General features: G+C 58.3%; 6 protein-coding genes and 2 long non-coding RNA genes across 14 annotated transcripts; 4 read left to right on the plus strand and 4 right to left on the minus strand.

The window, feature by feature from the left end:
• Positions 1 to 6,130: 6,130 nt before the first annotated feature.
• Positions 6,131 to 27,509, minus strand: THOP1 (thimet oligopeptidase 1). Of its 3 annotated transcripts, none has more exons than XM_058728421.1 (13): positions 27,348 to 27,509; positions 24,475 to 24,687; positions 21,566 to 21,714; positions 20,136 to 20,243; positions 17,383 to 17,485; positions 14,227 to 14,387; positions 12,612 to 12,747; positions 11,796 to 12,162; positions 11,274 to 11,475; positions 8,543 to 8,729; positions 8,248 to 8,376; positions 7,054 to 7,190; positions 6,131 to 6,615 (listed from the first exon to the last, which is right to left on the minus strand). In XM_058728421.1, exons 1-13 carry the CDS (start codon positions 27,361 to 27,363, stop codon positions 6,460 to 6,462), a joined length of 2,064 nt encoding a protein of 687 aa, XP_058584404.1. In that variant the 5' UTR covers positions 27,364 to 27,509; the 3' UTR covers positions 6,131 to 6,459. The 3 variants fall into 3 exon arrangements, with proteins under 3 accessions (XP_058584404.1, XP_058584403.1, XP_058584405.1); XM_058728420.1 differs by having other exon boundaries at positions 6,131 to 6,618; XM_058728422.1 differs by lacking the exons at positions 6,131 to 6,615; positions 7,054 to 7,190 and adding an exon at positions 7,275 to 7,557.
• Positions 27,510 to 29,264: 1,755 nt separating this feature from the next.
• Positions 29,265 to 46,385, plus strand: SGTA (small glutamine rich tetratricopeptide repeat co-chaperone alpha). 2 transcript variants are annotated; one of them, XM_058728423.1, is made up of 12 exons: positions 29,265 to 29,392; positions 36,616 to 36,755; positions 37,049 to 37,155; positions 37,379 to 37,463; positions 38,460 to 38,559; positions 39,785 to 39,889; positions 40,768 to 40,906; positions 41,584 to 41,646; positions 42,757 to 42,794; positions 43,630 to 43,719; positions 43,926 to 44,072; positions 45,162 to 46,385. In XM_058728423.1, the coding sequence occupies exons 2-11, from the start codon at positions 36,656 to 36,658 to the stop codon at positions 44,038 to 44,040; spliced, it is 942 nt and encodes a 313-aa protein (XP_058584406.1). In that variant the 5' UTR covers positions 29,265 to 29,392; positions 36,616 to 36,655; the 3' UTR covers positions 44,041 to 44,072; positions 45,162 to 46,385. The 2 variants fall into 2 exon arrangements, with proteins under 2 accessions (XP_058584406.1, XP_058584407.1); XM_058728424.1 differs by lacking the exon at positions 29,265 to 29,392 and adding an exon at positions 29,485 to 29,702.
• Positions 46,386 to 51,553: 5,168 nt separating this feature from the next.
• Positions 51,554 to 57,673, plus strand: SLC39A3 (solute carrier family 39 member 3). Of its 3 annotated transcripts, XM_058728426.1 has the most exons (4): positions 51,692 to 51,885; positions 52,635 to 52,752; positions 53,378 to 53,709; positions 56,758 to 57,673. In XM_058728426.1, exons 3-4 carry the CDS (start codon positions 53,500 to 53,502, stop codon positions 57,490 to 57,492), a joined length of 945 nt encoding a protein of 314 aa, XP_058584409.1. In that variant the 5' UTR covers positions 51,692 to 51,885; positions 52,635 to 52,752; positions 53,378 to 53,499; the 3' UTR covers positions 57,493 to 57,673. The 3 variants fall into 3 exon arrangements, with proteins under 3 accessions (XP_058584410.1, XP_058584409.1, XP_058584408.1); XM_058728427.1 differs by lacking the exons at positions 51,692 to 51,885; positions 52,635 to 52,752 and adding an exon at positions 51,554 to 51,648; XM_058728425.1 differs by lacking the exon at positions 52,635 to 52,752 and having other exon boundaries at positions 51,693 to 51,885.
• Positions 57,674 to 64,860: 7,187 nt separating this feature from the next.
• DIRAS1 (DIRAS family GTPase 1) lies at positions 64,861 to 70,870 on the plus strand. 2 transcript variants are annotated; one of them, XM_058728429.1, is made up of 2 exons: positions 64,861 to 64,975; positions 67,604 to 70,870. In XM_058728429.1, exon 2 carries the CDS (start codon positions 67,672 to 67,674, stop codon positions 68,266 to 68,268), a length of 597 nt encoding a protein of 198 aa, XP_058584412.1. In that variant the 5' UTR covers positions 64,861 to 64,975; positions 67,604 to 67,671; the 3' UTR covers positions 68,269 to 70,870. The 2 variants fall into 2 exon arrangements, with proteins under 2 accessions (XP_058584412.1, XP_058584413.1); XM_058728430.1 differs by lacking the exon at positions 64,861 to 64,975 and adding an exon at positions 65,036 to 65,825.
• Positions 70,871 to 73,151: 2,281 nt separating this feature from the next.
• GNG7 (G protein subunit gamma 7) lies at positions 73,152 to 192,524 on the plus strand. The gene is made up of 4 exons (XM_058728431.1): positions 73,152 to 73,243; positions 102,409 to 102,466; positions 186,115 to 186,233; positions 189,689 to 192,524. The coding sequence occupies exons 3-4, from the start codon at positions 186,153 to 186,155 to the stop codon at positions 189,812 to 189,814; spliced, it is 207 nt and encodes a 68-aa protein (XP_058584414.1). The 5' UTR covers positions 73,152 to 73,243; positions 102,409 to 102,466; positions 186,115 to 186,152; the 3' UTR covers positions 189,815 to 192,524.
• On the minus strand, positions 117,013 to 119,893 carry LOC131510843 (uncharacterized). Its single transcript, XR_009261215.1, has 2 exons — positions 119,381 to 119,893; positions 117,013 to 117,246 (listed from the first exon to the last, which is right to left on the minus strand). It is a non-coding gene; the product is annotated as an uncharacterized LOC131510843 (long non-coding RNA).
• Positions 192,525 to 196,397: 3,873 nt separating the features above from the next.
• Positions 196,398 to 199,372, minus strand: LOC131510842 (uncharacterized). Its single transcript, XR_009261214.1, has 2 exons — positions 198,257 to 199,372; positions 196,398 to 197,052 (listed from the first exon to the last, which is right to left on the minus strand). It is a non-coding gene; the product is annotated as an uncharacterized LOC131510842 (long non-coding RNA).
• Positions 199,373 to 215,326: 15,954 nt separating this feature from the next.
• On the minus strand, positions 215,327 to 217,389 carry GADD45B (growth arrest and DNA damage inducible beta). Its single transcript, XM_058728461.1, has 4 exons — positions 217,103 to 217,389; positions 216,910 to 217,011; positions 216,267 to 216,489; positions 215,327 to 216,008 (listed from the first exon to the last, which is right to left on the minus strand). Exons 1-4 carry the CDS (start codon positions 217,144 to 217,146, stop codon positions 215,895 to 215,897), a joined length of 483 nt encoding a protein of 160 aa, XP_058584444.1. The 5' UTR covers positions 217,147 to 217,389; the 3' UTR covers positions 215,327 to 215,894.
• Positions 217,390 to 228,466: the final 11,077 nt, after the last annotated feature.

Below are 228,466 nucleotides of genomic sequence, written 5' to 3' on the forward strand. Positions count from 1 at the left end.
CTCTCGACCTACTCCAGGACACGAAGAGTCTGTTCTCCTTGCAGACATGCTCATGGCCAGGTATAAGACGTAGTCCTCTCCCCACCCCAGACTTCCAGGGACCACGGAGGTTTTCCCTGGTGCCACCCAAGCCGCAATGCTTTCCAAAGCACAGGCTCTTCTCCTGGGCCCAAGCATTCCAGGGCCTGCCCACTCACAATGACACGGTGGCTTTGCCCTGCTGTATGTAGGCTCTATGGCCACTCAACTGGCCGCCTTCCACGTCTGACCCCAGACACTCGGATTTGGGGACCTTATCCTGCTCCACTTTGACTGGATGAGGGAAACTGAGGCCAGTGCCCATTCGCCCGTGTGTTTCTCAGGACCACCCAACTCCGGTCTCCCTGCTGCTCACGTGGGATGCGCACCATCCCAGGCTTCAAGGTCTTTGCGCAGATCTTTTCTGCCACCACCCACTGCTGCCCCACCAGGCCTGGGTATTTATTGCATTTGGCATTCAAGTTCCCTAGCAATTAGGTCACAACATAAGCTCCAGGGTAGACCACCCAGACAGACAGACCCCGGCCGCGGCTGATGGAGAGGTCTCAGAGCTCCATGCGGCTGATATGAGCTAACTGCCTTCACCAGGCCAGGTGGTTTTTCTGGAAGGTTCCAGACTCTGCTCTCCCTCACAGGGGTTGATGGACAGCAGAGACCGTCACCAGCCTCTGGTTCTAAAACACATTGCGACAGAAACTATTCCTGGTCTTGCCCCACATGCTTGCATAGAATACCCTTTGGGTATTCCACGTCCCTGCCTCCCCTGCGCAGGAAACCTCTCTAGTCCTGGGACTCTAGAACGCCACCCCAGGGACTGGAACTCTCAAGCAGAGGGACCCTGATCTTCCCCGGTCTGGCTTTCCCAGTACCAACAAGACGGAGACACATTATTTGCATAAGCTTTCATCGTTTGCAAGGGGGTTCACACATACATTTCTGTCACTTTCAACAAGATTTACTGCGAGACTTTACATGTTGGAAATCTGAATGACCTACTTTGTGGCCAAACAACAGAATCTCCTGGGGCTGTTAAAAGAGTTTTCTTCCTTAATCTCCACTGGACACTACCACCCATAACCCTGGGACACCTTCCCCACAATCTACTGGCAACTGACGCTCAAAAGGAGGGATCCTAAATCTGTATGGATGGGAGTGACGCAGGTGTTCAACAGCACAATCCTTGGGCCCTCTCTGGTTGGGCCCACTTAAGAAAACTGGTCTTAGAGTTCTACAATGTTGTAATCAATATCAAGAGTGTTTGTTCGGGGCGCCTGGGTGGCTCATTTGGTTTAAGCATTCAACTTTGGGTCAGGTCATGATCTCTCAGCTTTTGGGTTTGAGCCCCTCATCGGGCACTGTGCCGACAGCTCAGAGCCTGGAGCCTGCTTCGGATTCTGTCTCTCTCTCTCTCTCACTCTGCCCCTCCCCCCCTTATGCGCGCGCTCTCTCTTTCTCTCGCTCAAGAATGAACATTAAAAAGGGGGGGACCCTGGTTTCTTTTCACTTTTGAGAGAGAGAGAGAGAGCATGCAAATGGGGGAGAGAGGCAGGGAGTGGGGAGAGAGAGGCGGGGGGGTGGGGAAAGAGAGACAGAGACAGAGAGAGAGAGAGAGAGAGAGAGAGAGAGAGAGAATCTCAAGCAGGCTCCACACTCAGCACGGAGCCCAACACGGGGCTCGATCCCACGACCCTGGGATCGTGACCTGAGCTGAAATTAAGAGTCGGACGCTTAACCAACGGAGCCACCCAGGCACCCCAGGACGCTGATTTCTTCTAAGCGTCTCTGGATGCATCATTCCAGGCCAACTCCTTTAGGTCATCGATAAAATATTCAGTATTGTTTGATTCTAGTTTGCAGCTACAGCTAACGGAACATGCAATTCAAACTAGCCTTGTAAAGGGGAAGTTCTGTTTTCACAGAAAATAGGGAAGAAGTCCTAGTCCCAGGGTCAGCCGTATCACCCACTCGTCAGCCTCATCTGCGAGGCAAGCCCATCACGTCCGTCTTCCACCTCGGTGGCTTGCTGAGGTCACAGGTGGGGAGCCCACAACACGGGCCAAGTGTGGAAGGTCCTCTCTCACACCGGGTTGGAGGCACAGGCGTGATCAGGAGACACACGTCACAAGAGGAGCAGGGCACAGAGGGTGTCAACGGGAGTGACAGCCTTCCCACGCAGGGTCCCGTCTGGTGTCTTCTGGCCAGGTCACGCACTGTACCATCAAGAGGCATCGGCCCTGGGTGGCTACTGAGCCTTGAAACCTGGCCAGTCCGTGCTGAGATGAGCCATGTTATGAGACAAGATGCTGGATTCTGAAGGTTCTGTTCCCCCCAAAAATGTTTCTCTGACAGTGTTTTCTATCGATAACACATTGAAATGGTATTTTGGATACGTTGCATTAAGTAAAATATTAACTTCGCCTGTTCTGTTTGATTGACTACTAGATTTAAATACTGCTGGGTTTTTTTTTTGGACTTGTCTAGGAGATCGAGACACCTGTCCTCCACCTTAGAAGGACTTCCATCCAGGGACCTTCTAGAGCGTTCTCTGAGGTGTGAGCCTTGAATGGCTGCATGGGGCACGGCCCTGCCACCCTGTGGACATAGCCCGTACTGCAGCCCGCCTGCTGGGTTCATTAATTCTGCAAATACCCACCACTCTGATGGGTTGACGCTGTGCAGCACCACGTAAGGCCGTACATGGGGTGGGAGGAGAGATCTGAAATATTTGCTGCCCTTCGGCATCTAGCTTTACGATCCATTTAGTTCTGTTTTTGTGCGGGGCATAAGCGGGGGGATCAAGGTTCGGGGTTTTCTACCTGCAGGTCCACCGGCTGAAAAGGGGAGTCCTTCCCCCAGCGACGCGTCGCGACATCTTGGGTGCGAATGCAGGTGTCTCCTGCGTGTGGGTCTGTTTCCGGACTTCTGTGTCTTTTGCCCCACCAGTGAATTTGTCCATCCCTGTGCCCAAGCCACACTTGCTTCATGACTGCAGCTTTCTAAGTCTTGGCGACTAACTGCTTGTCCCCCAAATTTCTGCTCAAGGCTGCCTCGGCTGTCCTAGCTTCTTTGCATTATTATATAAATTTTAGAATCATCAAGTCAGTTTCTACCAAAAAAAAAAAAAAAAAAAAAGGCTGCTGGAATTTTTGTTGGGAATGCATCGCGTCTGTCGATCCGCCGGGGGAAGAAGCAGTGCCTTCCCAGCCTCTCCGCTCCGTGAACGCGCTGTGTGTCCCTCCCTCGCCGGTTCTTTCATTTTCCTCCACCGTATTTTGGAGAGCAGCCGTACGTCTTTGTCCGGCTTTTTCCCAGGTGCGTAATGTTTTCGACGCTATTACCAATAACGATCTTTCAAACACGCGACTATTTCTGGTCCCAAGTACTTAACCGCCAGTAGATAGAGACACGTAAGAGACCCGGACGTCTCACCGGGGAGCTCGGATGGCAGGCACACGTGTCGAGAGCCGCTCGCTCGCCAGGAGGCAAGAAAGAGCAAAGTAAACCCGCAACCACACGTTCCCGCGAGGGCGGTACACAAACGTCCGCGGTTTCATTAACAGCCGCGAGCTGGGGCCAACCCCAGAGCAAACCAGATGAACGTGCGGACGCACCCACATAAGGGAACACGACGCATGGCGCACAAGGGGCCCGCATGGACGCCCCTCAAACTAGCCACCCACCCGGCACCCGCCCGCCCGGATTACCTCAACACCCCCAGTCAGAGGGGGGCCCCTGGACAGCCCTCGGAGGCTGAGAGGCCGGTCTGCTCTGGCGAGCCCTGCTTCAGCGGCCACATACCTGGGGCGGGGGAAGGGCAGGGTCAGCAGGGACGGGGTCAAGGGCAGAACTCTGGGTTACGAGTGACAGAGGGCTGCTCAAACTGGCTGAAGCAGGAAAGGGAACTCACTGGCTCAGCGCGAAGCTGGAGCGCGCACCCAGGCAGTGTGTGGAGCAGGCTGTGGTCTCCCCCGGGGCCTCCCGGCCTCACTCGTCCAGCGGCTCCACGCGGCCCACAGCCTGTGACCCCGGTCTCAAGTCTGGGGCGGGGGACACAGAATTTCTCCTCCCGGTTTCAACAGAAGTCGCGAGGGCGCCAGCACCGGCCCAGTGATGCTGTTTGTCATGGTGAACTGCACTCTGGCCCAAGGGCCAGGCAGTGCCTTACCCTAACCTGGTGCCCGTGGGCCCCTCTGGGATTAAGCAGAGCCCCACCCCGTCTCACGTGCTGCGGGGCCGGCAGGAAAGCTCACAGGAAGTTCGGGGTGCGTGAGCAGCCAAGGTCAGCTTGCTTTCCCAGGTCACATGGGCTCCCACCTGGCCCAGCCTGTGCCCAAAGTGCACCTGGGGCCCCACTCATGCAACAGTGCAGCCCCGAGATCCAGCCCGGGATCCACCTGTGGGTTCCCAGACAAGCAAGCCGTGCTCACCAGTGAGGCCGCACCGGGCCATCTCTTGCCGGGCTGCTGGCTCCGGCTGGTGCTGCTGGATGGGGATGCCCAGGAAGGTGTGGACCCCGACCCCGGTCCGGAGACGCCCCACCTGCAACAGCCCCCAGGGGAGGGCGAGTCAAGTTGGCTGCTCCAGCCCACCAACCAGAAGGATCCAACGGCTCTCTCTCCCCAGCGTCCCGAACGGACCTCGAGAGCAGGTGCGGGCGCACAAAGCCAGCGGCCCTCAGCCAGCGGGCGGCAGGCAGCACCGAGCGGGCCCCGTGTGCCAACTCTTCATCTGCCCACCCGGGGACCCCCGAGGCCTGGGCATCCTCCCTCCCCAGCCCCCGACTGCCCAGCACGCCGCTGGGGTGCCGGCACCCCACCTGGACTTTGCACAGGGACCAGGTAGCGGCCATCTGGGGTCTCTGTGCAGGGAAGAGAGCCCCAGCCCCCCAACGTGACTACCACTGGCCAGAGGCCCCTGAAGCAAGCCCTGCTCATCTGTGTTGGTGTCTTTGCGCCTCCTTGGGCCCCAGATGGTTTAAGAGTAAGCAGCAGCAGCCTCACATGGGTCTCACCCCCTCCCTCCTAGCAGAGCCCTCACACGCCAGGGGCTCACCCACCAGCCAGGGGCACACGAGCTTCGGGCCCTCGTCCCCGCACAGAAGTGGGAGCAGGAAGAGAGCCGGGTGTGCATTAGGGCAGATGCCACAGTCCAGGCCACAGCCGCTCAGCCCGGGCCTGCTGAGGATGGGTGGGCAAGGGGGCCCCACAGACACAGCCGCCTGGTTCCCCACTCCCCTGACCGGTCCCTCTGCAAGGAGCAAAGGACTGGTGGGGACCATTCAGGAGCAGGCGGCAGGGCTCCCACGGAGCTCAGAGACCAGGGAAGCAAACACGGGATGGCCCAGACCAAGTGGAGGCGGGATACGTACCCGTCCTGCTCAAGAACCCCTTCCGAATTCCCACTGCCACCAGAAAGCATGACCTAAGGCGTTCTGAACAATTACCAGAGGCCCCAGGAAGGCCCCCCGCCATTACCGAGACTTGGCTGCGTTGCCACCAGCCAGACGGGGCTGGGCCAAGAGGGCCACACATATGCCTTACTCAAGGTCACACGGACCAGAAGGTCACAGCCTGGCTTCCAGCAACTGGGCCCGCTAATCAGAAACTGTCACATCACAAATCCCTGAGTGTCTAAGGGGTGGGGACAGGAGCTCTGCCCAGTAGGCTGGCTCAGGGGCCGGAGGGCGGGCCGCGGCTCGCTGCATGCTCCAGCCACCGCCCTGCATGGGCACAGGCTGGCGGGCGGTCTTGGCCTTGCGGCTCCAAGGAAGGGCTGAGCCCGGTCCTACGTGGGCTGCACAGGAAAGGGGGCAGCCGGCAGCAGCTTGGAGAGCGGTATGGCCACACCCGTGCCGCGGGTCTCCTCCGCAGGCCTGTCCCCGCACGCGCTGTGACAGCTCGACCAGCTCCCAGAGACCCACACCCATCACCATCCAGAACACTTCACGCAGAGCAGCTGTCCCTGGCCCGGGGGCTGATCACAACCACGTCTAGGGCTTACTGAGCGCAGTAAACGCTCCATCCACCTGTGACAGCCTGCTCTTCTGTGGCAGGAGGGACAGAGTCAGGGACCAGGCCGACAGTCTCGCTCTTTTCTTTTTTTTTTCTTTTTAATGGCTGCATTTCAAAGAACCATTTTTCACTCAGAAAACTTCCCGGGAAGGGACGGGTTAGTGCAACAAAGTGGCGGGCTCGACTGCTCAGAGTTCTCCAGGCACGTTGAGAAGACCTCGCCAGCCCGGGCCGGCCACCGAGGGCGGCCTGTGGAGACCGGACGCGGGGAACGAACAGGGAGGGCGAAGAGCCCCTCCCCTCGCCCCACCCCCGCCCCCACCCCGAGCAGCAAGCACCTCGTTTCCTGGGCGGCGGGAGCCGGGGCGGGGCTGAGCCCACGGCCTGGGGCCCTCGGAGCCCTGGCGTGTCAGCAGGCCGGCGGCTCGCTGCTGTCCACCTGCAGCCCTTTGCTCAGGAGGAAGGCGTCCTGCTTGGGGTCTCGGCCCAGGAAGAGCTTCAGCATGACGCTGGCGTCCTGGGAGCCGCCAGGTCTCAGGATGCAGCTCCTGTAGTCCATGCCGACCTGCTGGGGGTAGACCCAGATCAGCCCTCGCACGTCCCCTCCCCTCCCCTCTCCCAGCCACAAGCGGGCTCGCGGGCGCCTGAATCAGCACCAGAGAGAACGCGTGGGCACGAGCGCACGTGCATTCGTGAGCACGTGTGTGTGACTGTGCACGAGCACACGTGTGCAGGAAGCCCGTCCTCAGAAACTCCTCGGGGCCCTTCGTCTGCACAGGGAGCGAGGCCCAGGCCAAGCCCCACAACACGGGTGGTCAAGCCCCCATGGTGGCTGAACACAGGTCTGGAAAGCCGGCTGAGCACCTGGCAAAGACCAGCAGGCGCCTCGGCTCTCCCCGCCTGGTCCTGGGCAGCGGGGAGCAGAGCTGAAAGGTCACCTGCTCCCTCCACGGGCAGGTGTGCCCCCGCCCCCCGCCCCAGTGAGCGGCCGGCCTTCCCCCACCTTGCCATTGAGGACGCCCTCCTGCTTGAAGCGCGTGTGGAACATGTCCATGGAGTACACCTCGCTCCACAGGTAGCCGTAGTACTGGGCGTCATAGCCACCTGCCAGGTGGCCGAAGGTCGCAGGCATGTTGGTCCCTGGGACAGATGCGGTGCGGCTTTCAGTGCGGCCCCGGGCATCCCCCGGGCCCCACGAGAGACGGCCCCCACACACCCGGAAGGAGAACTGGCCCGACACTTCTAGAAAGCAGGAGCTGGACAACTTGGCCCAGGGAAATACATCTCTGCCCGCTATCTGCTGACGCTCAACAGTTTATGCAAAAGGAGGGACACCGGGTGGCTCAGGCGGATGAGCGTCCGACTTGATTTTGGCTCAAGTCACGATCCCAGGGTCATGGGATCGAGCCCTACGTTGGGCTCCGTGCTGAGCATGCAGCCTGCTCAGGATTCGCTTTCTCTCTCTTTCTGCACCTCCCCTGCGCACATGCGTTCTGTTCCCCTCTCTCTAAAATAAAAATAAAACAGCTTTTTGAAGGAACTTCTACACGCTATGGAATAAACCAACGCCACACGCCCTACACCAAAATGCCGATTATCTTCAATCATATTAATCCGAGCATTTGTGCTACTGACGGACGAGCATACGCGTTAATACTTTATCTACTATCTCCAGGGTGTGAAATCCCTGGTCCTTCCCGCACCTTTCCAGGGTTGTTCCAAAGCAGCATGTCGGAGGGAAAAGGTGCCAGTGGCGATGGAGCAGCACGCGGCCTGAGCAGTAGGAGGGACAGCAAGAAAGGGCAGAGCTGCCCACATGCACCCGCGGCCGGCCTGAAGCCGTGTGCTTCCTCCTGGGCCTCAGCTGCAACCTGTAAATTGGCCTGACTCCCTTCAAACATCACTAGATCCTTCCAGGGCGCCTGGGTGGCTCAGTCGGTTAAGCGTCTGACTTCAGCAGACTTCTCACAGTCTGTGAGTTCAAGCCCTGCTTTGGGCTCTGTGCTGACAGCTCAGAGCCTGGAGACTGCTTTGGATTCTGTGTCTCCCTCTCTCTCTGGCCCTCCCCCGCTTACACTGTCTCTCTCAAAAAGGAATAAAAACATTTAAAAAAAAAAAAAAAAATCACTAGATCCTTCCAACTCGGGGAATGGCTGAGCCCCGACCCCCAAGGTGGGCCCAGCTCGCGAGTGGCTACCTGGTGTGGCTGGGACCCCAAGGATCTCCTGGCAGAGGCGGGCGTATTCCTCAGCTGGGTCTGCAGACGTCTGGGTGTGCAGGGCCTGGTCCACCTTAGCCAGGACGATCTGGCGCAAGTTGAAGAGACCTGGGGGGTGGAAGGAGATGGGGAGGCTGGCTCTGTGCTCCTGACCAGGCGGTGGAGAAAACCCAGGAGGGCACACGCCTGCCCTCAATGGGCGAGGCGTGAAGGACTCCCTCCCCTCCCAGAGGCCTGGGCAGGAGAGCGGCCCCCCCCCCCCCGCCGCGGGCACCTGTGTTGGCCTGCCGAGACTTGATGAGCTTGTCGAGCAGCTCCTGGGGGATGGTGTCGCCCGTCCTGTAGTGCTGGGACATCCTGAGCAGCGGCTCCTTCTCCCACACCCAGTTCTCCAGCATCTGTGAAGGTGCCTCCACGAAGTCCCGCTCCACGTGCGTCCCGCTGAACATGGCGAACTCCGCCTGCGTGGGCGGACAGAGCCGCAGGAAGGTCTGGACCCTGCCCGATCCGCTCCTGCCCACCGGCCTTGCCTGGGCACACGGGCATGCAGTGCCCCCCCAACAAGCACAGTAGGGCGAGCAGACAACAGCTGCGCGAGGCCCCAAAGCCTGGGGCTCCTGGGGGGCTGTCAGCCCAGTACATGAGGAGGCGGGGAGCATGCCCACCCTTGAAGGCCACCTATGCTCCCTTCTTCCACCTATAAAGCCACTGCTCTCAAAAAGCCCTACACTCCAAAAGGCATTGGCCCGGAAACGAAGGGATCTGGAAGGCAGCATGGGAAGGCACCCGGTGTTGTCTCCACTTTTGTCTGAAATTTTCCTGAAAAACACGGCGCCTGGTCAAGTAGTACTAGAACCTGGCTCTGGCAGCCAAATGAGCCACACGACCTTGGGCGAGTCCTTGCCCGGCCCGGAGTGAAGCGGGGCAACGGTGGGGGGCTGGGGGAGGCACACGCTGCCCTGGTTACTGACAACCTCTGTGACCTCACCTACTTGCTAGACTTTTTTTTTTTTTAGTATCTGTTTCTCAGAGAGAAGAGACCATATGTGAGTGGGGGGAGGGGCAGAGAGAGAGGAACACACAGAATCCAAAGGAGGCTCCAGGATCTGAGCTGTCAGCCCAGCGCCCGACGCAGGGCTTGAACTCATGAACTGTAAGATCATGACCTGAGTTGAAGTCGGATGCTAAACCGAGCTACCCAGGCACCCCTACTTGCTAAACTTTTCAACCCAAAACCAACACCTGCGGCACCCTGTGACCCTTTGATGCTCTGCCTTTGGGTTTCAGCTCTGACTGTAAACCAGTGTCCTTTTCATCAACTACCAAGAGCCCCCCCACCTTTTTATTTGCATTTTTGTTTTTGTAGGTGGTCTGCCTGAAACGGATCCCAATTGTCACGCTGAAGCACTGTCTGGTGTTCCTGAGCACAAGAAGGCTGTGATGTGCCGAGATAGCACACGGGGCAGAGGCCCTTCCTTCAGGCACGAGCTATAGCACCGTCGGCCGTGAGTTCAGCGTTACGGCAACGACGCAGGAAAGGGGTCTTTCAACAGAAACACGTGGCACGAGGTTACATATCGGTGGGTCGTGACCAGAGGCTCGCAGGGACCTGTGTGTTCCCCCAGGAGCGGTGCCTCAGTATCCTCGAACTCCGTGTTGGCGGCAACTTTACACAACTCTGAATGGTGGTAACGTGTGTCCGAAAAGGCCTGAAGGAAATGAGGGAGCCACGAGAGTTCTAGTTTTGGGAAATAACCAGTAAGAGCACAGCGCAGAGGCAGGAAGAGGGCACGTGAGCAGGGCTGACAAGGAGACCAGGGTGCACGGGGCTAGTGCTGTGTAGACACTGGCTGTGCCCTGCGTGGCTGCTTGTAGGTGAGGGCCAACCCCCAACCTCACACCACATACAACACTTAACTCAGTGGACGGCAGACCAACACAAAGAGCTGAAACTGAAACTTCTAGAAAATTAGGAGAAAAACTTAGTGTCTTGGGTTACAAAATGATTTCTTCAACAAGACACAAAGATGCAAAATGTGAAAGGGAAAAACACGACAGTCAACATCTGCTCAAAAGATACTTCTCAGCGCTCTACCCACGCACACACATGTCCCTCGGCCACGAGGAGTGAGGCGCCCACACCCGCTGCCCGGCGTAAGGATCTCTGAACACACGACGCTCAGGGAGGGAACCGGACACAAGAAGCCACACAGGGTGTGAGTCCACGTATGTGAAACGTCCAGAACAGGCTCTTCCATGGACGGGAAGGGGGCTCATGGGGGCCGGGGGAGGAGTGGGGACAACTAAGGGACGTGAAGACTCTTTCTGGATGACGGAAATGTTCCAAAACATCTGGTTGGCAGCTACACACCTTGGTGAACAATCACCGAGGTATTCAACTTAAAATGACATCACTGGGGTGGTCCTAATCCAACGACCGCTGTCCTTATAAGACATGAGGGAGGCACCTGGGTGGTTCAATCAATCAGTTGAGCGTCCAACTCTTGATTTCGGCTGAGGTCATGACCTCATGGTTGTAAGACTGAGCCCCACGCCGGGCTCTGCACTGACAGCATGGAGTCTGCTTGGGATTCTCTCTCTCTCTCTGCCCCACCCCTCTCTGCCCCACCCCTGCTTGTGCACACGCATGCAACCTTTCAACGTGAATAAATATTTAAAAAAGAGAAATAGAGGAGGACGCAGACATGCACAGAGAAACGACCCTATGAAGACAGGGGGAGAACACAGCCGTCTGCACCCCGAGGAGAGCGCCCTCACGAGGAACAGGCCCTTGGACAGCTGATGTCAGACCCCCAGCCCCTGCTGCTGGGGGAGCACATACTACCCATGAAGCCGGCCGTCTGTAGGGCTCCATGCCGGAGACTGGCACAACAGGGCATTACTGTGGCCATGGGGACATCGGAGGAAGACTCCACCAGGGAGGAGGCTGCCTCCGGACCCGCTAACCAGCAGCACCGCCCGCCCCCCGCGCCCCCTGCACCCACCTGAGAGCAGAGCTGGTGCATCACGTGCCCAAACTCATGGAAGTAGGTCTCCACCTCGTCGTGCTGCAGCAGGGAGGGGGCATCCGGGGTGGGCTTGGTGAAGTTGGCCACCATGGCCGCGATGGCGATCTGGCGGCTCCCGTCCTGCCGCAGGCAGCCCGGCTGCAAGCCAAAGCAGGCCGCGTGCCCGTACTTCCCTTCCCTGGGGAAGGAGGCAGTGTCAGGCCCAGCCAGGGATCTACTCCATCCCCCAGCTGGCCCAGAGACACTCTCTGACTCTGCAGCCCCTAATCAACCCGGACGACTGGACAGATTGAGAGGCTCGAGCTTCCTTCTCAGGAGCGGGGGTCCTGCCCCACCACCCGTCCCCCCCACTCGGGCAGAACCTCCCGGGCACCCACCCGCCTCCCTGGACGGTGAACGTTCCCGGCCCCTCACCTGGCCCCGCGCTGTGGCGGACACACCCTATTTCACAGATGGAAACGCTGAGGCTCAGAGAAGGGTCGCCCAGCTCACACGCACCTCGGGTAAAGGTCCAGGTAGAACTTCCCGATCACCTTCCCGGAGGCCGAGTCCCTCACGCAGTACAGCTTCACGTCTTCGTGCCACACGGTGGCGTTCTCCTCCAGGTTGAAGGTCAGCCCTAGCAGCTCCTGGTAGATGCTGAGCAGTCCCTTGGTGACCACCTGCATGGGGAAGTACTCCTTGAGCAGGTTCTGGTCCACGCTGTAGCGGGTCTCCTCCACCTGGTTCATGTAGTAGCGCATGTCCCAGGCGTTGATGCGCCCGTCGAAGTCCAGGCCCCGCTTCTCGCACTCGGCCTTCTTCAGCTCCAGGATCACGGCCCGCTCCTGCTCCCCGAGGGGCTTCAGCTTCTGGGCCAACTCGTCTGGGGAGGACAGAGGGGAAGGCAAGGCTATACCTCCTGCGGCGGCCGCCCCCACAGGCCCCAGGCCGCGGCACGATGGCCCCGGCGCCCCACCCGGGAGGAAGGCCCGGGCCGCCAGCACGACTCAAACACGGGTGATACATCGCCCTCAGCAGCCAGGGGGGCTCTGCCCCGTCCACGGGCGGGAAAGGATGGCCACAGTGGGGACGCTGGCCCAGAGCTCATGCCAGGAAGCCACAGGGCCAGGCGGACTCAGCCTCACCCCAGAGCCCCATGCTTGGCTGCTGGGCTGGGGCCCCTCGAGGCTGAACAGGGTTAGGGAGGTGTTGGGATTCCCTCTGGGGTGGACAGGACACGGCTCTCAGAGGCGTTTGCACGTCGCAGTCAAGAACCACCTAAACCCCGCTCCTGGAACCCACGGCAGGAGGCTGAGGGGAGGCAAGGCTTACCTAGGAACGTGGCCACCACCTGGCTACTCTTAGCCATGTTCATCTCCAGGACGTAGTCGGCGTGCGTGCTGAACCCCAGCAGACTGGACTTCTGGGCCCGCAGGGTCACCAGCTCTCTGAGGATCGCACAGTTCTCCTAGAACCGACCAGCAACCAGCCCTGTGGGCGCCGGGCCCACCACTCCCGCTTGGGCCCCGTGGCCAGCACAGTTCTGGACCGCCAGGACCCAGCTGGCTCGTTTCCCTCCCTCCTTTCCCTGGCCTAGATTTCGGTGCCCGCCACGTGACCCTGCCATAACACCTGAGTCTCTATGAACCCTCGAGTCTCATCTGGACCCAGGAGGAGCGTAAACTGTGAGGGGTTCTGAGGCCGTGAGCGGAGAGCAACATGGGGCCGGGACTGCAGGAGAGCCTCGGGGGGTGTGCACGGGGAGCTCCCCACCGGTCCAGGCCTGGCCCCAGGCTCAAGGGCCCTCCCTTGTCCCCAGGCACCTCCGAGGGGCTGACCCAGCCAACCAAACTCACGGGACCAACACAAAACGGAACGCATGGGACTCGTTTCCAAGCGAAAGAGAGGGTTGTGCAGAACGTAGTGCTCACGGGGTGCCTGGTGGCTGCTGGGTGAGCGTCCGACCCAGGACTTGGGCTCAGGTCATGATCTCACAGTTCATGAGTTCAAGCCTCACGCTGGGCTCTGCGCTGATGGCGCGGAGGCTGCTTGGGATTCTCTGCCTCCCTCTCTCTGCCCCTCCGCCAAATATTAAAAAAAACAAAAACAAAAATCAGGATGCTCCCACCAATCAGGTCCACAAGCAGGAAGTTGAGTGGAAACCTTCCTGACAAGGGGGCTCAGGGCCACGGCACCAGACAACACGCCAGCTCCCCCGGAGCTCTGGGGTCGAGGCTGGGGGCGGGACGGGCCACGAGGACGAGGTGATGTCGACCCCACCAGTCCTGATTACAGACCTGCGGGCTCTGCTCTCAACAGTATAAAGTTGCTGCTGACACCCCAGAAGTGGCACATCCCCACCAGAACCAGAATTCCTGGCTCCTCCACGAGCCACCACCCCAGTTCCTGCAGCCCCCGCCCGTGTGAGCGGGCTTCTCTAGGGCCACATCTCGATCTGAGGGAGGCGACCTGAAAACATCGTTTCCTTAAGGCCAGCGTGGTCGGTCTTCAGTCCGGGAAGCGGGAAACACGGGACCTGAGCACACGCTTCCCTGTCACCCTGTAAGGGGCTCAGCCTCCAGCCGGCGGCTCCCGTCCCCCAGCCACGCAAGCACCGTGGTGTCCCCACGGAGGCCGAAGGGCCCCTCCATCACCTGCTGCAGACACTGAGCAGGAGGAATGAGGCCGAGGCCACGATGGGGCGGGGACAACAAACACAAGTGTCCATGTGGGAACAGGTGTCTGAGCGGTGAAGACGCCCAGGGCTGCAGCTCGAGGGCCCAGGCCACCACACAAAACAGAACAAGGGAGCTCGAGCCCAGGGAGCACCACCAGACACAGGGACAAGCAAACGTAAGGCCTGGGAGCAGTGGACACGGACGGCCTGCCAACCACCGAGCCTGGCCCAGAGCACAGGCCTGGCGACTCCCGGGCGCTGCCCCCGCACCTGCTTGCACCGACAGTTGAAGGCCTCCTCCACCTTCCTTCTGGTCTCCGGCACATGGCACTTCTTCAGGAGGGGAAAGTAATGTGGGTACTTGAGGGTGACTTTCAACTTGTCATCCCCAGCCTTTTCCAGTGAGTTCAAAAAGTCCTCCGGGAGCCCTCCTGCAGGAACAAGACCAGGGCTGCTGAGGGCCCGACAAGCTGCCAGGCTTCCCTCCCACAGGACAGGCTGGGACGGGAGCCTGCAGGGGACACGCCCTGCAGGGGTCACGCCCGGCCTCCCCACCCTCAGCCCCTCCTGGAAGATGTGGTGCTATGGCCCTTCCCACCAGGCTCCTAGGGAGGAGCAGCGCCACTCGGCTCAACCCTGGACAGAGGGCTTCTGGGGGCTGCAGTCTCTTCCCTCACCCTTCCCTGGACAGCAGCACCTGCGGAGGACAGATGACCCCTGCGGCCCTCGCCATCCCGGTGGCTGCACTTCTGCAACAGCCTACCCCCTCAGACCCCTGCAGCTCACACTGAACATCTCCAGGGGCCAAGGCCTCACACCCCTGGCTCTGACCTGCCCACACCTCCTTGAAGGCCAGGCCGGGGCCCTCACCTCACAGGTGAGGAAGGGACGCTCAGGTGGGAAGGGACGCTCTGGAGCAGGGTGGACGGTGCCGGGCAGGGCACAGCTTGGGAGGTCACAGCTTCCAGGCTCGGCATGTAAACACAGGCGTGCCGACGCCCACTTCTACTCTGCCACAGGGCCTGGGAGCAGTGAGCACACCAGCACCCACAGCTGTTTCTAGACATCAGGCTGGGCAAGGACAAAACGGCCTGGGGCACGAGTCCCAAAGAAGCTGCTCAAGAAAACACAGGGACACCTCCACCTGGAGGAGCTCTCGCGGTTGCACTGAGACCATCTTGAGCATCGAGTTAATAGAGACAGCAGCAGACCCCAACCCACCGAATGACGGGCCCCGTCCACACTGACGACTGCTGATAAATCTAGTAAGTGGGGGAGGGAAAGCTGACTTGTGAGGGACAAACACAAGGAATGATGGGGTCGGAAGCCTGTCCACAGGAGCTTCCCCTCACGGTGCGGCGTGAGCAGCAGCAGCCCCAAGGCGCCTCTTGGGGACCTGTGAGCTGGGAGAGCAGCTGGGACTCGGGGAGGGAGATATAGAGAGAGAGGCGGTGTTGCTGTAACTGAGCACCGACTCCCTCTTTGGCAACCGGAAGAAAACAAGCACCACCAGACTCCGGCCTTGGTCACTGCCCCGCCCGTCCCACGGCTGCCAGAGCTCCGCGGGGGTCCCTGGCTGCCTACGGGAGGCCGGCCCAGTGGATGGCGTGGGTGAGCAGATTCGTCTGCCCAATTCCAGAGACCCAGGACCCTCCCCTGCCCGGGAAACATGGCGGGCATCTGTCCTTAAATGTGGGGTCCACGTGGAGGGACCTGCCGGCCCCTGTTCAGGAGACTCGAGTCCGTGGCACCCCTAAGAGAAAGCTGCCCTCGGGGGCCTCTGGCAGCCAGGCCGAGGCCCCGGCCCCCCATCCCCGAGACGGCCGCTACAGGACCACTGCCACACCACTTCACCACCTCACAGGGGACGGGTCGGAAACCCGGTCCCCGAGCCCCCGGCAGGGCTCTCCCAGGTGGCAGCAAACCCGCCCGCCTGGGCTCTTCAGAAGTGTCCACGGCAGGAAAGGTGGGAGGAAAACACTTTCGTGAACAGCTGAGGAGAAAGGAGCCTGTAAAGACAGGATGCTCCCTGACATGACTCTGACTGGGAAGCAAATACAAAGAGTGTCCTCGGGGGCACCTGGGGGCTCCATACGTTAAGCATCTGACTTTGGCTTCAGGCGCGATCTCACTGTTCATGAGTTTAAGCCCCGCATCAGGCTCTGTGCTGACAGCTCACAGCCTGGAGCCTGCTTGGGATTCTGTGTCTCCCTCTCTCTCTGCCCCTCCCCCCCCCCACCACACATGCTCTTTCAAAAATAAACATTAGGGGCGCCTGGGTGGCGCAGTCGGTTAAGCGTCCGACTTCAGCCAGGTCACGATCTCGCGGTCCGTGAGTTCGAGCCCCGCGTCAGGCTCTGGGCTGATGGCTCGGAGCCTGGAGCCTGTTTCCGATTCTGTGTCTCCCTCTCTCTCTGCCCCTCCCCCGTTCATGCTCTGTCTCTCTCTGTCCCAAAAATAAAAATAAAAAATGTTGAAAAAAAAATTAAAAAAAAAAAAATAAACATTAAAGGGGCGCCTGGATGGCTCAGTCGGTTAAGCGTCCGACTTCGGCTCAGGTCATGATCTCACGGTCCGTGAGTTCGAGCCCCGCGTGGGGCTCTGTGCTGACAGCTCAGAGCCTGGAGCCATTTCAGATTCTGTGTCTCCCTCTCTCTCTGCCCCTCCCCTGTTCATGCTCTGTCTCTCTCTGTCTCAAAAATAAATAAAAGTTAAAATAAATAAATAAATAAATAAATAATAAATAAACGTTAAAAAAAAAAAAGCACGTCCTTGGGACAGCAGAGCAAGGAAGCCCAGACGGGTCTCCTAGGAGGTCTGCTGTTCAGGGCTCCACCTCCCAAGTGCAAGATGTACACGGAGAGGCCAAGGATGGCCTCAGTCCTGGGGAAGGCTCACGAGGCTGCGGACAGGGGTCTGACAGCGAAAAGGATGCGTGCAGCACTGTCCACGTAAACGGACAGAACGTGCGACGTCAGCTGGGGGCCGGCACAGGCTGAGTACACAGGGCTTCCCACTGTGCTGTTCCTGCAACTTTCCTCCAGCTGTGAAATTTTTCAAAACTAGACATTTGGGGAAAGAGGGGAAAAAAGTAAAAACTGAACTTTCCCTTCAAAATGCCACGTCCGGCCGGATTTGGGAGCAGCAATCAGCCAGGACTCAGCCCAGCCCCTCTCGGAAGGTCACAGTGAGAAGAGCAGCAGGTAGGGGCCTTGCGGCTGAGACCTCCTCAGCCTAACCCAGCGCTCCTGCCGCTGCCCGAGGAAGGATCTGGAAACGTTGATTCCAAAGTGCTGAGCGCTCCAAGTGAAGAAACCCCCTCCCCAGGGCGGTGAGACGCAAATCCCCCCCCACCCCCGGACTTGGGCAGCCTGTGGGAGGTCAGCACCGCCCCCGCCCCCCGCGCCCCAGGCCCTGGGCCAGTACCCAGCTCCTCTCGAGTGAGCGGCAGGAAGGTCGTGTCCTCGTTCAGGTTCTTGTTGAAGTCGATGCACAGAAGACTCAGCTTCTTCTTGATGCTCTTGATTTTCTGGAGGGAGGAGCACAGCCGTGAGGAGCACAGCCTCCGGGACTGGGAGCTCCCCCCCGCAAGGAGAAGCGGGAGAAGCAGGAAAAGCAGGCAGAGCCGTCTGCACGCAGATACCCACCGGCCATGCCGAGCGGCCTCGGTGACCCCGGGGACCTCGGGCTTGCGTCCCCAACTGTTGTACGTCCCCAGCCGAGAGCCTTCTGGACCCTATTCCCTTCAGAGTCTGCAGCTTAGGCATTTGGGTATTTTGACAGAGGAGCGGGGCTAAGCCTCAGGGAGGTAACTTCTGAAGGGGGGGGGGGTGCCCTGGGGCCACAACATCTGCCCACCACTGCCTCGGGGGGGAGGGCCCTGGAGCCCAGCCCAGGCCTCGGGCATAACAGCTGCTCTGTGCCGGGAAGGTCGGGCAAGTGTGGCTGACAGCTGCGCAGTGAACCGGGGGCTCCTTGGGTGAGACCCGGGCTCAGAACCAGCCCGCGTGGGTGCACTGAGCCTCCGTTGGCCACGACCCTGCGCTGGGTGCTTCCACTTATTTCCTGATCTCGCTGAAGCCTCACAAAACCAAACGCGGCCATGCCAATCAAGGTTCTAAGGCATGAAAACAGCTCGTGCCCCAGGAGACAAGGCACGGCTTCGGCTTCAGGGTCCCTATCCAGCCCACGGCCAGTGTCCTTCCTCCACACGGAGCCCCCCGTGTCCCTCCCAGTGCAGCGGCTCTCAAGTCACAGTCAGGACTTTCGACAACGTGACGACAAAGCTTTAAGCACAGCCCAGCAAGCGCGTGGGTGGCTCAGTCGGAGGAGCATGAGAGTCTTGATCTCGGGGTCATGGGTTCAAGCCCTATGTTGGGCATAAAGTTTACTTAAGGGAAAAAAAAAAAAAGTACAACTGTGCTTCCGTTGCTCTGGCTGTTTATCACCTGCGCCCACAGAAGCTGAGACACCACACTGGATTCCAGTTCCAAGATGGAATTCGACTCAAGTCTTACCAGCATGGGTTTTAACCACAAGTACGCCTCATTTCCCTGATTCTCCAACCAGAAGGTAGAATCAGTTCTAAGTGACAAGAGAGGGACGGTCACTGAGCTCTGGGTGTGGGTCTGGTATCTGCTTTTTTTTTTAAATTTTTTTTTTCAACGTTTTTTATTTATTTTTGGGACAGAGAGAGACAGAGCATGAACGGGGGAGGGGCAGAGAGAGAGGGAGACACAGAATCGGAAACAGGCTCCAGGCTCCGAGCCATCAGCCCAGAGCCTGACGCGGGGCTCGAACTCACGGACCGCGAGATCGTGACCTGGCTGAAGTCGGACGCTTAACCGACTGCGCCACCCAGGCGCCCCTGGTATCTGCTTTAACTGTGTCTTTTATCTCCTGTGCCCTGGTGCTTTCCTATTGGGGGCCTTGCTGACCCCGGAGGGAGGGCTTCTCCTCAGGGTGGCCAGTTCCAGGGGATGGTACCCAGCTCACCCATATGTGTGCCTCATGTGCAAACCAGCCAGTCCACAGCCCACACCCCGGCCATCCCCTCTGTGTGGCTGCGGGGCCTTCAGAGAAAATGGGAAGGGAGTGGAGCGGACAGAGACCCCCAGCGATTAACCCAGGACGGGGGCGGGTGCAGCCCTGCTCGCCCTCTGCCCCAGAAGGGAATGCAGGCAATGCCATCCACGACTGGGGCTTTTGATGAGCAACTCGTATATGCAGTCTTCGTTCCCATTCCTGGCACACGGCTCCTAAACCCTTGGAATCAGTGACAACACGACACTGAAATAGCTCAAGAGATGAGGTGTGGGGAACACTGTGCTATCTGTTACCAGCCCTTTCCACCACACTTGAGTGCAACCTAATGAGATGCCTTTGGAAAGCCCCTAGGATGGGGGCGGGTGGCCAAGGAAGTCCCTCCTGCCTACTTAGGGAGTCAGTCACGGATGGAGTGACTAGTCGGGCTGAAGTGATGTGGCGGCCACAGAAGCCCTAAGGCACAGGGTTAAGGGAGTTTCCAGTTGGTGAACAGTGGAGGTGCCCGTGAGGGCGAAGCACGCAGGGTACCGAAGCTCCGCGCCTCCCCCCCGCGCCCCGACCTGGCCCTGTGCTTCTCTCCCAGCTGGCGGTTCTAGGTGGAACCCTTCACGATAGATCAGTAAGGGCAAGTAAGCTTTTCCCGAGTTCTCTGAGCCATTCTGTCGAATGAATTAAACCCAAGGGAGGAGTGCCGGTCGGTCTGACACTACCTCCGTGTACACGGGTCAGAACTGAGTGCTGGCGTCACGGAGGACTGCATGGTGCGGGCACCCCCCGCCACCCCCCCGTGTGGGGTCAGAAGGAAGCCATGCCGTCGCCGCAGAGTCCTGGGAACAGGAGACCCACAGCCAGAGCGAGCTTCTCCTTCCTGCCATTGCACCCAAGTCACGGAGAGGACCCCCTGAGCCCTGCCACCTGCCCCATGCGCTCTCCCCGCGGCCGAGGCAGCGCCACACTCCCAGGAAAGCCTCACCAGGACCCTGGAGGATGCGAGGCAGAACGGGCGCAAAGAGAGAGCTGCTCCACGTAGACCGCCCTGCCCGGAACCGAGGCAACAGAGCGCACACCAGGACTCAGGCGGTGCCCGCGATCGCAGGCCGCCCCCCACCCCCTCCCCCCCAGCTGGCACTCACCTCCTGAGTGTCTTTGGGCAGGTGGAGCCCATTCCTTCTGCCCAGCTTGATCAGTCGCTCCAGGTACCGCACTGCCTCTGGCCTCAACGAGTCCTTCTGGATTTTTTCCTGGAGTAAGAAAATCAAAGCTGTTTATAACGAAAAGCCGTGATGCTGCTGGATGTTGGCGAGGCAGCAGGGAAACTGGGTCACTCACTCCAACATCACCGGAGGGAGCATGAAGTGGGGCAGCCGCCCAGGAGAGCGGTTTGGCACAAGACGTGCGACTACCACCCGACTCCACAGTTGCACTCCGGGCGTTTATCCCAGAGAATGAAGACTGGGGTCACACAACACCTGTTCACAAACGCCTGCGGGGAACAGCCCAAATGAAGAGCAGCCCAGAGGGTCTTCCCCTGGCGAACAGTTACATGGGAATGAGTCTGGGGGGCTGCATCAAGGTCTTTAACCCGGTGGTGACACTGACCGGTTCTGCAACACGTTACGTGGGGGAAACCGGGCAAAGTACAGACGGGCGCTCTCCGAGCTGTTTCTTCCCACTGCACGCTGACCCGCAAAGATCTTCAAACGAGAATTGAATATAAGACACCGCTTGTGCTTCCCCAGGCCACCCGCCTGTCCGTGCACCAAAGCACACTCGGGTGCCTTCCTGCCATCGAGGGGACATGGCACCAGGTGCTAAGACAACGAGCAGAGAATCATCTCGGTCCACTTCCGACATCAGCAGCCGTGGCCCAGGAGGCAGGACGATAGCCCTACAGGGCACCCAACAAGGTCAGGAAAGTAAAAGGATGTGCTGGACGGAGGGAAGGCTTAGAAAGTCCTAGGCACAGGGCACGTGAGTGCGGTCAGTTAAGCGTCTGACTGTTGGTTTTGGCTCAGCTTATGATCTCACGGCTCATGAGTTTGAGCCCCACGTTGGGCTCTGTGCTGACCACAAGGAGCCTGCTTGGAATTCTCTGTCTCTCTCTGTCTCTTTCTGCCCCTCCCCAACTCGTGAGCACATGCTTGGTCTCTCAAAATAAATAAACGTTAAAAAAAAAAAAAAGTTTTTTTAGGCATCTTGTATTTTATTTTTGCGTTCCTCCCCACTTCTGCCATTTTTTTCATGTTTTTTATTGTGGTAAAATACAACATAAAACTTACCACCTTAGCCACTGTTAAGCGCATGGTTCAGCGGCATTAAGTGCACTCACACTGTCACGCAGCGATGCCCACCAGCCACCCACAGGGCTCCTCACGCTCTACCTTTTAGAGTCTGAGGAACAGAACGATCACATCTAGAGAGGTTCTGACCCTCCAGTGCCACCTGGACACCGGTCTGTCCCCCCACCTCCCGCCCCGTCTTCCACCTCCAGCGGGCCTGGTGCGTGCCCCATCAGCCGCGTCCCGGGGCTGAGCGGACGCTGGGCTTGTCGCTGTCCCCTCACCTGCAGCCAGACAATCCTCTGGTATACATCCTGCCTCATGCTCATTTCCACGTCAAATTCAGACAGCTTTTTGTCTGCCTCTGTGCTGGCCGTCCGAATGTCCTTGGATGGAGAAACGTGCTGGGGGAAGTCAAGGATATTCCTCTGAACTGAAACAGGGAAACAGGACAGGTGTGAAAACGGGCCCCGGGTAGAAACTGGCAAGTACCGACCTCACCCTGGCCCGGCAGGTAGCCCACCCGCGTGTCTCCGTGTTCCGTGAACACTCTCCACGCCGGGCCCTGGGGTGGGCACTGGAAGAAAGGAACACTGTCACCCATGTTCTTGGGGACCTCACAGGCCAATGGGAACAGACTCAACTCACAATACTCCAAGGTCCATGAAGGACCGCAACAGAGGAGTCTGACAAGATGGGGACAGGCTCCAGTGGCTCTGGCCCAGGAAAGAGCCACGGCTGCTGAGAGCAGTACTTTACGTTCATAAACAATTTTCTAATTTACAGAGCATGCTAACACTTCGTTAAATAAAGGGAACATGGCGGGGGGGTGGGGGTGGGGGGCCTGGGGGGCCCAGTTAGTTAAGCATCCGACTTTGGCTCAGGTCATGATCTCACGGTTCATGAGTCGGAGCCTCGCTTTGGGCTCTGTGCTGACAGCTCAGAGCCTGGAGCCTACTTCAGATTCTGTGTGCGTCTCTCTCTCTGCTCCTCACTGGCTCATGCTGTCTCTCAAAAATAAACGTTTAAGTAAATAAGTAAACAAATAAAGGAAGCATGAGTAACCATAACAACATAAGCTTTAATTTTCTTTCTTAATTCTTTTTAAGCTTATTTATTTTGAGAAAAAGAGAGGGTGCATGTAAGCAGGGGAGGGGCAGAGAGAGAGGAAGAGAGAATCCCAAGCAGGCTGTGCTCAGCGCAGAGCCCAACAGGGGGCTTGACCTCACCAACCTCAAGATCATGACCTGTGCTGAAATCCAGAGTCGGATGCTTAAGCAACAGAGCCACCCGGCGCCCCATAAGAGCATCAGCTTTAACAGGTATCACCTGACCCAGCACCCCACTCTCAAGCACCCACCCTCGTGAAATGAGGACACGTGATCACACAGAAATCACATAAATGCACAGCAGCAGGCCCAGTAATGACCAAATAGTAGAAACGGCCCAAACACCCATCAAAAGTGCACGGAGACACACGTGTCTGGCACGCACAGCAAGTCACTTGGCCGCAAACAGGAGCGAGGCGCCCACACCTGCTGCCCCGTGGTCGGACCCTGAACACACAGAGCAAACCAGACATGAGGTGTGTGAGTCAAGGTGTGTACAATGTCCAGAACAGGCTCATCCACAGATGGGAAGGGGGCTGGTGGGTGCCCAGAGCTGAAGAAGGGATGGGGAGTGAGTGCTAATGGGGACAGGATTTCCCTTTGGGATGGCAGAATGTTCTAGAATTAGAACATGGTGATGCTTAGACAAGTGACTATAAAAACCACTGAAACGTAGGCTTCAAGTGGTCTATAAATCAGATCTCAACAGAGCATTTACGTTTTAAAAAGCACATACTCTGGGAAAGAGCTGCATTCAAATCGCAGCTTGGTCACGCTCGGGGCCCCAGGGCAGGCCTACTGCTGGCTGCCCGAGAGGGGATAGTGAAAAGACAGAAACAGCATCCGTCCGTCTGGGATTTACAGGCTCACAAGCGCCTGTGATCGCACCAAGCACGACAACAAAACAGTGCATGCTGTCAGATCAATGCAGGCAGCTGTGTGAGCAGAGGGGGTGCAGGAAGGGGCTCCTGCGGGGGGTTAATCTGTGATCACAGAGAAGCCCAACATCCTGCAAAGCGGGGGGTGTGGGAAGCCCCGAGACGGGGACAGCGTGAGCAACTGCGAGGCCACGTGGCCAGGCACAAAGTGCAGAGGCGGGTCAGAAAGGGGGAACCGTGCAGCACACGGAACACCACCAAGGACCCTGGCCTCCATCCAGAGGGCAGTGGAAAGACAGAGGGGCTGGCTGGGGGGAAGGCCATGATCCAGTCTTAGTTCCCTCTAAAATTCCGTGGGCTACTGAGAGGAGACAGAAATAAAAGCCTGCAGGAGTGAAGTGGGGGAGAGACTAAATGATGTCTGGCAGGGCCACGCCCAAGAAGCAGGAATTAGCATCAGGCAATGCCCGCGAGCCTCTCTGGAAAGAGATGGGAAGGGGAGCCTGAGGCACACCCGCCTGAAGGCGCGGAGCAGCCCCTGCCATCTGGCACACCCCGCACAGGAGGCTCCTGGAGAACCCCGCTGCCAGGATTCCCAAAGGCCCCCCGGAAAAGGACTTGTGCTAGAGACCCGGGGGCTCGGAGTTCTCCGTCGCAAGACTTGCTTGGTCTTCTGTCCCCTTGCCATCAACCTCCACACAGGGGCTCTGGGAAGCAGGGCTGTAGGTATGTGACCGAGCACCTCATCCTTCCCTCACAAAGGGAGCAAACAGACCCCAAGGGGGAGACAAGGATCCAGGTGGGTGGTGATGAGGACACCTGACGGCATCAGGTTACCCAAAGCACGGGGGGGGAGGCAGCGGGGAGAAGAGAGGCAAAGGGGTCCAAGTTCAGTCGCCCAGAGAGAAGACAAAGCTCTCCTGTGACACGAAAGGGGTAAGAAGGGGCTCTGGTTTCGGGGCTGGCACCCGAGCTGACTCCTGGAGAGAAGAGTGGTCACACGTGCTGTCCCGCTCTGGGCCCTCAGATGACACAGCCCAGAACTAAGTATGCCAGGCCACGAGTGCAGTAGGGTGTGTAGGAGAACCAGCCCTCCAGGCTGCCCCTGGCCTGGCCGAGGGATCCTTTACGGCCCCTGGGGAGTAGGCCGCCTCACCCGCGGCTGGGCGCTTCCGCCTCCCCGCCTGGGTCCTGACCTGGATTTACCTGTGTAGGACACCTCTGCGTCAGCCAGCGCCTTGAGGGTGCTCTCGTAGGACACGTCTTCAAACTTCTGGGAGCCCACCTGGTCATACACACGCTTGGTTTGCTCGATGAGCTCCACAGTGAGCTCCCCTATTTGCTGGGCGCTCAGGTCCCACCGCAGATAGTTCACCTCGGAGCACGAGGCCGCTGTGTCCAGGGCATCTCCGGCACAGGCTAGACAGAGAAGACAGAACCCCACACTGAATGTGTCTGCTTCAAGGGCAGAATTAGGGTTAGAGTAACTAGGGGCTGGAGGGCAAGGCCAGGAGCACCGTTTCCCCATGCAGGTTGACGGATCCTCTAAAGCACACGAAGATTCCGCACCCGGGAGACACCGGGTGACCTGTGGGGATGCTTGCACTTGTCACGACGGAAGAGTGATGCTACTTCATCGGGCGGCGGGGTCTGGGGATGCTGCTCAACACCCCCAAGCACCTAGGATGCCCCATGATGACCCAGCCCCGACATCGGCCGGCTGGGGCGGATGCTTGGCATACATCTGCACTCCACGGGGTTAATTTGTTTGATTGCTACCTCCGACGTCCCTTGTCGTACTGTGACGTTTGCACCGTATTACTTACCTAAAATAGGGGAATTCCTGAGTCCTGAACATCCCTACCACGAGAATTTTTGGATAAGAGATTATGGTCTAGAACTGCTGTCATGTGGTGTTCAGGGTAAAGATGTTTTGCTTTCGTTCCCTCACTGAATTCACAGCTCTGTACTCTGGGACCTATGTGACCCCCATTTTACAGATGGGATCCTGAGATTTGGAGAATGCAAGTCTCGTGCCACGATCCCACACCAGCAAGCAGCAGAGGCGGGGGCTCAAGCCCGTGCAGTCGGACTTCAGCTCCAACACTGTGAACTAGTATGCTGTGTGCACCCCACCTTTCTAAACATCTCATTTGCAGGTGGGGCTGCCCCTTTCCCTTCCCAGGGCTCCACCTACAGTCAGGATTACAGTCCAACCTTTACTGGAGTCTATATCAGAGGCTGGCAAAGTCTGTCTCTGCACAGCCCATAAGGTAAAGGTGACGAAGAAGGAGACTATGTGACTTGTCAAGACTGAACTAATTAGCCCTTTACAGGCTGGTCTCTGACCCCTGGTCTAGATCATCCCGACTCCACTGGGTCCTGCACGGCAGGTTTGGCCAGTTGGTTTTGCCAACTTCCCTGTGCTCAGGCACACTGGCTTTCTTCAAGGTATCTCCCAGGCCTTCCCACAGGTTGCCCCCTCTGCCCGGAGCCCCCACCCTGCCAATCTTCCTTTCTTGAATGTCCTGCTGGCATCCCTGTAGCACCTGTAGGGCTCAGATGGCTACACCTTCCCCCAACTACTTGTCGAGTTAGTGAACAGAGGCCTGTACTGTGTGAGCCCCCAGCAGAATACACAGAAGCTGTTCCAGGAAACATCCACCTGTGCCCCATTTTCCCCTTCCAGCATGGCGGGGAGGGGAGCAGGGCCACAGTGGTCCTGGACAAAGGGGGGGCGGATCTTCGCAGGGTGCTGTGTTTGGCATCCCTAGGACAGGGGCTTTTAACACTATTATCAACACCTGTGTCTGGGTCACGCTCTGGGGTGGAGGCCACCCTGGGCACTGTACGGTGTTGAACAGCACCCCTGGTGCCCATCCACTCGATGCCAGGAGCACCCCGAGTCATGACAACCACAGATGTCCCCAGACATTGCCCCAGTGTCCGCTGGGGAGGCACGATCTCCCCAGCTGAGGACCACTGACATCTGCTACGTGGGAGGAAAAAAAAAAAAAAAGTCTCTTAGGCCAAGACAGGCCAGGTATTCTGGCCACGTGACTGCTTCGAGCTTACGGAAAATCTTTGTGCCTGCACAGCATTTTGGACTTCAGAACCGCAGAGAGAAGCTGTGGCTCTGGGTTAACTGGTAGCCGAGGGCTCCAGACGCTCAGGAAAGGTGGGAGACCCGTGGAAGCCAGAACTGTCAGCCAAACTTCCCGGAGGGAGCTAGGATTTGAAACCCTGGAGCAGACGCTCCCGTTCTGCAGTATCTACAGATCCCCACCCCCGAGCTGGGTCTCGAAGCTAACAACCCTGCAGCACACAAGGCAGACAACACTCCCCGAATAACCCTAGTTGTGATTTACCATTAAATGCAATTATCGTCGCAGCCAGCTGGGAGAAAGAACTGGGGGAAGACAAACCGGCAAGAGAAAATGCCAGGAGGCATCATACGACCCCCGGGGAATTTTCTATAATCCGGCACGCACATCCTATCCCTCCCATAACGAAAACCCTTTCACGACGCCCTTTGCCTTTCCAGGGCTGTGCTCCAGCCAGAATGACTTGTTGCTACGCAAACGCGTCTACCCTCGCAGCTCGGGCCACCTGGGACAGGCCTCACGCAGGTCTTGGCGGCACCGCCGCTTCTCCACTTTGGGTCCTGGCTGATATGCCGCCTCCTCCGAGAAGCCCTTCAGGACCGCCCTCAGCCCCACCACTGACCACTCTCTAAGGCGCTCGCTTGCTTTCCTGCTGGTTGAACGCCTGTCTCCGACTCTGGAACTCCGCCTAGAACTCAGGGTCTCCCCTGGAGTCGGCACCCCCTGGGCCCGACCCGCCCTTAGCGGCCGCGACCTGGAGTTTGTTGAATGAGTGAAGCGCTGGGAAAGCTGGTCCATTCATTCGGCCGCCGAGGGAACGGGATCTCCGGCTCACCGACCCATCCCCGCCAGGCTCCAGTCACTCGGGGGTCACTGGGCTCGGGTCCTAGGCCCAAGTCGCGACCCCGGGAGGCGAGAAGCTGGAGGGGATGCCGGGGTCCGGGGAGCGGGCCCCCGCCTCGCGCCAGCCAGTACCTGCGGGGGGCTTCATGGCGGGCGGGTGTGCACCGGCGATCCCTTCCTCCACCTGGTCCGCCTCGGTCCGCCTCAGCCGCGGCGACCTGCCGCTTCGGTCCGCTCAGGGGCCGCAGCAGCCGGGACGGAGGTGCCCGCCGCCCGCGCGCCCGCTGAATGCTGGGAGCGCGCGTGCGCCGAAGAACAGAGCGCACGCGCGCGCCCAGCACCGCCCACACACCCGTGGCGGGGCTTTGGCACGCTATCGCACTCTGCGCACGCGCTGGAGCCCTCCCTGCTCATCATTGGCTCTCGCGGCGAGAGGGCGGAACCTCCGGGGAGGCCCGGGAGGGACGTTTCCATGGAAACCACACACAGAGGTTGCTTCAAAATCTGTGTGCATGCGGTTCTTTCTGCCGGTAGTTCTCTGTCTGGGCTTCCAGCCTCAGTGTTAATCCGTGCTTGTCACCTTTCTATCTTACAGTTGTGTATTTGGCTAGTTTTGCAGGTTTTCCCTTCACCTAAGGATCACGTTAGTGATCCCTTACCATACTCGTCTCAGGCTCTTTTTGTAGATTATCCCAACCAGCATCCTGCCCAGCTTCCTGCACCTAACGAAGATGAGGCGCTCCACGAGTACCAGCAGAATCCGGTGAATCAATTAAACACACTTTTTTTAAAAAAAAATCGGGAAAGCTTGAGAAAATGAATCCACGAGTTCAAACAACAGGTGTTTTGAGACGGTGCAGTATCCTAACCTGTAACTATTGTCCATTAAAACGAAAAACGAAATCTCGATCTAAGGCGCCCAGGAAGAAAAACATACCAGAACTAAAATGGCCAAAAAACACACTCCCCTTATTTCTGCAAAAGAAATTAAATCCCCGGGCTTTAAACATGCATGCGTTTTAAATCGGATAAAAGTGAATTCGGAGAACCCTTCTCGCAACTTTAACGGTGGTCAGTTGTGGGTCTTCCTAGAGACCGTCCTCATCGCTCACCCTCTATTAAGCACAGCAAGTTTTATCCTACTTAATAATCATTTCCACTGTTCTCCATACCTGGAGGGTTTTTTTTAAAGGTTATTTTATTATTTATTTTTTAGAGAGAGAGTGCTTAAGTGAGGGAGGTGAAGAGAGAAAGAGGGAGAGAGAATCCCTGGCAGGCTCCATACTGTCAGCCCAGAGCCTAGGGCTTTAATTCAGGAGCCATGAGATCAAGACCTGAGCCAAAACCCAGAGTCAGATGCTTAACCAACTGAGCCACCCAGGCACCCCATACTTGGAGTTTTTTTTTTGCCTCATCCTCCAAATCCACATCTACAAGAAAGATCTTCCTTAACCATCACAGCCAGATTACCTCCCCAATCATAATCACCGCACGCCGTTTTATCATCAAGCGAAAGGTGTTAATTTACCTACTAGTTTATGAGTTCGTCAACCCCAGTAGGAGTAACGAGAGCAGGCACTTTCCTGGTTTTGATAGTTGCTTTGCAAAACATTTGCTGACTATTAGGCACCTGCTGTAAACAAATATATCTGTATTCCTTTACGTCTTATAGATGGAATGAATGAAAGAATGCATTTGTGGCCGCGCGGGTGGATGGGTGGCTGAATAAACGTAAAACATAGCGCGTAACAGTCACTGGCATTCACAGAGCCCCTGTGCTGCTCTGGGCGCCAGATACCAAACTGAGCCACCCCACGTGGCCGACTCGGTGCCACGTGACCGGCTCTGCCAAACGCGCGGGAGTCCGCCACTGTCCCACGATGCACCGCGCTGTTAGCTCGAGAGGGAACGACAGTCCTGATTTCCGGCCTCCAATCGGTCGCAGAGGTCAGTTGCCCTAACGACCAGCTAGCCCCTCCCAACCCCCCCCCCGCCTCCAACGTCTGAATGACGTCACTTCTCCCCACGCCCGTCTTGATAATTGACGCGCCTGCGCAGGATGAAAGCCAACGAGCGCCGCCTCCTTCCGCGCAAGCGTCGCGGCCGGGGGCGGGGCCGGGTACCGCTGCGGTGCGCAGGCGCAGCCGTCGGCGGGTCGGCGTTCGGCCGCCAGTGAGGTGAGTGGGGGGTGTTCGGTGCTGAGCCAGACGGGCTTAGGGTCCGCGGCTTGGAGCTCCCGGGGCTCAAAGGCCCGTAAAGAGAGCTGGGGCTGGGGCTGGGGTGGCCGCGGTCCGCTGGGTGCTGTGAGTGGGCGGCGCGAAGGGGAAACTGAGGCAGGGCGGCGTCGGGCAGGCCCTCGCCAGTCCTGGTCCGCCTCACCCGGACCCGAGGCCCGGCAAGTGCTGGTTCGAGGTGAAACTGCAAGTGAAAGTGCCCCGCAAGCAACGAAGGTGTCTTCTGCCCGGAAATACGGTCCCTTTGAATCAGGTATCCCGTTAGTGGGGCTCCGGTCGGTGTCCTGTCCCAGCGCCGCCACTCTCCACCTGGCTGATCTGGCCAGCCTCTTGGGTTCCCGGAGCCTCATTTTCCCCCTCTGTAAAACGGGTGTAGTCACGGTCCCTGTCTGATGTTTGTGGGTGGGGGCGGTGGCCCTCGGGAAGATTGAAGCCACAGGGACCCGCGCAAAGCGAGAGCTCAGTGGGCTCAGCAGGTGTTAGGTCTTTCACACCCAGGGGCTTCTGTATATTGACCTAAAGGCGGGAAGAGTCAGGCTGAGGATCAGCCCCACCACCTCTCGCTGGCTGTGTGAGCTTGAGGAAGTCGCTTGCCTCTCTGAGCAGCGCTTTCCTTCTAGAATAGGGGCCGTAGGAGAATGCGCTTCTTAGGGTCACTCTGAGGTTAAGTAAACAGAACATTCTGTGACCGGGCTCCTGCTGCTTGTTAAGAGCATACTGGAGAACCGCTGGGTTTCTTATTAGGTGTCAGAAAACGTGTGCGCAGCCCGCATCCCTCAGGCTGCAGGCTCTTCCCGTGCCCTTTAGTTTTCCATCTCTGATTATTCTGTCTGCTTTTCCTCTCCCCAGACCGGTGGTTCTGTCACCCTGGGGGACACAAGGCAGTGTCTGGGGGACATTTGTGGTCACGACTGGGTGTGATCTTGGCGCCGAGTGGGTGGGGCCAGGGTGATGCTCAACACCCTGCGGTGCCTAGGACGGTCCATGAACGGTCCACCGTGTCCTCGGTGCAGAAGTTAAGCCCTGCTCTAGACCAGTGAATCTTCGCCAGCATGAGCTGTGTACGTGGGGTTGGTGAGATGAACCCCAAGATATCCTGTGCACGTTTTGTGGGGAGAGGAAAGAGCACTTGGAGTTGAGGCTCTGGAGTCAGACTGCTGGGTTCAAAAGTCCGGGTTTGTGTCTTAGCTGGGTGACCTTGAGCGACACCCCCGTCTTTCTAGTGTCCGTGTTTTTTTCTGTAAAATGGGGATGGGGTAAACAAGTCAAGGTCTCAGCAAACTGTGATTGGGGGGCCAGACCCAGCTGCAGCCTGTTTTCCTGAACGAAGCCACGCCTCCATCGCAGGCCCCTTAACTGTGGCTGCTGTTGCACAAGAGGAAAGTTGCGTGGTTGCCACAGAAACCCTGTGGCCCGGGAAGCTTACTTAGGCCCTTTTCAGAAAGTGATCACCTATCCCCTCCATAAGCCATTGTGTGAACTGCACTTAGCCCGGGCCTGGAAGGTGCTCAACGCTCCAAGGATTTTGCCTGAGGCTTGTAATTTGGTCGTATTGGAAGGGTGAGCCAACTCCAAAGATAGGGTTATAAGCTCCGCCTCAGATGGAGAGCTGTGGTCTTAACTTGGATCCTACATTTTTATTTTATTTTTTTTTGCCAAGAGCCAGCACTGGCCCCTGTGGGAAATACTCAGGAAGAGGGTTGAAGGAATAAAGGGAATTTTAGTAGGGAGGCAAGACCCAAGGTTTGTTGTCTCTTCTGCTCTTCCCAAAGAACTTGGTCAGGTGGCTCTGAATTTGACAGGGATCTAACATTTTTCCAAGACTATATGGGTCAAACACTGCTCAGTGCTGGGGTTCAAAGGGAAGGTGTCTGTCCAGTGGCTCATAGTCGGGGCAAGGGCAAGGGACAGATGACAGACCAAGGAGTTTCAAAGCCTACTAAGCCAGGGATAAGACTGGTACTTGGACTTTGCCAGAAAAAGAGGGCGTCTAGCTCTGAGGCAGCAACCTTGCGGCTCGGTATTGAAGGGAGTTAGAGTTTCCAGATGGGTTGGAGCAGTTGTGTTTGAGTGGAGCCCCTGAGGGTTTGGCAGAGGGCCTCACGCCCACACGCATGACATTTCGGGGGGCTTTTGACGGTTTTAAAGTGTACAGGGCATTCTGGTGGCATTTTAGAAGAACACAGGGCTGCGGCGAGGGTCGTGGGCTCAAGCCTTGAGATGGCCCTGCTCGGACACTGGAGGTGTGCTAGGTTGAGACACAGGAGTAGAGCACTGACTTTGCACACTGCTGTTTGTGAGCAGGGCTCTGGCTTCAGGATGGAGGCGGAAAGCCCTCGGCAGCGGCAGCGGGCGGTTCAGCTCCCGAGGTGGGGGGGGGGGGGGGAGGCCTCACTTTTTATTTTTTTTAACGTTTGTTTATTTTTGAGAGACGGAGCATGAGCGGGAGAGGGGCAGAGAGAGAGGGAGACACAGACGAAGAGGCTCCAGGCTCTGAGCTGTCGGCACAGAGCCCGACGTGACCCTCGAACCCTTGAACCCTCTAACCGCGAGATCATGACCTGAGCTGAAGTTGCACACTTAACTGACTGAGCCACCCAGGTGCACCAAGGCCTTGCTCCTTTTAGCGAGGCATGCCGTTTTTTTCCCTTTCACCAGTTCTAGGCTCGGAAATAAAAGGAATAGAGGCTGATTTTTTCGTTGTTTAATGATGAAATGAAAAGGTGGACTGAGAGGCGGAAGGATGGTGAGGACCACCAGCGGAGCTGGCCCCAGGACCCTGCCACACCCTGGGACTCTGTCCGTCCACCCTCACCAGGCTCACCCGAACTGGGCCCTCCGTGGTGCTTCCTGAGAGCTCATAAAGCACTCACTGTTCAGAGAGCGGGCTGCCTTTGAGAATTTTGTCCAGTGGCCAAAACCCTACAAGTCGTGATTGTTCTGGGTGCCTGGTAGGAGTCGAGGGAAAGTGCTGTCCTTGTGTTTTGCTGGGCCTCACTTTGTGGCGAGCAGAAGGCTCGTTCGTCCCAAAACCCCTGCGTGGAAGTGAGATTTGCAAACTGTCTCGCAAAGAAGCGACAGTTTCATGGACCACCTGTGTCAGAGGCCCTGTGGGTCCTTGTCGCACCTTGGGGAAGTAGTCCTCGGTAGCAGACCCATGCTCCCTCTGCTGCAGGCCTGAAACCCAAAATGTTGCGCAAGCAGGTTTTCAGAAAGTGTGCAGCAAAGTCATTTGGCCAGAAAAGTCTGACTTGTACTGACTTAGAGTCTTCCGGTGACTTTCACTGGGGGGTTTGGCCATGTCTGGGGACATCTGTGGTTGTTACCACTGTGGAAGGAGGTGCTCCTGGCATCGAGGGGGATGGGGCCAGGGATGCTACTGAACCCCCACCGTGTTCAGGACATCCCCATGGAGAGCGACCTGCTCCTAAGGTCAGCAGTGCTGAGCGGGAGAGACCCTGCATTGATTATTTGGGAAAATACTGAGTCTAGTCCCTGCCCACACTAGACACCAGAGTAAGTCCCCAGGGGTCAGAGGGTACAAACCAGGGCCGCCCGGTGCCTGTGGGTCACCCTCCCTCCCTCCGCTGTTTGTGCATATTTCTATTATGTGCAGCATCCCAGGACCTCAGTAGTCAGATGCTTACAGAACACGGAGACTCCTGGGGGTGTCCCTTGGGGGGTGATTCTGCCCCCCGCCTCGGGGTACACTGGACAGAGACCAGGGATGCTGTTAAACTCTGCAGTGAACAGGGGCGCCTGGGTGGCTCAGTCGGTTGGGCTCCCAACTTCGGCTCAGGTCATGATCTCGCGGTCCGTGAGTTCAAGCCCCACGTCGGGCTCTGTGCTGACAGCTCAGAGCCTGGAGCCTGTTTCCGATTCTTTGTCTCCCTCTCTCTCTGACCCTCCCCCGTTCATGCTCTGTCTCTCTCTGTCTCAAAAATAAATAAACGTTAAAAAAAAATTAAAAAAAAAACTCTGCAGTGAACAGGACATCCCCCCGCCACACACACACACACACACACACACACACACACACACACAGCAAAGAATGATCTTACCCCGAATAGCAATAGTGGAGAAAACCCGAGTTAGGTCTTTCTTTTTTTCCACATTTATTTTTTGAGAGAGCACAAGTTGGGGAGGGGCAGAGAGTGGGGACAGGATCTGAAGCAGATTCTGTGCTGACAGCACACTCAGGAACCACAAGATCAGGACCTGAGCCAGTCGTATGCTCAACCGACTGAGCCACACACACGCCCCGTAGGTCAGAAGTTCTTGGAACAGCTGTTAAGGACATCTCTGTTACCCCATCTCATAGGAGAGGAAAGTGAGGGTGTCGGCTGGGACAAAGCAGTCCTTAGCTTAGGAGTGGGGAAAGTGACCTGAAACTGGCATGGGGCAGAAATGGCTGAGCCTGAGGCTGACTCCAGGCCCTTGTCCTCCCAGGCAAATCAGGCTCCCTGGCCTGTCATCCATATACCAGGCCCAGGGCAGGCTCCAGGGGGCGCTCTGACCTCTTGACAGTGAATCCCTTTGGAGGGGCCACCATTTGGGAGAAGATCAAGCGACAGACCAGGTGAAGCCCAGGAAGCCGGCAGTGAGAGCTCATCCTGGGGAGATCAGGCCAGAGTGCCTCAAATCCAGTGGAGACAAGGGATCCTCACGTGCAAACGCCCTGAGGTTCCAAGGGCCAGGGGCACAGAAAGGAGGGTGACTTGGTCTTTTAGTTTTTTGAACCCTTGCCTCCATGAGCCTTGATAGTCTCATACACAGCACCCCCCACCCCCAGCTTCACCACTTGGTCCGGGGGGGCAGAGTTCTGCTAAAGACCGGATTTCCTTCCTCAGTCTACTCTTTTTGTGTGTGTGATAACTTATTCTTGAGGGAGAGAGCTTGAGCGGGGGAGGGGCGGAGAGAGAGAGGAGGACAGAAGCTCCAAAGCAGGGTCTGAGCTGACAGCAGCAGGCCCGACACGAACCGCGAGATCATGCCCTGAGCCAAAGTCAGATGCCCCACCGACTGAGCCGCCCAGGCGCCCCTATCTTTCAGCTATTGTAAATAATGCTGTCAAAACAAATACCTAAAATGAAAACATTTTGACGTTTTTGGCAGCATGTGTCTGTTCTTTTTAGATCTGGCGGTCAGCAGACTGGTTTGCTCTCTGTGCCCTCTTAGCTGGGGAGCGTGACTCCCCTTTTGAGGCTTCCCCCGAGATGAGTGGGTTGTGGTGGTTGATCTCTGTGGGTCCCTCTGTGTCTCCTAAGGTCTTCAGGGCCGGGACTGGCTGGCTGTCCTACAGGCTCTGGTGGCCCATCCTGATCCCAGACCTTGCAGTTCTGGGGAGGCTCTTCAGCCAAAGGCACTTGCTGGGTAAAGGGTCATTGTGTCCAGAAATGGGAGTGGGTGGGGAGGAGGGGGGCACTCATTACCAGCCTTAACGTTAATTCCCTTGCCAGTTTTATCCAACAAGTGTTTTAAGTTTTTTCCTTACTTAAAATTGAGATATAACCCATATACCTTAAAACAGCGGATTTTGGTAGATTCACACTGCTGTGGAACCATCAGCTTTTTCTAAGTCCAGAACGTTCCACCTCAAAAAGAAACTGTGTCCCCATCAGCCATCCCCTCCCCAGCCCCCACGAACCCCTTCCTGTCTAGGGATGCGCCTGTTCTGGACGTTTCACACACGTGGAGTCACATCTTTGTGGCCTCTCGTGTCTGGTTCCCCTGCCTTTACGAACGAAGCAGTTGTTGATGGACGTAGGTTCCCGTGAACCGGAGACAGAGGTCTCTGAGGCCGGCCAGCGCCAGGGGTCTTGACAGCGCTTGCCCCGACCAGCCGTCTGCATATTCACATCATCTGAGTCTGATGCCAGCCAGTTTGTAGAGCCTGGGGCCTAATGACTGACTCTTCTGGTTCTGTGGGGCACAGAGGCATTTTGGGGAGACCAAGGTGCTTCATGCTGCGGGTTCTGGCTGCACGGGTGGACTTGAGCCGCCTTGGGCTGGCTGCTCCTCGTGGACCCCCAGCCCCCACCTGGTGCCCTTCTCAGTGGGAGCGACCGTGGAGGTCATGGTCCAGAGGGAAGGAGATGGTGTTATGTACAGTGCTTGGCCCATCATAGGCCTCCAGGTGGCGGACCCCTCCCACCAGATCGTTCCACACCAGGGCTCTCCCCTGGGCACTGCTTATGCTGGAGCCAGAGAGCTCTCCCATCACAGGGACATCCTCGGTGCCAGGGGGCTAAACAGCATCCCAGGTCCTCACCACTCAACACTGGGAGCACCCCGTTGTGATGGCCACGGATTTCCCCAAACCTGGTCCACAGTCCCTGGGGCAGGGTCACTCCTGGCCTGGGAATCCAGCACATCGTGGAGGGACCAAGAAAAGGCTCTCTGGCTGCCAGGAAAGGGACCGGTGCCTCTGGGCCCTCCCCCTACCCCAGCCCATCCCCCCACTGCTTCCTGCCCCCCGCAACACTTGTCCGACCCCCTCGTATCCCTCGGGGGTGTCAGGACTAGGAGAACCGTCAGTTTGTTTTCTCAGCCTGAATGGAAAAGCAGGTGGGACTGTGGTCTGCCTTGTGCTTAGCTCAAAACTCGGGGTTCATAGACCTGCAGGAGTAGTGCTGGCAGTCTGGCCCTCCACACCCCTGGGAGCCCCCGTGTGCCACTCAGTCTGCGAAAGGGTGGTGACGGTTAAGGCCATGTCACTTTCTTTACAGTAAGGAGGCAGGGTTGCTTGGGGGGCTCAGTTGTTCAAGCATCCTGCTTTTGATTTTGGCTCAGGTCTTGATCTCATGGACTCGAGCTCCGAGTTGGGCTCTGTGCTCACAGCATGGAACCTGCTTGGGATCGTCTCTCTGTCTGTCTCTGTCTCTCTGAAAAAATAAGTAAACCTGAAAAAAAACTTAGAATAAGGAGGCAGGAGGCTGGAGCAGTCCTCTGCCCATGAAAGCCCCAGCATCTCATCCGTGAAATGGGGGTCGTAGCCATTTCCCCTCACTTGTCATTCAGATTAAATTGTTTCGTGTGCCTGAAGCGGCTTCCTCAGGGCCAGGCCTGGTGAGCCAGGGCCCAGCAGTCCAGGGGCGTAGAGCACCAGGTACCCCAGGCACAGGGGGGAGGGGCACTGCCCGCATGCCCTCTGCTTCGGTCCACAGATCCCGAGAACCCCCGGGCGTTGTCTCTTCCTGTCACAAGATGGATAACAAGAAGCGCCTGGCCTACGCCATTATCCGGTTCCTGCATGACCAGCTGCGGCACGGGGGGCTCTCGTCCGACGCCCAGGAGAGCTTGGAAGGTACGTGTGGGCCACTGCCCTCCCTCCTTCCCGCCGTGCAGACCCTAGTCTCCTGCAGGTATTCTCGTCACTACCCATCTTTCATCGAGGTGCGGTTCCAGAACGTTCTCCACCACTACCGCATGTGTGTGACTCCAGCGATCAGAGAAAGGCTCTCTTGAAAGAGGGGGTAGGGCACCCACGGTGCCTGGAAGCCACGTGGGGCTCAGGGTGGGGAGGCCATCCCATCTGACCCCCAAAGTCACAAAGTCGGGATTGTGTTCAGAAGAAAACACCTCTGTTCTCCCTCACAGTTGCGATCCAGTGCCTGGAGACTGCTTTTGGGGTGACCGTGGAGGACAGCGACCTCGCTCTCCCTCAGACTCTTCCAGAAATATTTGAAGCAGCCGCCGCGGGCAGGGTGAGCGTCTGGGCTTCCCAGAACAAGTGTAACAAGCGCCAGTGCCAGGCCTGTGGGCGGGGCAGATGGGGGCTCGGCCCGGCCACCTGGCCCGAGGCGTCTCCCTCGGAGCTCAGCTGCCCTCTCAGGCGGCCTGAGCAGGAGGGCAGCCAGAGGTGCGGGGCTGGGAGGAGGGAGGTGGCAGGGCCGCCCCTGAGACAGCTCGTCCCTGCCTTGGGCCCAGGAGGCGCCGCAGGACCTGAGGAGCCCTGAGCGAACTCCGCCTTCAGAGGAGGACTCGGCGGAGGCAGAGCGCCTCAAAACCGAAGGTGAGACAAGGCGGGCCGGTCCCCAGGGTGTGGCAGCCGGGGGGCTTGCTGTCACGCAGCACCACGGCACATGGGCTTGGGGGCCGGGGGCCGCAGAACACGCGGATGTGAGGATGTGCACAGGGTGGGGGCCCCGACGCGGCTGGTGGGGGCGTAAGCGGGCCGTCGCCGTGGAAGGCGTTCTGACAGTATGCGGTCACCCGATGGCGTGGTGTGTGGCCCGGCCTCTCCCCTCCCGGGGAGAGCCGTGGGCCCGGGGAAAATGCAGGCGCGTATCCACAGCAGCAAAAAGGGAGAACAGCCCATATGTCCACAGACCAGTAAAAGGGATAAACAAAACGTGACACATCCATAGTCAGGAACATCACTCGGCCGCCAGCAGGAGCGAGGCGCCCACCCCCGCCGCCCGGCAGATGGACCCTGAACACACGACGCTCAGGGAGGGAACCAGACACGAGAGGCCACGTGGGGTGTGAGTCCACGTGTGTGAAACGTCCAGAACAGGCTCATCCGTGGACAGGAGGGGGGTTTGCGGGTGCTGGGGGAGGAGAGCGGGCGATGGCTGATGGGGACGGGGCTTTCTTTAGGGGAGAGGGAATGTTCTGGAAGTGACTACAGTGATGGACAACTGAATATTTTAAAAACCACCGAGCTGCACGCTTTGAAAATGTGAGTTTTATGTTACGTGAGTTACACCTCGTTAAACTTGGCTGTTTCTGAGGGGAGAAGCAGAAGCGAGTGTATCGGAGACTTGTCTCCAGATGTCACAAGCAGCGACAGTTGTCCTCACTGGGTGCTGGCTTGGGCCACGAGCCCCGAGATGCCGGACGCAGCCGCCCCCTTCTCCCCTGCCGCCGCCCGAGCGACTGAGCGCTGCGTCCCGCCCGAGGCTCTCCTCACGCCTCCCCACAGACGCCCGGGAGAGCGGAGCCCGCGTGTCCGAGCCCTCGGGTCTCGTGTGAACAGCGGGGGTCACCAGTTTTCCTTTGTTTTTAGGAAACGAGCAGATGAAAGTGGAAAACTTTGAAGCTGCCGTGCACTTCTACGGGAAAGCCATCGAGCTGAACCCCGCCAACGCCGTCTATTTCTGTAACAGGTACCAGCCGGGGCTCACGCGGGGCGGGGACTCACGTGGGGCCTGGGCCGGCAGGTCGCGTGTCCCCGGGAGACCAGGAGAGGTATCCGAACGGTGCCCTAGGGGTTGTTACACCGCAGCCCCTGAGAAGCGGTCAGTGGCAGGTGGCCAGGAGTGCGTCAGTAAGCGTCGACAGCGGCCTTAAAATTAGGGAGCACCATCCTCCACGCGGGTGTCGCGACGAGAAATAAGCCAACGCTTGGGTGGCGTTTCATTCCTGTGCTCACATCAGCATTGTCGCCAACTGTGAAGAGTTGGATCTGGCTTGTGCTTTAGTTACATTGTTTGATGTTTAGTGATTTTGAGAGAGAGAGAGAGGGAAAACGTACGCGGGGGGTGGGGGGGGAGGGCAGAGAGAGAGAATCCCGAGCAGGTTCCATGCTGTCAGCGCAGCCAACCGTGAGATCGTGACCTGAGGCGAAACCAGGAGTAGGATGCTCGACCGACTGAGCCCCCCAGGCACCCCTGGCTCGTGCTTCTGAAGGGAACGCCGTATCACCCCAGCCTCCCAGTAGGGACTTTCTTGCTCACGAGTGGTTCTTGGTGACGAGAGGGACTGGATGGGACGTGGGACAGAATCGCACGTTCGTGTGAAAGGCACAGGAACCAGCAGAGAACAGAGACCGGAGGGGGCACCGGACGTCATCCGCGTGGTCTCCAGGGTGAAAGTGCTTTAGCTTTAATGTCTTCCTCTTTTTGGGGCGATCACACAAACGGGTGGACAGAAAAGGTAGGCACGTCGTACAGAGTCCTGTACCCCGCTTCTGCCAGCGTAGCCGCTCCGCGCTTTCTAGCTGATGTCTTTCTGTACTTCAGAAACGGGGGAAGCGTAAAGGGGAATATTGAAAAACGCCCAGTGAGAAAAACTATCAAATGCGGCAAGTCGAGAGCGTGGACAGGGGTCTCGTGGCGGATCAGTTCTTTTCTAGTAGGTTCTCCCTGACGCAGAACAGGCACCAGCCCTCCAACGGTGGCGCCGCCCCGTGCGGGGCAGGGTTGGGCCGATCTGTTCTGCCTCCTTCAGCCTCGGTTTCCCTGGGAGGCTGCCGCAGCCCCGGCACGGCTGCTCCGCAGGCAGAAGCCTCGGCAGCCCCGCGTCCGCCCCGCCTGACAGACGGGGAAGCTGAGGCCCCTCTGTGGCAGCGAGCTAGGCACACGACCCCTGACCTGCGCTTTGTCTCCCCAGAGCGGCGGCCTACAGCAAACTGGGGAACTACGCAGGGGCCGTGCAGGACTGTGAGCGAGCCATCTGCATAGACCCGTCCTACAGCAAAGCCTACGGCCGGATGGGGTGAGTGCGCCCGTACGGTGTGTGGTGTCTCTCTTCCTAGACCCCTCCGCTGCGTCCCACACTTCCTCCTCTTCCCATCACCCCTGCGGTTCGCTTCAGTCCTGACTCTGCCCAGACCAAGTGTCACACCCCACAGGGTCAGGACTCGGCCCCACTCGCATCTGGGCCTTCCATACTTCTGATCCGCCCGCTGTCTGGGCTCCTGCCACTCTCGCTCTCGTGCCTCCGTGGTTTGCGAGAGCAGGTCGCAGGACTCAGGAGCACGCCCGTGCTTCCTGCTTGATCGAGGGACACGGGTGAACAGCCAGACGAAGAGATCCACAGGGCAGGGTGCAGGGGATCCCCCTGGAGTGGGGTGGCCTCCCTCGCAGCACGTGGTTACCTTCACCAGCGGGGACCTTCTCCAGATCTCATTGTTGAAGAGTTGTATAGCCTCTCCAGCCTTCTCCCTCCTAGAAGTTTGGGGGCCATGAGATTCCCCCCAACTCAGATCTGAAATTTGGTCTTCCTGGCCACCAGCCCCACCCTGAGTCACATCATCGGCATAAACTCAGATGGGGTTCAAGGGGCTCGTTACAAAGAACAGGAGACGCCTATGACTTAGGAAGTTTAGGGTTTTAAGAGCTCTGTGCCAGGAACAGGAGCCACATCTGACCACCCCGCCCTCTGGCCCCCTGCTTCGGGCCTTCAAGCTCTTTGTGTGGGTCCCTCTGGGGCACCAGCCCTTGTGCCTTTGAATTTTCGTATGCCTGTACTCTCGGCCCCCATGGCCCTCGCATGCCATTCCCACCGGACGCTGGCCACAGCGACACTGGAGCGGTTTGGGGTTTCCGGCAGCCTCCCAGGCCCTCCCCCACGTCGCGGTGCCTCTCCCCTAGCCTCGCGCTCTCCAGTTTGAACAAGCACACCGAGGCAGTGGCCTATTACAAGAAGGCCTTGGAGCTGGACCCCGACAACGAGACCTACAAGTCGAACCTCAAGATAGCCGAGCTGAAGTTGAGGGAGACGCCAAGTCCCGTGAGTGGCCCCGGGGAAGAGAGGGCCCTGGCGGGCAGGCCAGGGAGACACTCAGGGCTGGCGGCTTAATCCCGTCCGGCAGGAGACAAAGACACAGAAATGCCTGTCCCAAAGGAAAAAGTTTATCCCCACAGGCCCTGGAAACGGGAGGCAGGGCCACACACAGGAGCTCCAGGGTCGGCCAGGAGGCCAGTGCCCCTGTGGTAGTTTCTGGGGGAGGAGCAGGGAGGCAGGGGATGCAGGCTTAGGATCAGCTAGGCGAGCAATTCCAGCAGAGTCCAGGGGAATGGGGGCCAGCCCTGGTGGCCGAATGCCAGGCCCTGGGGAATGGCTGACTGGCTCGTGCACTAAAGGTGGCCCGCAGGTGACTGTTCACTCTCTCTGGGAATTGCTCACCCTGAGGGACCGTCCTCCAGGGTTCACGGGGGCCCAAGACATCAGAACGCTAGAACGTGAAGGACGGCGCTCTTGTAAACGTTCATAACTGGTTTGTGCCTTTCACGAAGTGCTCTCTGGCCTCGAGGCCTAGCTGCTTGGTTGGTGGGATGTCTGAGCCGTATGCCTCTTAGAATTTGGACAGGCCCCGTGTGGGGTGTTGTGTCTCAGTTCTTGGTTCCTGGGGCCAGGGCCGGCCACCGTGGTCCTGTGACCACTCACCAGGGCTTTTCTCCCCACAGACAGGAGGTGTCGGCAGCTTTGACATTGCTGGCCTGCTGAACAACCCAAGTTTCATGAGCATGGTAATCCGCACTCCCCCCTGTCTCGTGGGTTCCGGCTCCTCTGGGGGCCATGACCTGGGTGCTGGGGGCTGAGCAGCATCCCTGGCTCCACCCCTTGATGCCAGGAGCCCCCCAGCGTGACAGGCACAGACGTCCCCAGACACCGCCCTTGTCGCTAGGGCAGCATCGCCCCCAGTGAGACCCCCTCAGTATGGAGCACAAAGGACAGACTGGGTCCTGCCTTTCACGGTCGCGTGACCCAGGAAAACAGCATCCCTCTCTCCAGCTCGGTTTCCACCTCACACTGTGGAGACCCTGGTAGCCTCACAGCTGCACCTGCTCCTCGGAGGAGGAGACACCAAGGAGCCCGGGATGCCACCAAGGTGGAGGTCCCACCTTCCCACGCCAGAGACTTGAGTCCCGAAGCACCTGTTCTGTGCAGCGCTGTCCTTTGAAGGCAGGCACCCGCCTGTGTCCTTGGGGCTGGTCCCACACATGCAAGTTCTTTCACAGTGGCCACAGGGCCCAGGGTTTCCAAGTGTCCAGAAGAGGGAAATCCTGTGCCTTCCGGCGGTCAGAAGCATCCCCACTACAGCAGGAGGCGGCCAGCCAGGCATGGCCATGGGCCGGGCATCACTTTGTATTTTTGTCGGCACACGGCCACACCCGTGCAGTGACGGCGACACAGGGCTGTCTCGTTGGGGCAGGGATGGGCCCATAAGGCCGAGAACCTTGACTCTGGCCCTTCACAGAATTTAGCCAGCCCTCCTGAGCCACATCAGGAAGACCCCGCTTTAGCTGCCCACTCAGCCGCGTCCTGAAGTCGGTCCTAGGGAGAGAACCCTCAGGGAGTTAAGTTTAAACGCAGGCATGCAGGGTAGTGATAGTAACTGAGGAAACAAAAGAGGCCAACTGTGCTGACAGATCCGTTGGCCGGAAAAATGGATCTGGATACATCTGCACAGCAAAGAGTAAGCAGCCAGTAGGAGATGACGAGGTGCCTGGGAGTCTCTTTAAAGACAAGTCTTACGCGGGATGGAAGCACGTCAGGAAGGCCGAGCGCCCTTGGGAAGCGTGTGCACAGGAGCCCCTGGGCGCCTGCTGTGTCTGATCATGTGTTCCTTTCTGCAGGCGTCAAACCTGATGAACAACCCCCAAGTTCAGCAGCTGTAAGTGACAACCGTGTGCCTTTGACCTTCTTGTGGTTACATTTTGCATTGTGACAAGACACACGTGACTTAAAACCTGCCTGTTGTAACTGTTTCAAGGTTTACAACGCAGAGGCATTAAGCATATTCAACGTGTTGTACAGCCATCCTCGCTGATTCATTTCAGGACATTCCATTATCCCAAAAAGAGTCCTTGTCCCCATGATAGGCATTTTACACCCCCCCCCCCCCCCCGCCGTGGTCCCTGGCCCCCACAAACCCCCTTCCCATCCGTGGACGAGTCTGTTCTGGACATTTCACACACGTGGACTCACACCCCGTGTGGCCTCTCGTGTCTGGTTCCCTCCCTGAGCGTTGTGTGTGAGCGCCTGTGTTCAGTTCTTCTGGGCCAACGCCCAGGAGTAGACTTGCTGTGTCGTGTGGTGATTCTGTGTCACTTAAGAATTGCCGGACTGTGGTTAAATCTTAAAGCAAAATTTCTGAACGCAGCACTGCTAACACCGGGGCCGTCACTTGGCGGGGGAGGGGGGGGGTGTACCAGGTGCCGTGGGGGCTAAACAGCACGCCTGGTCAGCCCCCACCCCTCACCCCTCACTGCCAGGAGCCCCCCAGTCGTTGAGGACCACTGTCTTTAAGCCAGAAACGAGTGTTCCCGAGTGAGCCGGTGGTGTTCACAGCAGCCGCTGTCAGAGGACGGGCGGGCTGGGCAGCTCTGGGCCCCGAGGGGGCCGCCAGGTGGCGGCAGAGAGCAGCTCGTGTTGGAGGAGCAGGGCCCAGCCGGAACGGGCAGGCCAGGCCAGGCTGTCTGTGCACATCGTGGGCTCTCTCCTTGCAGCATGTCCGGGATGATTTCGGGCGGCCACAACCCCCTGGGGACTCCTGGCACCAGCCCCTCACAGAATGACCTGGCCAGTCTCATCCAGGCGTGAGTAGACGTGCCTGGTGGGACTCTGGGGTGGTGGGGGCCCGCCCTCGAGAGCAAAAGCGCAAATGCCGTGTCCCTGGGTGCTCGATAAGACCCCGCTACTGGGAGCCAGTGAGTAGCCGCACCGCCTGTGGGGGCACGCGCCTAGGAAGTGGCCGGGAGGGTGCCGGGGCCGCCAGCTGAGCCCGGGCACGCCCCTCCTGCAGCGGCCAGCAGTTCGCCCAGCAGATGCAGCAGCAGAATCCAGAGCTGATAGAGCAGCTGCGAAGTCAGATGCGAAGTCGGACCCCCAGTGCCAGCAACGACGACCAGCAGCAGTGATGGCCCGCGCGAGCCCCCTGTGGCCGTGAGGGGTGAGAGCCTGTGCGACCGCCCGGGTGCACGAGGTTGAGGGTGGTGTCTGGGGCCATCGGGCCCCTTTCCGAGGTGCTTCTGCCCGAATCCCGCCTCTCCCTTCCCAGTTCCCTTCTGTGGGTGGGTTCTGTACAGAGAGGGGCTGAAAGCCCACCACTCCCGGGCAGGGCTGCTGCCCGAGGGCCCGCAGAGAGTGGGCGGCCGCCGCCACGACGGCCGGGGAGGTCTCCAGGGGTGGGATGACAGGCCAGGCCGGCCCCTGGCTTCCCGTGCTCCCCTGGGCTTCCCTGCATGTGTGTCGGTGGTGAGTGGATGTTAGTGAGGGACAGCTGGAAAACAAATGGGGTGTCCCGGAGGGCTCCTGGCCACCTTGGCTGGCTCCGGGGCCACCCTAGGGGCCCTTGGCCTCAACCTGTGTCCACTAGCCTGGCCTCCTGGCACAGGGGGCTTCCGGCCAGAGCCTGGGCATTTCTATCATCCCATTTCTCCTTTAACCGTGATTTTTCTATTAAAAATTTTGAAGGACGGGGGCGCCTGGCTGGCTCAGTCTCAGGGCGTGCAACTCTTAATCTCAGGGTCGGGAGCTCCAGCCCCGTGCTGGGTGTAGAAGTTATTAAAAAAATAAAGAAAAAAACAGTTTTAAGGATTTTAAAAGACAAAAATGTTAAGAAGCGGGAACAACAACTTTGATCTCTCCGCCCACGACACCTAAAGTTAGTTATTTGGGCACTTTTTTCCAGTTTTTTTTGGTTTTTTTTTTTTTAGCACTCTTAAAAAATAGAACGAAACATAGTTAAGATCAATTTTGCATTTGTTGTATGTCGTAAGCTCATCTGCACAACACCTCTGCCAATGTTTCCCTGTCTGTGGCCTCAGAACCTACAGCGCAGTTCTGTGTCTGTGCTGACGTGGTGCTGCCTCCCCCCACCCCATTGAACATGGCCGTGGGGCCACGGAACCACAGAGATGTAGGCTGAAGCGTCACAGGGCTGGTGCCGCCTGGGCCGCAGCCGTCCCCACCCCCATCCCCGAAGTCTGGCCTCGTGCCCACCACACCCTGACTGGGCCCTCGTGTCCTCTCCCCACAGCCCTCCCAGCATCGCCAGCTCCTTCCCACCGACTGGAAGCCTTCTCGCATTTTGCCGTCTTCTCCCCTTGGACTGCCCAAGAGAGAAAAAGAAAAAGAAATTGGACCTGCATGTTGAGATGGATTTTTATTATTTTTATTTTGCCCTTCATCCTTCCTTCCCTGTTTGTAGTCTCCCATGGCCCCCAGACCCCTCTCGAAACAGAGCCAGCAAGCTGTGAATGCAGACCAGCTCCCAGAAAACCCAGTCACTAAAGTATTTTTTAGACTGTTCCAGGGCGGGGGTCGTTCTCGAGCCCCTGTCCAGGAAGCAGCCAGTTTTATGTCAAGCCACGTCAGGGACACCCGTGGCTCTCAGAGCCCCGTTTTGCAGCCCCCGCGGTCTGTCTTCAGAGGCCTCCGCAGCCCGGTGAGAAGACACTTCTGAGTCGACCTTGGCCTCCCCAGCCGCGCCCTGCTCGGATGAGCTCACTGCCAGCCGCGGTCTGGGCGCCAGTGTCTGCCCTGCCCCTCGGACTGCGGGTTTTCGCGTGAGGAGCTCTTCAGATGCATTTTCCTCGATGACAGTTTCCGTTGCCTCACGCCCCAGCGGGAGCAGGGGTGGGACCGTCCTGGGGCGCACAGGACCAGGTACCGGGACTTCCGATCGAGCATTTTGATGGACACGCATCTCTTCTCCTCTGACCCTTTCATCCCAGTACTCGTGACCGACAGACCCCAGGGGGCAGATCATGACCTTCCAGCCCGTCCCCAGCTGGGTGTCCCAGCCCCTCTGCCCTTCTGCCCTTCTGCCCACAGGTGACCCTGCTGGCCGGCATGTCTAGGTTCTTGGCAGGTTCTGTCCTGTTCAGGGCTGGGGGCTGGCGGGGGGCCCTGGTGCCACCAGAGCTGCTTCCAGGGTGGGCAACCTGCCCAGGACACAAGGCCACCTCAGACATCCCCATGGCCTCTGCTGGGGGCAGCGGGTGGGGGTTGGGGGGCAGGTCCACTGGCCCCGCTGTACCAGCAGCGACGTTGACAACTGGATCGGTCGAGGTTCCCTGGTGTCGTCGGCTGTCTGCGAGCAGACCCAGTACCCTGTGTGTTGTAGGTAACTAGTAGGAAGACGGGCCACTGCCAGCCGCTGCGGTCCGTCCTGCGTCTGGCAAGATGTGTCCTAACTCTTGAGTGCTAGCCATGGTGACAAGCATAACGTGTGGGGAATAAATAGACATCGTGACCTCTGCTCAGCTCTGCATTGACCTCTGGCGCCACCCTTACCTTCTTGCCCCCAGTTTCTAGAAGCCCCCAGCCTGGAGTTCCTACCTCTGGCACATGCTGGGTGTGAATCTTGTCAACGCCTGGTGTGACGAGGCTGGAAGCAGTTTCTATGTCCGAGACCACAGACGATTCCAGAAACAGTGAATCTCTGGGCTGGTTCTGTATTTTCTCTCCCTTGTTTTCATCTCCCATAACCCTCCCCTGAGGGGCCAGCCTGGACTCCTGGCCTCTCGAGAACAGGGAGACTATTCCATGTTCCTTCTCTAGTGTGTTCTGAGAGTCCACCCATTCTCCCTTGGGTAACCCCCGGGGCCTCCCTTTATAACTGCTGCAGGCAAGGAAAGTTGTCCTGCCAGCGGCTCGTCCCAGCCCCCACCCCAGTGCTCTGTGTCAGGAGGGACTGCCTGGGGACCCCACTCTGCGGGTGGCCTGCTCCATCCATGGGTGGAGAGACCCAGTTTCCAGGTTTGCGGCTGCCCTGGGGAGCACCCCTCTCGTGAGCACGAGGTTAGCACGCATCTCCGAGGGCACGTGAGGCTCCTCTGGGCTCACCCGGGCGGCCCTGCCCTGGGGATACCGGTCTGCGTCAGGATGGCTGTGGCCGTGGCAACCACACTCCTGGTATGGAGCAGGTGGGGGCCGGGGATGCTGCTTCGCCAGCCCGCATCGGTTCTGGCCTTCACGTGGGCAGCCCAAGTGGTGCTGATGCATCCGTTTGGAGAACCCTGTTCAGAAGCACTGGCTGGCACGTGAATACCAGCCATACGTTCTGGAAACATCTACATATGTCTTTGGTCTTCCCACATAATCTCATTTTTCTGTCTTGTGTGTCCGTCCCTGAGCGGCCCCACACCCAGCCTAAGTGTTCAGGAAAGCTCCAGAAACTTTGTGTTGGAACCACTGGCAGAGTGGGATGAGGGGAAGAAAAGGAGCGGCTGTCAACATCTCCTCCCAGAAGCTGGCAGCTTCTCCGTGCGCCTTGACAAGAAGTGTGTCACGCTTAATTACTGCCCGATCCCACACGAGGTAGAAATAGGATCTTTCTGAACATTGCTGTCAGAGGTGCGTTGAGGGGGAGAAAAAAATGGCAATTAAGCACAGAGTTAGCATAAGTCGTGACTTGGAGAAAGCTCCTGGGAGTGGATGGAGCTTTGGGATGCAGGGCAGCAGCAGATGGAAATGGGGGTCTGTTCCCGGTCCTGCACCCCCAGGCTCCTGGGTGCCGGGCTGCAAGCCCACCCAGCTTCCGTCCCAGGACGCTGAGGGGTCTCCTGCGGTCAGTGCTTCCCCTAGGGGACCGGGCAGTGTCTGGGGATGTGGCGGGTGTGGGGGTTTGTCACAGCTCAAGGGGCTGGGGCCAGGGATGTCAACCAGCCCCCCGCAGTGCCCGGCACACCCCCAGAGGACGACCCTCAGTATTGCCGGCACCCGGTGGGCCCTATGTAAACTTGTCCTGAACAGTTTGCCCCCACAAAACCAGTCTGTTTGCTGGCTCTAGAGGGCTCCTGTAAGTCTGCAGTACAGACTTTGTGCGTCAGCCTGGGTGACTTGAAAACCCCAAACCGAGCTGGCTTTCCCAGCACCCCTCCACCTCCTCTCCCTTTTGAAAAGCAATGATTTCAAAGGGACTCTCGTGGGTGAGACGCTCGGGCCACCAGGTGGCGCACCGGCACCGCGGCCTCCCGCGTGCCTCCATCCCAGGGCTGGCGCGCGGCCTCTGGACAGAAAGAACAAGGCTACATCCATTTCTGAAACCACCTGGGCGGGAGGCTAGAAACTGCCATGGCCCTAGGGGTCAGAGCTGTGCTTTCAGACCTGGTTCCCTTTTAGGATTGTAAATCCTCATAGCCATGGACTTTCTGCTGGGCGCTGTGCCATGACAAGGCCGCCGTCCTGGGGTGCCTGGTACAGTAGAGGGTTGGAGATACAGATCCCTTCTGTGCCCAGGTCGGAGAATGGAACCACAGATTCTGCTCGGCTCGTGGCTGTCGGAAGCTCTTTGTAAGGTCAGGTAGATGTGGGGGTCCACTCTTCTCTCCCTCCTTACTAGGCTGCTAACTCTTTTCCTCATAGCGTAACACATGCACATAAGTGCACACATCATGAGCAAACAGCCCGATGAATTTTCATGCAGGGAGCATGCCCTTGTCATTGGCACCGGGGCCAAGAACAGAACCCAGCCATCTCCCCTCATATCCCCCAAGGGTAACGCTGCCTTAGTGTTTATTGCCATGGGTTAGTGTGGCCTGTTTTTGAATGTGTGTAAAATGGACATTTTTTTAAAGGCAAAATTATAAAGATCATAGAAGAAAATTTAGAATATGACTTGAGGTGGGCAGATTTTCTTAGAGCATAACGTTATGATGGTTAATTTTTTAACGTTTATTTTTGAGGGGCTGGGTGGGGAAGGAGCAGAGAGGGAGACACAAAATCTGAAGCAGTTTCCAGGCTCTGAGCTGTCAGCACAGAGCCTGACATGGGACTCAAATTCATGAATGGTGAGATCATGACCTGAGCAGAAGTGAAACACTTAATTGAGCCACGCAGGTGCCCCCGTAATTTTATGTATCCACGTGGGCAGGCAATGATACAACAGCCCAGCTTCCCAGTCCCTCAAATACAGCAAGTTCTTATCTATGTTTATACCAACTGTCCTCTGGTGCCCTACATTCCAAACACACATACACACACCCACACCCACAGTGGACTTGGTTAATTCGCACACAAAACTCTCTTCAGGGCTTTTTTTTTTTTTTTTTTTTTTTTTTTTTTTTAAGAGAGAGAGAGCGCAAGTGGGGGAGGGGCAGAGAGAGAGGGAGACACAGAATCTGAAGCAGGTTCCAGGCTCTGAGCCGTCAGCACAGAACCCAACGCGGGGCTTGAACCCATGAACTGTGAGATCACGACCTGAGCTGAAGTCAGATGGTTAACCAACTGAACCACCCAGGCCCCCCTCTTCAGGGCATTTAGTACAGTCGGTAGTTTTTCCTTTACGTATGTGCATTACCTAGTTACCTTCTGCCTAACAAACTACCCTCCCCCCCAACTTAGTGGCTTTGAAACAGCAACATTTGTTATCCCATAGTTTTTGTGGATTAGGAATCCAGGTGCAGCTTAGATGGGCCCTCAGCTTCAGGGTCTCTCAAAGTCTATAATCAAGGTGCCCACTGAGCAGCAGTCATCGGAAGGCATGACTGAGACAGGACCCCCTTCCATGATCATTCATGATGTTGGCAGGATCCAGTAATTTAACAGGCTCTTGCACTGAAGGTCTGCTGACTGTTGGCTGGCGGTCATCCTCAGCCCCTTGCAGTGTGGGCCTCTCCAGCATCTCAGCTTGCTTACAAGCTGAAAAGGCAATGGAGTTGTGCTAGGAGGACGGAAGTCGGTGTTTTGTAACCCAGTCAGGGAAATGACATCCCATTCCTCTGCCATATTCTGTTTGTTAGAATCAAGTCACCAGGGGCAGCCCAGAGTCAAGGAGGGAATCACACAAAGGCATGGGTACTAGGATGTCGAGATCATGTGGAACCATCTTAGAAATCTGCCCATTGTGGTGTGCTATTAATTCATTTATATTTGTCTCTCTCACTAGACTGTGAACTGTGAGGACCTAGGGTTCGTTTTATACTCCATTAATGAAAATTTGGGGGGGGGCGCCTGGGTGGCTCAGGTGAGCATCTGACTCTTTGGCTCGGGTCATGACCTCACAGTTTGTGGGGTTTTGCCCCTCATTTGAGCTGTCAATGCAGAGCCTGTTTGGGGTTTTCAGTCTCCTTCTCTCTCTGCTCCTCCCCTGCTCACACTCTATCTCTCTCTCAAAATAAACAAACATTTAAAAAAGAAATGTAAAATTTTTTAGTTGTGGTGAGATATACATAAAATTAAATGTACCATTTTAACCACTCTTAAGGGCACAGCTCAGCAGCATCAGGCAACACTCACACTGTCATGCAGCCACTCCCACCATCTGTCTCCAGAACTTTCCATCTCCCCAAACTGAGACTCTGTCCCCATGAAACACTGACTCCCTGCTCTTTGTCCCAGCACTGGATCCCACCTTCTACTCTCTGTCTCTGTGGATGGGATTCCTCTAGGGACCCCCTGTGTGTGGAGTCACACAGGACATACCTTCTGTGTCTGTCTTCTGTCACTGCACACAGTGTCCTCTGGGTCCGTCCACACCGTGGCACTCTGTGCTTTATTCTTAGCAGCTCTCTCCATGCCTGGCTCATAGTATGCTGACAAGACTTTAGTAAACAAATGAATACAGTCTTCTCTTTTATAACTCTTATTGCTTTTAAAATTTTTTAAATTATTATTTTAGTATATGTGCTGCCGAAGTGAGCACATAACTCTGGTTGTTTTTATAGGGCAGTGAAACAAGCTTTTTAAAAAAGTATTATCTTCTCTCTGTCTAAAAACTATCAACAATTCTCAGTCTTCATCTCATTTGGCCTGTTAGCAGCATTGATACAATAACCAAATGATTGTGTTAAAAGATGCTGGATCTGTCACGTCTCTGATCAAAACTGCAACTGCTCCCTATTTCCCTCCAAGGCCTCTTGTGACCCATGTCCTCTTATCCTGTGCTTTGGCCACACTGGCATTCTTGCACAGACCTGCCAGGGCCTCCGTATTCTCAGTCCCTTATGTGTGCGACGGTCTGCCTCCATACACCCGCTGGACTAACTTCTCCGTGTTCGCCTTTGCTCAAACATTAAGCATCTCACTTAAAATAGCAACCCATACCCAGCACTTTTGATAACTCCTCATTGGCCCTTTTATCCCAGGGCACTTGTTACCTTCCGACATAATTCCATTACTTATTATGTTTACTGATTTTCTGTGTCTTCTCCTAGAATGTAAGCTCCAAAGTTGGTGGGGTGTGGGGAGGGTGGCGGATCTTGGTTTGTTCACAGATGTTCTTCTACAAGAGGCCCTGGAACACATTGGAGGCAGGGATGTGGACACAGATGAATCTGCGTCTTAAATTGAAGGGAAGGACACCAGCGTCGTGGACGCTCAGGGAGAGACAGTCTCCCGTAGCAAATGGTTTCCCATCAATGGCCAAACCTCCCTAGAGCGGGATTCAGCACCAGGCACCCCTGGACAGCTCTGGCAGCCAAGTCGTACGGGAACCATTCCTCTAGGGCTGGAGTTTCCCGCCGGAGGCACCTGCTGGCTGTACCTACCGCTCAGAAACAGGAAACTACTTTCCCATGCCGGTAGGAGAGGTGGCGGGGGTGGCGGGGGGGGGGGGGGCCCACAGGATGAGTGGCAACCACGGCGGCTAATGGACACGATGCACTCGGCCCGTGGCGCTCGGGGTAGCCAATGAGCAGCGGCGTGGGCGGGGCGTGGGCAGCCGCGCGCGGAGCCGGGGCCGGACAGGAGCACGGGTCGAGACCGCGCGGCGGTTGAGCGGCGGGAGGCGCCGGCGGGCGGGCGAGGGCCCGGCGGAGGTGCGTGCGGACAGGGGCCGGGGACCGGGGGCCTGGGGCTGGGTGCCAGGGCGGGGCGTTTCGGGGTCTGGCCGGCTCGGCCGCCCGTTAGCGGAGGCCCGGCTGCGGCCCCGAGGCTGGTTTCCCCCCTGATCGGCGAGGTCTGTCTGTAGTAATTAGCTTTCGAGTCCCCCGGGCAGAGCGCGAGTTGCTCCCTCCCCGGCGGAGCCCTCTCGGCCTCGGCCTCGCCCTCCCCGGGGCCCCCGCTGCAGCGCGGGCACACAAGAGACGCTCGGTGTGTAGTGAGTGAATGAATGACTGCGCCTGTGCTGTCCTGGTCCCATCCCCATCAGCCCCCGGGTTGAGAGCGCACAGCCCCCCTCCCCACCCGCACTGCACAGACCGGGGTATCTGGACACACGGCAGGGATTTACGCGATGCCCGCCGTCGACCTGACTGTGCACTGGGTGCTGCTGGGGGGCCCGCCTCCAGCAAGACAGGCTCTCTGCCCGCGCGGAGCTTGCAGCCCTGAGCAAGGGAGCGCATTCAGGGACTCTGAGTTATGCAGTTTCCCGTAGCACAAATAATGCCAGAACTTCATGCCAGGGAAGGGGAGGGAGAGGCCCCTCCATCCGGTGGCATCCGAGCTGAGACCTGAAGACCTCAGTGAAGTGGGGTGTGGGCAGTGAGAGCTGGGAGGTTAGGAGGAAACCAAGGGACAGAGGAGCAGCCAAGGGCCCTCGTGCTAACAGTGACGCTTTTGAGTCCAGGGCGATATCTGCTCCACTTGGGTTCGTGGAGTCCTGTAAAGAGGTCCACATGCTTCATTCAGCTCACCTGTTTGCTTGCCAGTGGTTACTGAGCATCTGTTCTGCACCAGGACTCGCGGTGGGTACAAGGCATACAGTTTAGGGCACAGGTCCGCCAGGGGAGGCCCTTCCAAGGCATCCTGGAGGCAGTGACCTAAAAGAAAAAAACATCATCGGGAGGTCAGGGGGAAGACATGTTCCAGGACAAGAGAACAACCCATACAAAGGCCCTGAGGCAGGAACGGGCTAGGCATATTCAAGGCCCACAAAAGCCCATGTGGGGTCAGTGAAGCCGATGATGGTGCAGGGCCTTCTGTACAGGGTGTGGTGCTTGGTTTCACGTACGGGCAGTGGGAAACCAGTGGAGCAGCACCACCCGATAGAACATTCTGCAGCAAAGGAGATGTTCTCTGTCTGCGCTGTCCAGTATGGTGGCGACGGCACTTGTGTGGCTATTAGACACTTGCAGTATGACTGGTGTGACTGAGGAGCCGAATTTTGCTTTTCATTCAGTTCTCCTTAGCTTAAATAGACGCACGTGGCCAGTGACTCCCATACCGGACAGTGCAGCCATGGATACTCCTGCGGAAGGCAGGGATGCGGGCCAGGCCTGGAATGGAGCAAGGTCCTGGGGGTGATGGGCTTGGTCACTAGAGCTGGGCAGGTGATCCAACAGCTGACGCGGTTGCCCCTGGCGTTCACAGCAGATGTCCCGAGGCATGAGCCCCCAGCCACGTGGCTGGGCCCAGTAGCACATCGTGGGACGGGAGTGTGCGCCCACACATGGTTTGGCCCTGCGGTGACCGGAGCAGCCTGGGCCACCACCATGATGAAGTTGTTGGTGGCCAAAGTCCTCTGCATGGTGGGCGTGTTCTTCTTCATGCTGCTTGGCTCCCTGCTCCCAGTGAAGATCATCGAGACGGATTTTGAGAAGGCCCATCGCTCAAAAAAGATCCTCTCGCTCTGCAACACCTTCGGAGGCGGGGTCTTTCTGGCCACGTGCTTCAATGCCCTCCTGCCCGCTGTGAGGGAAAAGGTAAGGGGTCCCCGGGGGTAGGTGCCGCCCTTGGCACCTTATGGCCAAGGGTCCCTGACGTTTTTTCACTAAAGCCACCAAGCTGGGTGGAGCCTTGATGCTGTAAGAGTGACAGGAAATGGATTTGCTGTGTGACCGCACATTGCTTGCTTCTCTTCTCTGGGCCTCGTCTGGTAAGCAGGGGGTTTGAACTAGACACAGGGTTCCCCGCTGGCGAGCTCACCCGTTGCTACCTGAGCAGACTGCCCACCATGGCCAGCATACACTTTGTCCTGAAGCTGGCAGTTCGGGCCTCTCTTCAACATCTGTATCAGTTAGCTGCTGCTGCCTAACAAGTTAACCGGATACGTGTTTATTATGACAATTTTTGTGGGGCTGGAGTCTGGACACCACATAGCTGGGTCCCCTGCTCCGGGCTCTCTCAGACAGCGTTCCGGGTATCCGTGGGCTGTGGTCTCACCTCAGGGTTTGAGGAGATGGGTCGGTTTCTGAGTTCATGTGGTGGTAAGGCAAGTTCAGCCCTTCCCGGTTGTCAGACCCAGGGGCCTAGTTTCTGCCCGGCTGCTGGCGGAGGATTGTCCTCAGGCCTTGGCCACGTGGGCCTCCCCAACACGGCCGCATGTTTCATCAGCAGGCCACAGCCGGTGCCTGCAACTTGGGCGTCCAGAGCTGTGAGTTGACACGTTTCTGTGGCTTTCTGCTGCTAACCTCGTGCTCCTCTGTTCACAGTGTGGGAGACTCACACACTCAGCGTCCAGGGGGGATAAAATCTCAGAGTCCTCAGGCCCAGACTGCTGTGATGGTGCATGTGGCCCTTCCATGGTCCTCCCAGAGCCACTCCATGCCGCACGCCTGCCCACACCTGAGCCTTGGCGGGTCAGGCCCCTCCCCTGCGGGCCCTGGCCAGCCTCAGCTGGCACGGTCACCCTGCAGAGAGCAGTGCTGCACACTGTGGCTTTTGCGTCTGCCTTGTCTTCCTCGATCTGATCTGATCCGTGTTCATCCCTGGGGTGGGGGGTTACTGCTCCCCACGTGCTGGTGTCTCCCCAGGTGTAGCACACGCAGGCCTCTGTGAGATGTTTGGCAAATGAATGAAGCGGCTTCTCTGCAAAACACGGCCTCTGCTGCAGCGGGGGTTCCCCTGTGGGGGACGACTCTGCCGCCAGGGGACACTGAGTGATGGCAGGTCACTGGGTCAGGGGGTCTCACCTGGGCGTCCTACCCCCAGGGTTACTGGATGATGTCTGGAGACATCTGAGGTCATCACGACTGGCGGAGCTCCTGGCATCAGGTGGGTGGGGCCAGGGATGCTGTTCAACACCCTCTCCCACCTCCCTCTGGTGCCCAGAACGGCCCCCGACAGAGAATGACCTGCCCCCAATGCCAGCACTACCCGTCGCAAGTCGTGACGACCGAAATGTCCTCAGACTTTGCAGGTGTGCCCTGGGGCAGGATAGCCCCCTGTGTGTGTGTGTGTGTGTGTGTGTGTGTGTTCCCGGGCTGTCACGAAGGCTGTGACAGGAAAGAAAGGGGTGCCACGAGCATAGTTTGGAGCGCCTGGCTCAGGTGGAGCCCTCGGGAATTGCGCGTGCACGTGAGCATTGTGCAGCCGTGAGCGAAAGCGGAGGGGGAGCGGTCCAGACGGCCGACAGCTCGCCCTGCAGCCCCCAGGCCGGGCCAGCGTGGAGTGCACACACACCCTCGTGAGCCGGGGCCACCCGACCCAGCTGTGAGGAGTGGCAGCCTGTTGTAGGCCTGTCTAGTCATGTTTCAGTGACTTAAAATGAAACACGGTTCAACGTGCCCGTCCTTGGCCGCACCAGCCACGCCTAAGGTCCGCATGGGCCACGCGCGGCTAGTGACTTCCGTATCGGTATCAGCACAGACAGAAAGCCTTTCTGTCACTGGAAAGCTCTACTGGACGGGGCTAGCTCGAGGCATCTGCTGGGGTGCAGGTGGATGTCTGAGGAGTCTCCCTCGTTCCCAGCTTGTCCACCCAGGAGGTCGGGGTGCCTTGTGCAAGCAAACCCCACGCAGGCCCCAGGGCTGCAAAGGCCAGTTGCTGTGACCGTGATGGAGGCCAGAAGGCTGAGATCACCGTGTCAGCAGGGCTGGGTCCTTCTGAGACCTGAGGGAGAATCTGTCCTGTGCCCTTTCCCTGCTCCTGGAGGTTTGTTGGCAATCCTTGGCATTCCTTGACTTGTAGGTACATCACCCCAGTCTCTGCCTCCGTGGTCACATGCCCATCTCCCCGTGTCTCTGTGTGTCCTTTCCTTTTGTGTCTCATAAGGACACTGTTGCTGGACTTAGAGCCCGCCCTGATTTAGGATGATCTCGTCTCAAGATCCTGATGCGTGAGTTTCCTGGGGCTGCCGTAGCCGTGTACCACAGCTCAAACCATAGGCGTTTACTCTTGGTCAGTGGGGAGGCTGGAAGTCCAAGACCAAGATGCCGGCAGGCCTGGGTCCCTCGCAGGCCTCTCTCCTTCCTGCCTCTTCCTGTGGTGGTCCTGTGTCTTTCCTGTTCCTGTAAGGACTCCAGTCCTGTCGGCTCAGGGCCCACCCTAACAGCCTCACTGTCACGGAATCGCCTCTCTCCAAGTAGGGTTAGTTTGGAGATTCTGCAGGCTGGGAACCTTTAAGATACGAATCTCTCCGCCGGGAGCACCTTAATTACATCTGCAAAGACCCTTCTTCCGGAGAAGGTCACGTTCTGAGGTTCCACGTGCATGTATCTTTAGGGACCACGGTTCAGCCCCCGACAGCACAGTTAATGTTATTGGGCCGATTTAGTAGATGTCACGAAAAGCCTCACGACCCCCTTTGTAATAGGGTTATTTTTATGTTGTTGTTGCTGTTTTTTCCAAATCCACCAAAGGGTGAGTCCCCCTTCCCCCGTTTTTAGCCTCTTGTGTGAACGGGGGGCTTCTGTGCTTTGCTAGCTGATCAGTGAGATCTGGGGACCCTGTTGTGTTGGTGGCGAGTGTCCAGGCCTCCCGCCTCTGAACCCCTCTCCCCCTTCTCCTCCCTCACACATCCTCCGCTCCAGCTCCAGAAGGTTCTGAGTCTCGGGCACATCAGCACCGACTACCCGCTGGCCGAGACCATCGTGATGCTGGGCTTCTTCATGACTGTCTTCCTGGAGCAGCTCATCCTGACGTTCCGCAAGGAGAAGCCGTCCTTCATCGATCTGGAGACCTTCAACGCCGGCTCGGACGCTGGCAGCGACTCGGAGTACGAGAGCCCCTTCATGGGGGGCACGCGGGGCCATGCACTCTACGCGGAGCCCCACCCCCACGCACACGGGCTCAGCGTCCAGGAGCTGTCGCGCTCTAGCCCTCTGCGGCTCCTCAGCCTGGTGTTTGCCCTGTCGGCGCACTCCATCTTCGAGGGCCTGGCCCTGGGCCTGCAGGAGGACGGCGAGAAGGTGGTGAGCCTGTTCGTGGGGGTGGCCGTCCACGAGACGCTGGTGGCTGTGGCCCTGGGCATCAGCATGGCCAGGTGCTCCATGGCCCTGAGGGACGCGGCCAAGCTGGCCGTCACCGTGAGCGCCATGATTCCCCTGGGCATCGGCGTCGGCCTGGGCATCGAGAGCGCACAGGGTGTGCCCAGTAGCGTGGCCTCGGTGCTGCTGCAGGGCCTGGCGGGCGGCACGTTCCTCTTCGTCACCTTCTTTGAGATCCTGGCGAAGGAGCTGGAGGAGAACAGTGACCGTCTGCTCAAAGTCCTCTTCCTGGTGCTGGGTTACGCTGTCCTGGCCGGCATGGTCTTCCTCAAGTGGTGAACTGCCCACCGCCCACCCGCCGGACACAGGCGGTCCCCCACCCCCCCCGTCACCCAGGCGGGGGCGCTCAGGCCCCGGGCTTCCGCCTGTGCACGGAGGGGCTGTGCCCCAGATCCTATGCCCTGAGCCCGAGGCACCGCGACCACTTTTAAAAATACTGCTCTTATAATTACTTACCAAAGCTGTGTGGCCATGTCGTCCTCTGGCATTGGGATCTGAGGACTCGCACAGGCGCTGGGGCCCGGGCACCCAGAGGGGGTCGGGCTGGGACCCTCCCCTCCCCCGCACACTCCCACCTGTGTACAGGACAGGACTGTGGCCGGAGGCTTGAGACTTGCGTCCTCTGCTCCCAGCTGGCTCTGTTCCTAACAGAGGAGCCCGCCAGCCTGGAGCGTCTGACCGGGGATCACAGGGCAGCTCTAACTCCTGCCACCTGACGCCGTGCCTCCTGGGAGACGGGCAGGGTCCTGGGCACCTCAGGACTCCCCTCCTCCCTGCCTTCCTGCGTGCCCCCTCCCACACACCCTTGGTGGGCCGGGTGAGCGTGTGGGTTAAGGGAACAGAGGCCCATGGACCCGAGAGATGCGCAGGTGGGGCCGGGGGCCAGCGTGGTTGGTTGGTTGTCAGTCCCGTCCCCGGAGTGAGACAGACTTCCGTGGGCTACGGGGGCAGGGCCACACGCCATTCACCTTGCCCGACGCACAGACACATGAAGCCAGCACCTGCCTCGGGTGAGTGTGGGGCTGGTGCCAACCCAGGGCGTCGCTCCATGGCAACCTGTTGTCGCAGAAGCCCAGAGCCATGCCTCTGGGAATGGAGTCAGGGGTGACAGCCTTTCCCAGCGGATTCCGCGTGTCTGGCTTGAAGCCGCCAGAGGTGCTACAGGAGGGAGGGCGGGCCCGTGGCCAGGCCGGGTGCTGGTGGCTTCAGCCTCGCAAGCTCCGTCACGGGCACTCGGGCCTCCTCACTTGGCCACTCAGCTGCGGGCACACGGGCCCCAGAGTGCGCCTTCCCAGGACCCTGGATCTCCACCCTGCGCCCCTCACGGCCGGCAGCCCTCCCCCCCGGCAGCCCTCCCCTCCCCCCCCCCCCCCCACCGCTCAGCAGATTAAGCCCTGGCAAGCACAGGCCCCTTCTGCCCCGGGACGTGAACTGCCTGCCCAAGGGAGGGTGGGTGGGTGCACCCGTGCCCCAGGGGCTGCCTGCTGCCACCGCTCAGCCCCTCCCAGCACAAGGCCCGAGGGGACACCTGTGCCATGGCCCTGGCCCCCTTGAGTTTTGTCACAAGAGGCGGGGGGAGTGGGGATGTATGTCCGAGCCCCCCCACTTGTGCTCTGCCTGCCCCCACCTTGTCATGTGAACTGTCCCGTTGCTAGAAACTTCTTTTCTTCTGGGGCCCCATCTCTGAACCCCACACGGCCCGCCCTGTCCCTGTGCTGGGACGATGACCGCCATGGGGGTGGGGGCCTCCACCCTCCTTTCCACGGTGGCCTAAACCCAGTGTTGGCAGCCTCTGCTGCCACGCTTCACCCCACCCCGGAACTGGAAGTTTCCACCCATTTGGCCTTCTCCCCAGGGGTGGGGAGGCGGGTGTCTGTGGAGCCACCAGGTTCTGTAGCCCACCTTCACCTGGACCAAGGAAGTCTGCTCCAGGGTCTCAGCTTTGTATCCCCCATCACTGCCAAAAGCACACACACAGCAGGGTCTCCCCTCCTACCAGCCATCAGCTCCATGGAGTGGCCCTGGGGACACCACAGCCTGACTGCCCATGTCCCCCTGCCGAACCCATTGAGGTCCCCAAGGCCATGTTGTTCACCCTGAGCCAACTTCCTGACCAGCCAGCCCGGGAAGGGCACCGTCATGCCAGCCAGGAACCTTGGGGTGTGGAAAGACCCGGGTGCCCCTCTGTGGGCCCCAGGCCAGCCACCCTGGTCCCCAGCATCCTAACCCTCTCCATCTGCTGGGCCATGGCCACTCCTGGCTGACCTGCTCTCCCTACGGTCCCACCAGCCCCAGCAAAGCTGCTTCAAGGACCCCGGAGCCCCGAGAAGTGTGAGGGGGCTATGTTGGAAGAGCGGACAGACTGCCACAGCAGCCCCCCAAGGCCACTCCCGGCCACCCCTCCTGTCTTCTGTGGTCAGCGGAGCCAGGATCAGCCCTGGGACCTCCTTATGGAAGCTGCCACGGTCGGCAAGCCGTGAGGGGTGACAGTGTCTTAGCTTTGGTCAGCTTTCCCCACGTGGGGCGAGGAGCAGACTGTCCCCACGTCAAGGTCGGAAGAGTGGCTGTTTTGCCCTCTGACGGAGGCCCCGGAGAAGCAGCACTCACTCCTGAGCTTCCCTGGCCCCTGCTGGCCCTGTTCCCCCACCAGCTCTGACACAAGAGCACTGCCACTTGCTGACAGGAGCTTTGTCTTGAACAAGACTGGATTGCTCACCACCTGGCCCAGGATCAGCCTCCCTACGAGACTGGACGTCAGCCGCAAAAGGCCATCGCTATGCAACTTTGTCATATTGAGGGAACGTCGGTGGAGATTCCTGCCTCCTGGGGGTCTTTCTCAGTAAGGGGGTGACCCCCTAGGGCGCACCAGGGAGTGTCTGGGGACATCTATGTTTGTCACACTGGGGGTGTCCTGGCACCCGGTGGGTGGGGCCGGCGTGCCGCTCAGCCCCCGCAGTGCCCTGGATACCCCCGCAGAGGATGCCCCCACTGTGCTGAATGTCCTTGGGTGCAGACAGGGAGAGATGCTGCCTTGAGTCACAGGAAGTGATGGTGAGTCGCGCGTAGAGGCCAGTTAGCCGTGAGATCCTGTGTGCGTGTGCAAAAGAGGGAGGCGCACACCTGCTGACAGACAGCGTAGCACACTCGGCCGGGACTGGAGGCGCCGCCGTCACGGCGTGGACGTGAGTGCCCAGACCGCACACCCTGCTTTCTGTCTTAAATAACCGCAGCCTCAGCTCAGAACACCGGGCACCAACCTTGTCTGCGTGGACTTGGCAGGGACGGGGCCGCCCCCGGCCACCTGATTGGCCCTGACCCGGCAGGTTCCTGGATGGACAGGATTGGGGGGAGGGGGTGCCCTGGGCTGGGGGCGCCATTCAGAGCTCTGCCAGGAGGAGAGTTACCTCCAACCGGGCTCTGGTCGTCGGCCAAGCCCACTGGAGCGTTTGCCTCCACCAGGAAGTCCCTGGCCCCACCCTCAGCCCTCTGAGGTCTGCTGTGCATAGGGGCTCACAGCACAGGCGACAGCTGGATGGAGTCACCCAGATTCCCCTCCCTCATCTGGAGACAGGAGGAAATTACGAGGCGGCACCCAGGCCTCGTGGATTGAATCAACCTTAATAGCAGCGTGTCAGGGCTTCTGTTGTCTGCTGTTTGCGTCTCTGGTGGAGAAGTTATTAGTGTGGGGCGGGGAGGGGCAGCACCGGTTCCCAGCCGGTGTCTTTCCAGCCCCCAAGACAGGCAGTGGATGGGATGGTGCCTCCACGGATGGTGTCAGACCTCCCCTGGCCACTGGCTCTGGACCCTCGGCCCTGTCAGGAAGAGGGAGGCACGCATCCCACCTGGCCCAGCCCGCGCCCGCCCTGAACTGTGCACCAGCTTGTGGACAAAGCCAGTGACCAACCTTTCCGACCTTCCCAGAGCCTCCTGCAGGCGGAGAGGGGTCCACTATAGGGCATGGGTGTCATCCCAGAGGATCCTGGAACTGTTCTCTGGGCGGTCAGGTGCTGAAGCCACATTAGGCCGAAGCAGGGAGAAGCCCTTCCGTGTCCCGTCACCCCAAAGGCCTCTGTAGCTCCCGGGGCAGGGACCGCTGACCTGGCTGGCTGCGGTGTCCCGACTGCGGGCTGTGATCGCGGGCTGCCCACCCTGGCTGGACAGATGGGCAGTTCGGAGCTCCCACTCCCGCAGCGCACGGGAGGCATGACCCAAGTAAACTGCTGCCACAGCTGGTGGGGCCTCTCCCTCAAGGGACCGGCTGGGCCTCCCCCTGACCACTTGGGCCGATGGCCTAGAACACTGTCTCCATCTCGGCGCCATAGACATTTGGGACGCTCTTGCCCAGTGCAGGGTGGGAGCAGCATTCTGGCTGCGGGGTGGGGCTGCCGGATCTGCATCTCTGCCAAGGCCCCCCGGTTATGCTGGTCTGGGGACACGTTTGGAATCCGTTGCCCTCCTCTGGGCTCTCTCCCCCAGACCTGCCGACACAGGACTGTCCTGGGCACTGTGCAGGGGCGGAGGGGAGGGAGGGAGCAGCAGCCCCAGCCCCCGCCCACGTGATGCCAGGAGTACCCCAATTGTGGCGACTACAGATGTTCCCAGACACGGCCCCGTGTCCCCTGGGAGCAGACTCACCCAAGGGTGAGGCCCACCACCCTGGGATGCATAGCAGCTCACCTAGTGAGGGGACAGATGACACCCACGTGCAGTGCAGTATCAGGTGACAATGACAGAAAAAGCAAAGCGAAGGGAGAGAGACAAGGAAAATGGAAACAATGTTAGCAACATGGTCCGGGAGGAAATCTCTACGACCCACTCGAGTCCCAAGAAGATGGGGAAAGAACTTTTCCAGTGGTGGTGGGGCGGGGAGGTGGGCAGGCTGTGCAAAGGCCATGAGGTCTCTGGGAGTCGTGGCCCTTTTTTCTGACCGACCACAGCCACCCTGGCATCACATCGCTTTATCCTGCCAGTGCAAAGACTTCAGTGACCCCGTACTTGGGGAGGAACCCCGGGCTGCCTCCACTGGCCCGCCAGGTGGCTTCGGTGAGGAACCATCCTCTTTCAACCGGGGCTGGGGTCCAGCTCCTGCAGAGACTGACTGGCAGGAATTCGGGCTCGGGAGGGCCAGCCCATTCATTTTTCAGGGCAAACTGAGTTTTGACAAATGATTTTCTTCTTTTCAAATGTTGACACCAAACTTAAAAAAAAACAAAAAAGCCTTTGTGGGGCAAACTGCATCTGTTAGAGGCTGTGTGACACTCAGCCTCTGCTTTGCCCACCTAATTGCATTAATCCTGGGAGCACAGAGCCAGAGAATGCACCTCAGCCACCTTCCTCCCCCCACGGTACCACCGGGAGTGGGGGGCGTGGGGGGTGGGGGGAGGAGGGGATGAGCATTGGGACAGGGACAATTCCCATGGGCTGCCAGGCCAGGCCAGGCACTGGGACTTTGCAGGTGAATGCTTGTCCATTGCAGCGGAGAGGGCTTCTGCAGGAGAGGGATGGCCAGCCAGGGACAGCAAGAAGTCTGGGTGGTGGCTTCAGAGCTGGAGGGACTCAGGTTCCAGCCCCAGCCGGCCTCTTGCCAGCACATACCCATGCTCACAAAGGCCAAGGCCACCCGGCCGGCCGTAGGCAAGGGTCACGGCTATCCTAGTTTGGGGTGCTCTGATGGTGATTTGGGCCCCCATGCCCTGGGAGAGCAGGGAGGGGACTCGGGCCTGTCCTCCCCCAGCCCACAAGGCCGAGAGCCTGGCCTGGGAGCTATAAATAGCCACTCTGCTACGCATGAGTCAGCCTGCCCTGGCCTGGGCAGGCACCCGGAGGAGCCGGAGAGCTGGCCAGAGGCTGGAGGCCCAAGCCAAGTGTGGGCCGGTCGCTCAGGAGACCACGGCAGGCAGGCCATTGGAGTGGAAGGGAGCGGGGCTGTCGCCGCGGGGCACCCATGTGCCTGGCAGCCCCACGTAGGCGGACGTCATCCGGATCACTCCCTGCGGCCCTGAGAGACAACAGTGATCTTCATTCGCAGATGAGGAAATTGAGGCTCAGAGGGGCGCTTGGCTGGGACATGGCAACCCAGACCGAAAGTTCTTACCTATCTGCCGATCGGGCTGTCTTCATCTCTGGTTGAGGGCACCCCAAGATGAGGGGCTGGGGCCAGATCGCGCTCTGAGGTGCCCCAACAGGACAGGAGGGAAGTGTTCCCGGGGAACAGCTCCAAGCAGCCCCCAGGGACCAGGAGGAGCGCTCAGGCCAGGCCTCAGAGGAACTTGAACGCCAGGCTGAGAAGCTGGCGAAGGGAGCCACAGGCAGCATTAGAGTATTAGAGGCCCGTGTTGGAAGCTGGGCATTCAATGCCCGGGAGGAAGGAGAGTTGGAGGGGTGATCCTGGGAGACCAGGAAGGAGGCAGGTGACAGAGGCCTGCAGATGAGGGTCTGGAGGGTCTGGATCGGGGAGAAATGGGGCCTCTGAGCCCCAGAAGCAGGACAAACCTCAGCCCAGCCTCTGTGGGAGCCAGGTGGCTCTGAGGGACAGTGAAACAGTGGCCACGTTTCCAAGGGGAGCAGGAAGCATCCACCTCAGTCAGAGCCATGGAGACGATGAGTCAATGAGGATCCAGAAGCCAAAAGCCCGAGGGGCCTGTAGGCTTCAGCCGACCATCTGCTCACACACCTCATGATGGGGAGCTCACCACCTATCAAACACCATTTACCCTCCCACTGTTCTGGCCCCAGAGAGTCCCTTCTTGTGGGACCTTGGTGTCGACCTTCCCATCAAGGGGCACCTTCCTCTAATGGGCTTTTTGGAGCCTGGGGCTGTCGTGCCCCACCCCTTAGCCCAGCTGCTGCACCTGACAGTCCAGTCTCCGAGATGAGCCTCTGCCCTCCGTCCTGTTTTTCAGGAGCTATCTTGTTGCCTTAAACCGGACACACGGACACCAAACGCACAGGCACTTCAGAAAGGCAAACATTTATTCTCAGCGACAACTCCTACCAGAGGAAGATAGACGTTTCCGACAACAAAACCACCAACCCGGCTCCGAAGCCCCCTTTGTTCACCCCTCCATTCAAATGGGCCCCCAGTCTTACAGCTGCCATCCCCCGACCCAGACCTAGCGGGGTCTTCACTTCCTCTCCTCTCTCGCTCTGTTCTGCGGCCCCTGCCGGGCGAAGCCCCTCAGGTGGGGGCAGGGTCTCCAGGTACATTCCCACTGCCCCCCCGGCTGCTGCCTCAGACGTCTCCTTGTCGGAGATGCCGTCTTCCTCCCAGCAACAGCCCCACTCTAGCGTGGGGCCCCACCAACCCACCCCCGCCCCCGCCGGCCCCTTCTGCTCCCCCAGCCCCTCATGTGCACTTCTGCCAACGGCCCCCTCCCTTTGCTCCCCGGGTGACCTCCACTCTGCCCGGCTCTTGCCCAGCTCCTGGCTCCGGGGTGACCCTGGGGCGCAGGGGCCCCCCGGAGGCAGACCCCACCCCACGGCGCCCCCGCCGCCCGGCGGCTCCCCGGTGCGCCGGCAGGGGCGCGTGTGCGCGGGGCGGGGGTCGGCGCGGCGGTGACCTTGGCCGGGCGCGGGTCCCCGGGGAGGGGCGGAGCGCGGCGCCCGGCGGGCGGGGACGGGCGGGGACGGGCGCGGGCGCGGCGGCGGCGGCGGCGGCGGCGGCTCGGGCGGGCGGGCGGCGGGCGCGCGGGGGGCGGCGGCGCCCGAGCGGACACGAGCCGGCCAGCAGCAGCCGCGGCGGCGCCGCAGGACGAGCGCCCAGGTAGGCGGCCGGGGCGGGGGGCCGGGGCGCCGGGCCCCGCCGCCCCCCCCACGCGCGCGCCCCTCCTTTGTCCGAGCCCCACCCTCCCGGCCGCGGGGCCGGGCCCTCCTCCTCCCGGCGGCCCCCCCCCACCGGAGCCCCCTCCCCAGATCCGAGGGGCCCTGGCCCTCGGCGCGCCCACCTTGGACAGCTCCCCTTCCGCGCCCTCCCGCCCCCGCGGTACTTGCCGGGCGCCCCTCGGCCAAGCCGGCCCCTCCCCCAGGTCCAGCGCGGGCCCCCTCTCTGGGTGGGTCGGTCCCGCTCAGTCAGAGCCCCCTCCGCGCGGGGCCAGTTGGGCCCTGGGCCCGTCTTCCCGCGGAGCACCGGCTCAGCTTCCCGCCCCTCGGCCGAACCAAGCCCCTCGCCCGGGAGCCCCTCCCCTGGTCGGGCCCTTCCCCCACCACTGAGATCCTCCGCTGGCCAAGGGGAGCCCCGTGGGCCGGTCCCCTGAGTGTGCCTCCCCTCCCTCAGGCCCCCTGTCATCCAACCCCTAGGTCCCTAAGCCAGACCCCTCCCCCCATTTGGTTGAGCCCTGCTGCGTGCGTGTGTGTGTGTGTGTGTGTGTGTGTGTGTGTGTGTGTGTTCTGTGCCCTCCCCTGGGCCCCGGCCTGTTCTCCTGGCCCCAGGAGTGTTGGGGAGGGCTGCCTTGCACAGGAGGAGGTCTGTGTAGCCAACCAGGGCCCAGTTCAAATCCTGCTCTGCTCTGTGACCTTGAGCTAGTCCCCTCCCCCCCCACCCCTGGAGCCTCCTGCCGTGCCCCCTACCCCCACCCCGCAGGAGGAGGAAGAGGGTGAGATTCAAACAGCACAAGGTAGGTGCCTGGCGCGGGTTATTGAATGGGGGCTCCTACTCCGGGGTCGCAGGGCCCTTTCTAGAGGACACCATGCTGAGGGGCCTGGAGTCCTGCCAGGGGGTCTGCACCCGGAGCAGGACAAGGGCGGTCTGGGTCTCCCAGCCAGTCATGGCGGTGCCTGGCTGCACACTCACATGCCCTCTTCTCTGGGTGCCCACCCGGGGAAGGGCAGTGCCTGCCGAGCTGGCCGGTGCCCCTCGCCACCCCCCTCCCCCGCCGCCGGCTCCCAATGGTGAGAATTGCTGTGCACATCACCCCATGCCTATCCGGTCTACTAGGAGGTAGTACTGGGAAGCCTGTAGAGGCAGGCCTGGCACGTGAGTGGGGTATGTGTCTGCTGTTACTTTTATCGTTCTGTCTCTGGCGAACCTGGTACCTGTGATCCTTCAGAACCTGCCCTGAGCCCTGGTGATTGACGGTTATGACTGCTCATCTTTACCCGGAGCCCCCGTGTGCCGGGAGCCTGGCCATGGGCTTTATCCGGCTCCCACAGTGCTCGCCCCAGCAACCTGTGGAGCAGGCAGCGTGCCTGCTCACATTCACAGAGGACAAAACCACGGCTTGGGGGCCCCAGCTGACCTTCCCGGGTTCTCACCACCTGGTCTTACACCCCTACACACCCGAGGGAGGTGACTTGGTCCAGGTGCGATCTTACGTCTCCTCTCTCCCACTGCGGACCTACCTCTGTACTCAGGGACCCTCAGAGACAGCTGGGAAGAAAGAAGGGAAGGGGTGTCCTGTTTTTCCTAAGTAAGGACACAGGCTGGGGACAGGCCTTCTGCTATCCCACCCCCAGCCCAGGGCTCTCCCCCCACCTCCATCCTTTCAGGGATTGTTGTGCTGTGTGAGCTCCTGAGGCCACTGGACCTCTCTGACTACAGGTGCAGAGAGAGATGATAGGGGGATGCCCTTTCAGGAGGTTCTGTTCCTACAGACAACAGCAGACCCGAACCGGAGGCCAGGACAGGCCAGACTATCCTCTGGGTGCAGAGTGCAGGAAGGGGGGACCTTTCTCTCTGGGCTCAGTTTAGTTTTCTCACCTCCAATCTGGGCTGCTATCAGAAATCAGGGCCACGATTTGCAAGATTGTGACTCTTGGACCTCCAGCATCAGGACCGCACTTACGGGATAAGAGGGGAGCGGCTTTACAGTGCAAGTTCCCTGGGCCACCAGGTTTGTCACTTCCGGGCCCAAGAGGACAGGCCTGTTAAAGACACGCGGTTCCTGTGAGCTTCAGGGACCTCTGGGCTGGGGGAAGGGCAGGAAGCCTGTGGTTGTCGGAGAGAGGCACCAGTTCACCCACCTCACAGAAGAGGACACTGAGGCTCAGGGTCACAGAGCCAGGTCTGCTGGCTTCTAAGAACTCACGGCCGTACTAGGAAGGGAAGGAGAAGCCAGGGCAGCCTGGGGGAGGGGGACGTGCAGGTGGGGAAAGAGGTTTGTGCACTGCACGCCGCATCCCTGCACCTCTTCCAGCCCAGGGTCCCCTGGGAAGGAGCTTGGGCCCCAGGTTGTGTCGGGGCTGGGAAGCGAGCGAAGGAGGCTGGCTCCAAGCCTGCCTGCAGGCTAGAGTTGCCAAGTCAGCCAAATCAACCAGAGGGCCTTCCCAGGATGCGGGAGAAGCGCCGTCTCCTCTGAGAAGCTGCCCCTTGTACTGTATCACCTCACCCCCAGGGGCCCAGAGCTGTCCCCCTCCTGCCTGTGGCCGTTTGTGCCTGACACTCCTCTCTGTGCAGGGTCGGTCTGGGGTTCTAGCAGCTGGCACGAGCCCTCCCGGCCCTGACCCCCACCCACCGCGTGGAAGATGCCTGAACAGAGCAACGACTACCGAGTGGTGGTGTTCGGGGCGGGCGGCGTGGGCAAGAGCTCGCTGGTGCTTCGCTTCGTCAAGGGCACGTTCCGGGACACCTACATCCCCACCATCGAGGACACCTACCGGCAGGTGATCAGCTGCGACAAGAGCGTATGCACGCTGCAGATCACCGACACCACGGGCAGCCACCAGTTCCCGGCCATGCAGCGGCTGTCCATCTCCAAGGGCCACGCCTTCATCCTGGTCTACTCCATCACCAGCAAGCAGTCGCTGGAGGAGCTGGGGCCCATCTACAAGCTCATCGTGCAGATCAAGGGCAGCGTAGAGGACATCCCCGTCATGCTGGTGGGCAACAAGTGCGATGAGACACAGCGGGAGGTAGACACCCGCGAGGCCCAGGCCGTGGCCCAGGAGTGGAAGTGCGCCTTCATGGAGACGTCGGCCAAGATGAACTACAACGTCAAGGAGCTTTTCCAGGAGCTGCTGACGCTGGAGACGCGCCGAAACATGAGCCTGAACATCGACGGCAAGCGCTCCAGCAAACAGAAGAGGACAGACCGCGTCAAGGGCAAATGCGTCCTCATGTGAGCCCGGAACGCCCGCCACCAGCCGGTCCAAGCCTCTCCCAAAGCCCCTGCTCCTCCTCCTCCTCCTCCTCCTCCTCCTCCTCCAGCCCTCTGCTCCCGTCCCTCGATCCTCCCCGCCATCCTCCCCCTTCTCCTTCTCTCTCCCTCTCATCTCTCTTCTTCCCTTCCTTCATCCAACACCTCTGCGGGGGGGAAACCGAGGCCCCAGTGAGCCCACGGCAGGTCTGGGGCTCCAACCTGGCTCTGCCGCACGGCTCTGCCTTCCCTCCTTCTCTGCCCCCCAGCCCTGTCTGCACCCCCCAAAGCCAAGTGCTGGAGGTGGCCCCTGGATCCGCACATGAGAAAATGGGGAAGCTGCCCGTCCCCGCTGAGCCTGAGGACGCCAGGTCTCCCCTGTCTCTGCCCATCTCTGTCTCTTTCCCTTGGGTGCCCCGAGCCAGACCTGTGTCTCCCCCATTAGATCACTGTGACCTTGCTGGGGGCGGGGGGGAGAGTTGAAATGCACATGGACCTCAGAGTTCGGTTCCTCCTTTTTGGTGTTTAATATACACTGCCCCTGCTCCACCCTTCGTGACTTCTGGCCTGTGCCCCCACCCCAGGTCCCAGATCAGTCCTCACCTCTGTCCCCACAGCCTCGGTTTGGGGGTGGGGGCGGGGGGGGGAGGCTTGCAGGATGGGTCTCAGGCCACCAGGCAATAACCGCAGAGCCTGCGACAGCACCCCGCCAGCCTGGAGTCCCACTGCTCGCCCAGCCTGAGGTGAGGCTGGGGTGCAGGCAGGGGAGGCCTAGGACTGGCCCATGGCCACAGCACAACCCAAGGGGACTGTCCAGCGTGAATATGGAGGGTGTCCCCAGACAACGGCCCACAGACTGGCACAGTGTGTCACCACCGAGCCTCAGGCAGGGGGACATGGGGTGCTGGGGAGGCGGTACCCGGGGCCCCATCCAGGGGCAGGCGGCTGGACCCAGCACCAGCAGGATCTGAGGGGGCTCAAGGCAGAGTCTGTCTCCCACCAGCTGTGCCCCAGAGAGAGGAGGTCTGCCCACGAAGGCGTGTCTCCTGGGGTCAGGGCTTTACCTCCACCAGGAGACTCTGAGTGCTCCAGACCGTCTAGATAACGCCACACTCATGGGACCCCGTGGGACTGTGTCTGACAAGCCATGAAGTGGGCTGTAGGCCTGGGGGGGGGGGTGCGGTGACCATGGGTGGTGCATTTGTGCAACTTGGCGTGGACAGGCAGATGGCTTGTGTCTACGCGTACACTCGTGTGTGTTTGTGTGTGTGTGTGTGGCTGTCATTCGGGTAGGGTGTTACTGTGATAGTCTGTGTATGTAATGATGGTGTAGGCTACACGTAGGGGTGGGCAGTGCAATCGTCCATAGGAGTGGATATTTGTGTTGGTGGGAACCTTTGTACCAGCGTAAGTGTGATTGTAAGTGACCGTATTTGGGGGAGCGGGGGACGTGGTTCATAAGAGAGTATCTGTAAACTGTTTCGTTCTGCCTGAGGAACACGAGGCCTGTCTGACTTTGTAGCAAGGTGGCTCTCGGCTCGAACTCTGTATCAGTCAGATGATGCTGCCTAACAAACACATGGCCACAAATCAGCAACTTGAAACAACACACGTTTATCACCTCCATCCCTGTGGGTCAGGAGCCTGGGGGTGGCTCACCTCGTCTCCTACTCGGGACCTCACGAGGCTGCGATCGGAGCACAGGCTGGCTGCAGTCTCATCTGAAGGCTGAGTGGGGAACCGTGCGCTCCCAAGCTCACACGGCTGTTGGCAACATTCAGTCTTCTGCTGTCGCGGGACCAAGGGGCTCAGTGGCTCGCTGGACGACAGCCAGAGCCACCCTCGGCTCCTCGCCACATGGGTCTCAACCTGGGGTTGCTGGCAGTGTTGGGACTGACCTGTGTGTGTGTGCGCACGTGTGAGAGAGAAAGGCCCTGTGGCTGGACAGTCGTGCGACCACGTGGGGACTGTTCGTAGGCAAGAGGGACTGTTCGTGTCCATCTTGGTAGCAGCGTGTTTGACTTTCCCTGTGTCCGTGTGACTCCACAAATGTTTACTGAGCACACTGTGTAGAGAGGGAGGGAGTGTGTGTGTGCATGTGTGTGTCACCACCTGGCACGTGGACGGGCCCTTGGAAGAGCTGGCAGCATCCTGCCTGGGCACAGCTGGGCTCCTTCATCCTGTGGCGGGTCCAGGGCCCATCAGCATCTGGTGATGCTCCCCCCACCCCCACCCTGGGAGCTTTTCCTGGGCCTTGCCGGGCAGGTGTCTGCAGCCCTTTCTCAGGGACACACCCTGATAGCACAATCTCCCTGAGGCCCCGCCCACCTCCAGGCCTTTCCCACCCCAGGCACTGGTTCCCTGGGGAGAGGGATCCTGCAGCAGGAGGGGTAGGAGCCTGCGCCTGCTGCTGGCCCTTCCTGCCTGGGCATCCCTTGTCCTGGGGACCGTGCCAGGTCATGCTTGCTGTGGTTCCACCCCTGCCCCTTCTCCCCCCCGCATGTGGGTGCCCCCTGCCCCCCATTGTGGGGTCTGTGTAGCATTTGCTCTAGAAATAGTCTTCCTGCAATAAAGAAGTCGATCCTGCATTCCCCATCAGTGTCCTTTCTTTGCGGGGGGGGGGGGGGAGGCAGCCCTGCAAAAGATGGGAAACGTGAAGGATGGGGGCAAGTGAGGAGGAGGAGGTGAGGGATGAAGGATGGAGGAGGTGGGGGATGGGGGTGAAGGGTGGGGACAAAGGAAGGGGCTGTGGGAAGAGGTCGAACGTTTGCCACGAAGACAGTTCAGCATTCCCCCCGGGGGGCCCCCCCACAAGAGACCTCACAGGCGCTGCTGGAGCCCATCCTCACTGCAGCCACTTGTGAGGAATGAGCAGGTGCATTGAGCCGCCTTTCACACGGGGAGGAATCCGCAGGGCCCCAGCTTCCCCATCTGCTAAATGTTGGCCTGGGGCAGAGCTTGCAAACTTACGAGCAGGGGCAAGATGAGGGTGAGAAGACTGAGGCACTCGCTAGGAGCACAGAACTTGAGGGGGGGATGCCAAGAACTCAGCCATGGAGATACATATGTCAAAGCAGTATTTAATGCAAAGGAAACCGTGGTGAAAACATACCGATGTTTTAAATAAAGACAGGATCTGTCAGGGCCTGGGAGAAGCAAAGCTCCTGGCTGGTCCAAGTGCAACGTCAGATCTTGTCTTTCCTAAAATTTTGGTATTTTGTTCTTCCTGGATCATTTCTGCATTTATTTTGAATTTTTAAACTATTGCAGTAGCATAGTATTTATCTTGATAGCAGGGTTTTGGTTTGTTTTTCATGGGGCCCCTTTAGGCTTTGGATTTGAGGAAAGTGCTTGCCTCACCGCAGTCCCGGTCCTGCTCTGTCTTTAGGGCCACATGATGATGCCCTTGAGTGAAGCAAGCTCAGCCATGTCACCCAAGTGGCCCAGGAATGGCCAGACCTTCCTTCTGATCTTTCAAGGGTGCCTGGAAATCCAGATTTCTTCTTGTGAAACGTCCTTATTTTTAAATGTTGGCAACAAACTTACATTTTTAAAGCACTTTGGGGCCACATCTCATCCGAGGGCCACCAATCTGTGACCCTTGTTTAGGTAACAATTCCTTTGTGGAGATGTGGACTGTGGAGTGAGAGGCTGGGTCCCAGGCACTTGGTTCTCTCTGTGCACTGCAAAGGATGATCGGGAGGTTCCTGCAGGGAGGACAGGAGCCCTGTGGGGGCTCAGCTGGGAGGCCAGAGGCTCAGATCACAGAATGTCAGCTTTGCAGAAAGTTCTAGAAGTCCCAGAATCTGGAGGTCCATCATCCCCTGTGAGAAATTCTCCCCTCCGTGATTGCTGGATAATTTTGGAGACAAACCACACGTGTTTCAACATCACCGGGGGAGCTTATGAAAAATACACATTCCCTCCCCCCCACCAAAAATAAAAATGCACATTCCAGGGGGCCAGTTCTTACAGGATTCTGTATCATTCAATGTGGGTGGGTGCCTAGGAAGGTGCTTATTTATTTATTTTATTATTATTATTTTTTTAATCTTTATTTTTTTATTTTTGAGAGAGAGAGAGAGAGAGTGAGCGGGGGAGGAACACAGAGAGGGAGACACAGAATCCTAAGCAAGCTGCAGTTTCTCTGAGCTGTCAGCACAGAGCCCAGCATGGGGCTCGGGCTCACGGACTGTGAGATCACGACCCCAGCTGAAGTCAGCCTAAGTCAGACGTTTAACCGACTAAGCCACCCAGGTGCCCCAGCTGCTTTTTTAGATCCAGGCCCAGGAGTTAGGAAATTGAGAAACCCTGGAAATTATGAGATAGGCTTAGGCAAATGACCTTGGGTTTAACTTCGCTGAGACTCAGTTACCGCCGCTGTAAAACGCAGACAATGTAATTTCACCTCTTAGCCTTATGCAGAAGATTCAAAATAAGGGAGCAGTTATTACTGTCCTGCTGGTTAGGAAGCGATACACTTCTCCCTCAAGTGAGGCTAGGATGTTGGATTCGAACTCGCAGCCCCGCTGGGGATTCAAATTCTCGAAGCGCCTCGCACCCGGCTTACGTCATCGAGTCACCTCTGGAAATCCGCTGGTCGTCAGCAGTGGAGTCCACCACAGCGGGACTATTTGCATATTAGCATAGCGCCGCCCCCCACGCCGTGCTCTTCGTTCGCGGGTGGCCAGCGGCGGTGCCATTCAGCGCTCCGCCTTCTGGCCCCGCCCACATCGCGGGCACCGCCCCCTCGCCTGCGCGCAGCCTACCCCGCTGCCTGCCCTGCGCCCCGCCCCGGCCGGGGCCTCCCGCCGCCGAGGCTCTCGATTGGCCGAGCTGGCTGCCAGTGCCCGCCCCCCCGGGAGTAGGCCCCGCCCCGCGGTGGGAGCGGGCGCTCGCCGGCTAGGCAGCGGGTTCGGCTGCGCGGCGGGGCTGAGGCGGCCGCGGCGGCCGGAGCGCAGGTAAGGGCGCTCGCGACCGCGGGCCGGGCCGGGTTCCGCCGCCCTCGCCTCGGGCCCGGGGGACAGGGTGCGGCCGGGGAGGAGGGCTGGCGGGGGCGGCCAGCCCAGGGAGGGCGCTCCGATTTGGCTGCGGACCGAGTTAGGGGTCGGAGTCAGCTGAGGAAGGAGCTTGGGCCGGGGTTCCGGGCTGGAGTTGGGGGTCGCGGTCAGTGAGGAAGGGGCTGGGGTAGGGGTGCTGGCCAGAGCTGGGGGGTCGTGTTCAGTGAGGAAGGGGCTGGGGGTGGGGGTCCTGGCCAGAGTTGGGGGTCGCGGACCGTGAGGAAGGGGCTGGGATGGGGGTCCTGGCCAGAGTTGGGGGTCGTGTTCAGTGAGGAAGGGGCTGGGGTGGGGGTCCTGGGCAGAGTTGGGGGTCGCGGTCAGTGAGATAGGGGCTGGGGTGGGGGTCCTGGCCAGTGTTGGGGGTCGCGGACCGTGAGAAAGGGGCTGGGGTGGGGGTCCTGGCCAGAGTTGGGGGTCGTGTTCAGTGAGGAAGGGGCTGGGGTGGGGGTCCTGGGCAGAGTTGGGGGTCGCGGACCGTGAGGAAGGGGCTGGGATGGGGGTCCTGGCCAGAGTTGGGGGTCGTGTTCAGTGAGGAAGGGGCTGGGGTGGGGGTCCTGGCCAGAGTTGGGGGTCGTGGACAGTGAGGAAGGGGCTGGGTCCGGGGGTCCTGGCCAGAGTTGGGGGTCACGGTCAGTGAGATAGGGGATGGGGTGGGGGTCCTGGCCAGAGTTGAGGGTCACAGTCAGTGAGATAGGGGTTGGGGTGGGGGTCCTGGCCAGAGCTGGGGGTCGCGGACCGTGAGGAAGGGGCTGGGGTGGGGGTCCTGGCCAGAGTTGGGGGTCGTGGACAGTGAGGAAGGGGCTGGGGTGGGGGTCCTGGCTGGAGTTGGGGAGTCGTGTTCAGTGAGGAAGGGGCTGGGTCCGGGGGTCTAGGCTGGGGTTGGGGGTCGCGGTCAATGAGGAAGGGGCTGGGGCCAGGGCCCCGGCTGGAGTTGGGGGTCAGAGTCAGCAGAGGAGGGTCTGGGGCTGTAATTAGGGTCTGGGCTTGGATTGGGTTGGAGGTCCTCTGAGGAGGGGGGTGGGGGTGGAGTTGGGGGCTGGGCCAGCGGGGGAAGGGGATCAGGGCTAGAGGTGGAGGTTATCTGAACCGGGGCTGGGAGCGGAGTTGCGGACCGGGGGAGGGGTGATTGAGGAGTCCCTGGTGAGGGTCAGCTCAGAAAGGGGGCACCGGGAGGGGAGGGCTGAGGCATGAGGGTAAGGCCGGCCACTTTGAGTAGGAGTCCCAGGGCCGTGGGGACCCATGCTGGAGGCATAGAGGGCTGGGAAGCCTGTGCAGGTGTTTGGGGGGGGGGTGTGACTAGTCAGGAAGAAATGGGGGGTCTTGGTCAGTTACTAGTATCGTGGAGGCCACTCGCCCCCTACTTTTGGGAGGCTGACCATTTGGTGTAGAAGGTGGGGAGGCAGAGACCCTGTGGCAGCAGTGAGCAGGAGGAGACATGGGCCCAGCATACTTTGGGGGGGCTGCTCCTAGGACGTAGGGTGTAAGGAGAATGAATGTCCTGGAAGCAGAAAGGCTCGTGTCGGGGACTGAATATTTCAGGAATTGTTGGGCTCAGGAGTCGAGGAACCAAGGTGGGAGTTTTGGGGACGATGGTATTGACGGATGTGGGGATGTGGGTGGCACTTTGTTTTTCCTGGGAGGCGGGGGTTGCTAGGGGCTGCAAGGTGGGTGGGAGAAGGCAGGCGTGAGGACGCGCGGCTCGGAGGCTCCCATTGCTGCTAGGGGTCCAGGATGCAGTTCAGAAACGTGTCCCGTCGGATGCTGAGGTCTTGCAGAAATGCGGAGTGGAGGGGGCTCGGGAAGGCCGGCCCGCGGTGCCCCCCTCAGCTCCAGCTGCTCCGGGAGTCTGGCTTGCTTGTCCGTGAAATGGGTGTAAGAAAGCAGCAGGAGGCACCTCACAGGGCTGCTGGGGGATCAGAAGAGGGAAGGTGCCACCCAGCACGCTCCTGGCACGTGGCGAGGGGACGTGAGACATCGATAATAATGTTCTAAATTAAGGCTTTTTTGGGAGGGGGGGAAGGTGGGTGGATAGAATTACTGGGTTGTCACAGAGGGTGGGGGAGGGAAGGAATCAGCTGGAGCTTGACTCTAGTCCTTCAGCCTTGGGGTGCAGTTGACAGTCACCCCTGGAGCTGTAAGACAGAATTTCCGGAGGGGAAAGAAAGGTCCGTGTCGTTAAAAGTGAGGAAAGAACGAAAAAGGAAGAAGGTTCTGACACCAGGAGATTCAGAAGGTTTGTCCAGAAACAGACACATCCACTTAAGAGAAGGCTGCACGGGTCATTCTGATTTAGGGGTACCCCCCCCCAGAGCCATTCCAACGTGTACCCCAGGGGTCGCAATTATATGCTCTTGACCCGGGTCTCTCCACTCGGCATCGCCGACACTGGGGCAGGGGCACTCTCTGGGGGTGTCCTGGGTGCTGTGGGGACTGAGCGGCGCCCCTGGTCCCCACCTGCTCCATTCCAGGAGCGCCCCAAGTCGTGACAACCACAGACGTCCCCAGACGTCCCACTGCCCCCTGGGCACAGAATCACCCCAGGTGGAGACCCAAGTTAGTTTCCCTTTTAAAGCCCACACGTCGTCACCTTTGATCCTTAGGAAGTGCAGCCGTTCAGATTTGGGGTCGCCTTTAGATCACCTAGTGCTCTCGTTTTGAGTGGAAAACTGCAGTTAGAGGCTTTTAGAAATGCTGGCTTCTTTCTCAGTGCGTCTTTTGTGTGACTTTCCAACCCTTGCTACCGTGATTTTATACACGGGACGAATGGATACGTCGCAGGCATTGAGAGGCACCGGCGTGTTCGAGTCGTTTCCCCCGTTTTTAACCTAGCGCATGAGGCTTCCAGAGATGCCACAGTTGTTTGGGCAATTCCTGGTCTTATTTAGAAAATACCCGTGACCGATGCCATTGTTTGCTGTTTTTGTTCCGTGCTTCGTGAAGCCTGGGCCCTATGGTTTGAAGGGAGGGACAGCTGAATACGAATTACCCTAACACACAGACCCAGCTCCGTGTTTACAGAGTGGAGGCATTATTTTTGTACAGCACGTAGCAGAGTAAAAAGCTGCTTCTTCCGTTCAAGGTGTTGTTACGAATTTTCTCATTTGCATCTGGAAACCGATAATAGTCTTTAAAAAAGGCATTTTACTAGGTCCTTCCTATTCTTGAAGCTCTTTGTAGTTTCTTACAAAAGGGCTGTTGTGTGTGGCCTCCGTGACTTTGGAACTTTCTGGAGCTCTCCAGAGGGGACGGTTACCAGGATAGTTGTGGGATTGCCGGGCGTTGAGTTACAACTGCCTTCCTTTGTGCCCCACGGTGGCAGCCAGTGGGTGACTGCCCAAGCTGAGTCTTTGTCCTGGGAGGGCTTGTCTCCCGTGCCACGCACGCCAGAGTCCCATGGCCCCTGCCATCCAGGGGGCCTCCCTCAGGTTCCCACTGGTCTTTTGGCCAGTTCTGGACCTCGCTTCCCATGGCTTCTGTCTTGTGCTACCCTTCGGCGTGGCCTCTCTCTCTACAGGCTCTGGAGAAAATCCACGGTGTGTGTCACCCGCCACACCTTAGACACCAGGTACAAGAGCCGAAAAGGTGGAGTCACTTGTCCCGGAGGGTCCCTTCCGTCCTCCTCCTGGTCCTCCCTGCCAGCTGGAGTGCAGGGGGGACTTGGGCAGCTCTGAGACTCTTCCAGAAACGGCTATTAGTTTTCCCTGGGAACTTGGCAAAGTAGAAGATCTTACTGCTTTTCACTTTTTTAATTGAGGTACAATTTCCATGTCGTAAAACTCAGCCAGTTGAAGCATAGAGGTCAGTTTTCTGGGAAGTTTATGGAGCTGTGCAACCTTCCCCGTAAACCTTTAGAACCTTCCATCGCCCCAGTAAGATCCCTATAAACGTTAACCATCACTCCCTGTTCCCCCCTCCCCAGCCCCCGGCCCCCACGAGCCCCCCTTCCTGTCCCTGGATGAGCCCGTCCTGGACGTTTCACACACGCGGACCCACACCCCGCGTGGCCTCTCGTGGCCGGTTCCCTCCCTGAGCGTCGTGTGTTCGGGGTCCGCCCGTGGGGCGGCGGGGGCGGGCGCCTTGCTCCTGTTCATGGGTGAGTAATATTCCACCCTGTGGCCAGACCATCCTTGTCTATCCGTTCGCCTGGCAGTGGACTTCTGGGTTGCCCCCACGTTTTGGTACCGAACCATCAAGCTGCTATTTAAGTGGCTTTTTCCTGGCGCTTGGTGGCCTGTTCAGTTGAAGCTTGGGGGTGGCCTGGGTGTCAGCCATCCGCATTCTGCCTCTCTCTTTTCCGCCTGAGTGAAATGCTTCGCCGTCTCTGGTTCCACGCATGCTAGCTGGTGGGCTGGCCTCACGGCCCACTCAGCGGGTGGCTCCGCACGGCCAGAACCCGCTCTGTAAAGGCGTAGATGTTCCGTCAGTTCCCCACTTGACAAGATCGAAATGCCTCGTGCAGCCTTGGTGGCACCACAGGAGCTGGCCCCGCCTCACCTTTGCAGAGTGACCTTCACTTTGACTGTAGGAACCCGCCCCTCCTGGTCCTCCCTGCCACCCGCCCAGCACTCCCCCTTTCCTGGATGGTGCGGTTTGCTGTCTCCTTTGTCTGAAGCCTGCCTTCCTTCCTTCCTTCCTCTCCCCAACAAAGGCTGCTTGTGTGCCTATTTTAAGCATCAGAACGGGTGCCAGGCTCCGGGAGTACCACGTGAATGAGACGCTTGTGTGCATGCGTGGGGAGGCGTGGAGACAGGGGACCCAGGGCCGTTCTGTCCCTGGCCTGCTGTCTGAGTGGGGGTCCCGGGGGGTGGTGGAGACAGGCCCAGGCCTGTGCATCCCGGGAACTCCATAAGTGCTGTGAGAAAGGAAGCCTTCTGGGGGCGGGGTCCTGCGTGAAGGACAGGCCAGAGACAAGCTTCACACTGGCCAGTTTGCCAGGTGGGGGGTGCAGCCCACCTTGTGCGAGCCCCGAGGCAGGGCTGAATCCTTCCACATCATTTCCCTCAGGGTCTCCCCTTTGGCACTGCTGACATTTGGGTCAGGTTGTTCTCCATAGGGCGTCCTGCAGCATCCCTGACCCCACCCCCTCGAGGCCAGGAGCACCCCCATCACGATCACCGCAGATGTCCGCAGACATCACCCAGTGTCCCCAGGGGAAATCCCCGCTGGTTGGGAACCATTGGGCTGAGCGATGATTTTATGAATCTGTGATCAGGTTAAAGTAAAAAGGCACATTGGGGCTTTTTTTTTTTAAATAGACTTTATTTTTTAGAGCAGTTTTAGGTCCACAACCAATTTGAGCGGAAGGATTTTCTGTGTCCCCCTTGGCCCCCACCCCCAGCAGGCTCCCATACTATCAAAGTTCCCCGTGAGATGGGGCATTTGTTACAGGTGGTGAGCCTACAGCCGTGTCCATAGGCTCACTGTTGGTGGTGTAGTGTGGGTTTGGGCTGATTCATAAAGACACGTATCCGCCATTAGGGTCCCACACGGAGTGGTTTCACTGCCCTAAAACATCCCCTGTGCCCCACCGATTCATCCCCCGCCCCCCCCCCCCCACACACACACACACTATTTTGCTTTTATGGGCAAAGGGATAAGAATAGCATAGTAACCTTGAGTACCTTTTGGGAAAGATGTAACCCTGTAGCCTATGGAGTCTTCTGCGAATTATTCTTCTATACTCTCTACTCCAAGAAACTGTTCCGTTGAATAGAAACAGGATTCTAGAGGGTCATCCGGGTGGCTCAGTTGGTTGAGCATCCAGCTTCAGCCCAGGTCATGATCTCACGGTTCGTGAGTTCAAGCCCCATGTTGGGCTCTGTGCCGACAGCTCGGAGCCTGGAGCCTGCTTCCGATTCTGTGTCTCCCTCTCTCTGCCCCTCCTCTACTCGCACTCTGTCTCTCCCTCAAAAAATAAATCAACATTAAAAAAAAAAAAAACTTTGTAAAACTATATAAACTGAAACGAACAAACAGGATTCTAGAAACATGATCCCACCCTGTGTTGGTAATTGGAACCATTCGGCCAGCCACGTTCAAAAAGGCCAAATAGGTGAAAATAATCTTAATGATATGTTTTATGTAACTCGCGGTATGCAAAATACTAACATTTCAACATGTAATCAACATAAAGAAGGTATGATCAAGCTGCTTTCACTCTCTCGTATCAAGTTTTCAAAATCTAGTATGGATTCTGCACTTACAGATTTGTGAGTCTGAGGATCAGCCACATTTCAGGTGCTCAGTACCACATGCGAGATGTCACAGGTGTAGGACGGGAATAGGGGAAATTTTAGGAGAAAATGAGACCTCTCCAGGCACATGAATGTAGCTTAGCGTTTGGACACGTTGTGGGTCGTTGTTAGAGCTATTGAAGTATCTGCTGATTGAAAATGAGGATTGAGGGTCTCAGAAGATCAGTTCTGGAAGGACCCCCTAGACTGTCCAGTCCAGGGGATGGCAAGCCGCGCCCCTCGGGCCAAATCCAGCTCACTGTCTGCTGTTGTTGTTTTAACATTCATTTATTGTTGACAGAAAGAGACAGAGCACAAGCAGGGGAGGCACACAGAGAGAGACCCAGAATCCGAAGCAGGCTCCAGGCTCTGAGATGTCAGCATAGAGCCCGACATGGGGCTCAAACCCTCGAACCGTGAGATCGTGACCTGAACCGAAGTCGGACGCTTAACCGACTGAGCCACCCAGGCGCCCCTCATCATCTGTTTTTTTATGTGGCCCTTAGGCTGAGAATGGTTTTTACATTTGAAGTGGTTACAAAAATCAAGACAAACATAATTTGTCCTGATGTATGAAAGCTGTATAGAATTCAAGTTCCAGTGTCCATCAATAAAGTTTTATTGTCACAGAGACGTACACATTCGTTGACAAGTTGCCTGCGGTGGCTTTCAGGCTACAACATATGAGACCACGTGATACCGATTCTCTGGCCCCTACAGAAGAGGTTTGCCAGCCCTGCCAGACTAACCTGTGTGATTTACAGACGAGGAATCGTCCGGGTCTCCTGGGCTCACGGCAGTGCTGGGACTTGAACTTGGGGGTTTCGTAGTCCAGCTTTATCCTTTCAATTTAGCCCTGCCCTTGGGAGAGCAAGTGACGCTCGACTTCAGAGAGCTGCCTCTGCCGCTGTCCTTGGGCTCTTGTACCCCCGCAGCCTCCTGGCTGAGCAGAGGTTAATGATCTGGGGACAAATGCACAGGGTGATTTTTTTTTTTTCCCCCATCGCATGGTGCCCGTACTGAGGGAGGCTGATCATTTAATTTCTTTAGGGTCACGACACACAACAGCCGATTTTAGAGATAATGGGATCTTAGATTTGATGAACTATGACATCTGATAGCTCCAAATAGATCCCATTTGAAAATGCCAGTGACATTCATTATCATGTTACTTAAAGACGCCCGAGTGTAACACTGCATATAAATGTCTCCTGCTCGTGGCTTTTAGTGATAAATCGAGAAAGCCTATCAGGTAAACGAAAGTAAAAAGGGCAACACAGTGGTCTTCCAAATGCACATTCAGACGGACTGTTTTGATGTCAGGCGATGGGTGTCGTTTAGAACGATGTCCAGGAGTGACAGTTTGCCCCGAGCCCCCGTTTGAAAACCCAGTGGGTCACGGTGAATTTCACTATCTGCAGCCAAGGACGATTCTGTGTTTGACACCCACTCGACTTAGAAATGCTTTTCTCTTTAGGTTGAGCACAGACAAGCCGTGAATTCTTCAGGGAGGCTGAGTTTTAAAATATTTGAGGCCAGGGTGAGAAGTGGAAGGTTTGTTTTGGTTTGCTTTCGTCTGTCTTTTGGCCAACCGCTGCTTTGGGAATGTACAGTTATTTCATTTGGCAACGAGAGGTGATGGGAGGAAATGGGGCGGGGGGCTTTGTGGGCAGGCCGGGCATTCCTTATTGTTTGAGAAACAGGTCGGCGCCTGTCTTTCTTCTCTCTCCCTCTGCGTCTGTGTGGCACTCAAGGGTTCCAGGAGGCTCTCAGCTCTGTGTAAAGAAAACGAAGGGATGTCCATGCACAAGCTTCAGACACCTGTATTGGGGCTCAGAAGGACGGGGGACCAGGGTTACAGAATCTCAGTCCCAGCCTTGCCTCTCGATCCTAAATTGACCAGGTCCCTGCCCCTCTCTGCTCCCCTTCCCCTGGCTGAGAAGTGGGGCACGGGGATCGGGGAAGTCTCTGAGGGAGCCTCTGAAAAAGATCGTGGCCTGAGTTCTGAGACCTGGTTTTGTTTTTTTTTTTTCTTTGATAGAATGTCCACTTTGGGCTAGTTTTTGGTGTATAGACAAGTCACGAAGGCAGTGCAGGGCACCCCCGTGCTAGCTAACATCCGCACCCCCGCTGGTGCCTGCCACCCTCGGAGGTGAATGTGTCTGTGTTGCTGCTCTCCAAGGCCTGTGCTTCGTGTGCACGTCACTACTTTTCCTCTAATGTCCTTTCCTGTCCCAGGACCCCATCCAGGGCCTCACATGACACTGGGCCCCTCTGGGCTGTGACAGCCTCTCTGACACCCCTTGTCTTTTATGCCTGGACAGTCTTGAGGACACCTGGTTAGGGATTTTTTTTTTATGTTTATTTATTTTTGAGAGCGAGAGAGACAGAGCACAAGCAGGGGTGGGGCAGAGAGAGAGGGAGACACGGAATCGAAGCAGGCTCCAGGCTCTGAGCTGTCAGCACAGAGCCCTACGCAGGGCTTGAACCCTCGAAGCACGAGATCGTGACCTGAGCCGAAGTCTGGCGCTCAACGGACTGAGCCACCCAGGCACCCCATGGCTAGGGATTTTTTCACCACGACCCCCAACCTGGGTTTGTCTCATGTTTCCTTGTGATCAGACCAGGGGTTACGGGTTTGGGGGTAGAACACACAGTGGTGAGGTGCCCTTCTTGTCACATCACACCAGGGGTCTCTGCCACCCACATGACATCACTGACGGTGTTGACCTTGGCCACCTGTCACAAGCAGTGTTTGCCTACCCACCTGGTGCTCAGAGCCCTGGATTAGTCTCTTTTCACCCTTCCTTCCTTCTGCAGAGAGGAGCCCGGGGCGGGGACACCTGCCTTTGCTCTCCGTGCTGGGTTCCCCATCCCCTGTCCTGCCAGCTTTGTGGTCCGTCTTCACAGCCTGCGACGTTGACTTTCTCCCGGTTCCACCACACCCGCACTGGAGATAGTCTGGGGAGTTGGAAAATCATCATCTTTTTTTTTTTTTTTTTTTTTTTTTAAATGTTTTTTCAACGTTTATTTATTTTTGGGACAGAGAGAGACAGAGCATGAACGGGGGAGGGACAGAGAGAGAGGGAGACACAGAATCGGAAACAGGCTCCAGGCTCCGAGCCATCAGCCCAGAGCCCGACGCGGGGCTCGAACTCACGGACCGCGAGATCGCGACCTGGCTGAAGTCGGACGCTTAACCGACTGCGCCACCCAGGCGCCCCGGAAAATCATCATCTTACACGTTGTGGCCGCAGACACTGCAGGGTGTTGGGGAGAACCGTCCCCCTTCCGACCTGAGACGCACGGGTCCCACCCGTCCCAACCCCCTGTGTTGGTGAGGAGCGTGGATGGGTCCCAGTGCTGGTGACGGAGCGTCCATTCCAGCCCTGCGTAGATGCCACATGTTAACAAAAGTAGGGGGAGCTTTCGGTTGGGGGGCAGAGTTGGGACACTCGCGGCCAAGGCCCGGAACCGCCTGCCGGCGCCCACGTTCCTACCCTCCCCACCCTACCACCTGCCTCCCAAAGGGACACGGTGGGTCTCCGTCCACCTGTGGATGCAGCGCCCAGGGAAGCGGAAGATTGCGGGAAAGCAGGCTGTTGTTTTTTTTTTTTAATTTTTTAATGTTTATTTATTTTTGAGACAGAGAGAGACAGAGCATGAGCAGGGGAGGGTCAGAGCGAGAGGGAGACACAGAATCTGAAACAGGCTCCAGGCTCTGAGCTGTCAGCACAGAGCCCGACGCGGGGCTCGAACTCACGGACCGCGAGATCATGACCGGAGCTGAAGTCAGACGCTCAACCGACTGAGCCACCCAGGCGCCCCAAAGCAGGCTGTTTTGTAGGGAGGTGTTTGTGGGTCCTTTGGAGGCAGAGCTGGGCAGCAGTGGGGGCCCTCCGGGGGAAGGGCGGGATTCCCTCCAGCCGCCTGTCCCGCCGCCTGCAGAGCTGCGTGGTCTGGCCGCACTGAGGCCTTTTCCTCTGTGGCCTCACGATGCTCAGCCACCAGCCGCGGGATGATGCCAGGTGCTGGGTGTACGGCCATCCCCTGCCATGCTCCCTGCATCCGGGGGGGAGGGGACCTGTCAGCTGTGGCTGTCACCATGGATGGGAGCATCTGTCACACATCACACATCGTCCCCGTTTACGTGTCCGTCTCTGCTCAGTGCAGCACCGGCGTCCCACCCCGTTCCCTGGGCCTGCTTCAGTTTGGGCACCCGTAACATCCAGCTCGCCATTGGGACCACTTCCAAGCACACGGCTCAGCAACATCAAGCACAGGCACACTGTCGTGCAGCCACCCCCGCCGTCCATCTCCAGAACTTTCCATCTCCCCAGACTGAGACTGTCCCCATAAAGCACTGACTCCCCACTCCTCCCCCAGCCCCCATGAGCCCCCTTCCCATCCCAGCCTGTTCTGGACGTTTCACATGCGTGGGATCACACACACCATGTGACTTCTCGCGTCCGATTCCCTCCCTGAGCGTTTTGTGCTTGGGGTCGGACCACGTTTGTATTTTATGGCCGAATAACATTCCGTTCTGTGACCACATTGTCTTTACCCCTGCATCCACTATGGGCACGTAGGCTGCTTTCGCTCTTTGCTGTTGTGACTTGTGATGCTGTGAACGTGTGTGTGCAGACGTTTGTGCGGACAGATGCTTTCAGTCCGGGGTGGATGGCCAGGGGGTGGCATCGTGGGGCCCATCCCCTGTTATTAAACTTATTGACTTCGTGCTTCTGTGCCTGGCGGGACTTTTGCCCATTTGCTGCTTCTTTCACAGCTCAGCCCTGGGGGCTCTGGGAGGATGCGAGTGCCTCCGCTCTGGCTGATCCCGTTTGTTCGTTCTTTCGTTCGCTCGCTTGCTCGTGGGCTCCATCCTGGTCCGTGGCAGGACCCTGCGCCAGCCTGCCCCAGGCGGCTTTCTCAGCATGGTTGATTTTTTTTCTCCCTCCCGCCCCTGGGGTCTCGCTCCTGTCTCCCTGGCCTGGAATGCCCTCTGCACTGGGTCCTCTGCCTGCTCCCTGCCAGCCCGCCCCTCCCGGAGCCACGTCTTCACCTGGCCCTGCTCTCCACCCGCCCCTGCGTCCGCTGTTCTCCCACCACCAGCGCTCTGGGCCTGCCGGACTCCCGGCCACTCTGTCTGCTGTCGATAGGGGGCCTGGCCCAGTTTTCTTTAGACTGAGCTTTAGTTTTCCTTGGTTTGTCTGTCTCGCCCTCTCCGTCCCCCTCCTCCTGCTCCCGGTCATGGTGACTTCCTGGCCACCCTTGTCTCCCATTTAAGACCGTGTGTGGTGGCTTCTGCCCAACTCCCTGAGGTGCCCTTCTGAGGGCCAATCTTCAGAGGAGTCACCCGAGGTTCAGAATGAGTGCTTAGCCAGGAAGGACCCCAGCCCCCGGGCTCCCTCACTTCGTAGCTCTTCCTTGAGAATGTTCCTGATTGTATCGACTGCCTTTTGCCCAGGATTTGTATGTCTCAGGGTTGGACCAGCCACACTTCCTTCCAGCCATGGAATTGTGTATGTGAAGCCGGCTCTGGGGCACCTGTTTCCTAGTATTAAAACATTTTGGTGTCAGGGCACCTGGGTGGCTCAGTCGGTTGAGCAACAAACTCAGGTCTTGATCTCAGGGTCGTGAGTTCAAGCCCCACATTGGGCTCTACACTGGGTGTGGCACCTGCTTAAGATTCTCTCTCCCTCTGCCCCTCTCCCCTGCTCGTATTCATCCCCCGACTCCTCTCTCCCTGTCTCTCTCTCTCTTTCTCTCTCTCTCAAAAAAAAAAGTTACCCATGGAGTTTCCATCTGACCAAATGATTCCACTCCTGGGTATCCATCCCGAAGAAACTCACAGTAGTGAGGTTCACGACAGCTGAAAAGTGGAAGCGACTTAATGCCCATCCATGGATGAATGGATACACAACGTGTCCACATCCACAGATGAACGTGTTCACCGCGCACACGCGTGTCCCTCAGCCGCAAGCAGGAGTGAGGTGCCTGCACCCACCGCCCTGAGGACAGACCCTGAACACACGACGCTCAGGGAGGGAACCAGACACGAGAGGCCACACGGGGTGTGAGTCCGAGTGTGTGAAACGTCCAGAACAGGCTCATCCCACTGCTAAGAGGGACGGGGTTTATTTTTGGGGAAATGGAATGTTCCGGAACTAGATAGAGGTGATGATTGCACAACTGTGTAAATATACTAGATGCCTTTGGAATATACACCTGGGTTACAATTGTAAATTTTATATTATGCGTATTTTACCAACTGCCCCTCCCTACAAAATATCTCTTGGTCTAAGTGGTCATATTTTGGAGCATGTGACCATTGTCGTCCTTAATGGGCCTTGGGGGAACAGCCCTGTTTTCCTCGGAGAGCCCTCCCCTCCCCTGCCTTAGGTCAAGCCCTGTAGGGCTGTGATCACAGGCATGTTCTCATTTTAAGTAATGTCCTTGTGAGTCCACCACAAGGGCGTGAATTCCTCTGCGTCTGGGTCTGCTAAGCAGTCACACCCTTGACTTAGGTCTCGCCAGGCCCAGCCCTGACCAGCCACAGGAGGGCAGAAAGGTGCTCCTGGGGTCTCTGGGAGAAATCAGTGAGTAAGATGTGGCACTGCTGAAAATTCTGTCCCCCCTTTGAGGAAGAGGGACCCAGGGAGTAAAATAGGTAGGAGGTGAGATGTTGGGGATTATGGAACTTTCTGGAACCTTCTGGAATGTGGAGGGCGTTGTGGCATGGTGGGGCTGCGGGTTGGAATTCCTGCTCACCCTGGATGACTTTCTCCCTGTGTGATTAGACCTTCCCTGTTTCTGTCTCCTTGTGGGCAAAAAGGAACAGGAATCATCACCCATGATCGTTCTAAGTTATGGGATAGTGTGCGAGCCGGTGACCCGCCTGTAGTGATCGCTGTTCTGTTTGGGCTGTTGTTCTGCTGTGTGCTAACATAGCCTTCCGTCTGTGCCGCCGTCGTCATTCCCCAGCCACCACCACAGGCACGGACCCAACCAAGGGTGGAATTAGGCCCGCCCCTGCCGACACGGTGGCAGGATCGCCTCTATTTGTTTGTAAAGGGATCAAACCCAGAGAAAACGTGTTTGAGATTTGAGGCTGCTCTGGGACATCCAGTTGATGGAGTGACACTTGGGGCTTAGACAGCTGGGCTTAGACGGCTCTGGAGATGCACCGTGGAGTCCGGTCTCCAGGTGATGCTCCCGACCAGCCTCCCTAAGGAAACTCTCGGTGGCCCATATGGAAATGTAATTAAGTGGCCGTTTTCCCCTCTGTGGTGATGACACAGATTTGGCTCTGTAATAAAGATGAAGGAGTCCCTTTAGATCTGAGGGCCAGACCCGGCAGGGTCCCCCACCACCCACCCCCAGCCCCGCCCTCCTGACATCGGGGCAGGTCACTCTCTGTGGGGGCACAGCAGCCATCCCTGGCCCCACCCCTTCGATGCCAGGAGCTCCCCCATCGTGACAACCACAGATGTCCCCAGACATTGCCTCACGTCCCCCGGGGGCAGAATTGTCCCACTTCTCCCATTGAGAACCATGTGCAAGGAATAACACGGTTTTCGTGTTTGTCTTTTGTGCCCTGTAGGACCCTGGGGAACTGCTTTCCTGGCAGTTCTTTACGCATCGAGACCCACACATGAACCGATTTAGGTCATGGCTGTCCTTCAGAGCTGTCCTCATGAGAGGGGCCATGCAACCTGATCTTTCTGGTCTCGAACCAGCCTGGTTTGGTAAATGATGTTCCCTGCTTTTACCTCTGAGCAACACCCCCTCCTCCTTGCTGGCCTGCATTTCCTGGTCTTTGCAGTTGCAGGTTTTCATTGGATAACACCGAACTTGGCCATAGCACTGTCCCTTCATGTTCCCCGAACCCGGGTGTCTCACGGAAGCCACACCCCCACTTTCTGTGATGGCTCGGGGGTTTAATTAGGCCCCTCTGGGGGCAGAGAGACCCTTTAGTCTCCACTGTGCGTCTGTCCCCAAGAACGTGATGTGTTTTGGTTCATTTACGAACACATCCAACTGTTAGGCTGGTTGGCACGGTTGCAAATATGTTTGAAGAATATAAAGCAGTTTGCAACCCCATAGCATTTCCCATGTGTTAAAACATTACCAATCCCAAGTGTGTAAAAATCTGGATTTTTATCTATTCTAGTCTCAGCCAGAGGGGGAGGCGTTGCAGCAGCTCTGTTTTAAGAAAAGTAGTACGAGATATATATATATATATATATATAATGTATAGTGTTATTTCCTGAATCAGTTTTTCTTTTTGATGATATACAACAGAACAGCTTTCGAACTCCGTAATGCAGAAAAACCGCCTGACGGAGTAGATGCTGTTGAGCGCAGGAATCTGAATTATGAGCGTCCGCTAGGGAAATCTGTGTTTTCTTCACCACCCCCAGATCTCCCATCAAAGCAGGTGTCCTCCACATTCTCAGTCACCTTGGGAGAATGTGCACCTCGAGCAGTCAATTTGAGTTGTGAGTGCCTTCAAGGGCGGGCTGTGCTGCTCTTGTATACTTCAGCTATACAGGTTTGTAGGTTTCAAATAAATTTCGGGTTTTCATCTTTTGGGGGTAGAGACAGCTTGTATTTGTCTGCTGATGCTGCATAACAAATCACTACAAACTTAGTGGCTGGAAACCACACGTTTATTGTCTCCCAGTTTCCAGGGGTTGGGGGCAGGGATCTGGGTACAGCATAGCTAGGTCTTCTGCTCAGCGTTTCTCAGGCTGCAATCAAATTGCCAGCCCGGGCTGTAGACTTAACTGGGAGAGAAGACTGTACCTCCAAGCCCACTCACGCGGCTGCTGGCATGGTTGAGCTCTTCTTGGCTTTTGCCTGGAGGCCACACTCAGTTTTTTGGCTGCTGGTTGGTAGGCAACCTGCTTTATCACAGCAGCAAAGGGGGAGGTCTGCTAGCAAGATGGAAGTTACTTTGTCACGTCGGATAATCGTGGAAGTGATGTCCCATCACCTGTGCCATATTCTAGAGGTTAGGAACAAGCACAGGTCCTGCCCCCACTCAGGGGCAGGTCCTGACACAAGGCATGAGTACCAGGAGTTGGGGATCACTAGGGAACCATCTCAGAGTGCCTCCCACCCAGCCAGAGGTCACTCAGTGGTGAGTAAGGTCAGTGGTCCAACAGGAAGGGCTCAATTTTGGTTGAATGGGAGATTCATTGCCAAGTCCTAGGACTGTATTTCTCAGGTATAAGAGTCTTTTCTCCTTCCAAAGGTGATTTCTGAGGATGCATCCAGAGATGTCATGAGATGGCATATTGCTTTGAAATAGTTTCCCAGAGTGGCTATTGGAAGGGGAGAATAAATGACTTAATTCTGTCATGTTGGTTGATTACCCAACTTGTATCACCTTGCTTGGATCACCTGGTTTGTTAGTGGGGAATTAGAGACCAGGCTTTGCATGCTCGGAGGAAGTGAGGACGGGATGAGAGAGAGGGAGGCATGCTCATGGTGTTTCTAGATCCGGAATCTCTCATGTGTGGCTTGCATCTGGACCGGCTGTTCACCAGCTGTGTAACTTGGGCAAGTCACTTAACCTCTCCAAAGCCTTATCTTATCAGCACAATGGAGATGTTAAGCCTTAGTTTATAAGGTGGTTCTAAGGATTAGGGACCACAGGTAGAAAGTGTGATAAATGCACTGTGGCATCCTAATGGCATCCTAGAACAGAAGAGGGCCATTAGTGGAAAAACCAGTGAAATCTGAATAAACTGTGGGGTTTGGTTAACAGTAAGGTAGCAATGTTGATGTCTTGGTTGTGACAAATGCACCCTGATTATGTGAGTTGTCAACTTTTAAGAGAAGCTAGGTGAGTGATATATAGGAACTGTCTGTATTATCTTACAACTCTCCAGCATATCCAAAAATATTCTAAAGTAAAAAGTTTATTGCAAAAACAAAAAACAAAAAACAACAACACCCAAGAAGAGTCTATTTTTCACCTTTAAAGTAGGTGAGGAGTAATAAACAATGATACCAGTGTTGATGAGGGTGTGGACAGAAAGATAGTATAAAATGGAGTAATCTTTTTCAACAATAACTTAGTAGTGTGTTTTTAAAAATCTTAAAAATATTTAATGCTCTCTAATCCCATAATGCCATCTCTAAGAACGTATACTAAGAAAGTAATTAGAGACAGGCATAAAGATGTTCACTTTAGCATTATTTATAAAGCAGAAATTGGGAACAGTCTACATACTCAATAGTAAGGAAATTGGTACATCACTTACGGTATATTATTAACTCAATGTAAATATATGGGCAGCCATTAGAAAATTGTTTTCAAAGAATACTTAGAAAATGCCAATTGATAGAATGTTAAAATAAAAATGGCAGAGGGAAAAATACCTAGATTTTTCCCTTTATAATTTAGAAGCTATTTTTGAGGCCAAAAGCTCAGAGCTAAAATCTTCAAGTTTGCTTTTCTAGAAAACTTGTGGCCAACACCCAGTAAATTATGTGTGGAGGTGTTCTGTACGGTGTCTGCTTTTTGTGGGGGGCACTAGGTTCCTTCTTTGTGTGGGATAGCCTGTTCATTGGCTGCATGTGACTGTACCGCTGCCTTCTGGGAAGCAGATTCCTAGAGGTCAGGTCCACATAGAGTCCATCTCCATGGAACAGTCTTTAAAGCATGGGTTGGGCTGTGCACTTGAATTGAAATTGATCCTCGTGTTTCCTGTGGGGTAGTCCATAGCTGCTACTTTGTTTGATTTCATATCTTGGATGCCATCTCTTATCCCCAACTGTGACTGACTCATTCCGTCTTACATATTGGTCTGCATTGATGGTTGCCTTTGTTTTTCCCTCTTAATCATGAGTCTTTCTCATGTTTCCCGTTTCTCTGCCTCCTTTCTCTGGGGAGGTAATCTTTAACACATCACTGCTTCGGTGGTCATTTCTTTAAATTATATTTGCCATTCATCTGCGTTTCTCAGTCGAGGCACTGTTGACATTTTGGGCTAGGTAATTAATATAATCATGTCCCCAGTTAGTAGAATTAATTTTTGAACTATCAATTATGCTCATGGTAAACAAAATTTCAAATTATATATAAGGACATAAAACAAAGAATTAACCTCCCACCCCTCAGTCCTCCTCACCATTGTAACTGTTAATGGTTCTGGTGGTGTTTTCTTCTAGAATTTTTTTTTCCTTTGCATATACAAGTATGTGTACAAATGTATCTTTTCAAGAAAATGTTGTAACTCAGATGGCTTGTGCTAGTTGATGTACTTGTCTGTAGTTCTTGGTACTTACCAATGTCTTGGATCTCCTACAGTGTTAGCACATATAGGTCTGGGTGTATGATACACTATTACTCCTTCCCTGTCCATCAAGGGCTCACGTCTTTGGCACTATGGACACTGGGGCTGGGTCTTCGTTTATGGGCCGTCCTGGGTACTGTAGGGATTGAGCAGCATCCCTGGCCACACCCCTTCCATGCCAGGAGTTCCTCCAACATCTCCAGACACTGGGTGTCTCCACGGGAGATCCACCAGGTCGTAAGGCATCTCTCCCTTGGTGAGCTTGGCGTTAAACCTCAGTTTGAACTCTTCCATCCCTTTCGCTGGCTTTGGGCAGTGTTTTAGGTTTTGTGTAGCTTAAAAACAAGCAAACAAACAAACACAGCTTTTTTCCTCAACTGAGATAGAAAGGGAGTGGTTCCTGATCTTGTAGCCATATTGGCATGAGGGTGAAGTCATCCAGATCCTCAGAGCCCCAGCTCAGACAGCAGCTGTGGTCGCTGATACTACTTGGGAGTGGTGTCCACTGATGTGGTTTCGAGGCCCTCCTTGGCCGAGAGGCTGCTAGGAGGCCAGGGACCTCTGTGCCCCTCTGCACCGTTGAGGGCTGGGCTCGTGCCCCCCAAGGGGCTCCACCACCTTCTATCTGTGTCATTGCTCTCCTACCTGGGTCCTGGGTGTGCTGGTTCATAGATTAAACCCTGTCCACATGCCTGGGAGCTTGGCCATCCCAGCAGCTTTTTAATTTCTAAAAACATGTTCGTGGCTATATATTTATATTTCTCTGATGGTCACTTTTGAGAACAAGCCCACTGAGCCTGGAAGACAAATCGGGCCTTCCACAGCAAAATATAAGGCCGTCGTGAACATCCTGTGGAATGTTACGGCAACGCGCCTGGGTGGCAGTTTGCAAACCAGTCTTTAAAATAAAGTTACCTGGCGTAGTTTTGAATTTGCAGAAAAGTTGCAAAGACAGTGCAGAGAGTTCCCACGTTGGCCACGCCCTGGTATTGGCATCTTACGTTAGCGTGGTGCATTTGTCACAATTATTGATCCAGTATCAATACGTTATGATCAGCTCAAGTCCGTACTTCGTTTGGATTTCCTTATTATTTCCCATTTCCCAGAAAACGTCTCTTTTCTGCCCCAGGACCCACATGGCATTCGTTGTCACGTCTCCTTAAGGCTTCTCTGGGCTGAGACGGTTTCTCTGACTTTCCTTGTCTTTTGTGCCTGGACAGTCGTGCAGAGGACAGGGCAGGAGTCTTACAGAACACCCCCCATCTGGGTTTGTCTGGTGTTTTCTCCCAGTCAGACGAGGGTTGTGGTTTTGGGGTAAGAACACACAGAGGGACACATGCTGTCCACAGGGCTTACCGTTCTTGGTGTTGACCTTGATCTCTGGCTGAACCAAACCCAGTGGTTTTAAACTTTGAATTATTCCCAACATTGAAAAATCTGGAGATTTTATAATAAAAGAGCTCCCAGCTCCTCAGGATACTTGGGAGAGCTGATGACATCAGGCCACTTCCCGTGCGGTGACAGAGCTGGGCTGGAAGAGGTGCCCCTGTCCAGCGAGCCAGGACCCCCATTGTCACCACCTGCCTGCCCTGGGGCCCACCTCCCTCTTGTGACCCCAGGATGGGCCACTAGAACGTGGCAAGCTCCCCCTGCCCCCGCCACTGTGGCCTTGCACCCTCGTGGAGGAATGTCCTCGTGCACCGCTCGTTCCCAAACACAGTCCCCCAGGAGGTGGCCGTGAGTCAGAAAAGCATGTTGGAATGTAGGGGAGTGAAGGTTACCTGGGCACATATTGTGGTTCATCTGAAGGACACAGCTGGCCACTCCGGCCATGTGGGGCTCAGAGCCACTGGCATCTGGGGCAGAAGGAGGGGTGGCCTTGGGCCTCCCACTCCAGAGTCATCATCGTTGGCCACTCCTGGGTCGTGGGCTTCTGGCCTCCAGCGCTGGGAGACAAGTCCCTGTGGTTTTAAGCCGCCTGGTCTGCGGTCACTTGTTACGGCCGCCCTGAGAAGTGTGTAGGGTCGGTGAGGACCAGATCCGGAAGTATGCAAGCTACAGAAAACAAGGACCGACCAGATCGCGTGTTTGGAACTTGTCGGGTGCAGAATGTCTCAAGATGTCGGGGGTGCTGCACTGGAGTTTTGGTTTCGTGGAGCCCCTGAGCTCCCCTGGTTCAGCCTCTGGTTGAGTCGAGTCCAGCATGAACACCCAGCAAGTCCTTTTATAGAGCCAGCAGTTTCCATATTTACCACCAGTCAAAATCTGGGGACATTTTTCGCTGTCATGACTGGAGTGGTCCCGGCTTCGGGTGGGTGGATCCAGGGGTCCTGCTCAGCCCCCAGAGTGTTTAGGACACCCCCTCCCCCAGAGCATGACCCGCCCCCAGTGCTGGGGGCGGAAAACATGGAGCGAGGTGACCTTCAGATTCCAGAACATTCTGTGGGTCCCAGCACCGGGGCCCAGAGCTGTGCCGAGGCAGCTGGAGCCCCCGGAAGATGAGCTGGGCTCGTCCTCACTCAGCACGTTTTACCCTCTCGAGGCTGCAGGGCTGACCCACGGAGTCAGGCAAACACCACAGCTCGGAGCAGAAGCCTCCGCTCCGTCCCACGCGAGAGCAGGTTCGAGGTGACAGCACAGCCCACACACCGGGGCCTCCAAGGCACACGGGCTGGCGTGCTGCCAGCTGCCACTCACCCGACAGTCCCCGCACACCCACAATGACACGCGCTCCCTGGAAGGCGGATGGGGAGGGGCAGATCCCCTTCTGGCGCAGGAGGAGAACACAGGGCCGGCCTCCTTGGCCAGAACCAGGCAGAACCAGGCCAGATGTGCTTCCCCTCCGGGGAGGCTGCCTGTGTTGTCTGTATCTCTTCAACAGCATATTCCCTGGGCACTTAGACTGCGGGGCCTTGGAGTGGTGGTGGAGGGTCTCCCTGTGAGGCGTCAACAGACTTTCTGTAAAGGGCCAGAGGGTGAGTGTTTTCAGCTTTACAGGCCAGAGGCTGCAGTTGCCGGGTTCTGCCTTTGGAGGTGCAGCTGTGCCTTGGATGGTGTATAAGTGAAGGGGCATGGCCGTGTTTGAATAAAACTTTATTTACAAAGCAAGTGGTGGGCCAGATTTGGTCTCGGGTCTCTGATAGGTCAGCGCTGCCTCCTTCCCAGTTCAGAGGCCTCTCCTTGTTAGAAGTGGTGTTCGACACTCATGACTGTCCCCTTCTTCTCTAGCTTGGTGACCTCAGGCTGGTTTCATCTCCTCTCTGAGCCTCCGTTTCCCCATCTGTAGAGCAAGGATAATTATTCTTAGGGGTTGTAACTAGATTGTTAGGTATTGTAGGACAGTAGTTCTCATCTGGGGTGATTTTGCCCCACAGGGGGCACTGGTCATGTGGTTGTCATGACTGGGGATGCTCCTGGGACGGAGGGGGTGGGGCCAGGGGTGCTTCTCAGCCCCCTCCCCCCCCCAGTGCCTGGGACGCCCCCAGAGAATGAAGTGGCTCTGAATGTCTGTGGGGCTGGAGGGGAGAGACCCCGGTGTAGATGGAAGTATCTAATAGGGTAACGTGCAAAGACCAGGGTCCCATATTAGTTGTTAGTTGTCTTTCTTTCTTTCTTTGGCCCACAGCTTCCCTCTTATTTTCCAGAATTCTCCATCCATAAAACCTTTGCCCTCCTCCGGGCCCGGGCACTGGCTGCAGACTCGGCAGGCCTTGCTTGAGTGCTGCTGGACGCCACGGCCCCCTGAGTGAATGCGCCCTGTCGCCCGGGTCTGCCGGAGATGTCTCAGAGCCTTGCTCCAGCAGGACCCGGGGCCCCGCTCAGCCACCTTCTCCCCTCCTCCCCCCTTCCTGTCAGAAGAGCAAACTTCCCTTGTCGATTAGCATATCCTGTTTTTAGCGTCTTTCTCTTCTAGGTTTTATATAATCGTGTCATTATTAGCTGCTGTCACAGGGACTCAGTGCTCCTAGCATCAACGGCTAATTGCCTGTCGTCACTCTTCTCTTCTCTTGTTCAGTAAACTTTCACTTTAGAATAGTTTCAGATCCTCAGAGGAAGTGGGAAGGCAGTACAGAGTTCCCACGCAGCCCACAGCCGGGGCCCCTTTGGCCAACACCTTCCATCAGCGGAGTGCACCTGTCACAGTCAATAGGCCAATATTCCTATGTCATTATTAACTGCGCTCCATACTTTGGACTTCTCTGCTTTCCCCCTGATTATCTTTTTCTGCCCCAGAACTTCATCCAGGACCCCCACATGACACAGCCCCACTGGGCTGTGGCGGCTTCTCAGACTTTCCGTGTGCAGAAACCCTGTCCCACTGGGCGGTGGTGGGGGGAGGGGGGCGGCGGTCATCAAGGGCATTACCGGTGGCGATTTCATTCACCAGATCTAGACGTTTAGGGCGCCCTTTGCAGCCAAGGTTTGCTAGCCCACTGATGAAGACGAGGCATTTACTAGAAAGTCGGGTGGTGGATTTTTTTCAAGGTGACCTTCCGGGCAGCAGCAGAAGTGGCCCCTCTGTGGTTGTGGGTGTTTTGTGTGGCAGGATGGTTGGAGGTAATTTTGCTGGGTGATGGTCAGGGGCAGCGTGGAGCTTTTCCATGTGACCCAGGGTCTAGCTTCAGGATGAGATGGCCCTGGTCTCTCTGTGGTGGCGCCTGGATATGATAATTTGTGGCTAAAATAGTGCCATGTTAAAAAAAAAAAACAAAACCCTGTTTTTAATGTTTATTTATTTTTGAGAGAGAGAGAGACAGAGTGTGAGGGGGGTAGGGGTAAAGAGAGAGGGAGACACAGAATCCGAAGCAGGCTCCAGGCTCTGAGCCGTCAGCACAGAGCCCAACACGGGGCTCGAACTCACCTTGAGATCATGACCTGAGCCAGAGTTGGATGCTTAACTGAGAGAGCCACCTAGGCGCCCCTAGTGCTGTGTTTTAATAAACTGACTTCTGTTCCGGGGGTCACAAACTACAGCCTGTGGGCTGAATCCAGGCCTCCTGCTTTTGTAAATGAAGGGTTTTTTTTTTTTGTAATGTTTATTTATCTTTGAGACACACACACACACATGCACGCACACAGAGTGTGAGTGGGAGAGGGGCAGAGAGTGAGGGAGACACAGAATCCAAAGCAGTCTCTGAACTGTCAGCACAGAGCCCTGACATGGGGCTCGAACTCTTGAATGGTGAGAGCATGACCTGAGCCGAAGTCGCACACGTTACCGACTGAGCCCCCCAGGTGCCCCTGTAAATAAAGTTTTATTGGCACGTGACCACACCTATTTGTCTCCCGCAGCCACGTCGAGCGAGTAGTAGTGACAAAGACCACCTGACCCACAAAGCCAAAAATAGTGACCATCTGGCCCTTCCTGGGAACACTTTGCTGGACCCTGGTCTTGTCAACAAAGCAGATCACACAAGTCCTGAGTAATGGAGAAGTTGTGGCGTGTAACTTACTCTGCGATACGTATCATATAATAAGGAAGTTCTTTTTTTTTTTTAACGTTTATTTATTTTGAGAGAGGGAGAGAGAGAACCCCAAGCAGGCTCCGCGCTGTCATTGTGGAGCCTGATGTGAGGCTCGAACCCATGAACCGTGAGATCACGACCTGAGCCGAAATCAAGAGTCAGATGCTTAACGGACTGAGACGCCCAGGCGCCCCTAAAGCAGTTATATACTATTAACAGTGTCGGGCACTGATATAAGCAGCTTATATATGTTCAGCTATTAAATCTGAAAAACACTCACGGGGTAGGTGCTCCCATCATCTCTGTGCTACAGATTCAGAAACTGAGGCACAGAAGAGTCCATCAGCCATGAAGTCAGGACAGACAGTGTTTGGCAATGCTGCCTCTCAGATATAAGGATATATGTCCCCACCACCCCCCTTCCATGGGACTCGGTGTAGTTAGTTTAATTTCGAGTGGAAAAAGAAATCTGTTTTTACACATTTTGTTTTCTTTCTTTTTTTTTTTTTCTGTTGGAAATTGGTCATCTCCTAAATCAGTTGCCTGTCCCCCCATATGCTACAGTTCCAGGCGCTGTGGGTTTGATGACCGCTGCCTCGCACAGGGAAGCAGCCCTGCCCCCTAGGACAAGGGGCAGTGTCTGGGGATGTCTGTGTGATCCTCATGACTGGGGGGCTCCTGGCATCGATGGGGACGGGGGCCAGGGACGCTGCTCAGCCCCCACGGTGCCCGGGATGCCCTGCAGAGAACCACCCAGCCCAATGTCTGCAGTGCGAGGTTGGTGGGGGGAGACCCTGTGATGATAATTTGGAAAACAGTTGAGTCAGGTCCCTGACCACGTGTGACAGCAGAAGAAACCGCGGCGGTCCTGGTCAGATGGTATGGAGCAGGTGACCCCCCCATCCCCCCCAGCGTGGGTTAAGTGGAGGAGGGTCTGGAGGACCTCCAGAGGCACCACGGACCTGGGATCAAAGGGCAGCGGCACTCCAGCTGCCTTCTTGTGCTCGGCAACCAGAGACCTTTAACCCTGGGGTCAAGCGAGCGGTGCCCTCGTGTCCCATCTGATCAGGGGTGTGATGGCGCCTGATCTGGGCCAGTCCTGGCAGAGCCCTCCACCAGCCACCTCACCTCCTGTCCCCCCTCCTGCCCCCCTGTGCCTCCCCACCGGTGCCTTCCCCCAGGCTCCTCCTCCCCCAACTTCATTTGCAATCAGAATCAGTCAGGGTGACATATTTAGATGGTTGCTGTGGTGACGGGGGAAGGCTGGGGTGATTGTGGCAACGAGTGCATGAAGGACAGCGGCTGCATTGCTATCTGGAGCCTCCCTGGAGGCCCGCACTCCTGCTGCCCGCGGGCGGGGGGGGGGGGGGCGGCGGGCATCAGTGTGGGGAGCTAGGGGGCTCCAACACCCCGGTCCCACCCACTCCGTTCCCATAGACGGAGACGCGAACTGTGGCCCAGGCAGGGAAGATCTGCCTGTTGCCGAGTGCTGGGTCCCCGCTGGGGTGGGGGGTGGGGGCCTGGAGAATGTTTGTGGTCATCGCGACTGGGGTGCCCTTGGCATCGCATGGGTGGGCTTGAGGGGTGACGCTCGATGCCCCACAACGCCCAAGATGGCGCCCACAGACAGTCAGGGGTGCTGGGGGTGGAGGGAGAGACCTGCTTTGCAGGGAAGGGGATACAGGCAGGGGCTTCCTTCCGTTTCAGAAAGGAGGCGCTGGCATTTACGCTGTGGTAATTCGCGAAATTCCAAAGGCTTCCTTTTCTCACCCCTGTTGTTCTGCTGAATCTCCTGGGCCCCGTTGGGCTCTTGTGTCTCCCCAGATTATCAGGTCGATAGACATTGGGAAGACAAGAAAACGAAAACTCCAGTGAAACTCCACTGCGGTTCAGTGCTCACCATTAGAAAAAGGTAACGGCTGCCAGAGGTGTAGGTGGAGATGTCAGGCGAGTCAGCGCTGAGGGCAGGAGTCTCAGGTCTCCGCTGCTGTGTCACAGCGAGCCGCTCCGAGCCCCGTGGGGACCACGGACAGCGAACGGGTAGTGTGCCGCTCGGTGCCGTCTTGCAGAAATCCGCTTATCCCCGGCCACAATATGCTTTCCGTTGGCCAAATGGGATCTGGGAGTAATCTGAGGGAGGCGGTTTGGGACTGATTGTATTAGGGCTCTTCTCTGATCCACTCATGGGGCTGCTGTGGTCCCTGGGCCGGGGGCGGGGAGGGGGGGGCAGCGGGGAGGATGGCTCTGGTGTAGGTTTTTCCGGGCCTGAGCGGTCAGGAGAGTCTGATCCTTGCCGTATCATATTGTTACATTACTTGCAGAGGCTTCCGGGGGTGGGGGGGAAAGTAGGCAATGCATTTGGCCAAGACTGACCCAGCTTCTCTGTGGGTCTGGTTCATAACAGCTCGTTGAAGCAATCACTGGTGAATGTGAGCACTTCGCGATCATCTGGTCTAAGACAGGCTCCCTCTCCCCTCCCCCCCCTCCCCCTCCCCCTCCCTCCTCCCTCCTCCCTCCTCCCTCCTCCTTTCTAAATTCAGAATTCTCCTAATTTGTCTCTTCAAGATCTTCTCTTAATAGACTGCTTTTTAGAGTAGTGTTAGGTGATGGAAAAATGCAGAAAATAGAGCTCCCACATACCCCCTGCCCCCTCCACGTTTCCCCCGTTGTCACCATCTTGCCGTAGTGGGGCACATTTGTTGCAGTCGATGGGCCAATATTAATACGTGACCGTTGACCAAAGTCCTCGTTGACATTCGGGTTCAGTCTTTGCCTCGCCCCTCCCCTGGCCCAGGAGGTCGGTAACAGGGTCCTGCCTGAAAAGGGGTTTGCTTCCCAGGAGGACACGGGGCGCTTGGACATGGCAGCAGCTCCCAAGCTAGTGTGTCCCGCTGGGCACAGACTCTCAAGTAGAAGTCGGCCTGTCGTCTCCCCTAACGCCTAGTTTCACGGCCCTGTTTCTGGCAGTTTGGGGTCTCCAGGTGTGGGAGCTAAGGGTCCCCCTGCCCATGTCCCAGCTCACCGTGCGGAGATACTAGGCTGCAGATCTGTGGAGCCCCTCCAGAATTACGAGGGAAGTAGAAACCACCCCACTGGGAAATTAACGGGCGGAAGACCCAGCGCGCCTTTGGTTTGTGATCGCGGGTTTTGTCTTCCTTTATCACGTTGATAAATAACGCAGCTGCTGGCAGCGGCTGAGAACAGGGGCTCCCTGAGCCCCTGGGCCCGTCCCGGAGGCGTGCAGCGGGGTTCCTGCCCGTTCCTTTTCACAGGCGAGGCTCGGGCTGGAACCGGCCCACAGGGAGCAGCTCTGCGGGGGTGGCCTGGTCTCCCCTGGGTCCTCTGGGCTCTGCAGGCTTTCCCGTAGCACCAACCGGGACAGGAAACCCCAGTGGTTACTGACCACATGCCGAGTCCGCGGCCTGCGGTAAACCGCGGCCCAGGCACTCCGGGGTCTCCCTTCTCCCAGGACACACGATCCTAGCAATGCTGGCGGGCGCGGGGTCTCTCCAGGGGGGTAACGACCACGTCCTGCAATTAGCCCAGCGTTCGTACAACCTCGCAGATATCCTAAAAGCCGCTGAATTGGACACTCCAAAAGGGTGGCTTTTAGGGTAGGTGGATCACATCTCAATTTAAAGGAAAAGAAAAGAAAAAAGAAGCACGTGGACAAGATGGGGGTCCCAGGTTGTAAGAACTGTGGCCCAGGATAAATGTAGGTGAGAGTCCTTCCCACGCAGGCGCCCCAGTGGCCGCAGTCACGAATGGTGTCTGTTTCCAGCGTGGTTTACGGCCCCCTCGGCTCGTGGCCCTTCCCACCAGCGTTTCCTTTGTTGGTGTCTGTGACTGTGCTTCCCGGCAGTGCCTCCGGTGGGTCTGTGTGGGGTCAGCACGCCCCGGGGTACCAGGGTCCCACCTCTTCATCCCACTGCTGGTCCTTCAGGATGGCCTGTGGGTCCCCCTGATGGGGAAAGTGAAAGCCCAGCATTTTTGCCTGGGTGAAGGTCACGGGGACGGGCAGGCGCCAGCTGGTGCCACTCACAGCCTGTCTCGTGGGCCGCGGACGAGCTGGTCTGGTTGTCTGCGGGGGTCGCCTCAGTGCTCAAGTTCAGGTCCCAGGGCTGGAGGACAGCCAGCGGCTGGTGTTGAAGGGCTAGGGACGGGGAGATTTGCGGTTGGCACGTGTGAAGGCAGAGGTGAGAAACCATCTTTAAAGGGAGTCGTGACCCCATGTCCACAGCAGCACGATTCATAGCAGCAGCAACCAGGAGGTGGAAACACCCAAGTGCCCATCAGCAGCGAAGGGGTACACGCAGCGTGTCCGTCCATGCACGGGCACATGATTGGCCGTGAACAGCAGCGAGGCACCCACGCCCGCCGCCCTGCGGACGGATCCTGAACACACGACGCTCAGGGAGGGAACCCGACACGAGAGGCCACACGGGGTGTGAGTGCACGTGTGTGAAACGCCCAGAACAGGCTCATCCAGGGACAGGGAGGGGGCTCGTGGGGACCGGGGGTGCTGGGGAGGGGTGATGGCTGATGGGGATGGGGCTTCCTTCAGGGGTGATGAAAAAGTCCTAAAATTGTTTGTGACGATGGTTGCACAAGTGTGAAAATAGTCAAAAGCCCTGAACTGTGTGTTGGGTGTGAATTAACTGCGTGGCCTGAGGACCGTGTCTCAGTAAGAAGGCCTTAGAAAACAATGCCTAGTGATGGGTCAGTTTCCTGGTTTGGACAAAGGCCCCTGGTGGTGCAGGGAGCCAGCACGGTTGGAGCTGGGTGCGAGGTGCCCAGGACCCCTGGGCACAGTTTTGCAACTTCTCGTGAGTCTTTAATTGAGTCAGAAATAAAAACTTGAATGATCGTATGTGTGGACGTCCCCTACAAGGCTGAAGTGAGTGGAGTGAGTGCTCCAGGGCGGGTAGGGGGCGCATATTGGACGGGCCCTTGTTTCTCACCACCCGCCGCCCCCAGCAGTGAGGCGCCCTCTGGCCTCTGCGGGGCGCTGCAGCAGCTCCCCAGCCGCGTCTGGGGCGTTACTGAGGCAGCGGCGCCACCTGCAGGTGATGGTGGGGACTTCGGTTCTCCATCCTGGCCCCAGGTTGACAACACAACGGCCCTGAACTCTGAGAAAAGGGAGCCGGCATCTTTTGAGTTTTGGGGTTTTTTTAAAATAAGTTTTCAATTTTAAAATAATTTTAGATTTTCAGGAGAATTTCAGAGTTCCTGTCTGGGGCACCTGAGTGGCTGTCAGTCAGTTGAGTGTGTTCTTGATTTCAGCTCAGATCATGATCCCAGGACAGTGGGATCAAGCTGTGGGGAGCATAGAGCCTGCTAGGGACTCTCTCTCTCTCTCTCTCTGTCTCTCTCTCTCTCTCTCTGTCTCTCTCTGTCTCTGTTCCTCTTTCCCACCCTCTCTCTCTCTCTCTCTCAAATAAAAATGAAGAAAAATTTCATTAAAAGATAGAGTTCCTGTCTGCCCTTCACTCAGCCTCCCCTGTGGCCGTACCTCCCAGAACCACAGTGCATTTGTGACGACCGTGCACGTCCCTGAACCCGGCCCCACTCTTTATTCAGATTTCACCAGTTCGCCCCTGTGGTCCTTGTCCTGCCCCGGGACCCCACCCTGGATCCCACCTTGCGTTTGGTCCTCACATCTCGGCAGGCAGACCCCGGTGACCTGGTGGGTGCCCTGGGGCAGGGGGTTGACTCAGTTTCCACCTTTCCCTCACAGGGGACTCTGAGAGTCAAGTCATGCAGGAGAACGTCCTGATAAGGCACGAAAGGTCACGTGAGCATCCGATCCTTTCCTCAGTTTAGTTTGGGAGCATCTGGAGAATTTAGTAGGGACGACCTCGCAGATCTCTGACAGAACTTTCTGGTAAAGTGGTCAAGCTCCACTTCCGCACCGGGAGGTCCTGAGCCTGGCAGAGCAGCCGAAAGGCAGGCCTTCGTGACGGTCTGACCGTGAGCTCCAGACCCTTCCTCACCGCCGCTGCCGGACACGTGTTTCCGGCCAAATGGTGCTCCACTGAACTGTTCCATTTTTCTTCCAGGGAGCGGACATCGGGTTCCTGAGCCTCGGCGCTGAGGACAGCTAAGCCTCGTGCACAGGTCAGTGCCGCGATGCGTCTCGTACTCGACCGTCAGAGTTCAAGGGGACGTCGAATGGCTGGCCGTTCTGGGCCGGGCTGAGGAGGGGGAGTGGCTTGCCGTGGAGGCGGGCGCCTCACCCGAAAGGCTTCAGCGGGGCGTGCAGGGTAGCCACTGGCAGGACCAGAGCTGAGTCACTGGATGTGACAGACGTTATCTCAACGCTGGCGCCCGTCCTGGCGGCTGGGAGGCACCACGTGGCCTCAGGGGCGCTCTTTTCACCAAGGCAGCCGTAGAGACGAACAAGGCTGAGGTCCTGCTCTCTTGACTTCGGCCGTCTGTCCATCTGGTCTCATTTCCAGAGGGCGTTGGGTGGCTTCTGTCGTGTGGGAGGAGGGACGGCGTGAAGGTGAGCTGGGCAAGGCGGCTGGGCCTGCGGTAGCCCCACGTCTCTCCCCTTGCACCTGCCCGCGGAGGTCCCCGCCACCCTCCAGCGGCTTTCTCTGTCGTGTGATCTGTGATCTTCGCTTAGAGTCAACCTCTGGCTTCCAACCGAAATGCCAAGGGAATTTTGATTCGGGTTGTGTTTGACTTATCAGTAAATTTGAGGGAGATCGGATGTCTCTGTGATGTTGGATATTCCCAAGCGTGTGTCTGCGCCTGAGTCTAAAAGAAAAAATGTCAGAAGGAGGCAGCCCCAGAAGATACACGTGCTGTGGGTCCGTCTCGGGGAAGTTTCTAGCAAAGGCTGGTCTGCAGGGACGGGAAGGTGCTTGGTGGCCGCTAGGGGCTGGGGAGGGAACGGGGACTCTGCGGATGTGTGCCAGGAACACTGCGTGGGGGGTGATTTCACGCCCTGGCACCCTCGCTGCCGACTCCTCCAACCACGTTTCCACCCGGTGAGCTTTCTGGCCTGTGAGGTGCCCCTCAGTAAGCTCGCAGTGGTCATGGGCTCAGCTCAGGAGAGAGGCTGTCCCTGAGGACAGAGACCAAGAGCCGAAACGGGAGCCCTGGGGTGGGCGTGATGTGTGGGCGCCCGGTGGGACCCACACAGATTTCCCGTGTGAAGTCCGGCTCACAGGGCACCCGGCCAGCTGGAGGCGGACCGCTGTCCTGTTAAAGAAGTGTAGGGGTGCCTGGGTGGCTCAGTCGGTTAAGCGTCCGAGTTCAGCTCAGGTCACGATCTCGTGGTCCGTGAGTTCGAGCCCTGCGTCGGGCTTTGGGCTGATGGCTCAGAGCCTGGAGCCTGCTTCCCGTTCTGTGTTTCCCTCTCTCTCTGCCCCACCCCCGTTCATGCTCTGTCTCTCTCTGTCTCAAAAATAAATAAACGTTAAAAGAAACAATTAAAAAAAAAAAAGTGTAAACGCACACAAAGGGGCCGCAGAGTTTCCTAAGGGCCCCGCCCAGCGCCGGCCGTGCTGACGTCCTGGGGCGCGTTCTGCCCGGATCTCTGGGAGTTACATCCACACGTGTGATTTTAGAGCCAAAGGATTTACTCCGTAACGTGCTGGTTCTGCTTGAGGGGCGTCTTTCCTCGACAGGAAACCTGTGTTTCTGTCATCTCTCTGGACGCTGGCTTAGCATCCCATATTCTAGGCAAATTGTAACGTTTCTTTTTTTTCTTTGAAAGTTTATTTATTTATTTGAGAGATACAGAGACAGTGGGAGTGGGGAGGGGCAGAGAGAGAGGGAGACAGAGAATCCCAAGCAGGTTCCACACTGTCAGCGCAGAGCCCGACGCAGGGCTCAAACCCACGAACCGTGAGATCGTGACCTGAGACGAAACCAAGAGTCTGACGCTTAGCTGACTGAGCCACCCAGGCGCCCCTGTGCCACATTTCTTTTAAAATAATTTTATAACTGATTTAATTAGCCTCTGGGTGGGTTGGGGGGGGGTGTTTTCCTGTTTTTCTTTTCTCTTTCTCTCTTTCTTTCTTTCATATTCCGGGATGACTGTCTCTGTGCAAACTTAATACACCCTTGGCTGGTTGTCGTTTGGGGTAAATGCTCACGTGTGTGCTTGCCGTGCGTGTGAGAGAGAGAGGGAGAGTCCGGGTGTCCTCGTCGCCTGTCCGACAGCCCCAGTGCCCTCCAGGAACGCACCGTCCCCGGGGAGCAGCCAGGCCGCCTCAGGGCTTCAGTTTCTCCCCTGAGCTGTGTGTTCTGTGCACGGCCTGGCTGTGCTCTTTACTGACCTTCCCGGCGGGGCCTCTGTCTCATCGACGTGTTTGAACTCTTCCGACACGTGTGTTGGAACTTCCTGTCTTTCTCCGTTTGGATGCCGTCTGGTGTCCGTCACGTAGGCCGTGAATGTTTTTCTGAGCACGCTGTTCCCTCTACTCGCCGTGGGCGTTCTCGTAGGGAATGTGTTGTCTTTGGCGTGCCCCCAAATTTCAAGATGACAAGAAGCAATTAACCTGCACTTTGTGCGGATCGCATCTTTTATACTTAAATCTTGGAAGCAGACGAACTGGTGAGCCTGCCCCCTGCCCCAGGGGGACGCGGGGCAGCGTGCAGAGGGGCGTGGAGTGGTGCGGTGAGCAGGTGCTCCGTGGGCAGGTCCCGCGGGGAGCTCTCTGTCACAACGGAGGCACCCCTCCAGGGGGTTGCCGGGCTTTCCCTGGTTACGTGCTAATTTGGTAGTCACTCGTTGAACACACTCTGCTCACCTGCAGGTGCACAGACACGCGAGACCCTGGCCAGGGTTTACCACCTGAGCAGCCGGGGTGTCGCTGAGCAGGGGCCCCGCCACCTGTCTTGACGGCAGAACCAGCCCTCCAACAGATGTCAGAGCTCAAGGACGAACAGGAGTTTGGGGTGTTTGCTCCGGGGGCTTGGGGCTCAGGGGTCCCCCCTCTGCCCGCCCCACAGGATGCTGCAGTTCCCGCTGGCGACCACAAGGGGGCAGAGAAGGTCCACGGGGTCTGCCCCCGCTGGGCCTCGAGCCTCTGTGGGCGCAGGTGCGGTATTTCCAGCTCTCCCCCACCCTTGTTGGAGCTCTGTGACTACCCTGTCCCTGTTCTCCAGGACATTCCAGCACCGAGAGTTCCAGGGTCACTCTGTCTCCCCGCCCCCATCCCCCTTACAGATCCAGAGCCTCCGTGGACCCAGGCCCCAGCTGGCCCCTTTCACCGGGTTGAGGAGGGAGAAGGAAGCACTGGCCTGTGACCTTGGGGGCTCAGGGTACCGGCACACCTGCACCCCGAAACCCACTCGACCCGGGCATGGCCCAGTGGCCAGAGCAGAGGCCACAGCACAGAAGCAAAGGCACAGGATTGGGGGTGGGCAGCCTGGCTGCTGCAACCCCCACCTCGGGGACTGGGTCTGGCTTCTGGAATGTTCCCCCTTCCATGATCTGGAGCAGTGGCTGGTGGCTCTGGCCCGGTACAGTCCCTTCCTTTGGGACTCACCTAAACGGCACAAACCCTCAGAAGCCGCCTCGGGCCTCCCAGGTGTGGCATCTGGCCCGTGTCACACCTTCTAGTGCGGTCCCTGGGGTGGTTACGTCCGGGGCACAGGGTAGCCCTTCCCTTAGCAGGGATTTCCGAGTGTGTGCCTGGGCCTGGCCATGGAGAGACGGCAGTGACCACATGGGGAAAACCCTTGGTTCCACAGAGCTGACGTGCTAGCAGGAACTGGACACCCGTTGTGGGCTCCCCCTGCCCCAGCACCGCTAAGCCCAGGCGGGTCACTCTCTGGGGGCGTCCGGGGCTCTGTGAGGGCTGAGCAGCATCTCTGGCCCCACCCCCTCGATGCCAGGAGCCCCCCCATGTAATGACCACAAATGTCCCTAGACGTGGCCCAGGATCTCCTGGGGGCAGAACGAGGAGGCTCTCTTAATGATCTCTCTCACACTGTCTTTATCGGGTTCCCAGCCGCTGGCCCTCCCGCAGCCTCGGAGCTCTGGGGGCTGAGACCGCAGCCGAGGCCTCCTGGAGAGGCACCCAGCTTTCCTTCAGTTCCTTCAGGCTGCCGCTGCCAGGGACCACGGCTCAGGCCCCCTGTGCCCTGAGGGCTCTGGACTTTCACCCTGGGCGTCCCCTGGGCTCACCAGGCCACTGTGGCGCTAGCTTTCCTTTGGATGTGACATTGTCTTTGAGCTGCAGTTTCCAGCATGGTAGGTAGGCATGAACCACCGGCACGAATACCGGCAGCCGCTGAGCACCTGAAATGGGCCGCAGTGGAAATGATATTTTGCATGTGTTAGGTTAAATCTCTGATTCTTCACTGGGGGCCGTCTTGTCCCCAGGGGACACCGGGCTGTGTCCGGGGCCATCTGTGGTTGTCGTACTAGGGGTGTAGCATCGAGGGACTAGGGGCCAGGGTCTCTGCTCAGCCCCGACAGAGTGGCCGGCCGTGATGCCCATGGTGCGGAGGGAGGGGGAGGGCGCCCGGACAAGGACCGGCGCTCGCTGCGTGGAGCACAAAAGCACGCCGCGACCTTCAAACGACTGAGTGTGTTTTCCTGACTGCCGCTTGTTCTCCCGCGAGCGGGTGAACATTCCTGCCGAGAGCACCGTCGGAGCCTTTTATCTCTGGAGTGGTCCTCGAGCGGATCAGACCGCAGCCCCAGCCCTCCAGTCAGAGCCCGCTGCCCCCGCCACCCCCGGCTGGTTCCCCGCCTCAAGTCCTTCCCAGGCTTGTGGAAACGCACGTTATTACCAGTTCTTTCTGCGGACGAGCTGTCCTGCTGCACAAACTGCCAAGACCCACAGTCAAAATCTTAAAGCGTTCTGCTCACGAAAGGTCACGGGCTGCCGCTGCCTTTCCAGCAGAAACGTACACGGCGCATGCATAGTCAGGCCGTGGCGTGTGAAGCGGGCCCAGGGGGCCCTGCTGCAGCCCGCGGTGCCTGAGACCCTCATCCTGTAGCCCGCCGCTCCGATCCGGCAGACAGGACGTGGGCCCTTCCCAAGGCAGCAGCGGTGGCTCCGACGTGAGCTTGACCCTCTAACCCAGGCTCTCCCCGGGGCTCTCCCAGGGGCCACGGGCCCACATCCTGGGAGGACTGTGGCCGTCACGACCGGGAAGCTCCTGGCATCGAGCGGGGGGCCCAGGGATACTGCCCCGCCGCCACAGCGCCCAGGACACCCCCAGACTGTGACCTGCCCCGGTGTCCGCCGTGGCGAGGCGAGAGGTCCCGGCTGTGCAGGATTCTCGGCTCCCACAGGGAGTCAGGGTCCTGCCTCACTGTCCACGTGCGTCACTGCCTGGGTCCCACCCAAGCCGTCTTCCTGACCCTGCGGGCCAAGGCACACCACAAGTTTCTGTCGGATTTTACTGATTTGGCAATGCAGACCCAGGGAATCTCATGTGGGAGATCACCGGGACAGGGGACCCGTCCGTGGGGCTGCTGGAGCGGAGCTGCCCAGTGGCAACTCAGGAGCGGAGGCCACGCATCTCGGGCACGTGTGCGTTGCTGGGCAACCGCTGGCACAGTCGGCCTCCCTCGGGGCAGGGCATGGTGCGCACACGCCCCGCTCGCTACTCATCAAACTGCAGCCTCTTGACTCAAAACACACAGGGCGACAGTCACGTGGGACAGGAAGGTGGGGGCGGGGGAGCCGGGAGCCGGGTGGAAGCCGCTGAGGGCCTCCCCTGGGGTGGGCACGGGGGTCCCGCATCTTCCCAGGGCCCATTCTCGGCCTGATTCCCTTGGAGCCGGTGGGTTGTCGGTTCCTTATTTTCCTTCCCTCCCAATCATTCGGTCAGCAAACGTCCGTGTCCCTGGGCCTCGCTGGGCTCACTGCTCACATCTGTCTGCGGAAGCCCCCAGGGCAGGGTCGGGTACGCAGGACAGAGGGGAAGGGACGGCCTGGAGATGTGCTCAGCAGCAGGAGGCAGCAAGAGGGACTCCGGGGCCGACATCAGCCCGGCTGTGGAGGCCTGAGCAGGTGTGGGAGATGCAGGTGTGTGGTGGGGGGCGGGGTGCTTGCCTCGATTGCTACAGACTGCATCACGGTGCTCTCTAACTGTCGCAGGTGCCCCCCCATGTGATGGCAACTGGAGGGGAGGCCTTTGGAGGGCTGGTACCGGGCATTGTAATAAAGACCTGTCTTGGGCTCCGTGCACGATTCCTGGCTCCCCGCTCCCCACGGCCTTGGAGTTTCCGAACGAAAGGAGTATCCGTCGTGTGTGACCAAATGTGGAAGTGATGGGAGAGCCGTCACCTAGAATGTGTTAGCTAGCCGGGGCTGCGTCACATCACCACACACAGCGAGCTCCACGTGGCTTATCTGCTCCTGGGTCTGCAGGGCAGCAGTGTGGACTGCGTGGCTGGGATCTGTGCCCAGGGCCTCACCAGGCTTGGCCAGCGTTGAGGTGTCATTGAGGCTTGACTGAGAAAGGACCTGCCTCTAGGTTCACTCGGTCTGTCGTCAGGGTTCAGTTTCTTTGTCATCAGACTGCGATCCCTGCTGCCTTGCTAGCGGCCAGCAAAGGGCCACCCTGGGCTCTCAGGGGCCACATGGTCTCCTCCACTGGCTCCCTCCTGCTTCCAGTCTCTTACGTCCGGAAGGTCTCTGACCCGTTGAAGGGTTCACCTGATTAGGCCAGGCCCACCCACGTGTGTTCCCTTTTTTTTATTAATTCAAAGTCAACCGATCTGGGGGCTTAATTACGTCACTCAAACCCCTTCTTCCATACAAAATAGCCTAAGCATGGGGCGCCTGGGTGGCTCAGTTGGTTAAGTATCCGACTCTCGATTTGGCTCAGGTTGTGATTCCAGTGTTATGGGCTCGGTCCCTGTGTCGGGCTGCGTGCCAAGCATGGAGCCTGCTTGAGACTCTCTCGCTATCGCTCTCGCTCTCTCTCTCTCTGCCTCTTCCCTGCTTGTGCATGTGTGTGCTCCTTCTGTCTCTCTCTAAAAACGAACAAACAAACAAACAAAAAATCCCAAATAGCCTCAGCAGGAAATAGTATCTTACCATGTTCCCGGGTCCTGTCCACACTGAGGGTTGGTCTACACAGCGTGTTCAGGGAGCAGGGATTTGGGGCTCTTAGAATCCTGTTGGCCACAAAGGGAAAGAAGGGAGTGTACTCCTTCAAGACAGCCGGCCCAAAGCCTCAACCAGGGCTGAGCAGGTGATGCCTCGTCCACCCCCTCCGTGCTGGCAGCATCACCGGGACTGGGGGGTCAGGACTGGGGGAGAAAGGGCGTGTTTGCAGAATGCACGGCCCGCTTTGTCCCAGTTACACCCGAGTGTACTCACAGCTTCGCCTCGTTTTTATTTTTTTAATTTGGAGAGAGACAGAGAGACAGAGACAGGGACAGAGAGAGATTGAGAATCCCAAGCAGGCTCCATGCGGTCAACACAGAGCCCGATGCGGGGCTCGAACCCACGACACCGTGAGATCGTGACCTGAGCGGAAACCAGGAGTCGGACGCCTAACCGGCTGAGCCGCCCAGGTGCCATCGATTCACCTAATCGTTAAAACACTTGTATTTTGAAATAATTACAGATCCATTGGAAGTCACAGTCACTCCTGAGGCCTGATCCCGTACCCCCTCCGTCCCGCTTCCCCCAGGGGCAGCATCTCTCGTCACTGTGGTGCTAAACCGGGAAATTGGCGTGGGGACCCTGCGTGTGCGGTTCCCAGCCATTCAGCACGCGCGCAGATTTGGCTTTGCCTCGCGTAGGCGCGTGCGGGACTGTTACATGTCCGTCAGGTGGAGAGAGCTCTGGTCACTGGCGTGTGTTGGGCCGGCGGGCGCAGGCCCGGGAAACAGACACAGGTGTCTCTGCCTCGATGGGATGAAAAGGCTGAAGGCGCCCACTGCACACTGATAGGAATCCCCTTGCCACTAATGACCTGGACACGTGACGACGGGTGACGTGGAGGCATGTGTTTATTGGGTTTTTGCCAAAATGAGAGAGACGGAGACAGACAGAGAGAGCAGGGCAGTGGCAGTAGCAATGTGCTGGCCTTGAAGAAAGCAAGCGGCCACGTCAGGAACACTCAGAGCAAACGCCGTCCGACAGCCAGAAGGAGAACGGGGACCTGAGTCCCACAGGGGAGTGGATTCTGCCAGCCGCTCACATGAGCTGGCAGGGGGTCCCAAGTTCCAGATGAGAGCTCAGCCCGGCCAGTCCCTTGATTTCGGGCCCGTGAGACCTGAGTTGAGGGCCCAGTTGTCCCCATTTCATGGATGAGAAGATCGTGGCAGAGGGGCCAAGTACCTTAAGTGTTCTGTGACATTCAGACGAGCCGCGTCTGTCCTCTGGGCCCGGTCGTGAAACCTCCAGGTCGGGGGTTTCGTCCGACCCCTCGCTGGGGGTTCAGCGAGTGGGTGAATGAAGGGGGGAAGGCGGCCCTGGGACAGTCCTCGCCTGACCTCCTGCACAGAGAGGCGAGCCTGCGAGCGGGACCAGTGACACGTCAGGGACAGTGAGCAGAACCCGGGACGAGTAATGATCACGTGTAGCTTCCTTGGCGGAGTCATCGCCAGAGCTGAGGTCTGAGCTCATTAGCCTCCCGGAATGTGACATGCCGTTCCCTGGCTCCCTGACGAATGTTCCCGCTGAGCTGAGCTCTGCTCCTGCGGGAGGCAGGCTCTCGGGGCGGGAGCCAGGCGCCCTCTGGCCCTCGGGAGGCAGGCCCGCCAAGCCAGCGGCGGCCGGAGGGACAGAGGGCCAGGTCTGGCAGTGCTCCCTGTGTGTGTCCTTGACAGGGGCCAGGGGTGCAGGTGTGAGGACAGGCACACAGACTACGTGGGAAGACAGACAGCAGTGGGGACTCCGGCTGGGGTCATACCTGGCAAACCGTTAACCAGGCCCTCTGTGTCCCTTCTGTGTCCTGGTGCCATGGGGTGGAGCCAGCAGGGCACTGGGGAGTGGGGTAGCAGCATCCAGGGCCCCATCCACTCGACGCCAGGAGGTCCCCCAGTCGTGGCAGCTACAGATGTCCCTGCCTCACTCGGTGTCCCCTGGGGCAGGACTGCCCTGGGTGAGACCCCAGGTGAGAGAGCTGATGGCTGACAATACTGCCTCCGAGTGAAAGCAGGTATTCAGGGAGGCCTTCCTGGAGGAAGTGAGGTCCGAGTTGAGGTTGATAAGGCCCTGCAGCTGACTGGATGCAGGGGGATCCTCCAGGGGCACGGGAGCTGAGGCCGCTGCCAGGACCGACGGCACAGGCTGAGGGAGAGGGAGCAGGGAGGCCAAGAGCAGAGGGTTCCAGGCCCACCTGTGGCAATGATGGACTGACCATGTTTTCCAGATTAGGAAACTGGGGTGCAGAGGTGAGGGTGCCCAGTCACCCCAGCGATGGCGGGCAGAGGTCCCCGGGGGCTTTAGGGCTGTTTCCACGGTGCTGCTGGCCAGGCCAGCTTGGGGCTGGGAGTGGGCCTCGGAGCCAGGCCCGGGGAGCTCAGCCCTCACCTGCCCTTCGGTGAAACCGGCTTCCACCCTGACGCCCCGGGTTGTTGCAGGGAGTCCGTGAGGGCGCAGCTCCCCAGGCCTGGGTGCACGGGCAGTGTGTCCCTTCTGCCTGCGGTCATTGGGGGTCACTCCCCAGAGCCCTGCGTCTTTGGGCCCTGCCTCCCTCCTCCCTCCAGCTTCTCCGGTATCCGTGGAAATGCCGGGGCTGCGTGAGAGGCCCCCCACCCTTCGGCAGGTTGGCGGTGAGCCCTGGACCCCTGCTCTTGTCCCAGCGCCCTTCCCTCTGGCCGGGCGAGAAGGAAGTGTCAGAACCATGGGGACAGAACGTGCCCCTGGCCGGGAGCCCACGCCCCTGGGAAAGCAGCGAATGGAGTCCCCCTTCCGCGGGCCCGGCCCGCATCCCCCAGGAAGGACGGCCGCAGGCGGCAGCTGTGTGTCCCGAGCTGGCCTTGTTTTCCTGTCCTCAGGGCGGGCCTCTGCATTCCAGGTGAACACCTGGGATGCTGGGAGGGGAGGGACTGCGGTTCTTTGCCCGCCACCTGCACCCCCTTCCTGGCACCTACCAGGGAAGGTTGCCAGAGCTGGTCTGTGCACGCTTCCCCGAAGACCGGCTTGCTCCTGGAGGGAGCCCAGCAGAGGGGGCGGCTGGGGACAGTCACCTGCACCACGAGGCCACCAGGGCTGCCACGGTTGTGCACAGGCCACATTGTGCCACACATGACAAACTCGGGACAGAGACGGCCTCATGAGCACTTGAAGCACTCCCTCCCTCCCTCTCTCTCTCTCTCTCTCTCTCTCAAAGTAAAGGAGCAAACTTTACAAAAAATTCATGATCCTAACCACGTCTAAGTGCACAGCTCAGCGGCATCAGGCACACTCACACTGTCGTGCAGCAGTCCCCGCCATCCCGCCATCCATCTCCAGAACTTTCCATCTCCCCAGACCGAGACCCTGTCCCCATGAAGCAGGGACTCCCCGCCCCTGCCCCACCCCTGGCTCCCACCGTCTATTCTCTGGCTCTGTGGACGGGACTCCTCTGGGGACCCCCTGTGAGTGGGGTCACGCGGGACGTGTCCTTCTGTGTCTGGCTCCTGTCACCACGCACAGTGGCCTCCGGGTCCGTCCACGCGGTGGCAGGTGGCGGGACGTCCTTCCTTCCTGAGACTGGATCCTACTTCAGCATGTGGATGGACACACCGCGTTTGTCCTTCATCCACGGATGGACACGGGTTGTCTCCACCCTTTTCGTGGCTGCTGTGAATCGCGCTGCTATGAACGTGGGGGTGAAACTACCCGTTTGAGTCCCTGCTTGGAATTCTTTTGGGATAAAATACCTTTCCGTTTTGGTTTGACACGTCACCCCAGGTCACGGGTCTGCCCCCCAGGACACAGGGGAGCCCCTTCTGAGCTGCGGAATCCAAGATGTGACTTCTCCCTCACCCGCCCCCACTTGGACCCGCACAGCCCTCGGAGGAAATACAGGCTTTTTGCACAAATAAGCGTGCCCTGGGATAAAAACTCCCAAGGTGCAAATGACACAGGAGGAGACTGACGCCCCCCTCCCCTTGTGCTCTCGGCCACCCTGCCTGGAAGCGACCACCATGGCCGGCGTCGGGGTCTCTCCGGGACACGCTCCGTCTCCTTCCAGGCAGAGTTGCTGGCTGAGTTCCGGCAGGGGGACGTGCACCCCTGCAAAGCACAAAGTGGGGCAGGGGAGTGCCAGGCCCACAGGCCCGTGTGCACAGGGCACCAGGTCAGCTCACCTGCCAGGGGGTGGAGCCACAGGGGACCTGCCCACCCGCGCCGGCCCGGGTCCTGGCCTGCGCGTAGTGGGCGTTTGACGATGGTAACGTACCCCCACGTCAGGGGCCCAGTGTTTGCATCCCCCAAATTCGTACGTGGACGCCCTGAGCAGGAGGGTGGTGGGGGAGGTGATGCTGTCGGGTGAGGTCCTGAGGGTGGGGCCCCGCGGTGGGCCACAGTGAGGAGTCTCCCCGCGAGGAAGCACACCCTTACCAGGGACCCTGCCCGGAGCCGCGATCTCATACTTCCAGGCTCCTGAAGTGAGAAGTGAGGCCTGCGGCTTAAGGCGCCTTGTCCGTGGCGTTCTGCGATAGCAGCCAGAAGGGACTGATACAGCCCATCAAAATTACAACAAAATTTCTTTGAAAAGCAATCCGGAAAAGGCACCAGGTGGCAGCCACCTAGGGGAGTGGGGGTGCTTCCGCGGCCAAGGGTGGGTGAGGGCAGGCGCAGATACTCGGAGCGGTTTCTTGAAGACGCGGTGGGTTGAGCTGGCTCCTCCTATGCAGTCGGCGTGGGGTTGGGGGGGGAGACCAGAGAGGCGTGTGCCAGTGTCCTGGGGCCACTGTGACAAAAGACCACAAACCAGGGGGCTTAAAACCACAGAATTTTGCGGGCATTTCGGTTGAGCATCTGACTCTTGATATCAGTTCCGGGTGGAGCCCGCTTGGGATTCTCTCTCTCTCCTCTACACTCTCTCTCTCTTTCAAAAGTAAACATTTTTTTTTTTTTTTTTTTAAATACAGAATTTTGTTCTTCCACGTTCCGGGGCCATATGGCTGAGGTCACAGTGGGGTGGGGCCAAGCTCCCTCCAGAGGCTCCAGGGGATGGTTCCTGCCCCCTCCTCCAGTTCCTGGGGGCCCAGCAGCCCGTGGCCTGTCCCCGCAGCGCCTGCCTCTCCCTGCGTGTCTCTCTTCCGATAAGGACACCAGTCCCGGGGTGGGGGCCCACCCTGATCCTGCATGGTCTCATTGTTAATCGAAGCAGTCACACCTGCAGAGACTTGGCCCATGTTCAGATAAGGTCCCCAGAGCCTACTCCAGCTGCCCTAACCAAGTCCCACTGAAGGGGCAGCTAAACAGTGAAGTGTTCATCCTCAGGGTTCTAGAGGCGGGAGGTCTGAGACCAGGCTGTCGTCAGGGCTGGGTCCTGCTGAGGCCGCTCTCCTGGGTGTGCAGATTCTGACCTCTCGCCGTGTCCCCGCAGGGCCGTCATTCTGTGCAGACCGGGGCCGCCCTTGTAACCTCGTTTAAATTGATCACCTCTTATAAGGCCCCATCTCCAACCGTGATCACATTGGGGGTTAAGGCTTCAACATAGGAATCTGGGGGACACAATTCAGTTCGTGTCAGGCACCTTCTGAGGCTCCCGTGGGCATGAGTCTGTGGGGTCCTTATTCAGTGCACCATGGGAAGGGGGCTGGACTCCGTCCTCAGTAAGGGAGGCTGTGCCCGAGGGAAGGGGGGCTGGGTCGCCCCAGGAGGCGGCCCCAGAGCCGGTCAAAGCCACGTAGATGGGCCTCTGTTTGCAAGTCACTTAGCCGAGCTATGCTCCGACCTTCAGGGCCCTCTGCCAGCAGGGGAGCCTTCACCCCTTTTATAAAGGAAGACGGAAACCCAGCTGGGAGGGTGGGCCCAGGGGCACAGAGCAGCCCGAGTGCGGCCGGCACTCCCACCCCGCAGCCTGCTTCTGTGTGCGGCTGCAGCTTCCAGCCAGGGGTGCCGATGGCATGAGGAAGGTGGCTGCCACCGTGGCCCAGGGAGCCCTCCCACAGCTGGGATGTTCCTGGAAATCTTCTCTTTTGCTCTTAATGGCTTGGAAATGTTGCATTCTTGCCCGAGACCTTCCTAATTTGCTTGGATAGAGAACGATTTTAACTTTTTTCCCCTTTTCTGTGTCCTGTTGTTCTCATGGCTGAGTGTCCCCTTGGGGTGGACCCTGCCCTGGGTTGGGGTGGGGGCCGAAAGTGTGTCTGTGGTGTGGATAGCAGTGGGGGGAGGGCAGCGGGGGCCAGACCTGGTGCGTGGAGGGGACACAGGGCAGCGGGAGCCCAAGTGCAGGCCTATTGGCTGTTTTCTTAATTCTATGGGTTAAAAAAATGTTTTGATAACAGCTTTGTTGAGATATAATCCACTCACCACACAATTCACCCTTTTAAAGCATATAGTTCAGTGTGTTTTAGTACATTTACATGCTTGTGCAACCATTGCATTATTTAATTCCATCAGCCCAAAAAGCAACCCCATCCCCATCAACTATCACCCCCAACCCCCATCACCCCCAGCCCCCATGAACCCCCTTCCGTCCGTGGATGAGTCTGTTCTGGACCTTTCACACACGTGGACTCACACCCCGTGTGGCCTCTCGTGTCTGGTTCCCTCCCTGAGCGTCGTGTGTTAGGGGTCTGTCCGCGGGGCAGCGGGGGTGGGCGCCTCACTCCTGCTCACGGGTCAATATGTTCCACAGTGGCGTTTGCCTTAAAAGATGTTATGTGATGAGTACCTTGACGATATTCCAGCATCTGCGAGGGCCTGCGCTCTGGTAAGGCGTGGACCTGCTGTGTATAAGCACCAGTACAGACTTGCTGTAATCTAGACCGAGCGTGGCCAACTTTTTCTGGGGAGGGCTATACCTTAAGTATTTGTAACCTTTGCAGGCTGGAAAGTCTCCGTTGTAACAACTCAGCATTGCCCTTGCAGCACGGAAGCTGCCAGAGACAACAGGTTGATGTGGCCACATGCCATTAAGACTTTGTGAGCAAGGGGCACCTGGGTGGCTCAGTCGGTTGAGCATCCAACTTCGGCTCAGGTCACGATCTCGCGGTCCGTGAGTTCGAGCCCCGCGTCGGGCTCTGTGCTGACAGCTCGGACCCTGGATTCGCTTCAGATTCCGTGTCTCCCTCTCTCTCTGCCCCTCCCCCACTCACACTCTGTCTCTGTCTGTCTCTCTCTCTCTCAAAAATAAATAAACCTAAAAAAAAAAAAAAAACTCTGTGTGCAGAACCGCATGGAGGGTCCTGGTCTTCTGACCTTGCTTTAGGACAGAAGTTCTCAAATCCAAAGACTTTTTGTTTCTTGCAGGTTCTATTTTTATTTACTTATTTATTTATGTTTTTTGAGAGAGCGAGTGAGTGAGGGAGAGAGGCAGAGGGAGAGAGAGAGAGAAAGAGAGAATCCCAAGCAGGCTCTGTGCTCAGCGAGGAGCCTGATGTGGGCCTCGATCCCCCACCCCTGGGGTCATGACCTGAGCCGAAACCAAGAGTCGGACACCCAGCCAGCTGAGCCCCCAGGCGCCCCTCATGCGCGTTCTATTCATCAAGTCAGTGGACTCAAAGTTAAAACTGAGAAGATATCTACGTTTTATAAATCGACTTAGAAACAACAATAAAAAATGCTAAATGACATTTTATTAAGTGAAAAGTCACTCAGATTTGCTGAGAAGGTAGCAAGGAAAACCCGAGGGACTGGGGCAGAGCCGAGGACACCACGGAGACAGGATGGTCACGCTTGTCAGGCGCGGCCACATCACTGTGACAGACGCGCCCTGGGAGGAAGGGTGCTCCCACGAGGGGTGCTGGTTGGAGGGCGGACGGAGCTCTCTCTTCTGTCTCTGCCAGTTTTCTGTAAATCCCAAATTATTCCAACTGAAAACTCCATTTAAAAACATGTCCGGAAGGAAGGAAAGTGAGGTTGGGGGCTGCGGTCTGCAGTCGGAGGAGGGGGGTGCTCCGCCTTGGGGACCAGGCGTCGGGGTGAACAGGTGGGAGCTGGGCAGGGAAAGAGGGGTGAACGACCAGGCGAGTCAGCGAGTCCTGACCCAACGGCTGTCACGTGCTGCGGACGGTCGGTCATCATTACCCGACCTGGGAGATGTACTGGCGACCTGGCGATGAGGGGACGGGAAGACAGACTCTGCAGCCGGGGGTCCAGGGAGGTCTCTGGAGAGGGGACGTCCACGCCAACCCCCGCGGGATGGTCAGGAGCGTCGGAGGCAGAAGGACGGATGAGCCCCTGTGTCTGGGCTGGTCCCACGCCGACCTGGCTGACGCAGGGGCCGAGGCTCCCGACCCCCGAGGCGGGGTGGGGGCCGCAGAGGCAAGTGCAGGCTTAGCCCCCCCCACCGTGGGTCAACTCAGCCTCCCTGGAGGAGCCCAGTTCCTGGTCCAGGCCAGCATTTTCCAACTAAAGGCAGCTCTGGCCCAGGGGACACTGGACAGTATCTGGGGACATCTGTGGTTGTCGCAGCTGGGGGGCTCCTGGCATTGAGGGGGTGGGGCCAGGGTCGCCCCACTGAGGACAGCAGTTTAGCCGGGCTTGAACTCCGGAGGGACTCCAGGTCGCTCTCCACTTGGAAATTCAGATGCCCCCGGTGCCGCACCCCCACCTGCCCAGGCGTCCCCGGAGCACTTGGTGGGGCTCAGCCACGGGGCCGATCACAGACCCGGGGGGAGATTGGGGGCGGGGAGAGCGGTGTTAGGACAGGGTGGGCCGTCCGAGTGCGGGGCCCCGGCCAGGGCAGCCGTGTCAGCCCCGCCGTGCAGGCCAGAGGGGCGGGCTCTCTGGTGGGGTGGCTGGGCTCCAGGCCCCTCCGTCTGTAGGGCCCTCTGGCCATGTGTGCGTCCTCCTCGGGTCCCCCTCCTGCAGCAGGCCCAAGCTGCTGGCCTTGGCGCCTGTCCACGCTTTCTTCCCTGCCTTCCGCGTGTGTGTGCTGTGCCGAACTGACCAGAAGGCTGGGAAATACCGTCTGGAGATCTGCTTCACCCCGTTGCCGGTGACAGAAACGTGGGGTCAGTCCAGCCCTGCCCTGTCCCACCGGAGCCTCTGCCTGGCCGCCGTAGGCTTTACCTTCCTCGCCCTTCCCAGCCAGCGTGTCGCTGATGTGCACACGCAGCGCACGACCTGAGCTGAGGGGGAGCAGAGGGGTGACTTATCGAGGCCGGGGTCACCCTGGCTTGTACCGTGTGACCCCTGAGGACTTACTCTGGCGTCCAGTGTGAGCAGGGATCAGACTCCATTTTTGCCAAATACTTAATGCAGGGTCTGTCGCCCTCCGCACTGCGTATATTCAGGGACGTCCTGGGCGCTGTGGGGGCCGAGTGGTGTCCCTGACCCCCACCCACTTGATGCCAGGAGCCCCCCAGTGTGACAACCACAGGTGCCCCCAGACATCATCCCGTGTGCCCTGGGGACAGCCCCACTGAGAGCCACCCCTAGTCCAGGCTCTTTGACAAGCGGCCGTGTGGAAGACAGAGCCCACCCTCTGGGTACAGCTGGGTCCCTCCCAGCACCTGCTGGGAGCAGGCCTGGGGGCAGCCGGTGCCAGAAACACTGCCAGACCCAGGATCCTCTGCTGGATTCTTGGCCGGGAAGTAGAAGGCTGTGAACTGCACTTTCCAGGGATCAGGCAACCAGAAATGTGAGCCCAGGAGCCCCACCTCCACAGGCTCCTCACTGTAATCCCCAAACACACAGGTGCCCACACGGGGCACTGAACGCAGGGTCTGACCAGCGGCTTCCCAAGTCATTTCTATCACCGGACTGAGGCAGGGGTGGGGGGCCTCATGGTGGCAGGGGTCTGCCTCCAGGGGACTGGGAGGTGTCTGGAGATATCTGTGGCCATCGTGCCCTGGGGGGTTCCTGGGATCGAGGGGTGGGACCCAGGGTGCTGCTCAGTCCCCGAGCGCCCAGGTCACTTCCCCAGAGAACAACCCAGCCTGGTGCCGTGTCTGGACTCCTGCAGCCCTGAGATTCTGACCTCTGATGTCACGGGATGATGCGAGGATGTCGGCAGGGGTCCCCTCCGCTGTGTGGTGGGTGGCGGCCGGTCTCGGGGACGCAGTGCACTCCCTGCCCACAGGAACGCGGGCCTGAGCTCCTGCACAGCCTGTGGGCACGGGGAGCTGCTGTCCTCTGCAGGAAGGGGTGGGGGGAGGGCACCGACACCGTGACACTTCCCCCGGGCCCTTCGGCGGCAGCCAAGGGTCCTGCAGCAGCCTGGCAGGGTGTCAGCGGGCTGTGTGGCCCCGTGCCTGGGGCTTCCAGGAAGCTCGTTTCCAGCAAGCTCTGGGTGGGGCTGGAGGCCGGCTGAGAGGTCAGGACCCGGCTTCGCAGAAGCCAGCCCAGTGTCCAGAAGTGGTGGCAGGTCTGGCTTCCGGGCCTCCGGCAGGGCTGTGTCACGCGGAGGAGAGAAAGGCCAGCGCAGCGGGCTGGGTGGGCAGAGGGAGCTTCGTCAGATCACGTGACTTCCGCGGCCGGGTGCCCCCTTCCTGGTCTCCCGAGGACCAGAGCCTCGGTCTGTCAGCCTCTTTGGCCTCGCTGCACCCTCCCCCTCCCCCAGACATCTGTGCGGCCACCTTCCCTCCAAACAGCCTCCCAGCTGCCCCTGTTCTTTAGGGTCTTTGCTCCGAGGCCCCCCCCCCCTCCAGCCAGACCTCTTTTCCCCAGCCTGTCTTGGATGCTGCCTCCCTCCCACTCTGCACGCGGTCCTTCTGAACTGCCCTGCATTCCCCCCGGTGCCACCGAGTGAAATTGTTTCTATATTACATCATTATTTGTGTGTGTGTCTATCTGCCCTGTCTAGAACATTAGGTCCGTCCAGCTTTGCCTAGACCGGGGGTCACGAACCTTTTCCGTAAAGGGCCAGATAGTGAATATTTTCGGCTTGATGGGCCAGACTTTGTCTGTCGAGACCTATTGGTTGTGCCCTTGTAAATGAATGGGCCGTGTGCCAATAAAACTTTATTTACAAGGACAGGAGGCCCAGAGCCAGGGTTTGCCTACCTCTGTGTCAGAGGGTTTCTTAGAGGGACCCACGGTGACCCTGCCACATGGCGACTTGGACTTGTGTATGAGACAGACTTTCAAGCTTTAGAATTGGCATTAGATGATTGTGGGACATAAAGTCCCTTGTGGGTTGATGGAACCCCCTAATGCAGAGGGGCTCATCTGGGGCCATCCTGCCCCAGGGGACACGGGCCATGTTTGGAGAGGTGTGTGGTTGTGGAGACTGTGGACTTTGAGGGAGTCGGGGGGCTAAGGATGCTGCTCAGGGCCCCACAGTGCCCGGGACACCCCCACAGAGACCAACCCACCATGATGTCAGCAGCGCTGGGTGGGGGGCGGGGGTGACCCTGCCCTTATGCATACGGGCTTGGAACACCTCGTTTCCTTGGTGCTCGAACGTTGGGTAGGCCACCTGTGGGAGGTTCACCCTTGCCAGAACCTTCCGAGTTACAACACATTTTCTCTTACAGTCATCCTCACAACCAGCAAGGCAGGCTGGGCTTACCCTGTGACACCAGCTGGGGAAACTGAGGCTCAGTGCCAGGCCAGCAGCCCCAAGGCCTGTGCTCTGTCCAGCTCCCTTTCTTCAGCGTGGGGGGTCTGGCCACTAGTCTTTGGCCCAGGAACACCCCTGTTGTGCTGTGTCAGCTCAGGTCAGGCCCTGAGCTGGCTCTGGGGGCCCCGCAGCTAAGAACGTCAGCAGGGCCCCTGCCTGCAGGGACAAAGACCCGCCGGGAATGTGCCGTGGTGGCCCAGGAGGCCTGGCGGGCCTTGCTGCTGCCTGGCCCTGCGTTGCCACATTCTGGGGCGCCCTGTAGGGATGCAGGGTGGGGAGGGACTCCACGATGCCAGGCGCATGGCAGGTGCCCTGGGCACACATCTCAGCGAATCCTTGTGCCACCGTGAAACAAGGAGGTGCACCTTGGCCGTGAACGAATGCGCCGCGGGAGGGGGATGGCCGCCTTGGAGGACAGTGTGGCGGCCCGTCCTTAAACTAGATGCAGGGCTAGCACATGATCCAGCAGTTCCGTTCCCGGGTACGCACCCAGAGCGATGGAAAAATGTGCACGAACAGGAATTTGCACACGCGTGTGCACAGCAGCACGACTCAGCACAGCTGTGAACTGAGAGTAGTACGAGTGTCCACCCACAGGTGATCCGTACCCACAACGTGCCCACTGCACACACGCACGTCCCTCGGCCACAGCAGGAGCGAGGCGCCCACCCCCGCCGCCCCGCGGACGGACCCCGAACACACGACGCTCAGGGAGGGAACCGGACACGAGAGGCCACACGGGGTGTGAGTCCACGTGTGTGAAACGTCCCGGACAGGCTCATCCATGGACGGGAAGGGGGCTCGTGGGGGCCGGGGGGCTGGGGGACGGGGTGGAAGGGTGACGGCTGATGAGGACGAGGCTTCTTTGGGGCTGATGGAATGTTCTGGAAGTAGATAGAAGCGTGCGTTTCACAAATGCCACTGAATTGAAGTGTAAGATGGTAGTTTTCATGTCACGTGCACTGTAGCACACACAGGACCTTGTGTGGCACCCCCTCCCCCCACGCCTGCACTCCACCTGCTGGGAAGGGAGTAATTGGTGACCTGTGACCTGTGACCCTGCTTATGTGCAGTGCAGACCTCCTCCCCGCCTCCCTGCATCTCCAGAGCTCTGGGCCTGCTCCCAGGCGTGGCTCCCACCAAATGTGTGGGTCAGGCTCCCTCCCCTCCTGAGGAGCCCTGGGGGTGGTCCTCAGACCTTGTCCTCAGAAGCCACTGTGACTGCAGCTTTCCGCCCGGTCTTCAGTCGCCTCACGACAACAGGACTCACCAGATGTGCCTGTGAGTTAACTGGCGTGGCCCAGGGTCTCAGTGCTACAGACGGACACGTGGGACGGCGCATTCACCCTCCGGGGGGTGTCCTGGGCACTGGGGTGGGGGGCGTTCAGCAGCATCCCTGGCTCCCACCCAGCAAGGCCAGGGACAGCCGTGGATGCCCACAGACTTCACCCCACGACCCCTGGGGGCAAGAGCACCCCAGGCTGGGACTGGGTCCGGGGCAGCACCAGCCTTCCAGGCAAACACCCAGGAGCTGGCGTGTCCTCGATGGGCCGGTCTGGGCGGGAGGCAGGGCCAGCACCCAGGGCCCACGGAGATGTGTTCATTTGAACTTCTAAAACCAGTCAACGAAAGATGAATCACATATTAATATTTAATAACAAACCCAGCCTAGTTTATGTTCCTCCTTACCAGGGTGCAGTTGTAAAACGTAACCTTCCATATCGCCGCGTAGAGGAAGGGGACCCCAAAGGCAGACGGGCCACCCACGTGGCCCTGCGGTCAGGTGAAGCCGGGAGCCGAGAGGGTTGTGCCTAAGGACCATTAAGGCAAATTCCAGAAGCAGAATTTTGTGGTGAGAGGTTGGCCCTCCTGGGGACACGCAGCCTGGGACAGACTGGCCTCCACACCCTGGCCCCTGGGACCTACTGCCCCAGGCACAGAGACCTCTGTTTGGGCCGTGTGGCCCAGCAGGTGGGGTTTCCTGCAGCCCTCATTCCTGTGTGCCCCCAACACCACCCAGTCCTGACAGGGGTTTAGGTTCCTCACAGGGGGAGGCCAGGGGCTGCCTCTGCGGGTGACACTGATATCAGCAACCTGGACGGTTTCTGCCTCCAAGAAGGGACATCTGGCTCCAATAAAAAAAAATAATGACCTATGCCAGTGTTTCTGACCCACAATGACTGTGCCCAGCGGTCACTGGGCCACGTGTGGAGGCATCTGTGGTGGTCACGACAGGGAGCAGGGGGGCTCTTGGCATCGAGGGGTTGGGGGCCAGGGATGCTCAGCCCCCACAGTGCCCAGGACACCCCAGAAAGAGTGACCGGCCCCCATTTGAGCCGTGTCAGGACAGGAAGACCCTCCATTCCTTATCTGGGGAAAAGAAGTTCAGTCCTGCTCACGCTGGACCCAGAATAGACCCCAAGGACTCACACTCGTGAACCTGTGTCTGTGAGTCGCCCCCACTCAGCGTGTATTATTTCTGTGTGCACAGCACCCCAGGACCTCAGCTGTCAGAAGGCTACAGAGCGCAGTCTCCCGGGGTCAGTGGAGCCCCTAGCCCAGGGGTCTCACCCTGCAGATCGTGCACGGCCTTCCCCATCACACACAGGCCTCACAAGGCCTTACCGCCGACGTCCCACAATATCCCACTCCCGAGTCACCTGACGCTCCGCGGGGCCCCATGCCGCTGTGGCCACCAGGTGGCAGCACAGCCCTCCCCACGGGCTGGCATTTCTGGCTCCTGGTTCCTGCATCCCAGAAACACCGCAGTCTAGACACCAGCCGGCGAATTCCTGTCCCCTTAAGTCAGTCTGGGGGAGACGTTCGTGATCCCGGTTCTCAGTCACCATCTCCCACTGCATTTTCAAGGCTGTCTCGCCAGGGGCCAGATCACGGAACCCAGTGGCTTCATAAGGGTCTGGGTGGGGCTGCAGGGAAAGGGGACCCGCCCCGCATTGCTTTCACACCAGCTCGAAATGCCACTGGGTCCCGGGAGGTCATGGGCCAGCCACCCGCCTGGCTTTGGCTCTGAGTGTCGTCCCTTTGCTGCCTTCTGGGAACCGAGAGTCTCAAACTGAGTGTTCAGGAGACAGGTGTGCGGACGCTGGGCCCCACTGAAACCCAGCAGCCTGGACAAATGTGGCCCCCACGCACCTCGGTCCAAGCCCCTCCTGAAATGGGTCAGCAGCTTGCAAACGTTAAAGTTGGTCTTTGTCGCGTTTCCTAGGCCCCCTGAGGCTGAGACCCTTGCCACGTGCTTTTCCTGCGTGTCGTCTGATCGATCCAACCACGCGAGTTTCCAAGGGTGTGGGGACGGGGACAGGGCACCGCCGGCTCCCAGCAGACATTCTAGGGTGGTCGTTCCAGTGCATCAGCCCCGGGTATCGTCTCCCCGGGAGGCTGCCATAACCTGGGTGCTGAAACAGCACAAGTTCATTCTCTCCCAGCTCTGGAGCCGCAAGTTCAAGATCAAGGTGTCACAGGGCTGTTCCTGCTCAGGGAGAACCGGGCCAGGCTCTCCCAGCATCACTGGGGGGATCACTGCAATCTTGGCGTTCCTTGGCCTGTAGACGCATCACCCCATCTCGGCCCCATCTTCGCGGGGCTTCCCCCAGCCTGTCTGCGTCCACATGGACTCTTTTAAAAAAGATGCCAGTATTGTGGGATGAGGGCCACCCTCCTCAGGTATGACCTCACCTTAACTAGGTACCCCTGCAGTGACCCCATTTCCAAATAGTTTCTCATCTGACGTGCTGGGTGTCGGGGCTTCAACGCATGCATTTGTCATAGGGACGCAAACTAACCCCAACTGCCCTGTGGGGTCCCAGCCTGGCTACCAGCATCGGTGGTGCCTCCCGCTTTCTTTCTGGGAGCCGGGATCCCCCCGGACCCCAGGAGGTGAGAGGGCAGGGTGCCGGAGCAGACCCAGCACAGGACCGGCCGGGGCAGAAGAAAGTGCCCCCTGCTGCCATCTGCCCAACTCACCCTTTTCCAACAAAGTGCCACCTGCTTCCTTGGAGCCTCACAGGTGGCAGCATGGTGGAGAGCTCCCGAGGGGGATCTGTGGGCCGTACGGGGGCCACAGCCGCCTCCCCTCCCCTCCGCACACTCCAGGACCGTGTCCTCACGAGTCTGGAGGGACGTTAATCCTTCCCAGCGTGGTGCATCCTGCTGCAAATAGTCTGGGGCCCACCGCCCTGAGCCCACTTCTGTGGGAAGTTGGTCCTGTGGGCCCTGAGGCTGAGACAGAGCCTGGTCTGGCACTCGTTGACAAGCTGTCCCAGCAGCACTGGAGGCTTGGTCAGGACAACCCCTGCGTTGTGGACAAGGAAACCAGGGCTGAGAAAAATGACAGCCGGCCTCCACGCACTGCTCTCTACCTCAGGACCAGCAGACAACGCCTCACTTCCTATAGGGCGTTGGGGGCTGTGCCGGCCCCTTCCTGGTCCTGGCCGTCTGACTCGTGTTCACGGGCACCAGGATCCCACCGTCCAGATGCTCCACACGACCAGGGCCCCAGACATGGGCCACCTGAAGGGAGCCTGAGTAGCCCCAGCCAGTGAGCGGCGGGGCTGGGCTCTCCCCCCCATCGGTCAGGACCCCACATCCCAGGGCCGGCACCGGGTGTGGCCAGGGGGTGCTCGCCCTGCACGCAGGAGCTGGGGTGGCACCAAGACCCTCTGGGATCAAGATAAACAGCACATTAACGTAGAATAAAAATGAATTAATTTGTATTAACGGTAACTTATTTACCCTAATTTGGTCTAATTTGATTTTATGTAAAAGGAGAACATTTTACTAGAACACTGTTTATTATTTCCGTGAATGAGGCAAAGTCGATGTGAAAATCCAGCGAACCGAATTTCAAAATGTTAGTTGAGTCCAGACAGGATGGGGCACTCTGGTTTCTCCTCTTGGTTCAGGCTCCAGGATGACTGTCTCAGCCCTGTTACCCGTGCTGTCCCGATTTCACATGTTAGTATTTCAGCCACCACGGATTTTGTGCCTCCGTTCTGATTTTTTATCACAGAGCGTTAACACGATTTGCCTTGATCGCTGGATTTTGGGCGTCCCTCGCGTTCTGTGGCTGCGTCTCATCGCTGTCCTGGAAGGCGCCCACTGCCCGTCACCTCAGGACACACACGTGCCCTTCAGATGCGTGTGCACCTGCGTGCTGACTGGTTGTGCTGTGGGGAAGCCAGCCACACGGGGCAAGATGCGAGGCCTGCTCTGGGCACGCCAGGGATGGCGGAGGTGGAGAGGGAGCCCGGTGACCCCGCGGTTCCAGCCCTAGGAATGTACGCAAAACGATTGCAGAGATGCTCAAATAAAGACACGTGCATGGATGTTCACAGCTGCACAATTCACGGGAGCCAAAGGGTGGAGACAGTCTATATATCCATCGGTGGGTGAACGGATACGCACAGCGTGTCCACCACACGTGGGAACATCACTCGGCCACGAGCAGGAGCAAGGCGCCCACCCCCGCCGCCCCGCGGACGGACCCCGAACACACGACGCTCAGGGAGGGAACCCGACACGAGAGGCCATGCGGAGTGTGAGTCCGCGTGCGCGAAACGTCCAGAATGGGCTCATCCACGGACGGGAAGGGGGCTCGTGGGGGCTGGGAGCTAGGGGAGCGGTGATGGCCGACAGGGACGTGGCTTCCTTTTCGGGCTGATGGAATGTTCTGGAACTGGTAGAGGTGGTGGTTGCAGGACACTGTGAATGTGCCCAATGCCACTGAAATGCTTACTTTAAAACGGTTAGTTTTACGGTATACAACTCTCACCTCAATTGTAAAAATGTGGGCAGGAGGAAGTATGGCTTTAGATCGGGCACGCAGATTTCAGCTGTGTTCACAGGCCTGCAGGCATCTGATGGTGGCCTGGGTGCTGGCCGACACGGGGCCAGCGAACCGCAGACCTGGGTGCCCCCAGGGCCACCGTGTGCCGCACTTCTGCTCACCCCAGGAGGGATCTGGGACTCCTCCAGCCCTCTGCAGGAGGAGACGCTGGTGGAAGCCTGGAGCACCTTGGCCTCGAGACTCTGGGGTGTGTGCGAGCCAGCCGCCTCTCTCGGATTACAGGGGGAGCTGTGTTCCTCGGGGAGCTTCGTGTGCTACCCCCCCCCCCCGCCCCCCGGGGTGTGTGCGCGTGTGCGTGTGCGTGTGCGTGCAGAAAGCCTGCCGGGCCGCCTCTGCCACCCCAGTCCCCGAGCCTCTGAGGGCAGCTCGGTGTGGGCAGGGCCTCTGCTGTTTCGGTTTTCTCCTCCCCGGCACTTCCCCTCCTCAGCTCCGCCCACTCGCCACCTGCAGCTCCTTCTGACTCCCGTGCGGTTTGCCCAAACCGTGTGTCATGGAGGGGCAGCCGCCAGCCTCTGCTTGACCTTTTTCCTCAAATGCCACCTGAGCCGTGAGCCCCTCCAGCAGGCGTGTCGGACCCCACAAGCTTTCTGGGCGCTCTCTGGCTGCCGGCCAGGAAGGAGCAGCTGTTGGGCCTCGGCTCTGCGTTTTGCCGTCCCCCGGGGCTGCTCCCCAGAAAGCCCCTTGCGTGTGTTTGGTGGTTACACACTCGCCAGGCCCTCTCGCCTGCAGCCTAAGTGCGGCAGGAAGAGGGCGCTGCCGGTGGGGTTCCCGGGGCCAGGCCAGCCCCCATGGGAACTGACTCCAGGCGGATTTCATTTCCCAACTCCGTTAAAAAAACATCGCTACCGTTTGAATGTCTTTAACGCGGACGACACGTTGGCCTTCAGCACACCGACAGTGTGTCACATCACTGTCTGGTCCTGGGCTTTCTCATCCACCAGACGGGCCTTCCCCTCCTCCCTTCCAGAAGGGCAACCTCAGCTCCACTGCCTTCCCGGCTCCCAAAGCCATGCCTCACACGGGTGCTCCGGGCTGCTGGACATGGGAGCCTTTCCTCTGTGCACACACGCGTGCCCTGGAAAGACTTTGTGCTTGGGCAAGAAAGGCCCCAGGACACAGCAGGTCCTGAATCCCCAGAACCCGCGAAAGTCACGCCTGATAGGATCACGCTTTTGCAGGTGTCACTAAGTTAAGTCTTTTGAGATGGAGGGATTTTCCTGATGTGCCTTCAATGCAACCGTCGGTGTCCTTATGAGAAGGCAGAAGGGGGGCCCCTGGGGGGCTCAGTCAGTTGAGTGTCCGACTTCGGCTCAGGTCATGATCTCACGGCCCGTGAGTTCGAGCCCCGTGTTGGGCTCTGTGCTGACAGCTCGAGCCGGGAACCTGCTTCCGATTCTGGGTCTCCCTGTCTCTCGGCCCCTCCCATGCTTGTGCTCTGTCTCTCTCTGTCTCTCAATAATAAATAAACGTTAAAAAAAAAATTTAAAAAAAAAAAAAAGAAGGCAGAAGGGGATTTGACACTCAGGTGCCCCCAGGAGCTGGAGGAGGTAGGACCCCGCTCCCCGGAGCCTCCAGAGAAAGTGCACCCCCCTGCCTCCCCCTGGCACTGTGACCTCCAATGATACCGCCCAGTGATACCAGTTTTGGACTCTGGCCTCCAGAACTGCAGAAATACACTTCTGTTGTTTTAAGCCAGCAGATCAGTGTGATTTGTTACAGTGGCTGCAGGAAACGAATCCGGACTGCACAAGGGGGGGTGCGGGGGTTACATTTCAGCAGCTGTACCTCATTCACCCCCACAACTCAGCTGCTCTCCTGGGACCCCGTGGCCTGCCGTTTCGGGGGGGCAGGACCCACAGCTGATAGTGCTCTCCCCGCCAACGTCGTATACCTGTTTGGGGAAAGCGTCCCGAAAGGCCCCATTTCATCCCTGAACGTGGGTCGTGGGAGACACAGCTCCTTTCGCGTGTGGCGTGGGGGGCGTGGGGGAAGGTGTCCGCACCACTGCTCAGAGGCACGGGGCACAAAACTAGCAGCTGCTCAGAACAGAGGGGCCCCTGCCTGTCGTGTTCAGTCCCCACCCCCCACCTGTGACCTGGATCAGGCCAGACAAACCGAAGCCCCTCCCAGCCCCAGGGCCCTTCGAAAAACCGCCGACTCTGTGTACAGTGATACAAGCCAACTTACGTCATCCTCCCAAACACCGAGGCTGCTGACGGCCTCGCCCGCTCGCGCTCCCCAGAGAGCTGGCGTTCAGATTCAGCCATCGCCCACCAGCCTGAACCCTGCCTGGTTTTGTTCTGTCTCCGCCCGGGGCCCTGGAAACACGGTCCTGGGTTTGCGATTCCGAGCCCAGGACTGTTGGCTTCCTGGGCTCCTCCGTCCGTCCGGAGGGTCCCCACTGTGCTGCCTCCAGCCAGGCAGAGTGGGAAGAACACAGATGTGCCTTCGCACCTCAGCTCTGTGCACGGCACCTCTGTCTTCGGAATCGAGGGCGGTGTGCAGCTCGCCGACCCTCCCAGAGCCATGCGGATCGCGAGGCAGGACGCCCCCCCAGGCCCCGCCCTGTCACCCTCACAGGCTCCCTGGACCCTCGACCCCTCGAGCCCTCAGCTGCACGGTGTCCAGGGTCTGGGCCCCAGCCTCGATTTGGTCGCTCCCTGCCTGCCCTACGTTTCTGGTGCTTCCTTGTCTTGCCCTTGACCCCTCCCGGTTGTTAGACATCAAGCTGGCTATAAAAGGCAATTCTGATCTAAGAAAAAGGAGGACACGGGTGGCCTGCTGCCCGGGCCGGGATCGGCTTCTGCTTCTGCCTCGCAGCCGGGCGTCTGGGATTAATTTGGATTCCCAGAATACCATCGGGGGAGGCAGCACATGCTGTTAGGATTGCGTAGCGGCTCCTGCTCTGCTGCCCCAGGCCCAGCCCAGGGTGTCCCCGCGCCCACCCGCTGCAGAGCTGGCTCAGGGGGGCCGGCGCAGACTTCTTTTCTGCCAGCAGCTGCTCCCCGTGCAGGGGGGAGGCAGCGTCCGCTTGCGGAGGGGGCAGGGGGCAGGTGGAGGGAAGCCAGGGCACATCCTGTCTCTGGGCCCGGCAGGCTTCCCTCCCCTGCAGGCAGGTCTCCCCAGTGCTCCCTGCAGCTCCTGGAGGGAGCTGGGGCCATCTGGGGCTCACACGGCCCCTTCTCTTCCCCGGCAGATTCCTGCCCAGGCCGTGCTGCAGGCAGGTGTCTCTGCTGCCCAGCAGTAGGGACAGGGACAGGAAACCGCCCCCGTCCCTGCCCCCGGGGAGCTGGCCGCGCGCAGGTGCGAACGCATATCTGCAGCTGGTGAGAGCCGTAGCACGACCCGCTCGCCTCGCCTCACACTGTCCCACGTGTAGCCACAGTTGCTTTTAAGAGCACGGACGGGTCCCGGGACCAGAACGTTTCCGCATCACTGGAATTACGGTTCCAGGAGCGCTTTGTCTCGTCTCCCTTTGAGGCCGGTGCTGCTGCGCTTCTCGGTTCATAGGTGAGGAGCCAGGGAGTCCGTCCAGATTCAGCTTGCCCGCATCCCGCGGCCCGGGAGCCACAGAGCTGGGCCTCAGCGACCTGACCCACTGCCCCCTTAGCTGCTGGGAGAGCACTCCTCTAGTTAACGTCCTTTAAAAGATTAAAGTTAAGGGCACCTGGGTGGCTCGGTGGGTGAAGCATCTGACTTCGGCTCAGGTCACGATCTCACAGTTCGTGAGTTCGAGCCCCACGTCGGGCTGTGTGCTGACAGCTGGGAACCTGGAGCCTGTTTCGGATTCAGTCTTCCCCGCTCTCTGCCCCTCCCCCGCTTGTCTGTCTGTCTGTCTCTCTTTCAAAAATAAACATTAACAAATTTTCTTTTTAAATTAGGTAGGGCAGACCCCTCTGCCGTGGTGGGGGGATGGTCGCTCGATGAATCCAATGCCACCGGCTGGCCCTCCACCCAGTGTTGGGACGGTCTGCTCTGTCTTCACCCGCACACGGAAGCAGATGGCTGGCGTGTAGGGCCATGTTGTTAAGAGTAGTAAGAGCCGGAATAGCTCTCACACCCTGCAAGGCTTTCACCTCGAGGGCATCTGGAGCGGGCCGGAGAGGGGACCTGTGCTCCCCACTGCCCGTCGGCTCTGGGCGCCGACCCTGGCCCTGCAGTCCCAGAATTGTGGGTGGGAGTCAGACCCGCTCCGTGTACGAAACTTGTCTCATGTTCTATTTTTAACCCAGCTCCCAATTGCTGATTCTGGGACACACGTGTTACCGATGGGACTCCTCTCAGCTCCCCCAGGACACGATGGGCCGCCCCTGGGGGCAGCCACCTGAGTTTCTGCAAATCGGATCCAGTCCTAAATGCATCAGGAACACCCCTTAAGGGGTGAGCCCAACCCGAAGGCTCAGAGGGCGCCGGCCTTGGGGGGGCCTGGAACCCCAGGGAGCAGGTGCTGTGTTCAGCTCCTGTCCCTCTGGTTCTTCTGTCCCTCTGGTTCTTGCCTACGTTTTCCTCTGGGGGCTGCACATGGACCTTTGTCAAGGGGAACACGGAGAAATAGGGTACGGTGTTACTGCTCAATGGAGTGTTAGCTGGACTTCGTGGCGGACGCCTCCGACCTGCCCGGGGCCGAGATGCAGTGTTTGCTCCTTGGGATGAAACAAAGGACAGTTGTTTGCTCAGGCGTCAGGAGTTCCAGTCTCACCCAGGCGACACGGGGCCGTGTCTGGGGACATCTGTGGTTGTCACAACCGGGGGTGCTCTTGGCATCGAGGGTGTGGGGCCAGGGATGCCACTCCGCCCCACAGGGAATGAACTGGCACCAAATGTCCACAGTGCCCAGGGGAAAACCGCATTCTAGAAAGTTCCTACCCCACCAGGCCTTACCTCCACCCAACCCTGGGGGTCCTTGCCTCCCAGATCCTTCGGGCAGGGAGCTTCTTGTTGTTTGGAGCCCCCAGGAGCTCCCTCCATTGGTGACAGACCCTTCATACCGAGATTTGCATGTTGCCTTCTGTGACGTGCTGTAGGCCTCACCCAGTTTAAATGATTACTTCACAGCCTTAGATAGATGCCGCAACCCCCCCCCCAACTTCCGCAACCTCCCCCAACTTCGGGGACCCCAGGGAGGCGGTTGCCTCGGGGGCCATCCGCTCAGCTCCCCGCTTCTGCATTCTGGGGGCTGGCAGGGCCATGCTTTTGTCCACTGGAAACCCTTGAGATGCTGTCAGGAACCAGCCTGGTTTATTTGGATTAATCACGGAAGGGGTGGACCAGCACGGTATTTGTTTTGGTGAAATCGAAACCTCAGATCTCAGCGTGAACGTTCACGAGGACAGACATTCCCCAGGTCAGTGAGGGAAAGCGCAGTGCTCCCCGGGGTCAGCCCGGGACAGCAGGCAGGCCGGCGGCCGTCCAGCAGAGCCCCACGTGGTGTTTGTGCACCAGGACCGAGCCCGGGAGGCACGCTCCGCCCCGCTGCTCGCCCAGCCAGCGGCCGCCCCCCTCCCTGCAGCCCCTTCCTCACCGGCACCCAGTGGAAACTACGCTGGAAACCCGGCTTCCCATTTTTGGAGGCGCTTCTAGAAACTAGACGTCTTTCCAGCTTGAAGGGAGGTGACCTTTTCGTTCAGCTTCTAATTTCTTCCCCTTCAGCTTCAAGGAAGTTAAGGCAGAAGTGATACTGACTCGGTGTGGGGCCGTGCATTCTCCTTCTTGCTTCTCTTTCTCATGAACCCTTCCAGACTTCCTTTCTCCGGGCGCTCGTCAGAGAGCGTGGAGCCGGCACGGGGTGAAGGCCCATCGTGCGTCAGGATGCCCCCAGTTCACGTGGCCCTCGTAAGAACTCAGTTTACACATCTGGAGGCTGCTCGCTATCGGGGGGAAAGTGAAGTCCCGCAATCAAAAAGCCGAGAAGAAAAGATCTTCCTTACCGGGGACCCGCGAAGGGTTCAGGGCCCGGGGATGCTGGCTGGCTGTGCAGCTGCACCTGACGCGAAAGAGGAGAGAGACGGTGTCCACCGGGGACGTGACTGGACCCGCACGGAGAGTGCATGCGGGGTGGACGACGGCCCGTCCAGGCTCACGCTGACCGCTGGCCGCACGTTGTTATCACGAGCCTTGGGCTGGTTTCCTGGCCTTCCTGCGTCTCAGTTTCCTCGTTTACGCAAAGGAATGCCGGGCGTGTTTGTGCCGTGGAGAAAGACCCACCTACTGCCCAGAGCTGTCGTGTGCGTTACATTGGGGGAATTCACGGAAAAGTTAAGTAGAAGGCCCAGCGAGGGTCTGTGCTAAATACGGGCCGGTCTTCCCACTGTCCTCACTGCTGCCATTTCACCCCAGAGACTTGCTCGCAGACTTTTCCCAGACACGCAGCCCCACGCAGGGGTGGGTGTGTAACAATACCCAGTGCATGGCACACACATCGTCCTGAGCTTTACCTGCTGGCCCTGGGCGGCCTGGGCTGAGAGCATCTTCCTTCCCAGAGGCTTGGCTTCTGCTGGGTTCCCCAGAAGTGTGGGGCCACATTTTATGTTGACTTCTTAGCTCTGGGTTCTAAGCCACTTAGGGTGAGAACAGGGCTATGGCTACCAGGCCTCGGAGGAGCCCTGCAGGCCCAGACGGAGGCAGACCCAGGGGTGTCCCCATGCCTCTGCACAGCCGGGTAGGTTTCCGCCCAAGTCTCCCTTTCTCCGACGAGGAAACCCTAAGCAAGTCCTGGCCTTTTAAACAGGACATGTAGCTTCTTCTTATTGTAACTCAGCCATCGCCAAGCACACAGCTCAGCATCAGGCTCACTCACGCTGTTGTGTAACCAGCCCCACCATCCGTCTCCAGAACTTTCCATCTCCCTGAACCGAGACTCTGTCCCCATGAAGCACGGACACCCCCGCCCCCGGCTCCCACCACCCACTCTTTGACTCGGTGGACGGGACTCCCCTGGGGACCCCCTGTGCGTGGGGTCACGCGGGACGTGTCCTTCTGTGTCTGGCTCCCGTCACTGCACACAGTGACCTCCGGGTCCGTCCACGCGGTGGCAGGTGGCAGGACGTCGTCCTTCCTTCCTGAGGCTGGGTCACATTCCGGCGTGTGGACGGACCACACTGTGTTCACCCTTCATTTGTCAGTGGACACTCAGGTGGTTTCCCAGCTGTGGCCATTGTGGACGATGCTGCTGGTGTGCAACCACGGGTGTGCAAGTGTACGTTCAAGTCCCTGCTTTCCGACCTTTTAGGCTTATACCCAGAAGTGGAATTTCTGGACCCTATGGTAATTTTATATTTAATCTTCTTGAAGAAGCTTCACAGTGTTTTCCACGGCGGCTGCACCGTTTTCTGTTCCCGCCAGCCGGGCACGAGGTTCTGGTTTCTCCACATCGTCACCAACCCGGCTATTTCTATTGCTGCTTTTTTGTTTTTATCATAACCATCCTACGGGTGTGAGGTGCTATCTGACTGTGGCTTTGACTTAATTCTCTAATGGTTAATGACCAGTGATGTTGACCATCCTTCCCTGTGCTTCCTGGCCATTTGTAGGTCTTCTTTGGAGAAATGTCTATTCGGGTGCTCATTTTCAGTCAGGTTTTTGCTTTTTTTTTTTTTTTTTTTTTTTCAACATTTTTTTTTTTTAATTTATTTTTGGGACAGAGAGAGACAGAGCATGAACGGGGGAGGGTCAGAGAGAGGGGGAGACACAGAATCGGAAACAGGCTCCAGGCTCCGAGCCATCAGCCCAGAGCCTGACGCGGGGCTCGAACTCACGGACCGCGAGATCGTGACCTGGCTGAAGTTGGACACTTAACCGACTGCGCCACCCAGGCGCCCCTTTTTTTTTTTTTTTTTAATGTTTGTTTGTTTATTTAGAGAGCACTCATATGCACGAGTGGGTGAGGGGCAGAGAGAGGGGGAGCATGTCCCAAGCATGCTCCACGCCGTCAGCACAGAGCCTGATGGGAGGCTCGATCCCACGAACCACGAGATCATGACCTGAGCTGAGATCAAGAGTCAGACACTTGGGGTGCCCGGGTGGCTCAGTCGGTGGAGCACGTGACTCTTGATCTTGGGGTAGTGAGTTCGGGCACACTGGGTGTAGAGATTACTTAAAAGTAAAACCTTTGAAAAAAATAGTTGGAGTTCTTTATATATTCTGCATATTAATCCTTAATGCTTGTATGATTTGCAGATAATTTCTTTCATTCTGTGGGTTGCCTCTCACTGCACTGAGAACGTCCTCTGATGCACACGCTTTTAATTTTAATGAAGTCCAATTTATTTTTTGATTCCTGTGTTTTTGGTGTCACGTCCAAGAAGTTTGTACTCTTCGTGTACCAGAGGACACTTTTATTCTGGTTTTCCTCCTCAGAGTCGATCACTCCAATCTAATAATGTGAGAAAAGCATCAGACAAACCCTACTTGAGCGACTTCCCACAAAATCCCTGGCCAGTCCTCCTCAAAGCTGTCCAGGCCGTGAAAAACAAGGAAAATCTGAGAAACTGTCTCAGCCCTGCGGGACTGTATTATCTGGGTTTTCCAGAGAAACAGAACCAATACGATATAGAGATAAAGAGGATTTCTATAAGGAACTGGCCCGTGTGGCCAGGGAGGCAGAGAAGGTCCAGGAACTGCAGTCGGCCAGCTGGAGACCCAGCAGGGCTGACGGGGCGAGCCCTCGGCTGAGCTCAGGTCCGAAATGCAGAGCAGGGCCGATGTCCCAGCTGGACAGCCAGGCGGAGAGCGCATCCTCACGGGGGAGGGCAGCCCGCGATGCTCGGGCCACGGGCTCAGAGGGCACCCTCACCCCCACACCACGCACCGGGCACACCCTGGCCACCCTGGTGGACACATAAAACTAACCGTCACCACACGTGCATGCGGAGTGGAGTCCTGTGTGGGGTCCTATGGGAGAAAAGGACGTTGGGGAAATATTAAGGAAATCTGATTCAGTTAGTAATAACGTGTCAGTGTTGGCTCGCTCACGGGACAAATGTACTCATGCCGGAAGTCAGTAACAGGAGAAACGAGGTGTGGAGATGTCCAATCCTCACGGTTTTTCCGTAGAGCCTAAAATGATTATAAAAACTAAAACTTATTTTGTTCTAACCAATAATTGACAGAGGGACTGAAGAGACGGCACCAAGCGAACACAGCACACGGCCTCACTGGCTTCTGCTTTGAGCCAACAAGCCGTAAAAAGAGCCTTTTGCCAATCAGGGACCATTGCTCACAGCCTGGGGCGTAGGCGATGATTCCTCCAGCCCCCAGGAAAGAAAGCAGGGCAGAGTGGAGGCAGGGAGGCATGCTGGCACGCAGCATGGGCACGTAGGGGGTTCCTCACAGATCGGTAGGAAATGGCTAGGAGGGTGCATTCTTTGCAACTTCTGCATCAGCGGTTCCCACAAGCTGTCTGCGCGCAGAGCCCTTGTGTGTGCGTCGGGCATGCCGCACCAGGCTGTTCCCGTGTCCTCGGAGAGACAAGGGTTGCTAGGTTACCGGGAGCATCAGGAATCCAAGGAGCCATGTGCTTATCATTGCGTTCAATTTTGAAAACGTAAAGTAGGTATTGACATTTAAAAAGGATAAGAATAGTATCGAACCGTGGCTCGTTAGCCCCGGGCTTTGCTTGAACTTCTCCCGATTCTGTGGCGTCTGTGTCTGGAGGGGTGGGTGGACGGAAGGGCAGACGGACGGGCGCAGACAGACGGGACAGGTGGACGGACACCCAGCATATTTTCAGGGTCCGTCCGCCCTGCAGCGTATGTGTGGTGACGTTTTCAGTGACAAACGCTGTATAGCCGTGTGCACAGGGCCCAGGGGCTGCCGGGCTCCCAGGACGCAGGACTCAGAGCGCTATAACCAGGCCGACCCTGAGGTTGGGGTTCCCACGATGGGTTCCCACGAACCCGAGGACGGGTACGTCAGCAGACAGTCTGGAGCGAAGGTCAGAGCAGGGTGGAGGAGAGCAGCCCCGGACGGGACAACATTCCCACAGGGCTGGCGTCCAGCTGCCGTCTGTCCTCACCCTGCTCCCGGTGGAGGAACAGGCCCTTTGACCGCCCTGCTGGGCCCGGGGGCAGCTACTGACTTAAAAAACAACAACAACAACAACAAAAAGCCCAGCGAAAGACAACAACTCACGACGTGTTTTATGAGGTCTGTTCGCTCCCTGTCGCTGTGCAGAGAGCCCGCCTGGGACTGTCTCCCTGTGGCTTGTAAGTCTGACGCCCTTCTAGCTGATCGGGATGGGTGGCCGTTCAGCTCAGCCACCCGCCGGCCCCTCCCACTCCCCGTGCCAAGCCCAGGAAAAGGCGGGCGACTCCAGACACCTGCTTGGTCTCCGGGCAGCCTGTCAGCGCCGTGCCCGTGCGAATGGTGCTGTGTGCACGTGGTTCTCCGGCTTCCTCTCCCGTCCGGACGCCTTCTGTTTCACCTCCTTGCCTAGCCTCCCGCTCGGGACGTCCGGCGTGACGCTGAGCGTCGGGCTCTCGTCGTGGGTGTGGGCATGAGTGTGGCTTTCGTGGAGGCCCCCCCACCCCGATCAGGTTGAGGAAGTTCACTCTGTTGTGTTCGGTGAGTGTTTCTACGACAGAGGAGTGTCGAGATTGGTCAAGTCTTCCTCTGCGTCCGGAGACGGGATTGCGTGGACTTCGTCCTTCGTGCCGACGCGGGTGTCAGACCAACCGTGGGCTTCGTGGGTGGGACCCCCTGAAGGTGCTGCTGGCCGAGGACCACAGACGGGTGGTCAGGGTGGCGAGGAGGGTGGGGGTGAGGAGGAGGGGCGCTGCCTGGGCAGCGGGAGGGGGTCCTGACCGTACGCGAGCCTGCGCCCCTGCTCCCGGTGCCCAGAAAGACACACACTTGTGTGCACGCGAATTGTGCGTGTGTGAAACCGGGGTCGCCCGAACAAGCTCTGTGGATCACATCAATGTCAGTTTCCTGGTCGTAACAAACGGAGCATTTGTCCGGTGATGGCGTCAGCCGTGTGCAAGGCGCTGCTGTTGGGGGAAGCTAGGGCAGAGTTGCACTATACGTTTTCCTGCAGTCATGCTTGGGAATACGTAGTGATTCCGAAAGTAGAAATAAAATTTAACGTTTGTTTACTTTTGAGAGAGAGAGTGTGTGTGAGCGGACGAGGGGCAGAGAGAGGGAGACACAGAACCCGAAGCAGGCCCCAGGCTCCGAGCTGTCGGCACAGAGCCTGACACGGGACTCGAACTCACAGACTCTGAGCCGAAGTCGGACGCTCAACCGACTGAGCCCCTCAGACGCCTCTAAATTTTTTTTTTAAAAGCTAGAACTTAAAAGCAAGAAGGACGTCAGAGAGCTGAACGGAAGAGTCTGGCCATCCTGTCCTGTCTTGTCTGAGCAGACTGCGGGGTGGGCCCTGGGCCAGGCACAGGGTGCTGTGGACGCGAGGGGCAGAGCCCCGTCCCTCCTTTCTCTGGCCCCTGTAGAACTGGAGAGCCTCAGGCCGATGACCCTGCACTATTTCCAGTCACTTCCCAGCAGGCGGGAGACTGCTTCATAGCTGGAGGCCTAAAGAGCCATCCCCCACCCCCACTAAGCAATGCGAGTCCAGAAAGTGAGAATGTGGGTGGGCTCGTGGGTCAATGCGTCCCTCCCACTAAACACCCTTCTCCTTTTAAGAGCCTCCTGACCCTCCCCTAGCGAAATCAGGACCCCCGTTCATGCATTGGTGACTTCTCGCACTGGCGAAACGAGGTTTCTGATTCTGGTTTGCGGGATCACACGCTTCTCCCCAGGCCTGTGAGCTTCGCGGGGAGGGGCGGGCCTATTCCCGAGACCCCATGCGTGCCGGAGCACTGCTGATGTGTCGTGGATGAGGCCCTGCCAGCGTCCCTTTCACCAGGTGACTGGCCGTCCCTGACCTCTGTGGTCTCTTGCATCGGCGTGCAGGAAAGCAAAGGCTTGTGAGGACCCGAATCCTGGTTCCCTGAAGCAAGGCGTGGCCGGACCTCCCTATCCGGGCAGACGCCTTGGCTCCACTCTGAGCCTCCCAGCCCAGACGTCCTGGCTGTTGCTACTTGAGGCTTAAGGCAGGGTGCCCCCCCATCCCACCTCTGCACTGCTGATTACGGAGCCAGGCCATTCTCTCCTGGGCATCCTGGGGGCTGGGGGTAGGGCTGAGCAGCGTCCCAGACCCTCACCCCTCAATGCCAGGAGCCCCCAAGTCATGGCAACCACAGACGTCCCCAGACATCACTTAGTGTCCTCTGGGGGGAGGAAGGAATTGCCCCCAGTTGAGAATCACCGACCCGTGGTGGGGAAATCCTCCCTGTGGACAATGTCTTGCTTACAAGTTTGTATATCTTGAGAGAGAGAGAGAGAGAGAGCCAGAGAGCGAGAGAGAGAGCACACACGAGGGCAGGGCAGATTGAGAGGGAGAGAGAGAATCCCACGCAGGCTGCATGCTGACAGCAGAAGGCCTGATTCGGGGCTCAAACTCATGCACCGTGAGATCATGACCTGAGCTGAAACTGAGTCGGACACTTAACTGACTGAGCCACCCAGGCGCCCCTGGACGCCTTGTTTAAGGGAAAACGGGTTGGAGCGGGGTAGGGTCCGAAGGATACAGGTGCTGCGCCGTGAGAGGAGGAAGATGTGGAGGACGCGGCCGCACGAAGGCCAGAGGCTGCCGGGACCTGCCGGAAGACGTGCCTGAGAAGTGCCAGAAGCCTTCATGTGCCACCACGTCCAGTGTCGTCGAGAGCGGCGGCCCGCCCTGGAGTCCACTCATCCGGTGGAGTCCTGAGCTGAACCGGTAGCGGCCGGCCTTGTCTGGTCCCGGCATGAGCGCTCTGGTGAGAGGCGCCTGAGTCTCTCCTTCTGCCAAACGCTGGTGAGCAGACAGCGAGACCCACTGCTTCCGTAAGCTCACGATCGCGGGCACGTGTTGGGGGACCCTTACGCAGATGTCAGAGAGGCGCGGATGTCTCGCTCTCCAGCTGTGGACGTGGCTTGAGGGGCCGCCACGTGAAGTGAAGTAAATCTCACAGAGACCCTCGGCGCCCTTGTCTGGGCACGGGCCCCGTTCCCCGCGTGCTCATCGCCTTCGGGTGTCACTGCCTGCAGGTGCTCTGGTCGGGCACGCGTGCGCCCGGGTCTGTGACTGCTTGTCGCTGCTCTGTCTCGTGTCTCCCCTCTGTATCTTCCGTGTACGTACGCACCATCCGGGCACCTGTCCGTCCGCCTCCTGCTGGAAAAGCTGCCCACCGTTCGCACTGAGTTCCTGATTCCGGGCCAGCCCCTCCCCGTTCTCGCTGCCTTCCCCGCTCATGTTTGCAAATAGCTTCCCCTGTGACAGAAACGTGTCTGGCTGTCCCCGACACGTCTACTCGTTTCATTTCCCCGATGACACCCGCCTCAGGATCACGCCAGCTGCCTCCTGCCCTCCGCCTCTGCCCCCTTCAGTGCTGGGGGTGGCGGGCGGAGGGGGGACCCCGTCCTGGCCCCGTGCCAGTATTCAAAGATGGGGGCTGTTGCCTGGACGTTTCTTCCTCACTCAGTGAGCAGAGTTGCAGAAGGAGGCAAGGGGGCCGTTGGGGGTGGCTGCTGGCCTGGGGTCAGCTGTAAGGTTCGAGGCTGTGGAAGGTGGGGTCACTGGGAGGAGGGGCGAGATGTGACCAGCTTCCCTCCCACGTGACTCTGCAGCAAGAGTCCCCGTCCTTATCTGGGGGGTGGGATCTGCACCTCTGAGCTCTCAGGGAGGAAAGTGCAGCAAACAGCTCCCCTGAGACCAGCCAGCCGGATTGTGTCAGCAGCCTGCCCGTCCCCGACTCCACGTCTCTATGACCTCGCTTCCCTCGGAGCCCAGAGCCCGGGCAGAGAGCCCAGAGGCACCCCTCCCATGATGTGTTTCGTCCTGACAGCGACCCTCTCGGTGGGGTGAGGACTGGCCGTCACCTAGCCCCCAGGGGACACTGGGCCACACCTGGGGACATCTGTGGTGGGGACATGGGGAGTCCTGGCATTGACGCTGGGGCTAAGGATGGCTGCTCAGCCCCCATGGTGCCTGGGATGCCCCCAGAGAACGCCCCGGCCCCACGTTTGGAGGCTTCAGGTGGGAGCCCCTCTGGAGAACGGGGATGAGTGGAGGACAGCACCTGGCGAGTGGGGTGACGGGAAGTGGGGCTCGCAGGATGGCCCAGGGGGACTCGGGAAGGAGGCTTGGGTGGAATGTCTCGGAGAACTGGGATTCAGGAGTGTTCTTGGCGATCTCGGGAGGGGCCGCGTGTGTGCGTGCGTGTGCACACAGATGCGTGTGGCTTTGACTGTCCTATCCATCACCCCCCGCCCCGAACTGTCACCTGTCTGTCATCTGTGTGTGAATCTATATCCACCTATAGACACACCCTCTTTCCCCATCACCCTGCCTGCCACCAATCCACTTACCTCTCTGCACACGCTTCCGTTTGCAAGTGATCTGCGGGCTAAACATCTCCCGCGCGAGAACAGGGGCAGTGCGGCACGCTGACGCGGCACCGGGACCCCCACTGGCCCGCGGGCGTGCTCCCAGAGCTGGCTGCTGCTGCTTGCTCCCGGCCCAGGGCCCGGCAGGATCCCGTGCTGCACACTCCTCTCCTCGGCCCAGTTCTTGTCTGTTACTTGTCTAGAGCCCGAGAGCCTTGTGGAATGTCCCACCTTCTGGACTCGGTGTCCTCCCCGTGGCACAGGGGGGACAGTCCCCTGGAGAGGAGAGCTGACAGCTGCGGGAGCAAGGATGGAATCAGAAAGCCTCGCCCAACCGTGACGGAAAGGACCGCGTGAGGCAAAGCTCGCACCTGCCGTGTCAGCATCCTGGGGCCACCGTGGCAGAGTCACCACCCACGGGGCGGCCTAAAACCGCACGGACCTATTCTCCCTTGGCTCCGCAGGCCAGCCGTCTGAGATCGAGGCGGGGCTGGGCCGGGCTCCCTCCCGAGGCTCCAGCACAGGGTCTGGCCCTTGGCTAGTGACAGCGTCACTCTAACCTCGGTCCCCGTGCTCCCGCGGCCTCTGCCGTTTGTCTCTGTGTCCAGATTCGTCTCTCCTAGTGAGGATGCCATCATCTTGGATTAGGGCCACCCTGCTTCAGAACGGCCTCTTGTTCACTTGATTGCACCTGCACTGACCCTGTTTCCACGTGAGGTCACGTCACAGGTGTGGGGGGGTTAGGGCTTGAACGTATCTTTTTGGGGAGCACGATTCAACCCATAGAGGATCCTGACAGCATCAGGGGAGCATCTTGGGGACACAAGGCATTTTTACCCGAAAGATGACCTACCTGTCAGCTCCAAGAGGGAACAGCCCTGTGCGGAGAGGCAGTGTCCTCCCCGTCGGGGGCGTCCCGCAGCCGGGGGCACGTGGCACAGCCGTGACTCGCCCGCCAAGAACGGCTCACCGAACGCGCTCCGGCTTTCAGACCTGGTTCGCCCACAGGAAGCGGACGGTGCTGGGGGAGCTGAGAGGAACCCTCCAGAAGCACTTTGCGAGCCCTGGTTTATCTTCTAAGTAAACCTTTTCCTTTTGGATGGTTTTAGATTTTCAGGCCGGTGGCAAAGACAGCTCAGAGAGCGCCCTCCACCACCGGGCAGCCTCCCCTCCCGTCGGCCTCGGACGTGACTACGGTGCCTTGTCACAGCCAAGAAACCCACATCGGCGCATCGGCCTCCGCGGCTTATCCCGATGTCACCAGCCCTGCCGCTACTGCCACTTCCTGTCCCATTTGGCCATCACGTTTCCTCAGGCCCCTGTTGGTTGTGACAGGTTCTCAGACTTTTCCTTGCTTTGTGGACAGTTTGGGGGAGGACTGGCCAGGAATTTTGTAGAAAGTCTCCCTGCTGGGGTTTTCCCGGTGATGGGTTTCTGGGAGGAAGAACCCAGACTGAAGTGCCCTTCTCGTGACATCGTTTTGGGGGTCAGTTTGTTGACCTCGGTGCCAAAGCCAAGATGACGTTGAGGTCATGTTCTGTTGGATCCAAACACAGTATTTATTCTGAGTTCCCAGAGCAGCGTGTTACTTCTGTCTCCTTCTCACATCTGAGGAAATTGAGTCTCAGAGACCAAGGCCCCCTGGCAGGTGGCCGTTGGGACTGGGATGTGTCCCCGGGCCGGCCCATCCCCTTCCCGCTGTTCCCTGTCTCTCGGCCTCTTCTGGGCTCACAGGGACTCGAGCTCTCTGGCATTGTGTCACCCCAGGTGGCTCCCATGTGCAGCCCTCGCTCTGAATTTACAGGCCTGCTGAGCAAATGGGAGACTCATCAGAGACCAGGAAAGTCGCTCTAGAAGGTGGGAAATGCCAGCAGCCCCAGCACTTGCACCAATAAGGGGCCCGGCTGAGCTCGGGCTGAGCTGGCCAGGTCCGGTGCCGTCCCCAAGCCCTCTGGACGCTGGCCAGCCCCCGGTTCGCAGTCTGCAAAGGTGCCAAAAGGTCAGGCCTTTTAAAAATAGCTCTTATTTCCTATTTATAAAAGGAATACCTAGGGGTGCCTGGGTGGCTCGGTCAGTTGAGTGTCCGACTTCGGCTCAGGTCATGATTCCGCGGTTCGTGAGTTCAAGCCCTGCGTCGGGCTCTGTGCTGACGGCTCGGAGCCTGGAGCCTGCTTCGGATTCTGTGTCTCCCTCTCTCTGCCCCTCCCCAGCTCACGCTCTGTCTCCCTCTGTCAAAAATAAATAAACATTAAAAAAAATTTTTTTTTTAATTTTAAAGTCACACCTATTTGTCTTAAAACTTGTCTCAGAAAACACATGAGGGTCTAAAGAAGAAAGGGTCCACTGAATTGTTCGCTATACAAGGATGGATTTTATGGTATGTGAATCTATTCCCATTTTTTTTTAATTAGGAAAGTTCAGGGGTGCCTGGGTGGCTCAGTCAGTTAAGTGTCTGACTTTGGCTCAGGTCATGATCTCATGGCTTGTAGGCTTGAGCCCCCACGTCAGGCTCTGTGCTGACAGCTCGAGCCTGGAGCCTGCTTCGGATTCTGTGTCTCCCTCTCTCTCTGCCCCTCCCCTGCTACCACTCTGTCTCTCTCTCTCAAAAATAAAGAAACTTTATAAAAGAAGAAAATTTTTTTTTAATTAGGGAAGCTCACCCAGAGACGGCTGCTGGAGTCCCTTCCAGACTGACTTGTTTTTGCTGTAGTTTCAACCTTACCGAGAAGCTACAAGAACAGTATGAGGAACCCACACCCCCTCCGTGTGCCGCTGGGGTGCTAGCCCTTCTGCCTGCCCCGCTGGCCTGTTCTCTCTCTTCCTCTCTGTGCATACACACGTGTGTGCACACAAGCACACGTGCTCATGCGTGTGCACGTGTCCGCACACGTGTAAGCTTGCGCCCATGTATTGTGCGTGCGTGCCGTGTGGGTGTGCGTGCGTGTGCACGTGTTATGTTGCACACGCACAGGTTGCATACATACGTATGCACAGAGCAATGTTTGCCATAGACACAGTTACGTGGCCTCTGTACCCATACGGTTCTGCGTATACGTGGTTATAGGTGTTTGCATATTGATCTTTCGGAGCTGTTTGAGATTAACTTGGAGATACCAGTCCCCTAGCCCCCACATCTTGTGCCGGGTATTTACTGAGAACGAGGACATTGTCTTACATAACCAGAAAATCGGGAAACAGCAGAATCGGGAAATGTCACACCAACACCGTCTCATCCAGTCCAAGGTCTGCGTCCAAGTTCTGTCACTTGCCCCATCACTCTCCCAGACGGGCCCCCTCCAGGGCCCCTCACCGCGTCTGGGTGCCATGGCTTGTTGGTCTCTTTGGATCAGAGGCTAAAAGGAACATCTCCTGAGTCATCTACAACGTTTGGATTGCTAGAGAGTGGAACATTTTTAATCTGTGGTCATTTATGATGCTTTTTGTAGGTTGCTTACGTCTGTTGTTAACAGGACATTTTTAAAATTTTGAGGGGCACCTGGGTGGCGCAGTCGGTTAAGCGTCCGACTTCAGCCAGGTCACGATCTCGCGGTCCGTGAGTTCGAGCCCGGCGTCAGGCTCTGGGCTGACGGCTCGGAGCCTGGAGCCTGTTTCCGATTCTGTGTCTCCCTCTCTCTCTGCCCCTCCCCCGTTCATGCTCTGTCTCTCTCTGTCCCAAAAATAAATAAAAAACGTTGAAAAAAAAATTTTTTTTTAATTTTGAGAGACTTTGCAGCTAACAAAAGAGGTACAGAGACAGTACAGAGAATTCCCATATACCCTTCATCCAGCTTTCTCTTGGTTAGCATCTTCCGTAACCACCAAACACTTATCAGAACTCAGAAATCAACCTTCCTGCAATACTATTGACCAAAGCCTAGAACTGATGCAAATTTCACAAATTATACCACCAGTGAGCTTTTTCTATCATCCACACTATTTCAGGATCTCACATTCATTAAGTTGGTTTGTTGGTGTCTTATTGATTTGCCTGAGAACTTTATATATTAAGGACCCCAATATTTTGTCTCTTGTTCCCGTGGCAAAGCATTTCTCATTTTGCCTTTTCACCTTGTGGTGGTAAACTAGGGATCCCGTAGACCAAAGTTCTAATCCCCACAGGAGGCAGTGGACAGGTATCCTGGGAGGGTGCTGCTGTCCTGTGTTAAGGAGGGAGTCACAGAACCAACATCAGGCACCCAGCAGGGCACAGGCCACCTACAGGGCCCTCCACAAACTGCTCCCACAGACACCGTCCCACTCCCTCCCAAACACCCACCGTTCCCCAGCACAAGCTGCCTAACGGCCACACGGCGCCTTGTAAAAAGCTCAGTATTTTACCCCCCACAGCCGTGCCAGCCGCGGGCAGAGCCGCGTCCCTTACCAAATCGTGCTTCACCCTGACCCAGCATCTGATGAGTGATGAGGAGTGAGTGGGACCCGGCCAGGCACTTGGGGGTGGGAGGGGCATGTCTCAGGGTCTGCACCCTCAAAGGCAGGTGTCCCCGTCAATACGGAGCAGGAAGCCTCATCCCCACAGGGTGGGGCACAAAGCCACATGTGCCACCCGGGAGTCTGAGCACCAGTGTGCCTCTGCCACTGCACTTGGGGAACTCGGGGGTGAGTGGGGCAGCCCCCCGCCCCCACCCAACAGCAGCGGGTGCTCTTGCCTCCTGTGGTTGGAGAGCTCAGAGACCACCCCCCAGCCGTCCTGGGCGATTTGCAAGTGAGGACATTGACACCTGGCACCCAGTCCACTCTGCCCGAGACCCCTTTTGTTGTTTCTCCTCTTGTCTCATTATCGAGGACTTTTTATCCTTAAGAAAACCTCTGTCGGGGTTGGGGTCAAATCACAGATTAACGACTTGTCAGGCCGGAATTGCCCAAGCCGGCACCGGCTGTGGGGGCCACTGAGGCTGTCCACACGGCCCATGCCGGGTCTTCCATGTGGCCAGATAGGGGCCAAAGGGGCGAGAAGACAGGTGAGCCCCAAGACGCTCAGGCGTGTGTTCTGCCTTGTCCCTCCATGTGACGAGGGGCCCGAGGGGTCATGGATGCAGGACCAGAGGGAGGGGAAGGGATTCAGCCCGTCACCCCACTCGTTTCGTGGCTCCTCGTTTACTCAGCATCTGCTGGGGGCGGACACTGGGCTGCAAACTTTGCAAAGCCCCAGGGCAGCCTAGCGGGGTGGCCAAGGAGGGAGTGACGCTGAGGCAGCCTGCCCAAAGAAGAGCAAGGCCAGGAAGGCTTCCTGGAGGAGGCCGTGGCTGAACTGAGTTGGAAAAAAAGGCAGCCTGGCACCTGTGAGCAGGCTGGTGGGTGGGCTTGGGGCAGGGTGAGGGATCCAAGAGATGAGGAGTTCCCAAAGCCTGGGCACAGGCCCCACCAGGTGCTGTAACATCTTGATGATAGTTTCATTTTAAAAGATCCTTCTTGGAGCAGTATGTGTGGCCAGCAGAATAATGGTCCCCAAAGACGGTCCCGTTCTGACCCCAGGACCTGTGAACCTATTCCCTCACGCAGCAAATAGGACCTTGTCAAGGCCCCTGAGGCAGGGCGACCCTGGGCGCTCTGGGGGCCCGGCATCCTCACGAGGTCCTCACGAGAGGGAGGCGGAGAGCCGGGCGGACCCCGTGCTGTTGGCCGTGAGGATGAGGAGGGGCCACGGGCCCGGGATGCGGCGCCTCTGGCAGCCGGAAAAGGGGGACACAGGGCTCCCTGGGGCCCTGGGGGAACTGCCCCTGCCCACGCCTGGGTGTTAGCCCCAGGAGGCCCGTTCTGGATTTCTGACCTCCAGAACAGTAAAGAACAGCATGCTGTGGGTTTAAGCCACTGGACAGGTGTTTTGTCACAGTAGCACCGAGGGACTCATCCAGTTCCCGAGGGCGGGGATTCACACCCCTGTTGTTCGCTTGTTCCACGCCTAGAAAGCATCTTTGCCGACCCCCCCGCTTTGTTCTGCTAAGCTCCTCGCATGGGTGTCCCCTCCTCCAGTGTCCCTGAGGGGGTGCCCAGAGGCAGAACTCCCTGTCTCCCCACCTTGTTCCCCTAAATGCTCCCAGGCTCTCCCAGCTTGTGTGCTCAGGTCTCAGAGGCCCTGAGCCCCGCAGTCCCCCTCCTGCCTAGTCAGCTGGTTCAACCAGCTCAATGGCCAGCGTGGGGAGCTGGGTCCTGGTAGGGTCCCTGGTGACTCACTGATCAGCACTCCAGGGGACCGCCCAGTCAGCTGCTGTGCAGGACAGGGTGACCCGCGGCCGGGGATGGTGGCCAGTGCCGCTGGGAGGGGCCTCCTTTTCTCTCGTTAACTCTGTGACGTTTCAGAACAACCCCGAGCCACACAGCATGTCACATGCATCTGGGCGGCCACCACCCAGGCCTCTGTACCCAGACCCGTCCAGGCAGGAGCAGGACCCCAGGATCAGGGGTCCCTCCAGAGTAGGCCGTGGTGGGCGGGTGAGAGCCAGGGCGGGGGCTGGTGGTTTGCATTCTCAGGATGTTTTCCCCTAAACCGTCCCTCCAGCCGTTTCCTGGCCCCAAGCACACAAGTGACGCTGGCACGTGGCCAGGGCTGGTTGTTTTCCATGCACAGGGCGCAGGCTGGGGTCCACACCCCTCAACCTGGGAAGCAGGAGGCACGGGTTCCAGCCCCACTCCACCCCTTCCCGGGCTTGTGACTTGGAAACCCTGCACCATGATGTCTCTGCACCTGACACCGATGACATTGGGGCCGGATGATGCTGGGGGGGCTGCTGGCATCGAGCAGGCAGGGCCCAGGACGCCCCAGAAAATGAGCCGGCCTGACGTCAGCAGTGCCGAGGTGTCTGTAGGGACAGTGAGCAGGCGCCTCTCTGCCCGGCCCTCCGGGTTCCACAGTCATGGGGCCTGAGGGTCCCCTCTAGGAGCCGAGCCCCGGGGAGACATGCCAGCCCTCTCAGCCCCGCGAGACCAGTAGCTTGTCCCACGCGCCCCAGAGCGGTCACGTGTTAAATTGTTCGTATGCTGCCTCGTTTCATAGAGAATTGAAGTAAGAGTCCGGAAGAGATTCAAATAGAAAAAAAACACACACAGCTTTATAAAGTCAAGTGTGGGGCACGTGCAGGGGCGCGGGGGGCTCCCCCCTGTGCTCGGGCTCCACGGCACTTCTCCGAGGGCCCGGCCCGGTTCCAGCACGTTCTGGCCTCACCGCTGAAACTCCCCTCTCTGCACGCGGACACCGTGACACCTCCTGTAGGAAAGGTCTGCTTTGCTTCATAGGTTTATTCATAAAATAAGTGCGTAGTGTACATAATATCTGACTCACGGGTACGTAAACGCAATCTGTGCGCACGCCACACGTAAGTCATATGTACCCATCATGCACATAGCAGCCCAGGCTGCCTCCCAGTTGAGGGACCACTGGCGGGTGTCTCCCCTCTCGGAGCCCAGCACCTTGGGCACCTCCCTCCTCAGGGCCCCGGGAGATGGTCTCAGGCACTCTGCACACCTTATTCCGTGACCAGCACCCTCCCCTCGGGCACCATGCCTGTGCAGTCTCCCCTCGCTCCATGTGGGCAAGGTCGCTTCCCCCCAGGGGAGTGTGGTAAAGGAGACAGACGTCGCCGTAAGCAGGTTCGGTCACGTAAGACTCTTAGGTCACTCGCAGCCTCTCATTCACGGTCTCCCTTGCTGGCCGTGACCGGGAAAGCTGCCACAATAAGAGGGCATCCTGGAGGGGCCATGGCCAGGGCCCCGGGGCTGTCTCTGGGTGCTGAGCATGACCCCAGCCAACAGCCAGCAAGAAGGCAGGGACCCCACTCCTGCAGTCACGGGGAGGCAGATTGTGCCAGCCAGCGGAGGCAGCAGAGACAGGCCGTCCTCTGTGGGGTTTCTGGCGAGAAAGCAGCCCCGGCCGGCACTAGGGGGCCTTGGGGCAGGGACCCCGCCCGGCTGTGTCCCCCCTCCTGGCCACCAGAACTGAAACACTAAATGGGTGGTGTTGGAAGCCGCCACGTATGTGGTGATTTGTGACACAGCATGGAAAGCACACCCGCCGACCAGGGCCCAGCCTGCGTGCCCGAGGACACAGAGTGCTGCACACCCCGGGGCCCAGGTGACTGGAGTGTATGAGCTCGGAACAGACGCGTCGCCAGGCTCCCGTTTTCTAGGTGCGTGACGACTGGCAGCAGCCGCTTCTGGCCTGTGTCCCTCCCGAGCCGGCGGCCTCACCACACCAGGCTTGCACGGGTCCGGCAGCCACCGCTGCCCTGCAGGAAGGAGCGGCCCGCAGCCCCTGCAGACTCCCAGCACCCCACACGCAGGGTGCACGGAGCGCACAGCTGGAACTGGCCAGGCACGTCCGTTTTACTGTTGGCCGCCCGGCCGGCCCGGGCTACATGCCTGCACGTCACCCGGGGCCGCCTGGCGCGGCCCCTGCTCTGGGAACACGCATCCGCGTGCCTGAGTGTGCGTGCGTGTGCGCAGGGCTGTCCTGGCTTGCTCATCCCCTGGCGGCTTTCTAGATCCGTCCTCAAGGAGGGCCCAGACACACACCCACCCCCACACACACGACAAAATAAAACCAGGACCTCTTCCCTGGCTCCCAACCGCCCAGGGACGACCTTTCCCCCGGGAGCAAAGCAAAGCCCGACACACGCCGTCTTTCGGGGGGGCCTCAGGCCTTTGGGGGAGCCGTGAGCCCATCTAACAGATGAGGACCCCACGCTTCGGCTTAGAATGTGGCTCAGAGCAGGTGTGGCACCGAGAAGCCGAAGGCGTCGTGCACGGCAGGCGGGAACGGGGGACGGGGCGGCTGCGGAGGACAGCCCGCTGGGAGTAAGGGTCTTCCTCAAGCAGGTGGGATCCAGCAATCTCATTTGCAGGTTTACACCCAGAAGAACTGAAAGCAGGCCCTCGAGGGGACGCCTGCACACCCGCGTTCACAGCGGTGCGATTCACGGTAGCTGCAAAGTACGTCTGTCGACAGACGAAGCGTAAACACAGCGCGTCCATCCACACGCCAGAGTCTCGTCCAGACTCGGAAAGTGAGGGCGTCCTGCCGCCTGCCGCCGTGTGGACGGACCGGAGGACGCTGCGCAGTGACAGGAGCCGGGCACAGAAGGACGCGTCCCGCGTGACCCCCTAGAGGAGTCCCGTCCGCAGAGACAGAGAGTGGATGGCAGGGGGCGGGGAGTCATGCTTCATGGGGACAGAGTCTCGGTTTGCCGAGATGGAAAGTTCTAGAGACGGATGGTGGGGGCGGCTGCACGATGGTGTGGAGTGTGCTCGGTGCCACTGAGCCGTGCACTCAACGTGGTTACGATGGTGAATTTTGTGTTACGTGCATTTTACCAGAATTTAACAGTTTTAAATTAAATTTAAAAAAGTGGGCTTTCTGGGAGAAAAAGTCTCACCCACGCTGCAGCTCAGCGTGCACCGAGAAATGTCCACAGCCCCGTGCTGGCTGGCTTCAGGCAGGGCGGCAGGGCAGGTACGGGTACAGGCGATGGGAGAGGGCGGTGGGTTTTGCCCGGACTCCACCCAGCACAGGCGATGGCTGCTGGCTGGGCTCCAGGCTCAGGGGTGCAAAGGAGACGTCCCCTCTCCTGGGGTGCAGAGCTCAAGCCGTGGCCCCTTCAGCGCTTGGCCTCTGCCACCGCGGTCTGCCACTCCCGTGCCCTGCTCTCCAGCTTCTCCAGACACAGAACCCTGGGAGGGGGGCATCCGTGTCACATGTGGATGGTTCTCCAAGGACACACAGAGGGGAGGGGAGGGGCTGTATCTTCCCAGTGTTGTTTCCCTCCGATTAGCCTGGCCTCCGCCATCTGTGCAGAAACCCGGTGGGAACCAGCTGCTGAGAGCTGTGATGGGAAAGATGTCCATTAAACCCAGGAGGCCTGTCCCCTGTGAGCACCTGCGCCCTTCCGGGAACCGTCACCCCGACCGCGGGGGTCCCCCTTGCTCCGCACAGCTGCGTTGTAGTCTCGCAGGATCGTGTTGGAAAGAGTAGCTTCTGTATTTGTTGCCAGGCTGTGTGACGGACAGGAGTGGTGCCAGCTTAAAGCCCTGCCTGCAGAAATGACCAGAAAGTGGATCAGGGGTCCGCAGGGCCTGGGGGAGGAGGGGGGGTGAGGGGCTGACGACTGAGGGTACGAGGTTTCTTTCTGGGGTCATGGAAATACTGGACCGTGCACTTCAGACAGGTGAGGTGTAAGGTGTGTGGGCTTTATCTCAGTAAAGCTGTTTCGGAACCCCCGCCGGCAGCGTGCGTCAAGGCTTGGCCTCCGTCCCCGCCAGTGCATTGCGAGGGCTTGAGCGGTTGTTCAGGAAGAGACTGAGCTCCCCAGCACTGGAGGTATTCAAGAGGCCGTGCTGAGCGGCAGGGACACTGGGGGACACCTGCTCTCTGGACTTTGCTGCTGCATCGCCCATGGAGGGTGGGCAGGAAGGAAGCAAGGGTCACGTGGGGGGCGTCTTCCCACCCGTTCCGTGAGCTCAGGGCACCCACCGGAAGGGCCTTCTCTTACCAGAAGCTTCCAGGGAGCAGGCAGCAAAGTTGTAGCAGGTGGACCCGTAAGAGGCTCCCCCACATCCACCGTCTGACCCCGGAGCGCAGACGGGGGCCCCCAGGGATCATCCGGGGGCATCGCTCACCCTCCCCACAAACGACAGGCGCAGAGCGTGTGATGGGTTGAATGGTGTCCTCGAAAACCTCCCGTCCGCCAGGAACCTCAGATCATGACTGTTTGAATATAGGGTCTTTGCAGATGTAACTTAAGGCTGGAGATGAGGGAGGCCCCAAACCCAGAGACTGGTGTTCTTGTAAGAAGAGGTCAGTTTGGACACAGACACACGGAGGAGAGAAGACAGGGGGCTGTGGGCACGAGCGAAGGGGGCCTGCCTGGAGCCTCGGGGGGAGTGAGGGTGGTGGAGGGCGGAAGGCCCGGGGGGGCGCTGTCCGAGAGCGCGGACAGAGTCCAGAAACACACCCGTAAGTCGTGTCAGCTGACGTAGGACAAAGGAGCAGAGACAGCGCAGGGGGCAAGGGCAGTCTTTGACCCAAACGGCCCCAGAGCAGCCCGACCTCCCCAGGCCAGAGAAGGAATCCAGAGAGGGCTTGACCTGGAGTCTGCCCTCCAGGACTGTGAGAAGAAGTGGCTGCTGGAGGAGGCCCTGGTCTGGGGTCCTGTGTCAGGGTCCCCCAACCGGGGGGCTCACCCAGAGCTCCTCCTGCATGGAGGGACAGCCCCTGCCAGTGAGATACGGGGCCCGAGGCCCGCACACCCTGGACCCCACACGCGCCTGGCGGCTGAGCAGGAAAGAGGGCTCTGGCCGGGATGTCCCCTGGACCAGGGAAGCCCCCCGCGGATCCAGGGAGTCTGGGGGCCCTGGGAGCAGGAAGTTGATGGCACGCCCCCGGCCCACCCTTCTACTTGGTGGACCCCAGGCCATCAAGGTGGTTGTCCTGTGCTGTGGATGAAATGGGCTCTAACCAAGTGTCCGTGGGCAGGTCCGAGCCGGCTCCGACCAGCTCCAGGTTTCCTTCCGACGCCTGGCCACCTGGCGCTCGGCTCCCGGTGCAGGAGAGGCCCCCACGAGGGAGGCCCACGCAGGTGCGGTGGTCTTAGATCCTCAGCGGTCTGAGGGCCAGACAGGCATCAGCCGTGAACCACTTCCCTGGTGTTTGTTAAAGCTGAACATCTCTACGTGTTTGGGTTTCTTTTGTGCGCGAATTGTTTGTTCCCTGCTTCTGCCGTTTTCCTACTGGGGTCAGGGTGTCATTTATTCCTAGAAAACCTTCTAGTACATTCCATGTGCCGCCGAGGCTTGTCCCAGGGGCCGTCTCTCTCCATGGGTCCAGGTCCTTTGCTGCCCCTGCGTTCTGACAGGTGCCAGGAAACCCACTGTGTGAGCTCCAGGCACACGTGGGCCGCCCACGTGTGGCTCTGAAGGGACGCATCTGTCCCGACCTGAGGCCCACTCAGTTTCTGCATGACCCCCTCAGACACTGCTCCAGGTGCCCTGTTCCCAACGGGGGTTGATCTGCCCCCAGGTGTGTGGGACGCCGTCACACAGGGGTGGCGATGGCCAGGGAGGCCGTGCAGCTCCCACAGCACCCGGGACACCCCAGATGTCAGCAGGGGTCTAGTACAACTACAGATCGTACATCATTTCCTGTACTTTTCCTTCAAGAATTAGGACAAATACGAGCCATTATTACCCCCCCACTTAGACAGACTTCATTCGGTTTCCTGGATTCCACTAGGCCTTTCATACCGTGGGTTCTCCCATTGATGAGTTGTGTCTGTGTGTGTGTAAGTATGTACATGTTAGCGTGCCCGTATGCATGCACTATGTGTACGTGTGTATTTGTGTATATATAATTATGTGTAGTGTGTAATTGTGTGTAAGTATATGTCTATGTATGCACGTGTGCACACACAGTATGTGTGTGTGTCTGTGTGTGTAAATGTGTCTTCGGATGCCTGGATTGCATCGTGAAGGACATTTTCCAGAAAGGCTTTGTAAATGCTCATTTCCCAAGTCCTTGCAAGCTGAGAACGCCCTTCCTTCACGCCTGCACATCTGAACAGCATCCCGCAGACGTGTCCGGGGAACAGCATTCCGCAGACGTGTCCGGGGAACTTCCCCGTCACACGGTGCAGACCATTCCAGCCCATCCACATCCAGTACTTCCGAGGAGAGTCCCATTTTTCTCTCCTTTTGAGCCGCCTGCCCCTTCTGCTGGAGCTTGACAGACTCCATCGGAGATGGGTAGGCAGACCTTTCCTGAAAGGGCCAGGTAGTGACTGTTTCCACCTGTGTGGGCCAATCTCTGTCACAACTACCCCAGTGGCCGATGCAGCGTGAAACCTGCCACAGACAACACGTAAATGAGATAAAAGAGAAGAAACCAAAGGCCAATTGTGTTTTAGGGAAACGTGCCCCAATGATTATGGCCAACACATAACTGGGTCGTGGAACCTCCAGACCAGGGTTGCAAAGTGTGGCCCACGCAGCGAGTTTTGTAAATAAAGTTTTATTGGCACACGGCCACACCTGTTCATTTTCACATCGCCCACAGCTGCCTTCCTGCGGCAGGGGCCGAGTGAGCGGCTGTGGCGTGACTCGACCGCCAGCCACTTTACAGGAGAAATGTGCCAACCCTGCTTTGTAGTTTCTATTCAGTCCTCAGCCTTGACGTCAGGAAGCAAGTGGCTGGGGGTCACCGTGGCCCAAATTCTGGCCCCCCTGTCTCAGAATCAGACCACGCCAACACCCAGGGGTGTCTGTGAGTGTCCTCGGGTGGCTGGAACAAAGTACCCCACCCCAAGGGCTATAACAACAGACCTTTATTCCCTCCCTGCACCCAGGGCCGGAAGCCAAGGTCAGGCTATCCGTGGGGCTGGTTGCTCCGGAGGCTCCACGGTTCACTCAGACGCCGGACTCCAAGCCCCAGAGGCCTCCGCCGGAGAAGGCATCTCTGTGCTTACAGGCAGGCTTTGCTTCTCTGGTTGCAGGGACGTGTCTGGGCCTTGGCCTTGCTGGCTGCTTGAGAGAGACCCATTTACCCAGTCTCGGGTCCTGCTCTTTGGTTGGGGTACAGAGGGGCCCCCCTGAACCTCGGAACATCCTCAATCCCTGCCCCACATCCTCAGCCACTCAGGTTCCTTGTCCCACCTGGTCTGCAGCTCCGCCTATCCCTGAAGCCCACAGGTTACTTCAGTTTCCTTTTAAATCAGAAGAAAGCCGCGAATGTAACACTCCAGACAGGATCGCATTTATCTTCGCGCCAGCAAGGTCATAAAGCAGGTTTAGCGTTTTTTCATGGAGACGGACCTCCAAAGTCAAAATGAGGCCCCGCCCTCGTCCTTTCCACCCCGGACACATCACTGCCTGCATGGAAACTTCCTTCTGCCCCAGTGAGAGGCCCAGTTCTCCTCACAGCAGAGTCCATTTTCCACACTTGCCCGGCTTCACCCCCAGGCCCCCCATCTACCCAAATCCTGGCCTGAACTTCAGTACTGCCTACACATGGGCCTCCCTGAGTCTCCAGCACGGACACAGTCTGCTCCAAGAGGCCTACTCCCTACTTAGCTCCTTTTGTGTAAAAAAAATAATAATAAAAAATAAAAATAGGGGCGCCTGGGTGGCGCAGTCGGTTAAGTGTCCGACTTCAGCCAGGTCACGATCTCGCGGTCCGTGAGTTCGAGCCCCACGTCGGGCTCTGGGCTGATGGCTCGGAGCCTGGAGCCTGTTTCCGATTCTGTGTCTCCCTCTCTCTCTGCCCCTCCCCCGTTCATGCTCTGTCTCTCTCTGTCCCAAAAATAAATAAAAAAAAAAAAAATAATAAAAAAAATAAAAATAATTGAGATATCACGCACGTGCCATGAAATTCACCCGTTTAAAGTATGCAGTTCAGTGTTTTTGGCCCATTCACAAGGTTGTGCAATTATATCACACCATTATTTGATTCCAGAATAGTTTCATCACCCCCGAAATAACCCTATACTCCACTCCTCCCCACCCCCCCCCCCAGCCCCCAGCACCCACGAGCCTCCTTCCCATCTATGGATGGGCCCGTTCTGGACGTTTCACACACGTGGATTCACACCCCATGTGGCCTCTCATGTCTGGTTCCCTCCCTGAGCATCGTGTGTTCAGGGTCTGTCCACGGGGCAGCGGGTGTGGGCGCCTCGCTCCTGCTTGCGGCCGAATGACATTGCACTGTATGTGTGTGTGTATGTGTGTGTATTCATTCACTGTTGGTAGACATCTAGGTTGTTTCTGTGTTTTGCCTATTACGGATAATCCTGCTGTGGACATTCGTGCATTCGTTTTTGTGTGGACGCATGTTTAAATTTCTCCTGGGTGGATACCTAGGAATGGAATTTCTAGAAGAGATAGAAAACCCATAAGGAGCTGCTGTTCCTTCACCTCAGGGTCTGTTCATCCCTCTGGGTCAGGGTTCTGCAAACTACAGCCAGGAAATCAAATCTGGCCCTCTGCCTGTCATTGCAAATAAAGTTTTATTGGTGCACAGCACACCCATTACATGTTGTTTATGGTGGCAACTGAGTTGAATTATTGCAACAGAGACCATGTGTCACCCAAAACCAAAACTATTTACTCTCTGGCCTTTTACAGAAAAAAAAAGTATATTTATAACTTAGCACTTTATTCACACACTGTAATCACCTGTTTGTGTATCTTTAAAATCCCCACACACAGACACACAGAAAGTTCCCTTAGGGCAGGAATTTGGTTTTTTATTCCGTTACTTCTGTTTCTTACTATCATTAAACCTTTGCATGTGTTCCACACCCTCACCATCTGGGAGCACAGAACACGTCAGACTCCCAGGCCTCACTTTCCTGTGGGACACTGCACTGGCCTCACTCGGGGGTCCCCGACCTCGGCTGCCCTGGAGAGTCATGCGGGACACATCCATACCGACTACATCACGTTCTGTGGGGCAGGATGCAGTGTCTGTGTATCTTGAAGCCCCTGGGTGATTCCGAGGCTTGTGGGAGCCTTGTGCTAGCTGGTTCCTAGTCCCAGATGTCTATACTGCCCTTGGATTTCGCCCTGGATGGAAGGAACCAATAGACCCTTCCTCCCATGCAAACCGCACAGAGGTAGGAGCACCTGCTGGGGCAGGGGGGGTGGAGATGGGCATTTTCTGCATTTCCCCAAGTGTCCTGAGTCTGCCAGTCCAACAGGGAGAGGGGGACCCTTCTCACTTGAGGTCCTGGCATGTCACAACTACAGAGAGATACACCTGCAGCCATTTCTTTCCCCCCCCCCCCCGGGGCAGCTGTAACCAATGACCCAAAACTTGGTGGCTTAGGACAGAGATTTATATTCTCACAATCTGAAGGCCACAAGTCCCAAATCAGGGTTTTCACAGAACCTTGCTCCCTTCCAAGGGTCCATCCTGCCTCCTCCAGCTTCTCGGGGCTCCAGACGTCCCCCCAGTGCCTGTCTCTGTGGTCCCATGGCCTCTGCCTGTGTGTCTGAGAGCCAAACCCCCTCCCCTCTCTGAGGGGACACCAGCTGTCAGATTTGAGGCCCGCCTTCCATTCAGGATGACCTCAACCCAGGGTCCTTGACATCTCACATCTGCAAAGACCCTTTCTCCAAATGAGGCCACGTGGTGAGTGTCCAGGAGAACGTGAATCTGGCCGACGGTATCCACCCCATTACCACAACAGACCTTGTTGTCCCTCAAGATGAACCCGGAACTGTCCCGCACAGAACCACCCTCCCCACTTTGCGACCCGTCCCATGGTTTCTTTGGGGGATCACCCCTCCCCGCCCCCCACACCACCTCTGATGCCTCATTACTTGTCCTGTGACGTGTTTCTGTTCTGTACCTGCATGAATGCCTCTGGTCCTTCTTGGGCCAGGGAAGTGGCGGGGGGCGGGGGGGGGGAGTGGAAATGTTGGAATCCACTGACAGTCACCTTGGTGATGATGTTGCAGGAGGAAAGGATATCAAGTCAACACTTTGTACCTTAAACTTACAGGTGCTCTATGCCTATTATGCCAATGCAAACAAATTTTTAAAAAGTAAGTTGGCAGTTATGTTAAAAAAAAAAATGCCTCCTTAAAACGAAGACAGTGGGGGATTAACTCAGTAATCCTAGAGTGTGGTTCTCAGTGGAAAGGGGGTGGGAGCGACATGGTGGGCCGTGTCTGGGGACATCTGTGGCCCTCACGACTCCATGCTCTTGGCATAAAGGGTGGGAGCCAGGGATGCTGCTCAGCCTCCATAGCACCTGGGACAGCCCCCAGGGAGTGACTCAGCCTGATGTCACCAGTGCAGGGTGGGGGGACCCTGTCATAGATACCGAAAGTAAGGATAACTTTCAACTGAACATAAGTGATGTTTATTTATCAGTCATGTTTCAAAAAGAAAAAAAGAAAAAAAAAGAATGAGCCGTGGATGTGTCTCCCTGAAGTGGTGACAGCTTGGGACCCTGCTTTCCGGCGGAGGACAGGCCAAGGGCACAGGGACAGCTGCTCTGGGGTTTTATGGTGCTTCATGGTCAGGCTTGGATGTGAACCGTCTGAATCTGCTGGATTTTATTGCAAGGCCCCAAGCGGGCAGAGGGCACGAGTGGTAGCTGCCAGCCCAGTTTCGTTCCAAGAAACAGAGCACAGAGAAACTTCCAAGAGAGGTGCCCAGGGAGGGGATTGCCCGGCGGCTCCCCAGAAGGGCCAGTCACAGTCAGAAAGACACAGTTCCCGTTCGTTTCACTGCCTGGGCAGCTTCCTGTGCTGGGTGGTTTTCTCGGCATTTCTGAGACCAACCAAGAAAAAGAGTAGACGGTCTGTTTGTCGTCCTTCTAGGAGAGCCCCGGTGTGGGGCAGGGGGACCCAGAGGCAAAGCCACAGAGCAGGAGCTGGGGGGCGGGGGGGGGGGGGTCTCTGTGTGTGATTGCATCAATGGCTGCAAGGTGACCTAGACCTGTGTCCCTGGCACTGCAGACACCAGGCCGGGCCCCACCCGCTTGGTGCCAGGAGTACCCGGGTGTGACAGACACAGCCATCCCCAGACACTGCCCAGTGTGTCTGGGGGCAGGATCGCCCCAGGTGAGATCCCCCCGACCCAGCGACCCCTCCACACATGCGCACGCACACATGTGCATACACACTAACACACACGCACGTGCACACACACACACACACACACACACACACACACTGGCATGTGAAAGTCTCTACCCACTCCTGCATATAAAGAAGGGCCTTGCTAATGAAAAAGCACAGAGTCAATTAGCCAAGCCTTCTGGAATCTTCCTCCCTTGCCCTGAACAGGCGAGCCGCAGGCAGCAGGTGTCTCCAGCACCGTCAGGGGCCCCGCTTGCTCTGCAGAAGCAGTCCTCACACCTTTCTTGGGAGCGGAGGAGAAAGAAGGGACAGTAAGCTTCCCCCCGGAGCCATGCCGTGCCCCCACAACCCCACGTGGCCCCCGTCCAGCCGCTTCCCCCGTGGAGGCTCTGACGTGCATGCCGTGAGGATGAGATCTGGGGGAGGGACCGAGGATGCTGCGGCGCCTCAACTGCAGCCCGAGTCGGCCCCGACCCCGGGAGCCACCGCTCCTGCTGGCAATAATTTGGATTTGCTTCCACGTGGCTCCTGTCCTACACGATCTGCGTTACATTATCCTTATCGCCGTTGCTGTGGGGAAGCGCCCCGGGCACCGCACTTGCCCTTTTCGTGCTCACAGAGACCGCAAAGCGATGCTGGGAGTCCCCATGTTTCAGGCAAGGCCTCCAGGTTCACAGAGCCAGCCGGCAGGTGTCCAGACAAACGCCTGGAGCCATGGCTGGAACTTACTCCACCCCCACCCCCACTGCCCCTCAGGCCAGACAGACTGACCTCTCAAAGCTTCTGAGCAGATCCTGGCCGGCTGTCTTCTAGAACCTTCTAGAATCTTCTAGGCAGTTCGTCTCACTTAAGCATCTCTCCCTGAAGTCAGAATCTACCCTCTTTTCTGTCTTCAGGAGCGAGAATCAGGCTAATAATAATGAAAAATGTCCTAATAATGGAAAAGAGGGTAGTGACACACTCTGGGAGGAGGCCCTGAAAATGTTGTCGTCTTGAGGCAGGTGTTGGTGACACCCGTGTCACATTTAAATGCACACAGCTGTAATGAGTGATATCTGTTTGCTCATCTGTACGTGTGTTAGCGTTTTATACTTGAACAAGAGGGTGTGGGAAAACACAGGGTGACGGAATCCGAGACCCGTAGCTCACTGGCCATGTTGTGGGGTGATGGCTAATTGCATGAGTGCCCCCCTCACCCTGATGGGACCTTTCTGCAGCCTTTTTGAAGGCGTAGCTGCATTAAGCCCCCCGTACCTTTGAACTCAGGATTTACACTTAGGAATTTATCTTTAGGGGAAAAAAAGAGAGGCATACACAGACATCGTGTGAATGGATATTCATTTTACGTGAATAGATTTTCATGGCAAAGAGGAGAAAAACAGAAACAACCTAGGCATCTAATGATGGGCAATTATATATCTTCATGTTTCTATATTTATATGCGTACGTATGGTGGATTCCTGCTGTGTGGTTCACTGCAGACACTGAATTAGTGGGCAGCAGGCGCGGCTCCTGGGGACATGCTGGGTCAGGTTCCTGGAGCCTCTGGTCACATCGCGGTCAGCCGATCAAGTCATAACCTCGTGTCACACGGGCTTACGTTTAAAGACACTTTGATACACAGCTGACTCGTTAACGTCGCGCTCACAGCCAACAGCGCAGAAACTGCCGAACGAGGCTTGTCTGACACGTGTACTTTCTCCGTGAGGCGTGTCGTGGCCGGGAGCACCTGCCAGCACGGCCGCCGTGCACCTGGACAGACTCACGCGGCCACCGAAAGCGCAAAGTGCAAATGCCGCGGCCCTCGGTATTGAGAAGGCCCTCTGGTTACAGCCGGAGCTGAGCGCCTCGTCCCACCGCAGCTGGGAACGTGGGTCAGTGACAGATGTTTCACTGCTCTGCACATGTCTGAGGATGACTGAGAAATGTCCCCCCCCCCCCCCCCCCCGCCGAGAATCGATTGGGGTTTAGTGAGTGGGCAAATTTGAGAACGAGGAATCTGCAAACTGTGAGCCATGACTGCATCCCAGCCGGCGGCCCTCAGCACAGGATGCTCAGAGTTGCCCAGGCAGCAGGGAGGGGGCCCGAAGCGGGGAGACTTCACCAGCAGTCTCCCACCCCCCACCCTGCTCTGTCTCCCCACTCGGTGCTGCATTTTCTGGTGGCTCTCACCCAGCCCTCCCTTAAGGCTAGTTCTGCCCCCAAGGGTCATGGGCCATAACTGGGGACATCTGTGGTCATGACAAAGTTGGAGGCTCTTGGCATCGAGGGGCTGGGGCTGGGGATGCTGCTCAGCCCTCACAGTGCCCAGGAGGCCCTCAGAGAGTGACCGGGCTCCCATGTCTGTGCCAAGGGGGAGAAACTCTGCATTAATTATTTAGGGAAAAATATTGAGTCCAGTCTTACCCACACAAGAGAGCAGAGTAAACCCCCAGGGGTCAGAAGGTACAAACCAGGGTGGTCCCTGTGTCTGTGAGTCACTCCCTCTCTCCCTCCGCCCAGTGTGTGTATTTCTCTGTGTGCAGCCTCCCAGGACGGCAGTAGTCAGTCAGATGCTTACGGAACACTCGGGGGGTTCTCCTGAGGGTCGGTGGAGCCCCTTAACCCAGGGGGTCTCACCGGGGGGAGATTCTGCCCCCCAGGGGACATTGGGGATGTCCGGGGACATTTTTGGTGGTTTCACCTCTAGCAGGGCTCCTGGCGTGGAGTGTCTGGGGGCCAGGGATGGTGCTCAGGACACCCCCAGAGAACTGCCCGCACTGGTGTCCCCAGTGCCCTGGGAGAGACCTGCTTTAGAGAGAACCCCCCACCTGCCTCCTTCCTGCACCTGAGACCCTGGAGCCTCCCGGAGCCTTGGCCGGACCTCCCCCCACAGGCAGTGGGCTAGGAGGTTTCCACCCAACGTCCGGCCCCGCCCCCTACCCCCTACGACTGTGGACTGTGATGCCTGCCCCCCTGGGGTACAGAGCGGCTGACACAGGCCCATGTGGCCCAGGAGTGGCAGCAGTGGCACGACCCTTTGTGTAAGTGGAAAAAAACCCTGTTGGTTTGTGGAAAGAGCTAATAATGTTTGCAGCGGAAGAGGGGCACCGGAGAGCTTGGGAGCCAGAGGGACACAGCCTGTGCCGGCCCAGGGGCAGCGGCTTCTGTTGACCCTGCGGGGCAGGCCCACGGCAGAATCAGCCCCAAGGACCAGCACCACTCCCCCAACTGCAAACTTGAGTCTAGCTGCGGGCTTTTCAAAGTGTGGGGGCGGTCCCCGGCGGCTGCAGGTGTCCCCCTGGCCTCCGTAGCCTGGGGCTTCCTCAGCTGCACAAAGGAGGCCACGTCCACGGAGATGCAGCTGGACGGGTCCCCACTCGCCTCTCCCTCGTGGCCCTGGTGCCCCCTCAGGCAGCTGGTGTGGCACGGGGCGTAGGCTGGCACTCAGGGTCTCAGTCTCAGGGCCACCCTGCCAGCTGGACCCGGTGGCCCAGCGGCTGTCACACCATGTGCATGCAGTATCAGAGAGATTCAGCCCTGTCCAGGGTTCCGCCTGGTGCAGGGGTCCCGTCCCCTGGAAAACAACAGCTTCAAAGTGCCCGGGCCCACCCCGGTCTGGTCTCGGGACTTCCTCCCCTTCCTGTTGACCCCCTGGCCCTCGGCGGCCAGCCTCAGATCCCTCGGCTTCCTGTGCCCGTATACCTGTCACCTCCTCCGCCCGAGGTTCATTGGTTTGCCCGGAGCCTGCACTTTCCACCTCCCCCTTTTTCATCCCGGCACGGGGCTTCCAGCCAAGTAGAAAACCAGACGTGGAAAAACACTGAGGCTTACATCTCAAGGCTCAGTTCCTGAATGTTTTGTTTTCCTGACACCGGTGTGTCCGACGGACCGGACCGTCGTGTTCCAGAACGGGGAGTGTCCAAGCTGCAGAGAAACACAGTTCTCTCTCCCGACTGGATCGGCTGTGAAGAGTGAAGCGGACTCTCCAGAAGACCCCGATTTCTCCGGAGGACGTGGCCGATTCCCGTTCGCCCACCACGTTTTCGGCGACCGCGCCGTATTTCCCCGAGAAAAGCTGGAGGTGGTCAAGCGACCACTACGGCACCCGCTCCCTCTCCCTCTGTCTCCCCCGCTTCAAACCGAGTAAAGTGGTGTCTTTGGAAAAACTGGAAAAGGTACAGCGCATTCATTCTTACTTCACGGGTTTGGAATCTGTTGTTTTTTAGCAAAAGGAACAAGCAAGCCACAGTGCTTCATGTGCACGTGACACACTGGGCCTCGGTCACCGTGGACAGGGCTCCGGGCTCGGGGCCAGGAAACCCGAGTGCACACCCCAGGTCCGCCCCTAACCGGCTCTGTCACATTTGGCGGATTCCTTTCATCTCCGCCACGGAAACAACATCCTCCAACTTCCCAAGAATGTTGCAGAGATTAAACGTGGCCGTAGATCTGAAGAGGCAGGATTCCGGCCCTGGGGCAGGTCTCTGGCAGGTGTGAGCGGCCGCTTTGGCCGTCGCAGGGCGGGCGCATGTGTGCGTCCAGGAAGCCTGTCCACCCGGCTCGGCCAGGGCCTGTGCTGCGTTCGTGGTCCTTGGTGCCCCGCACCCCCCACCCCCCGCCACCCGGCCCTCTGGCCACTCTCATTCCCACGACGTGCGCCTTCTCTGCTCGACTCCGGGTCCATCCAGCGGGCTGGTTGCCAGCTCTTGTCCATCTCTTCAGAGAACCGGCTTTTGGTTTCGTTGACTCTCGTGCGGTTTTTTAGTCTCTGTTTCATTTTTTCATTTACCTCTGCTGTGTGTTTGTCATTTCCTTCCTCCGCCGGCCCCGGGGTCTCTTGCCACTTCTCGTTCCTTAAGGTGTAGAGTCAGCTCGTGGATCCGCGATCGTCCTCTTAACAAAGTCTATTTATTTCAGTGTCAGTCTCATCCAGAAACAGCCTTACAGAAACATCCAGAATAATGCTGGACCACACACACCGGGACGGCCCGTGGCCCAGACAAGCCGACGTGGAAAATGAGTCACCCCAGGTCTCCCAGGCTGGGGCCACTTGTGCAGCTGGACGGCCCCTCAGAGCCCCGGGGCCATCGATCGCCACGCTCCCTGGGAAAGCAGGACAGGGCGGCCGCTGGGGAGGTGGTGACAAGGAAAGCTGAGGGGCGGCCAGGCGCCCGGGCAGACGCTCGTAAACACGTGTCCACGGCAGCCACGAGGTGCAGACAGCCCAGAGGTTGATCGGCACATGAACGGGTGAACGAAACATGGTCAGTCTGCACACGCACACGTCCTTCGGCCGCGAGCAGCGGGGGAAGCGCCCATACCCGCCGCCCTGGGGACGGACCCCAAACACACCACGCTCAGGGAGGGAACCAGACACGAGAGGCCACACGGGGTTTGAGTCCGCGTGGGTGAAACGTCCAGAACAGGTTCATCCATAGAGGAAGGGGGCTCGTGGGGGCTGGGATTGGGGGAGGGGGAGGGGTAAATGCTAAGGGGGAAGGGGTTTCTTTTGAGGGTGATGGGATGTTCTGGAACTAGATAGAGTGTGGTGGTTGCACGATAATGTGAAGATACCACTGAACTGCATGCTTAAAAATGGTTAAAACACGGGGCGCCTAGGTGGCTCAGTCATAGAGCATGCGATTCATGATCTCAGCATTGCAAGTTCAAGGCCCACATTGGTCATGGGGCCTACTTAATTTCAAAAAATGGTTAAGGGTGGCTCAGTGGGTTAAGCATCCGACTCTCGGCTTCGGCTCAGGGCTCAGGTTACGATCTCACTATTCGTGGGTTTGAGCCCCGATTCTCTCTCTTTCTCTCTGCCCACCCTCCCCCATTTATTTGCTTTCTCTTTCTCGTTAGGTAAATAAGTGAACTTTAACAATATAATACAATAAAACTTTTTAAATGGTTGAAACGCGTGTCACACGATGTATACGTTTTGTCAGACGTGCACACGTTGAACCTGACAATCACGTACTTCAAATGGTGAGTGCTGTGGTTTCCCAACTGACCTCGCTGTGAAGCTGCTAGAAGGAAGTGGGGCGGGCGAGAGAGGAGGAGGAGCCCAGCGTGCCACGGCCGGGGGCGGGGGTGTCGCGGTCAGGTCGTCGTCTTCCTTCTGTTCCAGCATCTCGTGCATACGTCCAGGGGACGGGGACAGGCCGTTCCCAAACTCTTGGAACGGCAGGGCCTAAGCGCTCGGTCACAGAATGAGATCCGGCTCCGTCTGGTCTCTGCCTCGGGGTGGCAGGCGTGAAGGAGACCGTGTCCATCCCGGTGCGGGCGTGGGACCCAGCTGGGTGCAAGCGCGACCCCCCCCCCCCCCCACACCGGGCACCTGGAGCAGGGGAGGAGGCAGGACTGTGGCCAGCGTGCCGTCCAGGGGGAGCGGGGAGTCCTGGACCCCTGGGCACCTCCAATGGTCACAAAAAGTCCACCGGTGTCCCGGCAAGTTCCTTCTGAAACGCAGCAGAGCACGTTCCGTAGGCGGTGGCTCTTTAGCCTGAAATCAATTTATAAGCAAATCTCTGTATTCGCTGGCGTAGCTCCACCTCCGGAGCCCGTGCTGGGGAGCAGGCGCCTGAGACGCGTGGCCCGGGGTTTGCTCCCCAAAACCAGACACACAGCTGTATCTGCCGGGAGCGGTCATTTCAGTCAAGGATTTCGGGGTCGGGAGCAAGACGTTGTTATTTTGCGTTATTTTTTTCTATTTCCTCTAAGTTATTTTTACAGTCAGGTAGGTTCATTCAGGAGCGGAAGGGCCAGTTGACGTGACGTTGTAGCATAAAGTGGGGGAGCGTCCTGGTGGCCACATCAGGCTGCTCCCCCTCCCCCTCCTCCAGGCCGGGCTTCTGTCTCTGGTCACGCTCCTCTGCCGTGCCAGTGATGCTGTGTGACAGACAGTCTCTGTGGGTCAGGAATCTGTGCACAGCCTAACTGGGTCCTCTGTTCAGGGTCCCGCAGGCCACCATCCGGGTGCCAGCCAGGCTGCATGCTTACCCGGGGGCTTGGGGGGGCGGGGGGAGACCCTGCCCCTGAGCCCCCTCGGGGCGTCGGCAGAGTTCGCGTCCTGGCAGCTGTGGGCTGTGCACGGGGTCCCTGCTGCCTGTCAGCTACGTGCCACACCAGCAAGGAGGATCTCAGATGCAGGGACAGAAGTCGGAGAGGCTGCCCTGCGGAAGTCCTGTCCGGATTCCGCGAGATCCCCCCCGCGCGTTCTGTGTGTGCACCCCGCTTCCCGTGTGCCGTCTCTCCGAGGTCCTGCAGAGGCTCTGAGAGCCAGGGCACCGAGGCGGTGAGGGTCACAGGAGACTCACACCCCCCGGGCAGCGCCGGGCTTGGCTGCCTTCCTGCAGTAACAAGAAAAGGCATAATGGAATTTGGACGGTTGAGAAAAGGGGATGTCAGCGTGAGCAGAACCAGACACTCGATCTCATTGTTAGAAATTCCGCGTGGGTCATCGAAACCTCATCTTGGGGCAGAGGCCACTGGGAGTGGAGATTAGCTCACTCCCAGAAGAGGTTTCCCACAAACCCAGAGCCGGCACCCGTGGGCACCCGTGGGCACCTGTGGGCACCCAGGCACTGAGGTCCCTCCCCTGCTGGTCACTGGGGCCCAAGGCTGCTGTCCCTCCCTGGAGGGTTTTGTAGGGGACACACTTAGCACCATGTGGCTGATGTGGCTCCACACCCCCCAGATGGACGTGTAGCCCCCCAGCCTCGGCCAAGGCCTCAAGAAGCCCCCCCCCCCCGCCCTCACTGGCCGAAACTTGCATCCCAGACTGTGCCTCTGGCTTCTCTGCACCGTTGCTGTGTTTGGGGGGGTGGGGGGGGCCACACCTCCCTCCAGACCCACGTGGGTTGGCACTCGAGCGGAGGTTCCGTGCAGACACCCTGACGTTTTGCCGTAGTACAGAGAGAGGCACCCTGGCATTTGACCCCAAACCCTTCTGTCTGCACCACGTGGGCATCTGGGGCCCCTCAGGAGTCGTGACCTGCCTGGACACTGAGGATTTATGGTGTGCGCCAGGAGCAGGTGCCGACAGCTGGGCTTCTTCTCCGAACCCGCTGGGGCCCGAAGCAGCACACAGATTTCACGGGGAAGCTGCGGGATTGAATATCCCTAGACCAAGGTCTCCTCGTCAGCGGACACCGGGCCAGGGCGTTCTCTGCAGGGTGTCCCGGGCGCCATGGGGGCTGAGCGGCATCCCCGGCCCCTGCCCCTCGATGCCGGGAGCCCCCCCCCCCCGCCCCGCCTCAGTCATCCAGTCATGATGACCACAGATGACCCTGGTGCTACGGGGAGCAGTGGCCCCAGCAAGACCCCACTTGAGGCTCTGGACCCCCCACAGCAGGAAAGTCTCTGAAGCTATTTAGTCAGTCCCATTATTGGCTGTTGGATTCTGTTGTTCTTTGTTTCTAACATGAAAAATGTCCCTAGTTACAGCCAGCCCATAGGAAGAGCCCCTCTGGGTCTGCTTTTATCCAGGACTTTCCAACAGCATCAGAGGTGGGGCGGGACGTCCCTGGGGAACCACTGAGTGGTCCAGGATGTGGTGTCAGCCAGCAGCTCAGAGCCCCAGAGCAAAGAACTGCCCCGACAGCCCAGCTCTGAGGCTTGTCCTCCTTGGTGTGTGCCCTGGACAGGCTGTCCCCCTTCTGCAGAGTGGAGAGCGGCTGAGGTGCCCAAGATCCCCGTCTTGGTCCCTGTGAATAAGGATACCTTCCATTGCAGAGGGGACCTTGCAGGTGGGAGCCAGCCCATGCCCCCGAGGTGGGGGTGACCCCAGGTGCCCCGGGGGGCCCACTGTCCTCACAAGGTCCTCCTGAGAGGGAGGCAGAGGGCCAGAGGCAGAGAGACGGGCAGACCCCGCGCTGCTGGCCGTGAGGATGAGGGGCCGCGGGCCTAGGACGCGATGCCTCTGGAAGCCAGAAAAGGGGGACATGGGGCTCCCTGGGGCCCCGGGAGAGCCGGCCCTGCCCACGCCCGGGTGTTAGCCCCGGTGAGACCTGAGTTAGAATCCTGACTCCAGAACTGTCAGAGAATATATGTGTGTGGTTCTAAGCTGCCACATTGGTGGTAATTTATGATTGGTGACTGAGGACACAGGAAATGCATAAAGGGCCAAGGAGTGTTCAGGGAGCTGCGGATGCCCCGAGGAGGTGTTTCAGTGCAGACTGGTTGTGCACAGATGGCCAAGCAGGGGCTTCTCAGGGGGTGACCTGTCCCAGGGCTTTGCAGGAGATATAGGAGTTTGTCCAGGCCCAGGAAGAGAAGGACCTGCCTGAACCAAGGTGGAAAGGCCTGGGTTGTCCTCCCCTCTCCCCTCTCCCCTCTCCCCTCCCTGCCCCCCGGCCCCTTGGCATCCATGCTACCCCATCACGGGGCCTGGGTGACAGCATTGCCTCAGGGCTCGGAAGCCAAGAGCAGGGGTGCCGTGAGCCCCGGGTGCTCGGCATCCTGGCCCGGCCGTTCCCAGCTCACACACTCTCACATGACTGCCGTCATCCTCCGGGTGACCTCCGGGTGACAGAGGAGCCTTCTCTTCTGCTCCCGCATCAGCCACATCGTCACCCTTGGTCACTGCCCGCGCCCACAGGCCGGCTCATTCTTGGGCTCTGCACTCCCAGCCCAAGGCAGCGCTATTTTCCCCTAGCTTGTGGGCACCTCATTCATTCCTGAGTGTCCAGCGCTTTCTAAATATAGCTGCCTGGGGGACCGATTTAGCCCGCGCACAAAAAGACCAGGCTGACAGGGAGTCACGAGACGCTGTTTTCCAGCGGGTGCGCGGCTTCTCTTAACAAATGTCTACCTGGCAAAATCCCAGCTAGAGTTTTCCTGCCCCCCACCGCACCCAAAGGTCATGGATGCACAAAGGCTCAGTGGAGGCCCTCACGTGGCCGGCCCGCCCCACACCAGGCCAGGGGGACTGTGACCCTGGAGAAGCCACAGGCGGGGGGGAGCGGAGGGTGGAGGGGACCCAGTGCTTGGAGCTTTGGAGGTGGGCGGCAGAGGCCAGGCCAAAGAGGTCTTGCGTCCGCCTAGTCTCAAGGTTCAAACACCAGCACGGCACCCGGGGCTCTTTATAGATCCCCGCTATGGCATGAGCCCTCTGGGGGCCAGGGGGTGACCCCAACCCAGCTGCTGGGGACACCTCGAGGCACTTGCCTCGACTTTTTGCCCTTTGGCTTTCTCACCCTGATGTCCAGAGTGCTCCGTCCGTGCTGTCTGCACGTTTCTGTGGAGTCTAGAGTGGGGTCTCTCCCTCCGCGTCCCCGTGCTGCTGACATTCTGGGCAGGTCGTTCTCTGTGGGGAAGTCCTGGGCGCTGTGGGGGCAGAGCAGCATCCCTGGCCCCCACCCATCCATGCCAGGACACCCCCAGTTGTGAGGGCCACAGATATCCCCAGACACCATCCTGTGTCCCCCGCGGGCACAGTCACCTCTGGGTGAGAGCCCTGTTCTAGGGGCTACAGTGCAAAGGCTCCCCGTAGGGCCAAGGCCTCACACACCAGCGGGTGTGCAGAAAGCAGGCAGTGGGAGGCCTGTTCCCACGCCCCAGCATTGTTCTCCCCACCCCACTCCACCCCCCAGTAGAATATGGCAGCAGATTAGTGTTTTGAGGGTTTGGGGTTTTTTCGTCCCATTTAATGGTCGGCAGGGGTGGGGGTCACACTGTCAGGCCCTGGGAGGAAAGAATTCAGAAGCTCGGTGGGCCGTAAAGCTGCTGGTTCTGGAAGCTGTAAAGCAGACTGAAGGCCGTTTGTGTTCTCCCTGAAGACGAGGCGTCTCTGCAGCCCCCAGGTCCCCCCACACACACTTCAAAGCCACCTTCCGGGGGCTGTGGCTCCCCCCCGGCCGGTCCCACGGGCCGCAGGCCGGGAAGGGGACTGGGGAGGAGCGGCCGGGCCCAAGCTGGATGTCTGGAGGCCTTGCCGTCTGAAAGTGAAATGCACTCACGGCCCAGTTTACCACCGCCACTGGGACGGTTTTGTCCCGCCACTAATGGGCGCTGCTGGGAGCACCTCTGCATCTCCAGGTGGTTCAACAGGAAAGCGGCACTGAGTCTAGTGTCCACACTCAGCGATGAGTGGCGCACGCCCGCTGGAATCACCCCAGGCTGCGGGCCCCACGGCACGGAGAGTGCTGGGAAGAAGGCAGCCGGCAGTTCGCAGACCCTGCTGCGGCCTCACCCTGGCCCGTGTGCCAGCTCGCTGCGCAGGATAACAAACTGTCGCAAGCCTAGCGGCTCACAGGTCTGGAGGTCAGGAGTCGGGCATGGCGTGGCTGGCTTCTCCGCTCGGGATCTCGCCAGGCCGAGGTCGAAAGGCCTCATCTGGAGCTTGGGGCCCTCTGTGCCCATTCAGATTGTTTCAGAATTCAGTTCCGTGTAACTGCAGGACTGGGGTCCCCCTGCCCTTGCTGGCTGTCAGCTCCTAGCAGCGCCCCCAGGCCTTGCCCCAGCCCTTCATCTTCACAGCCGGCAACAGGGGATCTCTCAGCACCAAATCCCTTTCAAGACTCAGTTTCTCCCTCGCCCCGCCTTTTTTTTTTTTCTCAACGTTTATTCTTGAGAGAGAGACAGCGTGCGAGTACGGGAGGGGCAGAGAGAGAGAGGGAGACACAGAATCCGAAGCAGCTCCAGGCTCCCAGCTGTCAGCACAGAGCCTGACGTGGGGCTCGAACCCACACACTGAGATCTTGACCTGAGCCGAAGTCGGTCGCTTAACCGGCTGAGCCACCCAGGCGCCCCCCTCCTCCCTTTTAAGGGCTCCCCTGATTAAATCAGGCCCACCAAGGGCAGTCTCCCTTTCTTAAAGCCACTCCTGCCACATGGCAGGACCTTTGTCTGGAGGAAGATTGTGTCATATGCTCAGGTCCCACCCACACTCAAGGCCAAGGGACTATACGTGGTCACTGCGAGTCATCGAAGAGGGATGCCCCCACACCTATCTCATGTCTCCAGCAGGCACACGGCCCCTGGCTCTGAGGAGGGGCCGCCCCCGTGCTCCCAGGACGGCAGGAGGTCTTGAGGAGCACTCACGGTGTGAGGTCCGGGGCGTGCTGACCCACCATCTCCCAGGCCAGGCGGCCCCTGCTGCTTCAAGAAGACGAGTCTGCATGGGGGACACCTACGGTTGAGCAGGGAGTTAGCGGGAGGACCAAGTCCTGAACCCCGCTTTCCTGGTCTCCCAGTGCCATCAGCCCTAGCCTTGTTTTCCCAGCTCAGGAGTTAGCCCAGAGCCCGTCTCTGGAAACCTGGGCCTGGTGAACTCGTGCCTTGCAGAAGCAATGCAGGTGGCTGTCCCCGAGGGGCCGCGACTCCCTCGCCAGTCCCCAGGGCTATCCATGAACATGCAGCACCCAAAACTGCCCAGGCCAGACCCCTGGCTGCCCCTCCCCACACCGGCCACAGACTCCGTGTGCCGTCGTGTCCACCTGAAGGAGCTCTCGGGGGCCCGACCCCACTGGGTGCAGAAACACCACTGCCCCACAACCCAGACCTCATCTCTGATCTGCCTCCTTTTCAACGGGGCGGGGGCTGCTGGGGGGGGGGGGGGCGGGGGGGGGGGGTCCTCTGCAGCTCTCGGCAGCAACACCCTCAGGCCACCAGAACCTGGAGCCACTCCTCGAAGGCCCTTCTCTCCCGGCCCGTGCCCCGCCAGCCGCATGTTTCACATTCTTTTCCTTCTGTGCGTCGCAGCCTGCCAAGCCTCAGAAGCCTCCACTGGCATCTCGTTCTTCCCCTTCTGGTAAGGGGATGGCCCGACCGTGCTGGGCAGGCCCGGCGAGCAGGCGGGAGCAGCAGTCTCCCCAGCTATGAGAGCTATGTGTGGAATTCACGGGGAGCGCGGGCATTTCTGTCTGGCCGTCGTCGTTTCCTGTACAGCCGGAGAACACCCGTGAGGGTGGAGCTGATACCCCAGGCTGAACAGAGGGGCTGCGTCAGCTCCCCTGAGGGGCCGCCAGTCCTGGGCGTGTGCGGGGGAGACAGGCAGCAGACCCACTCTTCCACTGGCGCGGAACCTCCGGGATCCCCACAGGCGCTGGGCTGCCCCGGGGCCCCTGTCTGCACCTTGGCGGGGCACGCAACCGCACCGAGGTGCAGCCCGCCGACCCCCAGCGGGTCTCGGGTACCTGTTTGCCCTGCCTCCCCCGTGGGCAGTGCAGACGCAGTCATGCTAAGCGCCCTGGCCAGACGCAGGGTCTGGGTGACATCTCCGAGCCTGCTATGTCTGGGCCTGACCCCGCAGCCTTAGCTCCCGTTAGTCTGTCTGACTCACCGAGACGGAAGCCGCAGCTCACCCAGCCCACGTCAGGAGGGCCGAGGAGACAGAAATATGATCCTGGGAAGCCCTCTCAAGGGTCCTCCATGGGGTGCGGAGGTGACCCCGCCTTCCAGGGAATGCGCGGGGTTTCTCGAGAGCACGTGGGTGGCCCTGTCAGAAGCTGGCAAGGAAGTCTGCTCTCGTCCTTGGGCAGACATTCCCAGGACTCAGGGTCCCGGATTCGCCGAGAAACTGCTAGGCGGGAAGCATAAAGCCAAGACGTTTCGTCATTAAATGTCACTCAGGGTCCTCTGGGACCCTGGTGACTGTGCAGAGCCTCCCGCGTCTGCAGCACCCGCCGAGAGCATAGACAGGGGCCAGTCCTTCAGTGGTCGTGAGGCTCCTGGGACCACCGTGCGTGTTTGAACCCTCAGACCCAGGAGCACCGTAGGCCCTACTCCCTAAGCCCTCTGTGAGCGCACGGGGACCACGGGGGTACAAAGCCCATGCCAGTCCTGACCTCAAAGCCTCTGGGTGCAAGGGGTCAGGCACGCAGGGGCACAGGGCAGTGTGGCAGGACGCAGCCAGACTGCCCCTGGATCTCGTCTCCCCATGAGCGTGGTTTTGGAATTATATTCCATGCGTGGGCGCACCACCAGCCGCGTGGTCTCGGGAACCGTGGGCGTGGCGCCTCCCGTGGGCGTGGCGCCTCCCGTGGGCGTGGCTTACGCAGGAGGAAGCCACTGCTCCATCTTTACTAATTGAGTATATAACAAATCAGACCCTTCTCCAGCTCCACGTTCTGTGGATGAGAGCGCTGGCACCCGGGCGCCAGGGGCCGTGCCCAGGACTGTGGCTCCCGGCCCTGCACACCGCCACAGATAGGATAACACTAGCGCTCCGTGGTCCTGCCCACGCACCAGAAACACGGATCTTACATTTCGTGCTCCAGGTCCCGCAAGCCGTTGATCAGTTTCGTCTCCCACCTTAGTTCCGATTAAGGAAGCCATACAGGTTTTCGTTTCAACAGCAGCAAGATAAGGTCTTTCCTTTTTCTTCCTTTTCTTGTAAAAAATGTTTGCTTAAAACACTCTGCACACGTGACAGAACATCCCTCGGCCGCGAGCAGAAGTGAGGCGCCCACACCCGCCGCCCCGCGGACGGGCCCTGAACACACGACGCTCAGGGAGGGAACCAGACACGAGAGGCCACACGGGGTGTGAGTCCACGTGTGTGAAACGTCCTGTTTCTCAGATTTCGCTTGGGGATAGTTTTAAGCACAGAAGTCACAGGGTGAGATTTTCCCTAGAAAGGTGATTCAGGGGGGCAGGACAGGGGCTATTTTGGAGAAAGACATGGACCCCCCCCCCCCCCCCAAGGAACAGGCAGGCAGACAGGAGCACGGATCCCCTGGACACTGCACAGGTCCCCACACACCATGGGAACCCATACAGGGACGCTCAGGATGGCCAGCTGCATTACCAGGGGAGCACCCATACCCAGAGGGGCAGATGGTGGAAAAAGAGAACTCAGGTCTCTTCTGCCCCTTCTAAGGACACTGATCCCATTCAGGAGGGCTCCACCGTAGGGGAGAGGACCTAGTCACCTCTCAAAGGCCCCACCTCCTGCTACTGTCATCTTGGGGATTTGGATTTCAACATGAATTTGGGGGGACACCTTCAGGCAACAACAGCAGGATGGACGCTGGGGGAAGATTTCCTACCTGAGGGCAGTGAGTGAGCAGCTTGGACGTTGCACTTGATTCGGGGTGGGGTGACCCCCAGTTTCTGCGTAGAGGAGGGTCAGGCTCCAGCTGTCAGAAGGAGGGATGCAGGGGGCTCTGGGACTTGGCCTTGGGTGTCTCGCTCCCGCCCTAGGCCTGATGCATGTGCGTATGTGATCTTCGCGTGCCGACGTCATTTGTCCCATGTGTGAAGTCACACAATCCAAAAATGTCACTAGCAAACATCCAAGGCCTCTGTCACTGGAACGCAACAACCAACATAGCATAGTAAAAAAGAGCGCCCTACAGTTTGTAAGGCCAACGCACAGGACAGCTGCTGAAAAACTGGTTGGAGGGGACCATGGGGTTGGTGGCTCTGATTCGTGTGTGCTCCAGGGCTCTCCCGGGGGCTTCCAGTTCCCGTTGATTTTTCCGTGAGAACCCGGATGGTGTCGTCAAGTTCTGTCCCTTCCTCAGTGTTTTCCACTCACTCACGCCTCTCCTACCTTTTATTGGGGGTCCTGTTTCTCTGATATCCCTTTATTCCTACCTTAACAAGGCAGGTCTGCTGGAGAGGCAGTCCACTGCTGTTTGTCTGGAGGTGTCTGGGTCTCCTCTTAAATCTTGAACTTAATTTTCACCAGGTCTGAAGTCTTCACTGAATCCACCTAATCGTTGGTCCTTTTCCCTCCAGCAGCTTACATTTGCTTGTTTGCTTTGTCATTAACCGGTTTTATCAAGGCATGATTCACATTCAGTGAAATGAACACATCGTAAATACACAACTTGATGAGTTTTGACACACACACACCCATGTGCACCAACACGTCAAGACACAGAACGTTTCTGATGTCTGACTTCTTTTGCTCGACAGAATATTTTCGGGATCCACACGTGTGGCTTCTTTCCTCTGCAGGCTGTTTTTTGTCATTGTGTCATCATAACACATAGCATGGATTAGCAGTCTGTTTGCTCTCCTGTTGGTGGGCATTTGGGCTGTTTCCAGTTTTTGCTATCGTAAATAAAGATGTGTGAACATCTTGTACAAGTCCTTCCACAGAATTATGGTTTCGTTTATGTCGGGTCGGTCCTTAGGAGCGGAATTGCTGGGGCAGAGGGTAGGTGTGTGTTTAGCCTTTTCAGAAACTGCTGAGTCATCTTCCAGTGTGGTTGTACCGCTTTACTCTTGCATCAGAAATGTGTGAAACTTGCAGCGTTTCCACGCCCTCCCTAATATTTACAGTCGCTGGTCTTTTTTGTCTGTGCCCCGCCAGTTAGTGCTCAAGAAGCAGCTCCCTGTATTTCACTCGTGTTTCCCTGATGACTAATCAGGGAGCACCTTTTCATGGGCGCATTGGTGACTTCTCTGTGAGCGTCTAAGATGTTTATGCTGCCTGAGGTTCCAGGACTTCCTGAATCTGTGGCTAAAAGTAGGATTTTGTTCAGTCCTCAGTTTGGGGAGATTGTCATTATCGCTTCGGAGATTGCTTGTGCTCCGTCCTCCCTCCTCCTTCCAGAGTCCTGGTCACATGCGTTAGGCTGTACTGTATCCTCTCCATCTTTCACCTTCTCTTCTGCCTTTCCTTCCCCTCTGTGTCTCTGTGCTTCGTCCTGGGTGTTTTCCCCTGAACTATCCTCCAGCCCAACCAACTCTCTCCTTCGTTGTCTTTAGTGATACTATTCCTTTACATCGGGTCATTACGTTTCAGATATTGGCATTTTCCACATGTTTACTGAGTCCTTTTTCTATAGTTTCCAGTGCGGCTGAAATTCCTGTCTCAACCTATTTATCTTCTTGAATGTAATTAAAACTGTTATTTTTAAAGTTTATTTACTTATTTTGAGAGAGAGAGAGAGAGAACTCTCTCGCACAAGTGGGGAAGAGGCAGAGAGAAAAGGAAAGAGAGAGAATCCTAAGCAGGCTCTGCACCACCATTGCAGAGCCTGATGCGGGGCTTGAACTAATGAATCGTGAGATCATGACCTGAGCTGAAGTCAGACATGTAACTGATTGAGCCACCCAGGTGCCCCTAACACAGTTATTTTAAAGTGTCTCTCAACTACAGTGTCAGGAACCCCTGCGAGTCTGTTTATATTGCCCGTTATTCCTGCTGGGTTTTGTTCATGTAGTCTTACCTCCTTGTATGCCTGGTTATTTCTCGTTGTGTGCTAGACATTGTGTTTCAGACTTGTTTGTGGCAATAGTGTGAATTCTAGGATGATGTTGTTTTCCACTGGAGAGGATTTATGTTTACTCATGCCCAGCATTTAGGGCTGCTAGCAATCTGGGGTCACCTCAGTCCAGTATCAGGGACTGAGTTTATTCAGCACTCAGCTGCAGTCACCATAAGAGCCCATCTGCTTCCTGTTTACTTGTATCCTTCTGTGTGTAATAAATGCTGGGACCACATAATTTTGCATGATTATTTGGGAAAAAGTTCTTCAAGGCAACATCACATACAGTAAAAGTGACGGTAAAATTAAGTCCCATCTAAAGTACAGTCTAGTTAGAAAATACCGTTCTTTCAAATGTCCAAGAAAAACATACACAACATCTGCCCGTGTTGTTCCCAAACCACCACGTCTGGGTTTTTCTTATACTCAGACTGCCGCACCTTGTTCCCCAATTTGAACCAAGGGGGAGTTCACCCAGCCCCCTCCACGTGGAGGGCCCTGGATCTCAATCTCTGTATTGCCAGCCTTGCAAAGCTGATAGAAGCATTGCTCAGCCTCTTGGCAGATTTTCCGCTCCTGGGCTGCCGTCCTCCCCTCGACCCTGGCTATAAATTCTTCACTGCCCTAATAACCCTGCAGTGCCTTCAAGCAGATTTCTTCTGTGTTCTGTCCAGCTTTCCTGACTGCCCTCACGGGAGAGTCTGTCCGTGTCAGTTCGCCCACTGTCGTGCAAGCCAAAATCTGCAGATAGAGGTTTTTATTCAAAGTCCAAGTGACTTTAGGTAGAGGCCATTGACATGAATCGTCTTGATCTTAGAACCACCAGATGACAAACCGGGATCCGTTCTCAGCTTTTAGAACCACCCTCTTATTTCCTAATGGAGGAAGCTAAGACCCAGTTCAGGGCAGAGCCGAGATGGGAACCCACTTCCAGGCGTGCACTGTGTTTTGCACCTTCAGGAAGGGGTGGCTGCCTTTGTGCCCTTGGACAAGGTGCCGGGAAATCACTCCGCTTCTCCCCGAGACCCAAAAGCTCCAGGGGCTCAGCAGGAGGGCTTTGCAGCTAAGGGTCCACAGGGGCCGGAGCGCTTCTGATCATGCTCAGAATGGCTCAGACATGGCCGGGGCATGACCAGCATCATGGGTTTGGGGCACACAGCAGAGCATAAAAGAACCCAGTCTCACCTTTGCTGTGTGGCCTAGAAGGGACAGGGACGTACAAGCATTAGTGGGACAACAGAAAATAGATCATTTCGGGACTCTCCATTTCTGGCTCTCCCTCTGCTGCCATCCACCTCTATTTTTAATATGATCAACTTCACGCTGCCCAGCTCTCCCCCCAGCCTGTGGGCTTTGTGGCACCTGCCCCACCCGGCCCCTGGGCAGCTGAGGGGAGTGGCCACCTCGGAGCAGCAGCTCCGTGGGGAGCGGGATTTCTCAATAGCTTCCAGCAAACCGGCCCTCCCACCTCCGCCGGGCACAGGACGTGCAGGGCACCCTGTCTCTGGCTTCATCTCTGCAGCAGCTGTGTTTATAGTTAGCAGTTGCCACGGTGCCCCAAAGAGGGCCTCCTGGGGCTGCCGGCCTCTGGACGCCCCCATTCCTTGGCCCTGGAACGTGGGGACCTGGATGTTTGCTGGGCCAGCCCAGGAAGCGAGTGTCGCTCTAAGCACTGCAGAGTTCACTGGAGCTCAGAGAGGGGAGGTAACTCCCCCAAGGCCAAACAGCTTTGGGATCTGTGCAGAATTTGGGTCTGCCACCTTCCCCTTGGCTCCCCTTTCTACTTCTCTTCTCTCCAGCACCGGCTTCAAGAGTGTGGTTGGTGGAGTTCAAGGGGCAGCTCGCTCGCCCTGTGTAACTTCCTGTGGTCACAAAGGATCGTCGGATGCTGAGAAAATTAAGCCCCCATTTGAAACAAGCTTCTATTTTCGTTCACTGCCATTTCAGTTCAAACCGAACCATCTCGGTTCCAGAAACACTGTTTGCGTTTTGCCCAGATGAACCTCTTTTAGCTGAAGTTTCTTCTGATAAGGAAGTTCCATAAAGGACTTAGATTCTGCCCCCAGGGGACACAGGGCCGTGTCTGGGGATGTCTGTGGCTGTCACGATGAGGGTGCTCCTGGCCTTGGGTGGCTGGGCCAGGGACTGATCACAGGGAATACCCTGGCCTGGGTGTCCTCGGTGCGGAGGTGAAGAGACCCTGGAGTGGGCGGGGCGGGGGGGGGGGCCTCCCCAGTGTTGCCCAAGCCGTTTAGGATTTCACAAACACAGAGGGTTCAGCCACCTCGTAGCTTTGCCGACTGGAGCCCCCGCCTTCTCTGCTGACCCTCCCACTGCATCTACCCACCAGTCCACCCAGCGAACATTCACGCCAGACCTCATCTGCCCCATGGAGCCCAGGGCAGCATGGAGCTCCATGAGCAGTTCGGCCCGGTCAGCGATGGTGGCCAGACCTTCCTGGAGGGACGGGCGGTGACAGAAATCCACTCTGCACACAGATGAGTCATGGGAGGACTGGCGAAATCTGAGCAAACGGCCAACATCGGGGTCTCGGCCTGATGTTGTCCTACGGTCACATGGGATGTCACCATCGGTGGGGGGGGGGGGGGCACACGGGACTCTCTGCACTATTTTTGCAACTACCTGTCTATATGATTATTTCAAAGTACAAACGAATGCAGTGACTTTGGGAACCGTTTGGAAAATGTTTAACTTGTAAGGTTAAACATACACCTGCCAGGGAGCCAGAAATCCCACGCCTGGGGCTCACCCAGGAGGACCGGGCACGTGGACCGCCACAAATCCTGCGTGTGAACATACAGCACGGCGTCTTTCACAATCGCCGGACACACCCGTGTCGCCCAGTCGGTGCACGGCCAACAATCCCTGCCCTGACCCCGGGGGGGAACACCACACGGCACTGAAAAGGTGCCCTTGGCACACGACGAACCACAAGGACATTGTGCCGAGTGAACCGAGCCAGAGGCTGGACGGTACGAGTCTGTCTGTAGGCTTCCGGGAAGAGGCGACACGACAGGAACAGAGTAGCTCAGGGGGTGCAGGGGCTGACGACAAACAGAAGCTCCGGGAGGTTCTCAGGGTGACGGGGTCCGCATCTGAATGGCGGTATCGGGTCCGCGACAGGACGTGCTTGTGCGACCTCATCGACTCTGGGCCCAAAAGGACAAATCTCACTGCGTTCAAATTATACCTTCACAGAAGAACATTTCATTGGAGGAAATTATAAAAACAGTCACTAACAGGGGCACCTGGGTGGCTCCGTCGGTTAAGCGTCCAACTCTTGATTTGGGCTCAGGTCACGATCTCGCAGTTTTGTGGGTTCGAGCCCCACGTCGGGCTCTGCACTGACAGTGTGGAGCCTTCTTGGGATTCTCTGTCTCCCTCTCTCTCTGCCCCTCCCCTCTTGCACTGTCTCGGCATCTCTCAAATAAATAAATAAACTTAAAAAAAAAAAGTCACTAACAAAATTGTCATTTTGAGAGGCACCTGGCTGGCTCAGTCGGTGGAGCATGTGTCTCCTGATCTCAGGGTCGTGAGTTCGAGCCCCATGTTGGGCTTAGAGCTGACTTAAAATTGTCACTTTGAGATTCCCTGCCTTTATCTGTATATATTTTAACACAACGGTAGATGACCAAACATTTGCACTTTGCCATTGTCCCTCTTTGCACACACACCTCCGCGGTGCTCCGCGTTTCTACGGACCGTTTATAACATTGCATAGTGTTGCACCTGCGAAATGTCCCATTGAATTTGCTGTTTCCCCCCCCAGTTGCAGAGCGAGGCGTGTGCTTTTGTTCTGAGCCTTCACGGTTACAAACAACGCAGCTGTAAACACCTGTCAGTGTTCCCCTTTTAACTCCTTTGGATAATTTCCCCCTTGGGATAAATGCCCAGGCAGAAGATTTGAGGGGACATCCTTGTAGTCCTCAGTGTCCAGTTTCTGAGGCTGAGACGGGTTCACAAGACCAGAGAGTCTGGAATGAGCGCGTCAGGTGGTGGCCTTTCTCTGGCCTTCTGGCGTCATGGGAAGACAAAGGGGCAGCTCGAGGTGGCATCCATTGCTCCCCAGGCCGTGTTTTGTTTGCTTTGGTTTTTACCAGTTACACCCCTGCTGACGTGAATTGCCTGAGTGAGCCCTGTGCCACGTCTCCGTGGGACCCTGGCCCAAGTGTTAGTCACATGTTAAATGGGTCGCCCATCACCTCACTTGTGGCCTCGGCCTTTCCTGGGTCCACGGTCTCGATTTCTAGTTCACGTCTGTCCTGAAGTTCTGAATATTTACATAAGATCAGAGCTGCTGATCCTTCTCCATTCATTCCATGGCTTCCATTGCTGAAAAGTGACTTCTCCATGATTGAGAAGAAACTTCTTCTTTCTTTAAAAAAAAAAAATTTTTTTTTAAGTTTATCCGTTTACTTATTTATTTATTTAAATTTACTTCCAAGTTAGTTAGCATATAGTGCAATAATGATTTCAGGAGTAGATTCCAGTGAGTCACCCCCTATGGATAACACCCAGTGCTCATCCCAGCGAGTGTCCTCCCTAATGCCCCTTGCCCATTTAGCCCATCCCCCCCCCCACAACTCCCCTCCAGCAACTGTTTGTTCTCTGTATTTAAGGGTCTCTTAGTGTTTGTCCCCCTCCCTGCTTTTATATTATTTTTGTTTCCCTTCCCTTATGTTCATCTGTTTTGTCTCTTAAAGCCCTCATATGAGTGAAGTCATACGATTTTTGTCTTTCTCTGACTAATTTCACTTCGCATAATCCCCTCCAGTCCCATCCACGTAGTTGCAAATGGCAAGATTTCATTCTTTTTGACTGCCGAGTAATACCCCACTGTATATATAGACCACATCTTTATCCAAATGTCCATCGATGGACATTTGGACCCTGGGTGGGGGTGGGGGGACGCCTGGGTGGCTCAGTCGTTTTAGCGTCTGACTCTTGGTTTCGGCTCAGGTCAAGTTCTCACGGTTGGAGTTCAAGCCCCACATGGGCCTCCGTATTGACAGTGCAGAGCCTGCTTGGGACTCTCTCTCTCCCTCTCTCTCCGCCCCTAGGGAGCAGGGAGAGAGAGAATCAAAAGCAGGTTCCACGCTGTGAGCGCAGAGCCCAACGCGGAGCTTGAACTCACAAACCATGAGATCATGACCTGAGCCGAAACCAAGAGTCGGATGCTAAACTGACTGAGCCCCCAGGCATCCCAAGAATAAATATTCACTAGTTTGTGTTTATTTTCTTTCTTATTCTATGGCTGTTTGTATGGAACCTCTTTGGATGTGAATAAAGGTCTGATCTAATCCAGTGGTTCTCACCCAGGGGCAGCTCTGCCCTCAGGGGACACCGGGCAGTGTCTGGGGACATCTGTGGTTGTCACACAGGGGGGAGGGGGCCCTGGCACTGAGGGAGTGGGGCCACAGATGTTGCTCGGGCCACACAGCACCCAGGACACCCCAGAGAGAACAGCCCAGCCCAGTGTCCAAAGTGCCAGGGGGCAGAGACCCCACCCTAAACTGTTTCCCCATTTTGCCTTATTTGCGCCCACCATGGAAGAAATACTGCCCGTCCCCAGGGTTGTCTAATCCTTATGTGCACTGGAAGGTCAGATCTGTCTGGGGGTCACTGCCCCCCCTTTCTAGTTACCTCTGCTTCACGATATACCCCAGGGCAGGGAGGGGGGGCTCCGTTGTCCTTGCCTTTCACACATTTGCTCATGTGATTCTTCTGCAGGAGCCCCCCCCAAATCTGGCATGGCTTCCTGGCCCTCGACTCAGATCCCAGGCAGGGCCTGGTGACATCCCTTAAGGCTCTGGTTTTAGGTGAACTTCACCCCAGGTTGTTCCCCTGGACCCTCAGCAGGGGCAGAACGGGAGTCAGCACGGTGACCGGCTGCCCACCACCCACCTGCCCCCAGCTTGCCACGGCTCTGCCACGGCTCCTGGGGGCCCCCTGCAGCTCTGCTGGCCCAGGCAGGTCCGGCCAGGTCGGGCGCCTGGTGCCATCACGTGCTTCCTGCGGAGCAGCGACGGGTGAGGAATGTTCCCTGGGCTGACTCAGCGTAGCTGCCTGGTCTCCCGGGGCCACGGCTGGGCCGTGAGTCAGTGACGGACTATGACACCAGCCAGGAGGAGGCTGGAGTCTGCTGCACGGGCTGGTGGTGACACAGCCGGTGTCTGTTCCTGGCGTCTCCGCACGCTCACGCACACACACACACACACACACACACACACACGTGCTCACCCATACACTCACATGCACACGTACACTCGTACGCCCACACACACGCGTGTGCATGCAGTATACATACACACCGACACGCACACGTATAAACACATCTCGCACGATGCACATTATGACATACAGACATGCACACGTATACTCACGTTAAGTACACACACGCCCACGCCCACACGTACATGCTCGTGCACGCACACGCACGCACACATCTATGCACAGACGTGCACATGCACTCACGCGTGTGTATACACACATGCACACAAGTGCCCCGAACATTCACACACACTCCTGCACACAAGTTCGTGTACATGCACACGCACGCACACCCCCGGCGCAGCCATCTCGGCTGTTCTTTGGGGCCTGGGTCATAACCCAGCCCAGAGGCAGCCTCTCGGGACATTGTGCCTGGAACAGAAAGCCAGCCACTCAGGGGCTTCACGCTTCGGAGGCCACAGTTGGGGGTGGCCACGAGGTGCAGGGGTCCTAGAGTCCTGGCGGACACTTCTGAGTGTGGATGCTGAGCAGGATTCCCCGGCCTTCCAAGGAAAACAGGCCATGGGGCCAGCCCGTTTGTTCTCCATTCGCATCTATATTTAGCGCTGAGTAATTTAGATATTTTTAAGCCCAACCAAGGGCAGTTTTCCCTGAGTTGGATGTTTTGTGGCTGCTTTGAAGCTCTCTGCTGAATCAGAGCCCTCTGGAAACCCACACGTGGGCTCTGTGCTCCCAGAACAGACACACTCAGGCCTTTTCTGACCCAAAGCGGGGCTGGATGTCTGCCGGGAGGGACGGGGAGCCAGGCAGTGTGGAAGGATTTTTTTTTTCTAATTGAGACTTGTACGGAGGTCACCGTAGATTCATGTGCAGTTATAACAAATCAGAGAAGCATTCCACGTATCGTTCACTCTGTTTTTCCCGACGGTAACATTCTGTGGAAGTGTGACCAGCACCAGGAAAAGCCCCTCCCGACAAGGCCTCCACCCCCAACCTCAGCAACCATGAACCTGTCCCCCATCCTGACCACAATTTTGTCTTCTCAAAAACGGTGTGTAAATGGTATATAAACACACACCATGTAACCTTTGGGGATTGGCTTTTGTCATGCAACGTAACTGCCTGGAGATCTCCCGAAAGTGTTGTGTCAACCCTCCTTTTTTTTTAAATCATTATTGCTAAGTAGGAAATGCTTTGAAAATCCCAAGCCTGCCTTTGCTGTTCTGTGGCTACCTGGCCCTAGCGGCCACCAGGCAGACAGCGCAAGCTGCATCCTGATGGAGGACAGGGTGCCCTCTGCACCCTGGCGGGGCGTCTTCCCAGACCCCCCACCTTGGGCGTGACGCCCGGACAGGTCCTCCTGGGAACTTCCCCAGCCTGAACGCTGCAGACACTGGGCCGTTCTCGGGGGGCGTCCCGGGCACTGTGGGAGCTGAGCAGGGTCCTCGACCACACCCCCTCGGTGCCAGGATTCCCCCAGTCCTGATGACCAGAGACGCCCCCAGACAGGGCCCCGTGTCCCCTGGGGGCAGCATCGCTCGTTAGAAGTACGATACTAGAGCTCACTAAATGAAGGCTGTGGGAAAAGTAGAATTTTCCCTGCTGTAAGGAAGAGGAAAAATGTGCACAGCCGAATTGTAAGAATAAATTAACACCACCCATATACTGCTGGTGTGGATGTGAAATGGTGCAGCCGCCCTGGAAAACGGCTTGGCGCTTTCCTTAAAAATTGAACATGCAAATTACATCCCTCAGCGTTTATCTCAGAGAAATATATAGACTTGTGTTTGCACAGAAATCTGCACGCCCTTGTGGCAGCCGTACGTGATGGCCAGAAGCTGGAATCGGCAGGTGCACCGCCGAGCCGGGGCCGGTCCACGCGGGGAACGCCGCTCAGCAGTGACCTCGTGGCGCGCGCAACAGGCTGGGCGCATCTCCACAGGATTAAGCGCAGTGGGGAAAAATCCCAAAAGGTTATGTGCCCTGTGGTTCCACACGTGCAACGGTCCCGAAACGGTGGCAGCTTGGGAAAGGAAAACGTCATTGGAGGTCGCGGAGAGTGGGGGGCGGGGAGGGGCGGGGACGGAACCGCCCTGAGGCTTCCGTGCACTCGCGTCATGCTGACCGCGGCTTTTGCAAGGTTGTTTCCAGAGGGGAAACCGTGCACAGGGTACGCAGGTCTCCGCACGGCTCCGCCCTTTCCTACCACTGCATGTGACTCTCCAGGCACCTCAAAATTTTTAACTGAATTAAAAATAAATTAATAAAAATGTTTTCGGAAAGAAAAAAGATCACCCCCTCCCCCAAACAATAGTGAAGCGGGAATCATTGGCGCAATAAAGATTGGTTTTCTCGGTGGGCGAGCAGGTGGGGAGCCACTCTGACGGGCCCTGAACACCCAAGTCCTGAAGGTGCGGGGAGGGGCGGCGGGGAGCAAGCAGACCACTGGGCGTTAGCTGCTCAATAAAAGCAGCAAATACCCCACCACCACCCCCTCCACGGAGCAGCGGTCCTGGGAAAATTAGTGGAAGGGCTACTTGGGATTTGGGAAGAGGGTTTATCTGGAATCATTTGCCTGTGCTAAATGGGCTACTCTGAGCACACCATCCACACTCAAAGACACTGCAGGGGGAGTGAATACAGCCCCCCCCAAATTCATTTCCACCAGATCCTCAGCATGGGGCCTTAAGTGGAAATAGGGGCTTTGCAGATGCAATTAGTTAAGGAGAAGTCGTGCTGGATTAGTGTCCTTAGAAGAAAGCCATGTGAGGACAAGGCAGAGATTGAGTGATGTGGCCACGCCAGGGACCGCTGGCCACACCAGCCACTGGAAGAGGTAGGAAGGACCCTCCCTGGGCCCTCCAGGGGGAGCGCAGCCCTGCCCCACCTGGATCTTTGACATCTGGCCTCCAGAATGTGGGAGAACAATTTCCTGCTGTTTCCCATACCCCAGCCTGTGGTCATTTGTCCTGACCACCCCAGCACATCAGAAAGCTCTGGAAAACCCTGCAAAACCAGTGGGCTCCCTGCACCGCCCCCCCCCCCCCCCCTGCTGCCCCCAGAAGCCTCTCCTGGGCCAGAAGCGGGAGCCAGAACTTCTCGCTCCTGCGGAGAGCCCCGGGAAGCCTTCTGTGGGAGCCCAGGTCGCTCGCGTGGCTGTGTCCCAAGGACAGCCAGATCTGGGGTGGGAAGCCAGAACTGGGCACTGACAGCCACGGCCTCCCCCTGCGTACCACCACCCTTAGCTTGGTTCTCAGGGCAGTGACTGGTGCATGGTGGGCCCCCCTGGGGTGGTTTGTGGGGCAAATTAGCCCGTGGATGAAGGAAGTGATGCCAGACCCAGGACCCACGGCACATAGATGCTGCCCAGGTGACCCACCTTGGTCCAGAGCCAAGGTCTCACCCAGACGACTCTGCCCCCCAGGGAACTCAGGCCATGTCTGGGCACATCTGTGGCCATCACCACTGGGACGTCCTGGCATCGAAGGGTGGGGCTGGGAACGTCCCCAGAACGCCCCCGGATAGTGACCCTGCCCAGTGTCAGTGGTGCCGGGGGGCCTGAGTGAGGCAGGGATCAGAGAAAGTGTCCCTTGAGGCCCTCATTCCAAGCCAACCACGAGTGGACTCTGTGGTCTGGTGAACCATCCTGAGACCCTGGGTGGTCTCAACCAGGGAGCACCCGACCCGCCCAGGGGGACTGTGGGAGACAGCTCCACTAGTCCTCCCACCGCCCCCACCCCGACCTGGGCACACGGGCGCCACGGCTCAGGTGGGGCACCAGGAGGCCCTGAGGCGTCCGGAAGGGGCGTCCTGCCTCTCTGTCCCCGTGGGGTCTCAGCAGCCAGTTCACATCCTGTCTGCTTCCCCTGCAGCCCTCTGGACGACAGGGGCCCGGAGCTGATGGCAGACAATGTCAGCCACTAACAACATAGCCCAGGCCCGGAAGCTGGTGGAACAGCTCCGCATCGAAGCCGGGATCGAGCGCATCAAGGTGAGCCTGGCAGGTGGGCGGGCAGAGGGGCCGAGAAGGGAGGAGGCCCTGCAAGGAGGCCTGGTTGGGGAGGGGGGGCTTTATTCCATCTGTGCCCCTTGCTGTGTGAGCTTGGGCCACTCACTAACCTCTCTGAGCCCCAGATTCCTCAATGGGAAGACACAGCTGACGGAACCTGTGTCATGGGCTGTTGCGGGCATCCCATGTGCCGCAGAGCTTTGTCAGTGCCGTGGGACCAGAGGCAGGGCTGAGCCCGCCCCCAGCCCTCAGGGCCCTTCCCCACCCCACCCCACCCCACCCCACCCCCTGCCCCCCCCGAGAGCCCTAGGCCACCAGCATGAGGCAGGCACTCGCCCATGGGCTCTGTCTGGCTCCCTGGTGCAACAGACACAGACAGAAGGTAGAAACGTGGTCCAGAGACGGCAGGGCCCAGGGCCCTTGGCCGTCTACGTTCTTCACTTATGCCTCGTTTGAATTTTTTTTTTTTTTTGAAATAAGCGTGTTTGTTTTTTAGACTAAAAAAAGAAAAGGGACAAGTAGTTCCTGTGCACAGACACTTAACCCCTCAGGGACCAGAGACCCAAAACAAAGTAGCTTCTCAGACCAGTTCTTTCTGCTAATAATTTGCATAACATGAAGTTAACTGTTTCTTTTAAAGGGCACTGACAGTTTGGTAGCTTTTAGTACATTCACAGAGTTGTGCAAGCATCATTGCAGAACATTCTAGCGGCCCAAAGGGAAATCCTGTCCCCGTCAGCTGTTACCTCCACCCCTTCCCCAGCCCCCGGCCCCCACGAGCCCTCTTCCCATCCGTGGATGACCCTGTTCTGGACGTTTCACACACACGGACTCACACCCCGTGTGGCCTCTCGTGTCTGGTTCCCTCCCTGAACGTCGTGTGTTCGGGGCCCATCCACGGGGCGGCGGGGGTGGGCGCTTCGCTCCGGCTTGAGGCTGCGGACGTGCGCGTGCGCAGTGGACACATTGTGTTTAACATAGGTGAATTTTAAGTCCACAAGGGGACATCAGGACGACATCCAGGGCTCATGGATTTCTCCCATAAACATGGCAGGGGCCAGCCATGCAGTCGTGGCCTCTTACGTGAAAAAGGTGACTGATTCTTTTCAAAGTCACCTGCTCGTCAAACCCATGTCTTGGCAAAGGAGGTCGAGGCACCTCCAATAATGGTCTCGTGCCCCAGGCCCCAGCTAGTGAGTGACCGGAAGTTTCCCCGTAGAAGACCCGGGTGGTTCCCGTGTCTGCATCGGCCCTGCTTCAGCCGCCCCCTGGATCAGTCAGGGCTGTCCAGAGAAACTGAGCCGACAGGATGTGTATAGAGGGAACGAGAGGTATTCAGGAATTGGCTCACAGAACCGTGGAGGCTGGCGAAGCCGCAGGGCAGACTGGAGACTCAGGGCAGAGCTGGTGCTCCAGCTCGAGCCCCCAAGGCCGCCGGGAGGCGGCATTCCCGGTCTCCGAAGGCCTTCAACTGATTGCATGTGGCCCACCCACATTTAGAGGATCATATGCTGTACTCGGAGTCAGCCAATTTAAATGTTGATCTCAGGTTAAAATGACCTTCCCAGTGACATCTAGACTGGTGTTTGGCCAAGTACTTGGATACCGTGGCCTGGCCAAGTGGACATATAAAATCAAACATCGACCCCACGGATCTCTTCAGACTTTGATTTTCTGAGCACCCGCCATTCCCTGGTCTCTGGCGGCAGATGGGCTGCAGACTCACACCTGACTGACATCCCTCAGTGGAAGGACATGCACAGCAGTGCCAGGTGGAAAGGCAGGGCTGCTCCAGCCCCCCAGGTTGGGGGGGGGGGCCTCTCCTGAGGTGTCTGAATGTTCCAGAACCCTGAGCATTCAAAGGATTCCTTCGGGCTGGAAAAAGAGAAAGCCTCAGTCAAAGCGGCTTCACTCTGGTGAGCCGATGCGGCCACAGCCCTGACGGAGAGCGTGATTCACCAGACCGTTTGATGTTGGGCAGGGCCACTCCTCCCCCCCAAGCCCCCCCATCCCCTCCTACCCCTGTCCCGCCTGAGGCTTTGCACCCGCAGATCTGTGGCCAGAACCTTGAACGTCGGTACGCCTGAAAGGCCAGGGGAGCCAGCGCCTGGCAAGTGGCAGCGTGGCGGGCATGGGGGCGGCCCCGGCGCTCAGGGCAGAGCCTTCCTGTGGATGCCAGGGTGTCAGCGGGGGCCACATGCTGGAGCCACAAATCAGTTATTTCCAGGGTCCGGAGGCTATTCTGGTTGTTTCCGAGAGTTGCTTTCCAAATACAACTCTAGAAACCAAGCTCCTTTGGCTCATCCGAGGCAGGCCTGGGAGTGGCCAGCATGCTCGGGACAGTGGCAATTGTCACTGCATGTGGGTAGCAGTGTCCCCGCGGTGAACCCAGAGGCCGGCCTGGAGACCTGGCAGCACAGGGGACAAGGTCGGGCGGCCTTGGCTTGTGGGGTGCAGGGTCCAGGGTGCAGAGGCGCCACCCCTGGCGGCAGACCTGAGGGGAGTTCTCAAAGCCTCCCTCACCCCTGCCTAGTCTCGCCCGCTCACACCCACATGGCTGCTCCTTTGTCAGCTTGCAGGTGGGAAGGCAGGGGGCCGAACCGTGCTGGCTGTTCCTGCAGCACAGAGGAGACCCTTCACCCAGCACCCTGCCCGGGTGAGCAGAGTGGGGTGGCACCCTCTTCTGTGACCCCACCAGCCCCCCAGATCCCTGGGCCCCAGCCAGCTCGGGCTGCCAGAGACGCAATGTGGAAGGGACTGTGTGGTGGCCCCTCCGATGTGGACAGGCTCTTCCAGAGTTGCCTGGTCTGGGGCGGGGGGGTGGGGGGGGACCTTGGACTAAATCCTAAAGAGGGCTCCGTCTCTCCCTGACCTTCTGTCCAAAATCTGGGCAGCTCCTGCCGAGGGACCCAGTCCCTTCTTTAATCTTTTTTAAATTGTGGTAGAACACACATAACTTAAAACCTGCCATTAGTGATCACACACACAGAGTTGTGCAACCACCACCTTTGTCTAGTTCCAGAACATTCCATCACACCAAAAAGTAACCCGGGCCTTATCAGCCGTCACCCCTCCCCCAGCGCCTGGCCCCCCACCAGCCCCCTTCCTGTCCCCGGATGAGCCTGTTCTGGACGTTTCAGACACGTGGACTCACGCCCCGTGTGGCTTCTCGTGTCTGGTTCCCTCCCTGAGCGTCGTGTGTTCGGGGTCCGAACGCGGGGCGGCAGGCGTGGGGCCTCTCGCCCCTGCTCGCGGCTGAGTGTTGTGCGCGTGCGCGGTGGACACGGTCGTCTGTGCGCGCGTGCGCGTGCGCGGTGGACACTGTGTGTATCCGCTCACCTGCGGGTGCTCCTGGGTTGTTCCCGCCATGTTGACAGTGGACGTGGCCATGGCCGCCCGCCTGACCTCTCCTCTCCCGTCCATGTGCCCACGCACAGGTGTCCAAAGCCTCATCGGAACTCATGAGCTACTGCGAGCAGCACGCCCGGAATGACCCCCTGCTGGTCGGAGTCCCCGCGTCCGAGAACCCCTTTAAGGACAAGAAGCCTTGTATTATTCTGTAGCGTTGTCCCTCCGTGTGTCCCTGCCTGTGTCTCTCGCTCCGCTAGGGCGTCTGCACTGCGCACTCCGGCAACACCTCTCGTGTCCCCAAACCTCCGGTTCCGGAAGGAACGCGAGCCGCTGCCACCACGGATGGGGTAAACTCCTCTCCCGGCCCGGCCAGAAGATGACGCTGGGGCCGCGGCCGCTTCCCATCAGGAGTAACAGAGATCCCGAGTGACGTGGTAACAATTTTCGGAAACTCTGGGTTGCCGGGGGGCTGCGGTCCAGAGCCCGGCCGCGCCCCGAGAAGGGAAGAAGGACTGGCCGCTGGCCCCGGGCGCCCCGGCGGGTGGCCAGTCTCACCCGCTGGGCCGTTTGTGAAACACTTGCCAGGTCCCTGCTGCCGTGCTTTTTTTCTTCTCCTAAGCAGAGGAAAATTGGGTGGTGGGGGGCGGGTCATGGGAAACCTCTTTGGAAACTGGTCTCCTTTTCAGTTAAGCGATTGTTATTCCGCAGCGCTGAGCCCAGAGCTGGGGGGCTGAGCCTACAGCTGACGGTTGTGTAAAATGCACCCAGGGAATTTAGGGGCCGGGAAGGGGGCTTTGTCTGTGACGTGCACCCCGCGTGGCCAAGTGTCGCCCTGCTGTGTGGCATGTGTGCGGCCTCTATACGGCACGCACCACCCAACAGCCAGGCCGTGGCCCCCCGCCCTTTCCTGGGACCCCACCCATCCCACAAAGGGATTCTCCGCAACTTGTCCCGCTCAGCGGAATGGCCGGCGGCGTTCCGTCTGGTGTTGAGCACGAAACGTCGACGTGGGCCGTGGTCACACCTGGCTCTTCCGGGTTGTTGTGTCGTGTTGTGTTTTTTTCCACTTTAGCGCATCGCTATGGCCATTTTGCAAACAGAAATGCAGCCAGAGGAGGCCCTTCCTGGGGGGCCAAAAGGTGTTAGGTGACCAGAAGGAGCCGCTGGGCCTCACCCGTGTGACTCCTCGCCCTTCCCTTCCCTGTAGCGGTTCGTCTTTAGTCCCTTGGCCTCTGGTACGACCCGGGCAGTTGAAGGAGCCGGAGGTACAGGGAGGGCACAGGGCACACCCGTCCCCACACCCCTACCCCCCCGCCCCGCACCGGGACAGTCCTCACCCCAGGGCCTCGTGCCGACCTCCATGCTCCTGCCCCCACTCAGCCCCCTGCTAGTGCCAAGGCCCAGATCCCACCAACGCTACGCTCAGGGGGACGGGGGATGTGCGCACGGGCTGGTGGGTGACTCCCCCCGGTGTGCGGGCTGTAGGCCCGGCCTCGCTCCCCGGCTCCCAGCTCTCTCCGGCCGGTCCGGGAGCACCAGGGGCTTTGGGGAGCCCAGCCTCTCCAAACCTGCGGTTGGATGGGGAAGCCTTGGCCGCCTTTCATTGGGCAGGGAGCCAGCCTCTCACTGTCCCCCACAGAGAAGCAAGAGGGAACAAAACCCGTTCCCCACCGGGGAGGCCGGGGCGCAGCAGGATCTACCCAGAGACTGGGGGTGGGGGCGGCTGGCAGGGTGAGGCCTGTCCAGGCCACTTCTGTGCAAGAAGCCTTAATCCCTGGGGCCCAACCTTCCCCTGCGTCCCCACTGTCCTGGTCTAATGCTCTGGCTGTGGGGCCCCACCCCAGCGGCCCCCCAGAGAGGCCAGCGGGAGGGGAGGCGAGGTGAAACCCAGGAGCCCGGCTGAGGGCCGAGTGGTTGAACCGAGTCCGGCAGCCACAGCGCCCCCCACCCCCCAGCCCTGAAGTGAACCTAGGTCACAGCCCCCTGGGGCCGAGGGGTCTGAGTAAACTAGACCCAGAGAGGGTGAGGATGGGCCGTACCCCCCGCCCCCATCGCCACACCTGCCCCAGGAGCCCCAGCCTCTGCCCAGGGAGGTGGCCGTCACAGGAGCCCCACCACGGGTGTCTTTCTGAGTGAGAAAAACCCTTCCTTTTGCCTTCTCAAGTAAATCTCCGTGTCTGTAGTGTAAACCTGGAGGGCATGTGCATACGACCGCCTGTGCTTCCCAGGCCAGTGTCCTGCATGAACACGTGTGCAGGGTTCTGCGGGAGCTGGCGGGTGGCAGCCCGCATTTCAGCCACATCAAGAGGGGGCATTAAGGGCACGCCCCCCCCTCCCAAAATAAACAGGGGCGGGAGACACAGGGTTTCCCTTTAGCCTGCCTGGGTGTCCCCCAGGGCTGGCAGCTGGGGCGCCTTCCCTCCCCTCCCCCGCTCCAGGAAGGCGCTAGAAGGCACACCCCTCCCCACAGCGGTCCCCCAGGCCAAGAATTAAGTGACTGGGTGGTGGTGACCTCTGGCCCCCAGGGATGTGCGGCCCTTCTTCCTGTGACCCTGGCTGACCCCCTCCATGTCCGGGCGCTGGACCTCCAGGCAGCTCATCCGTGTCTGTGGGGCCCCAGCCCCACTGAGCTCTGGGGGCAGGAAAAGGCCACCAGCCCACCCCGAGGGCGAGTGACCAGGAACAACTTCCAGGCCCAGGGGAGGCCACCAAGGGTTGCTGGTCCTTCGAGAACACTTACAAAAAGCCAGCCTGCCACGGAGTCTCTGGAAAAGAAGCCCTAACCATTGCCAAACATTGCACAGACCGGTTCCGGTCCACAGAAGCCATCTGTGGTTCTAGCAGGTTCTACCCCATCTCCATTTGGATGTTCAGTGGCTTTTTTTTTCTGATTTTAAAAAAATTTCCAGGTGTCTACACCCACTTTGCAGTGTTTTAATATTGTGTGGAGTTGTTCATACAGAGTGAACTGATCCCCAGTGCAAAGGCTCACTGGTCCTTCTGTCCATGCCCCCTGCCTGCTGGGGGTGGGGGTCGGGGCAGGACAGGTTGGTCCCCTCCCCTGGCTGCTGGGCGGGTACCCCAGGTGGAGCGTGGCCTCAGGCGGCCCCAGAGAACAGCTGTCAGCTTCGACAGGCTTTCCAGCCTGTTGTTAGAAAACCTCGAGGAGCGAAGTTCGAGGACCGCTAGCCCTGTGCCCCGCGGTTCGAGATTGTTTCCGTCCAGCGTGGCCTGTAGGAGGGCGCGGCACTCTGCTGAGGGCTTGGAGTGCTCCGGGCCTGTTGTCCCCTGTGTCCAGGCACCAGGGGCCACCCGGGAGCCCAGGGGACAGGCCAAGTGAGTCACGGTCCCAATTCAGACCAGACAGTGGCGAGTTCAATTTTTGGTAACAAATCTGTAAATGAGAGATTCCGACCCCCGAGCAGAGGACTTGGTGTAAGACATTTACAGATTCCACTACATAAACATGGTCTACTTTGCAGTCAAGTGCCCTGCCACCGGGCTGTGCCTCTGAAATTACCCGCTTTGTATCAAAAAGCGGAAGATTGGAGGTCAATTCAAAAACTCAAATGGAGAATTGGGACCTTATGCGACAGCCCCACTTCTGGGTGTGCAAACACCCATGTGTTCACAGCAGCCGCCAGATGAAGGATAAACACGACGTGGTCCATCCACACGCCGGAATGTGACCCAGCCTCAGGAAGGAAGGACGTCCTGCCACCTGCCACCGCGTGGACGGACCCGGAGGTCACTGTGTGCAGTGACGGGAGCCAGACACAGAAGGACACGTCCCGCGTGACCCCCACTCACAGGGGGTCCCTAGAGGAGTCCCGTCCACAGAGACAGAGAGCAGATGGTGGGAGCCAGGGCGGGGGAGTCAGTGCTTCATGGGAATAGGGTTTCAGTCTGGGGAGATGGAAAGTTCTGGAGACGGGTGGTGGGGGCGGCTGCACCACAGTGTGCATGTGCTTGAGGTCAGTGTACTTAGAATGTTAAAACAGTAAACTTCATGTCGTGAACTTCACGGCAAAAAGGGAAAAACTCACAACCTTGCCGAACACCCCCCCGAATGGCTACAACGTAAGACTCGGTTGGCCAGGTCGTGGAGCCGGCCCGTGAGCGTGAATGCAGCACGGCCCGTGTGCAGCTAAGCACGTACCTGCTGTAGCGCCTGGCGCTCTGCTCACGCGCCTTCACCCAAGAGACCGAAACGTGTGTCCACAGAAGGTGCTGGGATGAGTGTTCGGAGCAGCTTGTGTCCCAATCATCAGAAACTGAAAATATCCCAGGCATTCAGCAACAGGTGAATGGATGAACAGACTGGAATCCGTTCCTGCCCCAGAGTCCCGCTCCGCGGGATCAGGGGTCGGCCATTACCAAGTGCAGGAACCTAGCTGCCTCTTAGCCCGAAATAGACAAGAGCGTGCATGGCCAGTAGAGTCCACTGATAGAGAACGTTCTGGAACAGGCGAGCCTGGGCACGGCCTGCGTGGGCGGGAGAATGACCCCCCAAAGACGTCCACATCCTGATCTCCAGAACCTGGGGCGACGTCACCTTACGTGGAGCAAGAGGAGTCCCGCAGAGAGATGGAGCTGACCATCTAGAGATAGGGGTGACCCGGGGGCCCCGTGTCCCCACAAGGGCCTCACACGTGGCGCCTTGGGAGGCCAGCAAAGGCAGGAACTATGTGAAGGAGGCCAATCTGAGAAGGCCCCACGCTGTGACATTCTGGAAGAGCCATGATACGGAAACAGTCCAAAGATCGCGGCTGGGGCAGAGCGGGAAGAGTGAACAGATGAGCACGGGGAGATTTTTAGGGCACCGACACTGTTCTGCAGGACGCAGTCACCATGGAGACGCAGCATTATACATTCAGCAAACCCCGTAGAATGCCCGCCACCAAGAGTGAGCCTGAGCGGTAACCATGGACCACACTGGTGCAGTGCACAGGCCGGCATCCTGCACCTGAAACCGGCAGGCCTGGTCTCCCCAGTCCAGGGGCCCGCTGGGCATCATGCCTCCAGAAAGGAGGAAGGAGGGCCAGACGCCATACCTGAGCCCTGGCTAGGAGGGCAGACGCCACACCAGCGGTGCCAGGAGACCCCGAGGTGGGAGCCCCCCAACTCCTCCCCCCCTCCCGCACACTGTGATATCCACCCCCCAGGTCTCGGAGCAGAGTAAGGCACTTCAAGAATGGAGCCATGCGTCCTGACCCACGCACACGGGGAAGGCTTGGTGGCTTTCCTGACCTGCACATGCTCGGGGCGGGGGCTCCCACACCTGCTGCCACCATCACGGGCACCTCACCCAGGGGCCCCTGTGCCCAGAGCGGGTGCAGGGGCTGCTGTGGCGAAGGACCACCAGCTGGGTAGCTCCAAACAACAGGCACTTTTGCGCTCATGTTCCGATGCGCTTCCCACCCCCTCAGTGGCTCCCGACGTCCCTTGGCTGGGAGCGTGGTCTCCCATCTCCGCCCATCGTCACCAGGCCCCCTCCGTGTCTCTGTGTCCCTTCTCTTCTTGTAGGGACACCAGCCCCTGGATGCAGGGCCCACCCAACTCAACTGCATCCCGACCAATTACATCTGCAAAGACCCTCTGTCCAAAGAAGGTCACCTTGTGAGGTCCCAGGTGGACGTGAATTTGGGGAAGACACCAGTCAGCCAGGTGCAGCAGACATTTCCGGATGGTTTCATTTGACCGTAGAGATATCTCGTGTGCTCCCACCAAGCACACTTCACTGACTCACTCACTACGGGCCTGTCAAACAGCTGCCGGTCCAGAGACAGAGTGAGGCCCACAAAGTCAACAGTCATCGCCGCACAAAGGAGGGGTCATGGCTCCACCTGGTCGGCGTGGGGGGCGGGGGCGGAGGGTCAGGAGAGGCTTTGGACAGGGGCTCCCACTGGGCTGGTGCATTGGGTTCAATTGGGTCCCCCCAAAATCCGCATTCGAGTCCTGACCCCCAGTACCTGTGAATGCACACTTATGTGGAAATAGGGGATCTGCAGGTGGTGACACTGGGGTAGGGTGGCCCCACATCTGGTGACTGGGGTCTGCGGACGAGAAAGGAGGGATATTTGGGTACCAGGCTGCAGGGGAGACACGCAGGAGAGGCCAGAGCCGTGGCTCGGGAAGCTGGGAGGGGCGCCTCAGGCGAGCAGCCAGAGCCGATGCAGGGGTGGCGGGCAGAGGGCCGGTGGCACCCAAGGCTGGAGAAGCAGACAGAGGACAGAAAACAGAGGGTCTTAGGGGTCATGCCAAGGAGTCCAAAACGTTTCCGGTCGGTTCCGGGGACTGGAGGGACGGCAGCCGGCCAGAAGGGGCCACCGGGCCAGGAGGACCACTGAGTCAGAGTGGCCCACAGAGGCGGTAACCACATTCAGAACGGTGGTCATTGCGGTCACTACACAAACCATCTCCAGAGACCCCACCCTTTTCAACCCATGAGGGAAGCAACTGGAAAATTCCGAGTCACGAGGCCTCTCGGGGGACCAGCTGCATGATTTCTGGGACCCCCCTGCTCAAGGTGAAAAATTTCAGGATGGTAACAGTGGAACATTCCAGCGAGCCCCACCCGGGTCCGTGCAGGCCACGTCCTCTCTCCCCCTTCCTCCCCCTCCCCCCACCCCATGCCCCACTCGGAAGATGGTTTGTTAGGAACAAGGGCACCTGTGACCCTCCCCACACCCGAGAAATGCAGGGAGACGCTCAGTGACCTTGAGTTCTACGCCACAAAACCTCTGCTCGAGAGATGGCGTAAACTTCCAAAAACCAACAAACAAAAACCCCGTGTCCCTGTCAAATGCAACTGACTGCATTTCATTTATGAAATCAAGAGGCGGATCTTTCACTCGGATCGCGTTTCCAAGATGCCGGAGACACAGCGGCCCCATCAGGGCGGCCGTCCAGTGTGCTTGGGGTCGTCCTCTGAGCCTCTGAGCAGAAAGCACCCAGCAGTGCAGGGTGGGGGTGTGGATGCAGGGCAGAGAACACGGAACTGGGACGCCCCATCTGCGTCCATCCCCAAAACTGACCTCAGCGCCTCTTCTGGGCCTTTATGCTCTTCTCCAAGAGAAGGTGTGAGCGGGAGGCCTGGGCTCGAGACTCGAAGACCCACCAGCGCTTTGCAAATAGCGATCGCGTTGTTTCTCCTACAGTTTCTTCACCCTGTTTTGGCGTTTCTTCTTCTTCTTTGAAATGCATTTTGAGACCGTCCGTCCGCAGGGGGTTCTTTGTGGTGAAAAGAGGCACCGGGCACAACCAAGATGAAACTCTCCGCCCCGTGACAGAAGCATCAAAATATGGGAAGGTAGAACGGCAGGGGCTGCAAGAACTCTGAGAACTGGCAAGGCTGGTCCTAACACTGTTTCCTTTCCGTGCCTTCCGGTTCCTGGCTCTGCAGAAGGCCATGCCACCCAGGGTCGGCCGGGCTCATTCAGGAGGCCTACTGGACAGGACTTTGGGGATCAATACGTATGGGAGGGACAAGGAGCGGGCCGCCCGGAAAGCGGGCCCGGAAAGCTCCGGAGCCCCGCCCACCTCTCTCGTTGGGCCCATATGCGGGGTTTTCCCCCTCCATTGTGACCTGCCATGGCACAGGCTGCCTGCAGGTTGCTGTGACCTTGGTCGGGGCGGCCCTGCAGCCCAAGCAATCCCTGAAGGTGCTGGCACAGAAGGGTGGCGGCTGCCCGCCCCACTGGGAGCCGGGACGACTGGTCTCTCCTTGAAGGGATGTGGACAGCACAGCTCCACACCCACCAGCCGTGTCGACCTTGACCCTCTGTGTTTAATTCATTCTTCTCTGTACATGGCAGACCCCACTACAGAGAGGCCCCTGGAAACAGGTCGACAAGCCAGAGGAGAATGAGCACCACCAGGGAGCACTCGTGGTCACTGGAAAGTGTGTAGCCGCACTGGGGAAAGGGCAGGCGGACGTTCATGAGCTGTGGTGCTAAAGCCATGCGCCGACTTCAATCCTGACTGTGGGGACTTGCGCCTTTGCTCCTCCCGAAGCCTGGGGCCCTGCGGTCCCCTCCCCTCCCGGCTGGCCCTAGAGGTTCCCAGGAAGCCCCCGCGGGCGGGCAGCGTCCCTCCCCCAGAGATCCAGCGACACGAGGGGGAACCCCACGTGAGGGGCCTCCAGGCCGCAGCAAGGGCTCGGGGATGGGGGTTGGGGGCTCCCCCTGGGCGACCGCATCAGGCTCCGCCCTTTGTGCAGCAAGCGTGTGGCCGGTCTGCGGAACCCGGCGCAGGGTTGACAGCGGAAAGAGTGACGTGAGGCCTCGCTGGCGAGCCGGCCCCAAGAATGTGGCACTCTTTCTGGCCAAAATGTATCACTCTGGGAAGAACTCCAAGCCCAAGGTTGAGAGAGGAATCTTTCCTGCGCTCAGAACCCAGTCCGGCGGCCCACACGGAAGCCAAACAGGGTCCAAACGGGGTCAGGTGCAGACCGGGCCAGCCAGCAGGTGTCCAGGGGCTCCATCCCGGCTCTGCCCCTCACTAGCCCTCGGAGCTCATGCAGGGACCACACCCCTCCCGTTCCTTCCGTTTCCGTGGGGGGTCTCGGTGATGTCTCCTCGCTCCGCTCCTCTATGACCAGGAAAACGAGAACGTTCAGGAAAAGCCCCACTTTCTACTGCCAAGTGGCTTACCTGCCTCCAACCTGTTCCCTGCCCATCAGGAGGACAGAGAGAGGTTCTGAGTTTGGCAAACGCTCGGGTCCCCATCCTCGAAGCCATGCGGGCCTGTCTCTGGAGAGGACAGATTCTCAGACCAGGACAGTCTGGGCTCGAGCACGGGGTCAGAGCCTACCGTCCCCCGTCCCGGGGAATGGGGGGAGCATACTGGCTTCCGGGCAAAACAAAGCCCAAGCCGGGCCCTTAGTCCCAGCCCCCACTGGGAAAAAGCAGCAGAAGCCGCCCTCCTCCCCACACTGCTGCTGTCCTGTCTGTCCAACAACCTCATCCTGGCCGCCTTTGGAGCGGAGGGAGGGAGGAAGTGCCCTTCGTGTCTGGTCGCTTTCCTGGCCAGCACACTTTGAAACATACTGTCCGTGGGTTCCTGGAGGCTCTGTTTTCGGAAGACAGCTTCTCAGATGCCCAAGGCAGTGGACGTGGGCCAGGCCTGGGGAGCCTGCGGTCTTCCCTGGAGCGTTTCCGGAGGCCGGGAACCAGGGGACGCCTCAGCACCGGACCTGCACGGAGCCACAAGGTGAAATGGAAAAGCAACAGGCAGGACAGGTTCCACCACCGAGGTAGCTGGGGGACTTCCAGCAACTTCCGCCTCTGCACCCAGCTTCCTCCTCTGGAGAAAGAGGACAATTAGTGGCACCGAGGTGGTCGTGAAGATAGTTAATAGGCACGAAGGACATGATAAGCGTTGGAAAAGTAAAACTGGCTGTGACGCTCTCGACTTTCAACGGCCTGTGGTGCAAATAAATGACCACCGTCCCTTCAGACTCCTGCAAGCATTTCCTGCTAACTGCTGACCCCACGTTTACTATCTGTTCACGGCCTTATCTCCCCAGTCAGACCATCCTGTCTGGGGGACACGCAACGGGCTCACAGAAATAAACTGGCGGAAAAAATAAAAAATACATGTAAAGACAGCATTGTCCACTGTCCTGGGGGCGGTGAGCCAAGGCGACGCAAGGGGCATATAGGGTCCCGGAAGGCAGCTCCCTGCATGGTGGGGCTGGGGAGGCGGAGGGGGTGCCTGTGGTCCGGTGTGTGTCAGGGGCAGTGTGTGTGTGTGTGTGTGTGTGTGTGTGCGTGTGCGTGTGTGTGTGAGAGCTGGAGTGGGGGGGGGGGTGCTGGTGTTGGAGCTGGGGACAATACCCTGGGGGTGGGGACAGTTGGGGATAGTGTCCAGGAGATGGTGTGGGAGATGGGGGACAGTGTCCCAGGGGACCTTGGTTCTGGGGTGGGAAGCTGGTATCTCGGGGGGACGTGTCCAGGGTGGGGGGGATGGTGTCCTGGGGGCTGGTATTGGGGGTGGGGCAGGCGAGGGGGCAACGGTGTGGGCGTGGGTTGAGGGGTCGTGTCCCCGAAGTACCCCGTGCCCCAGGGTGGGGATTCGGTGTCCCACCATGGGGGAACGGTGCCTGGGCAGGAAAGGGTGGTGGGGAGGGATGGTGTGTGTGGGGGGGGTGGGGGGGACCCAGTACGCCAGGGTGGGGGTCCAGTGTCCGGGGGTAGAGGACGGTGTCCCGGGGGGGCAGTGTCAGGGAGTGGGGATTGGGGGGGGGGGGGGGGAAGGGTCGGTGTCCCGGAGGGCTGGTGTCCCAGGGTGGGGGTCCGGTGTCCAGGGTCGGGGCTGGTGACCCGGGATGAGGGGTGTGAGGGAAGGAAGGAGGGGGCGGTGTCCCAGGATGGGGTCGCCGGTGGAGGAACGGGTTCCAGGGGCCTCGGGAGCCAGCGAGTGAGCGGAGCCGCCTTCCAGCGTCTCGAACCCCCAAAGCCCCCGGGAAACATGATGCACCCCCTTCTCTGGGCCTCGCGTCCACTGCCGACCCGGCAGGCAGCAGGCGGAGCAGAAGCAGGTGGCCTCCCTCCGGAGTCTCCCCGGCACCTGCCCCCTGACTCCACGCCTCCAGGCTCTTCTGGAGGCTGCGCACGCGGCCCTCCAAGGCGGCCTCCGATTGGCTGAACTTGCCGGCGACGAGGGCAGTGTTCACAAGTGCAGTCCGAGGGGCGGAGCCTCCAGCCCGGGGCCCGCCCATCCCCGAGGCAATAAAAGGCAGTAAGAAGCCCCGCCCCCCGGCTGTAAGTGGGCACGTGGGTGCAGAGCCCTTCTCTCTAGTCCAGAGCCTGGGTGATCTTAACACACATTTCGGCTTGTCACTTCCGATTAAATCTTTCCATAATTAATTACAGCTTGTGGCCTAGTCACACACAGGAGTCCTATACAGCTCTTTCTTTCTTGTTTTTTTCAGTGCAAGTATGACTCAACTATTAAATGAGACGTATTATTACATGACACATATTTATACTAAAAAGTTACTTATTGTTTATCTAAAACCCAAATGTAACTGGGTATCTCGCATTCTATCTGGGAACCCTATTTATAAGAATTTGTTCATCATTGTGACCACCTGATCAGTGGGGCCACGGACCCCAGACTGTGAGCTCCAGGAGGGCAGGCACCTGTCAGTGTTCCCTGCTGTCCCGTCCCAAGCAGGGTCTGACCAAAGGAGCTGCCTGTGGTAGGCTGAATAATGGTCCCCACAAAGATATCCACATCCTGATATCTGGAACCTGCGTATCTTACAAATTTTGCTGATGGGACTAAATTAAAGATCTTGAGATGGGGAGAATACCCTGGATGGGGCGGGGCGGGGGGGGGGGGGCGCTGGCGGGGAAGGGAGGCACGGCAATGGCATCACAAGGTTTCTGATAAGAGGGAGGCAGGGGGGGCGCCTGGATGGCTCAGCCGGTTGAGCATCTGACTTCAGCTCAGGTCATGATCTCGAGGTTCATGAGTCCAGGCCCCACACTGGGTTCACGGCTGCCAGCGCAGAACCCTCTTCAGATCCTCTGTCCCCCTCTCTCTGGCCGTCCCCTGCTTGTGCTCTCTCTCTAAAATACATAAACACTTAAAAAATTATGAGGGAGGCAGGAGGGTCAGAGTGGAGGAGAGAAGTAAGGTGATGCTAGAAGGCACAGGAACGGGCATGTGAGGCAGGACCACGAACCAAGGGATGGGAGGGCGCTTCTAGAAACTGGACAAGGTAGGGATGTGGATTCTCCCCTGGAGCCTGCAGAAGGAACACAGTCTTGCAGAAACCTTGAGCCCAATGAGACCGATTTCTGACTTCTGACCTCCGGAACTGTAAGAGAACAAATCTCTTCTCTTTAAGCCACTACATTTGTGGTGACTTATTACAGCAGCCATAGGAAATTCACTCAGTGCCCAACAAATATTTGCTGAATGAGCAAAAGAACGTCTGAAAGAATGCAAAAGGCAGCTATGGAATACGGTGTGGGTCAGAGCCAGGAGACCACACTGGCCTCCCGTGTGTCACCAGTCATGAGACCCTTGGCCATGGATCATTCCAGAGCCTTGGTTTCTTAATCTGTAGTGTGGGGTCCCTCCTGCCAGCCTCAAGGACTGTGAGGGGTCAGGAGATGACTGGACAGTGGTCACAGGGTGTGTGTGGAGCCAGCTAGAACCGCGACCTTCCCTCTCATCTCCAGCCAGACTCCAGCCATCTCAGTGTCCTTTCCGCAGCCACCTGCTCCGTCACCTGCCAGGACCTCCTCTAAGAACTTTCGTGTATTCACACTCATGTTTACAATGACTCCATTTCAATAATTACCGCGGGTTCCTGAAGGTGGCAGCTGAGGCAAGGGGAGATAAAGTCAATACCCCAAGGTTACCCAGCTGTTCAGTTGTAAAGTGTGGATGGACTGAAACCGTCAGGGAACGAGCCCAAGGTGTGGCCCACTCCTGTGTCCTCTCTGTGCCTCAGTCCACCCTCACCAAGCCGACCTTCCTCTCGGGGACATGGGAGCCCCCGCGTGCAAAGGGTGTGGCGGTCAAGACTGGTTCTCAGCAGGGTAGACCGGTCACACCCTGAAAGGAGGTGAGAGGTCAGAGACTGGGGAGCCCCACCTTGCCCTGGAGATGGAATTCTTCTGTGGGATGTCATGGATTCCTGGAGGCCAGAATGTCTGGCTCACCTGGCGTGGGGGAACGCCCTTGAGACCTCCCTCGCCCTCACCCCAACCAGGAAATATGGGGGTCTCCCCCCTCCAGGTCTGCCCCAGGGAGATGCCGGTCTCCAGGGGGCTGTGTGTCCTCGTCTGCCCTTTACGACCGACCGACCGACCGACCGACCGAGGCAAGCCTTGGGTCAGCAGGGAGGAGGGGGAGGAGGGCCAGAAGAAGGAGAGGCGGGTGGCCAGCCTGGGTGGAGGAATCCCCAAACCAGCTAAAAATAGCCAGGGAAATTATTCCAACACCTTCCCAAAATAGAAAACAACCTCCCCGCCCAACAAAAGGCTCGGGCAGCTGGGGGGGGGGGGGGGGGGCGGGCAGGGAGAGGAGGCGGTGATGAAGAAAGCTGGCCTCGGGCAACCCCTCCCCATGCCCAAGACTTGCTAACCCCCTCAGGCTCTATCTGCCCAGCTGCCCTCCCCGGGGCTGGCTGTGCGCTCACCCCGGGATCCGGACGGCGGGCACGCCCAGGAGGGGTGGGGACCCTGGAAAGTGGATCCCGACACCCCCCCACCCGCCGCCCGGGCCCAAGGGCCGCTGACCGGGGGAACTGGGAGGGCCCGCCACCCAGGCTAAAAATAGCCCGCATCTCCGCCCAGGCTATTTTTAGTCCCTTCCCCGAGGCCTCAGCACAAAGGCAGCCACCGATGGGCACACCCCGCCGGGCAGCCCGGGCGCCTCTGGCCACCGCAGCGGCCGGAGTTGGGGGCAGACCCACAGTGCGGATAGATGTGGCTTGAGCGCCCGACCTGCCGGCTGGCGCCAGGGCGCCCCCAAGCCCTCCGTGAGCCCTCCTGCTGCCAAAGAGCGAGGGAGACACGCGGGCAGGGGGTCTGGGCCCCAGAAGGCGCCGGGCCTGCCCTCTCTCTGGATCGGGGAAGAGTGGGGCGCGGGGGGGGGGGGGGGTGTCTCGGATCCCCGAAATGACAACCGAGCAACGGGCAGCCGCTGCCTCAGTGTCCGCATCTGTGAAACGGGAGCCAGCGGCGCACAGCGCGCGGCCTCGGCCAGGCGGGGCCGCCGGGCCCGGGTGCCTTCCGTTCCTCCGGTCCCGCTCCCGCCCGGGCGGCTCCAGAGACGCAGGGGCTGATGTCATCCCAGCCCAGTCCGGCCTCCGGCGCCGCCGTCATGGGCGTTACTGCGCCAGGGAATCCCGGCCCCCGCGCGGGGCCCCCGTGGAAACCCGTGACGCCAGCGCCGCCGCCGCCGCCGCCGCCGCAGGTCTTCCGGCCGGCGCCCGGGCGGGGCGGGGCCGGGGCGGGGCGTGCTCCCGCGCGGCGCCCCACCCCCACGCGTCCCAGGGCGCGCATGCCCGCTGCCCCAAGCCCGCGCGCGCCCTCGCAGGCCCGGGGTGTGTAGGCCTGCGCGGGCGGTGGGGGCGAGCGCGTGCGTGCTCCGAAACCCCCGGGCGCGGTCCCGCGTGGAAGGCGCGTGGGCAGGCGTGCACGGCCCTGGCCGGCTCTACGGAGGGGGTGGGAACGCAGGCCTGACCCTCCAGGGCCTGTCCGGGATGTGTGGGGTGGAGGAGGGGAGCGGGGGCACCCAGCCTGGACACACATACACACGCGCACACTCACACACTGCTCACACACTCGCCGCCGGGCTCCCTGGCCGGTGGGTGTGGGGCCGCAGCGATGACTCCGAGCCTGTTCACTGTCTCCCCGCCAGTCTGGGAGCTAATTACTGTCAGGACGAGACGGGTTGGCTGGAAAGATGAACAAATCGCCGTGTGTCTGCAGCACGTCTGGGTCTGCAGGCCCACCAGCGTCTGTTCCCAGGGTGTGGGGCATGACAGCCGTGCCGCTGTGCGTGCAGGGGGCGCCTTGGGCATTTGCTTGGGTCCTGCAGGGCCTGGGCTGGGTGATGGACGCAGCAGCCATCCTGCCTGCTGGGGGTGTGTGTGTGTGTGCGCGCGCGTGAGACAGAGAGACAGATCTGTGGGAGCGTCTAGTCTCCTTGTATATAAAATGGATCTAATAACAGTACTTAGCTCCTAGATTATGAGGAATAAATGAATTAATGAACATGAAGTGTGTACTCCTCATGGGGCCCAGGAATCCCTCCCCTCAGTGTTTTCCAAGAGAAATGAAAACTTAGGTCCACACCACGACCCCGAGGTGAATGTTCATGGCAGCTTTACTCTTAATTACCAGAAACTGCAAACTACCCAGCTCCGCATAGCTGGAAAACCCATCCTGACTGGAACAGTCAGCAATACAGACCTTGACAAGCCTGGGGGGGGGGGGGGGGGGAGGGAGGGAAGCAGACCCAGAAGGCCACACAGTGTGCGTCCGTCCACGAATGTGAAGCGACCGGAACAGGCTCATCCACAGACAGAAAGGGTGTCAGAGGCTGTCACGGGCTGGGGTGGAGGTGATGCTAATGGAGACAGAATTTCTTTTCGGGGTGAGAAAAATATTTTGGAATTAGGTAGAGGTGATGGCTGCACAAGCCTGTGAAAACACTAAAAAACTTCAAAGGGGTGAATTTTGTGGTATGTGAATTACATTTTTTAAAAATACAGTGGGTTTTTTCCCCCATATTTATTTTGAGAGAGGGAGCACGCAAGCAGGAGAGAAGCAGAGAGAGAGAGAGCGAGGGAGAGAGAGAATCCCAAGCAGGCTCCGAGCTGTCGGCACAGCGCCTGATGCGGGGCTCGAACTCACAAACCGTGAGGTCATGACCTGAGCCGAAGTCGGACGCCCAACCGACTGAGCCACCCAGGAGCCCCTACACCTTCTTCTTAAAGGAACAAACTGCTTCCACGTGCAACAAGGATGCCTGTCAAACACAGTTTGCTGGGTTTAAGGAACAGACTCCGAAGGCTGCACACTGGGTGATCCTATTTTCATATCCTGGAAAAGGCCAAACTATAGAGCCGATCCTCGCTTGCAGGGACCGGTAATGGGGGGAGTGGGCTGACCAGGGGCAGCAGGGGACTTCCGGGATGATGGACCTTCTCTACCTCTTGAGTTGGTCGGGACTTAGGGGATCGTGCACCTAAAGTGTATGACTTTACCATCTGTGAATTAGACCTCAGTGAGCATAGCTTTACAAAATAAATGCGAGGTGTTTAGAAAAATGCCTGAGATACAGTAAAGAGACAACAGACCACAGGGTGTACATATGCACAAGCCCATGTCTGTGCACGTGGGCACCCACAAAAATATGCACACAGGGGCGCCTGGGTGGTGCAGTCGGTTGAGCGTCCGACTTCAGCCAGGTCACGATCTCGCGCTCCGTGAGTTCGAGCCCCGCGTGGGGCTCTGGGCTGATGGCTCGGAGCCTGGAGCCTGTTTCCGATTCTGTGTCTCCCTCTCTCTCTGCGCCTCCCCCGTTCATGCTCTGTCTCTCTGTCCCAAAAATAAATAAAAAACGTTGAAAAAAAAATTAAAAAAAAAATATGCACACAGACACGCACCTACATGAATACGCACAGTTATGCACACAGAACACACGAACACGGACAGCTCCACACACACACACACACACACACACACACACACACACACACGCAAATATATGCGCGTGCGCAAACGCATGTCCCCTACGCATACGTGCACACGCTCCAGGCACACATGGACGCGCACGCTCGCCGGCAGGGCAGCGGCCCCGGGAGCCCTGTCGGAAGGCTGGGAAGAGCCAGCTCGCGGCCGCGCGGCCCAGACTGGGTCTCCGTCAGCTGTGTGTGGGTGTTTCTAGGCCTCCCGCCTCTCGGTCAGTCTCCGGGATGCAGACAGCAGCCTGCCCCGCCCCCGCAGGCCTCCGCCTCCCAGTACTGTCTGTCCCCCACCTTCCTGACCCCACCCCAGCAGGCAGCCGTAGGACGGAGGACCAGCGAGCGTCTGCTTCTCACGGTCTGCCCCTCTCCTCTCCAACTCCGCAGGAGCGCCCTCCCCTCTCTGGACCTCAGTTTCCCCGGCGGTAAAATGGAAGGATGGTTCCTGGGAATATCCAGGAGCCGCTGTGCAAGTCTCCCAAACTACTCCCAACTACAGCCCTGATCCTGCCAACTCTGGCTGCGTGTTTTCTGGAACCTTCTGCAGACAACAGCCTAAGCCCTGAGGATAGAAGCTCAGATGGTGGAGATTGCAGGCTGAGGGACCACCTGATAAGAGATGTTTGGGGAGTGGGGTGTGAGGTGACCGTGGCCTGAGGCGCCCTCCGAACCAAAGTGTGGACAGCGAGTGGCTTCAGGCAGGGAGGTCAGGAACCGGGGTGGCCGGGATAGATGACACAGGACGACTGTAGAGAGAGAGGAGTGGTGATCACGTGCGCAACGATGCGTGCACAGCCACGAGGGCGGCGTGCGCCCCTGGCTCTGGTTTCTGAGGGCGGACGAACCAAGTGGACTCCCGTTTCCTGCTCAGTGTGTCTGGGACCCACAGGTATGCGCAGGTGTGAGCCTGTTTTCATCCCTGAGAATATGTGTCTAGAATGCGGGTCTCAGGATCTCTGTGTTGTTCCTGGATGTACAAGGCCCAGTGCATGCAGACACTCAGTACATAGTTGCAAAATGATGTGTCCCTTTATTCATGTGCTCACTCCACAAATATTTATAGAGCGCCAACCAACTGTCAGGTGCTAGGGCAGAGCAGTGAGCAAAACAGACAAATATCTCTGTCCTGTGGAGCCGGGGACAGCTATGGGTCCACAGGGCCACTCATGTTCTGCGTGCGGGACACTAGTGCAGGCGCCTAGGGAGGCACAGCCACACGTTTGCATCCGGGGCAGAATTAGCACCCGCATGGTCCACATGCATGCACACAGGGGTGTGTGCACAGGTCCACCGGTGGCTCCTGTGCGGGCATGTGCAGTCTGGGGCCCGGCCCCTCCCTGGCATTGCCTGCCTGCCCTGCCCATCTGCCGAGAGTGCCCGGGGCGGGGTGGGGCCGGGCGGGCCGGAAACCTCTCCCAGCTGCTGTGCCCAGTTTCAGGGAAGCCACCCGCTGGCATCCTGCCACGGACGGAGCCCGCCTGCCCTTGCACCTGCCCCCTGGGCTTCCAGGAAGGTCCCCAGTTGGCCCTGCCTCCAACTCTGCATGACTGAGTCCTCTGCGCCCAGCCACACAATGCAGGGGAGGGTGTCCAACCCACTTCCTCCCACACGGTCGGAGCCAGAAGAGACTGAGAGCAAAGTCTCTCCAGAGGGGGTAAACTGAAGCACACATACACTAACGACCATTGGAGAGAGTCCCAGCTCTCAGGTGGGGGCCCGAATGCTGCTCCCACCCGCAATCCGCTGGTGCAGGGGGTCTGCAGAGTGAGCACGTGAACTTGGAAAACGCTGCACTACCCTGATGACCGCACGGGGTGCATCAGAACGCCGGTGTGCATGCATTAGAGTTTTTACTCACACGTGGACGCCTGCATAGATGACGGTGTTTGAAAACTGGGGGCCTTCTTCACCAAGGGACATTCGTGAGCAGGTCTGTGCCTGAGTATAGTGGGTTCAGGCGCACTCCGGTGCCACACACACTGGGTGTGCGCACACACGAGGATATCTGCTCGCTGTGGGTGTTTGTAGGCGGGCGGGGGTCTGCACACATGGGGGTTTTCACACGGGAGCGGGACGGCGCGCAGTGCGTCTTGCACGCAGTAGGTCTTGCGTGCGGCGGAAGGCTGCACATGCGCGTTTGCATGCACACGGTATAGGCTGTGCGTTGAGGCAGCGGCCCGCGCACAGTAGGCTGTGCGCACAGTAGGCCGGGCGCACCGTCAGCAGCGCAGCCCGTGCCGCGGAGCACGCACCGGGTCCCCGCGCCGCCACCGCCCGGCCTGCCCACCCCCGCGCCCCGCCGGGCAGGTCAGGCGGCTCCGGCGGGGCGTGGGGCGGCCAGCGGGGCAGGGAGGCTATTCCGGGCGCTGGCGCGGTGCCCGGGCCCTGCGCGCCAGGCCGCCCGGGGAAGGCGCCGCTCACAAAAGGAGGGTCTGTGCAGACGCCCCGCCCTCGGCCCGGCCGCCCGCCGCCAGGGGCTGGGGGAGGGAGACGCCGCCGGGACCGCCGCCGGCGCAGACTCCCCCCTCCCCACCCCGGGCGGCCGCAGACACCGCGCCTGGCGGGCACCAGCGGGAGGCTGGCACCGCCGGGCGCGGGAGGGGGTCGGCGGCAAGCGCGGGGGCTCCCGTGCGCACCGGCAGTGCGCCCAGGGCGCACACGAGGGGGCTCTGGAGAGGGTCGGGGCCCCCGCCGTGGGGAAACTAGGGGCCCAGGCCCCTGCACTTCGCCCACTCGGGGATTTCTCTGGCTCTCGCACACCCGCCTCTGTGTCCAATTATCCAATTTTAAGTACCGAGGAAGCCGGGACTCCTGCCTGAGCGGTCGGGAGGGGCGTCTGGGGCCGGGGTCAGCGCCCCTCTCCGCCCTCAGAGCGTCTGGCGAGAGGGTGGGGTGGAGGGAAGGCGCGGTCCAGGTTCTCCAGGCCGAGCGTTTTGCGAAGCGCTTCCGCGCATTATCTGGTTTCACCCTCTGCCACGTGGGAGGGCGATTAGACTTTCCCTTGTGTGGACGGGGAAACTGAGTCACGCTCTCTGGGCGCCGCGCGGGTAGCTAGTAAGCCGCCGAGAGCCGATTCGAATCCAAAGCTGTGCGGCTCTCGAATCCAAAGCTGTGTGCCTTCTCCTCCTGACTCCCCCAGCAGCCACCCAAGACGAATTTATGGTGCGCCTGCTGTGTACGCCGCGGCACAATCGTCGCCCCACGCGTGCGCGCAAGTGATCGCAGGCTCACGCTCCGACTGGTGTATGCGCGCGCGTGGGGCGGGAGCAGCCCCGCGTGCACGACGGTCTTCGGCCGGGCCTCCGCCGCCCGGAGACGCCCCTCATCCCACCCCGCCCCAACCCCAGAGCCTGGGAACCTCCGGCGCCCGGGAGGAGGGGGTAGGGTGGGAACGAGGAGCACGAACAATGCAGGGAAGGGGCAGGGAGGGGCTTCACCAGATGGAGCTTCTGTGTGTCTGTAAGTGTGTCTGCCGTGCGTCCTTGGGGGAGGGGGTGGCTTGCGGGCTGTGCTGCAGGCCGGGCGGCTCGGGGTCTCCGGAGGCGCTCGCCGGGCACCGTGGGTCCCTGGCAGACGCGTCCGTCCCCACCCTGGGCTGGCGGCAGGCGGGTCTCTCCCTCGCCGCGCAGCCCCAGGGCCGTCATTCCCAGACTTTCCCCTTCCAGCAGAGAAAGCCACGCTCTGGGATCGCCTCCCCACCCGCGTGTGCGCTCCGCCGCAAGTCCGGCGCTCCCGCGACCCTGAAAGATCTAGCAGCGAGGCCACGCCCCCTGCCTGGGGACCGGGGTCAGGAGGGAACAGAACCGCCGGCTGAGGCGCCAGGCGGGGCACCCCGGGGCGGCGCCGGGGGTGGGGGTCGGGGGGCGTGGGGCTGGGAAATGCTTCCAGAGGGAAGGCAGAAGGTGAGGCAGGGATGGGACAGGCCGGAGTCCTGCCCAGACCCCCCGGGAGGAAGGAGGGAAGAAATATTTGGGAAGCTGGGAAGGCCCTAGCTTCCTTCTACTGCTTTCCTAGAGGAGAGGATGTCATGTCCCGAAAAACGTGCACGCGCCGCCCCCCCCCCCCCCAGTCATCTTACGCGTGGAGGGGGCCACAGTTGACCTGGGCCCACCAGCTGCCCGGCACCTTGCTGTGGGAGAACCAGCCCACAGAGATGCTTCCCAAGTCCCCTTCTCAACACCCACGGCCTTTCCCTAGGGCAGGGCCATACCTGAACCCCCTGGGGGAGGCAGGAAGGACCAGGAGTGATGCCCCAGGAACAGCCTGAGAACACGTCTGGCGGATAAATAAAGAACTGCCCTACTCCCTCCCTGGCCCTGGGTGGGTGTTCTTATTCATTCCCTACATATTCATTGGACCCCTGCCGGGAAACAGAGAGAGGAGAGCGAGCTAGAGAGAGACATGTGTATGCACGTGCACACGTCTGTCGACCATGAGGCTGGGCTCTCAAGTGTCTGCATGTGTGGCCGGGGGGACACGTTTGGGTATTGCTGTTTGTGGGTGTTATGGGGTGACTCGTGTCCGCTCACAGGATGCTGGAGTCCTGCTTCCTGGTACCTGGGACCTTATTTGGAAATAGGTTTTTTGCAGATGATAAAAGATGAGGTCATGAAGGCGGGCCCTAATCCGAATCGGCTGGTGTCCTTATGAGAAGGTGTAATTTGGACACAGAGATGCACTTCCATGGGAGACGACGTGGAGAACACGTCCCAAGCCCGGGAACACCTGAGGCCAGTAGAGAGAGGCCTGGAAAGATCCTCCCTCAGAGCCACAGAAAGACACCTTCGTCTCACATTTCTGGCCTCCAGAACCAGACGCCAACATATTTCTGTTGTTGAAGCACCCCCCCCCACCCCCGCCTCACTCTGTTACACCAGCCCCAGGACACGCATACAGTGGGCGTAGCATGCAGTTAAGAACAGTGGTGTGTGTGTGTGTGTGTGTGTGTGTGTCCATGCCTGTTTGCAAGACTGAGTATCTGGGTACATGCTGTTCATATGTGCAGGCACAGGTGTGCATGTGTGCATACAGGCGGCCACCCATGGCCACAAGTTAGAACAGACAGGCCTCTGGCCACGGCCACATCTGCTCCTTTGTGCCCTGGTGGGTTACCTGTCAGGGTCAGGCGGAGCCACGTAGCTCCCGGGTGGGGTGGGGAGGGAGGGGTCTGGGTATAATCACGAGACCCAGTTCAAGGGTTCCGGGAGCCCAGGGCTCACTCTAGGGAGGAAGAATCCTGTAAACAGCCGCACACCGACTCACATAATAGTAGCTAACTCTTCTGGAAGGCTTCCCACTGTTCTAAATGCCTTACATATTTTAACTAACTGGATGCTCACAACAGCCCCAAGAGATGGGCACTCCTGTTAGTATCCCCATTGCACAGATAAGGAAACTGAGCCCAAGGAGGTGAAGCAACTTGCCTAAGGGCACACAGCCGGCCGCCTCCGCGGGGCCGGGTCGCAGCCTCCCTGCACTGGGTGGTGTCACCGTAGCTGGTCAGGACCTAGCACCTGGCAGGCCTGCGTGTGTCCCTTAGGGACTAAACAGCATGTCCTGGAGAAGAAGGTCATCATCCGCGGGTCAATGTCTGTCCACAGCTCGGGATTCGGACCTCTTTGTGCCCAAGCGTTGATGAAATGCCAGGGGGGCCCCAGGCTGGGAGGGACCACGAGGAACCTGGGGGTGAGGAGACAGACCCTTCCCCAGCCCTCCTGCAGCAGGAGCTAACACAGGAGGCAGACAAGAAGCAAATGGTGGCAGGATTAAGTCTGTCCTTACAAACAGGCAGGTGCTGGGAACCTGGCGGGGGGGGGGGGGGGGGGGGAGACCGAGCTGGAGACGGGCTCTCAAGGTTCCTGTCTGGAGAGCTTCCCCAGGGAGGGGGCATCCATCCGACAGGAGAACAAAAGGGCAGAGCTCAGACAGCGGCGTCCGGCCCGGGGCGCGAGGCGCGTGCCAACGTCAGCCGTGTGTGAGACTCTGCGTGCCCTCCCGTGTGTCCTTGTCCGCATGGAAGGGTGCTGGCGTGCACACAGCGGCCAGGTTCAGACTTTGGTCGTGACGCACACCACAACACGGACGAGCGTCCAAGCCTCCGAGCATCATGTGAGGGTGAGAAGCCGTCTGGTGTCTCATCCCATTTCTGTCAAGAGCCCCCGACAAGGCAAAGCCACCCAGGCCGGCCATGGATTCATGGGTGCCAGGAGCTGGGCAAGCAGATGGGGAGTGGCCGCTAACAGGGCTTCTTTTAGGGTGTCCTGGAATGTTCTGGAATGTTCATGGAATGTTCTGGAACTAGGTAGTGGTGATAATTGCACAACTCTGTAGAGTATGCTAAAAACCACTAAATAAGACTGTAAAGGGGTAAGTTTTATGGTATGTAACTTCTATCTCAATTATATATAAATATAAATGTAAATATCAATATAAATAGGTATAAGATCCCAACTGAATCACACAGGCCTTCGCTTGGTCCCTGAATGCGCCCTGTCCAGCTGTGTGACCTTGGGCAAGTGGCTGCACGTCTCTGAGCCCTTGTGCCCCCCCCCCCTTTTGTAGAAAGCAGAGCATGATGGTAATTACCTTGTAGAGTTGTTTCGAGGCCGAGCAGAGATAACAGGGCAGAAAAGCCGCCTTGGGCAACAGCAGCTGTTATTATATCACTGTTCTCCACACTGCTGCCCCGTTCGGCTGTCCTTGTCCTGGACCCCTGCTGGTCCCCAAGTCCAGGGACATGTTATGTGCTTCAATGACATGCTCACAAGGCTGTCCCCCTTTCCCCGGGGCACGGAGACTTCAGGAAATAGCTAGAATCCTACCGACTGTTGAGGCCTGGGGGCGGAGATCACATCTGTATTTACACACCTGTCAACACACATGTAACTGTGTGCCCACGTCCATTTTGGCGGGTGTGTGTTCACACGCAGACCTAGCTCGGGGGGGGGCGGCTACGCGTCTAGTCCACAGACATGGAAAGGAAGCCCGGAGGAGCTGAGCCACCTGCCCGAGGGGGTGGGGAGAAGCTGGGGTTCCAGCCCCCTGCCCAGGGGTGCCCGGGGGGAGTGGGTGACAGTGTGTGTGAGGCGTAGGGAGCTGGGTGTGCGCCTGTGTGGTATGTGTCTCAGGCCTGCGGGTGTAGACACGGGCGGAGGGGAGCGCAGGTCCCCTGAGGTGAGCCTGCACCCCAGCCATTCGTCTGCCGCACCCTCCTGCCCGCCCCCCTGCAGGCTCGTGTCCACAGGACAGCGGCCAAGGCGTTTATGCCCAGGGGAGACGGCGTGAGCCTGGGGAGACGGCAGCCCCGGAAGCCCATTCTCGTGTATCCTTGGGTTCAGTCAGGAGAACCTGACACTTGTTAACACAACAGGGACGGCAGCTGGAGAACCACTGCTAGGACACGGGAGCCACGACCCTCCCGTCTGTCCCGGGATTGGCGGGAAGGCTGGGGCTCTGACCTTCTAGGAGGTCGCGCCTTCCGCCACCTGCGGAGTGAAGGAACCACACAGTCCAGGTTGAAATCCCGCCGGGTCCGGGAAAGAGGCCTTGGAGCCCGAGACGAAGCAAGAGGCCCGCCGAGCCAGCCCCTTCCTTCCATTTACAATATCGCTTGAGAATATTCCTCAACCTGCTGGGTCTGGGGCACGAGGCTTCTTAAACCTTGCACGGAAGGCTCCCCCTCGTCGTGGCTGTGCTCACAGGGTGGACTGAGGAGATGATTCTGGAAACGCACGGTGTGTGACAGTGGCAAGAGCAGTGATAATGGCCGATCCTTTTTACACTGCGTGGGAAGCACTGATCTAAGGAATATGTATTTCATGGAAACTTCTCAACACTCTATGAGGGAGGCAGCATTATTGTGCCCATTTTCAGAGGATGCGGGGTTCTGAGGTACAGACAGGTGCCAGCCGAGGGTCACACAGCCGGGGTCCCACTGGTGCCTTGTGTGTCCTCGGAGCCCAGGAGCCTGGGGTCTTGACCTACTGGACAGGGGACCTAGGGATGAGAGGGTCACAGGTCACAGGTCGTCCTGGTGGATGGCGAGGACCAAGATGAGGACAGAGAGGCCCATCCCCTCAGGTGGAGCCTCTACCCCAGAGGAACCAGCAAGACACCAAGAGCTGACCCTCGTCCCTGCTCACCCTTCCGCACTGACTCCCGCCCCGAGGTGGGGGCGGTCCTTCAGCCTCTACTCCCCTCCCCAGGTTCCCTCCCCTGGGGACTCTATCTCGGGGACTCCCCCGCACCCCCTCGGAGTCCCCCTTCCTCCAGCCTCACCTCCCGACCCCAGCAGGGATGCCCTTCCCCCCTGGGGCTCCCCTCATCTGCCCCCGTCCCCCTCTTCCCCTAACCTCTAGCAGGAGTCCACAGGGGTCCCATCTCCGGGTTTTCCTCCCCCAGCCACCTCCGGGATCTTGTCTCCCACCTGCGGCTCTTCCCCCCTCCCCCCTAGGAATCCCCGCCCCTCCCTCTCCTCTCCCTCTGGGACTTCCCCTCCATCTTGCCCTCCCTTCCTTCTCCTGGCGGGGCTCCCCCAGCCCCGTGACTCCTGGGGGGACCGCCGGGGTTTTCCTCCAGCACCCACGTGGGGCTCCGTGGAAAGGTCGCGGCCTGCGGGCGGGGGCGGGGCCCGCCGGGACACGATGTGGCCAAGGCGCCAGCGAGCCCACCCCGCAGACGTGCGGCGGGAAGACTGAGGTGGGGCGGGGCGGGGCGGGGCGGGGAGGGCTGGCTGGCTCGAGCGGCCGGCTCCCAGCCCGCGGCATAGGGAGAGTCGCCGCGCCTGCAGCTTCGGGAGAACAAGGAGGTGGCCGGCGAGGCCTTACAGTTTCGGTTTAGAGGCAAAACGCAGCAGTGTGCCAAGCCCGGCTTCCTCGGGAGCGCGGCTTCCTTGGGTATTTTTTGCTCGTTGATCTTAGTTTGGGGAAAGAAAAAAAACTTTTCTTCCCCTTCAGTTCAGTGAAGAAGGCCATCCTGGGACGGAAAAGGCCTGGGCACGGGTCAGGGAGGGGGGGTGGGAAGGGCCCTCCCTGGGGGTCACCCCGAGGAGCTCTTCCTACAAGGCTGAGCCCTGGCCAAGGCAGCTAAGCCCACCGTGGTCCAGGTGCCCCCTTGACCTCTCTGGACCTCGGGTTGGTGGCGGCGTCGGGGCAGGCAGGGGCTGCAAGCAGCCCCCCAGGGGTGCGTCTACGTATGCCCTGAGCGTGGGGTTGGCTCCAGCAGGGCCAGTAACAGCAGTGGCACAGCGGCCAGGTTTCGTAATAAACCGGTCTTTTAATTGCTATGGGGCAGGAGGAGGGAGGATTAAAAAAAAGAGGCAAAGGTTTGTTGGGCTTGGTTGGCGCCGGCTGCAGAGAGAAGGGGCACTGTTTTTGCAAAGGAGCCTGGAGCTGCTAACAGGGGCTGAGCAACACTTCCCGGTGAGCCTGCGGGAGGGGGCTTGGGTGCCCGGAGGGGGGCAGAGGTCCCCAGCCCTCTCGGAAGTGGCAAATACACAAGAAACCCGGAAGCTTTAGAAATTTATTACAAGGTCATCATAGAAGTAAAAATATATGTATCTGTAAGCTTCCCTTCTCTCTCAGTGGAGCAAGTAAGAAAATAGATTGTCTATTACGTTTGCAGTCGGGGACTTCATGGGGACAGAGCAACATCAGCGCCAGCTCCCAAGTCCCCAAGTCCAGTCCTGGCAAGGGTGCAGACCCTCGGTCGCCCGAGTCCCACGCAGACGTCAGCGCCGGTCTCAGTCCACCCCGGAGCGTGCGGTCCAAGCCCTCCAGCGCGGGCGAGGCCACAGCTCCCCCCCCTCCAGCTGCTCCGGCACAAAGCCTGGGCTCCGGTTCCCCTCTCCTGCTGGCCCGGTCCCCCTCTTCTCCTGTCACGGTGGCCACAGCTGGCGCTGCTCCAGGCTCACCGCCCTGGGGGTGGCCACGCACTCCCCTCTTCTCCATTGATTCTGCCCCCGCGGTCTCACAGGATGGGTTGTTCTGGGGGGTTGTTCTGGGGGGGAGGGGTCAAATATTTATTTTATTTTTTTTTTGGCAGCGACTCGACAGCTTCTGATGCTGGGAAGGGTCTCAACGCTCCTGGAGGGAGATGTAGGGGACCCACTGGTTGTTTCCTCGGCTCTCTTCGCAGTAACTGGCTACCTCGACCAGGCCGTGGCTTTTCCAGGCATCTGTGTGAGGATTCTGTGACAAGGAGGAAAAATGGGGTTCAGTGGGAGCCCCAGGAGTGGGCAGGGAGCCTCCCTCTCTCAGGGCCCCTCTGGGGAAAACAGGCCAGCTCAAAATAGCTCCCCGGGGAAGGAGGCCCCCGCCAGGCTGCCCACGGGACATGCCTATAGTGGCTGAGTGCTGAGCTGGTCCGAGATGCGCCAGCTCAACTTTGTTGACAAACACAGGCGCAGGTGCCTGGGGAAGGGTGGGGCAGGTCCAGGCCCAACTCACCGTGACCAGGAGGCAGTGCAGGTCTCGGGCCTCGCTGGTGCCCTGGGTCTCCGCGGGCTCGCCCAGCAGCTGCGCCAAGCGCTGCATGCCTGACACCCGGACGATATTGATGTCGTTGTCGCAGCAAAAGGACTGGATGAGCGTGAAGTGTATCTGCAGGGCGATGTCATCCTCCTCCTCCTCATCGATGGCCAGAAGGCACAGGACCACGCTGTCAGGGTCCCTAAGGGGGCCAGAAGGAGGGGACGGATCAGCCGGGGGCTGAGGAGACGCCACTGTGCACGGGGGAGTTTGGAAAAGCGAAGAGAAACCGAAGGCGCGCCAGGGATCGCGTCTGCATGCAGCTGCAGGGGTGGGGAGAGGACGCACGGTTCTAGATGCCTGGGGGGGGGGGGGGGACGGGGGTAAGGCACCAGCGAATACGCCGGTGGGCGCTTGCAAACGATGCAGCGTCAGGATACTGCAACCTCGGCTCCCCCCCCCCCCCCCCCCCCCCCGCCAAAGAAAGCACAGAGACCCTCAATCCACAGTGGGGTTGCTTGGGGGAAATCCTAGCCACGTGCGGGAGAGGGGTGCAGCAGAGAGCATGCAGAGCGGAGGGGGTCCCCACCCGCGCCCAGTCCGGGGACGGGGTGTGACTCACACATTCATCAACTTGGCTGACTCGTACACCCCCACGGTGAGGCGGTCCTGGCGCTGCGCGGCCACCAGCAGCTCCTCCACCGCGGCGCTCACGGTCTGCATCCTTGGGGTCAGAGAGAGGAGGGTCAGCGCCCGGCCGGCCACAGGTCGCTCCGGTCCCCGGCCGGCCCGGCTGACCTCAGCCTGCTACTTACTTCTGCGCCGCGTTGTCGCATGCCACGAGCTCTTCCAGCGTCATGTTGCAGTTATAATCCACAGTGGAAAACAGCCCCACGACAGTCCCAAGGGAGAAAATGCAAAATCCGAGGCCGGAAAGCCCAAAACCTTCCCACGGAGCCCGCACGCTCGTTCAAGACCTTCGGAAGGCAGCGAAATCGTCCCCAAAAGAAGGCAGGGAAAGAAATGGCAAAGTCCTCGGCGAGAATAATCCGCGTGGCTGGAGAAAAGAAGATTGCGGCCCCGACTTCAGCGCTCTGAGCTCGCCGCCGCGGGCGCCGCCTTTTATCGACTTCTACACCAGAGGCGCGGCCTCGGCGGCGCGTCCGCCCCTCCTATTGGCGAGCCAACAAAGGCGAGAGAAAGAAGAGCTACGGTTGGCCGGCGTCGGGGAAGGGGCGGAGCGCCGCGCGGAGGCGCCCACGTGGGCGCGAGACCCGGGAGGAGGGCGCTGGGGAGGGGGGGCGGGGAGCGTTGACGGCCAGAAAAGAAAAAAAGCAGAAGTTTTCCTCCTGATTTCCCGGCAGCAGCGCCGCGTTTCGGGGCGCGCGCGGGATTTCCAGCGCGCAAGGCGGCGGCGCGGACTTTCGGTGGCGGGGGGGGGGGGGGGAGCCTGGAATCCCCTCCCGGTCCCGGGAGAGTCCCCGGCCCGCGCCTTTCCCGAGTTCTGCTGGAGGCCTGCACGGGGAGGGGGCCCAGTTTGCAGGCTGATCCCTCCCAGGTGGTGTGTGCATTGTCGGGGGTCGGGGAGGGATTGGCTGCGGGGACCCCAGACCCTGGGTGACTTGATTTCTCTGGGGCTCTGTGTCCCAACCTGTCTAATGGGCATGCAACGCCGGCCTCATTGGATTGAAGGAAGCGTTAAATCAAAGAAAATAAAGGGTACACAGGAAGTGTTCAATAAAGGGTGGTGGTCGCAGGAGGCCGCTTCGAGGCTCCCAAAGTTGGGAGCTGCGAAGGCGGCCTGTGTCGCCACCCGCCCTATGAGAATGCATACCAGCCTCACAGAGTTGCAGGAAGCGTTAAAGAAAGTAAGGGGTACACAGTAAGCGTTCAATAAATGTCAGGTGGTGGTAACGGCAGGCCGCCTCGAGGTCCCCTGAAGCAAGGGCTGCAAAGCCCGAGGCATTGCAGGGGCGAGACCGGTCGCCCCCTCCTCACCCCCCGCGAGTTTCAGGGTGGGGCGCGCGTGGGAGTGGGAGGCGCAGGTGGCTCGGCCGCAGCCGGCCCCGCGCCCCCTGCCGGCGCCCGTCACTTCAGCATCTGACCGCACCCGCGCACCTGACGATGGACCCCGAGGTCCGGGGAGACAGCCAGGGCGGAAGGGTGCTTGCCTGCGCAGGACGCTGCCCTTTCGGGTCCGCTTGCAGTGGCAGTCGCCACTTCCATTTCCTCCTTCCGGAGTGGGCGCCGGCATCTACGGAGCGTGTACTGTGTACCAGGCTTCCCGTATCATGGGTCATTGAATTTTCAAAGACCCGGGAAGCACGGTCCGTACTTAAGCTGCATTAGGCAAAGGGGGAAACTGAGGCTCGGGGAGGCCACCACTCCCCCAAGCTACCGGCCAGTTCGCGTTGGAGCCACACGTGTGCGACGGGCACGGCCGCACACAGGGACTCACCGTCTCCGCAGGAAGGCAGTTCACGAGCCTGGCGGGCAGGCCAGCGTGGGACTGCCTCCCACGGTCGATCGGGGGCTCCCGGGTGACTCACAGCTGAGTCCCCTCCCCCGCCAGCCTGGGGTCTGGCCTCAGCCCCGCGGCTTGGTTCCCCTGGCTCCCGGGCCCGCGGTCCGGCTGACGCATCGCACCGCCTCCGCGCCGCCCACCGTGGAGGCGCGAAATGTCCCGGGCGCTGAGAGGCGTGGCGGCGCCACCTGGTGGCCGCACGAGGTCTCTGCTCCCGAAGCGCCGGAAGGGACAGAGGGGAGGGGTGAGACGAGGAGGGGTGAGGAGGATGGGGCCTCCTGGACGACAGTTGCAGCATTTTCTATACACAATATTTTACGCGTGCAGCATATAACTTCAGAGATGCGATGGTTCAAGACAACCAAACAGACGAACTACTGCCCGGGTGTGCCCGTTTTTAAATTTTTTTTTTAATTATGGTAAATTATGTTTTGACCATTTGTAAACGTACCATTCAGTGGCATTAAATACATCCACAGCGCTGTGTAAGCAGCACCACCACTGTCTAGAATCCAAGACTCTTTCATCACCTCCAACATGAACATGAACCCAGCCCCTGGCACCCACCATTCTTTCTGTCTGTGGATTTGCATATTCTAGACACCTCATACAAATGGAATCAGACAGTATGTGTCCTTCTGTGTCTGGCTTCTCTCACTGAGCACAATGTCCTCAAGGCTCATCCACGTTGCAGCAGCTGTCAGCATGTCCTTCCTTTTTTTCTTGTTTTACATTTTTTAAAGTGCCTCCCCCCCCCCCATTTATTTATTTTGAGAGAGAGAGAGAGAGAGAGAGAGAGAGAGAGAGAGAGGTAGGGGCAGAGAGAAAGGGAGAGAGAAAGAGAATCCTAAGCAGGATCCACACTGTCAGTGTAGAGCCCGATGTGGGGCTGGAACTCACGAACCGAGAGATCATGACCTGAGCAGAAATGAAGAGTCGGACGCTTAACCGACCAGCCACCCAGGCTCAGGTCATGATCTCACAGTCTGTGGGTTCGAGCCCCGTGTGTCGGGCTCTGTGCCGACGGCTCGGAGCCTGGAGCCTGCTTCGGATTCTGTGTCTCCCTCCCTCTCTGCCCCTCCCCCATTCACACTCTGCCTCTCATAAATAAATAAACACGCAAGAATTTTTTTTATTTTTTTAAATCTGTTTAAACTAAATGAATTTAAAAGTTTGGAAAGAAAAAAGTGTTGTTGTGGTTTTTTTAACGTTTATTTTTGAGACAGAGACAGAGCATGAATGGGGGGAGGGTCAGAGAGAGAGGGAGACACAGAATCAGAAGCAGGCTCCAGGTTCTGAGCTGTCAGCACAGAACCCCACGCGGGGCTGGAAGTCACGGACCACGAGATCACAACCTGAGCCGAAGTCGGACGCTTAACCGACTGAGCCACTCAGGCACCCCCTAAAAAAGTTGTTTTTAATGAGATCCTTTGTCTCTAGACTTGAGAAACGTAACCGCTTCTTTTCAGTAACGTTGCATCGTATTGAAGTTACCTTCCATACATCCTTACTGGGTGCTGACTATGTGCTGAGCATTTTGTAAGCCGTCTCTTTCAGGGGTCACACCACCTTCACTGCCCACAAAGTGGCACTTTGTGGTTGTGCCGGGTTTACAGAGGAAGGAATAGAGACTCGGGAAGACGGGAAGACAGTGTTATTAGTTCAAGGGCACAGAGCTCAGAGTTCCCGGAGGATATTCCAGGAGACTCCAAATATTCCACAACCCCCGGGGTCAGGACTGGGGGACCGGGGGTCAGGAAGCCGGACACGTTGCTAGGAGACAAGCGCCGTGAGTGACAAAGGGTGAGTGGCTGTTTTCCTGGGGAAGACGGGGGTTGGGGGGACCCTTTTAGTGTCCAGTTTCGTGGGGTTTTCGTATAGTGACACGCTTGGGCACCCATCACCACTGGTCCAGGATGAGATAAATATTTTAACACTCAAGCGAACGCGCCCCAAATTCATGACGAACAGAATAGAAAAGCCTCCCATCAGGACAGGATAGATAACAACGCCACACCAAGGCGACTGGAGCCCCAGCCCCAAGGAAAATCAGTATGACTGATCCTGCCTTGATTTAAAATTTTGAAGACTCACCCATTGAAGTTTTTTTTTTTTTTTTTCATTTGTTTTACTTTGTTGAAAAACATTGCTTCATTTTGGATTTTTCATCAGGACCGGGTTTCTGCCTCACCCAAGTCCGGGCCCTGCTTCTTGGGACCCTGACTTTAAAACCACCCCCACACCCCAGGGGCGCTGGGTGGCTCAGTCGGTTAGGCCTCTGACTCTCAATTTCAGCTCAGGTCACGACCTCACGCTTCGTGAGTTCGAGCCCTGTGTTGGGTTCTGTGCTGACAGTGTGGAGCCTGTTTGGGATTCTCTCTCTCCCACTTTCTCTTCTCCTCCCCTGCTTGTTCTCTCTCTCTCTCAAAAAATAAATAAATAAACTTAACCTCCTCCCCCCCAACACACACACACACACAAACCTGGGAGACAGGGGTTGTTCCCAATGGATGAAGGATGAGCCCAAGGAGGTGGGATGGGGGTTTTGCCTGCCCAGGGTGGGTGGATGGGGCTCCCTGCCAGCACAGAGAATGCCCCAGGTGGAGAAGCAGGACCGGGGAGGACAGCCTGCCCACCCCCCACGTCATTACAGGAGGTATTAGGGACCAAATGTTTGTGTTCTTCTGCAGAAGCCCTGACCTCCAGTGGGGCGTACTTGGAGGTGGGGCCTCTGGGAGGTGACTAAGGTCAGGTGAGCTCATGGGGTGGGGCCCCCCCTGGGGTGGATTAGCGCCCTTATAAGGAGAGGAAGAGAGATGAGCACTTTCAACACAGTGGAAAGGTGGAGGCTGCGGGCTGGGGAGGCCTCCCCTGGACTCACCCCTGCTGGCACCTTGATCTCAGACGTCCAGCCTCCAGGACTGTGAGGAATCAGTGGCTGTGGCATAAGTCCTCCAGTCCGTGGTGTTTGGTTATGGCAGCCCCAGCTGAGCAGGAGGGGGTGTGAGGGGTGGGGATGAGGAGAATGGGGACAGAGTCCCCGCCCAGCACGTGGCGGGGGAGGTGTGGGGTGTTTGACTGGGTTTGAATCCCAGCTTCCTTCCCGACCAGCTGTGTGAACGTGGGTACATCATTCCCTTGTTCCACTCCCGTACCTCAGTTTCCCCCCTCTGCAAATGGAAATAATAGCCTTGTCCAGGATTGTTCTGTGCACCGAATGAGGCCATTCTGGTCCACACTCAGAGGAGGGCTCTGTGGGTAGCAACTGCCTCTGAATAGGGCTGCTTCCTGACTTGCGGGCATTGATTGGAGACCCGAGTCACGTGAAGAAGCCAGGCTCGGAGGCATGAAGGGAGAGGGCCTCCGACACAGCTCGTGCAAAGGTCCTGAGGTGGGGCCACAGCTGGCATGTCCACGGAGCCCTGAGGAGGCCCAGGTGGCAGGATAGTGAGCAGAGATAGTGAGGGGGTGTGGGGGGTTGAGGTTAGAAAGGTGGGTCCTGGGGGCTGCGGGTTGGGGCGTCTGGATGTGGCTCCGGCTGTGCCAGGAAGCCATTGGCAGGTGTGAAGCAGAAGGCCGGCCTCTGACATCATGTGGGTGTTTTTGCAGAGATGAACAAGACGGGATTCCTGTCCCTAAGGAGAAGCTTCCGGGTAGATGTGAGTCATCATCTCCAGTTTGAGATGTTGGTAAGACAGGACAGGCTGGGAGGAGGTAAGGGTGACCCAGCAGGTGGGGGAGGTGACAGGAGCAAAGGTCATGGGGCCAGGAGCCCAGGCACACTTGGGAAAGAGATGGGGCGTGGTGAGCGGGCACGTGGCTGGCACATCCTACAGGGGGATGGCTGAGGGGGGTTCTGCTCTGAGGTCACACTCGCCTGGTTCAGATCCCACCTCCACCCCCCTCACAAACCGTGTGTCCTTGAGTTGGGGTCTTAAACTCCCTCAAACTCCCTCTTTTCATGGGAAAATCGGGCTGTTGACAGGCGAGAAATGATGGCCCAGACCGCACTTGGCACGTGGGAAATGTGTCTCCATACGCCTCCCCTGCTGAGATTACCTGGAAATCCACGGAAGGCCACCCCTTCCCTCCTTGGACACCCATGCCCTCCCCAACTGGCCTCGCTGCAGTGCTCAGAGGGTCCCTCCCTCGGCTCACCCTCCCAAAGTAACACACACGCCAGAAAACCTCCCGCTCCCCTTTTCTGTTTTTTAAGCAGGCTTCACGCTCAGCGCCCCAATGCGGGGCTTGAACTCACGACCCTGAGATCACGGCTGAGATAGGCTCAGCAGGGCTGCTGAGCTGCTGTCCTTGGAATGCACCGGGCAGGGTCCTACCCCCAGGCCTTTGCTGGTTCCTCTCCCTGGAACACCCTCCTACCCCGTGTCATCTCCCCACTGTCCCCCTGCACCCCCCATCTCAGCGGAGCTCCCCGCCACCCCCCCCCCCCGCAGCCTGAGATGTTTCACACCCCTGCCCCGCCACCTCGCACATTTCGTACCCACCCCTTGTTTCTTCTTAGCCTTTCACACCATCTATGTGTCTTACCTCCCCCTCCTAGTTACCCCCCGCCCCGTGCCCCTTATGGGAGCATGGATGCCCCAGGGCGGGAGTTCCCAGCACACAGTAGGTGCTCAAAAAAGACGTGTTGGTTGAACGACTGAATGAGTCCGCTAACTAATGAAGGGACTGGTGAGATGTCACAACACTCTCAACTCCAGAACCACACATTCCTAGGCAATCGGGATGCTGAAATAAATGTGTTTCACGGGTATGAAAGGATACGGACCACCATCGACTTTACATCGTTGACCGGAGAGTTCGTGCCGCTTGGCTAGAGGACACGGTTCCCCGGAGGCTGCCCACACTGCAGGCGCCAGCCGCGAGCTTGGGAGCCCGAGACGGCCCAGAGCCACCGAGGACTCGGAAAAGGGCTGGATTTACAATGGCAGCACAGCGGTCTCCCGTCTCCGGGGGCCAGATGACAAATCCCCACACGCTGGGCAGCTTAAAATGACAGGGATTTATTCTCTCCCAGTTCTGGAGGTCCAAGGTCAAGGCCGGGCTGGTTCCTTCTGGAAGTTCTGAAGGAGAGTCTGTTCCGGGCCCCTCCGGCAGAACCGGGACTCCTTGGTCCCACCTCTGCCTGGGTCTGGACCCGGCCTTCTCCCTGGGCGCCTGTGTCTTCACAGAGACCTTAGGGCTGACCTTAATCCCAATGACCTCACCTGAATTTAACCAATAATTATGTTATTATTTAACCAACCCTATTCCCAACAAGGTCCCATCGCTGGTTCCAAGTGGCCGTGAATTTTGGGGGGACACGTTCGCTCCAACACACAGTGAAGATTCAGGGCTCCCGGGCAGGAGGGGGGCACACGTACAGACAGGTCAGCCAGCAGGAGTGCAGGTGGGAGGTGGGAGGTGCCGCAGGGGTGCAGGAGGGGTCGGGTGGGGCTCACCCTCTCACCTCCCTGCCCTGCGGCATCTAACTCCTCAGCTCTGACTCCAAACCAGGCCTCGTGTCCATGCCTTCCCTCGGGTCTGGCTCACGGCCAGCGAGCCTGTCTCTAACATCCATGGGACCCAGAGCAAGAATTTGGAGGGGGGGGGTGGGTGTCACAAAACCCTCATCCAAGGGTTCAAAGTCCATACACCGAGTGACAAACTGGGGCACAAACGTGTCCGTCCTGTCTGGACAGATGCTCTGGTGGATTAGAGACGCTTGCCCTGGGACCGTGGGCAGGCTGCCTGCCTCACGCCCACCAGGACGATTACAATAAAGACACAGATTCTAACAAATGTCAGCAGGAGGTGGACACGTTGGAACCCTCACGCGCGGCTGGCGGGAGGGTAAAACGGTGCAGCCGCTGTGGAAGAGTCTGGCGGTTCCTCCAAAGGGTGAACGCAGAGTTACCATCTGACCTGACAAGTCCAGCCAAACCCTGATCCGGGAATGTTAATGGCAGCGATGTGTATAATTTCCCAAATGTGGAATCAACCCCAATGTCCATCAGCTGTGGTGGGTGAGAGAGATGTAGTTCATCCCCATGATGGAATTCATTCACCTGCTAGCAAGAGCGAGGCGCCCACCCCCGCCGCCCCGCGGATGGACCCCGAGCACACGACGCCCAGGGAGGGAACCAGACCCGAGAGGCCACACAGGGCGTGAGTTCACGTGTGTGAAACGTCCAGAACGGGCCCATCCACGGACGGGAAGGGGGCTCTCGTGGGGTGGGGGGGAGGGCAGGGGGAGTGACAACCTGTGGGGACGGGGCTTCTTTTTGGGGAGAGGGAATGTTCTAAAGTTGACTGTGTTGGGGGACGCACCATGCTGTGGACATAGGAAAACCCACTGAAATGCACACTTTAGGGGGTGAACTGTTTGGTATGTGAATTACATCTCGATAAAGTTGTTAGGAAAAAAAAGAAGGTTGCAATTCTTGGACATCCCTCCCATTGGCCCATCCCGGTTCCCCTCTCCTCCCTCACATCTGGGTTGCACCTGGTCCTAAAATTCAAGAGGCCTGGAGCTTCCGTCTGGCTCCCAGGGAGCCCCGAGACACCACGTAAGAAGTTCCACTGTGCTGCAGCCACAGGCACGCGGGACCACACAGAGGGGAGAGGGGCTCGCTGAGGCACCAGGCCAAGCACAGAAGCATCTGGGAGCCCCCACCCCGGCCCACCTGCAAGTCAGACGCCGCCCCGTGACCCCTGTCAAGCCCACCCCACCAGGGACGGAAGAACCACCCAGCTGAGCCACATTCCCGACCCACAGAATCCTGAGGCGGGATAAAATTTGGAGATGGTTTGTGACACAGGGATAGACCAGAACTCAAACCTTCCGAACTTCCTGGCAAGCCCGCTTCATGTTTAGAATTCTTGGATTCCTTGTGGTTCTGCCCCGGAGGCTGCAATGTGGGGAGAGCCGGCCCTGTGTCCAGGCCGCCCGCCGTGGCTCGCTCTCTCCCTGGGGTTTGTTCTCTGTGATAAGGTCCTGGCCTGGACCAGGTGGCATCTCAGCTCACAAATCCACCCCCCCACCCCCCACACACACACCTTCAAAAACCAGCCGCCCTTCGCCACCTGAGTCTGGGCAGCACACACACTGGGTCCCAGAGTGCCTTTGGGAGGACAGGCCAGAGAGGGAGGTCGGCCCAAGCGTTGGAGACAGGTGAGTCCTGAGATCTGGGTGCTGGAGTGAGGTCTAGAAAAGGAGGTGTAGGGAGAAGCCCACAAAGGGAGACGGACTAGGTCCAAGTGCAGCAGCGACCCCCGCCCAGGCCACTACAGTCGCTCCCCTGGGTGACCTTCCCAGAATTCTCTTCAACCTGTGCTGGCTGATAGGTAGCAGCTGTGTGTGGCTGAGCCCTTAAAACAGGGTTAGCGTTGGGGTGCCGGGGTGGCTCAGTCTGGGGGGCTTGAACCCATGAACTGGGAGATCATGACCTGAGCCTAAATCAAGAGTCAGATGCTCAACTGACTGAGCCACCCAGGTGTCCCTAAAGTCTCATTTAAAAAAAAAATTGTTTTTGGGGCGCCTGGGTGGCGCAGTCGGTTAAGCGTCCGACTTCAGCCAGGTCATGATCTCGCGGTCCGTGAGTTCGAGCCCCGCGTCAGGCTCTGGGCTGATGGCTCGGAGCCTGGAGCCTGTTTCCGATTCTGTGTCTCCCTCTCTCTCTGCCCCTCCCCCGTTCATGCTCTGTCTCTCTCTGTCCCAAAAATAAATTAAAAACGTTGAAAAAAAAAATTTAAAAAAAAAAATTGTTTTTGGTAAAGTTTATTTATTTTGAGAGAGAGCACGCTCGCAGGAGGGGCAGAGAGAGAGAGGGAGAGAGAGAATTCCAAGCAGGTTCCACACTGAAAGCTCGGAGCCCGATGCAGGCTCTATCTCACGGTTTGTGAGTTCAAGCCCCGTGTCAGGCTCCTCACTGACGGTGCAGAGCCTGCTCGGGATTCTGTCTCTCCCTCTCTCTGCCTCTCGTCGGTTTGCTCTCTGTCTCTCTCAAAATAAATAAATAAACTTGAAAAACATCTTAAAAAAAATAAAGTAACATATGTGGCTCATATTCTATATCTTTTCTTTTTTTTGGATATTCTTTTTAAAAGAAAAAAACTTGAGATTGGGGCACCTGGGTGGCTCAGTCGGCTGAGCGTCCGACTTCGGCTCAGGTCATGATCTCATGGCTGGTGAGTTCGAGCCCCGCGTCGGGCTCTGTGCGGACAGCTCGGAGCCTGGAGCCTGCTTTGGATTCTGTGTCTCCCTCTCTCTCTGCCCCTCCCCCACTCGCGCTCTGTCTCTCTCTGTCTCAAAAATAAACATTAAAAAAATTAAAAAAACTCAGAGATATAATTGAGTATAACATTGTGTAATGTAAGATGCACAACGTGTAGAGTTGATACATTCCTAGATTGCAACATGATTACCACCATAGCTTAGGTAACATCTCCATGAGGTTAAGCGGTTACCATCTCTCTTTTGTGGTACGATGTTCTATTTCCATTTTTTCCCCCACTTTTGAAACGTGAAATATATCAAACACACAAAAAGCATCTATAACTCATATGTCCAGCTTATGGAATAGAGACTTCACGACCACCAGGCGTACAAAGTACAAGGGGACCACCATGCTGAAGCCCCCACCGTGTACCCACCCCAGGTATCACCCCCCTTCCTCACCAGACAAAACCATGAGCTGACTTCTGAGTAAGCAAGTTTCCACTTTTCCTTTCAATGTATCACCTTTGCAGCAGCCCTCCAAAATATAAGCTAGGGCGGCCACGTTTTGAATTTTATAAAAATGGCAGGATGTTGTTGGAACTTTTCTGCATTTCGCTTTCTTTGCACGATCTTCTGTTGGGGAGATCTTTCTGTGGATGGGTGTCCCCGGGGCACATTCACATTTACTGCTGTATAAAATTCCACGGTGTGTATTTACATGAAGGTGTGGGTCCGTTGCCTGAGGGATATTTGGGCTGTTTTGGTTTTTGATTCCCCGTTACAACAAATGGCGAGGGTTTCAAAACCCAAATGAGATCCTCTGTTATGTGATGAGGAACTGAGACAGCCCTTGGACCACAGCTGGCAAGAACCTGAGACCCTCAGCCCAACTGCCTGCAAGGACTTGAACCCTTCCATCAACAGTGTGAAGGCGGCACCTGGGTGGTTCAGTCGGCTGAGTGTCCGACTTCGGCTCAGATCGTGATCTCACGGCTCGTGGGTTGGAGCCCCGTGTCGGGCTCTGTGCCGACAGCTCGGAGCCTGGAGCCTGCTTCGGATTCTGTGTCTCCCTCCCTCTCTGCCTCTCCCCAGCTCATGCTGTCTCTATCTCAAAAATAAACATTAAAAAAAAAAAAGTGAGTGAACTTGAAGTGAACTTTTGTGAAGCTTTGGCCAGATGTGCAGCTAAGCCCCACCCAGATTCTTGAGCCACGGAAACTGAGAGAAAAATGGGAGTTGCTTTAAGCCACTACATTTAGGGCTATTTGTTACACGGTGATAGATAACTAATACACTAGCATCATATCCTATATTTGCTTAAAAGTGTAAAGTCAAACAAAAAGATAGCTGCACTAACGCTTCAACAAAGCTTGATTTTATTTTATTTTTAAGTTTTATTTTTTTAATGTATTTTGAGAGAGAGGGAGAGCACAA

Source organism: Neofelis nebulosa, chromosome 4, assembly GCF_028018385.1.
Source record: "Neofelis nebulosa isolate mNeoNeb1 chromosome 4, mNeoNeb1.pri, whole genome shotgun sequence".
Classification (NCBI taxonomy): Eukaryota; Metazoa; Chordata; class Mammalia; order Carnivora; family Felidae; genus Neofelis; species Neofelis nebulosa.

Coding starts and splice junctions, on each gene's coding strand:
- THOP1 (XM_058728420.1), bottom strand. Junction 20,244..21,565: donor AGAGGATTGTCTGGCTGCAG/GTGAGGGGACAG, acceptor TTCTTACTCCAG/GAAAAAATCCAGAAGGACTC. Junction 8,730..11,273: donor TGCACCAGCTCTGCTCTCAG/GTGGGTGCAGGG, acceptor CCGCCCACGCAG/GCGGAGTTCGCCATGTTCAG.
- SGTA (XM_058728423.1), top strand. CDS start 36,656: ATGGATAACAAGAAGCGCCTGGCCTACGCCATTATCCGGTTCCTGCAT. Junction 37,464..38,459: donor AGAGCGCCTCAAAACCGAAG/GTGAGACAAGGC, acceptor CTTTGTTTTTAG/GAAACGAGCAGATGAAAGTG. Junction 39,890..40,767: donor AAAGCCTACGGCCGGATGGG/GTGAGTGCGCCC, acceptor CCTCTCCCCTAG/CCTCGCGCTCTCCAGTTTGA.
- SLC39A3 (XM_058728427.1), top strand. CDS start 53,500: ATGATGAAGTTGTTGGTGGCCAAAGTCCTCTGCATGGTGGGCGTGTTC. Junction 53,710..56,757: donor TGCCCGCTGTGAGGGAAAAG/GTAAGGGGTCCC, acceptor CCTCCGCTCCAG/CTCCAGAAGGTTCTGAGTCT.
- DIRAS1 (XM_058728429.1), top strand. CDS start 67,672: ATGCCTGAACAGAGCAACGACTACCGAGTGGTGGTGTTCGGGGCGGGC.
- GNG7 (XM_058728431.1), top strand. CDS start 186,153: ATGTCAGCCACTAACAACATAGCCCAGGCCCGGAAGCTGGTGGAACAG. Junction 186,234..189,688: donor CCGGGATCGAGCGCATCAAG/GTGAGCCTGGCA, acceptor GCCCACGCACAG/GTGTCCAAAGCCTCATCGGA.
- GADD45B (XM_058728461.1), bottom strand. CDS start 217,146: ATGACGCTGGAAGAGCTCGTGGCATGCGACAACGCGGCGCAGAA. Junction 217,012..217,102: donor TGCGACAACGCGGCGCAGAA/GTAAGTAGCAGG, acceptor TCTGACCCCAAG/GATGCAGACCGTGAGCGCCG. Junction 216,009..216,266: donor TGCACTGCCTCCTGGTCACG/GTGAGTTGGGCC, acceptor TCCTTGTCACAG/AATCCTCACACAGATGCCTG.